At 44.7% G+C, this 288,358-nt stretch overlaps 3 protein-coding genes across 3 annotated transcripts; 2 read left to right on the top strand and 1 right to left on the bottom strand.

The window, feature by feature from the left end:
• Positions 1-58,050: 58,050 nt before the first annotated feature.
• LOC149441804 (uncharacterized) lies at positions 58,051-82,529 on the bottom strand. Its single transcript, XM_089656873.1, has 10 exons — positions 82,518-82,529; positions 81,933-82,127; positions 78,400-78,462; positions 71,547-71,615; positions 70,239-70,412; positions 66,749-66,870; positions 66,380-66,436; positions 66,157-66,240; positions 61,592-61,644; positions 58,051-58,511 (listed from the first exon to the last, which is right to left on the bottom strand). Exons 1-9 carry the CDS (start codon positions 82,527-82,529, stop codon positions 61,629-61,631), a joined length of 792 nt encoding a protein of 263 aa, XP_089512999.1. The 3' UTR covers positions 58,051-58,511; positions 61,592-61,628.
• Positions 82,530-93,821: 11,292 nt separating this feature from the next.
• On the top strand, positions 93,822-115,204 carry ATP5F1A (ATP synthase F1 subunit alpha). The gene is made up of 12 exons (XM_089656880.1): positions 93,822-93,996; positions 99,888-99,966; positions 100,559-100,728; positions 102,628-102,801; positions 103,960-104,126; positions 105,827-105,975; positions 109,824-109,975; positions 111,134-111,358; positions 111,445-111,552; positions 112,885-113,029; positions 113,159-113,309; positions 114,982-115,204. Exons 1-12 carry the CDS (start codon positions 93,937-93,939, stop codon positions 115,058-115,060), a joined length of 1,659 nt encoding a protein of 552 aa, XP_089513006.1. The 5' UTR covers positions 93,822-93,936; the 3' UTR covers positions 115,061-115,204.
• A 16,094-nt stretch (positions 115,205-131,298) lies between these two features.
• Positions 131,299-283,333, top strand: PSTPIP2 (proline-serine-threonine phosphatase interacting protein 2). The gene is made up of 15 exons (XM_089656879.1): positions 131,299-131,434; positions 183,891-183,991; positions 189,388-189,465; positions 193,092-193,126; positions 204,609-204,715; positions 218,257-218,319; positions 220,748-220,849; positions 229,292-229,337; positions 231,993-232,072; positions 237,154-237,252; positions 244,644-244,740; positions 251,715-251,772; positions 260,066-260,100; positions 265,318-265,372; positions 278,725-283,333. Exons 1-14 carry the CDS (start codon positions 131,402-131,404, stop codon positions 265,362-265,364), a joined length of 981 nt encoding a protein of 326 aa, XP_089513005.1. The 5' UTR covers positions 131,299-131,401; the 3' UTR covers positions 265,365-265,372; positions 278,725-283,333.
• The last annotated feature ends 5,025 nt before the right edge of the window (positions 283,334-288,358 follow it).

The following is a 288,358-nucleotide window of genomic DNA, read 5'->3' as shown; positions in this document are numbered from 1 at the left end:
CCCACTGACACTAGTGATGGGGCACTATTCCTCCCACTGACACCAATGATGGGGCATTATTTCTCCCACTGACACCAATGATGGAGCACTATTCCTCCCACTGATACTAATGATGGAGCACTATTCCTCCCACTGACACCAATAATGGGGCACTATTCCTCCCACTGACACCAATTATGGGGCACTATTCATCCCACTAATACTAATGATGGGGCACTCTTCTTTCCACTGACACCAATGATGGGCACTATTCCTCCCACTGACACCAATGATGCAGCACTATTCCTCCCACTGACACCAATAATGGGGCACTATTCCTCCCACTGACACCAATGATGGGGCACTATTCCTCCCACTGACACCAATGATGGGGCACTATTCATCCCACTGATACCATGATGGGACACTATTCTTCCCACTGACACTAATGATGGGGCACTATTCCTCCCACTGACACCAATGATGGAGCACTATTCCTACAACTTTCACCAATGATGGGGCACTATTCCTCCCACTGACACCAATGATGGGGCATTATTCCTCCCACTGACACCAATGATGGGGCACTAGTCCTCCCACTGACACCAATGATGGGGCACTAGTCCTCCCACTGACACCAATGATGGGACACTAAAAACATATAAATAAGCGAGCGCCTTCCAAAATAGCAGCAGCTGTACACCAAAGGCACCGTATAAGACCTTCCAACAGACAATAGTATATAAAAAGTGCAGCGCTAATACAAAATTAGATAAAAGTATATATACATGTATAAATTCATGCAATATAAAGTGTCTTCGTGCATACAGATATACGCCACTATACTGTGGCTAATAGGACGTGAGGAAGGATTGTTACATCCAAAGGTGAGTTCAGCGTGAGGATGTGAACCAAGTCTCAAACAATCTATAGCTCTCCAGACGACACCGACTCTGTGCACGGTGAAACAATGGGGGTACAAATTGCGCACTCACCAGATGTGCAACCTTTGTGCGCTTTTCTATAATATAAGGACCTCCAATCATTCAACTAGGGTCTGGTCAGATCTGGTCAGGTCCCCTTCTTTCTCCAGAACCTTGCGATCAGCCTTCTCCTTAAGTGATCACCACTCTCCGAATAAACCTGGCTCCCGCAGGAGCTCAGAAAAAAGCAAAGGAGGCCAATAGTGCAGTATGTCTATGGGTGCATTTATTCCCACATACAAACAAAGGGTACAAGGTATGGAGTAGAATAAAGATACTGACCCAGTATATAGTTGCCGCCGGGACCCCTCGTGGTGCCGGCGGTGATAGCGTCGAACAGCTGAAGCCTGACCCTACTGACACCAATGATGGGGCACTATTCCTCCCACTGACACCAATGATGGGACACTATTCCTCCCACTGACATCAATGATGGGGCACTATTCCTCCCACTGACACCAATGATGGGGCACTATTCCTCCCACTGACACCAATGATGGGTCACTATTCCTCCCACTGACACCAATGATGGGGCACTAGTCCTCCCACTGACACCAATGATGGGGCACTATTCCTCCCACTGACACCAATGATGGGGCACTATTCCTCCCACTGATACCAATGATGGGGCACTATTCCTCCCACTGACACCAATGATGGGACACTAGTCCTCCCACTGACACCAATGATGGGGCACTATTCCTCCCACTGACACCAATGATGGGACACTATTCCTCCCACTGATACCAATGATGGGACATTATTCCTCCCACTGACACCAATGATGGGGCACTATTCCTCCCACTGATACCAATGATGGGACACTATTCCTCCCACTGACACCAATGATGGGGCACTATTCCTCCCACTGACACCAATGATGGGGCACTATTCCTCCCACTGACACCAATGATGGGGCACTATTCCTCCCACTGATACCAATGATGGGGCACTATTCCTCCCACTGACACCAATGATGGGGCACTATTCCTCCCACTGACACCAATGATGGGGCACTATTCCTCCCACTGACACCAATGATGGGGCACTATTCCTCCCACTAACTGAAAGTTTGGAGACCCCTGGTTTATACAGACTATGGTTTATAATAAAATCCTTCTTTAAAGCCTAACTCTGAGGAAATGTAAGGGTTAATAGCTAGTTTTTTCTAGGGGAGAGGAGAAACAGTTTTAGTTACCTGAGCCTCCAATCCCCCAGCAGATGCCGGTGCCCCATGCTATGGTGGCAGACTGTCTCTTGTCATCATCACATCCAGTGCAGGGCTATGGTCCCCGCTGTGGTCTTGATGATGTCAAGTCCCTAGACCAGGAGTAGGCAACCTGAGAGCCGCAGGACTACAAATTCCATCATGCCTCTGCAAGTCATAGTTGTAACTGTCAGTTTTGTAATTTTTGCAATGCCTCATGGGAAATGTAGTTCCACAACTGCTAGAGAGCCACAGGTTGCCTACCCCTGACCTAGACCAATGGAGTGTAGGAGAGAAGTTGCAGGGACCGATCTAGGTGCAGGGAGGAATGGAGGATCGGGGAAGTAAATATTCTTTTTTTTTTTTTCTTTTTTCAAGCAATTAACCCTTGCAGTGCAGGCAAAGCCCCATTGCAAGGGATGATTTTTTTTAGTTTCCCGGAATTGGGCTTTAAATCCCAGAAAGTATTTTTTTTTCACCGTATTCTGGAGATTTGATGAGGATGCTCAGTCGATACTGACAGCAGTGTGTTTGTGTGTGTAAGGGGGGGGGGGGTAATATCCACAGACAAAAACATGAGAATATTAATGGAGCTGCATTTCACGGCTGTTCCATATGGCGCGTAGTCGTCATTCAGGAAGAATGGGCATGTCAGTCATCTCATCGGAGACTGTGCTACCGCCCCCATAGCCAGCTCTATAACATTGGGGGCACCTGATAGGAACCCTCCCACACCTCCCGGTCCACTGCTGTGATGTCTTCTGCTGGAGGAGAAGGTTTATGACACATTTCTGACTAATTATGACACATGGGAGATGGAAGAAGGAAAGTCTGAGATACTTGAAGAATCATGTTATGGAACCAGGGGCGGTCTGACAACTCATGGGGCCTCCGGGCAATAGGGGATCATGGGGCCCCTGTGACCTTGCCAAAACTCAAAAAAGCCTATGAAAAAGGTACCAGGGGCATCTCATGGGGCCCCCTACTGACCCCGGGCCTTCGGGCAGTGCCAGAGTTTCAAAATGGTCAGTCCGCCCCTGTGTATCACTGATTGTGGGTTCCCTTCTATTCAATGTATAAATGGTGATGCATCTCCACTCAGGGCCCCTAGCCCAACATATATTTTATTAGTACTGGCCCGGTGTTGGCAAATTCCCCGTGTCCCCCGCATTCCAGTCCCTTCTTGGTCCTGTAGGGGGCAGTAGCTGAGCAGGTTGGTCTAGCCATTTGTCTGCCCTATACAATCTCCAGCCAACTAAAAGACTAAAGCCGGCCATACATGGATCAAAATTCGGCTGGTTCGGCAGGGACTGACCAAATTTCAATTCATGTCAGACAATTAGTGATGCTTTCTTTATCCACTTCCTGTCCGGACACTTTCACCCCCTTCCTGTCCAGGCCAATTTTCAGCTTTCAGTGCTATCACACTTTGAATGACAATTGCGCGGTCGTGCAACACTGTACCCATATGAATTTTTTAGCATTTTTTTGAGACAGATAAAACTTTATTTTGGTGGTGTTTATTCACCACTGGGATTTTTTTTGCTATATTAAGGTTCAAAAATCTAGAAAACAAGTGTTTTTCTTATAAAATTTTGCAAATAAATACTCTTTCTTCATAAATCTTGGCCAAAATATATTCAGCTAACTTTTTAGTAAAAATAAATAACACAAATAAGTTTATAACTAAAAATTATAATTTTTCTAAAATTTGTTTACATTTTTATTTTATTTTTTTATATTATTAGTACATACTATTTTTACATACTGTTACCCTAGCAGTACAGTGTCACCATAGTGACACTGTACTACTTGTGGGGGGTGAAGAATATTTTTTTTTTTCACACTGATTGCTTTTACACCTATAAAGGCTGTAAAAGTAATCATTTCTCCTTCTCTCTGGCTGCATTCTTGCAGCCATTGAGAAACACTGTGTGAGCTGTGATTGGTCACAGCTTGTCACATGGTACAAGGCTGTTGTGAATAGCCCTGTACCATGTGACCTCTGTGATCATTCACAGATTTCACACGTAGTAAGCAATCATGTCAGAAGTGACATCTTGCTTACTTCTCTTCATGTGATCACTGATTGGCCAATTAGTGATCACATGATCGGGACCTCACACAGAGGTCCCGTACAATGATCGGTGTTCCTCCGGACACAGCGGGCACCAGATCACAGTGCTGCGCGCTACCAGGGAGCACACATAAGCAGGGAGTGGGGTGGGCGTTTATAAACGGCCACCTGACCCTGCACTGCTCCCGTCCGGCCGTTTATATACATGGGCCGGATGGGAAGTGGTTAAAATCCCGTGTCTACATATCTGTCTCCTATATTTATCAATCATAAACTTGAGATTAGGAATTCATAGGTATCTGCAAGGGATTCAATCAAACTAAATCAGGAGAAAAAAAATTGGAGGCTGTTCCTGTGACAGGTTCTACTGAGGACAGAAAACCCCTTTTACACGGGCCGACTCTGGCAGCTTAGCGGGAAATCTGTCCGCTAATCCTCACTGTGCAGGCGGATGGCTAGTCTGTGTCCACTACACTAATACAGAGCGGACAGACACAGCCGCTCTCCTCTATGAGCGGTCAGATGTAACGACACCACCGGCCTGTTTACACCCAACTGTCATCTGATCCGCTATACCACGGCTCGACAAAACCCCATTCGACAGGTCATCATGGCGACTAGAAATTGCATCCTGGTGCCTGGATTCACACACTGCCTCCCATTGACTTCAATGGGAAATCGGGCCCCATAGACTTCAATGGGAAATCGCTCACCATAGACTTCAATGGGAAGTTGCGCCCCATAGACTTCAATGGGAAGTTGCACCCCATTGACTTCAATGGGAAGCCACGCCCTTTAGACTTTAATGGAAAATCGCACCCCATTGACTTCAATGGGAAGTCGCGCCCCATAGACTTCAATGGGAAGTCGCGCCTCACAGACTTCATTGGGAAGTCGCGCCCCATAGACTGCAGTGGGAAGTTGTGCCCCATAGACTGCAATGGGAAGTCGCACCTCATTGACTTCAATGAGAAGTCGCACCCCATAGACTTCAATGGGAAGTCGCACCCCATGGACTTCAATGGGAAGTCGCACCCCATAGACTTCAATGGGAAAACGCCTCCCATAGACTTTAATGTGAAAACGCATCCCATAGACTTCAATGCAAAAACACCTGTCAATAGCACAAGCTCTACACACCGAGAATTTTTGGACTATGGCATCACGATTACCAATTATTAGTTCTCAGGTCAGACTGCAGAGCAGCTTGTGCTTCCCTCTTAGCAACCAATCAGAGCCTCAAGTACAGCTTCTAATTTGCCTTAACAATGTGAAAGGCAGAGCCTGATTGGTTGGTAAGATGGAAATGCATTTCTACAGGCACTCATTTCTTATAGGAGTCCATGTTACTATGTCCTGATTGTAATGTATTGTAGATGGCACTTATAGCTCTGTGTCAAGGGACAGGCATAGCAGCCTGTCACTGGAAGGGCCTGAACGCTGTACTGAGTGGTATTCACATTAGGCCCGACGGGGGAGAGACCATTGTATAAACAACACAGATCTGTCCCTTGTCAGCTCCTGCACACTGCTTTGTATGGCTCTGCATAGCACAGCCATACAAAGCAGTGTGCTTACAGTATAACACACACAGCACACAGTTAACCCTTTGATCGCCCACATGTTAACCCCTTCCTGCCCAGTGCCATTAGTACAGTGTCAGTGCTTTTTATTAGCACTGATAACTGTATTGGTGTCACTTGGGATGTCAGTGACACCAAGTCAGTTCCCCCCAGTGTCAGAATGCCTGCCGCAGTCCCGCTATAAGTCGCTGATCGCCGCCATTACTAGTGAAAAACATTTTTTTCCATTATCTATACTGCCATTTGTAAATGCTATAACTTTCACGTAAACCAATTAATTTATGCGTATTGGGATTTTTTATAGCAAAGACATGTTTAACCCCTCACCCTCCAGAGGATTTACCCCCTTTCTTGACCAGGCCATTTTTTTTTTGCTTTATGGTGCTGCATTAATTTAACTGACAATTGCCAAATGAAATGTGCCTTCTTTTTTTCCCCACGAATTGAGCTTTATTTAGATGGTATTTGATCGCCTGTGCGTTTATAATTATTTGCACTATAAAAACAAAATGACCGACAATTTTGAAAAAACAAACAAACAATATTTTTGACTTTTTGCTATTAATTAAATTTTTTTGTTATTAATGTCTTTTATTAAATTTTATTTCAATACATAGATCAACAATATTATAATTTATCAAAACACCTACAATCCAAATACCTTCTTTACCCCTATTTCCACCCCCCTTTATTCCTCCCTCCCCGATAAATTACCCCTGTCCAGATAATGGCGTCCTGGTCATTCCCTGTACTGTGTCCGCAGACTCTGGCCATCTCCTGTACTGAGTTCGCAGACTCTGGTCATCTCCTGTACTATATCCGCAGTCTCTGGTCATTCCCTGTACTGTGTCTGCAGTCTCTGGCCATCTCCTGTACTGAGTTCGCAGACTCTGGTCATCTCCTGTACTATGTCCGCAGTCTCTGGTCATTTCCTGTACTGTCCGCAGTCTCTGGTCATCTCCTGTACTGTCCGCAGTCTCTGGTCATCCCTGTGCTGTCCGCAGTCTCTGGTCATCCCTGTGCTGTCCGCAGTCTCTGGTCATCTCCTGTACTATGTCTGCAGTCCATTAGTTCAGAATTTTTTTTTCCTGTTTTCTGCCTCTAAAACCTAGGTGCGTCTTATGGTCAGGTGCGTTTTATGGAGCGAAAAATACGGTAATCTAATGTATAAAATAAGTCTTTTTTACTCTTTAACTCTTGAAAAGTACATAACTCCCCCTTATCTGCTATATCCCTTAACCGTGCATTTCTATTTTTAAACCATTTCCCAGAAATATTATCATTCCCTGGTGGAAAAAAATCCGTATCCACAAGGGGCATCAACAATGAAGTGTGCTTCCAGCCCACTGAGTTATGCAGCCCATCCCATATTCTCAACACCTCCCGTGTCAGTGTACTACTATTTTCATCTAAATCTCGAAACCTTTGTGGAATTCAGATAATCCTCTCTAATTGTTCATTACTTAAAATACCTTTCATTTTAACCCAACTTTTCTCATGTGAGTTGTGTGTCCAATCTACCACCCGTGATATTAACACCAACATAAAATACTTCCTCATATTTGGCAGATTTAATCCTTCTTTCTCTTTGTTGTTACATAAAACCTCATGCTTAATTCTTGGTTTCTTATTTAGCCCATATAAACCTCAGTAACAATTTTCTTATTATCCTAAAAAACAGATCTTGGTAAATATATTGGGAGTATTTTAAATTTATACAAGATTTTTGGGACTATCACCATCTTAACCAGATTAATCCGTCCAATCCACGAGACCTGCCCTTTTAAGAGTCTTCTCAACTCATCTTTAATTTCATTTATTAATGGTATATAGTTAACTTGATATAAATTCTTTATTGAGGGGGTTACTTGTATTTCCAGGTAGCTTAATTCCCTCTCCCTCCATGTAAATGGAAAATCTATTTGAAAATCTGCATTTCTACCATTGAAACATTAATATTTAAGATCTCAGATTTTGAAAGGTTTATTTTTAGATCTGACAGCTGCCCGTATCGTTTTTAATATTCCCATTAAGTTAGGCAACATCAATCTAGGATTAACAATGTTGAACAGCATATCATCTGCACACGCTGCCACCTTATGTTCTACTTCTCCTATCTTAATTCCTTTAATATCCTTGTTCTTTCTTACCAATGCCAAAAGTGGTTCCAGGGATAGAACAAATAGCAACGGGGATAATGGACACCCCTGCCTAGTATCGTTATACATTTTAAAGGTCCCTGACAGGGACTCATTCACCTTGACTGCTGCAGAGGGGCCGCTATAAAGCCCTTTTATCCACCTTACCATTCTGGTCCCTATTCCTAATATTCTCTAGCGTATTTATCATAAATCCCCAATCCACCTTATCGAAGGCTTTTTCTGCATCAATCAACAGTATAATTGTCGGCTGCTTTACTCTTTTTGCTTTTTGTAGGAGGGGCTATGTTCTTAGACCATTGTCTCTCCCTTCCCTCCCTGGAATAAATCCCACTTGATCTAGATGTATCCACTCTGACATCAGCTCTTTCATCCTGGTGGCTAACACTTTTGCAAATAATTTTATATTAATATTTAATAATGATATAGGTCTATAACTAGTGCATTGTGAACTATCCTTCCGTTCTTTAAGGATAACTGTTATATAGGCATGTAATGATTCTTAATAAATAATTTGCGCTAGTAAATATATATAAATATATGTAAAGAAATCATCAAATCATAAGTCCAGAAAAATATATATATACCAATACCACAGAAAAAATATAAAAAACTTTTTAGGTGCAAAAAAACTTTTGTGCAAAAGGAGTGTCTCAATATAAAAAAAGTGTCTCAATATAAAAAAAATTTCACCAAAAAACCTTGATAATATAATGGCAGATCATCCATAAAAATATCTTCAGAAACGGAAGCTCTCCAACACACCGATCCTCATCGATCGAAATAACAGGACGAAAAACTTTGTAGTTAATCGAAAATCCACTTCTCCAATAGAAAAAGGACCACCTTCAAACGTATCCATGGGGGGAAATGCCAAGCACTCGAGAGAAACAGAAAGACTTCATGGTGCAATATTATAAAAACCAATTCCTTTATTAGATACTCATTGCACTTACTCAAGAGGTGTCCCAGCCGACACCAGCATCAACAGCATCAACAGCAATCACATAAACGAGCCTGACTACTCAGCACATGTGCAATAGCTGGCAGTCAAAAACGTAATGACATCACATCAATCAAGCTCCGCCCTACGCGTTTCGTCATCGACGTCCTCACGGAGCGGATAGATGTGAGACGTCTCACCCTCATTAAATATACACTCACAGGAAACGAACAGCTGACATCAATGGGGAATCAAGCAAAGCAAGCCGCCCCAAGGATGACAGAAGTCCACAAAAAGTATACAATATATCCAATATATTTGCCATCACAAGCAAAAAACTTTAAAACAAGGGAACAAAAATAAAAAGAAATTTAAATAAAACAATGATAGTAAATAAATTAAATAAATAAATACATTAACGGGCCAATACCCTCTAAGACTGTGTTTCAAAAAGGGAACTTAAAGGGCCAGTAACACATTAAGCACAAATAAAGGGGAACTCTAGTGATAATACAAAAATAATGCAGAAATTGTATAAAAAGCACACAATTTTCCATATATCATCTTTAAACAGTTGCCTATATGAAAATATACTTAAAAAGCATAAAAATTAAAATTTAAAAATTTGTGAGAAAACAGTTCAAATCTATATCGACATTTAACCCGAATGGTTGCAAGGAATTTAGTTCATAAATCCAAAACATCTCTTTTTTGGAAATCTCATTAACCAAATCCGAGCCCCTCCAATGGGGTTTTACCATCTCAATCCCATAAAAGGTAAGTAAGCTCGGATCACAATTATGTACCAATTTAAAATGTTTGGATACACTATGTTTATCAAATGCTTTTACTATGTTTCTTATATGTTCGCCTATTCTTGTTTTTAAACATCTCCCAGTTCTCCCAATATATCTCAAATGACATGGACATTCTAAAACATAAATCACATGTGTAGAATTACATGTAATCAGGGATTTAATATCATATTCTTTTTTGGAAAATGAAGAGCAGAATGACTTTCTTTTTTTATTACTACCGACTTTTACAGTCCTACATACTTTACACTTCCTACAAGGAAAAAAACCATTTAAATTTGGAAACAGATCGAACTTTTTTGGGGGTTCGATGACATTGCGAGCCAATTTCATCCTAAGAGACTTATTTTTCTTATAAATGAATTTAGGAGTTTTAGATAAGAATTTATTTAGTATATCATCTTTTAGCAAAATGGGCCAATATTTTTTAAAAATTCGTTCAATATTTTTATATTGCATATTATAGTTAGTAATAAAGGGTACATTATTTTCAAATCCCACATGAGCCTTTTTATTTCCAAGAAATGTCTCCCTATCTTTAATACCAATCGAATTTCTCTCTTTAATCAAAAAGGTCTTATCATACCCTTTCTCTAGAAATCTTTCAATTAACACCTCAGATTGATCGAAAAAATCTTTGTTAGCGCTACAATTTCTTTTTAATCTGGTAAACTGACTTTTTGGAGTGCTATATAACCAATTTGGATGATGTCCACTAGAAATAGGTATATAGCTGTTTTTGTCCACTTCCTTGAAGTAAGTTTTGGTACAAATTTGACCATTATCTTTATATAGGACCAGATCCAAAAAATTAATTCGCTCAAAATCACTAATAACAGTGAATCTCAATCCATAGCGGTTCATGTTAATATATTCCATAAAAGAATCGAGTTTTTCTCTGGATCCATCCCATACCATTATAATGTCATCAATATACCTCTTGTATAGCGCCATCTCTGGCCATTTATTGAAAATACTTTCTTCCTCCCATTTATCCATTACCAGATTTGCAACACTGGGAGCATACTTAGCTCCCATAGCAACACCTTTGCATTGCTGAAAAAAAGTGTTGTTATACCAAAAGAAATTATTATTCATCGCAAATTCAAGTAATTCAACAACGAATTTCCTCTGCGATCTTTTCAGGAGTGATTTATGTTTAAGGGCCCATTTTACCGCATTAATTCCATCATTTTGATCGATGTTAGTATATAAAGATTCTACATCTATAGTAACCAATATGCAATTATCAACATTATGTAATTCTTTAAGAATATTAATAAGATGTCCACCATCTCTCAGAAAAGCCCTATTTGTCATAACAATATTTTTCAGAAAAGTATCAACATATTCACCAACTCTTGCAAATAAAGAATTTATCCCACTCACAATGGGTCTCCCCGGTGGGTTCTCCTTATTTTTGTGTATTTTTGGTAAATAGTATATAGTAGGTATTCTCGGATGTTTAATCAGTAAATATTTTGCTTCTTTTTCAGTTAATACCCCCAACTCTTTTCCTTTATTAATAATACTCTTAAGTAGTAATTTAAGTTTCTTAGTGGGATTTTTTGACAAAATATGAATATGATATTAAATCCCTGATTACATGTAATTCTACACATGTGATTTATGTTTTAGAATGTCCATGTCATTTGAGATATATTGGGAGAACTGGGAGATGTTTAAAAACAAGAATAGGCAAACATATAAGAAACATAGTAAAAGGATTTGATAAACATAGTGTATCCAAACATTTTAAATTGGTACATAATTGTGATCCGAGCTTACTTACCTTTTATGGGATTGAGATGGTAAAACCCCATTGGAGGGGCTCGGATTTGGTTAATGAGATTTCCAAAAAAGAGACGTTTTGGATTTATGAACTAAATTCCTTGCAACCATTCGGGTTAAATGTCGATATAGATTTGAACTGTTTTCTCACAAATTTTTAAATTTTAATTCTAATGCTTTTTAAGTATATTTTCATATAGGCAACTGTTTAAAGATGATATATGGAAAATTGTGTGCTTTTTATACAATTTCTGCATTATTTTTGTATTATCACTAGAGTTCCCCTTTATTTGTGCTTAATGTGTTACTGGCCCTTTAAGTTCCCTTTTTGAAACACAGTCTTAGAGGGTATTGGCCCGTTAATGTATTTATTTATTTAATTTATTTACTATCATTGTTTTATTTAAATTTCTTTTTATTTTTGTTCCCTTGTTTTAAAGTTTTTTGCTTGTGATGGCAAATATATTGGATATATTGTATACTTTTTGTGGACTTCTGTCATCCTTGGGGCGGCTTGCTTTGCTTGATTCCCCATTGATGTCAGCTGTTCGTTTCCTGTGAGTGTATATTTAATGAGGGTGAGACGTCTCACATCTATCCGCTCCGTGAGGACGTCGATGACGAAACGCGTAGGGCGGAGCTTGATTGATGTGATGTCATTACGTTTTTGACTGCCAGCTATTGCACATGTGCTGAGTAGTCAGGCTCGTTTATGTGATTGCTGTTGATGCTGTTGATGCTGGTGTCGGCTGGGACACCTCTTGAGTAAGTGCAATGAGTATCTAATAAAGGAATTGGTTTTTATAATATTGCACCATGAAGTCTTTCTGTTTCTCTCGAGTGCTTGGCATTTCCCCCCATGGATACGTTTGAAGGTGGTCCTTTTTCTATTGGAGAAGTGGATTTTCGATTAACTACAAAGTTTTTCGTCCTGTTATTTCGATCGATGAGGATCGGTGTGTTGGAGAGCTTCCGTTTCTGAAGATATTTTTATGGATGATCTGCCATTATATTATCAAGGTTTTTTGGTGAAATTTTTTTATATTGAGACACTTTTTTTATATTGAGACACTCCTTTTGCACAAAAGTTTTTTTGCACCTAAAGTTTTTTATATTTTTTCTGTGGTATTGGTATATATATATTTTTCTGGACTTATGATTTGATGATTTCTTTACATATATTTATATATATTTACTAGCGCAAATTATTTATTAATTGGTACACTTTATATATGGTGGTTTTTTTGCAGCTGGTACACTATTAGAAAGTTATACAATTTTGACCATAGGCGCTATTATTAATTTTTCTTATTTTTAGTAATCTCTCTTTTTAGAGGGATCTTATAATTGGCAGCCATGGATATTTTTGGATATATGGAAAAAAGAAAAGTTGAGCTTAGTGAAGTCTTTAACCCCATGGGTATTTCAAATAGTATGAATTTAGAAGAAAATTTCAAAAATTTAAAGTATCTTTTGGAGAAGCAAATTAAAATATGGTGGGATGTGAATACTTTGGAACTCTATCTAAAAGAGAAAATTACTCCCAGGAGGTTGAGATGGGATATACCTGCCAATGATGGGATGGATGATAGAGAATTAGTAGATGAGTGGTTTCAGTTTTTTAACCATTGTGAAAGCAGTTTATTGGAATTAATTATAAAAAGGCGACAGGTTAAATTGAGGAAAGTAGACTTTAAAATTAAAGAGTTGAAGGATGTGATGTTACCTTTTGCAGATACCAATGATTACAAAGATCGATCAAAGAATTTACAGGATCATATTGTTAAAGTTGATAAGGATACTAAAAACAAAAAGGTTAAAAAATATAAAAGAGACACTGAAGATTATAGGAATAATAGAGTGTATAAATGGCAAGATAAGATCACCACAGATGGGTGTGACTCCCAACTTTCCACACCTGAAAAATTTTTTATATCAAATTTAAAATCTCCAACGGTTAATCAAACCACTATACCTTCTCCTAAACAAAAAGTGACATTTCAGAATTCTGTTAATAGAACACCTGAAAATGTTCATGATAAATCACCTTATCAATATGGATATAATGGTAGACCTTCAAGAGGTTTTCCTAATTATAGAGGTCAAGGTGGATATAGGGGTAATGGATATAGGAGAGGAGGTTATCAAAATCAAAATTTTTTTCCACCGAGGGGGGGTTTTTCATACCATCACCGGGGGTGGAATATGGCACCAAGGGGTTACAGACCACAGGAGAAAGATTGGAGAGAACAAGGGAATTATGGCAGAGAAGAGGGAATAAGAAATACAGAAGCAAAAGAGGAGGAAGGAGACAAAAAGAGAAAAAGAGAGTAATAGGGGCAGGAATTTATAACTTAAGTGATGTTACTTTTTCTGAAAGAGAAATTAAAGTTTTGGACCTTGGTTTGAAATATATACCTAGGACGAATTTAAATAAATTCGATGTTTTTATTGATTTGCAAAAATTTGTGAGAAAACTTAATATTAAAAAATTTTTTGAATTGAATAAATCTCAAGGAAACAATCCTACTTCATCTTCTCATGGTTTTCAAAATAGTGGTTTAAAAAATGCTTCTACATTTAACCCCAAGATTTCTGGAAATGCTTTTCTGGAGGTTTTTAAAAATATGGTAGAAAATGAGATTAAGAGTATTAATGTTAAAAATTCGTACTGTATTCCACCAGATATAAAATTGGGTATTGATGATCTTGAAAAGAGAAAGAATATAGTAATTAGAAGTGCTGATAAAGGGGGAAGTATTGTTGTTTAAAATAAGAATGACTATGAAAAAGAAATGAAAAGATTATTACAATCTGAAGATACATATAAAATTTTGTCAAAAAATCCCACTAAGAAACTTAAATTACTACTTAAGAGTATTATTAATAAAGGAAAAGAGTTGGGGGTATTAACTGAAAAAGAAGCAAAATATTTACTGATTAAACATCCGAGAATACCTACTATATACTATTTACCAAAAATACACAAAAATAAGGAGAACCCACCGGGGAGACCCATTGTGAGTGGGATAAATTCTTTATTTGCAAGAGTTGGTGAATATGTTGATACTTTTCTGAAAAATATTGTTATGACAAATAGGGCTTTTCTGAGAGATGGTGGACATCTTATTAATATTCTTAAAGAATTACATAATGTTGATAATTGCATATTGGTTACTATAGATGTAGAATCTTTATATACTAACATCGATCAAAATGATGGAATTAATGCGGTAAAATGGGCCCTTAAACATAAATCACTCCTGAAAAGATCGCAGAGGAAATTCGTTGTTGAATTACTTGAATTTGCGATGAATAATAATTTCTTTTGGTATAACACTTTTTTTTCAGCAATGCAAAGGTGTTGCTATGGGAGCTAAGTATGCTCCCAGTGTTGCAAATCTGGTAATGGATAAATGGGAGGAAGAAAGTATTTTCAATAAATGGCCAGAGATGGCGCTATACAAGAGGTATATTGATGACATTATAATGGTATGGGATGGATCCAGAGAAAAACTCGATTCTTTTATGGAATATATTAACATGAACCGCTATGGATTGAGATTCACTGTTATTAGTGATTTTGAGCGAATTAATTTTTTGGATCTGGTCCTATATAAAGATAATGGTCAAATTTGTACCAAAACTTACTTCAAGGAAGTGGACAAAAACAGCTATATACCTATTTCTAGTGGACATCATCCAAATTGGTTATATAGCACTCCAAAAAGTCAGTTTACCAGATTAAAAAGAAATTGTAGCGCTAACAAAGATTTTTTCGATCAATCTGAGGTGTTAATTGAAAGATTTCTAGAGAAAGGGTATGATAAGACCTTTTTGATTAAAGAGAGAAATTCGATTGGTATTAAAGATAGGGAGACATTTCTTGGAAATAAAAAGGCTCATGTGGGATTTGAAAATAATGTACCCTTTATTACTAACTATAATATGCAATATAAAAATATTGAACGAATTTTTAAAAAATATTGGCCCATTTTGCTAAAAGATGATATACTAAATAAATTCTTATCTAAAACTCCTAAATTCATTTATAAGAAAAATAAGTCTCTTAGGATGAAATTGGCTCGCAATGTCATCGAACCCCCCAAAAAGTTCGATCTGTTTCCAAATTTAAATGTTTTTTTTCCTTGTAGGAAGTGTAAAGTATGTAGGACTGTAAAAGTCGGTAGTAATAAAAAAAGAGAGTCATTCTGCTCTTCATTTTCCAAAAAAGAATATGATATTAAATCCCTGATTACATGTAATTCTACACATGTGATTTATGTTTTAGAATGTCCATGTCATTTGAGATATATTGGGAGAACTGGGAGATGTTTAAAAACAAGAATAGGCGAACATATAAGAAACATAGTAAAAGGATTTGATAAACATAGTGTATCCAAGCATTTTAAATTGGTACATAATTGTGATCCGAGCTTACTTACCTTTTATGGGATTGAGATGGTAAAACCCCATTGGAGGGGCTCGGATTTGGTTAATGAGATTTCCAAAAAAGAGATGTTTTGGATTTATGAACTAAATTCCTTGCAACCATTCGGGTTAAATGTCGATATAGATTTGAACTGTTTTCTCACAAATTTTTAAATTTTAATTTTTATGCTTTTTAAGTATATTTTCATATAGGCAACTGTTTAAAGATGATATATGGAAAATTGTGTGCTTTTTATACAATTTCTGCATTATTTTTGTATTATCACTAGAGTTCCCCTTTATTTGTGCTTAATGTGTTACTGGCCCTTTAAGTTCCCTTTTTGAAACACAGTCTTAGAGGGTATTGGCCCGTTAATGTATTTATTTATTTAATTTATTTACTATCATTGTTTTATTTAAATTTCTTTTTATTTTTGTTCCCTTGTTTTAAAGTTTTTTGCTTGTGATGGCAAATATATTGGATATATTGTATACTTTTTGTGGACTTCTGTCATCCTTGGGGCGGCTTGCTTTGCTTGATTCCCCATTGATGTCAGCTGTTCGTTTCCTGTGAGTGTATATTTAATGAGGGTGAGACGTCTCACATCTATCCGCTCCGTGAGGACGTCGATGACGAAACGCGCAGGGCGGAGCTTGATTGATGTGATGTCATTACGTTTTTGACTGCCAGCTATTGCACATGTGCTGAGTAGTCAGGCTCGTTTATGTGATTGCTGTTGATGCTGGTGTCGGCTGGGACACCTCTTGAGTAAGTGCAATGAGTATCTAATAAAGGAATTGGTTTTTATAATATTGCACCATGAAGTCTTTCTGTTTCTCTCGAGTGCTTGGCATTTCCCCCCATGGATACGTTTGAAGGTGGTCCTTTTTCTATTGGAGAAGTGGATTTTCGATTAACTACAAAGTTTTTCGTTCTATTATTTCGATCGATGAGGATCGGTGTGTTGGAGAGCTTCCGTTTCTGAAGATATTTTTATGGATGATCTGCCATTATATTATCAAGGTTTTTTGGTGAAATTTTTTTTATATTGAGACACTTTTTTTATATTGAGACACTCCTTTTGCACAAAAGTTTTTTTGCACCTAAAAAGTTTTTTATATTTTTTTCTGTGGTATTGGTATATATATATTTTTCTGGACTTATGATTTGATGATTTCTTTACATATATTTATATATATTTACTAGCGCAAATTATTTATTAATTGGTACACTTTATATATGGTGGTTTTTTTGCAGCTGGTACACTATTAGTAAGTTATACAATTTTGACCATAGGCGCTATTATTAATTTTTCTTATGTAATGATTCTTCTCTCATTTCCATCCCCTCACCTAACGCATTCATATATCTACAGAGTTTAGGGACCAATAACTCTTTAAATTTCTTGTAATAGCCCACCGTATAACCATCGGGACCTGGGCTCTTTCCCCCAGCCGTACTCTTCAGGGCCGCTCTAATTATATCCTGGGAGATTACTTGTTCTAGGGCTACTAATTTATATTCTGATATTCTTGGTATGTGTGCCGCCATTAAAAATTCTTGTCTTTTCCTTCTCTGTTCTTCTTCTATTACTTTGTGATTTTTAGGATTCACCTCGTAAAGCTTACCATAACACTTTTGGAACATATTACCGAGACGGGTGGTGGAGTATATCAGTTCCCCGTTCTCATCTTTGATTTCTATATAGTTTTAGGATTTCTTTTCCTTCAATCTTTTCATCAGATATTTTCCTGGTCTATTCCCCGACTGGTATCTTTCCTTTGAAACGCTGTTAAAGACATTCCTCACTTTCTGTTCCAATAAATCTTTCAGTTCTTCTCTTTTAAAGGTAATCTTCTGATGTACATCTATATTCTGCTTTTTTTATGCATCTGTTCTAATTTATATAACTCTTCCGTTACCACCTTTATTTTCCTCACCGTTCTTTATTTTTTTTCGCACATAGAGCTATCCAGATTCCCCTCATATAAGCTTTATGTGCCTCCCAAATAGTAGCCACCGATACTTCCTCCGTTTCATTCAGAGCAAAAAATTGCTTAATCTCTTTCCTTAACCTTTTCTTTATTTTGGGATCTTGTAGAAGTGTCTCATTTAATCTCCACATGGCCCTCTTATTCCGTTCCCCTCCTAACCGTAGTCTCGCCGTGACAGGAGCATGATCAGAGATAGACATCACTTCTATGTCGGATTTAATCAGGGATTCCAATTGTCTGTGCTCTATTAATATATAGTCCAATCGTGAATACGATCTGTGTGCTGAAGAGAAGATGGTATAGTCTCTTTACGTAGGATGTTTCACTCTCCATGCGTCTATTAGTTGATTTTGATATAACCTCTTTTTAAACATTCCTAATTTTTTACCTCCTTCTCTCTGAAGATGCATCCATCCATGGATCGAGACAGAGATTAAAATGTCCTGCCATGATCAGACTACCCCTCTTAAAGTTCATAATTTTCCCAATCACTTCTTGAAGAAATACTTCTGGATTTTTGTTTGGGCAATATTTGTTAACCAATGTGTATTTTTATCCCTGCCAGGGGCGGACTGACAACTCATGGGGTCCCCAGGCAATAGGGGATCATGGGGCCCCTGTGTCCTTGCCCAAACTCAAAAACGCCTATGAAAAAGGTACCAGGAGCATCTCATTGGGCCCCCTACTGACCCCGGGCCCTCGGGCAGTGCCCGAGTTTCCAAATGGTCAGTCCGCCCCTGGTCCCTGCATTTTCCCTCTTAGCCCAGATACCGACCCTCTGAGTCTACCAGTTTCTCCTTAACCTCAAAACCCATATTTTTGGAAAATCCAATTGCAACTCCTTTAGCTTTCTTTATTGGTGAATCCACATAATGTCAGTTTGGATAGTTCCTTGAATATAGCTTGACATTGGTATCATAAGATAGGTGTGTCTCTTGTACAGAAACCACATCTATAGAATAATAATGAATAATCACTATTAATCCCAGATTTCTGTTTAAGCACACTTCACCCCTACCCTTAGAGGTGTACAAATATAAACAATAATATGCTCAGTGATAAATAATATAAAACCTTTCCTCTAATCTAAGTCCCAAAGGTAAATCAAAAAATCAAAAAATCTCACAAAAATCATATGTCCCTTTAAAAAAATAAATAAATAAATCCAAGTGTCCAAAATTTGGTTCAAATCCTCAGCCTCTTGCAGCAACTTGATTTACCTCAAAAACAACAACATAAAAACCACATAGTGCATTATCCTTGATAGATAAAAGAATGCATAAGAACCATCCAGTGATGTTTCACCCAAGTGAAAAAGGTGTATACATAAAAATATACAAACACATGTGCAAATACACAATGTGTAGTGAAAAACCGTGCAAGTGAATCACTCTTTTTGTGCTCAAAAATCACACGCCACAGTGTACACTTCTACTAGAGTAAGGAGTAAATACCCTTACCAATATTCAAAATAACTTTTGCCTTAGTAACAATCACCAAGAAGACTGTATGATGGGATGAGTCTTTTCTGCCAGTATCCTCAAATTTCACTTTAACCTCATAACACCATATGGATCCATCCACACTAGTATTTCAGACCAATTTCCACCATATCCGCTGTCCAGATAACCATATATGGATATAATGTATTATTTACCAGTAACTTCTCCAGACGTAGGCATCGGTGACCCAGCGCTGTAGTCTATGCCTTTGCATATGGTGCCCCCATTGTCACGTCGTTATTCTGTGCAGTCTTAGGGGACCCTGCCACTGGACAGCCAGTAGGAATATCCACATAGGTAAGAATGAGCTCAAGGTTGTTGAGCTGTTCAGACATACTGGCAGAAAAAACTCATCCCATCATACAGTCTTCTTGGTGATTGTTACTAAGGCAAAAGTTATTTTGAATATTGGTAAGGGTATTTACTCCTTACTCTAGTAGAAGTGTACACTGTGGCGTGTGATTTTTGAGCACAAAAAGAGTGATTCACTTGCACGGTTTTTCACTACACATTGTGTATTTGCACATGTGTTTGTATATTTTTATGTATACACCTTTTTCACTTGGGTGAAACATCACTGGATGGTTCTTATGCATTCTTTTATTTATCAAGGATAATGCACTATGTGGTTTTTATGTTTTTGTTTTTGAGGTAAATCAAGTTGCTGCAAGAGGCTGAGGATTTGAACCAAATTTTGGACACTTGGATTTATTTATTTATTTTTTTAAAGGGACATATGATTTTTGTGAGATTTTTTGATTTACCTTTGGGACTTTATTACATTCACAGATTAGAGGAAAGGTTTTATATTATTTATCACTGAGCATATTATTGTTCACATCTATAGAATGAAGATGTACTTCCCTCAGTATCTTTTGTCTTTTAGTCGTAGAATTTAAACCTTTCACATTATAAGTCATAAGATTAATCAAACTCATGTCTGTTTGCTATTTTTCTTCTCAACTTTTCCATTTACAGGTAGGAAGGCATAAAATATTCAAATCATGGACAACTACCCTACCCCGTCCCCTCCCACCCCTCCCCCCACCATATCCCGCCTTACCTCCCAGCCCTGTCTCCCACCCCACCCCATCCCCTACCCAACTTACTCTTAGGAGCTCCCTGGCCTATATATTGCCCTGGAATCTTATGCAGGATTCCCCCACTAGCGTTTCCTATTTTAGGGTATGGCTCTGAACATGTACACCTAACCTGATCCCCCTCTCCCAACATGGGGATTTTTAGTTTTGTGTCCTACTAGGCCTCCAGACTTCCTGTCTTATCTAACATATCTTACTCTGGCTTCCTCACGGAAACCCTATGGGGGGACAAAGTGGAGGCCCGACAGTGGGAGAGGTGGAGGGATGTATGAAGAAGAAAAAAAAAAGGAAAAAAGAAATTATTAGCACAGGTCCCCAGCCCGAAGGTCAACACTATAACTTGATTTCCTCCTCATCGTCCCTCCCCTCCCCACAGCCCCTTCCCTAGCTATTTTCTCTTTTTATTTACTTGCTGCCATTTTTTGTTTCTTAACTCCACTCTCTCATTAGACTCTTCTGACCACTCCGCAATATCCACAATCTTCAGATCTAGTTTTTCACAAAAGTCTCTTAATACTTCTGAGAATCTCAGCCTTGCCGATTTCCCACCTTTCCACCCAATCAGGCACACTGGAAACCCCCCGATATATTGGACTGTTTTCTCTCTCATCTGCTCAAGTAACGGTTTCAGCAATCTTCTTCTAGACAACGTCTCAACAGATACGTCCACAAAAAACTTGCAACTTAGTTTCTCCAAAACTTATTTCAGATGTCTCACGCAGTTTTTCCATATTCTCTCTCTGTCCTCATAATAATGGAAACGAACAATTACATCTCTTGGAAGTTCTGATGTAATCCCTGGTGGACGTCTAATTCTATGCACTCAATTTTTAGTGGGTCTGTGTCTGATCTTCCTATTAATGGGTTAAACACACTCCTTATTTTTCCCTGCAGGTCCTCTTCATTTGGATCTTCTGCTAGGCCTCGGACCCTCAAGTTGTTTCTTCTCTCCCTGTTCTCTTGATCCTCTAAATTCTATGACAACTTCCTCTGTTCCTTTTTTAACTCTTCCACCTGCATTTCCAATATAACAATCTGATGGGCCTGATTTTCCATTTTCCCTTCCACTTCTTCTACTCTTGTTAACATTCATCCCAGATCCTTATGAATCACCGCCATTTAATTTTTCATAGAGCGTTCCAGTTTTGCGAACATTTCCACCATATTGGTTTTTGTAGGAATTTGAGATATAACTCCCTGTTGGTCCATCACGTTCTGCTCTGTTACAATGTCCGTATTTATAGAATCGTTTGTCACATTTCCATCTCGCATTCCAAATGACAGTCTAGTTTGCTCCCCATCATATTTTCTGTTTCCTTCCTTTTGTTTCTCAGAGCAATGTATCTCTGGACTTTTTTCTTGAATCAGCATATATTTCTTAATTGTACTCATATTTGTATTTGATTGTGGAGTTTTTACCTCTCCTCCCTTAGTGGATCTGCTTCTCATATTGATTGAACTCTGCTGGTTATCAGATTGCTGCTCACCAACAGTATTATCACACCTATGTGAGACCTTCCTCCTAGATGTTCTCCGATATATGCACTGTATAACTTTAAGAAAGTATATTAACACACTTCCCTGACCTCTGAGATCACCAGAACCTTCATCTTCTACCCGCCCAGTCCCTCCTCTCGAGTCCATTTACTTATAATAGAGACAAAGCAATATTAACGTAATCATCCAGCCAGTGCCCATGGCAACTTACCATCACCATCTGAAGTTGGTACCCTGGCTCCTTGTGGGGTAACCTGGGCAGGGAATTAGTCAGTCCAGAGTGTCCTGTGCTAGCAGGTGTCTCAGGGTCTCTTGTTCTCCCCGGTGTAGTTCCAGCCTGCCATCCCTCCTAAGATTGCTCCATGGTCTATCCTCTCTGGAGAATCCTCCTTCCTCCTCACTCTGCACTTCTCCACCTACCACCGGCCGGCACCAATCCCTCCAGGAGCTCCAGGGACCGAGTGCCCATCCCTCCACTGCACCGCTCCCTGGAAGGCTCTCCGTCTCCTCCGAACACCTTTCAACCTCCACACCCAGCACAGGTGTCCTCCACTGTCCCCATGCAGACCTAGGACCCGGAGAAGTGCCGGCACCGGGCAGACCTCACCACCCAGACAAGGAGGACCGGGAAGGACCGGCACGTGCTGGAAGCCAGGAGCAGGGATAGAGCAGCTAGCACTGTGGGTTCTGCCTGCCAGGATCCAGGTAAGCTTCAGGCTGCGGGGTGTCAAACGATCCTTGCTTTACGCAGTCTCCATAGAGCTGGTGCCTGGAGCTTCTTCACATTGTGAGCTCACAGCGCCATGTTCACAACTTTTTGCTATTAAACATGTCCAGTAAAAAAATTTTAAAAATCAAATTTTGTCATAAATTTAGGCCAAAATGTATTCTGCTACATATCTATGCTAAAAAAAATCCCAATACGTGTAAATTAATTGGTTTACATTACAGTTATACTGTTTACCAATGGTGTTCTATATACTGGAATATTTTATTTGTTATTTTTACTAGTAATGGCGGCGATCAGTGACTTATTGCAGGACTGCGGCGGGCATTCTGACACTGGGGGGAACTGACTTGGTGTCACTGACATCACCAGTGACACCAATACAGTGATCAGTGCTAAATAAAAAGCATTGACACTGTACTAATGGCACTGGGCAGGAAGGGGTAACACGAGGGGCGATCAAAGGGTTAAATGTGTGCTGTTTTACTATGAGCTGTGTCTGTGTGCTTCACTGTAAGCACACTGTTTGCATGGCTGTGCTGTGCACAGCCATCCAGAGCAGTGTGCACGAGCTGACAGGGAAGAGAACTGTTTTGTGTACAAACAGTTCTCCTCGTCAGTGATGCTTGGCAATCACCGTCCGGGACCTGGGGATTGACAGCCACAGCCACGAATGGCGGTGCGGGTAGGATGGCGCACACCCCCCCCCCAACTGGAGATGCAAAATCACACATATATATATATATATATATATATATATATATACACGTGATTTTGCGCACCCATGCCGCCCTGTAGCAGTATTTCTGCTATAGGGCAGTTGGGAAGCGGTTAATAGCAAAAAGTCAAAAGTATTGTTTTTTTTTCTCAAAAGAAAGCGCATCGAAAGAAAGTTCTATTCGTGGGAAAAAAGGACGTAAATTTTGTTTTGGTGCAGCGTTGCATGACTGCGCAATTGTCAAAGTAACGGTAGCGCCATATCGCAAAATATGGCCTGGTCAGGAAGGGGGGTGAAGCTGGAGTTCAAGTGGTTAAAAAAAAAAACTTCTTTTGAAAAAGCTGACTCTGTGGGGGAGAATTACTAAAACTGGAGCGCTCCGAATCTGGTTCAGCTGTGCATGATAGCCAATCAGCTTCTAACTTCAGCTTGTGCAATTAAGCATTGCCAATAAGCCAGGAAGCTGATTGGTTTCTCTGCAGAACTGCACCAGAATTTGCACTCTCCAGTTTTAGTAAATAACCCCCTGCATGTCCATAAAGTATACACTAGATCAGGGGTCTCCAAACTTTCTAAACAAAAGGCCACTTTACTGGCTTTCAGACTTTAGGAGGGCCAGACTGTGGCCGTTGGGAGTAGAAATTGTCCTGCTTCATTGGGAGTAAACAATGCGTCTTTGGAATTAGGGGAGGAATAGCGCCATATTCTTGGTGTAAGTTGGAGAAAAAGTGCCCCATCTTTGGTGTCAGTGGGTAGAATAGTGGCCGTTTCTGGTGTCAGTGGGAGGAATAGTGCCCCATCTTTGGTGTCAGTGGGTAGAATAGTGCCCGTTTCTGGTGTCAGTGGGAGGAATAGTGCCCCGTCATTGGTGTCAGTGGGAGGAATAGTGCCCCGTCATTGGTGTCAGTGGGAGGAAAAGTGCCCCATCGTTGGTGTCAGTGGGAGGAATAGCGCCCCATCGTTGGTGTCAGTGGGAGGAATAGCGCCCCATCGTTGGTGTCAGTGGGAGGAATAGCGCCCCATCGTTGGTGTCAGTGGGAGGAATAGCGCCCCATCGTTGGTGTCAGTGGGAGGAATAGCGCCCCATCGTTGGTGTCAGCGGGAGGAATAGCGCCCCATCGTTGGTGTCAGTGGGTAGAATAGCGCCCCATCGTTGGTGTCAGTGGGAGGAATAGCGCCCGATCATTGGTATCAGTGGGAGGAATAGTGCCCCATCACTGGTGTCAGTGGGAGGAATAGCGCCCCATCATTGGTGTCAGTGGGAGGAATAGTGCCCCCTTTTTTGTTTCAGTAAGAGGAATAGTGCCCAATTACTGGTGTGAATGGGAGGAACAGTGCCCCATCATTGGTGTCAGTGGGAGGAATAGTGCCCCATCATTGGTGTCAATGGGAGGAATAGTGACTGTTGTTGATGTCAGTAGCAGGAATTATGCCCCCTTGTTTGTGTCAGTGGGAGGAATAGTGTCTTGTATAAGTGGGAGAAAAAAGTGCCCGAAGGGCAGGATAAGAGCAAGCAAATGGCCACATCCGGCCCCTGGGCCGTAGTTTGGAGACCACTGCCCTAGATGACAGGCAATGAATAATATACAGTTTGTGTTGCTAAACAGATAAACATGTGGAAAGGCTCTGCAGTGACATCTGCTGGTATATGAGATCATGGCATCCATTGAGATACAATACTTTTTTGGCTGTCGGTTCTACCACATGAACAGAGGTGGGGAATGCTCTTATGTTAAGCAGGGGTAGGAACAAGGAACTGGTGCTGGATAATCACATTACTGTACACAAACGGCCGGACAGGATGAATGCTGACGCTGGGGGGATGTACCCAAACATCCCCTCCGCATCAGAGGCTTGTGCGTAGTTCCTAGATAGCGCCCCTATGAGCCCAGTGATTGGTGTGTCCCCTGGGCACAGCGGATCACGTGACATGGTACAGGAACAATGAAATAGGTCCTGTACCATGTGATTTCTGTGTCCAATTAGGACACAGTGAAAATGTAAACAGAAGCCATGTGGGGCAGTTTCCAGCTCCTTCTCCTCACACAGAGCTCTGTCTGTGAGAGGGGAAGGAGCCATTAGCATCGCCAGAGACTGTAAGAGACATTTTAGCACAGGATCACACATCCACTTCAGTGTCCCTGATCAATGCCACCTGTCACCGGGTCCTGTTTACCGCCACACAGTGTGCCCTGATCACCATGCCTGTGTGCCTGATCCCTATACAGTGTGCCCTGATCACCGCCATACCACAACCTGATCACCACCACACCAGTGGGTCCTGATCACTGCAATACCTCATCCTGATCACCACCAGACCAGTGTGTCCAGATCGCCATACCAGTGGGTTCTGATCATCACCACACCATGCCCTAATCACCACCACACCACATCCTTGTCACGAACATACCAGTGTGTCCGGATCACCGCCACACCACGTCCTGATTAACGGCATATCAGTGTGTCCTGATCACCACCACACCACGTCCTGATCACCTCCACACCAGTGTGTCCTGATCACCGCCATACAAGTATGTCCTGATCACCACCACACCACGTCCTGATCACCGCCATACCAGTGTGTCCTGATCACCACCACACCACTTCCTGATCACCGCCATACTAGTGTGTCCTGATCACCGCCATACCAGTTTGTCCTGATCATCACCAGACCAGTGTGTCCAGATCATCATACCAGTGGGTTCTGATCACCACCACACCAAGTCCTTGTCACTGCCATACCAGTATGTCCTGATCACCACCACACCATGTCCTGATCACCGACATACCAGTGTGTCCTGATCACCACCACACCACGTCCTGATCACCGACATACCAGTGTGTCCTGATCACCACCACACCACGTCCTGATCACTGCCATACCAGTGTGTCCTGATCACCACCATACCAATGTGTCCTGATCACCACCACACCACGTCCTGATCACCGCCATACAAGTATTATGTCCTCATCACCGCCATACAAGTGTGTCCTGATCACCGCCATACCAGTGTGTCCTGATCACCACCATACGAAGTCCTGATCACCAGCATACCAGTGTGTCCTGATCACCGCCACACGACGTCCTGATCACCAGCATACCAGTGTGTCCTGATCACCACCACACCACGTCTTGATCACTGCCATACCAGTGTGTCCTGATCACCACCATACCAATGTGTCCTGATCACCACCACACCACGTCCTGATCACCGCCATACAAGTATTATGTCCTCATCACCGCCATACCAGTGTGTCCTGATCACCGCCATACCAGTGTGTCCTGATCACCACCACACCACGTTCTGATCACCAGCATTCCAGGGTGTCCTGATCACCACCACACCACATCCTGATCACCACCATACAAATGTGTCCTGATCACCACCACACCACGTCCTGATCACCAGCATTCCAGGGTGTCCTGATCACCACCACACCACTTCCTGATCACCGCCATACTAGTGTGTCCTGATCACCGCCATACCAGTTTGTCCTGATCATCACCAGACCAGTGTGTCCAGATCATCATACCAGTGGGTTCTGATCACCACCACACCATGCCCTGATCACCACCCCACCACATTCTTGTCACCGGCATGCCAGTGTGTCCTTATCACCGCCATACCACATCCTGATCACTACCAGACCAGTGTGTCCCGATCACCATACCAGTGAGGTTCTGATCACCATCACACCATGCCCTGATCACCACCACACCACAGCCTTGTCACAGCAATACCAGTGTGTCCTGATCACCACCACACCAAGTCCTTGTCACTGCCATACCAGTATGTCCTGATCACCACCACACCATGTCCTGATCACCGACATACCAGTGTGTCCTGATCACCACCACACCACGTCCTGATCACCGACATACCAGTGTGTCCTGATCACCACCACACCACGTCCTGATCACTGCCATACCAGTGTGTCCTGATCACCACCATACCAATGTGTCCTGATCACCACCACACCACGTCCTGATCACCGCCATACAAGTATTATGTCCTCATCACCGCCATACAAGTGTGTCCTGATCACCGCCATACCAGTGTGTCCTGATCACCACCATACGAAGTCCTGATCACCAGCATACCAGTGTGTCCTGATCACCGCCACACGACGTCCTGATCACCAGCATACCAGTGTGTCCTGATCACCACCACACCACGTCTTGATCACTGCCATACCAGTGTGTCCTGATCACCACCATACCAATGTGTCCTGATCACCACCACACCACGTCCTGATCACCGCCATACAAGTATTATGTCCTCATCACCGCCATACCAGTGTGTCCTGATCACCGCCATACCAGTGTGTCCTGATCACCACCACACCACGTTCTGATCACCAGCATTCCAGGGTGTCCTGATCACCACCACACCACATCCTGATCACCACCATACAAATGTGTCCTGATCACCACCACACCACGTCCTGATCACCAGCATTCCAGGGTGTCCTGATCACCACCACACCACATCCTGATCACCGCCATACCAGTGTGTCCTGATCACCACCACACCACATCCTGATCACCGCCATACCAGTGTGTCCTGATCACCACCACACCATGTCCTGATCACCGGTATACCAGTGTGTCCTGATCACCGCCATACCAGTGTGTCCTGATCACCGCCATACCAGTGTGTCCTGATCACCACCTTATCAGCATCCTGATCACCACCATTGTGACAAGAGAGAGCCATTACAGCTAACTGAGAGTAATTTTCAGCCTCTGCACACATTTTACACACACAAAGCTATGGCAGGCAGCTCACAATGTCCCGTCCCTGATCTCTGCCCAACAGTGATTCACTTTTTTACATTGGATTATTATGCCTTTTATCTATACACTTTTGTGAGTGCATATTGTTCACCTGAGTTTGATTTTTTTTTTTTGGATGAGGAGTTAGTGAACTACATTTCATTTTAGTAAAACAATTGAAAGTGTTATTTAGGTTTGGCCTCATATTATATAGTTTTTTGGTAAATTTAAGGCACAATTCTCAAGAAAATTGTATAATGTATGGCCAGCCTTAGGGATTCAGCCTAGTGATGCATATTATTGATTTCACCACAAGGTGGCATGGCAATATCAGGATTGTATTTTTATATTTTATTTTATGTCTTTATTTTCTTATCTACCATCTGCAAGCAATTCATTTGCTTATTACATCTTAGATGTATAGTTTTTATCATGTTGTAATATGACTCAACATCTGGCTCATTTGGTTAAGTGGTGTAGACACCACTATACATCTAATAAGCGTGCGCCCTGCCATATGTATAATAAGCGTGCGCCCGGCCATATGTATAATAAGCGTGCGCCCGGCCATATATATAATAAACGTGCGCCCGGCCATATGTATAATAAGCGTGCGCCCGGCCATAGGTATAATAAGCCTGCTCCCGGCCATATGTATAATAAGCGTGCGCCCGACCATAGGTATAATAAGCGTGCGCCCGACCATAGGTATAATAAGCGTGCGCCCGACCATAGGTATAATAAGCGTGCGCCCGGCCATAGGTATAATGAGCGTGCGCCCGGCCATATGTATAATAAGCGTGCGCCCGGCCATATGTATAATGAGCGTGCGCCCGGCCATATGTATAATGAGCGTGCGCCCGGCCATAGGTATAATGAGCGTGCGCCCGGCCATAGGTATAATGAGTGTGCGCCCGGCCATATGTATAATGAGCGTGCGCCTGGCCATATGTATAATGAGCGTGCGCCCGGCCATATGTATAATAAGTGTGCGCCCGGCCATATATATAATAAGCGTGCGCCCGACCATATATATATAATAAGCATGCTTCCGGCCATATATGTAATAAGCGTGCACCCGGCCATATGTATAATAAGTGTGCGCCCAGCCATATGTATAATACGCGTGCACCTAGCCATATATATAATAAGCGTGCGCCCGGCCATATATATAAATAGCGTGCACCCGGCCATATATATAATAAGCGTGCGCCCGGCCATATCTATAATAAGCGTGGGCCTAGCCATATATATAATAAGCGTGTGCCCGGCCATATCTATAATAAGCGTGAGCCCGGCCATATATATAATAAGCGTGCGCCCGGCCATATATATAATAAGCATGCGCCCGGCCATATATATAATAAGTGTGCGCCCGGCCATATATATAATAAGCGTGCACCTGGCCATATATATATAATAAGTGTGCACCCGGCCATATATATAATAAGCGTGCACCTGGCCATATATATATATATAATAAGTGTGCACCCGGCCATGTCTCTAATAAGCGTGCGCCTGGCCATATATCTAATAAGCGTGTGCCCGGCATCATACTACTGAGGAAGTCATGTGATCGTAACAATACGTGTATAGGCGGAGCCAGGGTGTGGGGAGAGCCAGAACTGGAAGTGACGCGGGAGCCGCAGCCCCGCTGTTTATGTTTATCCCTGTTCTACTTCTATTTATGTGCGTGCAATTTTATTTTAATAAACCACATTTTTTTATACATACTGCACTATGCAGATACTTGTCAGTGTGTGAGCTCACTACAGGACGGGGAGCGCATTTTTAAAGGGACAGACACCTGCAATTAGTGTACCAGTCAATGACCCACGGATGGAAAATTATAACTGATGGGAGGAGAGAAGGTGAAGTGCCCGGTAGGCAAGTGATTAAAGAACCCCTACAAAAGGGAAACAAGTGATTTTGACCTGTAAAAGGACAGGTCAAAAAGTGGAGGTGAGCGCAGGATTGATTGGTGGTGGATACACGGAGTGCATGTTCACAGCGTCATAGGAGCAGGTTCACTATATTACATGGTTATCACGGAAGATAATAAAGCAGCATATCTTCTTAAAGAATAAGCATTGGATCTGTGGACATTATATGATATTTGGTTTTTGATACAAGGGGACAGTTCACTTACTGTTGATGATTCATTTCATGTTTAATATGATGTTGGTTTTCTTGTAAGGTATTTGTGAGGAAGCGCAGCATTACACATTGTTTGTTTGGATCAACATTTTCACACGTTATTGTTTGCAGCCACCCTTAAATCAGTTTTTTACTGATTAATATAATTGTTTTGTTACACATTTTTTCACTGAGTACATTCTACACATTGGTGGCTCGGGATATACTTTTTTTTACTTCTTTTGAGTATACTATATTCACAAAATATCTCTGCAGCCACCATGGACATCTTTCATTTCATTGGGAGGAGATAAATAGATTTAGAAGAGGTATTTAACCACTAGCCTACAGGGCACTTATATCCCCTTCCTGCCTACAGGGCACTTTTACCCCCTTCCTGCCCAGGCCAATTTCCAGCTTTCAGCGCTGTCACACTTTGAGTGACAATTGCGTGGTCATGCAACACTGTACCCATATGATATTTTTATCATTTTTTGTGACAGATAGAGCTTTATTTTGGTGGTATTTAATCACCTCGGGGATTTTTATTTTTTCTTAAACAAACCAAAAACCACTGAAAATTTTGAAAAAAAAAAAGTTTTTTTTTAGTTTTTGGTAAAAAATGTTGTAAATAAGTGATTTTTCTCTTTCACTGATGTGCGCTAATGAGGCTGCAGTGATGGGCACTGATAGGCTGCACTGATGGACACTGATAGGTGGCACTGATGGGCACTGGTGAGGAGGCACTGGTAGGTGGCACTGATGGCATTGACAGGCATCACTGATGGGCACTGAAAGGCAGCACTGATACGTGGCACTGATATATGGCACTGATAGGCGGCACTGATAAGCGGCACTGACTGACACTGTTAGGCGGCAATGACTGGCACTGATAGGTGGCACTGATTGGCAGCACTGATAGGTAGCACTGATTGGAATTGATAGGTGGCACTGACTGGCACTGATGGGTGACACTGAAAGGCAGCTCAGATGGGCACTGATATGTGGCATTGATGTGCACTGGTAGGCACTGATATGTGGCACTGGCAGGAGGCACTGATGAGCACTGACACAAGGCACTGATGGACACTGATAGCTGGCACTGCTGGGGCTACACTGATCATCAGTGCCCGGATGATCAGTGTACATGTCCCCTCCGTGGAAAGCCGATTACCGGCTCTCCTCTGTCAGCGTGACAGCTCGAGAGGAGAGAAATGCCGATAACCGGCATTTCCCTGTTTACATATGATCAACTGTGATTGGACACAGATGATCACATGACCGAGCCGACATCTTCGGCTCTTTCCATGATCAGTGATCCGCTGTGTCCGAGGGACAAAGCGCACCGCCGATCGCCGCGCTCCACGCTCCCTGAGCCGCACATGCACGGTGAGAATGGGAGGACGTCATATGACATTCTATCAGAATGGGAGAACCACCTTGCATCCTTCATATTACTATATGGCAGGCAGGAGGTGGTTAATAACAAAGTGAAAACACGGGGATTAAGAAAGCATGTTTAGGAAGTTATGGAAAAAAAGATCAATGCGTGATTGGACGTAGTAATTTATGAAAAGTACAAACATATCTGTGTCGATCGATGAGTCACTTGTCCATTTTACAGGGCGTCTAGCCATAAAACACATCCCAAGCAAATGGGAAGAATAAGGGGTGAAGATTTACAAACTCTGCGAAAGGACCACAGGGTATTTGTACAAGAGGATTCCAGTTTTATGAAGGAAAGGACAACCAGCTGGAACCTCCTGATTGCCCAGCCTATATGGGGAGCAGCAGAAAAATTGTATAACCCCACTTCGAGAAGCGGTACCACCTTTACATGGATGACTTTTATACAAGTCTGCCCCTTTTCTGCCAACTTTATCTCCAGAAAACTGTAGCCTGCGGAACAGTTTGACTCGGTCTGAAAGGTTTCCCACAACAGCTGGCTGCCACCATGTAGAACAGGGGGGAGTCAGCCAGTCTGAGGAATGAAGAGATCTTGGCCCTTAAGTGGTGAGAAAAAGAAGCTGTGTATGTCCTTTCCTCTATCCACAACAACAGCTCATTGGAAATTCAAGGAAGGCAAGGTCCCATCAAAAAAACCTCAGTGCATACATGATTACAACTAGTAGTGGATTTAAATGATCAAATGTTACAGCCCCAATTAGCCACCAAAAGATCAATCCATTGGTATAAAAAAGTATTTATCTACCGTTTTTCACTTGGCCCTGTACAATTCCAAACCCTCTATCAGAGGTCCACACAAAGTCCCGTTACCTTTTCACAGTATCAGAAGGAAGTTGTCACATCCCTCATCTATCAGGAAAGCCCTGTACCTGAACGTTTGCTCTGACGCTGTGAGTAGACTGCACAAAAGACATTTCCCTGATATCCTCCCCCCTATCTAAACAGATCACAAACCCCAAAGAAGATATTGTGTATGCTTCAAAAAACAGAATTCGATGTGACGCCCAATACTATTGTTCCCAATGCCCCAACCAGTCTGGTTTCTGTATAGGAGAGTGTTTCCCTCGCTACCATACTTCAATTCGATATTAGTGAATGTATGGTGACAATATTTCCTTTGTTACTACCGGCCATTTCTCTGCCACGTTTCTGCCTGCTGCCTAGACCCATTTGCCTGCCACCTGAACTGACCCTGGCCTGTTATTCAACTATGCCTCTGCCTGCCGCCTGAACTGTTTATTGGCCAAGTAGGTGCCTTCCACCTGAACTGATCTTGGCCTGTTAATTGACCATGCCTCTGCCTGCTGCCAGAACTGACCTGGGCCTGTTAATCAACTATGTTTTTGGCCTGCCGCCTGTACTGATATTTTGCCCTGCCACTGTAGTAACGGGATTCAAGACAACACAGGGATCTCACGTATGTAAGGGGCTCCAAAGTAATGTTTCCAAGTAGAGAAAATTATGTTTTTGGTTTATTCAGGTTTTGTAATTCCCAGATCAGGGTCTGAAACCAGAGGTTTCGAAGAGCTTTGGGTGGGAAGAAGCCTCTACCCCTTTGTCCAGTCTTACCTGACCGAGGTCCTAAACCTGATATTTCTGCCTGGACCAATACTTTGACCAAGTCTCTGCCTGGTGCCTGTACTGACTCTGGTCTGTTTATGGACCATGTTCCTGCCTTTTGTCTGGACCACTGCTTTGCCTGTTTTGCTGACCACATCTCTGCCTGTCACCAATACTGACCCATCTGCACATCCTACTAGCTATGTTCCTTTTGAGACACTGGTGCCACCCCCTTCTGCGGACAACTGCACTACTGAAGCCACAGGTACTCTTTAGTTTACCCTTTGTTCAACCTCCTGTACTTCCTGGCCAGTGAACATAGTACTAAGGGGGCAGCCACATACCAGTAGGTTAAGCAATATTCATTTTCTTTCCACATTTTCCACAAACTTGTGGCAAAAAATTACATTTTTAAAAGACTCTTTATGTCTCTTAAAAATATAGTGGGGTGTTTGCTTTCCAAAATGCTGTCATTTGTGGGTGTTTCCACTGTCCTGGTGCTCCAGAACTTCTAAAAATATGATAGGTAGTCAAGGAATTATATGTGTAATGTTTTGCCTCAGAATGCTCAAAAGTACTCATTGGATGTGGGGTCCCTCTATGTATAGTATTTAGGTTGTGAAAAAGTCCCATTTTCTTTGTGGCAAAAACAAGTCTTCACAAAACTCCCCATGCGTCCTAGAAGATACTTTGGGGTGTTAGCATTCCAAAATGGGGTCATTTTGTGGGTAGTCCTGGTGCTCCAAGGCCTCCAAAAATATGATAGGTAGTCAACAAATTAGATGTTTAATTTATGCCCCTAAAGCACCCAAAGGTGCTCATTGGATTTTGGGTCCCTCTATGTGCCTAGGCTGTGAAAATGTCTCACACATGTGGTATCACCATACCCAGGAGGAGTAGCAGAATGTGTTCTAGGGTGTAATTTTAAGTATGCCTATGCTGTATGTGAGAAATAACTTGATAAAATGACAACTTTGTGAAGAAAAACCTTTTTTATTTTCATAATTTTCCAGGGGTTATTTAGGGGGTATTGACATTTTAGAGTCTCAAGAAATGTTATAGGCCGTCAGTACATCAGGATTAATTGATGTTTCAAATATATACAGTATGTATATGTGTGTATATATATATATATATATATATATATATATATAATTGTATTTATTTATTTTAAATATATTGAATACGGACAAAATTGTAGTATTTCAAATATATGTCAATATATTTGGGAAGAATATATTTAAAATATATTTTTCTTCCATGTGGGAAATGTGGTAATGCTCTGGATCATGCGATTTGTTGTCACCAATATTGTTCCTTTATCTCTGGAGTGACTACAAAATGGGGGGATAAAGTACTTACCTCACAAGATATTGCAGAAACCTTCTGGGTATATTATATCATTTTAATCTATAAAAAATGGTTTACTCTTAGTGAAACAAAAACCAAAAACAGTGCTGCTCCCAAAAAAAGCAAATAATACCGTTATAATAACCTAAATATACACTTGGTGCACATCTCTACATTTATAGCAATACAATATACACTTGTGAACCTTCTCAATACAAAAAAGGCTAACAAACCACAACTTTATAATAAATAAGTGCAATCCGTCATATGAAAAGTAAAACCAGCCTTATAAAAAGTGAAAAAGCACTAAATCCAACATATATTCTCCATTTCATGCTCCATTCCCCCGATGATGCTGATTGGTGACAAAACATGTTGGGCAGGGACCTATCCGGTGATGTCATATACATGCGGACACTCGAGGCTCTGGTGTCTGTTTCTTATGTGCTCCTGTACGTCTTATGTTTGTGTGTATAAGTCTGTTTATTTTAAATAAAAAATTATTTTACAATATTTATTTATTCCAGGTACTTATATAGCTCCGTCAATTTACGCAGCGTTTTACATATATATTGTACATTCACATCAGTCCCTAACCCTCAAGGGGTGTACAATCTAAGGTCCCTAACTCACATTCATACATACACATACTAGGGACAATTTAGACAGGAGCCAATTCACCTACCAGCATGTCTTTGGAGTGTGGGAGGAAACCAGAGGAAACCCACACAGGCACAGGGAGAACATGCAAACTCCAGACAGGAGGTGCTGTGGCTGGGATTCGAACCAACGACCCTAGTACTGCCAGGCGGAAGGGCTTACCATTTAGCCACTGTGCTGCCCACGATATAACACCATTGTGGCCCTTTGATCTTCTCCTCCGGAGGTAATATCCGTTTATTGCACAAGAAGATTCCTTCTGGTGTCTGTCACATTATGCTGAGGAGCCGGTGAAAGCATCCTGTCAGTGAGATGAGTGCTGAGTACGAGCGCACAAGCGTGTATTGATCTCTGGAAAGTGAGATCTATTGTTTTGGTAAGAGGCAGATCATTTATTTGTTGGAGGAATCACGTCTGCTCATCACCTTTCAAGATTTGATTTCATTTCGGAGAATATATGTTGGACTGAGCACTTTTTCACTTTTTCTATGGCTGGCTTCACTTTCATATGGCGGATTGTACTTATTATAAAGTTGTGGTATGTTAGCCTTTTTGCATTGAGAAGGTTCAAAAGCAGGGGCGGACTGACAACTCATGGGGCCCCCGGGCAAAAGGGGATCATGGGGCCCCTGTGTCCTTGCCCAAACTCAAAAAAGCCTATGAAAAAGGTACCAGGGGCATCTCATGGGGCCCCCTACTGACCCCGGGCCCTCGGGCAGTGTCCGAGTTTCCAAATGGTCAGTCCACCCCTTTTCAAAAGTGTATATTGTATTGCTATAAATGTAGAGATGCTCATGTTATGTTTAGAATATTATATAACTTGTTAACACTGTTCTCTGATTCTCAACCCCACCCTCAGGCTCAGGCATTTCTTCACATGTTCTAAATCTTTTTGGACATTTGATTTAGATATGGTTCTTCCGGGACTGTCCAACTGGAAGCAGGCAAGGCACATAATTTAGGGACCATCCAATTTCAAAAGACCCTGCCTTCTTTTATCATAATACCCATGTCAGGAAAACATATGGAACATCAATACTTAAACGAATGGAAGGCTTTATCTCATATAGCAAAGGTGCTAAAGAAAGAATTTGATAGGTGAAACTTTTGTACTGCCCCAGAATATAAATTGCTTTTGTAAGGCAGTATCTTATATTACTTGATAAATATCCCTGATTGGGCCTTGTCCTACATGCGATCTGGAGCCTGGCAGAGAAGATCCAACCTCCGGCTATGTATACCTTATTTTTCCCTTGTGTTCCTTGCTCTTTTTTTCTCTCTCCTACCCCCCCATTACATTTAGATCCTTTCACCCCCTCCCACATCCTGTCGGGTTCAACCTTGCTCCCTTCTGCTTCCCTTTAGGACAGGGGTGTCAAACTGGTGGCCCTCCAGCTGTCGCAAAACTACAAGTCCCATCATGCCTCTGCCTTTGGGAGTCATGGTTCTGTCAATCTTGCAGTGCCTCATGGGACTTGTGGTTTGGCAACAGCTGGAGGGCCGCCAGTTTGACACCCGTGGTTTAGGGTGTTTTATAAAAAAACTATACTGGATTAACATGGTTCATAGAGCAATTGCATTTCTTGCTTTCCTATTTGGTGGACCAGCAAATACATGTTTTTATGGACTATGATCTATAACTTTCTGATCTCAGTGTAGTCTAAAAACTGTTAACTTTGGTTTTGTCTCATTTATCCAGTGAATGCTGTATAACTTTGCTTTTAATATATATATATATATATATATATATATATATATATATATATATATATATATATATATCATACTTTGAGTTACAAACTAAAGTGTAGATGTTATGGTTTTAATTTATTAATTATGTATAAATTATTAATTAGTCTTGGTTGACATTGGTTGCAAAAAAAAAAAATGTAAAAAAAACCTGAAGTGCCACTAAAAGTCCATACCAGCTGTTTAATCCAAGCATGCAGTCAGGTTGGCCAGAAAAGAAGGGGACAAGCATGCACACTACCCACCCTGAACCATACCAGGCCACATGGGGAGAGTATCTTGCCAGTGGGACCCCCCTTGGCAAAGCACCTTGTCTCCATGTTGATGAGGGCAAGGGCCTTTTCCCCACAGCCCTCGCTGGGTGATTGTGGCTTTGTCTCCATGTTGATGAGGGCAAGGGCCTTTTCCCCACAGCCCTCACTGGGTGATTGTGGGGGGTCTGTGGGTGGGGGCTTTAGGCATCTGGAAACCTTTAAGAATAAGGGGGAACCCAGATACCACCCCCTTCACCTATGTGAATGATTACTGTGTATGTATTACCTCTATGCATTAGGAAAAAAATTTAAAAAGTCCCACAATGTATATTCACAATGCCCGAAGACCAGGGGCGGACTGACCATTTGGAAAAATGGGCACTGCCCGAGGGCCCGGGGTCAGTGGGGGGCCCTATGAGATGCCCCTGGTACCTTTTTATAGGCTTTTTTGAGTTTGGGCAAGGACACAGGGGCCCCATGATCCGCTATTGCCTGGGGGCCCCATGAGTTGTCAGTCCGCCCCTGCCGAAGACCCTAATTCCATGACACCACTTGCTAAATCACAGCTCCCTGATCTGTCATTGGTCATATAAGGGAAGGTCAAGGTCATATTTAGGCAATGATATAACACCTCTGATCCCCTGCCCATTTAGTTCTGTGGTTGGGGATTCCTGGCCATGTAATGAATGGGCTGAATGACATCAGTGGTTGTTAAAGACTTGATGGGTGTAAGCTGCTTCCTTAGTAATCAATGGAAGTCAGAAGTTGCCTTGTTTGTCCACACCAAAAGCCTTAAACGTTTGGCATTCAGGCAAACATCTGAACAATGAGCTCATCCCCAATTGTCAACAGATCTCATGTTCAGATGACCATAACTCATCCATTTATCAATCCTCTGACACTATTTACAGAATCCTGACTTGAACTGGTTAAGTGACGCAGCACCAAATTGAAACCTGACACAGTCCTGGATTCAACATAGCTCATTGTTCCTCGCTAAAGCTGGCCATAGATTAACCGAAATTCAAGTGGTTCACAAGGGACTGACTAAATTTTGATCAATGTGTGGCCTTCCTCGTTCAACTAAAGTTGATTGTTTGATCGGGTTCAAGTAATCAGCCCCCCTGGCCTCCAGAGGTGTTTAACCACTTCAATACCATGCACTTTCACCCCCTTCCAGTCCAGGCCAATTTTCAGCTTTCAGCACTGTTGCCCTTTGAATAATTGCGCAGTCATGCAGCACTGTGCCAATATGAGCTTTCTTTTATTGGTATGTAATCACTAGAGATGAGCGAAGAAATGAAAAATTCGATTCGACTGATTCGGCGAATTCGTGGACAATATTCGATTCGAGTCGAATAAATTCGCTGTGAATTTAACTTAAAAAAGGGTGTTTCTAGGCTTCAGAGAGACTTAATATTAGTGCAGAACACTGTACCTTTAATTTAAATGCCCTTGGAGTCTGCTGGGGAAGAGAAATAATACTGTCTGTCAGTATGACATGCAGATGAGTGCCGTCGATCTTAGAATCACTGCACACTTCACTCCTTTGGCCAGTCACGGGGCCAAAACCAGTGTTTGGAGCCACAGTGTGGCGGTGGAGCCAGCAGCAATGGGAGGCCATACAGCAACCTATGACAAAATGGAAACCAGCAGGAGCGTGAGGAGACCTGAAAGTGGCACATGGCAGAGTGGGAGCAATGGGAGGCGGTACAGGGACCCAGGTCACACTGTGGGCCCAGCAGCAGCGTGACCAGGCGGTACGGGGGCCCATGGCCGATATGGGGCTTGGTGGCACCTATGGAAGGCCTGTAATCTGCCAGCAACCTATGACAAAATGGACAACCGCAGGAGTGTGAGGAGATTTCAAAGTGGCACATGGCAGAGTGGAAGCAATGGGAGGACGTACAGGGACCCAGGTCACACTGTGGGCTCAGCAGCAGCGTGACCAGGAGGTACGGGGGCCCATGGCCGATATGGGGCCTGGCGGCACCTATGGGAGGCCGCTAATCTGCCAGCAACCTATGACAAAATGGACAACCGCAGGAGTGTGAAGAGATTTCAAAGTGGCACATGGCAGAGTGGAAGCAATGGGAGGCCGTACAGGGACCCAGGTCACACTGTGGGCCCAGCAGCAGCGTGACCAGGCGGTACGGGGGCCCATGGCCGATATGGGGCCTGGCGGCACCTATGGGAGGCCGCTAATCTGCCAGCAACCTATGACAAAATGGAAAACCGCAGGAGTGTAAGGAGACCTCAAAGTGGCACATGGCAGAGTGTAAGCAATGGGAGGCCGTACAGGGACCCAGGTCACACTGTGGGCTCAGCAGCAGCGTGACCAGGAGGTACGGGGGCCCATGGCCGATATGGGGCCTGGTGGCACCTATGGGAGGCCGCTAATCTGCCAGCAACCTATGACAAAATGGACAACCGCAGGAGTGTGAGGAGATTTCAAAGTGGCACATGGCAAAGTGGAAGCAATGGGAGGCCGTACAGGGACCCAGGTCACACTGTGGGCCCAGCAGCAGCGTGATCAGGAGGTACGGGGGCCCATGGCCGATATGGGGCTTGGTGGCACCTATGGAAGGCCTGTAATCTGCCAGCAACCTATGACAAAATGGACAACCGCAGGAGTGTGAGGAGATTTCAAAGTGGCACATGGCAGAGTGGAAGCAATGGGAGGACGTACAGGGACCCAGGTCACACTGTGGGCTCAGCAGCAGCGTGACCAGGAGGTACGGGGGCCCATGGCCGATATGGGGCCTGGCGGCACCTATGGGAGGCCGCTAATCTGCCAGCAACCTATGACAAAATGGACAACCGCAGGAGTGTGAGGAGATTTCAAAGTGGCACATGGCAAAGTGGAAGCAATGGGAGGCCGTACAGGGACCCAGGTCACACTGTGGGCCCAGCAGCAGCGTGACCAGGAGGTACGAGGGCCCATGGCCGATATGGGGCTTGGTGGCACCTATGGAAGGCCTGTAATCTGCCAGCAACCTATGACAAAATGGACAACCGCAGGAGTGTGAGGAGATTTCAAAGTGGCACATGGCAGAGTGGAAGCAATGGGAGGACGTACAGGGACCCAGGTCACACTGTGGGCTCAGCAGCAGCGTGACCAGGAGGTACGGGGGCCCATGGCCGATATGGGGCCTGGCGGCACCTATGGGAGGCCACTAATCTGCCAGCAACCTATGACAAAATGGAACCCTGGGCTGGGGCAGGCAGAACCGCCGTATCTTTATCACGTTTTTCACAGGCCACCGAATGGCGACGCTGCATATGCTGACGCAACGCTGTAGTCCCAACATGGGCCCCCTGGCCACGCTTGACTTTCTGGCCACATAGTCGACATACGGCTACGTTTACTTCCTCGGGCGGCTTGACGAAAACTTGCCACACCGCCGAGTAGGAAACTTTGCACCCGCTACTCCTCACTGGCTGACTGCTACTTCCTCCGTGCACACCGGCACCACTACTGGCTGTGGTGGTAGGCTGCAGTGGAGCTGCTGCTCTACTCCGTGGCCGTTTGCCTCCACTGACAAAGCTGCGACCCTGCTGCCTCCTGGCAGCAGCAATGGGAGGCCGTACAGGGACCCAGGTCACACTGTGGGCTCAGCAGCAGCGTGACCAGGCGGTACGGGGGCCCATGGCCGATTTGACCTCATTCATCCCATAGTCCTGCCGACTCACGAATAGCGTGGCCTCCTCAAAGGGCCTGAGCAAGCGCAGGTGTCACGCATGAGATGACAATGGCTGACATCTAAGTTACACAGGGAGTACCTTTATCCGCTTTTAACATCAGGAAATCTGTGATGGCCTTTAGCTGTTCGTAAAGGCGGTCTAACATATGTAGGGTTGAATTACACCTTGTTGCAACGTCACAGCATGAGGAGTCGGTACGGGGGCCCATGGCAGATTACGTGTCTGGCAGCAGCAATGGGAGGCCCGTAATCTGCCAGCACCCTATGTCAAAAAATTCAACACACCAGCAGTGTGAGGAGACCTGAAAGTGGCACATGGCAGAGTGTGGCGATGGAGACAGCAGCAATGGGAGGCCGTACAGGGACCCATGAGAGACTCTGGACCTAGCAGCAGCATGAGGAGGCGGTATATAGGGGCCCATGGCAGATAAGAGGCCTGGCAGCAGCTATAGGAGGCCCGTTATCTTGCAGCACCCTATGTCAAAAAATTCAACACACCAGCAGTGTGAGGAGACCTGAAAGTGGCACATGGCAGAGTGTGGCGATGGAGACAGCAGCAATGGGAGGCCGTACAGGGACCCATGAGAGACTCTGGACCTAGCAGCAGCATGAGGAGGCGGTATATAGGGGCCCATGGCAGATAAGAGGCCTGGCAGCAGCTATAGGAGGCCCGTTATCTTGCAGCACCCTATGTCAAAAAATTCAACACACCAGCAGTGTGAGGAGACCTGAAAGTGGCACATGGCATGAGAGACTCTGGACCTGGCAGCAGCAGGAGGAGGCGGTATAGGGGCCCATGGCTGATTAGGGGCCTGGCAGCAGCTATGTGAGGCCCGTAATCTGCCAGCACCCTATGTCAAAAAATTAAACACACCAGCAGTGTGAAGAGACCTGAAAGTGGCACATGGCAGCAGAGTGTGGCGATGGAGACAGCAGCAATGGGAGGCCGTACAGGGACCCATGAGAGACTCTAGACTTGGCAGCAGCATGAGGAGGCGGTATATAGGGGCCCATGGCAGATTAGGGGCCTGGCAGCAGCTATGTGAGGCCCGTTATCTTGCAGCACCCTATTTTAAAAAAATTAAACACACCAGCAGTGTGAAGAGACCTGAAAGTGGCACATGGCAGCAGAGTGTGGCGATGGAGACAGCAGCAATGGGAGGCCGTACAGGGACCCATGAGAGACTCTAGACTTGGCAGCAGCATGAGGAGGCGGTATATAGGGGCCCATGGCTGATTAGGGGCCTGGCAGCAGCTATGTGAGGCCCGTAATCTGCCTGCACCCTATGTCAAAAAATTAAACACACCAGCAGTGTGAAGAGACCTGAAAGTGGCACATGGCAGCAGAGTGTGGCGATGGAGACAGCAGCAATGGGAGGCCGTACAGGGACCCATGAGAGACTCTAGACTTGGCAGCAGCATGAGGAGGCGGTATATAGGGGCCCATGGCAGATTAGGGGCCTGGCAGCAGCTATGTGAGGCCCGTTATCTTGCAGCACCCTATTTTAAAAAAATTTAACACACCAGCAGTGTGAAGAGACCTGAAAGTGGCACATGGCAGCAGAGTGTGGCGATGGAGACAGCAGCAATGGGAGGCCGTACAGGGACCCATGAGAGACTCTAGACTTGGCAGCAGCATGAGGAGGCGGTATATAGGGGCCTATGGCAGATTAGGGGCCTGGCAGCAGCTATGTGAGGCCCGTTATCTTGCAGCACCCTATTTTAAAAAAATTTAACACACCAGCAGTGTGAAGAGACCTGAAAGTGGCACATGGCAGCAGAGTGTGGCGATGGAGACAGCAGCAATGGGAGGCCGTACAGGGACCCATGAGAGACTCTAGACTTGGCAGCAGCATGAGGAGGCGGTATATAGGGGCCCATGGCTGATTAGGGGCCTGGCAGCAGCTATGTGAGGCCCGTAATCTGCCTGCACCCTATGTCAAAAAATTAAACACACCAGCAGTGTGAAGAGACCTGAAAGTGGCACATGGCAGCAGAGTGTGGTGATGGAGACAGCAGCAATGGGAGGCCGTACAGGGACCCATGAGAGACTCTAGACTTGGCAGCAGCATGAGGAGGCGGTATATAGGGGCCCATGGCTGATTAGGGGCCTGGCAGCAGCTATGTGAGGCCCGTAATCTGCCTGCACCCTATGTCAAAAAATTAAACACACCAGCAGTGTGAAGAGACCTGAAAGTGGCACATGGCAGCAGAGTGTGGCGATGGAGACAGCAGCAATGGGAGGCCGTACAGGGACCCATGAGAGACTCTAGACTTGGCAGCAGCATGAGGAGGCGGTATATAGGGGCCCATGGCAGATTAGGGGCCTGGCAGCAGCTATGTGAGGCCCGTTATCTTGCAGCACCCTATTTTAAAAAAATTAAACACACCAGCAGTGTGAAGAGACCTGAAAGTGGCACATGGCAGCAGAGTGTGGTGATGGAGACAGCAGCAATGGGAGGCCGTACAGGGACCCATGAGAGACTCTAGACTTGGCAGCAGCATGAGGAGGCGGTATATAGGGGCCCATGGCTGATTAGGGGCCTGGCAGCAGCTATGTGAGGCCCGTAATCTGCCTGCACCCTATGTCAAAAAATTAAACACACCAGCAGTGTGAAGAGACCTGAAAGTGGCACATGGCAGCAGAGTGTGGCGATGGAGACAGCAGCAATGGGAGGCCGTACAGGGACCCATGAGAGACTCTAGACTTGGCAGCAGCATGAGGAGGCGGTATATAGGGGCCCATGGCAGATTAGGGGCCTGGCAGCAGCTATGTGAGGCCCGTTATCTTGCAGCACCCTATTTTAAAAAAATTTAACACACCAGCAGTGTGAAGAGACCTGAAAGTGGCACATGGCAGCAGAGTGTGGCGATGGAGACAGCAGCAATGGGAGGCCGTACAGGGACCCATGAGAGACTCTAGACTTGGCAGCAGCATGAGGAGGCGGTATATAGGGGCCCATGGCTGATTAGGGGCCTGGCAGCAGCTATGTGAGGCCCGTAATCTGCCTGCACCCTATGTCAAAAAATTAAACACACCAGCAGTGTGAAGAGACCTGAAAGTGGCACATGGCAGCAGAGTGTGGTGATGGAGACAGCAGCAATGGGAGGCCGTACAGGTACCCATGAGAGACTCTAGACTTGGCAGCAGCATGAGGAGGCGGTATATAGGGGCCCATGGCTGATTAGGGGCCTGGCAGCAGCTATGTGAGGCCCGTAATCTGCCTGCACCCTATGTCAAAAAATTAAACACACCAGCAGTGTGAAGAGACCTGAAAGTGGCACATGGCAGCAGAGTGTGGTGATGGAGACAGCAGCAATGGGAGGCCGTACAGGTACCCATGAGAGACTCTAGACTTGGCAGCAGCATGAGGAGGCGGTATATAGGGGCCCATGGCTGATTAGGGGCCTGGCAGCAGCTATGTGAGGCCCGTAATCTGCCTGCACCCTATGTCAAAAAATTAAACACACCAGCAGTGTGAAGAGACCTGAAAGTGGCACATGGCAGCAGAGTGTGGCGATGGAGACAGCAGCAATGGGAGGCCGTACAGGGACCCATGAGAGACTCTAGACTTGGCAGCAGCATGAGGAGGCGGTATATAGGGGCCCATGGCAGATTAGGGGCCTGGCAGCAGCTATGTGAGGCCCGTTATCTTGCAGCACCCTATTTTAAAAAAATTAAACACACCAGCAGTGTGAAGAGACCTGAAAGTGGCACATGGCAGCAGAGTGTGGTGATGGAGACAGCAGCAATGGGAGGCCGTACAGGGACCCATGAGAGACTCTAGACTTGGCAGCAGCATGAGGAGGCGGTATATAGGGGCCCATGGCTGATTAGGGGCCTGGCAGCAGCTATGTGAGGCCCGTAATCTGCCTGCACCCTATGTCAAAAAATTAAACACACCAGCAGTGTGAAGAGACCTGAAAGTGGCACATGGCAGCAGAGTGTGGCGATGGAGACAGCAGCAATGGGAGGCCGTACAGGGACCCATGAGAGACTCTAGACTTGGCAGCAGCATGAGGAGGCGGTATATAGGGGCCCATGGCAGATTAGGGGCCTGGCAGCAGCTATGTGAGGCCCGTTATCTTGCAGCACCCTATTTTAAAAAAATTTAACACACCAGCAGTGTGAAGAGACCTGAAAGTGGCACATGGCAGCAGAGTGTGGCGATGGAGACAGCAGCAATGGGAGGCCGTACAGGGACCCATGAGAGACTCTAGACTTGGCAGCATGAGGAGGCGGTATATAGGGGCCCATGGCTGATTAGGGGCCTGGCAGCAGCTATGTGAGGCCCGTAATCTGCCTGCACCCTATGTCAAAAAATTAAACACACCAGCAGTGTGAAGAGACCTGAAAGTGGCACATGGCAGCAGAGTGTGGCGATGGAGACAGCAGCAATGGGAGGCCGTACAGGGACCCATGAGAGACTCTAGACTTGGCAGCAGCATGAGGAGGCGGTATATAGGGGCCCATGGCTGATTAGGGGCCTGGCAGCAGCTATGTGAGGCCCGTAATCTGCCTGCACCCTATGTCAAAAAATTAAACACACCAGCAGTGTGAAGAGACCTGAAAGTGGCACATGGCAGCAGAGTGTGGCGATGGAGACAGCAGCAATGGGAGGCCGTACAGGGACCCATGAGAGACTCTAGACTTGGCAGCAGCATGAGGAGGCGGTATATAGGGGCCCATGGCTGATTAGGGGCCTGGCAGCAGCTATGTGAGGCCCGTAATCTGCCTGCACCCTATGTCAAAAAATTAAACACACCAGCAGTGTGAAGAGACCTGAAAGTGGCACATGGCAGCAGAGTGTGGCGATGGAGACAGCAGCAATGGGAGGCCGTACAGGGACCCATGAGAGACTCTAGACTTGGCAGCAGCATGAGGAGGCGGTATATAGGGGCCCATGGCTGATTAGGGGCCTGGCAGCAGCTATGTGAGGCCCGTAATCTGCCTGCACCCTATGTCAAAAAATTAAACACACCAGCAGTGTGAAGAGACCTGAAAGTGGCACATGGCAGCAGAGTGTGGCGATGGAGACAGCAGCAATGGGAGGCCGTACAGGGACCCATGAGAGACTCTAGACTTGGCAGCAGCATGAGGAGGCGGTATATAGGGGCCCATGGCTGATTAGGGGCCTGGCAGCAGCTATGTGACGCCCGTAATCTGCCAGCACCCTATGTCAAAAAATTCAACACACCAGCAGTGTGAGGAGACCTCAAAGTGGCACATGTTTGAGGCATGATTCATGGCGGATTTAGTCAGTTGTGTCAGGAACTGGTGGTTTGAAATCCAGACTAATCCACGCCTGATTCATTTTCACAAACGTGAGTCTCTCCACACTTTGGGTGGACAGTCGTGTCCTCCGCGGAGTTACAATACCTCCTGCCGCACTAAACACGCGCTCCGATGCCACGCTACTGGCCGGGCATGACAGCCTTTCAAGGGCAAATTCAGCTAGTTGGGGCCAAAGGTCAAGTTTCGTTGCCCAGCAGTCAAGGGGATTGTCTACCTCGGTTGGCAGGGTGCTGTCCAAGTAGGCCCAAGCCTGTTGTTTGAGCTCCTGCTCCAGGTCCACCTGATGCTGCTGCTGCTGCTGCGGCTGGTTAGTAGTTTCCTCACTGCGCTGGTGAAGAAAGCTACTCATCATCGACTGCAGACTGAGGCAGCCGCTGCTGGTGGAGCTGCCACTGCTCCTACCACCCCACCCCTCCCCTGCTGCCATGCCAGCGGAACGCGAGCGCACAGGGCCCACAGTGTCTGAGGATGGACGTTGGCGCACAAAGGCAGAGACCAACTGACTACATAGGTGGTTTTTATAGTACGTAATTTTGGCCTCCCTCTCAGCAGGTGTGAAAAAGGCCACCATTTTGGACCGGTAGCGAGGGTCCAACAAGGTGGACAGCCAAAAGTCATCCCTCTGTCTGATGGTTATTATTCGGCTGTCGCTACGCAAGCAACCGAGCATGCTATGGGCCATTTGTGCCAAGGAATGCGAGGGACTCCCTGCCTCCATCTCCACAGCATACTGCCACGGTGCGTCTGGGTCCTCTGTCTCCTCCTCCTCCTCCTCTACCAGATGCTCCTGCTCCTCCACTCCTGTCCGCTGAGTGGAAAAACCACCCATTTCACTCAATAATTCCTGAGCACAAATGTCCTCCTCTACCTCCTCCTCTTCTTCCTGTCCTGCCCCCACAGGGGTCATGTGGCGTTGAGATCTGTGCGCCACGTCTACCGCACCCTGACCAGCCATTGTTAACAGCATTTGTTCCAGGACGTGCAACAGAGGAATGACGTCGTTCATCCCATAGTCCTGCCGACTCACGAATAGCGTGGCCTCCTCAAAGGGCCTGAGCAAGCGGCAGGTGTCACGCATGAGCTGCCAATGGCTGACATCTAAGTTACACAGGGGAGTACCTTTATCCGCTTGTAACATCAGGAAATCGGTGATGGCCTTTCGCTGCTCGTAAAGGCGGTCTAACATGTGTAGGGTTGAATTCCACCTTGTTGCAACGTCGCAGATCAGGCGATGCTGTGGAATTCCGTTCTGCCGCTGCAGCTCAATGAGGGTGTTCTTTGCGGTGTAGGAATGGCTGAAATGCATGCACAGTTTACGTGACATTTTAAGGATGTCTTGCAGTGGGATGGTGGATTTTAGGAACCGCTTGACAACCAGATTGAACACGTGAGCCATGCATGGCGCATGGCACAACCTTCCTTGACGCAGAGCAGACACCATGTTCTTTCCGTTGTCAGTCAACATGGTTCCGATTTTTAGTTTGCGCGGAGACAGCCATCTGTCGATTTCTCTGTTCATTACACTCAGCAGTTCCTCCCCTGTGTGACTACGTTCGCCAAGGCATACCAGGTGCAGCACAGCGTGACACCGTTGCGCCCTGCACATGTGATATGCCGGTCGGGTAATGGGACTTGGCACGGGGGTGGCGGCTGAGGACACGGCGGAAAAAGAGGTGGTAGAGGCGGACATGCTTGCTGGACCAAGGACGTGCAAACGTGGAGGCAAAAGCGTCGTGACCTGTCCAAGTTGCTGGTGCGGCTGTGCCGGCACCACGTTCACCCAGTGGGCCGTAAATGACATGTACTGTCCCTGACCGTAGTTACAGCTCCACACGTCGGCGCTGCCGTGCACTTTGGCAGAGACCGACATGCTCAAAGACTGGCCCACCATCTCTTCTACATGTGAATGCAGGGCTGGCACTGCCTTTTGGGCAAAGAAATGACGGCTTGGCACTCTCCACCGCGGCGCGGCACAAGCCATCATTTCTCGGAAAGGTGCTGAGTCCACCAGTTGGAAAGGGAGGGACTGCAGCACCAGCAACTTGGACAGGAGGACGTTCAGCTTTTGCACCGTCGGGTGCGTGCTCGCAAACTGTTGTCTCTTGGATACGGATTCCAAGAAAGACTGTTGACGGAATCCGAGAAGAGGAGTAGCAGGAGAAGGAGCATCTGAACGAGCGGAAGATGCCAAGGAGCGACAACTCCCCTCAGCAGAGGTGTTGGAGCCTTGACTGGCTGATAGAGGGTGATTGACGACGTCGGGTGATGGAGCAAGTAACGGAGCGGGTGATGGAGCGGGGGCTGGGGCAGGCAGAACCGCCGTATCTTTATCACGGTTTTCCCAGGCCACCGAATGGTGACGCTGCATATGCTGACGCAACGCTGTAGTCCCAACATGGGCCCCCTGGCCACGCTTGCATTTCTGGCCACATAGTCGACATACGGCTACGTTTACTTCCTCGGGCGGCTTGACGAAAAATTGCCACACCACCGAGTAGGAAACTTTGCCCCCGCTACTCTTCACTGGCTGACTGCTACTTCCTCCGTGCGCACCGGCACCACTACTGGCCGTGGTGGTAGGCTGCAGTGGAGCTGGTGCTCTACTCCGTGGACGTTTGGCTCCACTGACACTGATGCGACCCTGCTGCCTCCTGGGCAACCCACCGACTGTTTCGCTCGCTGCCAAGCTGGCACCCTCTTCTCCTGATGATGCGGAAGAAATTGCCTGATGACGACGAGGCAGCCAAGTGCGATCAACCTCCTCATCATCAAGTACGGTCTCCGCCTCACTACTAGCCCCCTCGGCTGCGTCTGGGTCAGGAGACAGACCTGTCTCTAGACCGGCTACCGAGCCACTCTCCTCGCCAGTACTTGTTCGCTTGGCTGCTGAAAAGGCCGATGTCTCCCCCCGTTCCTGACCGCCCTCTGTTAGCTCTTCCTCACTGTACAGTGGGGCTGAGCCCACAGCATGCGATACTTCGCTTGGTGAGGGAACAGCAAAGGACAGGGGCAGGTAGAGGACACGTGATTTCAGTGGGCTTGCTCCCGGGCCATGCCAACTAACGGTTGTGTCTGACGTACCCACCGACCGTTGGCTGTAGGTGTCAGAGGTGACCTGGGAAGAGGAAGACGACCGAGCCAACCAATCAATGACGGCAGGGTTGTCGGTGGAGACACGACCGCTGGATGACACCGGGAGCACTGGCCTCTGGCTGCGAATACTGCTGCCTCGACCCCTTCCTCTGCTGCCACGTCTGCTCGCTCCTAAAACATTGCCTCCTCTGCCACTCCTCTGCATGTTGTCTGACATACTCTTTAATTCAACGATTAGGTGTCCCTGAGTAACAATTCTGTGTCCCTGAGTAACAATTCTGTGTCTGTGCGAGTAACAATTCTGTGGCCCTAAGTAACAGTTCTGTGGCCCTCAGTAACAGTTCTGTATCTGTGCGAGTAACAATTCTGTGTCTGTGCGAGTAACAATTCTGTGGCCCTAAGTAACAGTTCTGTGGCCTTCAGTAACAATTCTGTGTCTGTGCGAGTAACAATTCTGTGTCTGTGCGAGTAACAATTTTGTGTCTGTGCGAGTAACAATTCTCTGGCACTCAGTAACAATTCTGTCTGTCCCTGAGTAACAATTCTCTGGCACTCAGTAACAATTCTGTCTGTCCCTGAGTAACAATTCTCTGGCACTCAGTAACAATTCTGTCTGTCCCTGAGTAACAATTCTCTGGCACTCAGTAACAATTCTGTCTGTCCCTGAGTAACAATTCTCTGGCACTCAGTAACAATTCTGTCTGTCCCTGAGTAACAATTCTCTGGCACTCAGTAACAATTCTGTCTGTCCCTGAGTAACAATTCTGTCTGTCCCTGAGTATGAATTCTGTGGCCCTGAGTAACAATTCTGTGTCTGTGCGAGTAACAATTCTGTGTCTGTGCGAGTAACAATTCTGTGTCTGTGCGAGTAACAATTTTGTGTCTGTGCGAGTAACAATTCTCTGGCACTCAGTAACAATTCTGTCTGTCCCTGAGTAACAATTCTCTGGCACTCAGTAACAATTCTGTCTGTCCCTGAGTAACAATTCTGTCTGTCCCTGAGTATGAATTCTGTGGCCCTGAGTAACAATTCTGTGTCTGTGCGAGTAACAATTTTGTGTCTGTGCGAGTAACAATTCTCTGGCACTCAGTAACAATTCTGTCTGTCCCTGAGTAACAATTCTCTGGCACTCAGTAACAATTCTGTCTGTCCCTGAGTAACAATTCTCTGGCACTCAGTAACAATTCTGTCTGTCCCTGAGTAACAATTCTCTGGCACTCAGTAACAATTCTGTCTGTCCCTGAGTAACAATTCTCTGGCACTCAGTAACAATTCTGTCTGTCCCTGAGTAACAATTCTCTGGCACTCAGTAACAATTCTGTCTGTCCCTGAGTAACAATTCTGTCTGTCCCTGAGTATGAATTCTGTGGCCCTGAGTAACAATTCTGTGTCTGTGCGAGTAACAATTCTGTGTCTGTGCGAGTAACAATTCTGTGTCTGTGCGAGTAACAATTCTGTGTCTGTGCGAGTAACAATTCTCTGGCACTCAGTAACAATTCTGTCTGTCCCTGAGTAACAATTCTCTGGCACTCAGTAACAATTCTGTCTGTCCCTGAGTAACAATTCTGTCTGTCCCTGAGTATGAATTCTGTGGCCCTGAGTAACAATTCTGTGTCTGTGCGAGTAACAATTTTGTGTCTGTGCGAGTAACAATTCTCTGGCACTCAGTAACAATTCTGTCTGTCCCTGAGTAACAATTCTCTGGCACTCAGTAACAATTCTGTCTGTCCCTGAGTAACAATTCTCTGGCACTCAGTAACAATTCTGTCTGTCCCTGAGTAACAATTCTGTCTGTCCCTGAGTATGAATTCTGTGGCCCTGAGTAACAATTCTGTGTCTGTGCGAGTAACAATTTTGTGTCTGTGCGAGTAACAATTCTCTGGCACTCAGTAACAATTCTGTCTGTCCCTGAGTAACAATTCTCTGGCACTCAGTAACAATTCTGTCTGTCCCTGAGTAACAATTCTGTCTGTCCCTGAGTATGAATTCTGTGGCCCTGAGTAACAATTCTGTGTCTGTGCGAGTAACAATTCTGTGTCTGTGCGAGTAACAATTTTGTGTCTGTGCGAGTAACAATTTTGTGTCTGTGCGAGTAACAATTCTCTGGCACTCAGTAACAATTCTGTCTGTCCCTGAGTAACAATTCTCTGGCACTCAGTAACAATTCTGTCTGTCCCTGAGTAACAATTCTGTCTGTCCCTGAGTATGAATTCTGTGGCCCTGAGTAACAATTCTGTGTCTGTGCGAGTAACAATTCTGTGTCTGTGCGAGTAACAATTCTGTGTCTGTGCGAGTAACAATTTTGTGTCTGTGCGAGTAACAATTCTCTGGCACTCAGTAACAATTCTGTCTGTCCCTGAGTAACAATTCTCTGGCACTCAGTAACAATTCTGTCTGTCCCTGAGTAACAATTCTCTGGCACTCAGTAACAATTCTGTCTGTCCCTGAGTAACAATTCTGTCTGTCCCTGAGTATGAATTCTGTGGCCCTGAGTAACAATTCTGTGTCTGTGCGAGTAACAATTCTGTGTCTGTGCAACAATTCTGTGTCTGTGCGAGTAACAATTTTGTGTCTGTGCGAGTAACAATTCTCTGGCACTCAGTAACAATTCTGTCTGTCCCTGAGTAACAATTCTCTGGCACTCAGTAACAATTCTGTCTGTCCCTGAGTAACAATTCTGTCTGTCCCTGACTATAAATTCTGTGGCCCTGAGTAACAATTCTGTGTCTGTGCGAGTAACAATTCTGTGTCTGTGCAACAATTCTGTGTCTGTGCGAGTAACAATTTTGTGTCTGTGCGAGTAACAATTCTCTGGCACTCAGTAACAATTCTGTCTGTCCCTGAGTAACAATTCTCTGGCACTCAGTAACAATTCTGTCTGTCCCTGAGTAACAATTCTATCTGTCCCTGAGTATAAATTCTGTGGCCCTGAGTAACAATTCTCTGTCTGTGCGAGTAACAATTTTGTGTCTGTGCGAGTAACAATTCTCTGGCACTCAGTAACAATTCTGTCTGTCCCTGAGTAACAATTCTCTGGCACTCAGTAACAATTCTGTCTGTCCCTGAGTAACAATTCTCTGGCACTCAGTAACAATTCTGTCTGTCCCTGAGTATGAATTCTGTGGCCCTGAGTAACAATTCTCTGGCACTCAGTAACAATTCTGTCTGTCCCTGAGTAACAATTCTCTGGCACTCAGTATCAATTCTGTCTGTCCCTGAGTAAAAATTCTGTGGCCCTAATAACGTTTCTGTGGCCCTAAGTAACAATTCTCTGGCACTGAGTAACAATTCTGTCTGTCCCTGAGTATGAATTCTGTGGCCCTAACTAGCGTTTCTTTGTCCCTAAATAACGATTCTGTGGCCCTCATTAACAAGTCTGTGTCCCTGAGTAATGGTTCTCTGTCCCTAAGTAACTTTTCTCTGTCCCCAAGTATCGTTTCTGTGGCCCTAACTCTGTCCCTGTCCCTAGTACAGAGCGGTCTGCCTCTGTTCAATGACTGCAGGCAAATGAAGAATTCCAAAATGGCCGCTATATATACCTCGACCATTACACAGTGCTGGCTGGCTGGCTGCTGATTGGCTGATGCGATCACATGTCGTTGAGGAATGCATTATGGGTCAGCGCGCCTTGTCTGCGCGCCTTCCCAGACATCCCCGCTCCGTCGCCGCACATGTCAGCCGCCATTTTCTGAAAAATTTCGATTCGCGCGTCCGAATTAGGCTATTCTTCGGATTCGGCACGAATCGAAATTTTTCAGATATTCGACTCGAATTCCACTTCGGATACTTCGATTCGCTCATCTCTAGTAATCACCACTGGGGTTTTTTTTCATTTTTGGCTAAAAAAAACAAAACAAAAAAAAAAGCACAAACATTTTGAAAATAAACCTGTTTTCCTGTTCTAAAATTTTGCAAACAAATAATCCATCTTCATAAATTTAGGCCAAAATGTATTCTGCTACATTTCTTTGGTGAAAAGTGCCCAAATCAGTGTTTAATATTTAGACTGTAGGAAAGTCCACAAACTATGGTGTATATGTCAGAAAATTGATCAGTCCTGATGTACTGACGGTCTGTCTCCTTTCTTGAGGCCTAAAAATGCCAGAACATTACTAATATCCAAATGACTACTTTTTTGGAAAGTAGAGAGTCCAAGGTATTTAGTAAACGGCATTATGAGTTTTATAACGTAGTCATTTTTTTGTCATAATTTTTTGGAAAATGAAGAAATTCTTAAAAATTGTTTATTTTTTTCATACATACTGTCACTAGTGCAGTACATCATCATCATATAAGTGATGGGGCGGTGATCAGGGACACTAACTGGTGACAGTTTGTTAAAAAATATTTTTGTTCAGTTTTTTTTAATACATTTTTGCTTTTTTTTTTAACACACCATGGCCAGAGCAATACAATGTTTCCATAGTAACATTGTACTGCTCTAGGAAAGTGATCAGGATTTTTTTTTTCACATTATGATTGCTTATACCAGTTAATTTTAAGTTAAGATTCATTCAGTGTTTACTATTGTGGTTAACTGTGATTGGCCACAGCTAATAACATGGTACAGATAGGCTTTGATTGGCCCTGTCTGTACCATGTGATTACTGTGACCAATCACAGCTAGCAACACAATTGTACACAGTGAATGGCATAAATCGAAGCCATTTATTGTTTACAATTGTCATGTGATCTACGGTGATCAGTCACAGCAATCATATGGTACCAGCAGCAGCCCGTCATCGGGTGTGTCTGGTGGGCACAGCTGGTGACTTATCATGCTGCAGCGTGGCCAATTTCCAGAAGGAAGTCATTTGGTGTCCGCCCGGAAAGATGAAAGTCCAGCTCGGTTGTCATTTGACAATAGGCTGGTGTGGAGGTGGTTAACAGTTTGTGCGAAATGCACATGGACACATACATTTTGAAGCCAGTGTGCATGAGGCCTAAGGGAAGAGGGGCCAAAAATGGATTCTTTTTTATTTTTTTTATTTTTACTACTGGAAGCAATGAGGCCCATCCACTTGAATGAGCTGTGTTCTGCAGTATTGCTTGCCAAATGTGACAAGGGCTGTAATTGCTGCCGCGGAACCAAGCATTACGGACTGGTCACGTGTACATCCCCATCCGCTGCATTTTCAGCTATAGGTAGAGCAGTTTGGAAGCACTAATAACAAAGCTCAGCCTTGTGGTTATACAACCCCCCCTTCCTGACCGTGCTTTAGTCAAAAGGCGGCTACAGTGTGGTCAGCTAGTTTATGTCTATGGACGTCCACCCAGAACCATGCACCCCTTGGGCATACATCCGGCACGCTCTGGGATCACGGTAAAGAGCAAATCACAGCAGCCCTTTACCATGTGATCAGCAGTGTACAATCACAGCTGATCACAATATAAACAAACTTGCCAGTTATCAGCATTCTTTTCTTCATGTGCTGTCACTGTGTGAAGAGAGGAGAACTGGTAACCGGCAATTCTGACAGGGGAGATTTACACTGATCATCAGTGCAGCCCCATCGGTGCTTAGCAGTGCAACCTCATCAGCGTACATCAGTGAAGGAGAAAAATTACTTATTCACTACTCCTCAGCTCACCCCATCCTTTTCCTCACTCATCACCGATTTACTAACAGACATATCAGACTGGATGTCACACCACTTCCTAAAACTCAATCTATCCAAGACTGAGCTCATAATATTTCCTACCCCATGTGCCTCTTCCCCTGATTCCTCAGTCAAGATCAATGGCACAACTATCAACCCATCCTCACATGCCAAGGTGCTAGGGGGAACCCTGGATTCTGAATTGTCATTTCAGGTCCACATCCAATCCCTGTCCAAATCATGCTGCCTCAACCTCCGCAACATCTCCAGAATACGCCCCTTTATAACCAATGACACCACAAAGCTCCTAATTCACTCCCAGGTTATATCTCCCCTTGACGACTGCAACTCCCTCCTCATTGGCTTACCTTTACATAGGCTATCCCTCCTCTAGTCCATCATGAATACTGCTGCCAGGCTCATCCACCTTACCAACCATTCAGTGTCTGCTACCCCTCTCTGCCAATCCCTCCACTGACCTCCACTCAGTGTCCTCCACCCCTCTCTGCCAACCTCTCCACTGACCTCCACTCCGTGTCCTCCATCCCTCTCTGTCAATCCCTCCACTGGCTTCCACTCAGTGTCCTCCACCCCTCTCTGTCAATCCCTCCACTGGCCTCCACTCAGTGTCTGCTACCCCTCTCTGCCAATCCCTCCACTGACCTCCACTCAGTGTCCTCCACCCCTCTCTGCCAACCTCTCCACTGACCTCCACTCCGTGTCCTCCATCCCTCTCTGCCAATCCCTCCACTGGCTCCCACTCACCCAACAAATAAAATTCAAAATACTAACAAAGCCATCCACAACTCTGCCCCCAGCTACATCACCAACCTGGTCTCAAAATTTCAACCAAACCGCTCTCTTTGATCCTTCCAAGACCTTCTGCTCTCTAGTTCCCATGTCACTTCCTCCCATGCTCGCCTGCAGGACTTCTTCCGAGCTTCTCACAATCCATCCGACTATCTCCAAATCTATCCACCTTTAGACGATTCCTGAAAACCCTTCTCTTTAAAGAAGTCTATCCTGCTTCTAACTAGTAAACTGCTTTTTATTTCCTCTATCAGCTCATCCCCCACAACTATAAATTTTTGTATCACTCAACCCTTCCTCCTAGATTGTAAGCTCTAACGAGCCGGGCCCTCTGTTTCCTCTTGTACCAAATTGTATTGTAACTATAAAGTCTACCTACATTTTGTAAAGCGCTGCACAAACTATTAGCGCTATATAAATCCTGTATAATAATAATAATATTTTTATAACAAAAATGTTTTTTCAAAATTTTTGGTCTATTTTATTTGTTTTTCAAAGAAAAAAACCCAGTGGTGATGAAATACCACAAAAGAAAGCTCTATCGGTCTCAAGAAAATAACAATTTCATATGAGTACAGTGCAGCATGACTGTGCAATTGTCATTCAAAGTGCGACAGTGCTGAAAATTGGCCTGGGCAGGAAGGGGATGAAAGTGTCCATATTGAAGTGGTTAAAGATGCTGCCCTCGATGCATGTGGAAAACCAGCAGATGCTGCACGCTAAAGCAGCAAATACGACTGCCCTGTGTAGTGAATCTTGCAAATGTACACACTTTTTCACACACACACACTGAATCTGTTGCGTGAAGGCTCAGTGGCACTAAGCTAAGCATCTTTCTGGGCCTCTGCTACAGTTGGCTGTGGCTACACTATACCAGCCAGAGCTGCTGTTATAAACCCCGGGACCCCATACAACCAACCTGACAGGCCCCCCTCCCAAAAAATAATAAAAACAGTTTACTATGCTTCACCACTTATGAATGGACACAGCGAGTGATCAGCAGAGCCAGTGCTGGACTATTTTGCCAGCCAGCGTGCAGTAAGGGACTGAGTCTGAGAGGAACACTGGAAGGAGCAGCAGCTCAGCTGCTACACTGGCCCCAGACACCCAATATCGTCCTCTGTCCTTTCTTCCTCCCCTCTGCTGCCCCTCCCCTCAGCTGGAGGATCATTCATGATGTGGCGGCATCCCACAAAGAGAGAGAGTGTTGGCCTGTGCTGCGCCTAGGCGTCCCTTGGTGGCAGTGTGCCATAGGCGGCTGCCTAGTTTGCCTAGTAGAGACACCGGCCCTGGTGATCAGTACCAATCGCTCATTGTGTTACTTCAAGAATGGAAGGGGCTGGTAAATATTTACTAGACCCTTCCCCCTCTCTCCATCCTGGAAGATCCTATTGTGTGCTTGCAGCTGACAGTGAGAAAGAGAGGAGAGAAGCTGGCAGAACTGCACACAGGGGAGCCTGGGAGGGAGAAACATATGGTGCACAGAGACGGTGATGGGTGTACTGGGGAGCAATTACTGGAACTGATCCCCTGTATGGCTCACTCTACTGAGAGAGCAGCTGAGAGTCAGTGGGAGAAAGAGGAGAAGAAGCCAGCTTTCAGCTACTAGAGAGAGAGCCATACAGGGGATTGGATCTAGTATTTACCCCCCACCCACCGTCATGCCGATTGCCCTCCCTGCCCACATTGGATTCACCCAGCTGCCTGGGCCCCCCTGCAGGCTTGGGACCTGTACAGGAGGACTGGTGGTACCCCCTTATCCATGGCCCTGCTAGCCATAAATGCTGTCACAGAGACCATTCCCAGCAGTTGGACAGAATACTGAGCTTAGTAAAGTGGAGCCTGAACTCTACAGGCTAGGCATTGCCTGGAGTCACCACATGAACAAGCCACTTGGAGTCACCTTATGGGAAGTAGGCAACTCTGACATTCACAGGTGTTGATTGAGTCAAGATATCCATCTCCCTGCATGGCAGAAACACCAGCAGATATTATTTAAAAATAACTCTACATGAGCTCCACATTTTTTTAAATTTTGAACAAGGGACATTATATTTATTTCCCAGTATTTGATTTAGGTAACCAATCTCTATTGTAAGTTTATTATTCAAAAGTTTTGAAGAATGTTATTTCTCAGCTGAAGGTATAAATCAACAGCAGAATAGGGGTCTCAACAGTAGAACAGGGGTCTCAACAGCAGAACAGGGGTCTCAACAGCAGAACAGGGGTCTCAACAGCAGAACAGGGGTCTCAACAGCAGAACAGTGGTCTCAACAGCAGAACAGGGGTCTTCAGCCGTACTCCAGGAACTCTCTTCTATAATGAGACAACACAACTCAAAAACAGTTTGGTCACATGAGTATCGACCTTTTGGAAGGCACTCTTCTTTGCATATGACTACTTCATCTGCATCAACAGTTATTATTGTATTCACTGCACCATGGAGTTTCTTGATACAGATATAGTAATACAGGCCTTCCGTCTGAGCTGTCCTGTCTTTTGCATATTGTGAGAATTCCAAATTTATACAGCTTCATCAAGTTCGGCCTGTAATAACAATTTTAAGAATTAGGGTCTACAAGGCAAATAAAAAAAATATCAAACAAAAGCTTCCCATGCAACAGGCAAATTAATGTGCTTGTTTGTCAAAGAGATCATATCCCCCCCTTATGTATTATACATGGAGATCATATCCCCCCCATATGTATTATACATGAAGATCATATCCCCCCCTTATGTATTATACATGAAGATCATATCCCCCCCTTATGTATTATACATGGAGATCATACCCCCCTTATGTATTATACATGGAGATCATATCCCCCCTTATGTATTATACATGGTGATCATATCCCCCCTTATGTATTATACATGGAGATCATATCCCCCTTACGTATTATACATGGAGATCATATCCCCCTTATGTATTATACATGGAGATCATATCCCCCCCTTATGTATTATACATGGAGATCATATCCCCCCTTATGTATTATACATGGTGATCATATCCCCCCCCTTATGTATTATACATGGAGATCATATCCCCCTTATGTATTATACATGGAGATCATATCCCCCCCTTATGTATTATACATGGAGATCATATCCCCCCTTATGTATTATACATGGTGATCATATCCCCCCCCTTATGTATTATACATGGAGATCATATCCCCCCTCATGTATTATACATGGTGATCATATCCCCCCCCTTATGTATTATACATGGAGATCATATCCACCCTTATGTATTATACATGGAGATCATATCCCCCCTTATGTATTATACATGGAGTTCATATCCCCCCTCATGTATTATACATGGTGATCATATCCCCCCCCCCTTATGTATTATACATGGAGATCATATCCCCCCTTATGTATTATACATGGAGATCATATCCCTCCTTATGTATTATACATGGAGATCATATCCCCCTTATGTATTATACATGGAGTTCATATCCCCCCTTATGTATTATACATGGAGATCATATCCCCCCCTTATGTATTATACATGGAGATCATATCCCCCTTATGTATTATACATGGAGATCATATCCCCCCTTATGTATTATACATGGAGATCATATCCCCCTTATGTATTATACATGGAGATCATATCCCCCCTTATGTATTATACATGGAGATCATATCCCCCCTTATGTATTATACATGGAGATCATATCCCCCCTCATGTATTATACATGGTGATCATATCCCCCCCCCCCCTTATGTATTATACATGGAGATCATATCCCCCCTTATGTATTATACATGGAGATCATATCCCTCCTTATGTATTATACATGGAGATCATATCCCCCCTTATGTATTATACATGGAGTTCATATCCCCCCTTATGTATTATACATGGAGATCATATCCCCCCCTTATGTATTATACATGGAGATCATATCCCCCTTATGTATTATACATGGAGATCATATCCCTCCTTATGTATTATACATGGAGATCATATCCCCCTTATGTATTATACATGGAGATCATATCCCCCCTTATGTATTATACATGGAGATCATATCCCCCCTTATGTATTATACATGGAGATCATATCCCCCCTTATGTATTATACATGGAGATCATATCCACCCTTATGTATTATACATGGAGATCATATCCCCCTTATGTAGTATACATGGTGATCATATCCCCCCTTATGTATTATACATGGAGATCATATCCCCCCTTATGTATTATACATGGAGATCATATCCCCCCTTATGTATTATACATGGTGATCATATTCCCCCCCCCCTTATGTATTATACATGGTGATCATATCCCCCCTTATGTATTATACATGGAGATCATATCCCTCCTTATGTATTATACATGGAGATCATATCCCCCCTTATGTATTATACATGGAGTTCATATCCCCCCTTATGTATTATACATGGAGATCATATCCCCCCCTTATGTATTATACATGGAGATCATATCCCCCTTATGTATTATACATGGAGATCATATCCCCCTTATGTATTATACATGGAGATCATATCCCCCCTTATGTATTATACATGGAGATCATATCCCCCCTTATGTATTATACATGGAGATCATATCCCCCCTTATGTATTATACATGGAGATCATATCCCCCCTTATGTATTATACATGGAGATCATATCCCCCCTTATGTATTATACATGGAGATCATATCCCCCCTTATGTATTATACATGGAGATCATATCCACCCTTATGTATTATACATGGAGATCATATCCCCCTTATGTATTATACATGGTGATCATATCCCCCCTTATGTATTATACATGGAAATCATATCCCCCCTTATGTATTATACATGGAGATCATATCCCCCCTTATGTATTATACATGGTGATCATATCCCCCCCCCCCCTTATGTATTATACATGGTGATCATATTCCCCCTTATGTATTATACATGGAGATCATATCCCCCTTATGTATTATACATGGAGATCATATCCCCCCCTTATGTATTATAATGGAGATCATATCCCCCCTTATGTATTATACATGGTGATCATATCCCCCCTTATGTATTATACATGGAGATCATATCCCCCCTTATGTATTATACATAGAGATCTTATCCCCCCTTATGTATTATACATGGAGATCATATCCCCCCTTATGTATTATACATGGTGATCATATCCCCCCTTAATCTCCTCTTCTCAAGAGAGAATAAATTAAGTTCCTCTAATCTTTCCTCATAGCTGAGCTCCTCCATGCCTCTTATCAGTTTGGTTGCCCTTCTCTGTACTTTCTCCAGTTCCCCAATGTTCTTTTTGTGAATCAGTGCCCAAAACTGAACTGCATATTCCAGATGAGGTGTCACTAATGACTTGTACCGGGGAAATGATATCTCTCTCTCTGGAGTCTATACCTCTCCTAATACAAGAGAGGATTTTGCTCACTTTAGAACCCGCAGCTTGGCATTGCATGCCATTATTAAGCTTGTGATCTACCAGAACTCCCAGATCCTTCTCCAGCATTGATTCCCCCAGTTGTACATAGCAGTAAATATATTATATTAAAATTACATTTTTCCATTTAGAGCTTATAAGGGAACTAGCCTCATATATTTGAAAAAAAACACTTACCTGTATGATGTTTAAGAAGCAGAACTGTATGAGGTTTTTATTGAGGAGGTCTCCTGTAAAAAAGCCATCATTCTGAATATTTCTAAAAAGGTTTATCCAGAACTGTACATTCTGTTTCCTCAGTACACTCCACCATCTTTCAATTATTTAATTTGCTATACTTCTTCCATACAAAAAAACTTATCTCTGCAGCCCAATTGTCTGAGTGTGAGCGCCTTAGAAATTTCTGCGTTTGATATGTCCATTCTCTGTGCCAAGATCAGCACGTTTCCTTTCTGGACAATCTCCAATCAGAGTTACAGCATCAATAAAATAATTAGCAACTATTTTGGGGTTGCTATTGATAGTAAAGGCTTCCATCCATACAATATGACGACTGTAACCATCAATGCAGCCATTAATTGCAATGCCATAAGGTTTTAATTTGTCATAAGAATCAACATGACAAACTGCATTTGGACCTTCACTATGGTAGCGGCATCTCAGACTTCTGACTTTCAAACTCAAATTTGGACTTTTAATCAGAAATTCTGACGTTTAAACTCAGAATTCTGATTGAAATCTCGGAATTCTGATTTTTAATCTTAGAATTGTGTTTAATAAATTTTACATGGCCCAATTTAGTAATCTCAGAATTCTAACATTCAAATGCAGAATTCTGACTTTCAAACTCAGAAACCTGACTTTAAATCTTGGAATTCTAATTTGTAATCTCAGAATTGTGTTTAATAAATTTTAGCATGGCCCAAATTTGTAATCTCAGAATTTTGACTTCCAAACTCAGAATTGTGTTAAAAATATTTTTGGGATGGCCCCAGAGCTCTTCCATATTTTTCAATTGATTTTTTCATTAGATGTCACACATTTGACAGGGTCATGAGCTCTTGAACGAGTACCCTATTAATGATAAGAAAATAGAAAAACAATTTCCAGCATGTTTGTTTCTTCAGTTTTGATGGTGGCATGAAGAGTGCCTGCTGCAATGGACAGACTTTATTATGTGAAAACCGATCAGCTTATTGACCTGAATTTTCATTTGTTTTTCTACTCATCTATGGCCAGGTTTAATAGTGGAAATACAGAAAGCAATTATAACCCAGCAGGGATCCTTCTAACCTTTCACACTTAATTCAACATTAAAGAAAAAGCTTGGGGCTATACGTACACCTTAGCTACTAATATAGAAGGGGCAACCCACACAAACTTGGGTGGAAGTCAAACCCATAACCCTAATGCGACAGACATGACTGCTGATCACACTAGTCACTGTGCTTTGCTTTCTTAGTGTAATTAAAGTGGATTTTCCAAAACCAAAAATAATATTAAATGATCCATTTATAAAATATTAGATAGATGAATGTCACAAGAATTTGCCCAGCCATTACACAATCTGATGGTAATTTGCTAAATATATTGATTTCCTTTGATAACCAGCTCCTTCTCATGGCCATGATGTGGTATTTTTCCTGAAATACCTCAATCAAGAAAATACCACATTATGGCCACTAGATGGAAATGATGATCATAGGAAATCATTCTATGAAGCTTCTATTAAAAATACGATCAGACTTTGTCATATCAGGGTGAATGTCACAATCACATTTTTTATAGACAGACCCTCTAAACATTAATCTTTTCCAGCCTATTACTCAGTCATATTTTTTTCAGGGAGCAAGTGACTTTTTTTTGTTGCTCACTTCCATTTTCTCCATTTTCCATGCCTAGATGAGGATTTTTTTTTTTTTCTTGTCCGCAAATGTGCGAAAAAAGAAAAAACCCGTAAGTGAATCACAAAAAAAGTGCAAGTGCAAAACACCACACGAAAAAGTGCACTTAGGGGTGTGCTTTGTCCTTCCCCCGAAGGGGTTGGGCCTCTACCCTGATTCCCCGGGGCACGAAGCTCCTGACAGGGACAAGGTTCCCATTTGGTCCACCTAGCCAAAAGGCCTGGCGGACCATCGTTCCTTGTGGCCAGCCGAAGCCAGCCACTCAGTACTTGGTCAGGGGGCTCTCCCGGAGAGAAAACCCCCTAGGGACAGGGGAGGAAGGAACCAAAAGGCCACACATCCTCCCCCTAGACTTCAGGGCAGGCCCAAGGACCCATACCCTCCATCCTGTGAGGAAATAAAACACACACATAAGAGTGAAAGTGACAAAACGTGGGAGAAATAATAAATAAATAAATAAAAAATAAAAAAGTGGTTGTGCCAAATGTGCACAGACCAGGCCCTAAGGCCTGTAGCAAAAATGCCTAGGTGAAGATAATGTACTCTCAGCCCATCAACCCCACCTTCATCCTCCTACAGTCCACAATCGTCACAACGGTGTGCGACGTTCCTGGGGGCCATCTTGTGTATGGGAGATTCTCTATGCTGTTATCTGCTGCTGACTGTGGGATCTCTGGAACTACCCTGGTGTTGTGACGATTGTGGATTCATCTTATGCAATTAAAATGCTGATTTTTATCTTAAAGAATGTGAGTGGCCTGGTACTTGATTATTGATATAACCAAGTGTTGCAGTATTGCGCTATGTTATTCTGTTTTTCCCTACATTATAGTGAGTAATTCTGGAGAGTGGAGTCTGGTGATCCTGGAAATTGGAGGTTGGCATTCCTTTGGTGGAGTGGAGATCTGGAGGCATACTTAATGGGTCTAGGATCCCAAAAATACCTAAAAGGCGTTTTTTTCACCATTATCTACACCATTATCTATCACCATCTACACCTCCTCCCTTGGCAAACTCATACACTCCCACGGCTTCAACTACCACCTCTACGCTGACGACACTCAAATTTACCTCTCCACCCCTCTCCTCACCCCCACTATCTCCGCCCGCATCACTCACCTCCTAAACGACATTTCAGACTGGATGTCGCTACATTTCCTCAAGCTTAACCTCTCCAAAACCGAGCTTCTCGTCTTTCCCCCTGCCCACACCTCCCCCATCCTATCCATCATCACTAACAACACCACCATCAATCCCGCCCCGCAAGCCAAAGTCCTTGGCGTCATTCTTGACTCAAACCTCTCCTTCCAACCTCATGTCAAATCACTTACAAACACATGCAGGCTCCACCTCCGCAACATCGCCAAGATACGCTCCTTCCTTACCTCACTTACCTCAGACACCACTAAACTACTCGTACACTCCCTGATTATCTCACGCCTCGACTACTGCAACTCCCTCCTCACCGGCCTACCCCAGTGCAAGCTCTCCCCGCTTCAGACCATCCTGAACTCAGCGGCTAGACTCATCCACCTCACCAACCGCTCCACCTCTGCCACCCCCCTCTGCCTCTCCCAATTGCCCAACGCATCAAATTTAAACTTCTAATCCTGACCTACAAAACTGTTCACAACACTGCCCCTGACTACCTCACCAACCTGATCCCCAAGTACCGACCTACCCGTACCCTTCGCTCCTCACAGGACCTCCTTCTATCCTGCTCCCTGGTCTCCTCCTCCCATGCACGACTGCAAGACTTCTCCAGGTCCTCCCCCATCCTCTGGAACTCACTGCCCCAATCCATCAGACTGTCGCCTTCCCTCCTCACATTCAGGCGCTCCCTCAAAACCCATCTCTTCAGGGAAGCCTATCCCACCCTCACCTAACGGCCATTCTCCTTCATTCCTCCCACCACTTCATTCCCCTCAGCCACTTCCTACTGTACCACTACCCCCTCCCTCCTAGATTGTAAGCTCGAAAGAGTAGGGCCCTCTTACCCCTCGTACGTTGTTTGTTATTGTTGTACTGTGCCATGTATTGTCCCCCCTATTGTACAGCGCTGAGCAAACCCTTTGGCGCTATATAAACTCGATGTAATAATAATAATAATAATTATCTGGTGAGTGCGGTATATATTGTTTGAGCACTATTTTTGGTGGATGCACATTTCTTTGGAAAGAGGACTTTCTGAGTTTTTTTAAAAGATTTTTTCACATATTTTTTTCACCTATTTTGAAGTGGGACTTTTGTTCTATTCATAATTTTATTAATGTTATTTATATATGTCATGATCTAACACATTACATAATATTTTTTAGTGCTGTTTGTGTTGTTTAGATATTTCTTTACAACTTACCTTTTCGTGGAACGGGTCCGGTGTCACCCCGTATAGGTTGCATGCCGACAATCCCCGCAGGATGGATGGGATCTGCGGATTTAGCATAATGGATCGGAGTCCGATCCATTATGCTCCCCAATCTGCAGATCCCATCCATCCTATGGGGATCATCGGTTTCGTGGAGTGGGTCCGGTGTCACCCTGTGCGGTTGGTGTCACCCGGTGCGGGACGCACCCCCCGCACCTGCCTCGGGGGCGCCATTGCATGGAAGACAGCGCTGGACTCCTTGGATTGGTGAGAACTGGTTTCTTACAAGTCAGCAGCTACAGTACTTGTAGTGGATGACTTTTAATTTTCCCAAAGCCAGGTGAAGTTCCTACCCAAGTGAACTAAGTAATCAGTCGAATCAATAAGCACTTCTCAGCTGTGGGTAAAAAAATGAACATTCGCAGTAGGCTTCTTCCTCCTTCCCATTAAACCCTTCTTTTCTTGATACTTACAGTTCGTTAAATCTTGGCTGCTTCAGTGCAATGACCGGTTGTGTTGTTGGAGTTGATGGAGGATTTGGGAGGGTCCCGTATTTTCTGTTAAAGAAAAGCAAAAGTTAGTACAACTGAACAATCTATAAAAAAATGTAATAGTAATGTACTTCTGCTCCTGGCACTGAAATGTCAAGGTAAATACATATAAATAATAACATTTGTATAACAGTCATATACTTACGCTTTAAGCGTTTTCAAATTCAAACTTCTTGTACAACAAAGGCATTCGGCCTTCTTCCTAGGAGAGAAAGAAAAATGGAGGTTAGACTTTTTTTTTAATTTTTTGCTATTATGATACTAATAAAAATGTAATACTTTCCCGCCTCCTTCCTGGCAGCCCTTTAATTGGTTCCTAACGCTGGGAGACAGGAGAGACTTTCCGATTATGTAATCACTGTGATTGGCTCTCACAGAGGGGTGACATGATCGGAAGCCTCACCCTCCGACTTTTGATCATAAACAGAGATCAGGAGCTGTCTATGACAGCTCGGTCACTGAACTGCAGGGATCAGAAATTAGAAAGAGATGGCAAGTTAATGGCATCACTTACTCCCTGAAAGCAGCGGCATCATCATCCTCCTCTTCAAGGTCTTCAAAGTGCTCCATCAGTTCCTGGTGACTTTTCTTCCACTCTTTCTGCTGTTCATTTGCATCAAACTCCATTTTCTCCAACTGTAGAGTAAAGAAATGAGAAAGGTGAGAACAGAAATACAAGTAAATGAGTGGTTTTAATAGCAGGGGCAGGGCAAAGCTTGACTCTTACAGGAAAAGTCAGGATTACCATATATCTTCCACTCTCTATATAGCGCCTTGAAAAGTATTCATACCTCTTGAAATTTTCCACATTTTGTCATGTTACAACCAAAAACATAAATGTATTTTATTGGGATTTTATGTGATAGACCAACACAAAGTGGCACATAATTGTGAAGTGGAGGGAAAATGAGAAATGGTTTTCAACATTTTTTACAAATAAATATCTGAAAAGTGTGGCGTTCATTTGTATTCAGCTCCCTTTACTCTGATACCCCTAACTAAAATCTAGTGGAACCAATTGCCTTCAGAAGTCACCTAATTAGTAAATAGAATTCACCTGTGTGTAATGTAATCTCAGTATAAATACAACTGTTCTGTGAAGCCCTCAGAGGTTTGTTAAAGAACATTAGTGAACAAACAGCATCATGAAGGCCAAGGAACACACCAGACAGGTCAGGGATAATGTTGTGGAGAAGTGTAAAGCAGGGTTAGGTTATAAAAAAAATATTCCAAGCTGTGAACATCTCACGGAGCACTGTTCAATCCATCATCCGAAAATGGAAAGAGTATGGCACAACTTCAAATCTACCAAGACATGGCTGTCCACCTAAACTGCCAGGCCAGGCAAGGAGAACATTAATCAGAGAAGCAGCCAAGAGGCCCATGGGAACTCTGGAGTTGCAGAGATCCACAGCTCAGGTGGGAGAATCTGTCCACAAGACAACTATTAGTCAAGCACTCCACAAATCTGGCCTTTATGGAAGAGTGGCAAGAAGAAAGCCATTGTTGAAAGAAAGCCATAAGAAGTCCTGTTTGCAGTTTATGAGAAGCCATGTGGAAGACGCAGCAAACATGTGGAAGAAGGGGCTCTGGTCAGATGAGACCAAAATGTAACTTTTTGGCCTAAAAGCAAAACGCTATGTGTGGAGGAAAACGGACACTGCACATCACCCTGAACACACCATCCCCACCGTGAAACATGGTGGTGGCAGCATCATGTTGTGGGGATGCTTTTCTTCAGCAGGGACAGGGAAGCTGGTCAGAGTTGATGGGAAGATGGATGGAGCCAAATACAGGGCAATCTTAGAAGAAAACCTGTTAGAGTCTGCAAAAGACTTGAGACTGGGGCAGAATGGCAAAAATGTCCCTCTCTATATGTGCAAAGCTGGTAGAGACATTCCCAAAAAGACTTGCAGCTGGAATTGCAACGAAAGGGGGTCCTACAAAGTATTGACTCTGGGGGGCTGCATACAAATGCCACCACACTTTTCACATATTAATTTGTAAAAAAATTTGAAAACCATTTATCATTTTCCTTCCACTTCACAATTATGTGTCACTTTATGTTGTCTATGGCATAAAATCCCAATAAAATACATTGATGTTTTTGGTTGTAACATGGCAAAATGTGGGAAATTTCAAGAGGTATGAATATTTCAAGGCACTGTATTTAGGAGTCTACTTATTGTTTATTGACAATCGTTTTAACTGGTTATCCTTGATTATCCATTTTTTTTCATACAGTATCTCAGTGAAAATGTCCAAATTGGGCCCAAAGTGTCAATATTTTGTGTGGCCGCCATTATTTTCCAGCACTGCCTTAACCCTCTTGGGCATGGAGTTCACCAGAGCTTCACAGGTTGCCACTGGAGTCCTCTTCCACTCCTCCATGCCGACATCACGGAGCTGGTGGATGTTAGAGACCTTGCGCTCCTCCACCTTCCGTTTGAGGATGCCCCACAGATGCTCAATAGGGTTTAGGTCTGAAGACATGCTTGGCCAGTCCATCAACTTTACCCTCAGCTTATTTAGCAAGGCAGTGGTCGTCTTGGAGGTGTGTTTGGGGTTGTCATGTTGGAATACTGCCCTGCGGCCCAGTCTCCAAAGGGAGGGGATCATGCTCTGCTTCAGTATGTCACAGTACATGTTGGCATTCATGGTTCCCTCAATGAACTGTAGCTCCCCAGTGCTGGAAGTACTCATGCAGCCCCAGACCATGACACTCCCACCACCATGCTTGACTGTAGGCAGATTTGGACAACAGCCATGCAGACCAATTTGATGCAGTGTGCGGCGTATGGTCTGAGCCCTGACAGGCTGACCCCCCCCCCACCCCTTCAACCTCTGCAGCAATCCTGGCAGCACTCATACATCTGTTTCCCAAAGACAACCTCTGGATATGACGCTGAGCACATGCACTCAACTTCTTTGGTTGACCATGGGGAGGCCTGTTCTGAGTGGAACCTGTCCTGTTAAACCGCTGTATGGTCTTGGCCACCGTGCTGCAGCTCAGTTTCAGGGTCTTGGCAATCTTCTTATAGCCTAGGCTATCTTTATGTAGAGCAACAATTCTTTTTTTCAGATCCTCAGAGTTCTTTGCCATGAGGTGCCATGTTGAACTTCCAGTGACCAGTATGAGAGAGTGAGAGCGATAACACCAAACTTAACACACCCGCTCCCCATTCACACCTGAGACCTTGTAACACTAACAAGTCACATGACACCAGGGAGAGAAAATGGCTAATTGGGCCCAATTTGGACCTTGTCACTTAGGGGTGGACTGACTTTTGTTGCCAGCGGTTTAGACATTAATGGCGGTGTGTTGAGTTATTTTGAGGGGACAGCAAATTTACATGTTATACAAGCTGTACACTGACTACGTCACATTGTAGCAAAGTGTCATTTCTTCAGTGTTGTCACATGAAAAGAGAGAATCAAATATTTAAAGAAATGTGAGGGGTGGACTCACTTCTGTGAGATATTGTAAATGTAAGGTTTGTATAACTTAAACTCATTGACCTAATAACTTTATTTCCTATGATTGTCAGCTTCATCTAGTTTCCATAAATACCTAAAACAGAAAAATTCTACATTATGGCCACTAGATGGAGCTGCCAGTCTGAAGAAATAAAGCTATTAGCCAAAATACTGGGTAAACTTGTGACATTCACCCAGTGATTTTTTTTTTTTTTTTTTTACGCTAATGCTTTTTTGTGTAGCAGCCCTAAAGACCTAGGGAGCTGGCCAGTGCAGTGATATGGGAAGACATATGTGCTACCAGGGGCGGACTGACCATTCGAGCACTCGGGCACTGCCCGCGGCACCGGGGTCAGTAGGGGGACCCATGAAATGCCCCTGGTACCTTTTTATAGGCTTTTTTTGAGTGTGGGCAAGGACACAGGGGCCCCATGACCCCCTATTGCCCGGGGGCCCCATGAGTTGTCAGTCCGCCCATGTGTGCTACATAACTATACGAGCAAATGCAAATGAAAAAAAATACTTACCTTCTTTTTCATCTCTGCATTGTCTTGTTTTGTTTTTTCCATGGTGACCTTCCAGTTTTCATCCCGGCACCTCATTTGTTCATCCAGCTCTTTAATCATCTGCTGGAGCTGCAGAGTGGTAGCATCAAAGGCGTTTTTGTCCAATTTTGCTGCAAGGTCCTTTCTGTTGTCAGCCTATATGGAATACAAAAAAAGGAAATGGGGTTAAGACCAGGGCTTTTTTTTCAGCAGGAACGTGGGGGAACGTAGTTCTGGCACCTCTAGCACAGAATGTATGTACTGGCAAAGGGGGCTTAGGTGTGCTGGAGGGTCTATTAATGCTGATTGCTGAGGACCCATTGTAGCTGGGGGGTGTAGTGTTGTTGGTGTGGATCTATTGTTGCTCTGGTGTTCTTATACTGTTGGGGGATCTAATGCTGAGGGGGAAGGGTCTATTGATGTTGGCTACTGGGAGATATTTTGTTGTTGGGGGTGTATTGTGGTCCCTGGGGAAGGGTCTATTTTTGTTGAAAAGGATCTATTGTTGCTGTGGGGGTTTATTATCATTAACCAATTCCATACACATTACTTAACACCAGAAGGTTATACTTAGCTCTGCAGTACTAGGAGGTAGATAAGGGGCAGAGACAAGGGTCAGTGCTCCAAGGTAGGCCAGGCATGAAGACAAGGGGTGACTCAGGATGGTGTGGGGGGGGGGGGTACCTGCACCTTTTCTCTGAGAATAAAAGCCCTGATTAAAACTGATACAAAGGTGGAGAGACAAATAGAAACTATGCTAAATGTAACATAATGCTTATTTTAAACATCTACATCCATTGTTGCTCATGTCAGAGATATAAATGAATGGTCCAGGTACTTGGGGTCAGCTAGAAACCTAATACCTTCATAGGCCTCTAGTAAGAGAAGAGACTTGATGTATCTCTGCTCTAGTTTCACTATCACTTACAGGTCCCTCCCCTCACTCTAACTGGACAGTGAAAGGAGAAGCAGCACAGTGATCAGCTCATCCTTCTGTCACTCTGCTTTCTCTTTCTATCAGAATGTTCTTTGTGCCACATCTCCCAGGCTAAACTTTGCTGCACAGGGACTGCAGACATGCGGATACCAAGTCAAATTGAGGTATTTACATCACTTATAAAAAAAAACCACCATGATGTATTAATGATTACAGAACTGCATTAATGTGTGCCTTTTATATCTGCCTGGATTCAGCTTTAATTTGCGTATTCCATGCAGAGATAGAACAGTCCTATAAATATGAATTGTGGTACAATGAGAAAATAGAATAAAGAACTGACAAAAACGTACATTTCGTTCAGTGTGCACTTCTAGTTCTATGAGGTTGTACTCCAAATCTGACAGCCTCTTGAAAATGTCCTGACAGATAGAGAAAGATGATATTAGTAAGGACAGCATAGGAGAGAACATGAGAGAAAGGGGGATGGCGTATGTGGATGAGACCGGGAAGGGGGGTTGGATCAGGGGCGGACTGACAACTCATGGGGCCCCCGGGCAATAGGGGATCATGGGGCCCCTGTGTCCTTGCCCAAACTCAAAAAAGCCTATGAAAAAGGTACCAGGGGCATCTCATGGGGCCCCCTACTGACCCCGGGCCCTTGGGAGGTGCCCGAGTTTCCAAATGGTCAGTCCGCCCCTAGGTTGGATACGCCAGCAGAAGTAGGATAGAAGGACTATAGTACGATAAGACACATAGGGTGAGGAAAGCATGATGATAAATAATAGGGGGACTCAATGGGGTTGATTTACTAAAGGCAAATAGACTGTGCACTTTGCAAAGTGCAGTTGCACTCTGCAGGTGCAGTTGCTCTAGAGCAGTGGTCTCCAAACTGTGAATGTGGCCCTTTGCATGCCTGTATGGGGCCCTGGGGCACTGTTCTTCTCATTGATATGAGGCAGTATTCCTCCGACTGAAACCAACAATAAGTTACCATTCCTCCCACAGACACCAACTGTGGGATACTATTCCTCTTACTTACACCAATGATGGGGTACTATTCTTCCCACTGACACCAATGATGGGACGCTATTCCTCCCACTGATACCAACAAAGGTTGTACTATTCCTCCCACTGACACCAATGATGGGGCACTATTCCTCCCACTGACACCAACAAAGGTGGTACTATTCCTCCCACTGACACCAATGATGGGGCACTATTCCTCCCACTGACAACAATGATGGGGCACTATTCCTCCCACTGATACCAATGATGGGGCACTATTCCTCCCACTGACACTAACAATGGGACACAATTCCTCCCACTGATACCAATGATGGGGCACTATTCCTCCCTATAATACCAATGATGGGGCACTATTCCTCCCACTGATACCAATGATGTGGCACTATTCCTCCCACTGATACCAATGATGGGGCACTATTCCTCCCACTGATACCAATGATGGGGGCACTATTCCTCCCACTGACACTAACAATGGGACAATATTCCTCCCACTGATACCAATGATGGGGCACTATTCCTCCCTATAATACCAATGATGGGGCACTATTCCTCCCACTGATACCAATGATGGGGCACTATTTCTCCCACTGATACCAATGATGGGGCACTATTCCTCCCACTGATACCAATGATGGGGCACTATTCCTCCCACTGACACCAATAATGGGGCACTACTGATCTTTTATTGAAAAGAATCAAGCAACAAAATGTTATGCAAAAGTAAAAAACATAACCATAGTACAGTCATACTTCAAAAGAAAACAAAAGAAATGCACATCCATGTTCAGAATAAATACAATATACAGTATACATAATTAACTACCAAAACTTTCAGACTATAGAAAACTATTTACATAATGCAGCAGAGAGTGCCTTAGAGGCACAACCCATCACCTATGTACGCAGCCATTTTTCAAAAATTAAGCATCAAGGAAAAAAGGGTGATAAGAGACAGACAGCCACACCCCGGAAAGAGACTCCTGGTAGTCAGGGAGGCTTGAAACCCTTCCATGCCTTCAACCAGGCCCCCCAACCCCGCATGTCTCTCTCAAGCACCCAAATCTTCCCCACCTAATGCAAAATGTCACACACCACCACCTGAACAGGAAGGATTTTATGCCGAGTGGTGACCTGACACTGTGCGTTCCAGGTAAAATAACGGACTACTAGGCTAACTAAAAAAAGTGTATCCAAACAAAAAGCCCCACCAGTGTTGAATGCTCGGTACACCCTCTCAGCATAACCCAGCCTAAAGAGGAAAGGAACACTAAAGGCCCGCCCCACCTGTTTTTATACCTCTATGTTAAGAGCGCAATGAAGCATAAAATGGTCCATAGTCTCCTCCTCACCTGCACACTCCTCCCAAGGACAACCACGATCCATCTCACTGCGATATTTCAAATTGCCCCGAACATACAGTTTCTCAAAGAAGTGAGGTTTAGGATACTGTAGAGCCTCCCATGGAGGCCAGATCCCTAAATTTAAGGGGGACTTTATCCAAATTAATCAGTCTTAACCCTTCCCTCATAATTTCACCTGGGCAATCCCTTAAGGCCAGTGGGTCATGAAAGACTTTACTCAAGACCCGGTTCATAAGGACTTTCCTCGGAGCAGATCTGAGATCTACAGCTGACAATCGCCACTGCCACAGCAACTTCAGGCACGGAGAGACGTAGGCTGGAAGCGGACCACAATGATCTCTGAGATTTTTCACTTGGCCAACTTCCCAAAGTCATAGAAAAGGCCTAAACCAAGATCTAAACATGCCTGTCTATCCAGGAGTTTCCACTGCAAGCATATTACCAATGTTAAAGTTGAGAGAAAGCAGTGAAAAGAAAATAACTGGGTTGACCATACCTAAGCCTCCCTCCCTCCTGGACAGATAGGGGACATTCCTCTTGATGAGGTTCAGTCTGTTCCCCCCACAACATCTGGAAGAACACATTAGATAATCTAGCATAGAAAAACACTGGCAAGATGCAGACAAACCTGACATTCAAGAAGATTGTAATCAGGTAAGTCTTAATCAAATCTTTCCCTCAGAGATAGCTTCCATCTCTTCCAGCTGATCATCCTAGTATTGGCAACTTCCAGCCTGCCTTCCCAATTTTTAAGGTCATATTCGCCAGTGTCGCAAAAGTGGGCATCAGAGATGGACGCGGTTCAACCATTTTGGTTTCAACCTCCATCTTGGCGAAGGGACTAACCATCCTGAAATATATTTTCCCTCATCCTCCCCCCTTTCCTCTCTGTTCAGCCACAGCGACATCTGGTTGTGGGTCACTGGCAGGCTAGAGCAGCAGGGGGCCCAGAGCTACAAAGCCCTCCAAGAGAGACAGAGCCTCTCTGCCCAAGAACCTGTGTAATGTCTCACCTAGTAACAGAGATAAGGCAGCTTTCCCAGGAATTGAAAGAGGTTTTAACCTCATAAAACCTAGCAGCGTAGGTGACAGAATTAAATGAACATTCCTCAAATCAATTTTTATCCTATGTCTCATATCTTGGAATATGAGAGACAAACATAAAAGCCAGACATATCATCGGATGGGCGATGAGCAGGCAAATCATTTAATAGGTCACTCAACTTGTTTTGCACGCTCAGGGAAGCAGAAACATAGATCTCGTGAACCGTGCAGCATATAATTTCATAATTCATATCTAAATAATCCTCAGACTTGTTTGTGTAATAATATACCCGCGTGGGGACTATCACTCGTGCAGCTAAGTTACAGACCAGAATATGAATTATGAAAGATGTTAGTTCTAATTTAGGGTTCCGCCCGACGATCCCTCCCTAAACAGAGTATTGGTCAGTTACTCAGAGCCACCCCCCTGCTGGGACATTTTAAAAACAGGCTAGCAGGCCTCAGTGAGTTAAGTTAAAGACATCTGCCATTTTAACATCAATACCACCTGGGGAGACCCTTTCGCTCTGCAACTTGGATCTGCTTACATCAAAGGCTTAAATGGCAAGTAACTTAACCCTTTAACTTCTCCTTGTTATCTCTTTGCTGTGCTATGGTTCTTTGTGTGTATATATATATTTTAGTTACATCTTTTCTGTAAATATTTTTATTGCACCCGTTTGACCTTTTAGTAATAAATCTCTCTTTCTGAAAGTGTTGAACTGTTTCTATAAGCTCTCAATTGCAATTTACGAATCCCTGCCTTTTAAGAGAACGCTACTGTTTGTTTTAACCTCTGTATAACCGGCCTGCGGACCGTTTTATACAGACAATTATTTCAATCATTATAGTGTTATAGCTGAACCCCGAGTTCCCTCTTTCTCTGATAAAAAGGAGGTGGTGGCAGTGTGAAGAAGGGTTAGTTGCGTAATTAACCTGACCCAGTAACAAGCGCATTCAGGCTGCCGGTACATAGATTGTTGTCCATTAGCTGAAAAATAGTTGTGCAGGGTGTGGCATTGTTACGCCCGTCACATCGCGGTTTTAGATTGGCCAGTCCTTTGGTCACAAGTTTGGTGAGAAGGTCCGGGGCCTGACGCTGCGATCGTGACGTATTTGGAGGTCGCGATCGTGAGATTGTCGCATGTTGGTGGCGGCGATCTTGCGATCTGTGACAGCCGGGTCCAAATTCAATGCCTAGTATCTTAATTTTTTCCTGGTGCATTGGAAAGGCGTCCGGGAGATCAAACACCTCACCTTCCTTTCCCATCCAGAAAACTTTACTCTTATCCTGATTGATCTTGGAGCCTGATGCTTCAGAGTAGCGTGATGTCAGAGAGACCACCTCCTTTGCTTCATCCGTCCCAGTGACAATCACTGATACATCATCCACATAGGAACAACCATCAAAAGGTGGCTCACCAGAGAGCCCCACTGGTATCCCACACAACTTGCTGCTCTTTCAGCTCCTGATGAAGGGGTCGATTGCAAACACATAGAGCAGGGGACTCAGAAGACAACCCTGGCGGACCCCAGAGCAAACCTCAAAGGACTGCCCAACCCAACCATTAACAAGAGGGAAGCTTGTTGCCCCCTTATACAAGACTTTCAACCAATCGACAAAGCAACCTGACAGGCCATACTTACTAAGGAGCAGCCACAGGTACTCATGGTTGACACAATCAAAAGCCTTTGCCTGATCCAATGCCAGCAAATACTTTCCCCAGCCTGCAGCCCTGCACTGCTCCAGGGCCTCCCGGACAGCTAACACCGCTGTAAAGGTGTTCCTACCCTGGACCGAACAGTGCTGATGGCGAGAAAGCAAAGACTCTGCTACTGACAATAAGTGCCAGAAAAGTATGTTTGCCAGCACATTTCTATCGATACTGAGAAGGCTGATGGGGCGCCAATTCTCAATCATCGAAGGATCCTTACCTTTTGACAGAAGAATCACAGCTGAGTGCCTCATGGAAGGGGGAAGAGTCCCCTCAGCAAGGCAGCTACTAAATGCGGGGCCAGAGTAGACTTAAAAGCTTTGTAAAACACACGCTATCTGGTCCAGGTGACTTTTTGATGGCTAGCTGCTCAATTGCCCTCATCACCTCTTCAACTGTGATCACCTCTGTCAAATTAATCAGTGGAACATCTCCACCATTTAAACCTGGAGTAGAGTCCAAAAAGCTTTTCATCTTGCCACGATCAAGCTCTTTCCTCCCAAGAAGTTCAGCATAAAAGGACCTTTCGCAATTGCTTCAACTCCGCTCTGAGTTTGTAGAGCTTGTCTCACTCTATATTCAGGACCTTAATCCCGGTCACCAATCTCTCCCGAATGGACTCCGTGACTCCATCTTCACCAGGGGCAGATAGATCAGCAGCCCCGGCTTGCACTGAGGCAGACCTGTCAGCCCAGGGGATGGCTGCAAGCTCCCAGCAGGAGAAGCCCCGCTGGCCTCCATGGCTTACCCAGGAAGGGGCCAGGAGAGCTGGGAAAGATTTCACCACACTCCCCTCTCACACACAGCAGCTGAAGCACCTTCAGAGCACCTGACAGCAGGAGAAACTCCTCCCTCCTGACACACCTGTGCCCAATGATGGGGCACTATTCCTCCCACTAACACCAACGATGGGACACTATTCCTCCCACTGACACCAATGATGGGGAACTATTCCTCCCACTGATACCAATGATGGGGTACTATTCCTCACACTGACACAAATGATGAGGCACTATTCCTCCCACTGACACCAATGATGGGGCACTGTTCCTCCCACTGACACCAATGATGGGGCACTATTCCTCCCACTGACACCAATGATGGGGCACTATTCCTCCCACTAACACCAACGATGGGACACTATTCCTCCCACTGAAACCAATGATGGGGTACTATTCCTCACACTGACACAAATTCTGAGGCACTATTCCTCCCACTGACACCAATGATGGGGCACTATTCCTCCCACTGACACCAATGATGGGGCACTATTCCTCCCACTAACACCAACGATGGGACACTATTCCTCCCACTGACACCAATGATGGGGCACTATTCCTCCCACTGACACCAATGATGGGACACTATTCCTCCCACTAACACCAACGATGGGACACTATTCCTCCCACTGACACCAATGATGGGGCACTATTCCTCCCACTGACACCAATGATGGGACACTATTCCTTCCACTAACACCAACGATGGGACACTATTCCTCCCACTGACACCAATAATGGGGTACCTTTCATCTCACTGACACAAATGATGGAGTACTATTCATCCCACTGACACCGATGATAGGGCACTATTCCTCTCACTAACACCAATGAGGGGTCACTACTCCCCCCCCCCCCACTGACAGAGATGATGGGGCATTGATCCTCCTCCTTCTGACCACAGGCACTATGTAAGTTGATTTGCACTGAGCACCAAGCCTGAGACATTGTCTACTCCCACTGACACTGGGGAGTTTTCTACTCCCACTGGCCACAGTCTGGCCCCTCTAGGGTCTTAGGGATAGTAAACCTTCACTTTGTTAAGAAACCTTGGAGACCCCTGCTCTAGAGCTTAGTAAATGAGGTAAAGCTTCCCTTTGCCAAGAATACCCAATCACATGCAAGGAAAATTTAAAAAAACAGCATTTTTGGTTGCACATGATTGGATGATGGAAGTCAGCAGAGCTTCTGCTCATTTACTAAGCTCTGGAGCAACTGCTCTTACAGAGTGCACAGTCTAATTTCTTTTAGTAAATCAACCCCAATATCTTTACTTACATCTCTGAGTTGTTGGTCTGTCTCCTCCGTTGACTGTAAGGTGTCATCATGGATCTTATTTTCCTAAAAGATGAAAACAGATTGTTAAAACACAAAGTTGGAGCCATAATTACCTTCTAGCTACTAAGGAACTACAAGCCCACACATCATTGAATGCCAAGTGTGCATCCTATTCAAATTTTCTATTTCTTTATGAACTAGTCACCTAAGCTGAACCTCCAAAACTATAAACCAATCCTAATACTCTATTAGGACTCATTGGGGGGCACTTATTAATACAAATTTGCCATTTTCTGAGGTTTTGTGTTATATAATCATATTCCCTTCAGTTGTAGAAACAATTCCTTATTGTGCATCTCCATTTTATACTGCGATGCAGCTATTTACTACTTGCAACTGCTTGTGACTTCAGCACTATTTCTTGACAGCTCCATGTCAGCACAGCTGGGTAAGGGTCCTGCCACCCCCGCCCTCCATGCTTCCAGGACCTAAGACCAGCCAGGCAGAGGAGCACATGGGAGGAAAAAAAGGGGAACGCCGAGGCTGCAGGTGGGCTCAAATGTATGAGTTAGCCCCGGTTCACATATATGCAGCCATGCGGGCTGTGTTTTGCACAGGCACGAGAGCCCATTCATTTGAATGGACTCCTGTTCCCATGACACGAAGGGAAGAAGTCCCTGCACTTCTTCCGAAAACGCAGCCCACGCGTGAACTGAGGTTCCCAGTATGGTTGTGTTTTCCAGTGCGGGCGGCGTGCCTTTAGAACTAATGGCAATCGCCCGCAGGTCCACATTTCTCTGGGCGGGTGAAGCGGCTGTATGGATTTACGTGTGGATCTGCAGCGGCATCACCCGCACAGATGTGAACCTAGCTTAAAGAGCTGGCTGTCTGTCCATGCGTGTGGGTTTCATGCGGCCTCTGGTGTACTGGCTAAATGACCCACAATCCAGGGAGCCCTGCTGCTGGTCCTCGGGGTGGCATTTATCACGGTTAACAGCCTTGTCTGGGGGTCCGTTGGGTCCATGTGAAGTGGGCAGCGGTGTCAGCAGAGTCTCCTCTAGGCATGCACACCCACGCAGTGCCGGTGTTTACAGTCGGATGGTGGAGGTTTGGTGAGCTAAATTTAAAAATGCTTTTTATCCAAATAAATGCTGCATTGCTAGGTATTGTTGTGCCTTGCTTCCTGCAGCCACTGTGCATACCCCGAGATCCTCCAGAGGTAGTACTCTGCATAACAGGTGCACAAACCCATATGGAAGAAAAATATATTTGAAATATATTTTAAAATAATTCTTCCCAAATATATTAACATATGTTTGAAATGCAATAATTTTGGCCATATTACATATATATATATATATATATATATATATATATACACACATATATATATACACACACACATATATATGTATATATATATATATATATATATACATGTGTATATGTGTGTATATATATATATATATATATATATTTATTTATATATGTGTGTGTGTGTGTGTGTGTGTATGTGTGTGTGGATATGTGTGTATGTGTGTGTATATGTATGTATGTGTGCACATACACACACACACAATGTTGAAATGCGTTTTTATTATAAAATATTTTTAAAAATACATTTCAAATATACTGTATATCTTTAAGAATACACACTACAGTTTGGAATGCATTTACAAATATATGTTAAAATTACTTTTTTATATGTTAAAAAATTCTGAAGAATATATTTTAAAAATATATATTTTTTAAAATATATATTTTTAAAATATATTCTTCATATTTTTTATAATATATAAAAACATAATTTTAACATATATTTTTACATATATTTGTATGTAAAATGTAGATTTGTCTATTTTTTTTTTTTAGATACAGTATATTTGAAATGTATTTTTAAAAATATTTTTCAGATATTTTGTAATAAAAATGCATTTCAACATACGGTATATATATATGGACATATATTGAATATGGCCAAAATTGTAGCATTTCAAATATATGTTAATATATTTGGGAAGAATATTTTTAAAATATATTTTTCTCCCGTGTGGGAAGTAATACTTTGTGTGTTCACACATGACGTTACTTATTGGTGGCTTCTCATGTTTGCTTTACTGTTGTGCCTTTATGGCAACCCTCTCAAAACACCAGCATTCCCAGAGAAGGTAGAGGAGTCACCTGTGGATGACTACTGTAGCCAGCATTGCCTGCTGGGATATAGGACATCCTTTTATATTTCTTTGTGCACTCCAGTCTCTCAAAAAAAAAAAAAGTATGCGATGAGCCCACATTTCAGCTATCTCTGCCTTCACCGGCATACAGTGAGCATCCAACAATCAATTATATTTTTCTTCAAGCTGCATCTTGGTTGAAACCTACCTAAGGGATTGTTGTTTGTGAAATGGGATCTCCCATTAGTGCTGGACTTGTTTGCATCAAAGGCCTTCAATCAAAGTGGCCCCCTGTTGTACCTCTTGCTGAAAACTGCTTTCCTGGTGGTAATTACATCAGCCAGAAGAGTGTTCATATTGGTGGCCCTGGGGTTTAAAGAGCCCTTGCTTATGTTCATCCCAGATAGGGTGGTACTCATGCTGATGCTCAAGATCGAGCCTATTGTAAGTGGCCCTAGGACCACAAAAAGTCCTTCCTTCATCTTGGGGAGTACCCAAGAAGTTAGCCCATCAGATGTGGGCCAAGCTTTAAAATGTTACATCAAGGCAACATCTGGCATTAGGAAGTCAGAGCTCCAGGTGGAGCATGTAATGATTTCACGGCTTCCAGTAAAATTATTGCCTCTTGGTTGGTGAAGCTCATCTCCTTGACCTACAAGTTGAAAGTGTTGGCTGTGCCAGGAGGATCACATCACTGTCACATTCACCCAAGTGGCAGCAGGCTGGGTGTTCCCAGACACTATCTGCAAGGCAGCTATGTGTGGGGGTCAATATATACGTTCATGGCTAATTACTGTATAGGAGCAGTCTTAATGACAGTTGAGTTTGGCAGAGGCATCCTGGCTTCTGCTTTTGGTCAGAATGGAGGAGTGTGTAGCAGTATCAATCCCCTGTATGGCTAGTTAGTTCCCAGCTGTGCTGACATGGAGCTCTCAGGAAAATGGAATGACAGATACTTACAGTAATTTTCCTTTCCTTAAGAGCTCCATGTCAGCACAATTCCTACCCAGCTTGGTACGACTAGTTACAGAATACAGAGGCTGCATCTGGGCTCAGATTTATGAATTAGGTCCTGGAGCATGGGGGGGGCAGAGCCCTTACCCAGCTGTGCTGACATGGAGCTCGTCAGGAAGGAAAATTACGGTAAGTATCTGTCATTCAATTTTCTGTTTTCCGCATAAGAATTGCAAGCGCACTAAGTTACTCTGCAACTGAAATAGTTGCCTTTCACCGTTAGAAGCGATTGTAATCACTTCTTGAGTTAGCGCATCTGTGAGACGATGCACCTAGTTTACCTCCATGAATGATTCTGGTATGGTGTTAGAACTACAATAATAAATCGGTCACAATCAACCTTACCCTCTTTTTTTCCAGCTTCAGACAGTTTAGTTCCTGGCTCAGGTTTTGCAGCTTGTTTTCTGTAGCTTGGATCCTCTGGGATGCCTCTAAAAATACCTCGCTGTACTGATGGCTGGGTGATGGTGGTGGTTGGGAGGGTGGTGGACTGGGCACTTTGGTCTCCCCAGGGCTGCCACTTTCCTTCTGTTTTGTTTCCTGAAGAGAGAAGAAAAAACAGAATATAACCTCCCCCAGTCTGATCTCTGCTGGTTCTCCAGGCAGGTGGTGCCATGGTTGGGATTCGAACCAACGACCCTAGTGCTCCCAGGTGGAAGTGCTAACCATGTAGCCACTGTGCTGCACTATAAATATATATATATAAACCATGTAGCCACTGTGCTGCCATATAAATATATATTTATATAAACCATGTAGCCACTGTGCTGATATATATATTGTCACAATATAGGTGCTCTGCCAATGATTAATTTCTGCCTTAATCCCCTCACTTAATCCCCTCACTAATTCCTCGTGTCCAAACGAAGTACATCCTTAATGCATTCCTTACTGTCTTCTGCCAAATGTCCCCAAATTCAATTAACGTACTTCCCCCTCCATGTCACCCTGCCAAATGCCCCCATTTCCATTAACGTAATTACCCCCCACTGTTATCCCGTCTCCAGCTGTATGTTGCGGATGTCCCTGGACAAATGTTGCGCTCACGAGAAGCGTGGCCCATGTCCAGGGGGCATGCCTCGTTGCCGGGCGACGAGGCACACCGGCCCTGGCCCGCCCACAGTTGCCAGGACGACCGGAGAGCGTCCTGCATCAGCTTAAGAAGGCTGAAGCCGGGCTCCCCGATCATCTTCTCTGCCGCGCAGCCACTGAGGGAGCCCAGCTGCGGCGGGACCCTCGTTGCGAACTCTGCCTAGACCCCCAAAGATACGGGGGAAGACCGCACACGCCAGCCTGCCTGAGACCCCCAGCCAAAGGGGGAAGACTGCACACGCCAGCCTGCCTGAGACCCCCAGCCAAAGGGGAGAGATCGCACACGCCAGCCTGCCTGAGACCCCCAGCCAAAGGGGGGGGGACCGCACACGCCAGCCTGCCTGAGACCCCCAGCCAAAGGGGGGGAGACCGCACACGCCAGCCTGCCTGAGACCCAGCTAAGGGAGAGACACCACGCCTACTCCGGACTCCAACAGGTACCTGTGTCATACTATCTTACCCCTGGTAGACCAGGCACTCTGTTGGATCCGTGAGCGTATGCTTTACCCTGTTTTGCCTGAACTGTTCCTGAGCTGCCCCCCTACCCCCCCCCATTGGATTACATTCTGCTGCAGAGACTTTACCTTTGCACCGTGGGGCTGGACTACAAGTGTTTTGACCCTCTCCTTGCTGTTCCCCTATTGGCGAGGTCACCCTCCCTGCAATTTCCCCATTGAGTGACTGTCATTTTGTCTCAATAAAGCTTTGTGTGTTTGCCATCTGCTCCGTATGTTCTGTCCTGCCTACCCTCCGTCACATATATATATTCCCTCTCCAGATTAATCCTCAGGTCACAACAGTGGCATTGGATGATCTGGATAACGTAAGTGAAAGCAACGTCTTTCCATGTTTTAGCGATTGTAAATCTGTGAAAATGTCTGTTGTGGGTTAATCTGTGCCTTCATCAACTTGACTTCGTATCTTAATGCTATACTACCAACGTATGCAAACCATTTTTTCTCCCTGCATGTATTGAAATCTAGCGTCAAAAGGGGTATAAAGCTCCTCTCAAGTAACATGCATAAGTTCACTTTAAACTTTATCATTACTCTACGTTACAAGTCGCACTAATGTGTTATCATTTTAATCAGCTGACTTTGAGGTTTATATTTTGGAGTAAATGTATAGGGGGGGGGGTGTAAATTATGTAAACACAATGTTGGGAAAATCTACAAAAAAAAAGCTTCCCTATCTAATTTTTTACTAAATGTATCCAATATAAATTAAAGGGGAAAAATATATACATCCAAAATTGCTAAAGAACAAAAAAAAAACAACAAAACAATATATAATATGTTGGGGTAGGCTAAAAACAAAAAATAAAATGGGGGGGTTTGTCCGACTTCTGGTATGTGACAGCTCTCTTTCTGTGCTCCATGCTTCCACTTTCATCCTGCTACATAATCCTTCTCAGCCAGTGCTGCTACCACCTATCTAGACTACTTCTGCGCTTGAGAAGTTCCCCTGCGGAGTTTGATGATGTTCCAGATTGGGAAAGATCGTTCTGTGCCTACCAGTAAGAAGTTGGCCCGCTTCGCACATGCGACCCAAGATAGTGCCCACACCTCCCAGGCCTTTGGGGTGGCCGCATGCTCTGCTACCCCTATTTGGGAAGAGGGAGCCCAAGACTGGCTGGACTCCACTTCCCGACCATCGGCTGACCTGCTGACTACTGATCCTGGGGATGTTGTCTCCGAAGCCCCTGAGGAGCAGGTAACAGAGCCAACTCTAACTTTGGAAGCTATTAAGAACTGCAAGGCCTCACTTACTAACCACATTGAGACTCTTAGAGTGGACTTTTCTCTCCTGCAAGATGTTCATAAATTGAGTCATAGGGTCTTTAATGCTGAACAACGGCTTAGTACAGTGGAGGATGACATCTGCCCTCTTTCTGCCTCCTTTAGAGAAGTTCAGGATGAGCAGAGAGTACATGCAACTAAACTGGAGGATCAGGATGACCGCCTTAGACAGAATAATTTCCACGTTCTGGAATTCTCTGAGGGGGCGGAGGGCAAGAATCCAGAGACCCAGCCAGACCGCCTCTTGCATGTATCCTTTACTTCAGGGATCGCGATGCGACACTCCGCAAGGCCCATGAGCTACCTGATCTAGGTTATAACAATAATGTCATCAATATCTCCCCTGATTTCTCTGCTGCGAAACAGAAACAATGTACTGCTTTTCAGAGTGCTTACAGCATGCTATACCTGGCTAGGCTGCATGTGGTCCATAATGGCAAGGCTCTATTCTTCACTGCCCCAGCAGAGGTGTAAGCCGTGTACCGGGGTGGGCTCCCCAGGATACAGTGAAGGCACGAATGAGGAAAGCAACCCCAACACCAGCTTTTGTCACAACAGAATTTTACTTAGATGTGGCAAATAAACAAAACCACAAATGCTGGAATATACAATAAATTTACACAAGGCTGAGACCCTTGTGATGCACAGCACGGCACCTTCTGATGGATGAAGGTAGAAAGTGTAGTAATTTACCTACTGGCGGGCACAACTAAGCTGCCACACCTTACCTGGTATTACCCTAAAAGAGCAGGAATCAGTGTATGGGTGTATGGTATGGGCTAGCCTGTGGTGAAGCACAACAGCTTACAGTATTAAACAAATCTACAGTATTCCCCTTCCCATTACTAGTCCTGTAGCACGTGCATGAGTATTCCTTCTGAGCAAAATGCCAGTCTGGCTTGAGTTTGTAGGATTTTATCAGCTCTCCAATGTGAAATGTCACTTTAAGTTGTAGAGTCCTTCCAATGATCAGTAACAACACTTGTGGCCTGACACAAACAGAGACCCTAACTAACTAACTATAGGCCTGTCTCAGTCTCTGGAGGCGCCAACACTGAAATGAGGTGCGTGCACGACCCGGGTCTGCCTTGTATCCGCTGGTGACTCAGAACAGTTGTCTCTCCAACAAGCATGCGATCTCATCAGCCTTCCTGGCAACGATCTTCCTTTCTCTGAACAGGATCAGCGTCTTGAACACCATCAGCTTCACTCAACTGAATTTCTGATTATGGAGGGCTGTCCTCACATCTGGATGGCATCGGATTCTCAGATCACACAGCCCCCCTTCTCTCTCTCAAGCATAGCTGCTCTCCTCTCCTTTTCCTGTTCACTCTCCAAGTGTAAAAACCCCACCCCTTCATCAACATAGAAATCTCTATGCAGTCTGAGGCTGTGTTAGAAAAAACAGTGACATCTTGTGGCTAAACTGCAGAATGTCAGTCAGAACGTTTTTAATTTACTTCAATCAGTGTTCAATGAAAGCTGTTTCCCCATCTCACAGAGGCGGATCACTGACTGGAATCTATGGGCAAATCCTGAACTACAGTTGCTATGGTGAAGCTTCTTCTTCTGTTTTGAACTCCCATCTGGCGCCCGGCAGCTCTCCTCATCCTTCTGGTTTTTCGGTCTTCTTTCCTATCCTTTTTTCTTCTCCTATCTTGATGAGGGGGCTGCCGGGTTGGAGGTACTTTTATGATTCTATACAGCATGGCTGCCTCTTCCTTTTGGAACAGAGGACCACGGAGGAGCAGCATCTCAGGACCTTTTGTAACTCACTCCTATATTATTTCTCCTTGTCTTGTCCGGCTGGGCGGGGCTGAACTGCACCCTCTGTTCTTTTCTTGGTTCAGGGTACAAGCCCATACTCATTTGGGGATTATGAGCTGGATGGGGGGAATTTGTTGGTACTATGTTATATGTACTGTTGCATTTTTTTTGGGAAATAGTAGTTTGTTGTTTTTTTTCCCTTTTTTTTGGTTGCTGGTGCTTAAGTCAATTGTTATGTTAATTGATGATACCTTTGTATTGCACAATTTACTGACTATGAGATTTATTCTTCTGTATGCTTTTTTGACCTGCCTCTTCCCCCTACTTTTAGCCGCTACCTTTATTGTTTTTTCTTTTCCCCCCTTTTTTTGGGGCTTTACCTTTTCCTATTTTGGAAGATAGCTACGCAGAGTTTAATGGTGGTCTCATGGAATGTCAAAGGCCTTAACTCTAAAATTAAACACTCACTGGTCTTTCAATATATACAGAAACATAAACCTCACCTGATATTTCCACAGGAAACTCATCTTTTTGGTTCTAAAGTGATGGCTTTGTGGCCCACACTCTTCATTCCACGTACTCTAATTATTCTAGAGGGGTTGCGATGTTAATCTCCAAACCATGGCCCACACTCTTCATTCCACATACTCTAATTATTCTAGAGGGGTTACGATGTTAATCTCCAAACTGTTGGGCTTTTCCATTACCACTGTGGTTACGGAACCATTTGGCAGATATGTTGTGGCAGTCTTGCACTTTTGTTGCTCTTTATATTCCTTCTCCTTTTACCGTGACCTTTTGGGATCAAGTAATGGCGCATGTACTTTCGGTGGTGGAGGGCCCCATACTTTTGGCTGGAGATTTTAATATTGTACTTTCCAATGCCCTGGATAGATCATGTGTTTACCCTCATCAATCCTCCCCATTGGGTGATTATGTGGCCAAATACAACTTGACATATTGTTGGCGCTGGAAAAAACCCCAAGCTAGGGAATACTCCTATCATTCTACTATGTACAATTTGCTTTCTCGATTAGATTTGTGTTTTGTATCTTCAGACCTTCTCCATCGTGTTCTAGAGGTTAAAGTGATTCTAAAGGTTAATTTATTTATTTTTTTGTAAAATATCAAACATGTCTATACTTACCAGCTGTGTGTAGTGGTTTTGCACAGAGCAACCTCAGCCTGGATCCTCCTCTTCTCGGGTCCCCCGCAGGCTCTCCTGGCTCCTCCTTTCTGCTTGCTTGCTAGAAGCTTGCTATGGGGGGCACCTGCTGCTCCGTGTGTCTATTCACAAATGGAGCCATGGTTTGGCCCTGCCCCTTTCTCTCTCTTCATTGGCTGACTGGCTGTGATTGACAGCAGCAGGAGCCAATGCTTTCTCAGCCAATGAGGAGGCAGAGACCCGTGACAGCCGAGACTGTTGTGCACATTGTTGAGTCTCGATGGGGCTCAGGTAAGTATTGAGGGGGCCGGGGGGGATACTGCACTTAGAAGGTTTTTTTACCTTCATGTATAGAACGTTTGAAGGTGAAAAAACTTGAGCCTTTACAACCACTTTAAATATTTACCTAGAGCTATTTCTGACCACTCCCCTTTGTTAGTAAAAATTGATTTGGCTGCCCCAGTAGGATATGTCGTATGGAGATCAGGTCCTTTATGGCTATAAGAGGAGTTTTTTTTCTTCAAGACTGCTACTGACATTTGTGACTATTGGAATTCTAATTCTGTGGATACCTCAATTGCTATTGCTTGGGATGCCTTTAAGGCTACTTTAAAGGGCAATATTATGAGGACGACTAAACAACTTAGATCAGATAGGGCCTGGAAGGTGTCTACGCATGAACAGGCTGTCTAGGAAGCTGAACTGAAATATGTTAAAAACCCCTCTTCTAGTAATTAAAAGCTGTGGAAAGAGGCTACTACGCAGCGTGATCTGATTTTGGTAGAAAAGACTCAAAAGAAGTTGATTTATCAACAATGTATATTTGAATTTAGGGATAAGAATAGTAAAATATTAGTCTACCTGGCAAGACTGGATGTCCCAGCCTTCTCTATACCTTGTGTTTATGATGCCTCACAGGTACTTCATACCGCCCCAGAAGAGATTACTCGGGTTCAGGGGCGGACTGACAACTCATGGGGCCCTTGGGCAATAGGGGATCATGGGGCCCCTGTGTCCTTGCCCAAACTCAAAAAAGCCTATGAAAAAGGTACCAGGGGCATCTCTTGGGGCCCCCTACTGACCCCGGGCCCTTGGGCAGTGCCCAAGTTTCCAAATGGTCAGTCCGTCCCTGCTCGGGTGTTTACTGATTTTTACACTCAGTTGTACACCTCCAGGGTTGATTATAGCACAGAGGACCTTCTATCCTACCTGGCACAAATTCGCCTTCCTCAACTACCAGGTGATGTGGCTGATACACTTAACTCACCTATCACCAAGGAAGAAATTGATGCTGCCATTGCTTCTTTTCATCCCAACAAAACACCTGGTCTATATGGGTACCCCATTGATTGGTATAAAACTTATTCTGATTATCTTACCCCTAAACTACTTTAGATGTATAATGATGCCTTTGGAGACCACAGTGCTTTCTGAATCTTCACGAGAAGCATTAATAGTTCTTATACCCAAACTAAACAAGGACCCTAAATATTGAACTCCCTACCCCAATCTTTCCGGCTGTCTCCTAATCTATCCACCTTTAGACGATCCCTGAAAACCCTTCTCTTTAAAGAAGCTTATCCTGCTTCAAACTAGTAAACCGCCATTTGTTTCCTCCATCAGCTATTACCTTTTGTATCACTCAACTCTGTCTCCTGGATTGTAAGCTCTTACGAGGCGGGCCCTCTGTTTCCTCTTGTACCAAATTGTATTGTAACTGTAATGTCTACCTTCATTTCGTAAAGCGCTGTGCAAACTGTTGGTGCTATATAAATCCTGTATAATAATATTGTGAATCTTATTGCCCTATTGGTTTAATCAATATGGATGCTAAGATTCTAGCTAAAGTCTTGGCTCTTAGGCTGAATTTGATCATAGACACAATTATACATGCAGATCAAACTGGGTTTATTCCTGGGCGCTCTATGGCTGTTATCCTACTTCAGTTATTTACGAACTTACAATTCTCCCTTCAAGAGCCAGAAACTAGGGTGGTGGTATCACTTGACACTCATAAAGCATTTGATTCTATTGAATGGCCTTATCTCTTTGTGGTCCTTGAGCGGTTTGGCTTTGGTGCTACCTTTATTAAATGAGTTAAACTCTTATATACTGCCCCTTTGGCCAGACTAAGGATAAACAATCAAGTCACTGAGCCATTTCCTATGCATCTTGGCACTCGACAAGGGTGCCCCCTTTCTTCCGTGTTGTTTGCTATAGCCATTAAGCCACTTGCTGCTTTTATCTGACAACATTCGGATATCAGAGGTTGCATGGTTAATGGCCTGGAGGAAAAAACATAATTATATGCTAATAATATGATTCTCTACTTGGCGGATTCTACTTCTTCGCTTCATACAGCCCTGCAAGTTATTTCTCAGTTTGGTGAATTTTATGGATTTAGGGTGAACTGGGGTAAATCCAGTATTTTCCCATTTCACCCCTCTCATACGCCTCTGCTTCCCCACTCAACTCCTCTGCAGGTGGTCTCCTGATTTCGCTATTTAGGGATTGAGATTCAGTTGTCTCTCCAACATTATATATCTAACTAGAAAAGCTACAATTTCTAAGGAAATTGTGTGAAGTGTTCTTGCCTCCACCAGTAGTCTACAACTGGAGTGGGCGGAGTAACTGGGTGGAGTGGCTTGAGTAACTGTTGTGTGGTTGGAGTGGCTGGAGTAACTGTGAAAAGGTTGGACTGGGCAGAGTAACTTTATGGAGTGGGTGGTGGCTAGAGTGCAGTTTCAATGAATGTCAATTCGTGGCGTGAGTTGCAAACAAATGGTCATATTGTGAAAACTATCCGGACTATGGCTTAGCCGTGGACATTTTAGCAGGGATAGCTGAATGTTTTGATATAAGATTTGTGTAGGTGGGCTTGAAAATGAGGGAGTGATGGCAGTTTAGAAATCATGTCCTGATTTTTCAGCTCACACTCTAGCTTTTGTCAGCTCCCACTCTAGTTTTGAACATTCCGCCATTCATTCCTATGGGACCAATTTCACCGCAAAAACGGCGATATTTCGTGAACCATTCAGCGAGACGTTACACGAAGTAATAGCACACCAATTGGGAACAATCTGCACGTTTCAGTATATTACTGTCTATGTAGTGTAAAAACTGTGGGAGGAGTTAGGGTGGTAAATTTGGCTATAATAGTAAGAATATATATGTGAGCTAACAGTAAGTGGTCTTGCCATGCAAGAACTGGTGCAGCTGGTGCAGCGGTTAAAAGATAGTTTAGGAACGTGGGTCAAACTTCCCCTAACCCTACTGGGAAAGATACATTTATTTTAAATGATTTTTCTACCTTTGGAAACAGCCATAGACATTGCCCATCATGTGCCAATTAGGAATCGGATGTGTGTTATGACTATGTGCAGAATCAGTTAGGCTATCAATGATCTTACCTTTGTGACCTGTTCTATTAATTGTTTCTGCTGCGTCTTGATGTCTTGCTGTGTATTTCTCATGGTCTCGAGGTCACTCTGCCACTTTGCAATGTCTGTCTGTGCCTTTGTTTGCGTTTCCAGCTCTTTTTGTAGGCATGCAAAGTCATTCTGCATCTTCTGTGCCTGTTGTGCCTCTTGCAGATGCAGCTTCCTCTGGGATGCCAGCTCTGTCTGCAGCTGTACAATGTCAGCCTGCATCTTCTTCTGTGTCTCCAGCTGCATGTGCCTTTGGTTTGCTAGCTCTTTTTGCAGCTCCGCGAATTTGTTCTGCATCTTCTGTGCGGCCGGTTCCTTAGAAAGCTGTCCAAGGTCAGCCTGCATCTCCTTTTGTGTCTCCACCTTCATCTGTCTTTGGTTTTCCAGCTCTTTTTGCAGCTCGGTAAATTTGTTTTGCATCTTCTGTGCGACCAGTTTGTTAGAAAGCTGTCCAAGGTCAGCCTGCATCTTCTTCTGTGACTCCAGCTGGTTTTCGAGCTCTTTTTGCAGCTCCGAGAATTTGTTCTGCATCTTCTGTGTGGCCGGTTCCTTGGAAAGCTGTCCAAGGTCAGCTTGCATCTTCTTCTGTGACTCCAGCTGGTTTTCAAGCTCTTTTTGCAGCTCCGAGAATTTGTTCTGCATCTTCTGTGTGGCCGGTTCCTTGGAAAGCTGTCCAAGGTCAGCTTGTATCTTCTTCTGTGACTCCAGCTGGTTTTCGAGCTCTTTTTGCAGCTCCGAGAAATTGTTCTGCATCTTCTGTGTGGCCGGTTCCTTGGAAAGCTGTCCAAGGTCAGCTTGCATCTTCTTCTGTGACTCCAGCTGGTTTTCAAGCTCTTTTTGCAGCTCCGAGAATTCGTTCTGCATCTTCTGTGCGGCCAGCTCCTTGGAAAGCTGTCCAAGGTGAGCCTGCATCTCCTTCTGTGTCTCCAGCTGGTTTTCAATATCTTTTTGCAGCTCCAAGAATTCATTCTCCATCTTCTGTGTGGCCGGTTCCTTGGAAAGCTGTCCAAGGTCAGCCTGCATCTCCTTCTGTGTCTCCAGCTGGTTTTCAAGATCTTTTCGCAGCTCCAAGAATTCATTCTCCATCTTCTGTGCGGCTAGTTCCTTAGAAAGTTGTTCAAGGTCAGCCTGCATCTCCTTCTGTGTCTCCAGCTGGTTTTCATGCTCTCTTTGCAGCTCTGAGAATTCGTTCTGCATCTTCTGTGCAGCCGGTTCCTTGGAAAGCTGTCCAAGGCCAGCCTGCACTTCCTTCTGTGTCTCCAGCTGCATCTGCCTTTGGTTTTCCAACTCTTTTAGCAGCTCTGCGAATTCACTCTGTGTCTTCTGTGCACCCGGTTCTTTGGAAAGCTGTCCAAGGTTGGCCTGCATCTTCTGTGTCTCCAGCTGGTTTTTGAGCTCTTTTTGCAGCTCTGCGAGTTTGTTCTGCATCCTCTGTGCGGCCGGATCCTTAGAAAACTGTACAAGGTCAGCCTGCGTCATGTCCTGTGCCTCGAGCTGCATCTCCTTTTGTTCTTCCAGCTGTTTTTGCAGCTTTGCGAACTCGTTCATCATCTGGGTGGCTTCTTCCTTTTCCAGATGCACTTTCTTCTGGGCCGCTAGTTCATTTTGAACCTCTGCCGTGTCTGTGTTTAGCTTTTCCTGCTGTTCCAGTGCAGAGGTCAGGATACTTACTTGACTCTCCAACTTTCTGATCCTCGCTTCCAACCTTTCCTTCTCTGCATCATCCGGCTGTTGGAGGGTGGCCTCTGGCGTTAGCTGCTCAAAAAGGGCAGCCAACCACTTGCCAAGTTCCTCACCAGCCTGTTTGGCCACTTCGTCGATAATCTGGCGTTGTGAGGTCATCTTTGCAATTGTGAAGTCCTCTGATGAAATCTTCTTCAATGGCCAATCTTCACAATCCAAGCACACAGGGCAATTCAGTGGTTACCTGAAGAGAATGCTTTCTGGTCATCACCAACTGTGGTCTGAGCTGACCCTCTGCTGCTTAAACCATGCTCTGGCTCCTGATACCTCGCCATGGTTACCACCTTGCCAAGGTTACCACCTCACCACAATTACCACCTCACCACGTTTACCACCTCACCATGTTTACCACTTTGCCATGGTGACCACCTCACCATGTTTACCACCTCACCACGTTTACCACTTCGCCATGGTTACCACCTCACCACGTTTACCACTTCGCCATGGTTACCACCTCACCACGTTTACCACTTTGCCATGGTTACCACCTCGCCACGATTACCACCTCGCCGTGATTACCACCTCACCACGTTTTCCACTTCGCCATGGTTACCACCTCGCCATGGTTACCACCTCACCGCGTTTACCACTCAGCAGGTTGTTTAAAAACAAATTGAATTTTATCTATCATTTGCAACGGCCCTCTGCCTGTCTGAAGGGATTGAGCGTATTTAAACCCAAAACACACGTGTATATTTTTGATGAGCGTCCGCTGACCGCGGCTTAAGAATTAAATGTCAACGCTATGTCGGTTTTTCACGCTTTTTTATTTTACATATTTTAGAAACGTTTGTGAAAAATGCACCGATGTCAATGCAGAGCACCTTCAATCTTCAGATCTAGTCATCGTTATCTAATGGTGTCATTTTTTGTTTTTACGTTTCAATATTACATTTAGGTCTGATTTGTAACGATCCGTGATTGAGAATAAATATTTTAATCCGCCACATGTTTAAACAGAACATTTTTATTCATTTAAAAAAAAAAAAAACAACTGTGTTTGAACACGCAATCTCTGCAACGAAGGTGCCCTGTGTGCTCCCCCAGCTCCTGTCAATAAAGTTGGGCGTAAGGTAGGAGGCGGCGGGCGGGGGTATCCTGCGGCTGGAAGTGACTTCCTGGCAACGGCCCCGCCCTTCTTGCCTGTCAGCTGCCGGGTGTCCTTGCCCGCCTGTTAATAAAGCTGGATGGGGAAGGGGGCGCGGCTGTGGGCGGTTTCCTCCGGTGGGTGGGTCTGACCTTCTCTTCACAAGCGCCTCACAGGGCCGCCATCTTCTCAGTCGGCGGGGACAGCCGGATACAGGACATCCAGCTTAACGTGCACTTCACCGCCTCTTCCTCCTCCACCGGGAATCATGCTGACAGTCCGGGTAGCCGCCACTCTTGCCCGCTCTCTGCCCCGGCAGGCCGGTGTGGTAAGTGTGAGGGCGGGCAGTCCGCCATTCTTCTCTCAGCCTGCAGCGGCCTTGTCTCTCCGTGTCCTCCCGTACCTTACCTCAAGGGGCAGCCGGGGGGGCGGTGTGAGGAGAGCGGGGAGGCAGCCTGTGGAGAGCTGGGGGAGGGAACGGAGCGGGCCTGTCCTGTCATGTGAAGGTCAATGGCGGCCTCCTCTCACGGACACACCGCGTGTGACGGGAGGGGGACATGACACCGGGGGCGCTTTCTGTATATAAGATGAGAGGGGGAGAGGTGTGTGTATATATAATATATACTCTATAGAACACTATGAGGGTGATGAGTGGGGGGGCTGTCACCCTGCAGGACACTCTGCCCTTCCCCCTCCCTCCATGCAGGACAACCGCCCTCCAATTCAGCAATAATACCCAAAACTTGAGTTTTTTTATTTGCAGGGTTTTTGTGGTTTCTTTTATTATTATTATTATTATTATACAGGATTTATATATTATTATACAGGATTTATATATTATTATACAGGATTTATATAGCGCCAACAGTTTGCTCAGCGCTTTACAATATAACGGGAGACAATACAGTTCAATACAAGAGGGATAGGAGGGCCCTGATCCTGGGAGCTTACAATCTAAGTGTTTTTGTTTGTGGGTTTTTTTTTTTTTTTATCTGCAGACCACTGCAACACTTAGGCTACGTTCACACTAGCGCTGTGTGCAGGCGGCAGAGAGGCGTTTGGGAAGCGTTTTTACCGCTTCCCAAACGCCTCTGCCAATTCTGCATATTGCAGCACATGGTGCTGTTCTAACGGGAGCGTTTGCGTTGCATCGCGGCAAAACGGACGCCTCTGGACAAGTCAGGAGGCTTTGAAGCCTCCTATTCTCGTCTATGGTGCCGCTCCGCAAACGCCCGGCCGGCGGTTGTGACGCGGTTGCGGGGCGTTTGCGGAGCGGTAACACCACTCAAACTGCATTATAGGCATTTGTGGGGCGTTATTAACGCTCGGCAAACGCTGCTAAACCGCGTTTGCGGAGCGTTAAAAAAACGCTCCGCAAACGCCGGACCAATGCTTGCCAAACGCTATAGGGGCGTTTGGCAAGCGTTGGCAAAACAGCCTAGTGTGAACGAGCCCTTAGAACTCCTCTAAATCTTTTTTGCTATTCTGATGTTTTTTAGGTGAAAATTTATTTCAGGTACTTATATAGCGCCGTCAGTTTATGCAGCACTTTACATATATATTGTACATTCACATCAGTCCCTAACCCTCAAGGGGTGTACAATCTAAGGTCCCTAACTCACATTCATACATACACATACTAGGGACAATTTAGACAGGAGCCAATTCACCTACCAGCGTGTCTCTCTATTTTTTGCATGAATAGTTAACAAACAAATTACAAAACAAAAAAATTGCATTACTTTTTCAACTTGTAAGTGTGTGTAGTTTTTTTTTTGTTTTTTATTCATCTTCCAGTTTGTATTGCACAGGTGAGTAGAGGATGATCTCTGTGCTGCCCGGTACTCCAGTAAGGTCACCACTTATGGTATAATTAAAGGAAAGTTCCCACCACATGCTATCCAGCCAGTGGTTTTTTTTTTTTTTTTTTAATTCTCCATCCAAAATGTATGGATAGTAGGTTACATGGTTTCCAGTGGCCTAGTTTACATCAGTGCATGCAGCATTTTTTTTTTTTTTTCATGAACTGTACTTGAAGGCACCTAAATCCTTCAGACTGCACACGTCCTTATTTAGGGTCAGTTCACACTATAGAAACGCAGTCCGGATGTGTTTCCACATGTTTTTGTTTTTTTTATGCATTCAAGTTAATTTTTCCCCCCCCCCTCCTGTTTCTTCAATTGAAATAGGAACATGTGAGTTCTGGTAAATATTTGATGCGTTTTACCCCGTTCCAGTGCAGTTCTGTGCAAAAAAAAATGCAGCGTGGTTTTTTTTTTTTTTTTTTTCTGTAATTGGAACTCTGCAAGCCCTGATGTGAACTGTGACATTGCCAACCGTGTAACCTACTTTCTGTGCGTTTTTGGATGCAGAAAGACAATTGAAACGCATGGGGTGTCAACCAGCCCTTAAGGTGAAGGCAGAAAATGCACCGGAACGCATCAAAAATGAGCACGCCGAAATGCTTGCGGACTGTTTTGTGGTGTATACCAGCCTATAATATATAATACACAAGGGAGCCTATAATATATAATACACAAGGGTTCATCAGAAGTTTCCATGCTTTTTTAAAAAATAAAATAATATATATATATATATATATATATGAGAATGACCTGTTTCTGGCGTATTGGGCAGCACAGAGAATGTCCACTACTCATCTGTGCACATGGATATCAATACATGACAAAAATAAACTTCCTTATGAAAATACTGCAATGCCAATTGCACAAATGTCAATTGAAGGGAAAAAAAATAAAAAATCTGTTAAGTATGAGGGTTGCACAGGAAGGTCAGTATGGGTTGTGGGGGTGCTAGCTTCAATGCAAATTAAAACGAAAACAAAAAAATTACTGATAATGTACAATATATATAAAGCGCTGTGTAAATTGACAGCACTAAAGTACCTGAAATAAATGGGAATGAAGTGATTGGCATATTTTATTGGCAGGAAAAGCACGCTCATCCTGCAAAGCATTCAACATAGTGAAATGTTAAGAATAATAGAAAAAAATACTTCAGAGACAGATTGCTGCTAATCTTTATTCTTGAGTATACTGAGTTATTTCCCTTTTTCTTTTTAAAACTCCTAAATTTTTTATTAGTTTGGTTTAAAGACAAATTACTTTTTTCCTTCTTTGCATGTCATTTTTTTATTTTCCACAAATAGAAGTATATTTGCAGTGAGCATTTTGCATGGTGGACAGAGGACGTCCTCTGTTCTGTCATTGCTTCTCTGAATAACCCCCGGGACAAGTCGGGTCCTTCGGTAGTGTCTTATGTTGAGCAGACCGAGTCCTTGGAGCAATGCCCTTGTGCTCAGCAGATGTCTGCTCTGGAGATATCCTTTTATATAGAACTTGTGTTTTATATATAATATGTATTCTATTATATATATTTGTATAGTATTGGTGCGTGCCACTTTGGTGTTTTTATTTTTGATTGTGTAGTATGGGCTCATGCCGCTTTGCACATTAGAGGCACAGCAAACCACAGTACATTGCAAACTTTATTCCAGGTATAGAAGCAAAAACTTGCACAGCTCTTTGCGTATTCTACTTTCACCTCCATCCCTGACCTCAACAACCTTGCAGTCCTTGTGAATTGCGGATCCCTATTTTGGACGATTTCATACACTTTAAAGCATAAATAAAAGTCTCGAAACCTGACAAACAGTCCTGCGGTGGAGCCAGAATCTTCTGAGTGTATCCTTTCTGCTGCCATGGTGTACTGGGGCCCAATCAGACTGACAATGTGATAAGAGCCTTGAAAAGAAATTCGCCCTGACTGGTTTCTTCACACCCTATTGAAAGCAAAAAAGAAATCTCCACTCAGTGGGGACACACAGCAAAAATTAAACTTCTTTTTTTTTTTTTTTTTTCCTTTATTGCTTCCTGCATTAATACAAAGTTTTGGTTATTGTATGCATTTAGGCCCTTAACCACTAGCCTACCGGGCACTTATACCCCCTTCCTGCCCAGGCCAATTTTCAGCTTTCAGCGCTGTTGCACTTTGACATTTGCGCGGTCATGCAACACCGTACCCATATGAAATTTTTTATTATTTTTTTGAGACTGACAGCTTTCTTTTGGTGGTATTTAATCACCTCTGGGTTTTTTATTTTTTGCTAAACAAACCAAAAAAAAATTTTTTTTTTCTTAGTTTCTGTTATAAAATTTTGTAAATAAGTGATTTTTCTCTTTCACTGATGTGAGCTAATGAGGCTGCAGTGATGGGCATTGACAGGCAGCAGTCATATATGGCACTGAGGAAGCTCTGAGCACTGGCAGGTGGCATTGATGGGCACTCAGGTGGCATTGATGGGGCTACACTGATCATCATGGCACTGATCCATCAGTGCCCTGATCAATGTACATGTCTCCTCTGAGTAATACCGATTACCGGCTCTCCTCTTCTCACGAGCTGTCAGTGTGACAGCTCGTGAGGAGAGGCCTGCCGATAACCGGCATTTCCTTATTTACATGCGATCAGCTGTGATTGGATGCAACTGATCACATGACAGAGCCGACTTCTTCGGCTGTTTCCATTGATCGGTGATCTGCTGTGTCCAGGGACACAGCCGCACCACTGATTGCTGCACTGCCCACCCCTGGGGGCACACGGTTAGTGGGAGGACGTCATGATGTCCTAGAATGAGGAACCGCCTTGCGCCCATCATTTCCTTATATGGTGGGTGGGAGGCGGTTAAAGGATAAGTTCACCTTTTGGAACGTGTTACTTGCTCCACCTGTTTTTAGGGTGGAACATGTTCCCATAGCTGCATCCGCCCCCCCACCAGTACGGGTACATTTCTCCCTGTACTATGTCAAATTAGAAAACAGCGGAGCTCTACCCACATGGCAGCCACATTCATTCGCGGACTTCTCTGAATGAACTGCAAGTCCCGGCAGCCTTTGGCGGCTGTGGGCTTGTAGTTTTTAATGAACTACCACGGCGCTGTGGAGCTCTGTTGTAGTTAATTGAGGCTTCCTGTCAGAATATCTGTTTGCTTGTACATCCCTTATGGCAAGCAAATACTCTGACAGGTCTGCAGGAGACCTGCATGGCATCAGCAATGTATTGATTTCTGGTTCAATGCTTTCCAGGCTCCTATAGACAAAAATAAAAAAAAAAAAAAAATTAATCAGCAAAAAAGTGCATTTATTGGTCTAAAAGGTGAACTTATCCTTTTGTACATGGCATGTTGATATTGTGAAGTATAGTATATGGTGTGATGTGCTAATCACACTTTCCAGCTAATTTACAATTAGAAGGAAGTTGTGAAGAGTTTTACCAAGACTGTCTCATTCCTCACTTGTTCTGGCATAGGACAGTAAGTTCCCGGTCATACGATTTGATAGTTTCAAATCCGTCTATTGTCTGCAATTGAAGCGGTCTTTTCGGTGCGATTTCCAACTTGGTCAGTCGCACAGATTTTGAAAGTAGTGCATGCGCTGCTTTTTGATAGTTCAGATGTGATTTGCATAGACATGTTCTGCAAGTTGCAGATGTCTTGTGAGTCGCACCTGAAGTCTACTAACATCCGACTGTGAAATTGTGCAACTTCACTGGAAGCTGCACAATTGCAAAGTCTGGTGTGACCGCAGACTAAGGCTGGCCATACATTATACAATTTTCTTGGTTTTTGTTTTTTTGTTTTTGTTTTTTTGCTTTATATTTACCAAAAACCATGTAATAGGTCAAACCCAAACAACACCTTCAGTTTTATCCAATTAGGTAGGCCCTTGCACTACATAGTTGAAGGTAAATCTAAAGGAAATGGGCAGTAATTGGACAGAAAATTGTATAGTGTATGGCCAGTCTAAGGCCTAATTGGTATAGGTAATTTGCAGGCTGCTTTACTTCCAGTCTAGGTCCCACTAATGAACTTTTGTGTCCTGTCAGTGACTGGCTAGGGGTCCTATCGGTGATTAGGCAATTTATTCCTGGGATATTGCTGGCAATGATACTTTGTTAGTATGTGTGGTAAGCTGTGCATGAAGTCTATTATTCTGTGTATATTTAGCTGGGTTTGTAGCAAAGTCAGAAATCTTGGGAGAATGTTTATAGAAGGTTGCTGCTCGCACGTTGTTCAAGGACAAGGTTCACAAGGTGACTTGCAAGTCTGTCATTGTATCATGTTTCCTTTTCTGCTTAAAGGGCATTGATGTTCATATGTACTTCAGCTTTGAAGATAAACTGTTTTTTAATATTCATTAGGTCTCCAAAAGAGCCCTTGGTGCAGCTTTTGTTGCAACTAGGAATATCCATGCATCTGGATCATGGCTTCAGAAGACTGGTAAGTGTTTGTCATTACTAGTGTGTGGAAGATAAGTGTTTAATGGGTGTACTTGTAGTCGTCAGATGATAGTCACCGTCTAGTTACTTCCGCTGTTCACCTTTTACGTACAATCTGCAACCTTAATGGTGTGGGCCCTCGCTGGCCTCCTGTGAAGGTCAGAAAAGCTCATCTGTATCTGAATAACAGGTGTAAGTTGGTAGCAGCCTATAATTCAAGCTGATAAAAAAATGTTATGGACCTGTGCATGTGAAAGCATTCAAAAATGTTTGCAAAAGCATTGCAGCTCTACACCAGCACTGTATAAATAGAATTTCCTATTTCCGGTCTATTTTGAGGTCAGATGCTTAAAGCTTCACTCCGGAGAAATTATAATTCTTGCAGTGGGTAAAATTGTCAGTGGTTGTGATTACGAACCTGGATACAGATTTGTTGCCTCCCCTGTAAGAATTTTTTTTATTTTGCCTTTATAAATGTCCAGTTGCTAGCTAGTTTGTAATTTAGAAAAGTCTCAGATCGTAGCTTAGTTTCGTTATGGTTTTAGACTTGTTGGCATTTTTTTGCTTTACTGAGAGGCCACAATATCGTGCAGGTACTGCCGAAGTATCCTCCATCCTGGAAGAACGTATCCTGGGCGCAGACACCAGCGCTGAACTGGAGGAGACTGGCCGAGTGCTTTCCATTGGTGATGGTATTGCCCGTGTCTATGGTCTCAGGAATGTCCAGGCTGAAGAGATGGTGGAATTCTCTTCGGGGTTGAAGGTACATGATTGTGTTGTCTTTCCCTCCCCCCTCCCCAAGGCCTGTGTAATGAGTATCTTCCTGCTTCAGAGCTTGGGGAGCACTTCACTTCAGATGTATAGAATGGGTGACATCTAGCTGTTCCGCCTGTACCAGTGCTGGGGACCCACTTAGAAGGGGTGTGACAGCACTTGCATGAATAACTTATCCCAGCGCCACTTTAAAACGGCATGGGGCAAAAAGTGGTTGACTAATCTGACTGGATGTTCTATAATTTTAAAGTGCTTGTAAACGTTCAGTTTTATTTTCTAAAATGTCCCTTACCTGGTGTGTGCTATGGTTTGGCACAGAGCAGGCCCTGATCTGGGGTTCCCATTCGGTGCTCCTGTCTCCACCTGCTTTCCAATTGACCTCCTAGCAAGCCACACTCATGAGTGCTCGATCCCAAGTCGCACTGCGTGCGGCCATTGACACATGCACAATGAGGCTCTGCTCTGTGCTTACTGGTTTTGATTGGTGGCAGGATCCCAATGGCTCCTTCTATTGCTGATCCTCCTTTAGAGACTGGAGAGAAGAGCAATGCTGTTGCAGATGGGTCAGTGCTGAGTTGAGATCTAGCTGAGGTAAGTAATGGGGAGCTGACATTGAAAGGCGTGTGGGTTTTTCTTGTGTGGGTTTTTTTTTTTTTTTCTTGAATGCACTAACCACTTGCTCTCGCAGATTTACCCCCCCCCCCCCGTGCCCACCTTTTGCAATACGGTTGTGTTTGGTCACCACTGGGTTTATTTTTTTGAAAAAAAAAATAAAAAATTGTGCGCTGCCCTATAATTGAGCAATGACTAGTTTGAACAAACCAAAATATTGAGCTTCTGCAAACGGTGTGCTTATCACATAAAAAATAAATGCAAGACCAATGTAAAGTGTTGTGTTGCTCAAAACTGCATCCACTCTAATGAAAACTTAACCATAAACATAAGTCACTTGACAGTATAGGTAGAAATTAGTAGTCCCATAATGTCACCAGAAAATATTGGTGAAAACCGTTTTCCTACTATTGAGTGAGCCCACTATCACTCAATAAATCTGTAAATCTTTCAAACGTTGTGAATCACTGTAATTGACGTGACTTTAAAGATGGACCCTCACCTTCAAATATTGGCCCGTATATAAAGACAGGTCAAGCGGGCATCTCCCTTAGTGGGGGGTAAAATGTATATCTTCTCCTCTGGAGATAATCTGCCTCTTTATGGATAGTGTATCCTCTAGGCTAGCCCTTTACAGCATAGCTGGCTTTATAGTTAAATTTCACGACCAGAGTGCAGCACTTTTTTTTTTTTCTTTTTTTTTTTTTTTTTTTTTTTAAAGTCCACAAATCATTTATTTAAAATTGCACTCACATTTGACAGTAGTAAATCTCTTTAAAAAAAAAAAAAAAAGCTGCAAAATATAGCTGATGTGCAGAGTCGCTGACCGTGCTAGCGGTGTTTTGGCTCTGACGTCACCTGGCTCCTTCCCATGCGTATCATGTGACATTCCTCAGGGAATGTCAGACACGTGACTCATGACAATACGTGTGGGGAGGAGCCAGGTGACGTCGGAGCCAGAACACCGCCAGCATGGTCGTAGAGACAGCCAGCCCACATTGGCAGTAACGCTACTTTGTGCGGTTGGCGAGCAGTTAACTTAAATATTTTTTACCTTTTTTATAACCACTTCCTCCTCCTTGTATATTTTTTCTAAATTGAGAATGAGTGATCCTGAAAACCCATTTATGGTTATCTATTGTTACATTAATGCAACCCATTGAAATGGTTCATTGGGTTAGTTTGAGGAGCCATTCAGAATGGCTCCAGGTTATGTCTGCATGCCTTTTTTTGAGAGCATTTTCCTATGAATTTTATTCAATTTTTTTCCCACTAGGGTATGTCCTTGAACTTGGAGCCAGACAATGTTGGTGTTGTGGTGTTTGGTAACGACAAGCTCATCAAGGAGGGAGACATTGTGAAGAGAACTGGAGCCATTGTGGATGTACCTGTTGGTGTGGAACTGCTGGGACGCGTTGTAGATGCCCTTGGTAACGCCATTGATGGCAAGGTAATCCCATCTGTCTGCGTGTTGTGGTCTCTTAATTCATGTTTACCAACAATCCAAACCTGTGCCCTCAGTAGCTTTTTGCTTTATTCCAACAATTGGGTATTGCACACGGAAATTCAATGAAGTTAAATCATGACCTTCAGAATAGTGTCTAGTTATCCTTAAACCCTTACATATACCCAGTGATGTGACTGGCCTCAGGCGATCGAGATTAAAACAAATCCCCCTACATAAGTTGTACCTGTTTATCTGTAGTCTTCTCTACTTCTGTTTAAGTCAATTTTTGTAAAGCTTATGTGAGCTGCCAGAAAAAGGGGGTAGAGAGCTGAAGTCACTCTGCAGAGCTCAGTGAGGAAAGCAGAGCTGATTGGAGGCAAGGGACAGAGCTAATGCGGTCAGTCTGCTGGAGCTCCCTCCCCGTCCCCTTTTGTCAGATGCGATTCATACAGGTAAGAGGAAGAAAGCAGACAAATGACAGTGCTCCAGATTGAGACAAGTACACACTATACAGGGATATACTCTGTTCATATTTCATGTATGTGGTCTACCACTTTAGGTGCAGTTTTGCATTGTTATAAATCTGTGACCGTGTTTATCCAAATGAATTGGCTGAGCTTTGATAGGACATATCTGAAGACTGAATCATATCCTAATTCTATTCTTCCCTTTCAATGGCTTCTGAAAACAAATACTAGTTTCTTATGTTAGCCATGCTAACTTGGCCAATTAGCAGACAGCAGTTTTTCCCAAATAGTCTTCCAGGACCGCCCATGAGATGTAGGCACCTCCTTGAACAGGACATGCATTTCCATGGGTTATGTTTCCTCTGAATGGAGGAGATGCATCAACTGGAAAATAAAAGGCAAGACAACCAGTGACCTTGGAGGTTGATGGCCCTTTCCCATAGGGACTGCTCAGGTTTCTGGTGTCCAGGTACTCGGTGAAGCAACTAAGCTGGAGTTCCAGAACCTGTAGTTACTTGCTCTCTTGTGAAAGTGCCAGTTTAAAAGCTGCTGGCCTGGGAGTGTGTAATGACTTAACTTCTATAACATTGTTAAACCAGATTTATATATAAAAAAAAAACTGCAGGTTAGTGTGTATATTTAACACTTAAGTGTATGTGAAAAGTGAGTTGACTTCTTTCCCATTCTCCTAAAGGGCCCACTTGGCTCAAAAATCCGTAGACGAGTGGGTCTGAAGGCCCCTGGCATTATCCCCCGTATTTCTGTGAGGGAGCCAATGCAGACTGGTATCAAGGCTGTGGACAGTTTGGTGCCTATTGGCCGTGGCCAGCGTGAGCTGATTATTGGTGACAGACAGACTGGGTAAGCATAAGTAAATACTGATGTCAAAATGGCGTTTCATTTAAGTACTTTACTGACTTGTCTGTCGCCCTGTCCCTGTACACAAAATGAGAATGTAGGGATTGATGCTGGTACAGGAAGTCGTGTGGTAATGGTTTTCAATCATTCAAACTCTTACCCCACTCTGTTCTGCCGAGGAAAGTAAGAGTAATATTCCCTGATGTGGACCCACGACCATAAATCTATAATAGAGCAAAGTATGCGTTGGTTGGATTTGGGATTTAATGCATCTGTCACAAGGAATCTAAGTCTGGGTGTAATTGATAGAAGATGATCCTCGCTCTTGCACTGCATAGAGCTTATTCAATGTAGCTTTACAATAAACTCACAACCAGGCTCCTGCCCAAAATATAATGCCCAGCCCTGCTGAAGTTTTTGCATCATGGCATTGTGATAGGCAAAACATGACTTTCTGGTAGTCAATATGCACAAGATGTTATGCTGTCATCTGTCCCAGTTTAAGAAGCTTGGGCTCCTTCAAGTTTGTAGCATTTTGGTGTTAGGTCTACTCAAAAAACCTTTTGTATATGTGGATATTGACAAGTTCATTCAGCTTTTCCTAGGATACTGGTGGGGGGGGGGACGGGGGGGGACTGCTTGCTTGACCTATACCTTTCTGGCCCCCAATGTAAAAAGAAAAAGCACTAAATGTGTGGGGTTTTCTTTTTGCCATGATAGGGAACATGTTGTGGTTAAATACAGTATTCACTGTCCCTAAACAGATTCCAACCCTTACTTTCCACATCAAAGATGAGGACCACTTTCAGACTGAACTCTCCTTTTAGGCTACATTCATATCTAAGCAGCTCTGTACATGGGCTGCTGTACGTGCATTTCCTGCAAAAGTCAGTTTTACTTTTTTAAAACATGGCCACATGAAAACCACATGCTTTTCTATCATGCACCATGTTTTTCAGTATGCAGGGGTGCCATTAAGAGTTAACGGCACCCCTGCATGTTTTCGTAAGAGGTTCAACTTTTGGAACATGTTGCATGTTCCCCCCCATGTTTTTAGGGTCGAATATGTAACATGTTCCAGCTCCCACCAATTCCCCCCCCCCCCCCCCCCCCCCCCCCATCTCCCTCCTGAAGCAACAGTGCTGTCACAATTTAAAAACCGGCTGTGCCAAGACTCTGCCCACACAGCCACATCAATTTTTCCTTTAAATGCACGGACTACAACTGTTGGCCACCACAGCTGACTGCTTGTTCTGAATGAACTGCGGTGATGCTGATGAGCACATTCAAAAGGCCTGCAGCATTTCAACACGGAGTGAAATGCGGTGAAAGCTGCAGGGCTTGTCTGCAGAAGCCTGACATTGCACCACTGATCATGGGTGCAATGCCTTCCAGGCTCCTGCAGGAAGAAAAATGAATGCTTTCTTTTTTTTCCCCCGAAGGTGAACTTGGCCTTTAAGGCAGTGCATTTTTTTTTTTTTTTTTGCGGCTGCAGAAATGTGTGCACTTTACATGCACACCCACGGATGTGAACCTAGCTTTAGTGTGGCAGTACGTACAATATGAGCGTTAATCTGCAATGTTTAGTAAGGGTTGCAATGTGGTGAGCTTCTCTGAAGGAGTGGGAGTTGGTGCTTAGTAATGCATACAGGTAGCTTCCAGTTTCTTAGACTGATTTTCCTTTTGTGCCAATTTGTTCACAGCAAAACTGCCATTGCTATTGATACAATCATCAACCAGAAAAGGTTTAACGATGGAACTGATGAGAAGAAGAAACTATACTGTATCTACGTGGCTATTGGTCAGAAGAGATCCACTGTGGCCCAGCTGGTCAAGAGGTTGACTGATGCAGGTAGAATTCAAGATATATAAATATACAAGCTACAAAAAAAAAAAAAAACTTTTCCTCCCTCTCCCATAGCAATTGGGTAGTGCCAGGGCTCTTCATTTGGTAATGAAGATGACATTTCTAGTATTAACCACTTGCTTTCCAGAGGATTTACCCCCTTCCTGACCAGGTAACCTTTTGCAATATGGAACTGCATTACTTTGACAATTGCACAATCATGCAGTGCTGTACATACATGAAATTCATGTGTGGTGTTTGTTTGGTATTTGATCACCTGTGCATTTTTATTTTTTTGCACTATAAACAAAAATACCAACAATTTTTTGAAAGTTTTAGATTTTACTTTTTGCTATAAAACATCCAGTAAATTAAATTTAGGCCAAAATGTTTTCGGTTACATGTCTTTGCCTAAAAAAAAAAAAATCCCTATACGTGTAAATTGATTTACGTGAAAGTTATAGCCTTCACAAATGGCGTTGCATATTTTTACAAGTAATGGCAATCAGCGACTTATAGCGGGACTGCGGCAGGCATTCTGACACTGGTGGGGAACTGTCTTGGTGTGTCACTGACTTCCCCAGTGACACCAATAGTGATGAGTGCAAAAAACACACTGGGCAGGAAGGGGTGATCAAAGGGATTAACTGTGTTGTGTTTTTTTTTTTTTTTTTTTTTTAATTTTATTATACTATGTGCTGTTCCCCTCCCCATCGGAGATGCTTGGCAATCCCCGGAATCCGGTGATTGACAGCTGTGGCTGCCAATGGTGGCATGGGTAGGGCATGTGCCCCCTACCCAGAAATGCAAGATTATGTATGTAATTTTGTGCACCCGTGCTGCCCTCTAGCAGTAGTTCTGCTATAGGGCAGCAGTTAAAATCATTTAAGGCCTGAAGAGTACACCAGTCCAAAACATGTTCTGAAATCAGAGACCCTAGAGCAGTGATGGCAAACCCGTGGCACGCGTGCCACAGCCGGCACGCCGAGCCTTATCTGTGGGCACGCCAGGAGAATCCAGCGGCGTGCTGTCTTCCCGGCTGTAGTGTGCGTGACAGCCGGGTCCCAAGTGCGCATGCACAAGAAGCAGTGCTCTTTGTGAATGGTAAGGCGGTACCTGGGACACATGACAGATCCCAGAAGCCGCCGGACCAATCACAAAGCGCAGCGCTTCTCGCGCATGCGCACTGGGCATCCGGCTGTCCGACGAGCGCCCACACTACAGAAGCCGGGAAGACAGCGCGCGGCTGGATCGAGGAACAGGTAAGATAAAAAAAAAAAACTCTGCGGAAGTAAGAGCGGGTACCTGTCAAATTCAGGTACCCGCTCCCCCTCCCTCCCCAAAGGTCAGCAGTCATCTCTGTACTGTCTGCAGTCTCTGGTCATCCCTGTGCTGTCCGCAGTCTCTGGTCATCCCTGTGCTGTCCGCAGTCTCTGGTCATCCCTGTGCTGTCCGCAGTCTCTGGTCATCCCTGTGCTGTCCGCAGTCTCTGGTCATCCCTGTGCTGTCCGCAGTCTCTGGTCATCCCTGTGCTGTCCGCAGTCTCTGGTCATCCCTGTGCTGTCCGCAGTCTCTGGTCATCCCTGTGCTGTCCGCAGTCTCTGGTCATCCCTGTGCTGTCCGCAGTCTCTGGTCATCCCTGTGCTGTCCGCAGTCTCTGGTCATCCCTGTGCTGTCCGCAGTCTCTGGTCATCCCTGTGCTGTCCGCAGTCTCTGGTCATCCCTGTGCTGTCCGCAGTCTCTGGTCATCCCTGTGCTGTCCGCAGTCTCTGGTCATCCCTGTGCTGTCCGCAGTCTCTGGTCATCCCTGTGCTGTCCGCAGTCTCTGGTCATCCCTGTGCTGTCCGCAGTCTCTGGTCATCCCTGTGCTGTCCGCAGTCTCTGGTCATCCCTGTGCTGTCCGCAGTCTCTGGTCATCCCTGTGCTGTCCGCAGTCTCTGGTCATCCCTGTGCTGTCCGCAGTCTCTGGTCATCCCCTGTACTGTCCGCAGTCTCTGGTCATCCCCTGTACTGTCCGCAGTCTCTGGTCATCCCCTGTACTGTCCGCAGTCTCTGGTCATCCCCTGTACTGTGTCTGCAGTCTCTGGTCATCCCCTGTACTGTGTCTGCAGTCTCTGGTCATCCCCTGTACTGTGTCTGCAGTCTCTGGTCATCCCCTGTACTGTGTCTGCAGTCTCTGGTCATCCCCTGTACTGTGTCTGCAGTCTCTGGTCATCCCCTGTACTGTGTCTGCAGTCTCTGGTCATCCCCTGTACTGTGTCTGCAGTCTCTGGTCATCCCCTGTACTGTGTCTGCAGTCTCTGGTCATCCCCTGTACTGTGTCTGCAGTCTCTGGTCATCCCCTGTACTGTGTCTGCAGTCTCTGGTCATCCCCTGTACTGTGTCTGCAGTCTCTGGTCATCCCCTGTACTGTGTCTGCAGTCTCTGGTCATCCCCTGTACTGTGTCTGCAGTCTCTGGTCATCCCCTGTACTGTGTCTGCAGTCTCTGGTCATCCCCTGTACTGTGTCTGCAGTCTCTGGTCATCCCCTGTACTGTGTCTGCAGTCTCTGGTCATCCCCTGTACTGTGTCTGCAGTCTCTGGTCATCCCCTGTACTGTGTCTGCAGTCTCTGGTCATCCCCTGTACTGTGTCTGCAGTCTCTGGTCATCCCCTGTACTGTGTCTGCAGTCTCTGGTCATCCCCTGTACTGTGTCTGCAGTCTCTGGTCATCCCCTGTACTGTGTCTGCAGTCTCTGGTCATCCCCTGTACTGTTAATTAGTTTGCACTACTGTACGAGTTTTTTCTAAACCAAAAGCTCGATATTCAGGTTTCATTGCAGTGTTGGCACTTTGAAAGAAATAAGTTGGTTTTGGGTTGCAGTTTGGGCACTCGGGCTCAAAAAGGTTCGCCATCACTGCCCTAGAGAATGTGGTAGTTCCTTTTTTTTTTTTTTTTTTTTTTTTTTTTTTCTTTTGGGGGACACCTTATCTCAAAGGTTTTTCACAAGAAAATGCACTTAAAGTTCATTTTAGGGCACAAAAAGCAATACATTATCCAATTTTTTTTTTTGAAAATAAGACTAGGCTGCATCAAGTAAATAGATATCCAACATGGCAAACCTTAGTTTGCATGTGCTCATGAAATTGCAACAAACTTTAGTACCCTATATTTTCTATAGGTGCCGCTTTTTAAAGCCCCTCTTTTATAGGTCATCAATTTAGCATTAGAGGAGGTCTGGCAACATAATGGGCTGTGTGGAAGCAATCGGGCATTAGTGCTGCCGCTCAAATGCTTCCACCTGACAGGTGAGTCCTGCTGCTTGCCCACAGCAGGGCTAAGGGCCAGTTAACACTGCTTCAGTTGTGGTTTTTTTTTTTTTTTTTTTTTTTTTTTGTTCCATCAACGCATAAAGTAGGTTATATGGTTGTCTGTCATAGTTCTCATCAGTGTTTGCAATTCCAGGGCGTTCTGGTTGCAGAAAAGTAGAACAACCTGCATTTTTCTGCACAGAACTGTACTGGAACGCACATGTCCCTATTTAAATTGAAGAAAGGGGGGGTGGGGAATGAACGAATGCATAAACACACTAGAATGCATCAAACTTGCCCAGAATGCATCTGGATTGCATTTCTATAGTGAACCAGCCCTAAAGGTAAAAAAACAAACTACATGTCCCGGGTTTCAGGCAATATGAAGTGAACATCCCTGAGAAGATATTGTGCATGCCAAAGTATTAAACCTTTCAGTGTAACAAGCGTTAAGCGAAAGTGCCCATAATTTCCTACTTTCAGGTACAGGGGTGGCTGCATGTGAGATGGTTGAAAGCAAGGTAATCTGCCCTTTACTAATTTTTAACTGTTTTGACCTTTTAGATGCCATGAAATACACAATTGTGGTGTCTGCCACTGCCTCTGACGCTGCTCCCCTGCAGTACCTGGCTCCATACTCCGGCTGCTCTATGGGAGAATACTTCAGAGACAACGGGAAACATGCTCTGATCATCTATGACGATTTATCCAAACAGGTATGCGTTATCACACTCTTGAAGAACCCGGTTTATCCAATAACCAAGAGCTATGTACTTGGGCAACTGGTTATGTCTTCATTAATTGCTAAACTGGATGCCAAAAGATCATACACAGCTTCTTTAAAACATTATTATGGGGGTTTTTTTTTTTGCTTTTTACAAGCAAACTGAGTATAGCATGCAATGGGGTAGTTAAAATTTCAGATGTAAAAGCATTGACAAAATGCAAAATGAAATGAAGAACTGAAACTAGTAGGAGAGTATATTTCAGATACAGCGAGAAGCAATGAATCATTTATATCCTCAATTTGTATTAAGTCTGACAGGTAAAAATGTGAGTGAGTCATAGTTACAGGCGATAAACATCTTGGGGCGGAGCGATGGAGCATTAAGGCTTAGGTTGACAAGGTATAGATAATATATTCATGCGTCCACATCACTCATCCCAAATTTTGATCTTTATCAGGACAGCCTCTGTGAATGTAGATAACATTCTTGTAGGGTCGTGTACTGTTGGCTGGCCACCCAATCATGCACAGTTGGTGGTAGTGCCCTCAGCCAAGCTTGAGCGATTAACATTCTAGTGATAGGGATTCATGCAGGAAAATATATTTACCACGATCTGGGTCAGGAAAAAGGCCTGCCTTTAATTTTGAAGAAATGTTTATACTATTAATGTGAAATTTGTAATTTTTATTCAGAACTGGATTGTATACTTACCTAATCAGACATGAAATGTGTTAAGTCTGACGGTAGCTGGGATCAGGATGATGTGCCCCCCTCCTGAGCCTGGACATTGCAAAAAGCCGCAGCTCTCAATTTGGTATCCCTGGTTCCCTTTAGCTGATCACCTTTTTGAGATGACTATATTGCAGTACACCTGGGTGTCATGTAAAGTAGTAATTCAGTAGCTTATGGCAAGTTTGCTTATGGGTGGATACTAGTTAGCTGGTTTGACTTAGAATTGTTGCAGCAGTGTTTCATTCTCCATTGTGTTGGATAGTCACCCCACACAATGGGAAATGAGTCTGCTGCAGAACTGAAGCAGTTGGTGAAATGTGGCTTTGCTATTGACTTGTTTGGCACATTGGGTAAGATCAATACCTGCAATTGATATATTTGATATTGGTCATGTAATGTATCCTGTTTCTGCAGGCTGTGGCCTACCGTCAAATGTCTCTGTTGCTGCGTCGTCCTCCTGGCCGTGAGGCTTACCCTGGTGATGTGTTCTACCTCCATTCCCGTCTGCTGGAGAGAGCTGCCAAGATGAACGACCAGTTTGGAGGGGGCTCTTTGACTGCTCTCCCCGTCATTGAGACACAGGCCGGTGACGTGTCTGCTTACATCCCAACAAATGTCATCTCCATCACTGATGGACAGGTTGGTGGCTGCTTATACTGATTTTAAGAACCTTAGTTGTCAATTTTATTTCTGCTTCAACATTTCCACTCATCCCATTTTTGTAGATCTTCTTGGAGACTGAGCTGTTTTACAAGGGTATCCGGCCTGCCATCAACGTCGGTCTATCGGTGTCCCGTGTAGGTTCTGCTGCCCAGACCAGAGCCATGAAACAGGCAAGTTACCTGCATGTGTCTTTTGTTAGAGTTTATTTTATTCGCATGATGTGATCCAAACTCCTTTTCTGTGGAGCCGATTCACACGTGTGGACTAGCTACAGTATTTAAAAAAAAAAAAAAAAATAAAAATTCTGGTGTGAAGAATTATGCTGCTAAATGGGGGGGGGGGGGGGGGGACAAAATTTTCCCATCTCACTTATCCTCCCTTTTACAGTGGAAAATAACTAAACAATTTACAAATTTCTATTTTATGTACATTATCAACTTTTTGTGCAGCAGCAACCTCCTAGGTACTGTTCAGAGAGGTACAGTTTTCCTTCACTGTAAATCTCCCATTTTAGAAAGGACCTGAAAGCTCTCAATGGGGTTCTGCAGCTGCCAATGGTGGCCCAGGTAGGGCATGTGCCTTCTACCCAGAAATGCAATGTTTTGTGCACCCGTGCTGCCCTGTAGCAGTATTTCTGCTATAGGGCAGCAGGGAAGCAGGTAAAATCATTTTAAGGCCTGAAGATGACACCACTCCAAAACGTGATGTTCTGAAATCAGACTTTTTTTTTTTGTTTTTCGTGACCCTGTTGACTATTTGCAACAAAACTTTTGATTCTGTGATTACACCCCAATATCTTAGCAATTCTAAGAGTGCTGCATCCCTTTGGGACTTACAATTTGACTCTTCAGAGTAGGTTAAAATTCTTTCGGCCCATTTTGCCTGTGGAAAAGAATATGCCTAATTATGAACACCTTGATATAGGATGTTTATCTCCTTAGGCCACACCTTCCCTCATTGCACAATGATAAATCGCCTGATATTCTTAAATCCTATAAGCATTCAAGTTTATAGAGCTTGGAGTTTGACAATATGCATTGGTCAAAATACTGCCTAATTATGCACACAGTGTGAACCCAGGGCCTAAGGTTAGGTTTAGCTTTAGTAACTTGTTACACCCATATTTGGGATGTAACCTGTTACTGTGCAGCAGCTTCTTACCCCGTGAGCCCCCTATGACTAGGTAGGGGCTCCTCTCCCCTATCTCTACTGTCACAATTTAAAATTGGCATGGCTGTGCAGAGCTTTGCCCTCACAGCCCTATCATTTGTTCATAAATCTGTGAATGAGCTTAGTCCTGTCTGCCACTGGCAGACTTTTAGTTTCAGTGGAGTGTGAGCGTGCTAATCTGCACACATCTATTCACTTTTCCTGCAGCTCTGAAACTGACCGCCCTTACAGAGGTTCAGGCACAGAACTGCAGGAAGAGTCCATAGGAGCCTGACATTGCACCTGCAATCCACTTGGATAGAGATTTATTTTTTTTTCTCTCCCATCTCTAGGTGGCCGGTACCATGAAGCTAGAGCTGGCTCAGTACCGTGAGGTTGCAGCTTTTGCCCAGTTTGGCTCTGATTTGGATGCTGCCACTCAGCAGCTGTTGAACCGTGGTGTGCGTCTGACTGAGCTGCTGAAGCAAGGGCAATATGGTAAGCTGACTTGGCCTCTGCTCTTCTGTCTAAAGAAAATGTTTTGTTTCTAACAGTAGGGTGCTTTTTGTGTTTTTTTTTTTTTTTTTTTACCTTTTCTGCACATGTGCAATCTCTGCTGTTTTGCAGTTCCCATGGCCATTGAAGAACAGGTAGCAGTTATCTATGCTGGTGTAAGAGGTCATCTGGACAAGATGGAGCCAAGCAAGATCACAAGATTTGAGCAGTCTTTCCTGGCTCATGTTAAAAGCCAACACCAAGACTTACTAGCAACCATTAGGTAAAGATTGCTCATTTTTATTTGTTGTGTTCGAGTTGTCAGATTTTCAAAATCTGGTACCATACTCCCCAGAATGAGGACTTCATGACCCAAAAACTCCCTTTTTTGCACTAGTGGCATCTGAATTGGGCTCAACTCAATGTAGTTTCCACGAATTGCTCTGACATGCATTATAGGTCACCTTGTCAACAGATGCTTCTGAAGAGTATTCACCTCTTTCCACCAATGCCTCCAGGCCCTTTAAGAGCTAGATGCTGTGAGGTGTGCTTTGGGGTCATGTGACCACTGATTGGTTGTCATAGTGGTCACATAATTGCTAAGCTCCTGATGCATACATGCCATCGGAAGCTTTCTGATCTCTGCTAAGGGAGCACACTCTCAGCACGTCAAGTTTTTCATACAGGGCTGCGTTTATGGGCCCGCTCAGTATTGAGTCGCCTGCCGAGAAGCTACATACAGTCAGGTGCATAAATATTGGGACATCGACACAATTCTAACATTTTAGCTCTATACACCACCATAGATTTGAAATGAAACGAACAAGATGTGCTTTAACTGCAGACTGTCCGCTTTAATTTGAGGGTATTTACATCCAAATCAGGTGAACGATGTAGGAATTACAACAGTTTGCATATGTGCCTCCCACTTGTTAAGGGACCCAAAAGTAATGGGACAGAATCCTAAATCAAACTTTCACTTTTTAATACTTGGTTGCAAATCCTTTGCAGTCAATTACAGCCTGAAGTCTGGAACGCATAGACATCACCAGACGCTGGGTTTCATCCCTGCAAATAGCACACTTGAAATGAACTCTGGACCTTTTATCTGCTCATTGTAATTGGGATAATGAGGGAATAACACACACCTGGCCATGGAACAGCTGAGAAGCCAATTGTCCCATTACTTTTTGGTCCCTTAACAAGTGGGAGGAACATATGCAAACTGTTGTAATTCCTACACCGTTCACCTGATTTGGATGTAAAGACCCTCAAATTTAAGGCAGACAGTCTGCAGTTAAAGCACATCTTGTTAGTTTCATTTTAAATCCATTGTGGTGGTGTATAGAGCCAAAAATGTTAGAATTGTGTCGATGTCCCAATAGTTATGGACTTGGCTGTATATGCATATGGCCGGCATGACGTGGTTAAAATCTTCACCTTCCCCTTTTAACATGTGAAAACAAATGGCAGGGCTAATAACGAATTCAGCTCCACTGATGCAGAAACTGGCTTCAGTATTTTCTGCTTTGTGCAAGCTACTGAGGTTGGTAGTGTTGCATTTTGTGATTGTATATCGCCTATCTCATTTTTAGCCTTATGTTTTTTGCAGAGCATGGTCAATAAGGGGGCATCCTATATGTATCCAGCTTTGTATATGGGGCTGCATGATCTCTGTATGTTGTGGGTGGGAAGTTAAAAATCTGAACTGAAGAAACTGCTGTCTTCCAGTTGGCATTAAGGAAGTCTTGTTTTAGAAGTAGTTTTTTTTTTTTTTTTTTTTATCCCTTTTTTTTTTTTTTTTATGTTTAGCCTAAATCCATATATGAGAAGTCTAATGGCCTAGTCATGCAGCTTTATTTATGGTCTTACAAAATCTCTTTAGGCTTCTACCACTATATAAAAGGCTAACCATGTCTTTTTTTTTTTTTTTTTTTTTTTTTTTTGTTTGTTAGGACCGATGGAAAGATCTCTGAACAGGCAGAAGCCAAGCTGAAAGAAATTGTAATAAATTTCCTGTCCTCATTTGAGTAAAACTCCCACCTATCTTCCCAGTTGGCGTGTGGATGTCGCTGTCCTTTTTGTTCCTGGATCCATTTTCACGAAACCTATTGAAGCACTTGAGCTTTTAATGTACAGACATTTCTCAATTGGAGAGTAAAAAGTTCCTGAAAACTTTGTGGCCTCTATTTACTGGTGTTTCTGTGCTTGTTTATTTAGACAACCCCACTAATCTTTGTGCAAAGCAGATTACATTGCATTCAGCGTCATGGGGCCGTGTCACTTGAGCAGGCCAAAATGGCTGCAGCAACAGGATTGCTCAAAGAGGGTAAACGTCCCCTGTTCTATGGCACAGCTCACTTGGCTGAAAGACTACTGTAGGTGAGTTCTGCACTTTACCAGCAAGGGAGAAAAGTCTGTAGAAACAGGTGAGTGGGGTTTTCACTGTCAATCCTGTTGCTGGTAAGCTTCAGGACTGCTAGTGTGGCATGAGCCTGAAAGACTGAAAAGCCCAGTCCTGGGCATGAATTCACAGGTTTACAGCAGAGAAATATCCTTTCTTAGGCTCCATTCACACTTGTAGGATGTAAAGTCATGTGACTTCGGGGGTGCAGCTTTGGCACAACTTTAGCTGGGTGCGACTTGGATGTGACTTGTTGTCACTCTGCAACATTTGACCCACTGTTGCATATAAAACCTTCAGGTTGGACTTTAATGCAACTTCAATGAAATTGCATGACCGGGTGCACTGGTGTGACTGTGAACTACCCATGTGAACTGGCCTCAAAACAAACACCCGGGCAGACTGGATGCAGCTGGAGTTGCAATGTAATGCTTGGGTTTGTTTGTGCTGCATGCGTTTTTGTTTTTTTTTTTTGTTTTTTTTGTTTTTTTAAATTTGCTCTTGCATGCATTTTAAAATGAGGTTCAGGTTGAAGTTTCTGTTCATTGGTAGACTGTCATTTACTGTCCTTGTGACAGCCATTGATGTTGGGGTTATGGTTGTCACCATGGCAAAACATCCATTTCTAACAATTCCCCACTTCTGAACTTTGTTGGAGGTTTTCCAGAGTCAGAGTTGTTTATCACTTCCTCACACAACAGGAAGTTGGGGCATTTTGCTAAATGGGTAGGCTGTAAGCCACCCCCATACCATCTTTAAGGTGAAACATCTATGAAATGTGCCACTGGTCTGCCTCTTGAAATGTCTTTCCAGTTCTGCTCAGGCTACCAGTACCAGCAGTGTGTGGTCTAAACCACTTTCTGATGTCTGGCTGTTCGAAACCTGTCTTTTGGATTGCCAGGCTGAGAAGTATTATCCAGTGATTGCTAGGCCAAGTGCCTGCAGGAGCTGTTGTGTGCTCCTACCTGTGTGCTTCCACTAATCATTGGAAGAATGAATGGTCCTCTTGTGCAAGATCTTCAACTTAGAGCAGAACTTTTTGGGTGGAGTTCTGCTTTTAAGGCCTCTTTGCCACGTATTTAAAAAAAAAAAATAAATGTACTTGCTCTCATTTCTCTTGGATTGCCTAGGATGAGGGTGTCAAACTGATGGCCCTCCAGCTGTTGCAGAACTGCAAGTCCCATCATGTCTCTGCCTACTGGAATCATGCTTGTAGCTGTTGGCTTTGCAATGTCTCATGGGACTTGTAGTCTCACAATAGCTGGAAGGCTGCCAGTTACACACTGGTGACTTGAGAGGACGTTCTCCTGCCCCCTCTCCCTGCTGCCTTCTAGGAAATGGCATAGTTCCCAGATGATTGCAGGCCCAATTGCAATGCATGGTTCATGCATGTGTAGTAAGCAACAAGCTGTCACAGCCGGGTGCCCACAGTTAAGATGGTCCTTGGTGCCCCCTTGGGTGAGCACAGCACTGGATTGGAGGACAGGGTAAGTGTCAACAGCTACAGTTTTTGTAGCTGTTGACTTTTAATTTTTGCAGAAATGACTGGAGCTACAGCTAGTGATCACAAGTATTTGAAAATCTTTTGCGCAGCTTTCTTTAAAGCACTTTGGGCATGTTGGGGTAAAGTGGAGTGGAAATCTAGAACCATTAATTCCTCTTGTTTAGAAGTCTTTGACCAGATAAACACCATCATAAAAGCACTGTCCACAAAGTGGAAATAACTTGATCCTACTGTCCTGTTGTACTCCTGTGTTGTCTTTTATCAGGGTTACACAATGCTATCCTATGATTTATGAAAGAGGGACATCTATTCTGTAACATGAGCATCTTCTGTCCTAGGATGCCAATAGGATACTGTACAGTGAGTATTCTCCATGGACAGGCAGGGTGTTGCTGGCTAGATCACCAGTTGAAAATAAAGTCTGGATAAAATATATATTTTCTCCCTCTAATGTGTGGTAAGCTGCAATCGCAACTGTTTTTGCTTGAGTACACTTTAATGGGGGGGTAAAATGGAATTTAACAACTATGGAAACATTACTTGATTGTCAGGTGTGAACTTGTGTAAGTTTTGCATTAAAAGTGGATGTAGTTTAACATTCATTTGCTTCTGCTGTGTGATGAGACACCTAGCTAACAGGTGCAAAGCCTCACTTTCATCATTTACTACGTGTGCTGCTACTAAATCCATGTCAGCTTACTGAGCTTCAATGAGGGCAAATTGTTGGTGGCTGCTTAGCTGGTGCTGTGCTCAAGTTGCTAATTTATTTACCATGTTGCAAAATACAGTACTAAAGGGTATGAGGGCATTTACAGGGGCTGGGAAAATATCTAATATGTACAAGGGCAGTTGCTGTGAACTGCTTGCGACAAAAAAAAAAAATTGTGTGGGATTGTCACCTGGCATAAAACTGCTGCAAAAGTGACTTTAGAGCTTAATCTTGGTCTTCTAATGTCTATATCAAGACTTTTTCTATAAGCAAAACATTCATGGGTGATCTGCAATTGCCATACCACTAATGACTGATATTAGTCCACTATTTAGGAGTGTTGCACCACCCTCCTCCTCTTTTGAGCATTATTGATCAGTGGAGACTTTATAGGGTTTGATGAATCGAGCTTCACCCTGTTCCCCAACCACCAGATGTCTGTGTGTGGTGAACCAGGACTGTCTTTTAACCAAAGGTAAAGCATGGTGCAGGTGCAATCGTGGTTTGGGCAGCCATATCTTGGTAGTCTGCAGGCCTCATTACTACCTTTTGAAAGGTAGTCACTACCAGCATCCCTGTACAAATTCTGGCTGACCATGTGCAGCCCATGGTGCAGATATACCACTACTTAAAAAGGAACACTTTTTAATCAGAGTATAACAAAGTAAAACTGCTGGGATATTGATCTGGTCAGTTAAGTAGTAGAGGGGGTTGTTAATTTCTTTAACACCATAGCAGCGGAAGTTGATTAAGAGGTGCACTTGATGGGCAATAATGAGATGATTCCCCCTGCCCCCCCAAAACAGGAATGGTTTTACAAGTTGTGGTCAATTACATTTTTTCCCTACGCATCTTTTTACTTTTTTTTTTCCCTTCTAGTTTTGCATTTGGCTAGGGTCTGTTGCTACTGGTAGCATGAGGTGATACCTGGCCCCTCCAGTGCTGGCACAGGCAGTCCAACTTCTTCAGGATGACACCTCAATAAGTGCCATTGCCAGAAGGTTTGCTGTGGCTCCCACTACAGTCTCAAGAGCATGGAGGAGATTCCAGAAGCCAGGCAATTACTCTAGGAGAGCTGGACAGGGCCATTGAAGGTCCTTAACCCATCAGCAGGATCGGTATCTGCTCCTTTGTGCAAGGAGGAACAGGATAAGCACTGCCAGAGCCCTACAAAATGACCTCCAGCAGGTCACTGGTGTGAATATCTCTGACCAAACAATCAGAAACTAACTTCATGATGGTGGCCTGAGGTCCTTTAGTAGGCCCTGTGCTCACTGCCTGGCATACAGTTCAAATGGCATTTGCCATTGAACATCAGAATTTTCAGGTCCACCACTGGCACCCTGTGCTTTTCACAGATGAGAGCAGGTTCCCCCTGAGCACACGTGACAGATGTGAATGGGTCTGGAGAAGCCGTGGAGAACATTCTGCTGCCTGTAGCATTGTTCAGCATGACCGTTTTGGTGGAGGGTCAGTGATGGTCTGGGGAGGCATATCCATGGAGGGATGCACAGACCTCTACAGGCTAGACAATGGCACCCTGACTGCCATTAGGTATCGGGATGAAATCCTTGGACCCTTTGTCAGACCCTACACTGGTGCAGGGGGTCCTGGGTTCTTGGTGCACCACAAAACCCAGCCTCCTGTGGTGAGAGTATGCAGGCAGTTCCTGGAGGATGAAGGAATTGAATCTAATAGAACACCTCTGGGATGGCATGTTATGGTCCATCCGACGCCACCAGGTTGTACCTCAAATAATAATGAAATAAATGTAGTGAGCGCTTCCTAGTATAGCAGCTAGCACCTCAGGTAACCAAATAAAACCTTCAAATACAAAGCATATAATAAAGTGCAGTGCTAAAAGATGAGTCATTTAAATATGAGTAGGTCCGTGGGTCTATGTGGTAATAACATTCAAGTGAGCCAGAAGATCAAAGTAATGGTGCTCTGGAAAACCGGTAAAAATGTGCATAGGATAAGCGCATATATGAATCCACCTCTTGAAGAGGTACGGTAGGAGTCCTCCTTCTAGGGAATGGGCAGCACAGCGGTATGTAGGTGAGGATATGTCTCCAGAGGTCTCCTTTAGGGTAGATTGGGTCTGCAACCTGTTTAAAGGGATTCCCTTTCTCTGGGTACTGTGTCCTTCAGCAAGGAACTTCCACTGGCTCTGCAACTCAATAGCTCCATAAAGAAGCCATAGAAAAAATGCCCATAGTGTAGCATGTTCCCAGTGTTCTTTATTGACAATGTAATGGGTTAAAAGTGAAATAAAATGAAAATAAAGAGGGGTGACTGACCCTACTTTAAGATGGCCGTCGGACCAGCTCGTGGCTCCGGCGGCGTGACATCACAGCGTGTTGAGCCTCCTGCTGAGCCATTGGGAACATACTACACTATGGGCATTTTTTCTATGGCTTCTTTATGGAGCTATTGAGTTGCAGAGCCAGTGGAAGTTCCTTGCTGAAGGACACAGTACCCAGAGGAAGGGAATCCCTTTAAACAGGTTGCAGACCTCAAAGTGTGATGGCACTGAAAGCTGAAAATTGGCCTGGACTGCAAGGGGGGGAAAGTACCTGGTATTGAAGTGATTACAGTGGAAAGTCACTCTCTCAATTAACATTGACAATATTAATCCTTATGCTGCTAACATTAATAAATATATATGAGTGTATATTGGATTCACTTGTTTTAATGTTTTATTTTAACATTTCTTCAGTTACTTCCTGGTTTCCAGGCCTAGGCAAATGATGTCATACATCCCAGCAGTCTTCAGGAGGGGAGGAGGGGGTTTTGGCAGCTAAGCACATCCTCCTGCCTGCATGCCTAAGTTAAGAGCAGACAGAAGTACGGTATTTTTTGCTCCATAAAACACACTTTTTTCCCCCCAAAAAATGGGGAAAATGTCTATGCGTGTTATAGAGCGAATATGGAGCGGCCGGACAGGTATTCCCGCCGCCACTGTGTTAGAATACCACTTGGCTCTACTGTGCAGAACCTGCTCCTTGGTCCTACCTGTTCCTCGGTCCAGCTGTGTCCTGCTTTCACCAGCCGTCTTCTCTCCCGGCGCTGGCATCTTCAGTGTGGGCACCTGGCTGCGACAGCTTGCGGCTTCACAGGCGGGTGCCCACTGCGCATGTAAATGGCCACACAAGACTACGGGGAGGACAACTAAGTACCAATCAAATTTGGGTACCCCCCCCCCCCCCCGAAGGTCTGCAATCTCTGGTCATCTGTACCGTGTTCGCAGTCTCTGGTCATCTCCTGTACTGTGTCCGCAGTCTCCGGTCATCTCCTGTACTGGGGCCGCAGTCTGGTCATCTCCTGTACTGGGGCCGCAGTCTGGTCATCTCCTTTACTAGGGCCGCAGTCTCTGGTCATCTCCTGTACCGTGTCCGCAGTCTCTGGTCATCTCCTGTACTGTGTCCGCAGTCTCTGGTCATCTCCTGTACTGGGGCCGCAGTCTGGTCATCTCCTTTACTAGGGCCGCAGTCTCTGGTCCATCTCCTGTACCGTGTCCGCAGTCTCTGGTCATCTCCTGTACCGTGTCCGCAGTCTCTGGTCCATCTCCTGTACTGTGTCCGCAGTCTCTGGTCATCTCCTGTACTGTGTCCGCAGTCTCTGGTCATCTCCTGTACTAGTGCCGCAGTCTCTGGTCATCTCCTGTACCGTGTCCGCAGTCTCTGGTCATCTCCTGTACCGTGTCCGCAGTCTCTGGTCATCCCCTGTACCGTGTCCGCAGTCTCTGGTCATCCCCTGTACCGTGTCCGCAGTCTCTGGTCATCCCCTGTACCGTGTCCGCAGTCTCTGGTCATCTCCTGTACCGTATCCGCAGTCTCTGGTCATCCCCTGTACTATGTCCGCAGTCTCTGGTCATCCCCTGTACCGTGTCCGCAGTCTCTGGTCATCCCCTGTACTATGTCCGCAGTCTCTGGTCATCCCCTGTACCGTGTCCGCAGTCTCTGGTCATCTCCTGTACTATGTCCGCAGTCTCTGGTCATCCCCTGTACCGTGTCCGCAGTCTCTGGTCATCTCCTGTACTAGGGCCGCAGTCTCTGGTCATCTCCTGTACCGTGTCCACAGTCTCTGGTCATCTCCTGTACTAGGGCCGCAGTCTCTGGTCATCTCCTGTACTGTGTCCGCAGTCTCTGGTCATCTCCTGTACTATGTCTGCAGTCCATTGGTTCAGAATATTTTTTTGCTTGTTTTCCTCCTCTAAAATCTAGGTGTGTTTTATGGTCAGGTGCGTCTTATGGAGTGAAAAATATGGTAAATGCTACATGAATCATCTGCCCTTACTCAAGATGGTCGTGACCAGAAATACAGTTGTGTTCAAAATAATAGCAGTGTGTTTAAAGAAGTGAATAAAGCTCAAAATCCTTCGAATAGCTATTTCCACACACACAGATACTTTGGGAACATGACACATTCTATTCCAGATCAAAAGATGAAGAAAAATGTTTCAAATTTGTTGCTTTATAGAAAGTGAAGAAAATGGAATATAAGGCCCCTTTCACATGGGCGTTCCGTATGTCCAGTTTTTCATCTGTCTGTGTATTGATAAAAAACGGACATCCATGTTCTTCTATGAACTAGCGGATGTAAAGGGAAGATCATCTGTTTACATCCGTTAACATTTTTTCATTTAACATTTAACCCTATTTTTATTCCGTTTAAAAAAAAAAGTAACGGACAAAAATAATGGATGTAAACAGACACAAAAAACGGATGAAGAATGGATGAAAAACTGATGTGAACTGATCTGATGAAAAAATGGAGCACCCGTGTGAAAGGGACCTTAGGCTGTTCAAAAAAAAATAGCAGTGTCTGCATTTTTATTTACAAACTTGAACATTGAGCCCGGGTTCACACTGATGCGGTGCGGAATTTGCAGCATTTTCTGTGCGAATTCCGCACCGCATCAGAATCACACCCCATTCTTGCGAACTGCTGCGGGTGTGTATGTTAACAACACCCCGAAAGAGGTCCGCAAAACGCGGTGCGATGTGCAGAATCGGATCGCATAAGTGTGAATACCCGTGTGATGTGATTCTAGTCAGAGCAAAAAGAAAAAGAGTCCTGCACCTTATTTGGAGCGGGTGCGGTGCGATTAGAGCCATACAAAACGTACTGCTCCGATTGCACCGTGCACAAATCGCATGTGATTTGCACTGGAATGCGGTGCGGTTATTGTGCGAATCACATGTGATATACCGCATATATGGGAACCCGGGCTTGCTGTATAAACTGAAAAATGCTTGAAGATTTAGCTTTCCTGTGAGTCACAGAACTAATATTTGGTTGTAGTTGCACTGTTTCTGAGAAATGCTGTACATCTGTGTTGCATGGAGTCACCCAACTTCTGGCCCCTGTGATCAGGTATTCCAGCCCAGGATGATTGGACTACATTCCACAAATCCTCTGCAGCTCTTGGTTTTACCTCAAAAACAGCATATTTTTTGATGTCACCCCACAAGTTTTCTATTGGATTAAGATCCGGGGATTGGGCTGGCCACTCCATAACATCAATCTTGTTGGTCTGGAACCAAGATGTTGTACGTTTACTGGTGTGTTTGGGGTCGTTGTCTTGTTGGAACACCCATTTCAAGGGCATTTCCTCTTCAGCATAAGGCAGCATGACCTCTTCAAGTATTCTGATGTATTCAAACTGATCCATGATCCCTGGTATGCGATAAATAGGCCCAACACCGTAATATGAGAAACATCCCCATATCATGATGCTTGCACCACCATGCTTCACTGTCTTCACAGTGTACTGTGGCTTGAATTCAGTGTTTGGGGGTCATCTGACAAACTGTCTCTGGCCACTAGACCCAAAAAGAACAATCTTACTGTCATCAGTCCACAAAATGTTGCGCCATTTCTCTTTAGGCCAGTCAATGTGCTCTTTGGCAAATTTTAACCTCTTCAGCACATGTCTTTTTTTCAACAGTGGGACTTTGCGGGGGCTTCTTGCAGATAGCTTGGCTTCACATAGGCGTCTTCTAATTGTAACAGTCCTCACAGGGAACTTTACACCTTCTTTCATCTTCCTGGAGCTGATTGTTGGCTGAGTCCTTGCCATATGCATAGTATTGACAACCATCAAAAAAAAAAAGAAACATTCATGTAAGACAATACCAACATTGACATTTACTAATGTGCCAATGCATGTGCTTCAGACCTCAGATTAGCTCCAATGCATAAACGTCAGACCTCAGGTCAGTCCCAATGTGTAAATTTTAGATCACAGATTAGCTCCAAACCCTAAAACCTTTAGGAAAGCAGGGTACCACTGTAAGCATATGGGCAGTTGTTTTCCATGCAGGACATCTGGGCTTTGTAATTGTCTTTTCTTCTAGAAACAGTCTTTGACTACATATGATCACCTGGATCTGAGATCTTGGGCTGGAGCTCACGTCCCCGGCTTCCCGGTTCTTCCAGTTGCTGTTACCATCTCACCGCCACGCACCGCACACTGGATTGCCGGGCTGATCCGGCAGACCCTTGACCCATGGATGACTACACTGCATGGTTCAGTCTTCTATATTCAGTAGCGGGAAGAGACAATCCTAGATGACAGCGCAAGGTTGGGTGAGGGGACTCCATCCAGTACATCCACACACTGGGGCCTTCTCATTTACTGCCAAGGGTTCGGTTGAGCCATTGTAATTCCTGCTGACATTTTCCCTAACATTGGAGATGGCGGTTCACTATTTCTCAGCTCATCCACTACTGTCAGAATCTTTTCAATCCCATTCTACCTGCTCTGTACCTCTACGGGCAGCATTGCCTTTACATGCTATTTGAAGATAACCTAATGGACTATTCATCATGGGTCATATTTGGGTCTGCCATTCAATTTTTTTTTTTTCTATGGTTGGACTGGATGGACTTTTGTCTTTTGTCTTTTTTCAGCCAAACTTACTATGTAACTGTAATTTACATGCCTGCAACATGGCTCTAAGGACTGAACTGCATGTCCAAAGGCATCATCATTGACTGTCTCTATAAGCACATAGATCCAGCTGTGCCATACACATACTCTGATCAGGTGGCTAATCCACGGTCTACATGAGAACAGTGCACCATATCTATACTGTCTGCCAGAGCGCCTATTAGGGAAATCTGAGGACTACCTAAAATCCCACACTTGGGTTTACTTTCATATATCTCCTTATCTGGGGACTGTCTGTGATCGCAATTACAGCTATCAGTTTTGATCCTGCCATTAACCTGCATATTGTCCCTTTATTTCCACTATATGCTGGCTGTCCTTAGCATTTCACTTGATACTATATGACCTTAGTGGTCTCCTGCTATCCTATTTTGCCTGCTGATTGAGTGTGCGGTGCCTGTGTGAGTGCTTGTGGTTTGGTGCGGGATCCTGGTACGGGTGTTTTATTTTATGGCATCGTTGTCATGGTTTTATTTGTGTCAGGTGGAGGGTGCTGTAGCTTTTTGTATTCTGCCATTACAAAATTAATAAACACTATGTTTTAAGCCGCAGTATGTTCTCTTGAGGACTTCTTTTCCAGTGAGGTCTCACCCACTGGTCCACTTTTCTACCAAGGACATCCCTGCAGACAATGCAGCACCATGTAAACCTCCATCATCCTACCATCTTACCAAAGCTGATCCAATAGCTAAAGAGATGTCACTGGGGGCACCTGAACAGCTACTGGTTTAATGCTACAATCACTACCTGGTGCAGAGAAAACACAAAACCTCTCTTGTATTGGAAGCTATGTCTGTCTGCTCTATGCAGGGAAAGCCTGAGCTCCATAAAGGAACTGATGTTCTACTGTTGGGTATTCCACCCCAACATCTCTTTTGTGTTTGAAATGTGCCTCCTTTGAAAAGACATTAAAAGATTAGATTTCCATTTTTGCAAGATGCAGCGAACATGGGTACTATACCCGAGGACAAGGTTATCTCAAAAGGGAGTTCCTCTTGCACTACACAAGGCCCATTTTGGTGGAGGCTAAGCCACAGAACGTACTATGGTCCCATGCTCCCTCCTTGCAGAGGGTTCAGCCTACAGTTTACCACACAGATGCATGTTCTTTTAGTAGAGAAGAGAAGAACATCTAGAGGTGTTTACCAACAGGGCTTGGCGTGAAAGACAAACTACCTTCTTAGACCCCATTCACTCCTCAGCGTTTTGGAGCCCGAAGCTCCAAAACAATCAGGGAGAAAAAATTAGATGGTTCTCCACTCCAAGCCAACTGAAGCTCAAAAAAAATGTTGTAGCTACTTTTGTAGCTCCATTTGGGCAGATTGATGCATTTTTTGGTTCAGCCTACAGTTTACCACACAGATGCATGTTCTTTTAGTAGCGAAGAGAAGAACATCTAGAGGTGTTTACCAACAGGGCTTGATGTGAAAGACAAACTACCTTCTTAGACCCCATTCACTCCTCAGCGATTTGGAGCGCGAAGCTCCAAAATGATCAGGGAGAAAAAATTAGATGGTTCTCCACTCCAAGTCAACTGATGCTCAAAAAAAATGTTGTAACTACTTTTGTAGCTCCATTTGGGCAGATTGATGCATTTTTGGCGCATTTTCATTCACATGGAAATACATGGAAACACACTTTGTCAAGAAATGAAGTGTTTTTCTTGGATGGCAACACATTATTATTATACAGGATTTATATAGTGCCAACAGTTTGCTCAGCGCTTTACAATAGGGAGACAATACAGCAAGAATACAGTTTAATACAAGAGGGTTAGGAGGGCCCTGCTCCTTGGAGCTTAAAATCTAAGAGTCAACACATGGCAAAAAGTTATGTCACAGATGAAATCTTTCTCTATTGGCAAACAAAAAAACCCCCCTAAACTCCAAAAAGCCCAAAAATGCCTGAACACAATGTGCACAATGTGCAAAAACGCTACACTCAGGTGTGAATGGAGCCTAAAAGGGCCCTTTGAGCTATAGTGAAAGAGAGCCCTGGTGGATGGAAGCATGGCATATATATAGGAAGGGCTTCCTAGTCTTCACTGAAGAATAATTTAGGTTAAAGATGTTATTTGTTCATTCTTGCCTAATGGGAAATGGTGCCCAAGTTAAAGAGGTAATAAACCCAAACCCAAAAATGTATTATATTGCAATTTACTTAGATGTGATTGCTGAATTTGTTTTTGTTTTAGGCTTTTTCCCATTTTTTTCACTTGGTGATCCTGCCAGTAAGTGTGTTGTTTTTCAACTTTCTTTACCGGAACATGATGTCCATCAAAAGTGGTATTTAGAGGGAAGAGACAAACCATTTACCACTGACAGGGGTGCTTACAACTATCCAGGGGCGGACTGACCATTCGAGAGCTCGGGCAATGCTCGGGTCATTAGGGGGCCCCATGAGATGCCCCTGGTACCTTTCATAGGCGTTTTCGGGTGTGGTTTGAGTGTGGATGAGGACACAGGGGCCCCATGATTCCCTATTGCCCAGGGGCCCCATGAGTTGTCAGTCCACCCCTGCAACTATCAGATTTTATTTATGTAAAACCTGTATTCTGGAATGAAAAAAACTGTTTATCTTAGTTTGTTAGTCAAGTCCTTCTAAATCTGCTGGTACATTCAACAATACCATTCCCCCAGACGGACAATGATGCCATCCAAAAGTGGCTCCATTGCTCCTCTATCCGGAGTGGAGACAAAATAAGACAGAAAGTGTGTTACTGGCAGGATCACCAGGTGAAAATAGAGAAAAAAAAAAGAAGGCTGAAAAAATAAAACGAACGCAGCCACCACAACTAAGAACTAGTAAGCTAAAATATATTTAATTGTTTGGTTTAATACTGTTCTAAGTAAGGCTGGGGGTGGCAACTACTGATTTCAGGCTTTCTCCAATATCCTGGCAAGTGCCCAGCCACCCTCCCAATTTGTTTATTGTCATGGATTTATTGGTTTTTATCGGCAGGTGGATGGTACCTGCTTCATGACCTCTGGAACCTGTGGTTAATCAGATACTGGTCAGGAATTTAAGGTCAGGTGTTCAATAACAGAGGCCCCGTAGGTATTCCACATTAGAAAAAAAATTCACTCAAACATGCAAAGGAACAATTGACCTAGACCAGCCTTTCTAAACCAGGGTGCCTTGAGATCTCTTGAGGGGTGCCTTGGCAAAATTTCAAAAAAATTGGCCAAAACTTGTATACAAGCCAACAGGTGGAGCAAGCCTGCCTTTTAGTTACACAAAGCCACGGGTTTTCATTAAGGACCACTACAACCTTCTAGCCGCTGGTGTCCTGACAACCAATTGCCTCATCAGTTGATAAGGAGGATGATTTCCTGCACAGCACCCTAGTTTGACCCTCTCCCGCCCCTCTCCATTAGTGCTGGGGTCACATTAGCTGAGTGATGGAGAAAAACTGGGGGGAGAAGAGAAACACTGGCATACTAGTCAGTATCAGTGAGCAAAAGTGTATTTGCTTTGGAAGAATAAATCACCTCTAATGTTGGGTGTCTTACATGTGTGGATGGTGCTGCTGCGTAATATAAAATGATTAAAAAAGTTTTTCCAATTTTAGAATGGGGTGCCTCAGGACTGTCTATAATTTTAAAGGGTGCCTCTGGACTGTCCATAATTTTAAAGGGTTTAAAGGGTGCCTCTGGACTGTCCATAATTTTAAAGGGTGCCTCGGGACTGTCCATAATTTTAAAGGGTGCCTCGGGACTGTCCATAATTTTAAAGGGTGCCTCGGGACTGTCTATAATATTAAGGGTGCCTCAGGACTGTCTATAATTTTAAAGGGTGCCTCGGGACTGTCTATGGTTTTAAAGGGTGCCTTGGGACTGTCAAAATTTTTAAAGGGTGCCTTGATTGAAAAAAGGTTGAGAAACACTGCTGCTGCTGAGTAATATAAAACTATTAGAATAGTTTTTCCCATTTTAGAATGGGGTGCCTAAGGACTGTCCATAATTTTAAAAGGTGCCTCGGGACTGTCTATGGTTTTAAAAGGTGCCTCGGGACTGTCCATAATTTTAAAGGGTGCCTCGGGACTGTCCATAATTTTAAAGGGTGCCTCGGGACTGTCCATAATTTTAAAGGGTGCCTCGGGACTGTCTATAATTTTAAAGGATGCCTCGGGACTGTCTATAATTTTAAAGGGTGCCTCAGGACTGTCCATAATTTTAAAGAGTGCCTCCGGACTGTCCATAATTTTAAAGGGTGCCTCCGGACTGTCCATAATTTTAAAGGGTGACTCGGGACTGTCCATAATTTAAAAGGGTGCCGTGGGACTGTCTTTGATATTAACCTCCCTGGCGGTATTCCCGAGTGTAGCTCGGGGTAACATTTCAGTACCAAAAGCGGTAACCCCGAGCTACACTCGGCAATACCATGCGGCACTGCTCCGGCATTTGTTCTTCACTTACCTTACCCTGCGCTCCCACGATGTGTCCCCTGCAGCGTCCCCGGCCATCTCCTTTGGCCGATGCCGGCATCCGGCTTCTGTGTCCTGTCCCTGTGACGTCGGGATGTACGGGCGCCGCCGGCGGCGGGAAATTTAAAAATTTTAAATAATGTCATTTATTTTTTTTTAAATTTTACATAGTAAAACATTGCTGTCTCAACCAATTTCACATACATTTTGTCCCGAGTGCTTTGTCCGGCGCCCTGCCTGCATTTTGTCTGTTCTTTCTGCCTTGAAACTGAGAAACGTCCATGGCGTCCAAAAAGTGTCCCTTTAGGTCAAAAGCGGTTTAGATCAGCTAGAGAACAGCGATAGCAAATCAGAACCACTTGCAGAATTGAGTGATAATGATTTGTGGGGAAATTCCTCATCAGACACTGAAAACGATTTTGCGACTTTGCTCAGCAATGTGCGAACTTATTATGGCGCTATATTTCAAATTTCAGTGTTTTTGGTTTGATTATATTATTGAATTAAATGTATTATTATTATATTATTATTTTTTATGATTATTTATTAAATTATAATTTAAGATTTTGTGTTTCAAATTTTATCATCCCCGGGATGTTTAATAGACTCTTGTTCAGACAGATTTCAGTGAGTTATTCCTAAATATTACAGCCTACAATAAAAAAACTACATTTTTCCATACAAAATAATGGTACCGCTTTCAGCACCAAAAATCTGAAATAATCATACCGCCAGGGAGGTTAAAGGGTGCCTCTGGACTGTCCATAATTTTAAAGGGTGCTTCGGGACTGTCCATAATTTTAAAGGGTGCCTCGGGACTGTCTATAATTTTAAAGGGTGCCTCGGGACTGTCTTTGATTTTAAAGGGTGCCTCGGGACTGTCCATAATTTTAAAGGGTGCCTCGGGACTGTATATAATTTTAAAGGGGGCCTCGGAACTGTCTATAATTTTAAAGGGTGCCTCGGGACTGTCCATAATTTTAAAGGGTGCCTCGGGACTGTCTATAATTTTAAAGGGTGCCTCGGGACTGTCCATAATTTTAAAGGGTGCCTCGGGACTGTCCATAATTTTAAAGGGTGCCTCGGGACTGTCTATAATTTTAAAGGGTGCCTCGGGACTGTCCATAATTTTAAAGAGTGCCTCCGGACTGTCCAAAATTTTAAAGGGTGCCTTGGGACTGTCCTTGATATTAAAGGGTGCCTCTGGACTGTCCATAATTTTAAAGGGTGCCTCGGGACTGTCTACAATTTTAAAGGGTGCCTCGGGACTGTCTGTAATTTTAAAGGGTGCCGTGGGACTGTCTTTGATTTTAAAGGGTGCCTCGGGACTGTCTTTGATATTAAGGGTGCCTCGGGACTGTCTATAATTTTAAAGGGTGCCTCGGAACTGTCTATAATTTTAAAGGGTGCCTCGGGACTGTCCATAATTTAAAAGGGTGCCGTGGGACTGTCTTTGATATTAAAGGGTGCCTCGGGACTGTCTATAATTTTAAAGGGTGCCTCGGGACTGTCTATAATTTTAAAGGGTGCCCTGGGACTGTCCTTGATATTAAAGGGTGCCTCTGGACTGTCCATAATTTTAAAGGGTGCCTTGGGACTGTCTACAATTTTAAAGGGTGCCTCGGGACTGTCTGTAATTTTAAAGGGTGCCGTGGGACTGTCTTTGATTTTAAAGGGTGCCTCGGGACTGTCCATAATTTAAAAGGGTGCCTCGGGACTGTCTTTGATATTAAGGGTGCCTCGGGACTGTCTATAATTTTAAAGGGTGCCTTGGAACTGTCTATAATTTTAAAGGGTGCCTCGGGACTGTCCATAATTTAAAAGGGTGCCGTGGGACTGTCTTTGATATTAAAGGGTGCCTCGGGACTGTCCATAATTTTAAAGGGTGCCTTGGGACTGTCTATAATTTTAAAGGGTGCCTCGGAACTGTCTATAATTTTAAAGGGTGCCTTGGGACTGTCTATAATTTTAAAGGGTGCCTCGGGACTGTCTATAATTTTAAATGGTGCCTCTGGACTGTCTATAATTTTAAAGGGTGCCTTGACTGAAAAAAAGGTTGAGAAACACTGGCCTATACAGACAACAGCATAGGGTGTTATATCTATACTGACCAGCAGGGGGCACTCTGTAGCCAGATTCTGCTGTGAGCGGATTCTGGTGTAGTCAGCATAGTCCAGCACAGGTTGAGTTTGTAGGACTCAATGGGGCAGGGCATAGTGAAGAGGGAAGGACAATTGAGGAACTAATTATTACATTATTCCTGGCAGATAGTAAAGTTTAGTTTTCTGCAAGCTTGTACTGACATCTCACTTCCCTTTCAGTGAAGTTACTTGCAGCTGGTCCTGCCGGTGCTGAGAATCGACTAGGATTCACCATGAGAGGGGTTTTCTTCAAGGACAACTTCTGGGTGAGTCACTTTGTAGAAAGCGTACAATCCTAGGGTCCTTGAAAAAATAAATGACAGCGAAGGCAATGATAGGTTAGTGCAGCTGATCAGATTTAATGCGGTCAGGACTCTGAAATAGGACTGCCGTCTGCTGTCTGCACTCGTGTGCCAAAAAAAATGGTGTTTCAACAGGCAGAGTTCAGATCTGTGGCTTTAAAGGAGACCTGTACTGAGAGACATAGGAGTGTGGTCATTGCAAAACTTCAGTTGGCCGTATTTTTATGTGTTACCAACCAGAAATTAAACTGCATATAATAATAGTCAAGGCTCCTTCATACTTAATCCAGGTCTGTGTCCCAAAAAGTACTGAAGCCGCTGGACGGCATGACATTCACCTATACAGAGGCACCCTAGTGTTAGACAGGTCAGCTTTATAGTGTATGTAAACCCAACATCTGTTTTTCGGGCATTATGGCTATTAGGTCTCCTGCCAACCCGATGGGCAGCTCAGAGGAGGTAAATGACAGGATCTCCAGGTAGGAAACTTTATAACACAATCACCAAAATTAAGAATACGGCCTTGTTCACATGAGCAGGGCTGCTGTTAGAAACCACGGGGCCCCATACAGCCAACCTGACAGGCCCCCTCCCCAAAAAAAAATAACACAGTTTACTAGGCTTCGGTTATGAATGAACACAGTGAGTGATTGGTACCGATCACTCATTGTGTTCATCCAGGAAAGAAAGGGGCTGGTAAAATGTGACATATTTACCAGACCCTTCCCCCACTCTCCATCCTGAAGGATTCTATTGTGTGCTTGCAGCTGCTGGTGGGAAGGAGGGGAGGATAGCTGGCAGCACTGCGGGGGCACACAGGGGGTTTGAGCAGCATGGGGAAACGTATGGTGCACGGGGAAGGTGATCCGGTGAGACAGGGGGGCAATTACTGGAACCAATCTGCTTACAGCTACTGCAGAGAGAGCTATACAAGGGATCGATTCCAGTAATTGCACCCTCATCGTGCCGATCACCCTCCCTGCCCACATACGATTCACCCAGCTGCCTGCGCCCCCCTGCTGGCCTGGACCGGAGGACTGGTGGTACCCCCTTATCTACGGCAGCGTTCTTAAAGGGGAATTCCAGTCAAAATCTAAACCTACTGGCACCCCCATTCTAAGACACTCTGTCTACCCTGTAAGAGAAAAGATGCCTATACTTACCTGTTCTGGAGTCGCTGCGGTCCGGTCACACAATCGGGTCCCAGCGCTGGGTTCAGTGTAGAGGAGGGACAGCCGACAGCCAACAGCCAACAGCCAACACAATATTGTAAGCCTACGAGTGGCGCCATCACCCACGTTCTGCAGCCATTGTCGGCTGTCCCTCCTCTACACTGAAGCTGGCCCTGGGAGCTGATCATGTGACCAGACCCAGTGGCGTCCCAAGGCAGGTTCTGGGGGTGCAGCCCGCACCGGGTGACACATACCGCACAGGGTGACACGGACCCGCCCCACGAAAAGGTAATTTGTAAAGCAAGCTGCCGATCTCCGCATGATGAATTGGATCTGCGGATTGGGGAGCATAATGGATCGGACTCCCATCCATTATGCTCAATCCGCAGATCCGAACCATTCTGCGGGGATTGTCGGATGGGGTGTCACCAAGTGTTACCGCACCGGGTGACACCAACCCTAGGGACGCCCCTAACTGGACCAGAGCGAATTCAGAATAGGTAAGTATAGACATCCTTTTTATCTTTTTTTTGTAGGGTAACAAGAGTAATAATATTCAAAGGGGAGCTGAACAGGCACTACATCCCAAAATATAACAAATTACCAAGAGAAGGAAAGAGGGGATACAAAGAAAAAGAAAGGAGGAGAAAAAAACCCAAATAATGTGGGATTTTAAAGGTGCCATAAGTAGTAGGACAACAGTAGAAGGTTAAAATGTTTTCAATGTTTATTGTTAAGTCAATAAAAAATGTCAAGATCAAAAGAAACACAATTACTTATCCCACATTATTGGTAGTACTTGTTCAAAAAACATGTTTCCGGTGCAATATTTCTCAACATGTTTCGCCTATTTCAGGCTTCTTCAGGAGATATTTAATATAGCAGCAAAGAATTCATATATAGCTTGAGATGACAAATGATATGCAGAATGGTAGCAATATGATAATGATGCGATTTTGATGGGACAAGAAGTCCTCAAAGAGGCCCGGACAAAATGACGCTTCCCATGGTTGATAAAGGGGCACAAAGGCTTTAGGGAATGCACCAATGTGTGTATAAACAGCATACACCGTCATCACCGTTATATTTGATTTGATGGCGTTACATCGGGAAAACCAAAAACCTTCCCTTGGTCACCTTTTATAGGGCAATTAGAAGAGTCTTAGAATGGGGGTGGGAGTAGATTTAGGCTTAGTTAGAATTTCATTGGCATTCCACTTTAAGAGTCCACCTGGGCGAGGGCCAATGTTTGCCCACATGGGGACACACAGGTGTTCTGTGCATTCCTATGCAGGCAATCCCATTCAGGCAAATTAGGAAGCAGCAGCTGCATGGTTACAGTCACTGCTCCCAATTTGACAGCCATGTAGCTGCAGGCGGGTGCAGGTCCCAATGTCTGTGCAGCCGCTGCATCACAATTGACATGAATGGGACTGCCCCGGACCGGGATGCACAGAACACCTGAAGGGCAAACGCGGCTCTTGCCCGGCATATGCATAAACTGTTACTAAAGCCAGGACCCTGCATTCACTATATCAGCTCTTTCCAGAACCTGCAATCACTATATCCACTTTCCCCAGAACCTGCATTCACTATATCCAGTCTTCCCGGACCCTGCATTCACTATATCCGGTCTCCCCGGACCCTGCATTCACTATATCCGGTCTCCCCGGACCCTGCATTCACTATATCCGGTCTTCCCGGACCCTGCATTCACTATATCCGGTCTCCCCGGACCCCGCATTCACTATATCCTGTCTCCCCAGGACCTGCAATCATTATATCCGGTCTCCCTGGACCCTGCATTCACTATATCCGGTCTCCCTGGACCCTGCATTCACTATATCTGGTCTCCCCGGACCCCGCATTCTCTATATCCACTCTCCACGGACCCTGCATTCACTATATCCGGTCTCCCCGGACCCTGCATTCACTATACCTGGTCTCCCTGGACCCTGCATTCACTATATCCGGTCTCCCTGGACCCTGCATTCACTATATCTGGTCTCCCCGGACCCTGCATTCTCTATATCCACTCTCCGCGGACCGTGCATTCACTATATCTGCTCTCCCCGGACCCTGCATTCACTATATCTGGTCTCCCAGACCCTGCATTCACTATATCTGCTCTCCCCGGACCCTGCATTCACTATATCCGCTCTCCCCGGACCCTGCATTCACTGTATCCGCTCTCACAGGACCCGGCATTCACTATATCTGGTCTCCCCGGACCCTGCAATCACTATATCCGGTCTCCCCGAACCCTGCATTCACTATATCCGCTCTCCCAGGACCCGGCTTTCACTATATCCGGTCTCCCCGGACCCTGCAATCACTATATCTGGTCTCCCCGGACCCTGCATTCACTATATCCGCTCTCCCTGGACCTTGCATTCACTATATCTGGTCTCCCCGGACCCTGCATTCACTATATCCGCTCTCATTGGACCCTGCATTCACTATATCCGGTCTCCCCGAACCTGCATTCACTAGATCCGCTTTTCCCGGAACCTGCATTCACTATATCCGCTCTCCCCAGAACCTGCATTCACTATATCTGCTCTCCCCGGACCCTGCATTCACTATATCTGGTCTCCCAGACTCTGCATTCACTATATCCGCTCTCCCCAGACCCTGCATTCACTATACACGGTCTCCCCGGACCCTGCATTCACTGTATCCGCTCTCACAGGACCCGGCATTCACTATATCTGGTCTCCCCGAACCTGCATTCACTAGATCCGCTTTTCCCGGAACCTGCATTCACTATATCCGCTCTCCCCAGAACCTGCATTCACTATATCTGCTCTCCCCGGACCCTGCATTCACTATATCTGGTCTCCCAGACCCTGCATTCACTATATCCGCTCTCCCCAGACCCTGCATTCACTATACACGGTCTCCCCGGACCCTGCATTCACTGTATCCGCTCTCACAGGACCCGGCATTCACTATATCTGGTCTCCCCGAACCTGCATTCACTAGATCCGCTTTTCCCTGAACCTGCATTCACTATATCCGCTCTCCCCAGAACCTGCATTCACTATATCCGGTCTCCCCGGACCCTGCAATCACTATATCTGGTCTCCCCGGACCCTGCATTCACTATATCCGCTCTCCCTGGACCTTGCATTCACTATATCTGGTCTCTCCGGACCCTGCATTCACTATATCTGCTCTCCCTGGACCCTGCATTCACTATATCCGGTCTCCCCGAACTTGCATTCACTAGATCCGCTTTTCCCGGAACCTGCATTCACTATATCCGCTCTCCCCAGAACCTGCATTCACTATATCTGCTCTCCCGGGAGAGGTCTGAGATTCACACCTCAGACCTCTCCCACCCTTGTAAACAAAAGATATGTTAATGACCATTCACACCTCAAATTCCTCATGAAGACCTCCTGCCAGGTGACCTTAATGACTCCCCCCACCAGACACCTTTCCCACCCTTGGAAACAAAAGAAATGTTAATGAGCAACTCACACCTAAGCTAGTCTCAACACATACTGCTGTCTCTGCTTCTACTCTCTGTATTTCTCTGAAACAGTCTGAAATAGTTAATAATTTACCACTTTTCAGTGCATTCTGGACATTTGGGAGGTTCTCCTGTGCTTATCTTTAAAAAACGCTTCTAAACGCAAATGCGCATAAACAGACGTTTTTTAACTCACATTTTCCAGCAGTCAGTTTCCATTGTTCAGAAGTGTCCCGTGTACATGGAGCCTTAGTAGTGCAGATATATTGTACTCAGAGCTTCTGGTTATCCCGGCCAGCAATGAAACTAAATCTGTAGGTTTTCCTCAGGCAAGAGTATCTCTTTGGCTAAATAATAACAACTGTTTGTAGTTTTGCAGAAAAAAAAACGCAGAATTTTGTAATAGAATTACAGTGTAATTATATATAGGAGCATTAACAATTAAATGTAAAACATTGTGATGGTCATTATTACTGCTACTACAACTCAGCTCCACTCCACTTACTTTCTTTTTGCCAACCACTGCACCACTTCCTATTCTTGCTGTGGTGGTGGAAGGGGTTGGAGGAGGGCTTAGTATGTACACTGAGCCCAAGAGATCTGAGATGTTTGAAAAAAAAATGGTGGTTAGATGGACAAATTTACTGAGAATCATATCAGTATGGAAGTCACATCACTTTATAAAACTGAGCCTGTAATATTTCCTTCTCCCCGATCCCCTCTCCATGACTTTACCATTGAGATCAACGGCACAACCATTGGTGCCTCCACACGTCAGGGTTCTGGGTGTAATCCTAGACTCTGACCTCTTCTTCAGCCCCCACATCCAATCACTGGCTAAATCTTGCCATCTTAACCTCCGCAACATTTCCAGAATTCCTTCCTTCCTGACCAATGACATCACAAAACAACTTATCCATGCCTTGGTTATATCCCGCCTTGACTACTGTAACTCCCTCCTCACTGATCTACCGTTACACAGGCTATCCCCCCTTCAGTCTATTATGAATGCTGCTGCTGGACTCATCCACCTTACCAACCGATCCGTGACTGCTGCCCCTCTCTGCCAATCCCGTCATTGGCTTCCACCAACCCAACGTATAACATTCAAAATTCTAACCACAACATACAAAGCCATCTACAACACTGGCCCTAGCTACATCACCGACCTCAAGGCAGATATCGTCCAAACCGTCCTCTCCGCTCCTCCCAAGACCTCTTGCTCTCTAGCTTCCTTGTTACCTCCTCCCACGCTCGCCTCCAGGACTTCTCCAGAGACTTTCCCATCCTCTGGAACTCCCTGCCCCAGTATGTCCGGTCAGCTCCCACCCCATATTCCTTTAGGAGATCCTTGAAAACTCACAGAGCTAGCATTTCAGCTTAGAATTGATAAAGGCCGATTGAAGTCACAGAATCAGATATGCAGTCAGACAGGGGCGGACTGACCATTTGGAAACTCGGGCACTGACCAAGGGCCCGGGGTCAGTAGGGGGCCCCATGAGATGCCCCTGGTACCTTTTTCATAGGCTTTTTTGAGTTTGGGCAAGGAAACGGGCCCCATGATCCCCTATTGCCCGGGGGCCCCATGAGTTGTCAGTCCGCCCCTGCAGTCAGATAGACATTGTTCTAACAGCCTCCATTGTCATAGTTTTAAGCCGGCCATGCATGCATTGAAAATCGTTCAGCAGGGACGGGCTGAATTTCAATCCATGTATGGGCAGGGAGGTTGTACAGAAGTCGATCTACCCATCTAATTCAGTCTATTATGAATGCTGCTGCTAGACTCATCCACCTTACCAACCGATCAGCGACTGCTGCCCCTCTCTGCCAATCCCTTCACTGGCTTCCACTAACCCAACGTATAAAATTCTAAATACTAACCTCAGCTTACAAAGCCATCCACAACACTGCCACTAGTTACATCACTGACCTCATCCACAGATATTGTTCAAATCAACCGTTCCGCTCCTCCCAAGATATCTTGCTGTCTAGCTCCCTTGTTACCTCCTGCAATGCTCACCTCCAGGACTTCCCAGAGCCTCTCCCATCCTCTGGAACTCCCTACCACAGTATGTTCGGTCAGCCCCCACCATGTCTGCCTTTAGGCAATCTTTGAAAACTCAGTTATTCAGGGAAGCCTACCCCACCTCCACCTAACAACTGTACTTAAGCCATCTCTATCAGAACATCCCCTGCAGCTATTACCTTTTGTACCACCTCCCCCTTCCTTTAGATTGTAAGCTCCCAGGATCAGGCCCTCCTATCCAGGGGCGGACTGACCATTTGGAAACTCGGGCACTGCCCGAGGGCCCGGGGTCAATAGGGGGCCCCATGAGATGCCCCTGGTACCTTTTTTATAGGCTTTTTTGAGTTTGGGCAAAGACACAGGGGCCCCATGATCCCCTACTGCCCGGGGGCCCCATGAGTTGTCAGTCCGCCCCTGCTCCTATCCCTCTTGTATTGAACTGTATTGTTGCTGTATTGTCTCCAGTTATATTGTAAAGTGCTGAGCAAACTGTTGGCGCTATATAAATCCTGTATAATAATAATAATGGCATCGCAAACCGGGGGAATGTGGCTTAAAGGTATTTTAAAGTGTATGTGAACCCAAAACCAATTTTTTTGGGGGCAGGGTAGTGAATGGTCAAAATGTCTGCCAGTTTATTTTTTTGCTGTGACATTGGGAAGTTTTCTGTTCACTTTCTAGGAATGCAACAAGAAGTGAGAAGAAATCTGTGCAAAATAACAGCAGACTCTTAGACAGTAGTCACTAGAACAGGTCTTCCCATCAGAAAATAAAGTCCTTGCCCCTTGTTCTGGATGAAAACATTTCCCTCACTAGGAACAAATAGAGAAACTCCCCAATGGGAACAGCAATAAAAACCTGACAGGCGTTCTAACCCACACCTTACCTATACAAAACTAAAAGGAAAGCACACAGCAGTGATCGTGTCGCTGGCAACAACTTTGTAGTTACAGGATTGCTAAAAGAACTCTTGGACTTGTCAGAAACTGTCTCCTGTCTTTTTTCACACTACGGCTTTTTTTTTTTGTGAATGGGTACTCATTCACGTGGGGGGGGGGGGGGGGGCGGGATCTGGAGGCCCCTTTGCTAAAGGGGGCTTCCAGATTCTGATAACCCCTCCGCCCGCAGACCCCCACAACCACAGCCCAGGGTTGTGGGCAAGAGGCCGTTGTCCCCATCAACATGAGGACAAGGTGCTTTGGTGGGGGGAGCACCCCCTACCCCAAAGCACCCCCCCATGTTAAGGGCATGTGGCCTGGTAGGGTTTGGGGGGGGGCTTGTGCTCCTTCCCGCCCCCCTTTCCTGAGCTGCCAGGCTGCATACTCGGATAAGGGTCTGGTATGGATTTTGGGGGGGGGAACCCCACGCCATTTTTTTTTACAGCTGCTTGCTGTGAGGGCACCTGGCAGGTGGGAGGGGCTAGGAGCACCGGTGGGGGACCCGAGAAGAGGTGGATTTGGAGCTGCTCTGTGCAAAACCTATACACAGAGCAGGTAAGTATAGACATGTTTGTTATTTTTTCTTAAAAAAAAAATAAACCTTCAGAATCACTTTAAGGTTTAGGCCTCATGCATACGGGATGTCATTTTTCCTCTCCTGGATGTCTTTGTTCTGGGGGAGGAAAAAGCAGCTTACCAAACGTGTTTAGGTGCATCCAGCACTTGGGGGTTCATTCATTCCATTGGCCAGAATATTCATTTATTCTGGTCATTGGAAAGAATAAACATTCAAGAGCTAAAGGGACCTATCGTTAGATGCGTTTAGGTGCGTCTCATGGGGGGTTTTCCCAAACGCTCCTCTTCTTAACGCACAAGTGATGTTTCTTTCCTGCCTCTAAACACACCTACCTCTAAATGCCTGTAAATGCCTCTAAACACACCTACCTCTAAATGCCTGTAAATGCCTTTAAACACACCTACCTCTAAATGCCTGTAAATGCCTTTAAACACACCTACCTCTAAATGCCTGTAAATGCCTCTAAACACACCTACCTCTAAATGCCTGTAAATGCCTCTAAACACACCTACCTCTAAATGCCTGTAAATGCCTCTAAACACACCTACCTCTAAATGCCTCTAAACACATCTACCTCTAAATGCCTGTAAATGCTTCTAAACACACCTACCTCTAAATGTCTGTAAATGCCTCTAAACACACCTAACTCTAAATGCCTGTAAATGCCTCTAAACACGCCTACCTGTAAATGCCTGTAAGTGCCTCTGAACACACCTAACTCTAAATGAGTGTAAATGCCTCTGAACCCACCTACCTTTAAATGTTTGTAAATGCCTCTGAACACACCTACCTCTAAATGCCTGTAAATGCCTCTAAACACACCTACCTCTAAATGCCTGTAAATGCCTCTAAACACACCTACCTCTAAATGCCTGTAAATGCCTTTAAACACACCTACCTCTAAATGACTGTAAATGCCTCTAAACACACCTACCTCTAAATGCCTGTAAATGCCTCTAAACACACCTACCTCTAAATGTCTGTAAATGCCTCTGAACACACCTACCTCTAAATGACTGTAAATGCCTCTGAACACACCTACCTCTAAATGTCTGTAAATGCCTCTAAACACACCTACCTCTAAATGCCTGTAAATGTCTCTAAAAACACCAACCTCTAAATGCCTGTAAATGCCTCTAAACACATCTACCTCTAAATGCCTGTGTGCATGGATACCTAGGCCAGTGGTGGGCAACCTTTTTTTTCAACTGAGCCAAATCTCGCCAAAACCACGATTGAAATTTATTTTGAGAGCCACATTTTTAAAACTGAAAATACATCTCCCATATAGTAATTCATCCCCCATAGTAATTCATCCCCCATATAGTAATTCATCCCCCATATAGTAATTCATCCCCCATATTAATTCATCCCCCATAGTAATTCATCCCCCATAGTAATTCATCCCCCATATAGTAATTCATCCCCCATAGTAATTCATCCCCCATATAGTAATTCATCCCCCATATAGTAATTCATCCCCCATATAGTAATTCATCCCCCATAGTAATTCATCCCCCATATAGTAATTCATCTCCCATATAGTAAGTCCCCCCCCATATAGTAAGTCCCCCCCCATATAGTAAGTCCCCCCCCATATAGTAAGTCCTCCCATATAGTAATTCATCCCCCATATAGTAAGTCCCCCCTGTGTCAATTCACTTACCTTTGCTCCGCGCGTTCCTCTCGCCGTGCTTCCCGCGCCGTTCTGGTCTTCAGGGCGGACTGTGAGAGGAGAGGAGTTCGTCACGCTGCCCCGCCTACATCCTGGCTGCCCCGCCTACATCCTGACAGCTGCAGAGTCCTGACTTTTGGGGCGGCCGCCCGAGAGGAGGGAGGGGAGCGGGCGGCCGTCCGAGAGGAGGGAGGGGAGGGGAGGGGAGGTGAGGGGGCGGCCGCCCTGCACACGCCCGTCCGAGAGGAGGGAGAGGAGGGAGGGGAGCGGGCACCCGGCACACAGAAGAGCCGCATTTAAGCTTGTAAAGAGCCGCATGTGGCTCGTGAGCCGCGGCTTGCCGACCACTGACCTAGGCAAACACATAGGGGTGTTTAAAGGCAGAGAAAAAAAATCAAACACCTCTAACAGCTGTATTTTTAACCGCTTCCCATCCGCCCTATAGCAGAAATAATGCTACAGGGTGGCACAGTGTGCAAAATCACACATATATACGTGATTTTACATTTCCGGATAGGGTGCTGCACGCGCCCTACCCGTGCCGCCATTCTTGGCTGTGGCTGTCAATCTCCGGGTCCTGGCCGGTAATTAGCCGCCGGCGCCCGGTGATTTCCAAAGTTCTCCGACGGAGAGGAGGGCTGTTTTGTTTACTAACAGTCCTCCTCCCTGTCAGCTCGGGCACACTGCACACCACAGCCATCCAGAGCAGTGTGATTACAGTGAAGCACAGCGCCCCCTAGTAAAACATTCCCTACACACAGGTAACCCTTTGATCGTTCCTCATGTTAACCCCTTCCTGCCCAGTGCCATTAGTACAGTGTCAGGTTTTTTTTTTTAGTATCGATCACTGTGTTGGTGTCACTGGGGATCTCAGTGACACCAAGTCAGTTCCCCCCCAGTGTCAGAATGTCTGCCGCAGTGCTGCTGTAAGTCGCTGATTGCCGCCATTACTAGTAAAAAAAAATCCAGTATCTATACTGCCATTTGTAAACGCTATAACTTTCACTTAAACCAATTAATTTACACGTATTGGGATTTTTTTTTAGCAAAGAAATGTTGCAGAATACATTTTGGCTGAAATTTATAACGAAATTTGATTTGATTTTTTTTACTGGACATATTTAATAGCAAAAAGTAAAAAATATAGTTTTTTTCTCAAAATTGTCTTTTTTTTTCATAAAGCAAAAAATAAAAAACGCACAGGCGATCAAATACCACCAAAAGAAAGCTCAATTAGTGGGAAAAAAGGATGTCAATTTCATTTGGGTGCAGTGTTGCATGACTGCGCAATTGTCAGTTAAAATAATGCAGCGCCGTAACGCAAAAAATGACCTGGTCAGGAAAGGGGGGAAATCCTCTGGAGGGCGAGGGGTTAAAGAAACAAAGCCCTATTTATTTATTGGGGGGGGAAGATTGTGAAAAGTGTTAGGAGGAGGAGGAGGAGAGCCAAGTCAGATGCCCTGTAAATGTTATCATGCGACCAGCCTGTCCTCTTATCATGGACATGTCTCTTATACAGAGATCTCTAGAGGTGTGAACACTGCGATGTCCTGCGGAAAATGGACTATAAACCGCTCCCCTAGTGTTATGCCGGCCATAGACGGGTCGAAAATTGTCCGATTTTCGCACCGTTACTGGGTTCATTGGTCGGCCGTTTTTCGGGGTTTTTGCACATTTTTTTAATCGGGCATGTTGGAAAATTTGCGGCCAATTTTGACGATTGGCCATTTTTCCCGGCAATGATGGGCCAATCGGCTGATCGTTTTACCGATAAAAAATCTGCGCATGAGCCGTGACCTGCAAGAAGAAGAAAAAGAAGAATAAGAATAATAATAATAATAAGAAGAAGAAATAGAAGAAGAATAAAAAGAAGAGGAATTCCAGTCCGCTATTATATTTTATATGAAAAAGTCTTGCGGTTGCAACAACGTATCCATTTGTATTCAAATAAAAACATTGTAATCCAAATAATGTATTACAATGTTTTTATTTGGATTACAATGTTTTTATTTGGATACACATGGATACATTTGTTGCAACCGCAAGACTTTTTCATATAAAATATAATAGCGGACTGGAATTCCTCTTCTTTTTATTCTTCTTCTATTTCTTCTTCTTCTCCTTATTCTTCTTCATTTTCTTCTTCTTTTTTTTTCTCCTTCTTCTGTATTGCTGGCACATTGTATGGTGTGCTCCCCTGTCTCTGCAAGGGACAGAAGTTATACGGTTAATGCCGGCCATAGACAGGACGAAAATCGGCCCATTTTTTTAACGTTGGTGGTAACATCTGCCGATCGAACCACCATTTTTTTTTTTTTTTTCAAAATCGGCCGATGTTCGACCCATCTATGGCCTGCTTTATATTGTAACACTGATCTCTATTGTGACCTTTTTTGGCTAGTGAACTGATGCGCACCCAAATCTTTTTTTCTAAGATTTTTCTTTAAAAATGATTTCTAGGAAGTGTTGCTGTTTCTAGGCATTTCTTGCATAATGCATTCCTGGTAGTTTACAGTGCACCACAGACACTGTTCTGGGAAGTTTATCAAATTAGGATCTAAATAAAGACCAGTTTACGAACGCCTCGGTTAATGTAATTTTCGGTTTACGAATGAAAATCCATTGAAAATAATGGCTCGGTTTAAGAATTTTTTTCGCAACACGAATGGATTAATTGGTTTTCAATTATGATTTTTTTTAATCATGGGTTTCAATGCATTTACGAATTTTTTTTAATCATGTCCCTGTGCAGTATTTATGCCTTTAAATTGCACTTTATAAAGAGTTTTGAACAGATAAGACTTTTTTTTACTTTTTTTCTGACCTCCAGAACAGATTAATTGGTTTTCAATACATTCCTATGGAAAACTGTTTCGGTTTACAAATTTTTCGCAATATGAAAAGTCCCGCAGAACGCATTAAACTCATAAACCGAGGTACACCGAGGTTTTTTATTTTTTTATTCATTTTCAGCTTTTTATTCATAATTTTCAATAAAAATGGATCTACATTCTTGTTGAAAAAACAGCTTTTTTAAAGGCTCCATTCACACTAGGGCCTTTCAAATTGCGGGCGGAATTGCCACAATTCTGCCTGCGATTTGAAAACGTGACATTGTGAATATGCATGATCGTGTTTGGAGGTGCCATTCATTTTGATGACAACTGAAAACTTGGGGCGTTTTAGCCGCGACCGCAGCACGGAACCATTTTTGGGCGTCCTGAGTCCCGCGATTTTCTTTCTGCGATTGCGAAAAAACACACAGCGTTCTCATGTGCCATTGAAATGAATGCCACTTCCAAATGCGATTGCACATTGTTACACCGCGTTTTCAAATCGCAGGCAGAATCGTGCCATTTCCACCCGCGATTTGAAACACTCTAATGTGAATGGATGCCAGGTGACTTGCAAATCATATGCCAAGTCGCACCCTATTGTCCACAATTACAGTGGTCAAATATCAGATGTCTTCCAAATCGCACTTGAAATCGGCATGTCCCCTGACTTTGAAATCGTTCAACTTCACTGTAAGTTGCACGATTTCAAAGTCGGGCTTGATGTGACCGGGGTGTAAGCCCTGGTTCACACCGCCACGATTTCAGGTGCGATTTGGGAATTGAAATTGTACCTGAAATCGGATCTGATGAATGTAAATGTGAGTGTCTTAATGTGTGATTTGCTGCAGCTCGATTTCAAAAGTAGTTCTTGGTTTACTTTTTCTGCAGTTTGTTGCGATTTCAAATTTAGACTACAATAGAAATCGCACTGCAAAACGCAATGGAAAACACAAGAAATCATTGGGAAATCTTCACAAGTTGCAAGCAAATCTTCCGAAAACGTGGTGAAATCGCAACACAACATGCGATTTTAAATCGCATCCAGTGTGAACCAAGCCACAGCCCCCGGTCACAACAGGTGCGATTTGGCATGCGATTTGCATGCCGGGCAACTTGAAAATCATAGGCCAAGTCGCACCCTATTGTCCGCTATTAGAGCGGTCATATCGGAGCAGTTCCGACATGGTCGCACGATTTAAAAATCGGCTTTGATGTGACCCCCCCGGTCACATGAAGTCAGTCAGTTACACCCCAGTCACATGAAGCTCGACTTTGAAATCATGCGACTTCACTGTAAGTCGCACGATTTCAAAGTTGGGGGACATGCCGATTTCAGGTGCGATTTGCTAGACATCTGACACAGATGTCTATGAAAATCGCACAAAAAGTAGTGCATGTATTAATTTAGAAATCGGTGCGGCCCTAAACCAGGGGCGGACTGACAACTCATGGGGCCCCCGGGCAATAGGGGATCATGGGGCCCCTGTGTCCTTCCCCAAACTTTAAAAAGCCTATGAAAAAGGTACCAGGGGCATCTCATGGGGCCCCCTACTGACACCGGGCCCTCGGGCAGTGCCCGAGTTTCCAAATGGTAAGTCCGCCCCTGGCTCCGACCAAGTCGGAACCGCATCTTTTTGACCGCTGTAATTGCGGACAATAGGGTGCGACTTGGCATACAATTTGCAAGTCGCACCCTATGCCATGCAAATCGCCTGCAAGTCGCACCCAGTGGAACCGGGGTGTTAGCCACTGGTCACACTGCTGCGATTTTAGGTGCCATTTCTGAAGACTTTATTGCAACTTGTAAACCTTTTCAATGATTTCTTGCAATTTACTTTATATTCTATGTATGTGAAATCGCAATAAATGTCAGAAAAAGTCATTTAAGAACTACTTTACAAATCTCGCTGCAGCAAATTGCACATGTTAAGTGTGGCAGCCATCCTATCTCCTGAGTCTAAGGCCGGCCATACATGGGTCAATTTTCGAACGATTTTTCGTTCGAAAATCGGACTTAAGAATAATCGGCCGATTTTCGCTATGTTAGTGGGGCAATGGCACCGGACGATTTTCATGGTTCCTCCCCATTTCGTTTATCGGGCATGCTGGAAAATTCATGAAAAACAACCGATTTTCGAAATCATTGGTGGCACCGTTGGATTACAGAACGAAAAATGTTTTTGATTTTCAATCGAAAAATCATTTCGGAATTCGACCCATGTATGGCCAGCTTATAGACCCAGCCAAAAGGACACCGGGGCTGGGCAGGAAGGGGTTAAAGCAGGGGCGGACTGACCATTCAAGCACTTGGGCACTGCCCGAGGGCCCGGTATCAGTAGGGGGCCCCATGAGATGCCCCTGGTACCTTTCATTGGCTTTTTCATAGGCTTTTTTGGGTGTGGGTGAGGACACAGGGGCCCCATGATCCCCTACTGCCCGGGGGGCCCCATGAGTTGTCAGTCCGCCCCTTGGTTAAAGTATATGTAAACCAAAATCTATTTTATCAGTGTGTTTGATATCTTGTCTCACTGTATACATTCTGCTTGCTGTGAGAGCAGGGGCGGACTGACAACTCATGGGGCCCCCGGGCAATAGGGGATCATGGGGCCCCTGTGTCCTTGCCCAAACTCAAAAAAGCCTATGAAATAGGTACCAGGGGCATCTCATGGGGCCCCCTACTGACCCCGGGCCCTCGGGCAGTGCCCGAGTTTCCAAATGGTCAGTCCGCCCCTGTGTGAGAGTAAATTGCTAGTGAAAAAGGAAAATTGGGGACTTTTTGCCATATTGTGCAAGTGTGTGCACATATTTGTACATTGACAGACTTATCTCGTGTAGCGCTACGCCTGTAAAGGTCGCTTGATAATGCTTGTCCCCGGAGGTGGCCCTGACCTTGCAAGCCTCCCGACACTCGGGGTTCAGACATATTTCAACAGTAGAGAATAATAAGGGAAGAGACACAATTCCTTAGTAACACCTTAGACTTGTTCAAAAGAGAAGACCAATAAAATATTTAGAGTTTAGGGTGCACAACCCCAGTTATTGCATGAAAGCAGAATCATTCTTCATAAGAGACTATTGAGAGGAGATGCATAGAGTCCTCTCCGATGATGTTCCTTATATTCCCCTGACAAGCAATCCTACTAATATATACAACAAATCCTTGCAGACAGTTGTGGAGGATGGGCAGATGAAAGGTATTCTTAACCACTTCCAGTCCGGACACATTTACCCCCTTCCTGTCCAGGGCTATTTTCAGCTTTCAGCGCTATCACACTTTGAATGACAATTGCGCGGTCATGCAACACTGTACCCAAATGAATTTTTTACCATTTTTTTGAGACAGATAAAGCTTTATTTTGGTGGTATTTAAATCACCGCTGGGATTTTTATTTTTTTTGCTATGTAAATGAAAAAGTCCAAAAATGTTTTAAAAAAGTGTTTTTTTATAAAATTTTGCAAATAAATAATATTTCATCATAAATCTTTGCCAAAATTTATTCTTTTATTTATCTTTTTAGTAAAAAAAAAATCCAAATTAGTTTATAACCAAAAAATATAATTTGTAAAACATTTTTTTTATATTTTTATTTTATTTTTTTATATTATTTTTTATTTTTATTTATTTTTTTACATACCGTCACCCTAGCAGTACAGTGTCACCATGGTGACACTGTACTACTTGTGGAGGGTGATGAAGATTTTTTTTTTTTTTTTACACTGATTGCTTTTACACCCATATAGGATGTAAAAGCAATCATTTGTCTTTCTCTCTGTCTGCATTCTTGCACTGATTGAGAAGTACTGAGTGAGCTGTGATTGGTCACAGCTTGTCACATGGTACAAGGCTGTTGTGAATAGCCCTGTACCATGTGACCTCTGTGATCATTCACAGATTTCACACGTAGTAAGCATTGATGTCACAAGTGACATCTTGCTTACTACTTTGCATGTGATCACTGATTGGCCAATCAGTGATCACATGATCGGGACCTCGTACAGAGAGATCTGTAGTGGAGGAGACACCATACTGGATGCGATATTGTCTTTCGAGCAAGCGCTGTTTGACCGATCCGTTTTATGAGGTCAATGCACTTTGGTAAGCATCCACATTGTGCTCTCTTTCGGTTTGTAGGTTCTCCTTCAGCACTACCCGGAGCTTCCAGTCATCATTTTACGCTCTTTTTGCACTTTTTGTGGTGTTGTCCAATCAAGAGGAGTACATCATTACATGAGCACTATATTGAACTTTTGTTATTGCTTTTGCACGGTTTATGTGATTCACTTATATTATTTGTATTTTTATTAATGCGCAAATATTTTTAAAATTTTTAGCGCTGCACTTTTCTTTCACATGTGTTTTTGAGTTTATGTATCTGGACTCCTAATGCTGGCAGCTTTGTTATGTTTTTACCCTACCGCAGTGTTGTTCATTTTTGTAAAGATGTCTGGATGCAGTGTCTCTAGAGCAGGGGTGTCAAACTGGCGGCCCTCCAGCTGTTGCCGAACTACAAGTCCCATGAGGCATTGCAAGACTGACAGTTACCAGCATGACTCCCAAAGGTAGAGGCATAATGGAACTTGTAGTTTTGCTACAGCTGGAGGGCCGCCAGTTTGACACCCCTGCTCTAGAGTGATGACAGAAAGAGGTTGGGCATCTGCCCGCTCATCAGTCCTGTGGGCCTCCAGCTGTTGCCAAACTACAAGTCCCATGAGGCATTGCAAGACTGACAGTTACCAGCATGACTCCCAAAGGTAGAGGCATAATGGGACTTGTAGTTTTGCTACAGCTGGAGGGCTGCCAGTTTGACACCCCTTCTCTAGAGTGATGACAGAAAGAGGTTGGGCATCTGCCCGCTCATCAGTCCTGTGGCCCTCCAGCTGTTGCCAAACTACAAGTCCCATGAGGCATTGCAAGACTGACAGTTACCAGCACGACTCCCAAAGGCAGAGGCATAATGGGACTTGTAGTTTGGCTACAGCTGGAGGGCCGCCAGTTTGACACCCCTGGTCTAGAGTGATGACAGAAAGAGGTTGGGCATCTGCCCGCTCATCAGTCCTGTGGATAGCACAGCCTCCTAGGAACAAGAGTTCTTGGACAGGCTCTTGACTATTTGCAGAGATGTGTAGAGTTGCCACCTGACAGCCTGTTAGTGCAGCGAGTACTGATATCTGTTTGTGGGCCCCAAAGACTGATGTGATCCTAGAGTGGCGATCGGCTTCATAGCTGAACCACTGCCCAGAGTCCTGCAATCTTTCTCTTGAGGAGAACGGCAGTTTCCCTGCTTCCAACTCTGAAACCCATGCCGACAGTGTGAGCCCACCCCATGAAGAAAAATATATCTCCTCTCCCAGAATGCTTCTGGTTCACCAGCTCTCTGGTAGGTGTAGTTCAGTCATTTGGACTACAGATCCCAAGATCCTTTGCTGTAAGAGAATTGGATCCACTCTGCTAACAGGAGATGATGTAGCTGGCACTAGGAGGAAAAAAAGACAATTATAATTCCATTTGTAAGTGTCCCTGAATTGCATAGTGACATAGCCAGTACTTGCCTACACTAGTAAAGTGATTCCTTCCAGCACTGTGATGTTCACATTTCCCTCAATGGCCAACAATGTCATCTTTACCCGTTCTTCCAGTTTTAGATTTGGCCAAATTGATGGGCTGGACCAGAATGACACAAATCCTGCATCCATTGCAAATTACCAAGTAAGGCGATTCCCTCCACTCCTTTGATGTCAGCACTGAAGAGAACCCAGTGTCGGCACTTCCACCTTCGCCAGTTCTTCTTCCATGTTAAGAGTCTTTGATTGATTTGATTGACTGGGCTGCATTGCCGAAACTCTTGTGTGTGCACATTATGGCACTTACCTAGTAAAGTGATTTCCCTCAGTGCTGCAATGTCCATGTTGCCCACCATGGCCGGCACTTCTATTTTCACCTGGTTTCTTCCAGGCTGTGAGTCATCGGCCAACTTGATTGGCTGTGCTAGAATGACGTAACCCTTGCGCATATTTGCATTTATGGCAGACTTACCCAGTAAAGAGATTCCCTCCAGTGCTGTGATGCCAGTGCTCCCCTCCATGGCTGACACTTCCATCTTCACCAGTTCTACCTGCAGGTTTGGAGTCCTTGGCCAGCTTGATTGGCTGGGCTGGCATGACACACAGTTGTGTTCAAAATAATAGCAGCGTGTTGAAAAAAGTGAATAAAGCTCAAAATCCTTCTAATAGCTTTTATTTCCATCCACACAAATGCATTGGGAACACGACACATTCTATTCTAAATCAAAACATGAAGAAAAATATATCAAGTTTGTGTTGTTCCTCTAAAAAAATTGAAGAAACGTGAATATTAGACTGTTCAAAAAAATAGCAGTGTTTGTATTCTTCTTTACAAACTCAAACATTCACTATATAAACTGAAAAATGTTTGAAGATTTTGCTTTCCTTTGAATGACTTCATGAATATTTGGTTGTAGTCGCACTGTTTCTGAGAACTGCTGTACATCTGTGTTGCATGGAGTCACCCAACTTCTGGCCCCTGTGATCAGGTATTCCAGCCCAGGATGATTGGACTACATTCCACAGTTCTTCTCTATTTCTTGGTTTTGCCTCAGAAACGGCATTTTTGATGTCACCCCACAAGTTTTCTATTGGATTAAGATCCGGGGATTGGGCTGGCCACTCCATAACGTCCATCTTGTTGGTCTGGAACCAAGATGTTGCACGTTTACTGGTGTGTTTGGGGTCGTTGTCTTGTTGGAACACCCATTTCAAGGGCATTTCCTCTTCAGCATAAGGCAGCATGACCTCTTCAAGTATTCTGATGTATTCAAACTGATCCATGATCCCTGGTATGCGATAAATAGGCCCAACACCATAGTATGAGAAACATCCCCATATCATGATGCTTGCACCACCATGCTTCACTGTCTTCACAGTGTACTGTGGCTTGAATTCAGTGTTTGGGGGTCGTCTGACAAACTGTCTCCGCCCACTAGACCCAAAAAGAACAATCTTACTTTCATCAGTCCACAAAATGTTGCGCCATTTCTCTTTAGGCCAGTCAATGTGCTCTTTGGCAGATTGTAACCTCTTCAGCACGTCTTTTTTCCAACAGTGGGACTTTGCGGGGGCTTCTTGCAGATAGCTTGGCTTCACATAGGCGTCTTCTAATTGTAACAGTCCTCACAGGGAACGTCACACCTTCTTTCATCCTCCTGGAGCTGATTGTTGGCTGAGTCCGCGCCATTTTGGCTATTCTTCTATCCATTGGAATGGTAGTTTTTCGCTTTCTTCCACGTCTTTCAGGTTTTGGTTGCCATTTTAAAGCATTTGCGATCATTTTAGCTGAGCAGCCTATCATTTTCTGCACTTCTTTATATATTTTCCCCTCTGCAATCAATTTTTTAATCAAGGTACGCTGTTCTTCTGAACAATGTCTGGAACGACCCATTGTCCTCAGAATTTCAGAGAGAAATGCACTGTAACCAGCATGTACAACATTTGCTGCCTTCCTTCCTTAAATAAGGGCAATAATTGCCACCTGTTTTTCAAAGAATGAATGACCTCACTAATAGAACTCCACACTGCTATTATATTGAACACGCCCCTTTCAATGAGTGATTCAATGACACAGAATCAGCAGCATGCATGTCATGACTGTTGGGTCTGTTGGATTTTTATTACTCTACTACACCTGCTAGTAAATTATTTGCCATGTAGAAATATCATTTCCACCAAAAACAGTGATTGATCCGGTTAGTGATGTCTGACTGCTATTATTTTGAACACAACTGTAATTCCCACACATACATATCTGCACATTATGACACACTTACCTAGTAAAGCGATTTCCTTCAGTACTGCAATGTCCATGCTCTCCTCCATGGTCGGCACTTCCTTCTTCACCTGGTTTTCTTAAAGGTTCGAAGTCATGGGCCAACTTGATTGGCCGGGCCAGAATGATGTAAGTCCCGTGCATGCACATTTTTCACATTATGACAAACTCACCCAGTAAAGCAATCCCCTCCAGTGCTGCGATGTCAACGCTCCAGTCACAGAACTTGTTGTCTTATGTCCCAGATTAGGTAGATAGGCCTGGCAAAGGGGTTTCCCTGTCAGTTCCCTGACTATGCCGGGTGTCCTTGTGGACAGGTCTTTTTATCCTACTGTTTTCTGGTGTTGCTGCATCAGTATGGAGTTGTCCTCCCACTCCTGTCTATTATTGAGGCTGGGAACCTTACCACTGTTCCCCTTGTTGACCATTTATGTTGTATTGTTCTCCCTGTTCCCTTTGGTGGTTGCTTTGGCTCACAGCTTCTGCTGTTGTGGACTCAGGAAAGCTTTCCGTTAGGCAGCAATTATTGTCCTGGTCCAAGTTGACCCTTTGTGAACCTCCTCTGAGTCTTTATCAGTTCCCCTCTCCTGTAGGGAACTTCAAGTCCTCTTGTTCAGATTTGGGTTTTGGTTTGTTTGTTGCAGACAGCTTGTGGTTTGTCCGTGGCTGTTGTCCACCCCACAGTTGGACTGCTTTTGGGATTTTCTTTCACTTCCACTTTCTTTGATAAGGGTACATAGGACAAGTAGAGAAGGTGAATCTCCCGAACGGGCACACAGACAGGTATTCTAATGTCTCTAGACCAGGGGCAGACTGACAACTCATGGGGCCCCCGAGCAATAGGGGATCATGGGGCCACTGTGTCCTTGCCCAAACTCAAAAAAGCCTATGAAAAAGGTACCAGGGGCATCTCATGGGGCCCCCTACTGGCCCCGGGCCCTCGGGCAGTGCCCGAGTTTCCAAATGGTCAGTCAGCCCCTGCTCTAGACTATATCCAAAACTAAAAAAAAAAAGTAATACTTTACACTTACACCATTTACAGGAATTTTTGGGGGGTTTATTACCTCTAACTTTGTGAAAAGTACCTAATCATGCGCAAAGGTGTATGAAATAACAGAAAATCACATTTTTGCATACGTTCATACTCTGTACCCTTGTTTATGATGGCATTGCTGTATAGCAGTACAGTGGTGCACAGTCAATGACAGGCTGTACGCTGCACCTGGGCTGCCAGAGTGGAGGAAATATGGAATTACAGTGAACGGACTCAGCCAAGCCGTGTGCAAGAGCCTTTAAAATCATTTGTCTTTATCTTTATCTTAGAAAAACTTACTTTCCAGCGTAATTCTGTTTTGTTGTCTCTGTGGATTCAGCTGTTTTATCTTCAGGATTATCAACACTGAAAATCTCTGTTGCAGATAGAGTGTAACTTTCTCCATACATGAATGGTGCACTAATTTCTCACGAAGAAAAGAGGAAGTAACATTACCAGAAGTCTCTAGATGTTACTTGCCATTGTTGAGAAAAAAAACTTTTCTCTCTGGTATATATTTAGACATCATTTTTTGTTAATCTTTGTTGAAAAAAAAGATTGAACAAAATATATTTTTATTTTAAATTGTAAGGTTAGCTCAAGTACAATGAAGGACACTAGGCAGCTCAGGAATGGTGTGGGAGGCTGGGTTGGCATGTCATAACTCCCACACATGCATATTTGTACAATATGGAACACTTACCTAGCAAAGCGACCTCCTCCAGTGCTGCAGTGTCTGCACTTCCATACATGGTTGTCACTGCCATCTTTACCTGTTCTTCTTCGAGGTTTGGAGTCATGGGCCAAGTTGATTGGCTGGGCCAGAATGCCAGAAATCCCTCACATGCATATTTGTACAATATGGAACACTTACCTAGCAAAGCGACCCCCTCCAGTGCTGTAGTGTCTGCACTCCCCTACATGGTTGTTACTTCCAAAAACTGTAGCTGCTGACTTTTAAAAAACAGCCACTTACTTGTCCCTCGTTCCCGTGGTGTGTCCCCCGCAGCCCGTTTCACCGGCCATCCTGGATTCCAGGAGGCCGGCATCTTTAGTGTGGGCACCCGGCTGTGATAGCTTGCGACTTCACAGCCAGGCTCCCACTGCGCATGCGCGAGTAGCGCTGCGCTTCATGAATGGTCCTGTAGTCTTCTGGGACCTGTCACGTGTCCCAAAAGACTACAAGAAGGGAGGGAGGACACCTTCCGTTTCCGATCGCCTAGGCAATCGGACTGGAAATGGGAGGGGGTACCTGTCAAATTCAGATAACCGCTCCCCCCTGCCCCCCAAAGGTGCCAATCCTTAATGGGGAGCGGGGGAGCAGTCCTTAAAGCGTAACTTTCCCTTTTGGGTGAAGCTCCACTTTAACTATGTTTATCCAACCGATCCAAGACAGCTTTCCCGTAGACATTTTCCTCAGTTCATCTTTTATCTCATTTATTAGTGGGATATAATTTGTTTGATACAGATTTTTTATATGCGATGTTAATTTTATTCCCAAGTACTTTCATTCTTTTTCTCTCCATTTAAAGGGGAACTCTTTTTGTAAAATTTGTTTCTCAGCCTTTGGAACTTTTATATTTCATATCTCACTTTTCGAGGGATTAATTTTCAAGTTGGATAGCTCCCCATATTCTTTCAATTTTTCCATTATGTTCGGTAATGTTAATCTGGGATTTTTAATATAAAACTGCATATGTTGCCCCTTTATGTTCAGTATCCTCTGTCCACAATCCCCTAGCATCTACACTATTTCTAACAGTTGCTAATAGCAGTTCCATGAAGATAAACAGCAACAGGGAGAGGGGACTTCCTATTGAGTCCCGCGTTGTTTCCACGTTTTCTGAAACCGAACCAAAGATGCAGCATGCAGGACTTTTTGTGCACCAAAAACAGGGGTTGTACACTCCAGTGTGAAAGGGCTTTTACAGATTGAAATGTGTTTTTTTTATTAAATATGTATCTATTTCCAAATTTTCTTTTTTTTGGTTGTTAGTGTGTGAAAGGTTTAGAACTCTCGGTCACTGGGACTATAAATCCAAATGATCATGGTTGTCAGTGGAACATAAAAGGAGGGTAATGGCCCTTTCACACTAATCAGATTTTGATGTGCTTTTGTTCACCTTAAGGGACAGTTCACACTCCATGTGTTTCAGTTGCTTTTTTTCTACATGCAAAACACACAGAAAGTAGGTGATATGGTTGTCAATGTCATAGTTCACATCAGTGCTTGCAGTTCCAGTGCGTTCCGGCTGCAGAAAAAAAAAGTAGAACAGGCTGCATTTTTCCTGCACAGAACTGTACTGGAACGCAGTAAAATGCACCAAAACCACACATGTCGCTGTTTAAATTGAAGAAAAAGAGAGGAGAAAAAATGAACCGGAACATATCAAAAACACATTGGAACGTGCAAAAAAAAAAACGCATAAAAAACGCAATGGAACCTGTAAAAAAAAAAAAACACATAAAAAACGCAATGGTACGTGCCAAAAACGCGTATGTGGAAACACATCCGGAATACATCTGGACTGCGTTTCTATGGTGTACACGAGCCCTAAGGACCCTTCCACACTCATACATTTTTGATGTGTTCCCATTGACTTACAGTGGAAGGCGCTTTTGAAAAACTGCACCAAAGACTTTTCAAAGCACAGCAGAGTTCCAAAGGAATACATTTTTATGCATTTTTATAAAAAACTAAAAGCGCATCAAAAACTGATCAATGTAAAAGCGTCCTCAAATCTTCCAACTGGAACGCGGGTTCTCGTAATGGCTATTAAAGGAGGAAACTTCCCCTCCCTTTTTGGAAAGATTTCATCTAGTGTCTTGTTGTGTCACCAGGACATAGAGTGAAGCGAAAACTCTCCAAGAGGACTCCGACAGCAAAAAACAAAAACCCTTACAAGATTTCTAACCCTTTTCCACCCATCCAAAAACTAAAAAAATTGTATACTTTAGAGCCCAACTCGAAAACTTGAAAATTCCTCCCAGCAGTGGCACTGCGCCTGCACTACAAGGATTATATGCTCATTTAGATCTGGAGGAGAGCACTATTGCTTACATGATCCTTCGCTCCTCCGGCGGTTGCTGCTCCTCCATGCTCCAGTGGTGGACTGTCCCTTGTTGACGTCACATACACATATCATACAATATTATATCAGTTTTAGGTACATTGATTGAATTCTTTTACATGTGGAAGCCACACAGCCATGTCAAGACACCTCTGATGAGTGTGGTCCTAAATTCTGCTCCAGTGGTGGACTGTCCCTTGTTGGCGTCGCATCCAGTGCAGGGCTACAGACCTTGCTTTGGTGTTAAAGACATCAGGACCTTAGATCTCTGCAGCATATGGGAGAAGACACTGCAGGGACCGATCTAACAGCGTGAAGGATCAGCCACGGACAGCAAACACAAAAACCCTGATAAAGCTTCCAACCTTCTCCACCCTATCCAAAACGAAATACAAGTTTTGGCTAGAGATACACTTTAAAGCCCAACTCCTGGAGACTTGAAATATTCCTCCTTGCAGTGGGGATGTGTCCATGTTATAAGAGTCCAATACTCGTTTAGGTCTAAAGGAGAGTAAAAGCACTTTTACTTACCCAATCCTCTACTGTCCCGGCAGGAGGTGCTTCCCCATGCTCCAATGCTGGACTGTTCCTTGTTGTCATTACGTCCAGCGTAGGGCTATGAACCCGGCCTTGATCTTGATGATATCAGGACTTTAGACCACTGGGGCATGGGGAGGAGACACTACAGGAATCGGTCTAGCAGCAGAGAAGCAGAGGACTGGGTAAGCAAATCTACATTTTTGTAGCCCCGAGACCTAAATGAGCAGGTAACCTTTACAGTGCGGCCACTGTTCCTGGCTATGGGACATATATAGCAATTCACAATCAGAGAGCAAGCTTACCCAGAGGCAGCCCTTTCCTCCTTAATACCTTGTTCACACACACATGGTAACAGGCATTTCAGCCACATTTTTACGGGTCACCAACCTCCCACCTCCTAAGGAACATGGTGGCCACTTAGGTGAATACACATTGCTGTGACCTCAATGCTACAGAGACCATGCTGCAACCTCAAGCCAAGTGTTTGCAACATGGTAGTCCAATGTAAACTCAATGTAAAGCTGTAAAAGAAAAAAGAAGAAAAAGAGAAAAAAAAAACAAGCATTCAGACGTGTGTAAACCACCACCATGGATCAAATTACTAAATCTAGCAACAATGATCTCATAATCAATATGCATTTCCTACTTGTTTGCATTAAAGCCTGTAGTGCTTTGGTGCCCAGCCTGCGGCCCAAGGGCTGTATGTGGTCCTTGTACACATGCTAAAATTGTTTGACTACCTCCCTGCTGAGTCTGAGTATGAACAGTCATAGCCAAAGCCCAACCTGCGGCCCGAGGGCTCCATATGCGGTGCCACCCTCGGACCTCAGCTGTCTGGGAACATTGATTAGGGTAATAGCATTGATCTCTACTAGCCTCATGTAACATGTTCCCAGTTTCGTATTGTCTTGTGCAGCATATCCCCAGCCAAATATGTATCCTGTCCACACTCTCTGACCCTCATTTCCTCTAATAGGTCTTCAGTGTCTGACAGTCCTCTCAAGCATTGCATATTTTGAATATTATGTGCAACTCTTTGGTGATGTCAAGGCCTGCAATTGGGGACCCCTTTAGCTCATAGGTTGACTACCACTGCTGTAGAGCATTGCTCCTGCAGTCAGTCCATCACGGGTGCAGTGCAATGGCTCTTTCCATGTTTCCCCCAGCCTCAGGTACATACTGAGGTACAAACCTGGCTGGAGGAAGGAAGGTTAAACTATAGAACGGTGAGAGAGGAGAAATTGTTGGCATGTTCTGCACATGTCCCATGTGCCATGGTGGTAGATGCATGTAGCAGTTTCAGACCTGGATGATGCAGCTGTGCTGACACAACTGCGTCAAATAAAAAAAAAAATCACAGGATTTCCTTGGAAAATGCATTCTGTGATTCAGATAAAGAGGGACCGTGTATGCGACCATGGTTCATGTTGCACATTTTTCTGTCCTGGAACCAAATTCTATCATGGTGGCTATTTCTATTTAATGCAATGCGACTCTCTTGCATGGCTGTCCTATTGGCATATGCGGCAACACTTGGTACTTCTGAGCTCTATTCCAACCACTTTTAGATCTCCTTAGATATTCCAGCTGTACTTCAACAACAATTCCATGTTTTCATTGTTATTTATTTCAGGTACTTATATAGTGCCATCAATTTTTGCATCACATCAGTCCCTAACCCTCAAAGGGCATACAATATTCACATCAGTCCCTAACCCTCAAATGGCATACAATATTCACATCAGTCCCTAACCCTCAAATGGCATACAATATTCACATCAGTCCGCAACCCTCAAGGGGCATACAATATTCACATCAGTCCCTAACCCTCAAGGGCCATACAATATTCTAATCAGTCCCTAACCCTCAAGGGGCATACAATATTCACATCAGTCCCTAACCCCCAAGGGGCATACAATATTCACATCAGTCCCTAACCCTCAAGGGGCATACAATATTCACATCAGTCCCTAACCCTCAAGGGGCATACAATATTCACATCAGTCCCTAACCCTCAAGGGGCATACAATATTCACATCAGTCCCTAACCCTCAAGGGGCATACAATATTCACATCAGTCCCTAACCCTCAAGGGCCATACAATATTCTAATCAGTTCCTAACCCTCAAGGGCCATACAATATTCACATCAGTCCCTAACCCCCAAGGGGCATACAATATTCACATCAGTCCCTAACCCTCAAGGGGCATACAATATTCACATCAGTCCCTAACCCTCAAGGGGCATACAATATTCACATCAGTCCCTAACCCTCAAGGGGCATACAATATTCACATCAGTCCCTAACCCTCAAGGGGCATACAATATTCACATCAGTCCCTAACCCTCAAGGGGCATACAATCTAAAGTCCCTAATCTACATTCATATATACTAGGGACAATATAGACAGGATCAGGGGCGGACTGACAACTCATGGGGCCCCCGGGAAATAGGGGATCATGGGGCCCCTGTGTCCTTGCCCACACTCAAAGCACACCCAAAAATGCCTATAAAAAGGTACCAGGGGCATTTCATGGGGCCCCCTACTGACCTCGGGCCCTCGTGCAGTGCCCGAGTGCTCAGTCCGCCCCTGGGCAGGATCCAATTAACCTACCAGCATGTCTTTGGAGTGTGGGAGGAAACCGGAGTACCCAGAGGAAACCCACGCAGGCACAGGGAGAACATGCAAACTCCAGGCAGGTGATGCTGTGGTTGTGATTTGAACAAGTGACCCGAGGACTGCCAGACAGAAGTGCTACCCATTTAGCCCCTGTGCGGTTTCCTTTACGTGTGCAGTATTGGCAACAGGTATTGCAAAGTGCAGAAACAGAAAATTTCTATAAAATGGTATGTGATGGTTTAAATTACAGGTTATTTTCGTGATTTTCATTCAAACGTCCATAAGACACAAAAAAAAGTGTTTAGGAAGCAAAATCTCTGTTGTCCAGGGTTATTAATTGATCCTCTATTTCCATCATATAATCTCGTAATGTGATCGGTTGAGATACAATTGTATTCATGAACAAACTATCTCAGTGCTGCCAATTGATGCAAATTGATTGATAATTTTCTGCCTTGCCCAATCGACCAAGTTTGATTCAGATCCAAATGAAGTCTAAATTGATTAGAAGGGAACTTACGGCCTTTTGATTTTTTGCGCATTTTAATTGAATTGTACATAGTTTGGATAATAAAATCAAAGCGTGTGTGGCTGCCGTAAAAAAAAAACTTTAAAAAAGTAAAATTTTTTTTTTAAATTCAAGAAAATTATTATTAATTTTTTTTAACATACTGCCATCAGTTAGTGTCCCTGATCATCACCACACCAGTTATGTGATGATGCTGTACTGCATTGGTGACAGTATATTAAAAAAAGAAAATGTGAAAACAAATAATTTAATTTCTTCATTTTCCAGAAAATTATGCCAAAAAAATTACAACTTCAAAATACTCACTATGCCTCTTACTAAATACCTCAGACTGCCTACTTTCCAAAAAGTAATTTGGGGAAATTTGTATTGTCCTGACATTTTTGGACCTCAAAAAATGATAGGCAGTCAGAACTGATCAATTTTCAGATAAATAATAAACACAGATTTTGGGGTTTTTTCATCAAAGAAATGTAGAATACATTTTGACCTAAAATTTTGAAGCAAGATTTTTTTTATTTGCCAAACTTTATAACAGAAACGAGGAAAAAACTTTTATTTTTTCAAAACTTCCAGTCTTTCGTTTATTTAGCAAAAAATATACCCGCTGGTGATTTAATACCGCCAAAAGAAAACTTTATTTGTGTGAAAAAAAGAGAAATATTTCATATGGGTACATTGTTGCATGACCGCGCAATTGTCATTTAAAATATGAGACTGAAAATTGACCTGGGCAGGAAGGGGGAGGGGGGGGGTGAAAGTGCCCGGTATTAATCTCCCTGCCAGTACTCCCGAGTGTAGCTTGGGGTAAAGTTTCAGCACCACAAGCGGTAACCCCGAGCTACACTCGGGAATACACTGCAGCGTTGCTCCGGGATCCCTCGATCACTTACCTTGTCCTGCGCTCCCGCGATGTCCCTCCTGCAGTGTCCCCGGCAATGTCCTCCGGCCGATATAGGCACCTGTCTTCCGGGTTCCGTTCCCTGCGACGTCGGGGCGTACGGGGATGGAACTGGCGGGAAATTTAAAAATGTGAAAAAGTGACATTCACTAAATACACTAAAATCACATAGTATAACATTCCTGTATCAAACCATGTCACATACATTTTGTCCCGAGTGCTTTTTCCTGTCCCCTGTCTGCATTTTTACTGTTCTTTCTGCCTGGAAACTGAGAAACGTCCATGGCGTCCAAAAAGCGTCCCTTTAGGTCAAAAGCGGTTTTAGACCGGCTAGAGAACAGCGATAGTAAATCAGAACCACTTGCAGAATTGAGTGATAATGATTCGTGGGGGAAATTCCTCATCAGACACTGAAAACGATTTTGGGACTTTGCTCAGCGATGTGCGAACTTGGTGCTCTATTTCACATTTCAGTGTTTTTGGTTTGATTATATTATTGAATTAATAATCCATAATACTGCCCCAAACTACATCACCGACCTAATATCCAAATACCACCCAAAATGCACTCTCCGCTCCTCACAAGACCTCCTTCTCTCTAGTTCCCTGGTCTCCTTCTCCCATGCCCGCCTCCAGGACTTCTCCAGGGTGTCACCCATCCTCTGGAACTCCCTACCCCAATCCATCAGACTATCACCTACTCTCCTCTCCTTTAGGCGCACCCTGAAAACCCATCTCTTCAGGGAAGCCTACCCCACCCCCTGCTAACTTGCCGACCTCCTCCACTCTTCCTACCACTCCATCCCCCACAGCTTTTCCTCCCATACCACTATCCCCTCCCTCCTAGATTGTAAACTCCAAGGAGCAGGGCCCTCGAACCCCTCGTGTATCACATTGTATTGTTACTGTACTGTCTCATGTATTGTCCCCCATTGTAATGTACAGCGCTGAGCGAACTGTTGGCGCTTTATAAATACTGTATAATAATAATATTATTATTATATTATTATTTTTTATGATTATTTATTAAATTATAATTTATGATTTCATGTTTCAAATTTTATCATCCCCGGGATGTTTACTAGACTCATGTTTGGACAGATTTCAGTGAGTTATTCCTAAAAATTACAGGCCTACAATAAAAAAACAAAAAATTTCCATGCAAAAAAATGTACCGCTTTGAGCACAGAAATATGGACATAATCAGACCGCTAGGGAGGTTACAGCAAGGCTCTCAAATGGCACCCCCACACATTTAAAAATGCAGCGCGTTTGTGGGTGCGGGAACTACTGGGAAATCGTATTGGTTTAAAAGCGCCATGTGGTTTCTCTGCCGCTGCGTTTTCAAAATGGTGCATGAACCTTTTTTCTGCAGGCAAAGCAGCTTATTCAAATGAATGAGCCGCAGTGTTCCGTGCAAATGCACCTCGCAGAGCCGCAATGTTGTCATCCAAACCTTAGTGTTGAATAATCGCCATATGCAGAGCTGATTATGGTTCAGACGTTTTTCACACTCGAAACTTCCTCTTTCAGTTCATGGACGAGTGCTATGTGACATGCACTTTGCGCAATTCCTCCAGACTAGAGATTCCTATGACAGGCGTCAATGACAGAAGTACTGATGAGCCTTTATGACTGGAGAGGTCAGCCAGAATAAATCAAAGCAACTATTTTGGTATGACTAGGGTGCAGTTGTAGCATTCAAGTGAAAACCTCGCATCAGATATATCAGCTTTCTCAGCTAATGAGGACGAGAAGGGGGGGGGGAGGTGTTTGAAGTTCAGATTAGGAGAGCAGCCAAGGGGGGCAACGTTGCTCCTCCATAGGTATGGTATGGTCGGTGAGTGTTGCCACCCAAGGAAAAAATGTGACACCATGGGAAAATTAAAAAAAAAGAGAGAAAACTAGCCTGTCCCGGCAGGTAAAGGGTCCCTGCCAATTTGACCTTTTATAATCTTAAAGCGGAGCTCCACCCAAAAGGGGAAGTTCTGCATTAAGCCTTTGACCCCCCCCACTCCCCATTATGGATTGGCACCTTTGGGGAGCGGGTACCCTAATTTGACAGGTACCCGCTCCCACTTCCGCCGCGAGCGCCTAGGTGATCGGAAGCGGAAGTTGTCCTCCTAACCTCCTACGGGGCCATTCACAAAGCGCAGCGCTTCTCATGCATTCGCAGTGGGCACCCGGCTGTGAAGCCGCAAGCTCTCACAGCCAGGTGACCACACTAAAGATGGCGGCGCCAGGGAGAGAAGATGGCCGGTGAAACCAGCCGCGGTGACGACACCGCTGGACCGAGGGACAGGTAAGTGGCTGTATTTTAAAAGTCAGCAGCTACAGTTTTTGTGGAACTCCGCTTTAAGGTCCATTATAGGAGTCAAGAGTTTGTCCACTGAGGTTTATGGTGGTGGAAGCACATCATAGCTACATAGTTACATAGTTGGTCTGGCTGAAAAAAGACAAAAGACCATCCAGTTCAACCATTAAAAAAAAAAAGGTATAATTCTACACCCACAGTTGATCCAGAGGAACCCAGCAAAGCATGATCCAATTTGCTCCTGCAGGGAAAAAATTCCTTCCTGATCCCCCGAGAGGCAATCAGATCTTCCCTGGATCAACTTTACCTATAAATGTTAGTATCCAGCAGGGGTGGACTGACCATTTGGAAACTCGGGCACTGCCCGAGGGCCCAGGGTCAGTAGGGGGCCCCATGATATGCCCCGGTACCTTTTTCACTGTGAAGAAACCTTTCTGTGGTTCAGTAGGACCAGTAAACTGGTTAGAATTTCCTTTATGTGACTCTGCAGGAATACATTCTTGACATGTCACAAAAGCAAAAAGAAAAGAAAAAAAAGTTTCAACTTTTTATTGGTAAAAAAAACTATTTTAGACCTCTAGTGTGGTGACTGTGTCTAGGCTCAGATGATGTTAGACAGGATCTGCCCCCCAGTGATCAGCAGGGCTGCTGTTAGAAATCACAGGGCCCCCCTTCCCGAAAATATCACTAAGATCTTCATTCCTCCTTGCAGTGGCAGCACTAGGGTCATTGGTTCCAATCCTAACCATGGCACCACCTGCCTGGAGCAGGGGCGGACTGACCATTTGGAAACTCGGGCACTGCCCGAGGGCCCAGGGTCAGTAGGGGGCCCCATGAGATGCCCCTGGTACCTTTTTCATAGGCTTTTTTGAGTTTGGGAAGGACACAGGGGCCCCATGATCCCCTATTGCCTGGGGGCCCCATGAGTTGTTAGTCCGCCCCTGGTATCCAGTTATATTCTGTGTATCTAGGAAATAATCCAGGACTTTTTTTTTAAAGCAATCCACTGAGCTGGCCAGGACCAACTCTTGAGGGAGTCTATTCCACATTTTCACAGCTCTTACTGCGAAGAAACCTTTCCGTGTTTGGAGATGAAATCTCCTTTCCTCCAGACGTAGAGAGTGTCCTCTGTGATGACCTCAGGGGGAATAACTCTACACTGAGTTCAACGCAAGTAGTGCGTTTTTGCCACGTTTTGCATTTTTATTCTGCCCAGCAACAAAAACAAACCAAAAAGTAAAAGAAAATGCAAACTGCGGCAAAAACGTGAGTGTGAAAACACAAAAGCTAAATGCAAAAAGCATTGCAAAAAAGGGATCAAAAGTAGACTGCATAGCTGTGAACCAAGCCTGAAGGAGCCCTTTAAAGTGGTTGTCCAGTCTCCCCTGAAAATAATAAAAGTCAGCAGCTACAAAAACTTCCCCGGACGTGGGAGTGGGTACCTGTCAAAATCACTCCCCCCATCCCCAAAAGTGCCAATTCTTCACGGGGAGCGGGGGACAAGTCCTTAAAGCGGAGCTTCCCATTTTGGGTGGAGCTCCACTTTAAAGTACAACTACCAGCAAAACTTTTTTTTATTTTATTTTGGATAGAGTGAGGGAGGGTTAAAACCCCGGTCAGCTTATTTTTTGACATCTGTGTCCCATTGGGGAGATTTCCTTTCACTTCCTCTCCCACAGCCAAAACAGGAAGTGAGAGGAAATCCCTCCAAAATGGTGGAACCCATGGTTGTCACCAGAACTAGTGTCCCCATTGGAAGATTTACCCTCTATTACTGTTCTGGTGACAACTCGAAACGTGGAATTTTCTTTCACATTCGCTATTGGGGATAATGGTAAACAGGACGAATGAAAGGATGAATCTCCCTAACGGGGGCACAGCCAATGAAAATCTGACAGATGGTCTAATCCCTCTCCAATCTATCCAAAGCTAACGCTGGACAGAATTTTGGTCAACATTTTTCAATGTAAGAACATTCATTTGTTTTTCTAATCCGTAGTGGGATCAAATTGGATTTTTGACCGCAGTGGTCAGAAAATTCGAAGGTTCGGGATAACAATTGTTTCTCAAATGCACAAATTTCTAACTGTCGGGGTTTTCATTCAGTAAATACATTTGTTCCAAAATCGAATGTTACAAGAAAACAGAACCTTGAACTGCTTTTGAACAACATTCAAATGTAATGAGGATTTTCATAGGAATCTTTCTAAGGGCTCCATGTACATGGGGCGGCTGAAAAATGTTTCTGACCGCTGGAATCTGACTGCTAGAAAACGTCAGTTTGGCTGCGTTTACCTACCGTGTTTATGTGCGTTTGCGTTTAGAAGCTTTTTTAAAAGATAACCTCAGGAGAATTTCCCAAATGCCAAAATCGAATGTTACAAGAAAACAAAACCTTGAACTACTTTTGAACAACATTCAAATGTAATGAGGATTTTCATACACATTTTCCTAAGGGCTCCATGTACATGGGACGGTTGAAAAACTTTTCTGACCGCTGGAAACTGACTACTAGAAAACGTAGGCTAAAAATGTCAGTTTAGCTGCGTTTATCTACCGAGTTTATGCGCATTTAGCTGCGTTTACCTACCGAGTTTATGCACGTTTAGCTGCGTTTACTTACCGAGCTTATGCGCATTTAGCCGCGTTTACCTACCAAGTTTAGCCACGTTTACCTACTGAGTTTATGTGCGTTTAGCTGCATTTACCTACCGAGTTTATGTGTGTTTATGCGCATTTAGCTGCATGTAACCACCGCGTTTATGCACATTTGCGTTTAGAAGCGTTTTTAAAAGATAACCTCAGGAGACCTTCCAAATGCCAAAATCGAATGTTACAAGCAAACAAAATCTTGAACTACTTTTGAACAACATTCAAATGTAATGAGGATTTTCATACGAATCTTCCTAAGGGCTCCATGTACATGGGGAGTTTGAAAAACTTTTCTGACCGCTGGAAACTAACTACTAGAAAACGTAGGCTAAAAACATCAGTTTAGCTGCGTTTACCTACCGAGTTTATGCGCGTTTAGCTACCGAATTTATGCGCGTTTAGCTGCGTTTACCTACCGTGTTTATGCACGTTTAGCTGGGTTTACCTACCGAGTTTATGCGCGTTTAGCCACGTTTACCTACCGAATTTCGTCATAGTATGGGCACGTCGTAGTAAGGGCACGTCGTAGTATGGGCACGTCATAGTATGGGCACGTCGTAGTATGGGCACGTCGTAGTATGGGCACGTCGTAGTAAGGGAACGTCGTAGTAAGGGCACATCGTAGTAAGGGCACGTCGTAGTAAGGGCCTGTCATAGTATGGACACGTCGTAGTAAGGGCACGTCGTACTAAGGGCACGTTGTAGTAAGGGCCTGTCATAGTATGGGCACGCCGTAGTAAGGGCACGTCGTAGTAAGGGCCTGTTATAGTATGGGCATGTCGTAGTATGGGCACGTCGTAGTATGGGCACGTCATAGTATGGGCACGTCATAGTATGGGCACGTCGTAGTAAGGGCACGTCGTAGTAAGGGCACGTCGTAGTAAGGGCCTGTCATAGTATGGGCACGTCGTAGTAAGGGCACGCCGTAGTAAGGGCCTGTAATAGTATGGGCCTGTCGTAGTAAAGGCACGTCGTAGTATGGGCATGTCGTAGTATGGGCACATTGTAGTATGGGCCTGTCATAGTATGGGCACGTCGTAGCAAGGGCCTGTCATAGTATGGGCACGTCGTAGTAAGGGCACGTCGTAGTAAGGGCACGTCGTAGTAAGGACACGTCGTAGTATGGGCATGTCGTAGTATGGGCACGTCGAAGTAAGGGCACGTCATAGTAAGGGCACGTCGTAGTATGGGCACGTCGTAGTATGGGCACGTTGTAGTAAGGGCACGTCATAGAATGGGCACGTCGTAGTAAGGGCACATCGTAGTATGGGTGTGGTTTCATACTATTCAGGAAGTGGGAAATTAAAATATTCCTTGTCATCCTGATGTCCCAGTTTCTTGTGAAGAAATAAAACACATTTCTCCTTCTCCTACTTCCCCCTGGATGGGGTTGATCAGGAAGTACAGGCGTACCTCAGTTTACGAATTTAATGCGTTCTTCGTATTGCGAAAAATTTGTAAACCAAAACGTGGTTTCCCATATGCAATGCACTGAAAACCAATTAATCCGTTCCGGAAGTCAGAAAAATGTAACAAAAAAGTCTTTTATCTGTTCAAAACTCTTTGTAAAGAGTGCACTAAAGTGCACTTTAAAGACATAAATACTGTACAGGGACATGAAAACCAATGAAACCGTTCCTATTGCGAAAAAAATTTGTAAATGCATTGAAAACCAATTCATCTTTTCCGGAGGTCAGAAAAAAGTTAAAAAATGTCTTTTATCTGTTCAAAACTCTTTGTAAAGTGCACTTTAAAGGCATAAATGCTGTACAGGGACATGATTAAAAACAATTTGTAAATGCATTGAAAACCAATTAATCCATTTGTATTGCGAAAAAAATTTGTAATCCAAGCCATTATTTTCAATGGATTTTCATTCATAAACCGAAAATGACGTTAAACGAGGCGTTCATAAACCGAGGTACACCTGTATACAATACAGACACTGGAATGACATCCCATCTGATATCTCATTTCTTCGTTCTGTATACTCTGATGCTCTTCCATGTGTATCCGATGTCTTTTAGCAGGAGGTTTAGAACTAGATTGGATGTTAAAGCTCAATTCAAGGCAACAGCCAGATAAAGTACATATATGAAAGCTGGGTTACCTGCCAGAAGGTCTGTATTTCTGTCTGTCCAGTCTTCAAATTAACACAGCTGTGCCACACAGCACAACCCTCTCTAGCAGGGCAGGAGACCTCATTTTTCTCTGCTGATTTTTTTTGTTTTAAATAATAAGACATACTGTGTGCATCTATTGAAACACATAGTGGGGCTTGGAACCCGCCCCCCTTACTTGTCACTGGATTTGATTGACAGCAGCAGGAGCCAATGACACCTGCTACTCTCAGTTCAGTCAGAAGGAAGAGAGAGAGAAGGGGTTAGGTACGTATTTAGAGGGGGCAGGGGAGAAGCTGCATATAAAAGTTTTTTTTTACCTTTAAAGTGGTTCTAAAGTCTCCAAAGTTTTTTACCTTCATGTATTCTATGCATGAAGGTATAAAATCTTCTGTGTGTAGCAGCCCCCCCCCCAACACTTACCTGAGCCCCCTCTTGATCCAGCAATGTCAACAAGATTCTTAGTTCTCCAGGGACTCTAACTACTGATTGGCTGAGGAAGCAGCTGGAGCCATTGGCTCCCACTGCTGTCAGTCACAGCCAGTGAGCCAATCAGGAGAGGGAGGGGGCTGAGCTATGGCTCTGTGTGTGAATGGACACGCAGAGCCGTGGCTCATGAGCCACTATAGCAAGCTGTTTGTTATGAGGGCACCTGATAGAAGGGGGGGCCAGGAGGACCAGCAGGGGGACCCGAGAAGAGGAGGATCCGGGCTGCTCTGTGCAAAACATAGACATTTGTTATTTTTAAGGAAAAAAACAACAACAACAAAAAAAACAAGGCTTTTGTATCACTTTAATGCAGAAAATGAATTAAGTAAAAAACCTTTTAGCCTTTACAAACACTTTACAGGTCTTGTCCCTCCCCCTTCCCTTGGGCAGTCCCCTTCCTGTTTGACATGAGGTCAGGGGAGGATTCGGGAGGAGGTAAAAAGTGAAAAAAAAAAAGATATCTCCTATCACAGAACAAGGGCTAGAGAATGAGAAAGTCAGAGGGGTGAAGGAGATGTGGAGGCAATTTCGAGGAACGGGGAAAGGGAGTGCTAATAGGCATGGGGAGAAAAGGGAAGCTCCGCATCCACTTAAGACAAACCACCAAACAAGCCACCCCTGGGGTTAGAAGCTCCCTCCTGGTCTGGCAAGGCCCCTTGGTTTCAGCCATAGCCCCATTGTTGATGGACGTTGGCCAAAGAAGGTTTTCAAACTGGTACCATTTTTGTGACAGAGGACATGACACCTTTGTAATCTAGAGTTACTAAGTGGGGCCAATAAGCCCAGGGCCCAGGTTGTGTTATATTTAGTCGACTTTTCCTGTGTTATATAGATAGTGTTCCTCCATATTAGCTATTCGATGTGCTTTGATCAACCAGTCTTTAAGTGTGGGTACCAGTAGTGTTCCCCAATGGGCCAGGATAGTTTTGTTGACCATATGCATAGCCAGGGACTTCAGGTAAAGTTGGATTAGTGGTTATCATTTCTGCCTTGTAGCACTGTGGTCTTCCTTTTGAATCCTGGCCTGGACAATAGCTAGAGTTGGCATGTTCTCCCTGTGCCTATGTGGGTTTCCTCTGGGAATTCCAGTTTCCTCCCGCACTCCAAAGCCATGCCAGTAAGTCCTGTCTAAATTGCCCGTAGTATTATATTCTACTTAGTGTGCCCATGCACATTTGACCAGATAGGATGCATGGCTGGACATGGAAACCATATCTGTAGTAGTGTTCTCTCCTCCTTCATGTTCCATACTACTGTGAGCTCCATTTGATGACATTCAGAGAACTGGGCAGGAATACATACGGATTTAAGGACTTTTGTAATATTGAGCTGTAAATGAGCAGATAGCCTCAGTGGTTGCAGAATCCTGGAACAAGCGTGTTTTCCGTCATAAACATGATGGACCAATTAATTTCAGCCCCCAGAAATAATAGGAAATATGAAGCATTTCTTGTAGACCACAATGCACAGTTCCTCTTCTACGTTGTATTTTCACTTCCTATGTAACTATTAGTTGTAGTTGGCTGGGGGTAGGGGGTTTGATAGGGAACCAGTCATTCCACTCAACTCTGATGAAACAGTGAAACTCCGGCAAAAAGAAAATGATTATCTTTAGATGTGAACTGAGTGTTATAAGTATAGGGCTTACCCCCCGGAGGAGCTGTTTTCTCGGATCCCCTGTTCCCAGAGCCCAGGATTCTGTAGGCAGCAGTACAAATGTTAAAATAAGTAAAACAGTAGAAAATAGAGTACACAATTGGTAAAGGGCAAAGAGACAAGAAATGACCCCTAAACCTTATACTTAGGATGGTCCTGTCTAAGGTCAATGCTTAGGTAATAGTTTGGCAGTCTTTATCAAGCACTTTCCCTACTGGCCAGTACATTGGGGCCTAAATCCAGCGAAGGATTCAGCTTTCCTCACTAATTCCTGGGGTAAACAGCGTGTCTCCTTCTGATCTCCGTTGGCAGCTCAGTGGAGTTAGGATCAGCGGTGTTCTCCTCAACGATCAGGTGGAAGCACCAGTCAACAAAAGTGGCATTCTCCCTGATAATCTGGTGGCAGCACCTGTCATCATCAGCCACATTCTCCTCAATGATCAGGTGGCAGCACCAGTCATCGACAGTGGCTTTCTTCTCAATGATCAGGCAGCAGGACCAGTCAGCGATCATGGCGTTCTCCCCAACGATCGGGTAGCAACACCAGTCAGCTACTATGGCGTTCTCCCCAACGATCGGGTAGCAGCACCAGTCAGCGATCATGGCGTTCTCCCCAACGATCGGGTAGCAGCACCAGTCAGCAATCATGGCGTTCTCCCCAACGATCGGGTAGCAGCACCAGTCAGCGATCATGGCGTTCTCCCCAACGATCGGGTAGCAGCACCAGTCAGCGATCATGGCGTTCTCCCCAATGATGAGGTGGCCGCACCAGTCAGCGACAGTGGCATTCTCCCCAATGATCAGGCAGCAGCACCAGTCAGCGACAGTGGCATTCTCCCCAACGATCGGGTAGCAGCACCAGTCAGCGATCATGGCGTTCTCCCCAATGATGAGGTGGCTGCACCAGTCAGCGATCATGGCGTTCTCCCCAATGATCAGGCAGCAGCACCAATCAGCGACAGTGGCGTTCTCCCCAATGATCAGGCAGCAGCACCAGTCAGCTACTATGGCGGTCTCCCAAATGATCAGGCAGCAGGACCAGTCAGCGATCATGGCGTTCTCCCCAATGATGAGGTGGCAGCACCAGTCAGCGACAGTGGCGTTCTCCCCAATGATGAGGTGGCAGCACCAGTCAGCGACAGTGGCGTTCTCCCCAATGCTCGGGCAGCAGCACCAGTCAGCGATCATGGCATTCTCCCCAGTGATCGGGTAACAGCACCAGTCAGCGATCATGGCGTTCTCCCCAATGATCAAGTAGCAGCACCATTCAGCGATCATGGCGTTTTCCCCAACGATCGGGCAGCAGCACCATTCAGCAATCATGGCGTTCTCCCCAACAATCAGGCAGCAGCACCAGTCAGCGACAGTGGCGTTCTCCCCAACGATCGGGCAGCAGCACCAGTCAGCGATCATGGCGTTCTCCTCAACGATCGGGTAGCAGTCCAGTCAGCAATCATGGCGTTCTCCCCAATGATCGGGCAGCAACACCAGTCAGGGATCATGGCATTCTCCCCAACGATCGGGTAGCAGCACCAGTCAGCGACAGTGGCGTTCTCCCCAATGATCGGGTAGCAGCACCAGTGATTCTCCTCAACGATTGGGCAGCAGCACCAGTTAGAGATCATGGCGTTCTCCCCAACGATCGGGCAGCAGCACTAGTCAGTGATCATGGCGTTCTCCCCAACAATCGGGCAGCAGCACCAGTCAGCGATCATGGCGTTCTCCCCAATGATAAGGTGGCAGCGCCAGTCAGCAACATTGCTGTTCTCATGTACCAGGCGATGCTCGCCACTCCACCTCTCTGCGCCCCTGATGTGGTGGCAAATTGTTGAGCCTACTGCATGATCTGTCTCCCACAATATCCTCCCCACATCTGCCAAGAAAAGACCTTCCTTTTCCTCTCCAAAGAGCCCCGGTCCCGGGGGGGATCTGTAGTTCCAGGACCAATCTGGCATCGTTCAAGTCATGGTTCTTCCCTGCAGGCTCAGGCCTTCCCACAGCCCGCAGCAGCTAACAGCACGTCTCCATAATACATGCACATTTCCCCATGATGGATCCCTATAAAGACTCAAATACAGAAAATGACCTGATGATCTGCCAGAAATGCACTCACCTCGGCTTACAACACACAACGTTTTTGTGGAATGAGTGGTGTCAGCCCTGCCTAGTTGACATTTGATAAAACTTCAAAAAACCCCCCTATCCTATTCTTCATTACATTCTGTAGGCCTAGATAGGATCTAGGAGAACTCATTAGACTCCTTGAGATATCCGAGAACTTGTGCCAGGGAAAAAAATTCCAAATTGCTGGCAGGACCAACAGGTATATTCATGGCTATTATTGCAGCAAAACCTGCTATTGCTGCAGTATTCATCCATTCAAACCCATTTCCTCCGCAATACTTTCTTTTTTTTTCTCTACAACTAGAACTTTTTTTTCTCTACAACTAGAACTTTTTTTTCTCTACAACTGATGTCCAGCCTCATTGAACCCACTTCCTCTGAGCCCAGGTCATCCCCGACCCCCCCCCCCCCCCCAAGCCTGTGAAAGGAGAAGCATCACAGTGACGAGCTCATCTCTCTGCCGCCCTGCTTTCTCAGACCAAGCATAGATCCTTGGTCCGGATTTTTTTGCTATTCCTGTCTGTGTCCCCATTGAGGAGATTCCCTTTCACTTTCTTACTTCCTGTGATCCCACAAAATATAAGGCGCAATCTACCAATGGGGGTCTCAGAAACCTGACTAGTAAGACAGCCTTTCTTCTCTTCTATTCAAAGCTAAAAAAAAAAAAAAAAATTTGGCTGGAGCGGCGCTTGCAGTTCAAACTTTTTTGGATTGCTCAAAAGCAAATATACGGCATTTGCAGCACAAGGAAGTTCCTGGAAAAAAATAAATTTGTATAATCTGGCTGGCTCTGGTGCAAAGGTTGCCTACTGCGGCATATTTTAAATAATTTCCTGGAGCACGCCGCTCTTTCCTCTGATATTTAGTGACACCTTGTGACAGAACCATTGCCAATATGCAGCCTTACTAGAATAAAATGGGATTTATTTATTTCAGGTACTTATATAGCGCCGTCAATTTACGCAGCACTTTACATATATATTATACATTCACATCAGTCCCTAACCCTCAAGGGGTGTACAATCTAAGGTCCCTAACTCACATTCATACATACACATACTAGGGACAATTTAGACAGGAGCCAATTAACTACCAGCATGTCTTTGGAGGGTAGGAGGAAACCGGAGTACCTGGAGGAAACCCACGCAGGCACAAGGAGAACATGCAAAGTCCAGGCAGGTTGTGTCGTGGTTGGGATTCAGACCAACAACCCGAGTACTGCCAGGCGGACATGCTAACCCAGGGGTGGACTGACAACTCATGGGGCCCCCAGGCAATAGGGGATCCTTGGGCCCCTGTGTCCTCGCCCACACTTAAAGCACACCCAAAAAAGCCTATAAAAAGTATCAGGTGCATTTCATGGGGCCCCCTACTGACCCCGGGCCCTCGGGCAGTGCTCGAATGGTCAATCCGCCCCTATGCTAACCATTGAGCCACTGTGCTGCCCATAAAACATAAGCCAAAAAACTATGAACAATAAGAAACCTAAAAATTTCCTTTTTATTTGGACTTTAGGTGACATTTATTTATGTTTTAGATCCACAACGGCCCCCAAAAGGAATATTTTTCAAAATAATTTCTAGTAGCATACAGGCAGGCCCCTCTTCAGCTCTTTCTGGCCCCCCAAAAATTAACCACTTGCCCTCCAGAGGATTTCTCCCCGCCTTCCTGACCCGGCCATTTTTTGCGATACGGCGCTGCGTTACTTTAACTGACAATTACGCGGTCATGCAACGCTGCACCCAAATGAAATTTATGTGTTTATATTGTACAGCACTGAGCAAACTGTTGGCATTATATAAATCCTGTATTATAATAATAATAATGTCCTTTTTATCCCACAAATAGAGCTTTCATTCGGTGGTATTTGATCACCTGTGCATTTTTTATTTTTGCGCTAAAAACAAAGAAAAGACCGACAATTTTGAGAAAAAAATATTTGATTTTTTGCTATGAAACAAGTCTAGTAAATAATTTAAAAAAAAAAAATCAAATTTCGGCCTAAATTTAGGCCAAAATATATTCTGCTCCATGTCTTTGCTAAAGAAAATCCCAATACATGTAAATTAATTGGTTTCTGTGAAAGTTACAGTGTTTACAAATGGCGGTGTGTATACTGGAATGTTTTTGGTTTTCTTTACTAGTAATAGCGGCGATCAGCGACTTATAGCGCCATTCTGACACTGGGGGGGAACTGATCAGTGCTAAGCAGAGCCATAACAAGCAGTATGAGTTGACAGGGGAGAGATCTGTGTTGTTTATACGACAGCGGCCAGCTGTCAATCATCGGCCGGGACATGCTGATTGACAGCCGAGGCCGCGAATGGTAGCATGAGTCCCCCCTACCTGGAACTGCAAAATCACTTATACAGGTGAAACTCGAAAAATTAGAATATGGTGCAAAAGTTCATTTATTTCAGTGCAGCAACTTAAAAGGTGAAACTAATATATGAGATAGACTCATTACATGCAAAGCAAGATAGTTCAAGCCGTGATTTGTCATCATTGTGATGATTATGGCTTACAGCTCATGAAAACCCCAAATCCACAATCTCAGAAAATGAGAATATTACATGCAATCAATAAAACAAGGATTGTACATAGAACAATATCGCACCTCTGAAAAGTAGAAGCTGCAGATGTACTCAGTAAATGGATTGGGCCCCTTTTGCAGCAATTACTGCCTCAATGCTGCGTGGCATGGAAGCTATCAGCCTGTGGCACTGCTGAGGTGTTATGGAAGACCAGGATGCTTCAATAGCGGCCTTCAGCTCTTCTGCATTGTTCAGTCTCATGTCTCTCATCTTTCTCTTGGCAATGCCCCATAGATTCTCTATGGGGTTCAGGTCAGACGAGTTTGCTGGCCAATCAAGCACAGTAATCCCACGGACATTGAACCAGGTTTTGGTGCTTTTGGCAGTGTGGGCAGGTGCCAAGTCCTGCTGGAAAATGAAGTCAGCATCCCCATAAAGCTCGTCTGTGGAAGGAAGCATGAAGTGCTCCAAAATCTCCTGGTAGACGGCTGCGTTGACCCTGGACTTAATGAAGCACAGTGGACCAACACCAGCAGAAGACATGGCTCCCCAAATCAACACAGACTGTGGAAACTTCACACTGGACTTCAAGCATCTTGCAGTGTGTGCCTCTCCATTCTTCCTCCATACTCGGGATCCTTGGGCCTCTCCATTCTTCCTCCATACTCGGGGTCCTTGGGCCTCTCCATTCTTCTTCCATACTCGGGGTCCTTGGGCCTCTCCATTCTTCCTCCATACTCTGGGTCCTTGTGCCTCTCCATTCTTCCTCCATACTCGGGGTCCTTGTGCCTCTCCATTCTTCCTCCATACTCGGGGTCCTTGGGCCTCTCCATTCTTCCTCCATACTCGGGGTCCTTGGGCCTCTCCATTCTTCCTCCATACTCGGGGTCCTTGTGCCTCTCCATTCTTCCTCCATACTCGGGGTCCTTGGTCCTCCCCATTCTTCCTCCCTAGTCTGGGTCCTTGGTTTCCAAATGAGATGCAAAAGTTGCTCTCATCAGAAAAGAGGACTTTGGACCACTGAGCAACAGACCAGGTCTGTTTTTCTTTAGCCCAGGTAAGACGCTTCTGACGTTGTTTGTTGTTCAGGAGCAGCTTGATAAGAGGAATACGACATTTGAAGCCCATATCCAGGATCCGTCTGTGTGTGGTGGCTCTTGATGCACTGACTCCAGCCTCAGTCCACTCCTTGTGAAAGTCCCCAACACTTTTGAATGGCCTTTTCCTGACAATCCTCTCCAGGCTGCGGTCATCCCTGCTGCTTGTGCACCTTTTTCTTCCACACTTTTCCCTTCCACATAACTTTCTATTAATGTGCTTTGATACAGCACTTTGGGAACATCCAACTTCTTTTGCAATTACCTTTTGAGGCTTTCCCTCCTTATGGAGGGTGTCAGTGATGGTGTCAGGTCAGCAGTCTTTCCCATGATTGTGATTCCTACTGAACCAGACTGAGAGACCATTTAAAGGCTCAGGAACCCTTTGCAGGTGTTATGGCTTAATTATCTGATTAGAGTGGGACACTTTGAGCCGAGAATATTGCACCTTTTCACAATATTCTCATTTTCTGAGATTGTGGATTTGGGGTTTTCATGAGCTGTAAGCCATAATCATCACAATGATGACAAATCACGGCTTGAACTATCTTGCTTTGCATGTAATGAGTCTCATATATTAGTTTCACCTTTTAAGTTGCATCACTGAAATAAATGAACTTTTGCACCATATTCTAGCGCTGAGCGAACTATTGGCGCTTTATAAATACTGTATAATAATAATAATAATAATAATAATATTCTAATGTTTTGAGTGTCACCTGTATATACGCACAGCGTGTTGCGCTTTGTGAGGGGGTCGTAGTTTTCTGGAACCTGTGAAGTGTCCCAGAAGGCTGTGGGGGAAGAAGAGAGCGAACTTCTGGCTCAGATTACTGCGGCGCATTTGACCGAAAGTGAGAGAGGGTACCTGTCAAAGCCAGGTACCCGCTCCCCCACAATAAAATGCCACAATGTGGCAGTGAAGGGGGGGGGGGATGCAGGCAAGTGGAACTTCCCCCCTTTTGGGATAAGTTCTGCTTTAAAGCTGTAAAAAAATATAAAAATTGACAAATGAAATTTTGCTGCACTATACAGCTTCAATCTGGAGCAGTCTCCAGCAGTTCTTCTTTTCCATCACTAGATGTCCTCATTCATCTACAATCAGTCTGTAGATGCAGTAAAGCATGCTTGTTATACTCACTGTGGGCCCTAAGGGGTTAATCCTCTGTATTGTGTAAAAATGCTGTTTGATCCTGACTTCACTGATCCTCCCCTTCTTCCAGTGCCCCCCTCTTATCTCCTGATAAGACATATCGTGTGGAGTCACTCTGCACATGCTCAGTTTGGTGTGTATTGCTAGAGAGGTGTTTTTGTTTTTTTGTCTTGGGAGAGTGCATGTGATCAGCACAGAGCCAAACAGCACTGTACAGACAGAGGGTCAGGGTTCTGCATCCTCCTAGAGCATAATGAAAACTCCTCCTACAAGCTTTAACATATGTTCTGCTGAAGTCACAAGACTGCTCTAACTACTGATGAGAAAAGGTATTTAGCAGTTTATATCTACTAAAATAATTGAATTTCCATGTTGTGTGTACTGTGGGAGAGCAGATATAGTGAATGCAGGGTCCGGGGAGAGCAGATATAGTGAATGCAGGGTCCGGGGAGACCAGATATAGTGAATGCGGGGTCCGGGGAGACCGGATATAGTGAATGCAGGGTGCGGGGAGAGCGGATATAGTGAATGCAGGGTCCGGGGAGAGCGGATATAGTGAATGCAGGGTCCGGGGAGAGCGGATATAGTGGATGCAGGGTCCGGGGAGACCAGATATAGTGAATGCAGGGTCCGGGGAGAGCGGATATAGTGAATGCAGGGTCCGGGGAGAGCGGATATAGTGAATGAAGGGTCTGGGGAGAGCGGATATAGTGGATGCAAGGTCCGGGGAGAGCGGATATAGTGAATGCAGGGTCCGGGGAGAGCGAATATAGTGAATACAGGGTCCGGGGAGAGCGGATATAGTAAATGCAGGGTCCGGGGAGAGCGGATATAGTGAATGCAGGGTCCGGGGAGACCGGATATAGTGAATGCAGGGTCCGGGGAGAGCAGATATAGTGCATGCGGGGTCCGGGGAGACCGGATATAGTGAATGCAGGGTTCGGGGAGACCGGATATAGTGAATGCGGGGTCCGGGGAGAGCAGATATAGTGAATGCAGGGTCCGGGGAGACCGGATATAGTGAATGCAGGGTCCGGGGAGAGCGGATATAGTGAATGCAGGGTCCGGGGAGAGCGGATATAGTGAATGCAGGGTCCGGGGAGACCGGATATAGTGAATGCAGGGTCCGGGGAGACCGGATATAGTGAATGCAGGGTCTGGGGAGAGCGGATATAGTGAATGCAGGGTCCGGGGAGACCGGATATAGTGAATGCAGAGTCCAGGGAGAGCGGATATAGTGAATGCAGGGTCCGGGGAGAGCGGATATAGTGAATGCAGGGTCCGGGGAGAGCGGATATAGTGAATGCAGGGTCCGGGGAGAGCGGATATAGTGAATGCAGGGTCCGGGGAGAGCGGATATAGTGAATGCAGGGTCCGGGGAGAGCGGATATAGTGAATGCAGGGTCCGGGGAGACCGGATATAGTGAATGCAGGGTCCGGGGAGAGCGGATATAGTGAATGCAGGGTCCGGGGAGAGCGGATATAGTGAATGCAGGGTCCGGGGAGACCGGATATAGTGAATGCAGGGTCCGGGGAGAGCAGATATAGTGCATGCAGGGTCCGGGGAGACCGGATATAGTGAATGCAGGGTCCGGGGAGAGCGGATATAGTGAATGCAGGGTCCGGGGAGACCGGATATAGTGAATGCAGGGTCCGGGGAGAGCGGATATAGTGAATGCAGGGTCCGGGGAGAGCGGATATAGTGAATGCAGGGTCCGGGGAGAGCGGATATAGTGAATGCAGGGTCCGGGGAGAGCGGATATAGTGAATGCAGGGTCCGGGGAGAGCGGATATAGTGCATGCAGGGTCCAGGGAGACCGGATATAGTGAATGCAGGGTCCGGGGAGAGCGGATATAGTGAATGCAGGGTCCGGGGAGAGCGGATATAGTGAATGCAGGGTCCGGGGAGAGCGGATATAGTGAATGCAGGGTCCGGGGAGAGCGGATATAGTGAATGCAGGGTCCGGGGAGAGCGGATATAGTGAATGCAGGGTCCGGGGAGAGCGGATATAGTGAATGCAGGGTCCGGGGAGAGCGGATATAGTGAATGCAGGGTCCGGGGAGAGCGGATATAGTGAATGCAGGGTCCGGGGAGAGCGGATATAGTGAATGCAGGGTCCGGGGAGAGCGGATATAGTGAATGCAGGGTCCGGGGAGAGCGGATATAGTGAATGCATGGTCCGGGGAGACCGGATATAGTGAATGCATGGTCCGGGGAGAGCGGATATAGTGAATGCAGGGTCCGGGGAGACCGGATATAGTGAATGCAGGGTCCGGGGAGAGCGGATATAGTGAATGCAGGGTCCGGGGAGACCGGATATAGTGAATGCAGGGTCCGGGGAGAGCGGATATAGTGAATGCAGGGTCCGGGGAGAGCGGATATAGTGAATGCAGGGTCCGGGGAGAGCGGATATAGTGAATGCAGGGTCCGGGAGACTGGATATAGTGAATGCAGGGTCCGGGGAGACCAGATATAGTGAATGCAGGGTCCGGGGAGAGCGGATATAGTGAATGCAGGGTCCGGGGAGAGCGGATATAGTGAATGCAGGGTCCAGGGAGAGCGGATATAGTGAATGCAGGGTCCGGGGAGAGCGGATATAGTGAATGCAGGGTCCGGGGAGAGCGGATATAGTGAATACAGGGTCCGGGGAGAGCAGATATAGTGAATGCAGGGTCCGGGGAGACCAGATATAGTGAATGCAGGGTCCGGGGAGACCAGATATAGTGAATGCAGGGTCCGGGGAGACCAGATATAGTGAATGCAGGGCATGGGGTTTAGTAACACTTTAAAGTGGAACAACATCATAAAGATCCTATCAGTAACCATCAGTTCCAATTATCAGTGCCCATCAGTGTAGCCTCATCAGTGTGGCCTTTCAATGCCGATCAGTGCGGCCTATCAGTAATCATCAGTTTCGCATATTAGTGCGGCCTCATAAGTGCGGCCTCATCAGTGCAGCCTATCAGTGCCCATCACTGCACCCTCATGAGTGCACATCAGTGAAGGAGAAAAATCACTTATTTTCAAAATTTAATAACAGAAATTAAGAAATTTTTTTTTTCAAAATGTTCAGTCTTTTTTCATTTGTTAGGCAAAAAATAAAATCCCAGCAGTGACTAAATACCACCAAAATAAATCTCTGTCTGTCTCAAAAAAATGATACAATTTTCATATAGGTACAGTTTTGCATGACTGCAAAGTGCGACAACACAGATAGCTGAAAATTGGCCTGTGCAGGAAGGGGGGAAGTGGGTAAAAGTGAACACATTTTTGAACTAACGTTCATCAAGTCATCGAATGTTCTGAGAATTTGTGTTGGAATATTGAAATTCTGCCAATCTGGAGCGCGTTGAGCCGGAGACTGTCCTTCAAAATGCCTTGTGGGTTCCGGCACCCGTGGAACTGGTCAGACCGGCAGTGCAGTATCCGGCCCGGGGCAGTGTGGCTCTTCCCTGTCTGATATGATGGCCCAGGTGTCACACTCCTGTTATACCTGTTTTATGAGTCAGACACGATCCAACATCCGGGTGATAGGACGGGTCACGAAGAAACCGGCACATAGAACTAAGGACTTTTTTTTGTAAGTTTTGGATAGAATGGAGTGCTTGGGAGAGTCTCCCATTTCTATCTATCAAAGTCAAAGAAAATCCCACATTTGAAATTGTCACCAAAACAGGAATAGAGGGGGAATCCTCCAATGGGGACACCAGTTCTGGTGACAACGGGGGATTTCCTCACTTTTGGAGGGATTTCCTCTCACTTCCTGTGTTAGCTACATCAAGAAAGTTTACCGCCGCTGCTGTAATAGTGTCGCCAGAAGAGGAAAAGAGGGTAAATCTTCCATTGGGGACACCAGTTCTGGTGACAACCAGGGATTTCCTCACTTTGGAGGGATTTCCTCTCACTTCCTGTTTTAGATACAGAACAGGAATAAAGGGAAATCTCCTCAGTGGGGCACAGATAAAAAGTTTTTCCTTTAGTTCTACTTTATGACCCCCAACATCAAGAAAGTTGACCGCCGCTGTTGTAATTGTGTCACCAGAACAGGAATAGAGGGGAAACCTTCCAATGGGGACACCATTTCTGGTGACAACCAGGGATTTTGTCACTTTGGAGGGATATCATCTCACTTCCTGGGACACATATAGCAACAATAGCCTTGACAGGGGTTAAAAATTCTCTCTTACTCTATCCAAAATGAAAAGTTCTGGTGACAACCACGGATTTCCTCACTTTTGGAGGGATTTCCTCTCACTTCCTGTGTTAGCTACATCAAGAAAGTTTACCGCCGCTGCTGTAATAGTGTCACCAGAACAGGAAAAGAGGGGCAATTGTTCAATGGAGACACCAGTTCTGGTGAAAGCCAGGAATTACCTCACTTCCTGGTTTAGCTACGGAACAGGAAGTGAAGACAAATCTCCCCATTGGGACACATATAGCAACAATAGCCTTGGCAGGGGTTATAATTCCCTCTTACTCTATCCAAAATGAAAATAAAAAAAAATTCCTTTAGTTCCACTTCTAGGCCCCCTACAGTGAGGAAGTTGACCTCCACTGCTGTAAAGTTTACGTTGTCACCAGAAGAGGAATAGAGGGTAAATCTTCCATTGGGGACACCAGTTCTGGTGACAAGGGATTCTGTCACTTTGGAGGGATATCCTCTAATTTCCTGGTTTATCTATGGAACAGGAAGTGAAGACAAATCTCCCCATTGGGGCACATATAGCAACAATAGCCATGACAGGGGTTATGATTCTCCTTTACTCTATCGAAAATGAAAAAAAAAAATCCTTTAGTTCTGCTTTATGACCCCCTACAGCGAGGAAGTTGACCACCGCTCCTGTAAAGTTTATGTTGCCACCAGAACAGAAATAGAGGATAAATCTTCCATTGGGGACACCAGTTCTGGTGACAACCATGGATTTCCTCACTTTGGAGGGATATTCTCTCACTTCCTGGTTTAGCTACAGAACAGGAATAAAGGGAAATCTCCCCAGTGGGGCACAGATAAAAAAAGTTTTTCCTTTAGTTCTACTTTATGACCCCCTACATCAGGAAAGTTGACCACCGCTGCTGTAATTGTCACCAGAACAGGAAAACAGAGGAAATCGTCCAATGGAGACACCAGTTCTGGTGACAGCCAGGGATTCCATCACTTTGGAGGGATATCATCTCACTTCCTGGTTTAGCTATGGAACAGGAAGTGAAGAAAAATCTCCCCGTTGGGACACATATCAACAATAGCCTTGACAGGGGTTATAATTCTCTCTTACTCTATCCAAAATGAAAAAAAAAATTACCTTTAGTTCTACTTCACAGCCCCCTACAGCAAGGAAGTGGACCACCACTGCTGTAAAGTTTATGTTGTCACCAGAAGAGGAAAAGAGGGTAAATCTTCCATTGGGGACACCAGTTCTGGTGACAACCAGGGGAGTGATGAGAAATCTCCCCAATGGGACACAGATGGCAACAATAACACTAGAGGGGTTTTCCTTTACTCTCTCCAAAATGAATACAAATGTTTTGCCTTTAGTTCTACTTGAAGGTCCTCTACATCATGAAAGCTGACCTTCGCCGCTGTAACATGTATGTTGTCTCCAGAACAGGGGAAATCTTCCAATGGGGACACTAGTTCTGGGGATACTGATGATTCCTTTAAATTGCATGGATTTCCTCTCACTTCCTGTTTTGTCTATGAGACAGGAAGTGAAGGGAAATCTCCCTGGTGGGACACATATAGAAAAAAGGGGTGATAAGCCTCCCTTACTTTGTCCAAAATGAAAAAAAAAAAAGTTTTGCCTTTAGATTTACTGCATCAAGAAAGCTGACCACCACTGCTGTAAAATGTAATGTGTCACCAGAACAAGAATAAAGGGGAAATATTTCAACAGGACACAATTCTGGTGACAACCAGGAAATCCTTCATTTTAAAGGAATTTCCTCTCACTTCCTGTTGTAGCTATGGGACAGGAAGTAAAGGGAAATCTCCTCGGTGGGTCACAGATAGCCAAAATAAATCCGAGGCAGGTTTTAACCCTCCCTTTCTCTATCTAAAATTGAGACAGGAAGTGAAGGGAAATCTCCCTGGGGGAACACAGGTAGCAAAAGAAAATCAGACAGGGGTTCTAACCCTTCCTTTCTCTATCTGAAATCACGAGACAGGAAGTGAAGGGAAATCTCCCCAGTGGAACACAGATAGCCAAAGAAAATCAAAGAGGGGTTCTAACCCTCCCTTTCTCTATCCAAAATTATGAGACAGGAAATGAAGGGAAATCTCCCCAGTGGAACACAGGTAGCAAAAGAAAATCAGACAGGGGTTCTAACCCTTCCTTTCTCTATCTGAAATTATGAGACAGGAAGTGAAGGGAAATCTCCCCAGTGGAACACAGATAGCCAAAGAAAATCAAAGAGGGGTTTCTAAGCCTTCCTTTCTCTATCCAAAATTATGAGACCGGAAGTGAAGGGAAATCTCCCCGGTGGGACACAGCAAAAGAAAATCAGACAGGGGTTCTAACCCTTCCTTTCTCTATCTGAAATTACGAGACAGGAAGTGAAGGGAAATCTCCCCGGTGGGACACAGATAGCCAAAGAAAATCAGAGAGTGGTTCTAACCCTCCCTTTCTCTATCCAAAATTACGAGACAGCAAGTGAAGGGAAATCTCCTCGGTGGGACACAGGTAGCAAAAGAAAATCAGACAGGGGTTCTAACCCTTCCTTTCTGTATCCAAAATTACAAGACAGGAAGTGAAGGGGAAATCTCCCCAATGGGACATAGTTAGCAAAAAGGGGTTCTAGCCCTCCCTTTCTCTATCTGAAAAGGAAAAAAAAAAGTCTTTAATTCTACTTTACGTTCTACCATGTGTTTGTTTCCATTGGTCACATGTAGGGATAGCAGCATACTAACCGTTTCAATTACAGCCGCCAGAAAGCGATCAGCTGGCGGTAAGCATGGTGCTGAACAGACAGCCAACAGCTGACCGGAGCGGAGTTCTTCCTCAGATATGGGGCCCAATATTTTCACGCTGTTCTCTTTCATCCGCAGAGCCTGGACATCACCAGTAATATCGGCTATGACTGTCTCCTCCAACACATGAACGATGGCAGGAAGAACTGCAAAGAGTTTGAGGATTTCCTCAAAGAAAGGTCAGTGATGAGTGCTGAGAATGCCGAGACAGAAAGTCACTGCGGGGAGGTAATACTTTGGTTAAAGGGTATGTCTAGGTCACACGAAAGTGCCGTGTTCCTTTCTGATACATACACATTGCCCCTCGTTTTGTCTGTTTAATAATGCCACAAATCCAGATTTTTCAGCAAACAACACTCTGTGTATTAATAAAAATGTGCAGAGCATTCCTCCCTGTGAAGCTGCATGCACATTGTATTCAAATATTTACTCTCCAGGTCAAACAAATTAGAGGGAATCAGAAAAATACTGCATCATGGCCAGCAGATGGTGCTAATGATCCTGCGTAGTAAACAATTATTTCCTATAATCATCAGCTCCATCTAGTGGCCATAATGCAGTAATTTCACAATTCAATGATGATTGTAGGAAGTACATAATTATTTCCTATGATCATCGGCTCCATCTAGTGGCCATGATGTAGTCATTTCCTGATTCACTGATGATCCTAGGAAGTAAATAATTACTTCCTATGATCATCAGCTCCATCCAGTGGCCATAATGCAGTAATTTCCTGATTTACTCTATTCTGTATGAAACAGAACATTCAACCTGGAGAGAAAATAGTCTAACATTAGATATTGCCCCCCATCCTCACAGAACATGTACAGGGGGTTTTACAGGACAAATACCTCTGTTGAGAGCAGGGGCGGACTGACAACTCATGGTAAACATTTTTAAAAACGGGGCGGTGTTAAAAAGTGAGAGGGTGTTAGGTCCATCACTTCCAGTCCAACCGATTGTAGTGTACAACGGGGAACCATCATTATGACATAGAGTGGCTTCAAACAGGGGCGGACTGACAACTCATGGGGCCCCCGGGCAATAGGGGATCATGGGGCCCCTGTGTCCTTGCCCAAACTCAAAAAAGCCTATGAAAAAGGTACCAGGGGCATCTCATGGGGCCCCCTACTGACCCCGGGCCCTCGGGCAGTGCCCTAGTTTCCAAATGGTCAGTCTGCCCCTGGTTGAGAGATATATATATATATATATATATAGTATGTATATTTAGTATGTATGTATGTATGTATATATAGTATGTATATTTAGTATGTATGTATGTATATATAGTATGTATATTTAGTATGTATGTATATTTAGTATGTATGTATGTATATATAGTATGTATATTTAGTATGTATGTATATATAGTATGTATATTTAGTATGTATGTATGTATGTATATATAGTATGTATATTTAGTATGTATGTATGTATATATAGTATGTATGTATATTTAGTATGTATGTATGTATGTATATTTAGTATGTATGTATATTTAGTATGTATGTATGTATGTATATATAGTATGTATATATAGTATGTATGTATATATAGTATGTATATTTAGTATGTATGTATATATAGTATGTATATTTAGTATGTATGTATGTATATATAGTATGTATGTATGTATATATAGTATGTATATTTAGTATGTATGTATATATAGTATGTATATTTAGTATGTATGTATATATAGTATGTATATTTAGTATGTATGTATGTATATATAGTATGTATATTTTAGTATGTATGTATGTATATATAGTATGTATATATAGTATGTATATATAGTATGTATGTATGTATATTTAGTATGTATGTATGTATATTTAGTATGTATGTATATATAGTATGTATATTTATGTGTGTTTTCTGTGTGGAAGCAGTGGTCTCTCTATAGAGCTCCAACACGTTCCCCTGCGGAGTCAGAGCTGGAGCTTTCCACTCAGCAGGGTGTCAGGAATGGACTTGCCAGTAATGGTGGGACTGACCTGCCTTGTGGGCTGCAGTACCAGGGCTGGCCAGCGGGTGCTCCCAGCAATCAGAGACTCAACCCTGCAGCCAGCCAAACACCTGAAGTTGATTATACAGGTGTATTTAAGGGATGGCCAGACCTGCAGTCTCTGCCTTGGTGTGTGTTTTTCCTGGGCCCTGTATCTTGTTACCTGCATCCCTGTTCCTGTCTCTGTCTGACTGATTCGTTGCTGACCCTGCCTGATCCGGACCTCTGCTGACTTCTCCTGTTTTATCCCTGGCTTGTGACCCCGACCAATCTCTGCCTGACCCTCTGTACCTACCTGCCCGATTGTTATTGACCCGGCCTGCCTGACGACGCTTGCATTGTATGTACTGTTATCTGTGGGTGGTTGGTTGGTTTGTTTGCACTGTGTTATGTTTTAGTATTGCACTGCGTTTATGTTTGTATTGTTAGTCTTTAATAAATTATATTGTTTATAACTTATCTGAAGCCTGCGTTTCCCTGCGTCAGTCACATACCTCTGGTCATACCCTGGAGCCCTGACATTGGGAGTGTGTTGGACCTCAGCAGAGACACCACTGCTTCCACACGGAGAGCGAGGGTCCTTCTTAGCAGCATGCTGGCAGGGGACAGGCTTTTTTACTCTGTCGGTAGCTGCTAAAGAGAGCAGAACTGTAACACTTTTTGTATTGATACATCTGGAATGTATTTACTTGACTTTAATTCAAGGTTCAGTTGGAATTTAAAAATTGACTCGGCATCAGATATCATTTTTCATGTTAAGGCCATGCATGGTAGGTAATGTGTCAGTGTTACACTTGAAGGTATTTAAATCTCACAAATGTCACCTGACAATGCCTTCACCTGCTTTTCTCTCCAGAAGGACAGAACCATCTTTCTTCAGGCACCATCCAGGGTCACCATCTACTGTAGCGACGATCTTGTATGTAAATCCTGGTGCCTGTACAGTTTTCGGCTGTGTTCACAAATGTCTGACACAGATCATCCCCTGATGCAGCCTCTCACCTTGTGGCTCACCACAAAATTACAAAGTGCAACCCAATGATGGATCGACTTGTGTACAACCATCCTGCCCATACATGAATTGAAATTTGGTCGGTCCCTGCCGAACCAGTCGAACTTTGACCCATGTATGGCCGGCTTTAGTCTTTTAGTTGGCTGAAGATTGTATAGGGCAGACAAATGGCTAGACCAACCTGCTCAGCTACTGCCCCCTACAGGACCAAGAAGGGACTGGAATGGGGGGGACAGGGGGAATTTGCCAACACCGGGCCAGTACTAATAAAATATATGTTGGGCTAGGGGCCCTGAGTGGAGATGCATCACCATTTATACATTGAATAGAAGGGAACCCACAATCAGTGATACACAGGGGCGCACTGACCATTTGGAAACTCGGGCACTGCCCAAGGGCCCGGGGTCAGTAGGGGGCCCCATGAGATGCCCCTGGTACCTTTTTCATCAGCTTTTTTGAGTTTGGGCAAGGACACAGGGGCCCCATGATCCCCTATTGCCCAGGGGCCCCATGAGTTGTCAGTCCGCTCCTGATGCTGATGATGAACGAGAGGAACTTGTCCTTCAGGAACACCCACCTTTCAGCACGCTGAGCCAAATCATAACTAATCAAAGTGTAAAAAGTTGAGAATACCAGACGTTAGTGCGAGTCCAGTCAATGTTTTCTAATCTCGAGAAACAGCCAAAACGTTTCAGGGGTTCAAGGCTCCACCTTCATCAGGGCTTGGAAGTCGGTTGTAAGAGAGACTTATACTGGACACACAATTGCACTGCAATACAAATTTTAATGATGGCGATCTCCAACCGCCAGCCAGCTGTCCAACTTGCCTTGCCTGACAATAGTGTGTCCAGTATAACCCCTATTATAGCTGTCCATAGATAGTTGCGTGAAAGAAAATCACTTGATTCCCCATCAACACTCACTGGCTCCCTCCCATGGAGCTATTGTGTTGTCCCGGGAAGCCATCCTGGCCAGGAGAACACAGTGGTTATTGGTAGAGGCTATAGCCGCTGGCAATAGTCACTTGATTAGTCAGACAGGCTGGTTGTACCCAACTTGATCGATTGATCAGCTTGGGACCAATCAGCCTGCCCACAATGGTTAGAATCTTGGCCAGTACCTGCTGAATCGGTCAAGATTTGAAGTGTCTATGGCTGGCTTAAGTCCTGATGAAGGGGGAACCTTGTACCCTCAATCCATGTTGGCTTTGTCTTCTGACTCTCTACCAAGATTAATAACCGTTTACTGGACTATTTTGGGGTGCTCTTACCCAGGGGCGGACTGACCATTTGGAAAGTCGGGCACTGCCCGAGAGCCCAGGGTCAGTAGGGGGCCCCATGAGATGCCCCTGGTACCTTTTTCATAGGCTTTTTTGAGTTTGGGCAAGGACACAGGGGCCCCATGATCCCCTATTGCCCGGGGGCCCCATGAGTTGTCATTCCGCCCCTGCTCTTACCCTTTCATACTTTGCTTTGACCAACCATAGTTTGAGGGAACTTGAACCTGGGGTTCCTCCAGAGGCTCTTAGGGGTTCCTTGAGCTGTGGTTGATTGACTTACCTAGTAATAGTGCCTGCTTAGTTCCAGGACCAACACCAATAAGCAGATGCAGTGGCATGACACCATTGATCCATGACACCATTTTTGGCTCTCTGGGAATGCTGACCACCACTGTAAAGGAGCGCATTTCCCACTGATCCTCAATGATTTGGTTTTAGCAAGGGTTCCCTGACATCTGAAATTAATTTCAAGGGATCCTCTGGAGAAAAAAAAAGTTATGAAAGGCTGGTTTAGACTTTTCCAGGGGCCCTGCATAACAGAGAACTGCAGCCCTTGAACTGGGGATCCAATGTGTTTTACCCGTTTGGACTCCTAATGCAGACCATACATGGTTCAAATTCCAAACAATTTTTTGTCCGAAAATTGGAAACGTCGTTCGCTCGGTAATCCAATGGTGCCATGATTAATTTCGAAAATCGGCCAACCAAGTCATAAAGTTCACCCCATATAACAGGAAAAACTTCTGTTCCTTCCAGGTCACAGTCATGTGCATATTCTTTACGGAAAGACAATCGTACGATTTGACCATCATTGAGTCGAAAATCGGTAGTTTTCACAAATTTTCCAACATGCCAGATCACCGAAAAGGGGAGGAACCACGAAAATCGTCCATTGACCCCATTAACATAACGATTATTTTTAGGTCTGATTTTCGGACGAAAAATTGGTCAATTTTCGCCACATGTATGGCCGGCCTTAGACACCTTTTGCAGAACCAATTAAGATGTTACAATACCATGTGCCTGGAAAAATCTGCTCCCACCATGAAGGATCTAGTCATAGAAACATAGAAAAGTGACGGCAGAAGAAGACCGAGTGGTCCATCGAGTCTGCCAGTATTTTTTTTTGGTTTTTTTTGGGTTGGGGATGTGTGTGTTTTTTGGTTTTGTTTTGTCTGAGTAAAGTCATTTGTGTTTGCCACCCCTGCCTTCCCTGTACAGGTCTATGCAGCCAAAAAATGATGATGATGACAACTTTGCTGATTGTCTTCCATAGGGCGGCAATAGAGGAACGCTATGGGAAAGACCTGATGAATTTAACAAAGAAAAAACCCTGTGGACAAACAGAGATAAAGTAAGTGAACCATTTCCTGTCTATGTCCCTGTAAAAATCGAAATGATTCTAAAGGAAAGAATTAAAAAATAAAATGTTATACATACCTACTCTGTGTACAGAGCAGCACCAATCCTCTCTTTCTGGATCCCCCGCTGGCAGTTATAGCTCCTCCCTCCTGCCGAGTGCCCCCAGTAGCAAGCTAGGGTCACATCTATGCAGGTTGCAGTTGATGTTTTTTTTCTGGTGGGTTTTTGAACGTGTTTTTTATGCGTTTTGCATTTTTATTTTGGCTAATAGTTCTTTTCATGTAGTGCGATTTTGATGTGACTTTACACTCTCTGGCACTCAAGTGGCATCAAAGTTGCTTTAAAGTGTTACTAAACCCAGAACCCTGCATTCACTATATCTGGTCTCCCCGAACTCTGCATTCACTATATCCGCTCTCCCCGGACCCTGCATTCACTTTATCTGGTCTCCCCGGACCCTGCATTCACTATATCCGCTCTCCCTGGACCCTGCATTCACTATATCCGCTCTCCCCGGACCCTGCATTCACTATATCTGATCTACCCGGACCCTGCATTCACTATATCCGCTCTCCCCGGATCCTGCATTCACTATATCTGGTCTCCCTGGACCCTGCATTCACTATATCCGCTCTCCCCGGACCCTGCATTCACTATATCCGGTCTCCCCGAACTCTGCATTCACTATATCCGCTCTCCCCGGACCCTGCATTCACTTTATCTGGTCTCCCCGGACCCTGCATTCACTATATCCGCTCTCCCTGGACCCTGCATTCACTATATCCGCTCTCCCCGAACTCTGCATTCACTATATCCGCTCTCCCCGGACCCTGCATTCACTTTATCTGGTCTCCCCGGACCCTGCATTCACTATATCCGCTCTCCCCGGACCCTGCATTCACTATATCTGATCTACCCGGACCCTGCATTCACTATATCCGCTCTCCCCGGATCCTGCATTCACTATATCCGGTCTCCCCGGACCCTGCATTCACTATATCTGGTCTCCCCGGACCCTGCATTCACTATATCCGGTCTCCCCGGACCCTGCATTCACTATATCCGGTCTCCCCGGACCCTGCATTCACTATATCCGGTCTCCCCGGACCCTGCATTCACTATATCCGCTCTCCCCGGACCCTGCATTCACTATATCCGCTCTCCCCGGGCCCTGCATTCACTATATTCGGTCTCCCCGGACCCTGCATTCACTATATCCGCTCTCCCTGGACCCTGCATTCACTATATCCGCTCTCCCCGGACCCTGCATTCACTATATCCGGTCTCCCCGAACTCTGCATTCACTATATCCGCTCTCCCCGGACCCTGCATTCACTTTATCTGGTCTCCCCGGACCCTGCATTCACTATATCCGCTCTCCCTGGACCCTGCATTCACTATATCCGCTCTCCCCGAACTCTGCATTCACTATATCCGCTCTCCCCGGACCCTGCATTCACTTTATCTGGTCTCCCCGGACCCTGCATTCACTATATCCGCTCTCCCCGGACCCTGCATTCACTATATCTGATCTACCCGGACCCTGCATTCACTATATCCGCTCTCCCCGGATCCTGCATTCACTATATCCGGTCTCCCCGGACCCTGCATTCACTATATCCGGTCTCCCCGGACCCTGCATTCACTATATCCGGTCTCCCCGGACCCTGCATTCACTATATCCGGTCTCCCCGGACCCTGCATTCACTATATCCGGTCTCCCCGGACCCTGCATTCACTATATCCGCTCTCCCCGGACCCTGCATTCACTATATCCGCTCTCCCCGGGCCCTGCATTCACTATATTCGGTCTCCCCGGACCCTGCATTCACTATATCCGCTCTCCCCGGACCCTGCATTCACTATATCCACTCTCCCCGGACCCTGCATTCACTATATCCGCTCTCCCCGGACCCTGCATTCACTATATCTGGTCTGCCCGGACCCTGCATTCACTATATCCGGTCTGCCCGGACCCTGCATTCACTATATCTGGTCTCCCCGGTCCCTGCATTCACTATATCCGCTCTCCCCGGACCCCGCATTCACTATATCCGCTCTCCCCGGACTCTGCATTCACTATATCCGCTCTCCCCGGACCCTGCATTCACTATATCTGGTCTCCCCGGACCCCGCATTCACTATATCTGGTCCCCCCGGACCCTGCATGCACTATATCTGGTCTCCCAGGACCCTGCATGCACTATATCCGCTCTCCCAGGACCCTGCATGCACTATATCCGCTCTCCCCGGACCCTGCATTCACTATATCCGCTCTCCCCGGACCCTGCATTCACTATATCCGGTCTCCCTGGACCCTGCATTCACTATATCCGCTCTCCCCGGACCCTGCACTCATCTAATTTGATACGACTTTGATGCTACTTGAGTGCCATAGAGCAGGGGTCTCCAAACTTTCTGAACAATGGGTCAGTTTACTGTACTTCAGAGGAGTAGAAAATGGCCTGATGTCAGTGGGAGTAAATGCTGCTATCTTTGGGGGTCAGTGGGAGGAATAGTGCCCCATTGGATTCAGTGGGAGGAATAGTGCCCCATTGGTGTCAGTGGGAGGAATAGTGCCCCATTGGTGTCAGTTTGGAGACCACTGCCATAGAGTGTCACATCAAAGTCGCACTACATTAACAGGATTATCATACATTCCTAATGGCCAAAAAAAAGTAAAAAATGCAAAATGCTGTCTGCTGCGGGAAAAAAGTCCCTGACCCTTTCCAAAAATAACTAACCGGCTCAAAATGCCTAGATGTGAACTAGATCCATAGGAGACCATGTTAAACGGACTGTAGTGCGTTTCTGCAGAATGCACAAAAAAATGCAAAGGTGTGAACCTGGGGTGACTCTGAATCATATCAGTGTCACAACTGTGCAAGAGATCCATCACTAAGGGGAAGGGGTGTCAGACGAAAACAGAACCCACACGTTCTTCTGCTAAAATAATTGAATATAGCATCACCTTCTATAAAGATTTCTCTAAAAGCCAGAAAACAAGCGTATTCTTCTTTTAAAAGCAATGTACAGCCTTTACAGTGTGTACAATAAACAGATAAAATAAATCAACTTGATGTAAATGTTATAAATACTGTATGGGGTGTATTTATCAGAAAATCTGCAGAGTGTGAATGGGGGGCAATAATGAATGTTATTAGGCTGTTTCCCCTGCAGGTTGAATGGTATTCTTTATAAAGAATAGAGTGAATCAGGAAAATGCCCCATTATGGCCACTAGATGGAGCTGGCGATCATAGTAAATAAGTATTTATTTGTAATGAATATCAGGTCCATCTAGTGGCCATAATGGGGTATTTTCCTGATTCACTCTGCATGAATTGATAACTTTTGACCTGGAGAGAATATAGCCTAAACCCTTTGATTTTGCCCCCATTCACACAGAATCAATGTACATGTGGTTTCACTAGACAAGCTCTGCACATTTTTTTATATATACCCTCCTTAAAGTATTGAAGCCAGAGAGTCAGGATGACCACCAGGTGAACAGCATGTGCAGCAAGTTGTCAGGAACGGCAGATTACACAACTCTTTTTTTTTTGGTTTCTATATCTTATTATATACTAATGTAACCTCTTCTGTTTCTTACCTTCAGCACTCTGAAAAGGGCTCTAGATAACTTCAAACAACGTAAGTACTTGGAGGATAATGAGTGACATTCGTTTTATAACAGTCGGCATTATTTTGAAATGATATATATCGCTGATGTTATTTTCAGTTTTGGATGGAGTGGGAGTAGATTAGAACCCCTTTTATTGCTGTCTATGCCCCTGCTAGGTAGATAAGGCCTCTCTATTTATCCTGGTAACTATTGCCACTAAAAAAAAGACAGTGATAGGAAACTTTTTGAGTTGTCACCAGAACAGGAAGTGGGGTGGAAATCTTCCCAACCGGACACAAGCAGCAAAAATAGAAACTAACAGGAGGTCTACCCTCCCCCTTCTCTATACAAAACTAGAAATAAAAACATTTTCGTTACACATACAGTGTGTGTATATACTGTATATATATATTTGTCACAGGACCAATAGAGAGGATGAGCTATATATATATATATATATATATATATATATGTCTATGTGTGTGTATGTATGTAAAGATATATACTGTATATATACTGTATATATGCGTGTGTATATATATCTATGTGTTTGTGTGTGTGTGTATATATACAGTGAGGAACAGAGGTATTTGAACACCCTGCGATTTTGCAAGTTCTCCCACTTAGATATCATGGAGGGGTCTGACATTCACATTGTAGGTGCATTCCCACTCTGAGAGACAGAATTAAAAACAATTCAGGAAATCACATTGTATGATATTTTTAAAGAATTTATTTGTCTTGCACTGCTGAACAGAAGTATTTGAACACCTAAGAAACAGCAAGAATTCTGGCTCTCAAAGACCTGTTACTGCGCCTTTAAAAAGTCCACCTCTACTCCACTCATTAATCCAACTTAGTAGCACCTGTCTGAGCTCTTTAAAGACACCTGTCCACCCCACAGTCAGTCAGGCGCCGACTACTACCATGGGCAAGACCAAAGAGCTGTCAAAGACACCAGAGACAAAACTGTGGACCTCCACAAGGCTGGAAAGGGCTACGGGGCAATTGCCAAGCAGCTTGGTGAAAATAGATCAACTGTTGGAGCAATTGTTAGAAAATGGAATAGGCTAAAGACGACTGTCAGTCTCCCTCGGACTGGGGCTCCATGCAAGATGTCACCTCGTGGGGTATCACTGATGATAAGAAAGGTGAGGAATCAGCCCAGAACTACAAGGGAGGAGCTGGTCAATGACTTGAAGAGAGCTGGGACCACAGTTTCAAAGGTCACTGTCGGTAGAACACTACGCCGTCATGGTTTCCAATCATGCATTGCACGGAAGGTTCCCCTGCTCAAGTCATCACATGTCCAGCCCGTCTGAAGTTTGCCAATGACCATCTGGATGATCCACAGGAGGCATGGGAGAAAGTCATGTGGTCAGATGAGACCAAAGTAGAACTTTTTGGTCTAAAATTCACTCGTCTTATTACTATTACTATTACTGAGGAAAAAGGATGAGTTGCATCCCAAGAACACCATCCCTACTGTGAAGCATGGGGGTGGTAACATCATGCTTTGGGGGTGCTTTTCTGCGAAGGGGACAAGACGACTGCACTGTATTAAGGAGAGGATGAATGGGGCCATTTATTGTGAGATTTTGAGCAACAACCTCCTTCCCTCAGTCAGAGCATTGAAGATGGGTCGTGGCTGGGTCTTCCAACATGACGACCCAAAGCACACAGCCAGGATAACCAAGGAGTGGCTCCGTAACAAGCATATCAAGGTTCTGGAGTGGCCTAGCCAGTCCCCAGACCTAAATCCAATAGAACAGTGCAAGACAAATAAATTCTTTACAAATCATACAATGTGATTTCCTGATTTTTGTTTTTTAAATTCTGTCTCTCAGAGTGGGAATGCACCTACAATGTGAATGTCAGACCCCTCCATGATTTCTAAGTGGAAGAACTTGCAAAATTGCAGGGGGTTCAAATACTTCTGTTCCTCACTGTGTGTGTATATATATATATATATATATATATGTGTATGTATGTAAAGATATATATATATATATATATATATACATACACACACATTTCTTAAAACACTGTATTCCTGTAGTGCACATTCAACAATGCAAGGGAACTCAACAGAGAATTGTTGCAATAACTCAAAGTCCTCATGCACACTGGGAGTTTCAAAAATGTCGGTAGCGAGAGCTGTATAATGCAAATTTTTCCGTGTTTTTTAGAGTTGTTGCATTAGTGTTTTAGCCACATTTTTGCAGGTTAGCATTTTTTTTTGCTTTTTTTTTAGTTTACACAAAAAAATTTGGCTCAAAAACGCCAGTTGCAGCGCTTCACTGCGTTTACCACTGTAACAGCTAAAAAAACTCCTCTTGCGGCCCACAAATTCTGGGGGGGGTTTTCAGCCATAAAACTCCCCTGCTAAAAAACGCTGCTCAAAGCCTAAGTGTGCATGGACACATAGGATAACATTGCTGGGGAGTTTACTGGCTGCAAAAAAAAAAATGCCAAAAGCATCCGCTGTAAAAACGCCCCGTGTGCATGAGGCCTAAAAATAGAGCATTGTAAATGTATTTGATTTATGGCATCAATGCAGCTCACACAGTTCTACGTAATCTATGATCTTGAAGACAACAATGTAACATAAAACATTTGGCATAATCTCACTCATACAAACAAGTTCTTATCTTTTATGGAAGGACATTGTGCAGAACAGTTCATATTCTGTGAGAGTGACAGAAAACGCTGCCTAGATTGCTATATACATTTTTGGTGTAGTGAACAAAATACTCGCTGGGTAAAACTATCAGGGGCGTCTGAGCCAAAATGGAATGACTCCATTGCTGATTGAGTGCTCTGTATTTGATTCAGGCCCTGCAGAGGTGGACCATTTTGGGGCTCCGTTCACATATATGCATTTTGCGTTTGATGCTTTCTCCAGTGCTTTTTTCAGTTTGAATTGTGCTTTTCTACATGCGTTTTTACCACATTTTGCACATTTGCACATTTGCATTTTTTTCAGCTCTTTTGTTTTATAAATTTTTTTGTTAACGTGAATTTTTTTTTTTTTTGTTGTTGAGCAGAATACAAATGCAAAATGAAAAACACGGCAAAAACGCACTACCTTGCATTTCAGCAGCTTCTCCATTGAACTCTATTGTAGCAAAAATGCTGCTTTTTGCTTTTAACCACTTCCAGTCCGGACACTTTCACCCCCTTCCAATCCAGGCCAATTTTCAGTTTTCAGCGCTATCACACGTTGAATGACAATTGTGCGGTCATGCAACACTGTACCCATATGAATTTCTTAGCATTTTTTGAGAAAGATAAAGCTTTATTTTGGTGGTATTTATTCACCACTGGGATTTTTATTTTTTTTGCTATATAAATGAAAAAGTCCAAAAATTTTGAAAAAAAGTGTTTTTCTTATACAATTTTGGAAATAAATAATATTTCATCATAAATCTTGGCCAAAATTTATTCAGTTATCTTTTTAGTAAAAAAAAATAACCCAAATTAGTTTATAACCAAAAATTATAATTGAAAAAAAATTTTTTTTACATTTTTATTTTTTTAGATTATTATTTATGTTTTTTTTTTTTTACATACTGTCACCCTAGCAGTACAGTGACACTGTACTACTTGTGGGGGGTGATGAAGATTTTTTTTTTACACTGATTGCTTTTACACCCATAAAGGCTATAAAAGCAATCATTTCTCCTTCTCTCTGGCTGCATTCTTGCAGCTATTGAGAAATACTGTGTGAGCTGTAATTGGTTACAGCTTGTCACATGGTACAAGGCTGTTGTGAATAGCCTTGTACCATGTGACCTCTGTGATCATTCTAAGATTTCACACGTAGTAAGCAATGATGTCAGAAGTGACATCTTGCTTACTACTCTGCATATGATCACTGATTGACCAATCAGGGATCACATGATCGGGACCTCGCACAAAGGTCCCGTACGATGATCGGTGTTCAGACACAATGGGCATCAGATCGCGGTGCTGCGCACTCCCAGCGAGCACGCACAGTCCAAAATGGCAGCAACCCGCCCCTGCACTGCCACTGTCTGGCCGTTTATATACAGTGGCCGGACGGCAAGTGGTTAAAAAAGTCCCTGGCCCTTTCCAGAAGTGAAGCAGCTCAAAAAAGCCTAGATGTTCTATAGGAAACCATGTTAAATGGACTGTAGTGCATTTCTGCAAAAAGCACTAAAAAATGCATTGATGTGAACGGAGCCTAAGAGGAAGGAGCTACCTTCTTGTAGGAATGCTTGTTGGGGCAGGACAGGGACAGGGCATATGATGTGTGCGATCATACCATTGATTACAAATATATCTTAGCACAACCTTTTGGGCCCATTTAGACTTCCGCACTGCAGTAATGTAACCCACATAACATGTGTTGCTGCATTGCGGTGCCATCTGAGTGGCACCCCAACTCGCTAAGGCAATACACCTGGTCACAGTATAAAAAAAAAAAAGCATGTCCAAATTGACAGGTGCACTGGCAGCCCACTTATTTAATTGGGTGCATTGGCAGCCCATTCAACTAATTGGGTGGGTTGGCAGCCCATTCATTTCATTGGGTGCGTTGACAGTCCATTCATTTCCTTGGGTGCGTTGGCAGCCTATTCATTTCATTAGGCGCGTTGGAACCCATTCATTTCATTTGGCGCGTTGCAAACCCATTCGATTCATTGGGCGCGGTGGAAGCCCATTCATTTCATTGGGCGTGGTGGAAGCACATTCATTTCATTTGGCGCGGTGGAAGCCCATTCATTTCATTGGGTGGGTTGGCAGCCCATTCATTTCATTGGGTGCTTTGGCAGTCCATTCATTTCATTGGGTGCGTTGGCAGCCCATTCATTTTATTGGGCGTGGTGGAAGCCTATTCATTTCATTGGGCACGGTGGAAGCTCATTCATTTCACTGGGCGTGATGGAAGCCTATTCATTTCATTGGGCGCGTTGCAAACCCATTCATTTCTTTGGGTGCATTGGCAGCCCATTCATTTCATTGGGTGCGTTGGAAGCCCATTCATTTCATTGGGTGCGTTGGGAAACCCATTCATTTCATTGGGCGTGTTGCAAACCCATTCATTTAATTGGGCGCCGTGGAAGCCCATTCATTTAATTGGGCGCCGTGGAAGCCCATTCATTTAATTGGGCATGGTGGAAGCCCATTCATTTCATTGGGCGTGGTGGAAGCCCATTCATTTCATTTGGTGCGGTGGAAACCCATTCATTTAATTGGGTGTGGTGGAAGCCCATTCATTTCATTGGATGTGTTGGACACCATTCACTTCATTGAGTGTGTTGGAAACCCATTCATTTCATTGGGCGTGTTGGCAACCTATTAATTTGAATAAATGCATTGGCAGCCCATTAATTTCTCCGGGTGCACTGGAAGCCCATTCAATTCAATGGGCTGTCTTAATGCAACACACCTTAACACGGGATGTAACCTGCATTAATGCACCACAAAACATGTGCATGGACCCTTGAAGACAATAAGTAGTCATCGCATAGTGTTGCGTTCTTAATCTTTAATTAGCAAAATCTGCAAAAATAAGTCCAAAGCACAGTGGAACTTCCTCTGTTTTTGCATTCAATGTTTCTAAGCAATGGAAATGTACAAAAATGACCTAATCATTTTAATTATTTATAGAGTGCCAACATATTTGAAATGTCCCTGCTGGGAGTTTGACCCAGCTCCTCAGTACGGCAAGGACCCAGTGATCTGTTCACCCTTCCCTTGCAAAATACATTCATCATGTGAGCAGGATCTATTCTAGCATTGCTCTGAATACCCTGCAGAGGAAGTGATACTTTTACACAGTATATAGACATTTATAGAACTAGCAGACCCGCCGTTGTCCTTCGTGGTTTATAGTCAGAGAATTGCCCAGATTAGAGAAGCAGAGTGTTTGCACTGTCTGATATGGGTTCCTACTTACATTAGGTGTAAAGAAAAGAGAAGTCCTTTGCATTTTTTTAACTTTTCAGAGTATTTACCTAAATAGATTTCGTTTACATGCACATGCCAAACAGAAAAGATACTTCTACATTTCCCATGCCTTGAAAAGTTTTAAAGGACAACTTCACTTCACGAGTGGTCAGGGGCGGACTGACAACTCATGGGGCCACCGGGCAATAGGGGATCATGGTTCCCCTGTGTCCTTGCCCAAACTCAAAAAAGCCTATGAAAAAGTTACCAGGGGCATCTCATGGGGCCCCCTACTGACCCCGGGCCCTCAATAGGGGATCATGGGGCCCCTGTGTCCTTGCCCAAACTCAAAAAAGCCTATGAAAAAGGTATCAGGGGCATCTCATGGGGCCCCCTACTGACCCCGGGCCCTCGGGCAGTGCCCGAGTTTCCAAATGGTCAGTCCACCCCTGGATCACTGATTGTCCAATCAGTGATCACATGCAGAGTAGTAAGCAAGATGTCACTTCTGAAATCATTGCTTTCTACGTCTGAAATCTGTGAATGATCACAGAGGTCACATGGTCAGTCCGCCCCTGCGAGTGGTAGTCGCCTGTAGAAATAGTTGTCTTCAACCCTGCTCTTACGTTCTACAGTATGTATTCAACCCTGCCACAAACTCTGTAGGGAGAAGTCCCGGTTGCATTCAACAACTCATTTCTATACCTTCATGGCAGCCTCCAGCCATTCAGAGTAGTACCACTCCAGCCATAGGTACAAATGGACCGAGTTGGCGTGTAAGCAGAGCATTGATTCACCACCAGCAATGGCCATGTTGGCCCAACTTCCTCCTGCAACAGGAACAGAATAGAGCACCACACATCTTAAAGGTGGAGGATCTCTGCCATCTTGATTACTTACATTCTTCTGGCTTGAGTCCCACCTCCAGAAATAAAGGAAGGTCCATGCAGAGTTCTTTGCCAAAACACAGCTTCACCTCTGCCTCTTTACCCCGACATCAGTAACACCGCCCAGTTGAAGTTCAACTTGAGATTGCTGATCAGCCTTCCAGTTCACTCGCTGTAGGTCCTCTTTGGTCGGTTCTTCGATGGAGCTTGTACTGTGCCTACCCCAAGTTCATTTTCATTTTCTGAGGCTACAAGCTTACATATCAGTATACTGAGGGTAGCCTCCTCCCATCATCCTCTGCCCCATTCTCTTCCTGCTCTAGATTATAAGGAGCTAAGCTAGCCCTACCCACAGTATCCAACCAGGGGAGAGGTGTCCCTAAGAGGGGTACTAAACCCTGCTCATAGGCACGTGCCAAACAGAAGCTGGACATGGCTAGGACTTCTTTTCTGCAAAGTCTGTGCAAGTACTGCATACTGAAATACTCAGGAGTGGGAGATGAAGGGAAGTATTTTCTATGCATATGTATAATGCTACCCCCTTGAGGGTCGCTGGATTTTTTGCTGGGTCCCCCTAAGCGCTGCACAGCCAGGCAACATGCATTTTCCACACTTTCTCTCAAACTCAGTAAAACAGTCCTCGAGCTTGTTTTTGTTTTTTTTATTAGGGGTTAACAACTTGGATGGGGTCTGGGGGTATATGAGATGCCCAAGGAAAACTAGAACATTGAGGACAACTTCTTAGCAACAAAATGTACAAAAATGTGGACAAAAATCAGCAACAGTCTTAGTAAGGAGCTCTGAGTACACTTTGGTGAACCTCCACAGACCCCAGATGAAAATAACCTCATCTACTCAGCTGTTCTGAGGAAATCCCTAGTTGGGTATTGCACCTGACTACTCTCTCCCTTCTCTGGCCCAGGGTGTGTAGAAGTACTCACACTGTCCTGTCATATTAGCTTGATGGGTTGCTGCTGCTTTCAGGCCTTTTGCTGGGCTGGCTCCTTGCCTGCTGACAGGCTATCCCTCCAAAGTAGATTGTAGGGCAGTAGAGATCCTTCTGTCCAGCCTGTAGGTAGGCCCCTCTCCTCTGATGTCCCCTCCCAGGCTCTACACACCAGCACCTTCCTTCAATCCATCTTCCACCCGACTCCCCTGCTGTTCAGGCTCTTTCACATTTAAGGGTTGTCCTAGCCACCATGCCAGGCCTCTTGCCTGGGGATTGGTCAGGTTCCTTCAAACATGCAAATCCATGCCTCCTCCCTTCCTTTGCCTCTCTTCTAGAAAGTGCCAGAGCTTTCTTGAAGGGTGGTAGGGCTCCAGAAGACCTGAAATGAAGAAACTCCCAGCCTGACCTGAGGAAACCTCACTGCCTCACTCCCAGGCTGACTCATCCCAGGCTCCTAGCAAACCTCTGGCTCCCAGACAAAATCATGCCTAAACCACTGGGTGCTACATCTGGTGGCTGCTACTCAAGGAAGTAGGGAGAATACTTTAAGGACAACTTCACTAAATGCAAATGTGTCCTTTAAGAAAGAACATAATAATAATAATAATAAAAAAAAAGGTAAGATGTTGCTGGAACTACTCTCTCAATCCACATTAACTATTTTTACTCCTTATGCTACTAGCCTTGATAAATAGATAGGAAGGTATATTATATTCACTTGTTTTAACCTTTTTTTTTTTGCATTCCTTCATTTACTTCCTGGTTTCTAGCCTAGACCAAAATGATTTCATATATCACAGGGGTCTTCAAGAGCATTATTATTTCTTTCATCTGGAGGAGGGGAGCAGGGGCTTTCTCAGCTAAGCACACCCTCCAGCCTGCATGCCTGAACTAAGGGCAAATGGAAGCAAACGCTACATGAATCATCTGCCCTTCCTCAAGATGGCCATGGCTAGAAATGCTAGGGGGAGGGTGTTTTTTTTTCAAAATGATTTCTTAAAAAAAAATAAACTTGGAGAAATGAATAGATGGGTGAGTTTGGTTTGAATGTTAAAAATGAATTAAATGGTGTCTTTGGTGCTTGGATACAATTTAGTTCCGCTTTAAAGTAGACCTGAGAGCAAAACCTTTTTTTTCCATTTTGGATAGTTAGAACTCGTCCACACTAACTTTGCTCTCTGAAGAGTGATCTGTATTCAGATCACTCCTCAGGGAGCATTTGACAGGCAGCGAAGAGGTATGTACTGCTTGCTTTAACCCCTTGAATTCTGCACTAGCATGCTGGAACTGCATGCATTGCACACAGTAGTGCGGTGGTTGCAGGTTGGCCCCATTCACTTCAATGGGTTGTGTTCAGCGTGGCAAACACAGGGGGTTTAATGCCTGCTGTGGTCAGGTAGCAAAGCATTGCGCCTGTGGCATGTATGCACCCCTTGGTCACTGCGCAACCACAGGGTTTTACTGCCCCCCCCCCAACCACTAGTGTGAATGAGCCCATAGGGAGAGTTATACCCCTGTCATTTTTTTTCCCATCTGTATCCCATTGGGGAGATTTCCCTTCACTTCCTTCTCCATAGCCACAACAGTAAGTGACGGAATCCCTGGTGGTCACCAGAACTAGTGTCCCCATTGGATAATGCACCCTGTATTCCTGTTCTATGAACAGCCCACATTTTGGGCTTTTCTTTCACTTTCAATTTCGGTAACAATGGTAAACATGAGTGAATTTCCCTAACAGAGACACAGACCGCAATAAAAAGTGATGAGCTGCAAAGAAGGCAATCAATGCCCTTGCATTCTATGCTAGTCATACATACATACATATACATATTTCATACCATCCACCATGTAATCTGATTCTGTTTGTTTTTTGTTTGTTTTTGTTTTTTTGGATGACCATGCCCTTACAAACCACTGAAGCAGTCTCATTGGATAGTGGGATGGCAGGGGGCAGGGTTTTGTCAAGAAGTCATGGGAAGTCAGACCTCATTAAAAGCAATAAAATGTTAATTTAAATATATTCCTCAATAGCCACAAAGAATATAAAACCTCTTTGTGTGCACCAAATGCCTCTGTAAACCCTGATATTACCTTGTAAAAGTAGCAGTGATATCACAATGCTGTGCAAATCCTGTTCAGAGAGCAGAGCTGTGGGAGGGATCAAGCAGATCACACCCACTACAGGCTTCCTGTAGAGAACTACAGGAGGGGCGGAGACAAGACCAATCACCCTGCACAAGGAGAGAGGTCAGCAGTGACTTGTCTTTATTTCAGGAAGCTCCTACACATACATTTGTTTTACTGGATTAAGAAAAGATCTGGAAGAAATCTGCTAATGAAACCAATATTAGACAAAGAATACTCAAATTAAGTATTTATATACACTGCTCAAAAAAATTAAAGGTAAACTTTTTAATCCGAGTCTAGCATAATCCGAGTCTTTACAAAATGACCTCCAGCAGGCCACTGGTGTGAATGTCTCTGACCAAACAATCAGAAACAGACTTCATGAGGGTGGCCTGAGGGCCCGACGTCCTCTAGTGGGCCCTGTGCTCACTGCCCGGCACCATAGAGCTTGATTAGCATTTGCCATTGAACACCAGAATTGGCGGGTCCACCACAGGCGCCCTGTGCTTTTCACAGATGAGAGCAGGTTCACCCTGAGCACATGTGACAGACATGAAAGGGTCTGGAGAAGCCGTGGAGAACATTATGCTGCCTGTAACATCATTCAGCATGACCATTTCGGTGGAGGGTCAGTGATGGTCTGGGGAGGCATATCCATGGAGGGACATACAGACCTCTACAGGCTAGACAATGGCACCCTGACTGCCATTAGGTATCGGGATGAAATCCTTGGACCCATTGTCAGACCCTACGCTGGTGCAGTGGGTCCTGGGTTCCTCCTGTTGCAGTGGGACCTGGGTTCCTCCTGGTGCAGTGGGTCCTGGGTTCCTCCTGGTGCAAGGCAATGCCTGGGGAGAGTATGCAGGCAGTTCCTGGAGGATGAAGGAATTGATACCATTTAATGGCCCCCATGCTCGCCTTACCTAAATCCTATAGAACCCCTCTGGGATATCATGTTTCAGTCCATCGGACGCCGCCAGGTTGCACCTCACACTGTCCAGGAGCTCAGTGATGCCCTGGTCCAGATCTGGGAGGAAATCCCCCAGGACACCATCCATGGTCTCATTAGGAGCCTCCCCCAACATTGTCAGGCATGCATACAAGCACGTGGGGGCCATACAAACTACTGAGGACCATTCTGAGTTGCTGCAATGAAATTTCAGCAAAATGGACTCGCCTGCTGCATCATTTTTTCACTTTGATTTTCGGGGTGTCTTTGAATTCAGTCCTCTGTAGGTCGATCATTTTCATTTCCATCAAACGATGGGGCATCCTTACGTTCCTAACACATTACCCATCCATATCAGTATAGAGATCCAGCAGGAGATTCTTCCCCATTGAGATCTGATGTGTTTTCAAAGTCTTCCTTTCATTTTTTTGAGCCGTGTGTATATATATTTATACTGAAAGAATGATTGTTTAGCTTGGAGTTCAAGTAGAACTGACTTGGAGAAGGGCACCGAGGAAACTTTTCTGGCTTCTATAAGTAATTGTAGGTATGGTGTCTGCTCTTATGTAGGACTTTTTAGAAGTTTCAAATGGAATGGAGGTTCAGTATGCATGTAGGAACCTAAACTCGACACAGGCCAAACGTAAAAGCCCATCTAATTTCACTTCTTGTGTTCTGCTCAGAGATTGATAATGTGGGTCAGTGCCATCTTCAGCTGGCACAAACCTTGCGGGACGAAGCAAGGAGGATGGAAGATTTCCGGGAGAAACAAAAAGCCGAACGTAAAAAGGTAAGATAAAATACAATACTTTTGATACCCATCTGGGGGAGCAAACTGTGTTTGAGCAAAAACAGACAATTTTGATTTCTGATGACTCATCAATTTGTTAATGAGTCTTAATAAATGTGGTACGTGAAATCGTACCACTTCAGGCGTCTCCCTCCAGCTTCAACAACCACCTGCGGGTGCTATGGATGCTAATGTGGCCCATCTGTTTTGCCCCACATTCATGCATTTATCATGTCTTGTATTGATCTGCTTCAAGTTATTACTGTTTTGTAGTATGCTGACATCTAGTGGCGGGTTTGGGCCACTACAACTTGTTTACTAATGGGACTTTTGTTTCCCTCTGTTCACCCCTCCTGTTCAGTTCTATCCTAGACCCTGCCCATTTTCTTCAATTTTCTTTAGTCAAAGATGGTACTTCTAGATACAAGGCTCAGGAGAATGACCATACTGTTCTGATAGACTGTGTCTGAGGAGGTATGTCAATGCATAAAGCAGCATTTGAAACAGAACACCATGAGATCCTCATAACGATCCAGCAATACATCATACAACCAGTTAATATTGAACAAGATTTTTTATTGCTAGTCACTCACATCTCCAACTGGACTCTGCTTCTTGAAGCAAAATCCAGCAGGGGATGTGGGCCTGGGTTCACACATGTGGTGCAGTATATCACATGTGATTCGCACAGGAACCGCATCGCATTCCTCTGCATATCACATGCGATTTGTGTGCGGTGTGATTGGAACCATACATTTTGTGTGCAGGACCCTTTTTTTGGTCCGCACTAGAATCGGATTGCATGGGTATTCACACCTATGCGATCAGATTCTGCACATCACAGCATGTTTTGTGGACCGCTTTGGGGGTGCTCTTAACTGGCATGGTGGTGATCAGGGACACTGACTAGTGACAGTATGGAAAAAAAAAAAAAAAAAAAAAAATATATATATATATATATATTTTTTTATTTTTTTTTTTTATTAAATTTTTTTCTTTTTTTTATTATTTTTTTTTCATATTTCACTATGACCAAAATAGTACAATGTTACCATAGTAACATTGTACTACTTTGGGGAAGTGATCAGTATTTTTTTATTTTTTTTTTATTTTATTTTATTTTTTTTTACACAATTTGCTTATAGCAAAGAATTACTTTGCTATAAGCAAGCATTTACCTGAATGACATCGATTCATTCAGGGTTTTTTTTTTTTTTTTGTGCTTAGCTGTGATTTGGCCACAGCTAATCACATGACATGTGCATGTGACCTGCTGTGACCATTCACAGCTAGACACTAGTATACAATGGATGGCATGAATGAAGCCATCCATTGTATACAACTGTCATGTGACCTGCTGTGATTAGTCACAGCAGGTCACATGGTACCGGCAACGGGGGCTGATACTCAGATCTGTCATCGGCCGTGTCCGAGGCACACGGCCGGTGACAGATTGCGCCGCTGCGTGGCTCTGCAGGAGCGCAATCTGCACATGTGCGGGAGGATGCCATATGGCATCCACCCGGAACGCTGATGACATTTGCCGGCCGCCATTCGGCCACAGGGTGGGCGGAAAATGGTTAAATACCACTAAAAGAAAGCTCTAGTTGTGTGAAGAAAATGATAAAATTTTAGTTTGGGTACAATGTTGTATGACCGCGCAATTGTCATTCAAAGTGTGCGAGCGCTGAAACCTGAAAAATGGCCTGGGGAGGAAGGGGTAAAAGTGTCCGGTATGGAAATGGTTAAAACAGGGGAGACAGGAGGAAGACAACTGTACTGAGCACATCCTTCAGTCAGTTTATACAAATAAAAAGGATATAATAAACAAGACAGTAATGCTAATAACAGTACTTTGAATGTAGCCATGTGACTGACAGAAACCAGTGTACAAAAAAGACTAGAAAACATAATGTGCATAAATCGCCAGGACCAGATGACTTACACCCTGGAGGTCTCTGGGAACTTAGCCCTGTTGTAGCCAGGCCTTTGTTTCACAATTTGTTCCTCATTTTTAAGGACAGCTTACTGATTGGAATGGTACCAGCTGATTGACGAAAATGTGGTACCAATTTAAAAAAAAAGGCCTAGATATATACCTGGAAAATACAGACCAGCCAGCCTAATGTCAATAGCCTAAAATTCAAAACATTAACAATCACATATAAAGCCATTTATAACTCTGCCCCAAATTACATCGGCAATCTTGTCTCCAAATATCACCCAAACCGTACTCTCTGCTCCTCCCACGACCTCCTGCTCTCTAGCTCCCTTGTCTCCTTCTCCCATGCTCGTCTCCAGGACTTCTCCAGAGCTTCCCCCATCCTCTGGAACTCTCTACCCCAATCTATCAGACTATCGCCTACTCTGCCTACTTTTAGGTGATCTCTGAAAACCTATCTCTTCAGGAAAGCCTATCCTGCCTCAGCTAATAACGGAATCTTCTATTCTTCCTTTCAGTCCAACCCCCACAGTTATTACCTTTTGTACCATCAGCCCCTCCCTCTTAGATTGTAAGCTCCCAGGATCAGGGCCCTCCTAACGTTCTTGTATTGAACTGTATTGTTGCTCTATTGTCTCCCGTTATATTGTAAAGCGCTGAGCAAACTATTGGCGCTATATACTGTAAATCCTGTATAATAATAATGATAATAGTATGTAAACTATTGAAAGGAATGACAAGGGATCACATCCAAGAATTTGCTGCCAAAAATAGTATCATCAGTATGAACCAACATAGATTTATGAAAGGCTATTCTTGACAGACCAACATTTTAACATTCTGTAAGGAGATAAGCTGTCATTTGGATGGAGGAAGGCCTGTGGATGTAGAGTATGTAGATTTCACTAAGGCAATTGCTACAGTACCCCATAAATGCTTAATTTAAAAATTAAGGTCTTTTGCCATTGATGATATCATATGTACCTGGATAGAAAACTATCCAGCTGCGCAGCCAGAGAGTAGTGATCAATGGCATATTTTCCAAAAAGGTCTAGAGTTTTAAGTGGGGTACCCCAGAGCTCTATCCTGGAACTAGTTGTGTTTAACTTGTTCATATACAATACAGAGGTTGGAATAAATAGTTCAATGTTTGCTGACGATACAAAACTAAGCAGGCGATAACTTCACAGCAGGATATAGCAACTCTACAAGATAATGTAGTTAAAATAGAGGGGTGGGCAGTGATATTTCAGACAAGGTTTAATATTGGAAAATGTACAGTAATGCTAAAAACTTGAATGCAGGTTTCATTCTAGGGGGAAAACCTCTGGGGGGGGGGGGGTTATCAAGAATGGAAAAGGATCTGGGGGTCCTGGTAGATGACAGACACAGCAATAGCATACAATAGCAAGCTGCAGCAAGCATGGCCAACAGACTGTTAGCATGCATTAAAAAGGATATTTAAAAGGATAAAACTATAATTCTACCACTTTACAAACTTCTGGTTTGGCCACTTGAGAATGCCATCCAGTTCTAGTCACCGATCCTCAGGAAGGATATCCTTGAACTGGAGAGAGTCCAGAGAAGGGCAGCAAAGCAAATAAGGGGGCTGGGGGACCTCAGTTATGAGAAACGACTACAAACAATAAACTTATTCTCTTGGGAGGCTCTTAAGAGGGGATATGATCACAATATACAGATTTTTGGATGGTGACTCTACTATTGGTAAGATACTGAGCAATCCAAGGTCTCTAAAGAAGACACATGGCCACACAGTGAGGTTGGATGAGGGCTGATTAAATCTTAATCTGCATAAGGAGTTCTTTACTGTTGTAATAGAGATGCTGGGTGCAATAACTAAAAGCAAGTCATATACACGCACACAATCAACATGTAGTCATGCAGGTACCTTTTAATCAGCATTTGAACCATAACATATTCTACGCATGTGAAAGACCATATGCCAAATGAAGACCTGTCCTGGCACATCATTCACCTGGCACTCCAAGAAATAACAGAATCCAACTGCAATATTCTTGCACTGTCAAAACCTCCACTTTTATTATCACACAACACACCGGAGGATATATCTTATAGTCGTCACAATCTGCATAATAACACACACCAATAATAATGTGAGCATTACAGCATGAAATAGACACATGATTTGACAGCGTCACAGCATAGAATTAATACATTACCAAAGCTATGTTAGATGCTGGAAGGAACAAATCCCATCGGAACCATACTGCCCAGGGGACCACGGGGAAGCCGTAAGTGTGACCAATCGATGAGCCCATATAGCCTTGGCAAAAATCCCAGCATCAGAGCATCATCTCACGCATGGAATGGCTTCCATCAATCGATCTCGCTTGGACTTCCGGCTTTTAAACCATTTTTCTGGAAGCTGTCCAATAGTGGGCGGGCACCACACCCACCATAGGAGGAGCTAGCAGAAGGATTCTGTGAGGATAAGAGAGTCACGTTCAACCACCATATTCATTATCTGAAAAGTCACACTTTTGCTTCTTATCTACCCTAAACGTCTATTAGTTTACCCCAATCTTAAGGATTTCTAACTTCTCAAGCAAGTAGACATCATTAAACAGGTTTTTATCTTCTAATGTGACACACTAGATATCATAAACAGGTCCAATTTCCATAAACAAGTTTTTATCTTGCTCTAAGCAGAATATCTTGTGACTCTGTTCCTGTGGCTAGTGAAATGACATCAAGTCACCTCTCATGCCCCTGGCATTTGGGCAACAATGCTTTATTGTAAAAATTACCCAAGAAACAAAGGGTCCAAGGCCGAACACATTTCACAGGCATTACAACTGTTAAGCAGTAAAGATGTGAAACTCCCTTCCACAGTTGGTGGTGTCAACTGGGAGCGTAGATTGTAACGGAACCGGACCCCAACTGCGCTAGGGTATTTCCGTTAGACTCCCGCTTCCCTGTCCGAACATTATCCACGGACACCACCGCTGGCCATACAGGACGAGACAGCACCAGGATTCTTAAGAAAGGAAGTAAACTGCTTTATTTTAACACAAACACAAGATATATACACAGGATGGGGAAATACAACCAGTAACAGGGAACACATCAGCAGGCCGTCCCATCAGGGGGAAGGGCTGCCGTAAACACCCCCCACCAAACCAAGACACACAATAGAACAATGGGATACACCAAGTGGCAGTAGACAATACAGGAACACATACATCCCATAATAGTTTGCTGGCAAGCAAGACACAATAGAACAATAGGATGCAGCACTTGGCAGTGAACAATGGACAACCCCCACCCCCCACCTATACATGTCTACACAATATCAGGACAGATCACCCTGTACCCCTAACAGGCACAGGGTGGCTTACACATAAGAGGAATATGGGGAGCTGAGACAGGGGTCTCCCCACCTCTTCAAAGGGGGCTGTGCCCCATGGGCCCCCACCCAAAGTCACTCCCGTCACATAGATAAATTAATAAAACTTATAGGTGTGTTTCTTTTTGAAAACAATGTACAGGGATATGGAAAATGGTAGCAACATAATAACACACACAGATTGAACTGGATGGATTGGTGTCTTTATACCAACTATGTAATTCTGGAACATTTTTTGGTTTTGTTGACAGTCCGTGACTGATACGGAACTGGCCAAACACAGTGAAGGTTTAGGCTGGTATCACATAGGAAACTAGGCACTGAATACACCTGGATTTCGGTCGGAAACGAATGATAGAGTCACGTGTCAGAGCTGGCATTCGGCTGTAAGAGAACAAATACCTTCAGTGTTTCCTCTTATGCTAAAATGCAAACACATTAGCATGTTTCTGCCAGAACACTACTATCAGTGATGTTTTATAATTGTCTGCTTTTCATATACTGATAGCGAATACATGACTGGCTATTATAAAATAACCTAGTTCTTTGCATGGTCTTCTGACATTCCAGAAGGTCAAGGTTTCCTCCTGAACCTTTCTGACCCTCATTCTTACACCATTATTATTTTGTGTGAAATGCTATCAATAAATCTGTTGGTTCTTTGGATATTCTTCGTGGACCTGTGGTTAAGATAATATATACAAAATTCAGTTGGGCTAAGCTGTGGCGTCAGTGGCATTCCGGAGGTGGATGTCTGAATCCCTGGTGACTGTAGGTTTTTTGGAGGTATTAGAATGCTGATAAACCTATACCTCTAGTAAAAGGGTAACCCACAGCATTATGGTCCAGGTCAGGTGACCTAAAGTCTTGGCAGTCATGCACTGGAATGCTCCAGTGGCTTTGGATGATGTTAGACCTTGGTCCACTTTAATGGAAACCTAGAACAAGTATAGACATGAGGACCTCTCATTTTTCATTTGCTGCATGCCTTTCCTGGGTCTTTAACTCAGAAGTAAAAAGCCAAGCATTTAGTATTTGAAGAAAGAAAGCTAACAATGGAAGCCTCCATATTTCTATGATGATAGCTGTGCTATAAAGTGTAAGAAAAGCCTACTGCACCCTAAAATAATACCAAAAATTACCTTAATTTCTCTTTCCCTATTGAATGTGAGGCAAAATAGTGATTTTGCTAAAAGCTTCTAATTTTTTTTTAAGTCTGTCTAGTCTTTTATGTCTCTGGAAGTTATCCCTGTACTTGAAATACTGTAGGTGGTGTTGAGGCAAAGATCCAGCAATAAACATAAATAGATGTGGGGGCTTTCAACACCATCTGCCTTCCACATATAATATTTAACATATGTACCCTGAAGATTCGCCAATTCACAATTTCAACCTTGTAAATCCAATAATTGATACCTGTACATGCAAGCAGGGATAATACCCCTTTTAGGGAAACTCTTTCCTTGGCTGGATGTGGTGGGTGGGCCTAGCCTAGTTCCTTATTATGTAGAGCTAGAAGAGCATGGGCCAGAGTGTGATGGGAAATGGCTACCTTTAGTATACTGCCATGTAAGCTTGAAGTCTTAGGAAGTGAACCCTTTGGGATAGGTCTGGTACAGATTCCGCCGGAGAACCCACCTATGGGGACTTACAGTGAGGAAGAGTTGGGTAGCCGTCTTATGTTATTGTTGGACTTGCACTGTGTAGCATTTATGATGTCGGTGCTAAAGAGGATGAGGTAAAGGATTTTTTGGCCAAAAACTGTGCGTTATGTTTCAGCTACATTCCTTGTTTCTGGAGGAGTGCCTCAGGCTGGGGGCATATCAGTTATCAAGATAGCGGAGTCCCTTAATGTTTCAGATGTGTGTGTACCCTATCTCATTCCTGTACAGGAAGGTGGTGGAAGGGGCCCTTGGCCAGCATGGTCGTTGCTGGCGGTGAATCAGGGCCTTGCTAACACGCAGACTTCCTGACACCAAGAGATGAGATTAGATAGCTAGAACTGGGTGGTTCATCAATTTATTCACTTCCCACCCTATTTTTGGACAACCAACATCTGCCTTGACACGTTCCATGATAGGTGTTTGTGCTACCTGTGTGTGTATATGAATGTTAGGGTAGGATCCTGCCACTCATTACAACTAAGGAACTGGCTTGGATAGGATGCAAACTGTCTTCAAGATTAATAAACAAGTTCAGCTGAATATGACTAACCACTTCGAGCTATTCCATGACCTGGATGAATACAAATTTTCACAGGCAGATTGAGGAAATGCTTCCTCCTGCATGTAGCAGATTGATAACATCATTTTAGCCTAGTCAAAGACACTGGCCTGAAGGATTATTGATGATAAAAACATGGGACTTGGGACATGAGGAAAAGTATACTATTGCTGTATAATATGTATTGTATGTCAAGAATTTAATCATGCAGATTTTTTGTTACTGAGAGGACCACTTTGAGTCTGCGAATTGCTTTATCTGGCATATTGGGAAAGGGTGATCTGGTCATACCTAGTTTGCAGTCATATCATTGCCTGCAAAAGGATTTTCACCTTCTTATCATGCTTTTTATTGCTGAAACTTCTATGGATTTTTCTTGATGGGAGCAGATTGCTGAATCATCACTGGTTGCTGGATTATCTCTCATAGTAGTGTTGGCTAGTCCACCCCCACGACTGTGGGACATTCTTAACAGAGACTGCTTGAGTTTGTTTCCTTCTAGTATTCAGCCTAGTGACTGTACCACTGTATACAAAGAAACAAAAATAGGGCGCATGGGCTTATAAAATAGAAATGTATTAATAAAAAGTATTATACTCACAAAGGAATACAATCAAAGGAATGTCACAAGAAATACAGCATGGTCCAATCTCCTTGAAAGATGTCTGGTGAGGGACTGTAGACCTCTAAATGGCTGACGCGTTTCAAGGCTATACCTCTTCCTCAGAGCCGATGTCCAGGATTCCCCTGGTCCATTGAGGGCAGCAAGGCTTGCATTCCTTAAATACTTCATTGTGAAGTCCATTGTCCAGCGCAGGAGTTAAGGCATTCGGTTGCTTTTTTCTTCTAATCAGACTGTAACACTGTACCCTGGAAGCATTGAGAGAAAGACCACTACTGAAAGCAGGTGATTGTGAGACATGTAGTCAGGGGAGCAGGGTCTTTACATGGAGCCAGTGCTGATGAAAACTACAAGGTCCAGCCAACTGGAAAGAAGTGAGGAATGCTGGGAGAGGATATATATATATATATATATATATATATATATATATATATATTATTATTATTATTATTATACAGTATTTATAAAGCGCCAATAGTTCGCTCAGCGCTGTACATTACAAAGGGGGACAGAACATGTGACAGAACAATACCAATACAATGCAAAACATGAGGGGATCGAGGGCCCTGCTCTTTCAAGCTTACAATCTAGGATATATATAGGCCCATCCGGGGAAAGGCTCGCTCCTTTGGGACCACCACTGCCTGAGGTTGAAAGCAAGGGTCCAGCTGCTTTGGATGTTTAGAGCAGATCTTGCTCCCACCCCCTCAACCCCCACCTGCCTAGGGACGCCACGGCCTGGGTCCATTTGTGCCCTTACTTCTTGCATTATACTACTGCATTGCATCTTGGAGATACCACATGGAGAAGCTTGTAAGAAATTATGACAAGGACTTTAATAGAAACCCCCCACAGTTGAAAGGTGGGAAATTGTCCCCAATCACCTAAAAGAATGCTAAGGCAAGAAAGTAATTCTGCCGAGGCAGTCAAAGATATAACATTGCTGAAATTGAGAGGGGAATTGGAATTGCCATATGATCTCAGGATGGAGTTCCTCTGCCCTGAAAGAAAGTGGAGTCAGGGTCATGTTCCCCCAGAAATCCTGGAAGCACATGAGAGACTGTAAAGGACGGGACTGTTAAATAGCATAGAAATGCATTAATCAGCTACAAGTAGTGTTATTTTCAATGAAGTGAGTGCCTGATCTGAGGAGCAAGATGTTATGTGAAATGACATATGTAGCACTACCCCCTTAAGGGTTGCTTAGTAATTTTCAGGTTCCCTGTCTATCTGGACCTCTTTCTGAAAGCCCATCCTCTGTTGACACTATCGTACTCTTGTGACCAGAATAAGTCACCACTGTAAAATGGACTCACACACAAGTTAGTGTAAACCAACATGAAGTTTATATTGAATTTGAACGTAGCTTGATCAAAAAGCACAAAATAACATTGGCATATGCAGCAGATATAATCACTCTTGTCAACTTTAAGTGAAAGTAACAGCATCCACAGTAAGGTACCAGTAACTGTTAGTAGGCCTGCTTTCAGAAATAATCCACTGCCTCCAATCTGAGGTGACTGTTGAATCCCCAGTAAGCGAGAACAACTATCAATAAACAGGTCCGCTCACTGAGGGTCTTCAGAAAGGATTAGATTTGAAAATGGAGAGAGCTCTCATCTATAATCAACCAATGTCCCTTTAAGAACAATATGAAATCTTCTGTGTGCTAGTTGGGGCCCAATTGGTGTGAAGATGGTCTAAGGTGTAGATGATAGTTAATAAGTACTTCTCCTCTTAATGGTAGTGAAATGATGCAAGGTCCCCATTAAGGCACTAAACAAGGACAGATTTGAAGTAGTGAAGTGTAACAGTTGGCATAAATGTCTGTGAGCAAGACCAACTCTCTCTCTGGGTGACAAGGGCGAAAGGTAACAGTAGTAGAAATCCAGTTCATGTTGTTTCAGTTGGCACTGCTGTATTCTGGCCTGCAGCTGTGTTTCCTGTGGTCAGCTTGGATGATGAGACTGTAATGCAAACATGTTCCAACAATGACGGCTGGGAGAACTAGGCCGCAAACTGGGGTAACTATGTGTAATTTCTGCAACTGTGCACGTAGATAGCAGATGTGATAAAATTGTCAGTGTTCACATAGTCAGTGGTTGTATGGGACTCTCTTACCCAATCAATGGTGTCCAGCAGGTCTTAGTGGTCCATCTTTCTTAAGATGGTCCTCCAGTCCTGATTTGGCATCCCATCTGGTCTCCCGCTTACAGATTGGCTCGCTGGCCAGCGTGGCAAGACTGACGATCAGCAGATTCTTTCTGCTCCTCCTCCCTCTCTGACTCTGGCTCCGCAGCCTGGTCGACTACTTCAGCCATCAGCACACTTCGTCCTCTCTCGATCTCTCCCATCACACTTCCTGCTCAGTCTCCCGGGCTTTGAGATATATATGCCCTCACCCACATGCCAGCTCCTCTGGGAAATGTAGTTTCCAAATGCATTGCTCCTTAGTAAAGTCCTGCAATTCAGCATACAAGTTCCATATGGCTGTTCTTCAACATGTGAATGCTACTGTTCCACAGGACACTGCAATCTTGTGTTGGCTTCAACATCCTGCATTAGACATTTATAGCAGGGTGTTACACATACAAACATTTTTCAGAAAAAAACATTCAAAGCAAACCGGACAGACTTCCATTCCTTCCAGCATAATTATTAAAAAGGGCCACAATGGAAGAAAAAAACTGAACTCTTGCAAGGGAAAATATGGGATCTTCAGGAATGAACTGTGGTGTCCAGAGAGGTGAAATACAGATGGTGTTGAGTCACAGACGTTCCTTTACATTGAGTGTTGCAGGAAACAGCTTGGGCACAATACCTTGAAAGCTCATTGCATTTTGAATTTGTTCTAATCTTTGAAAAGTGTGTGTCATATTCCCTTATTTACTTCAAATGTGACCCTGTAGGCTAAGCATTGAAGCTCTTCCACTGCTAGCAAGGTTCTGGAAGTTCACTTCTTCAGCATGTATAAGAATAAATAAACAGCCTTACCACGGTGACATGCATGATTCTCAAACAAACATTTGCTTCATGGTTTAACTCTGATCCGTTTTTCACCCTTTGGCCAAACTCTTTGGAATGTGTTCAGCTTTCTTGTGGGAAGGCTGGCTGGTGAGTGGCTCCCAGCAGCTAGTATAATGGAAAGGCCTTCTGTTGGCTTGCTTGGAAATAGAAAGATAAAATTCAAAAGTCCAGCACACTGTATCTTTTTTTTTTTTGTGTAAAATTTAATTTTTTTGAGAGTTGTCCACGAAAGCAATTGCAGCACTGAAATATGTTTCATACAGTCTTAAACAGGTCTCAAATATGTAAGTACTTTTATGGACAACTCTCAATAAAGTGGAATTTTGCCTGGCAAGATGAGTGTGCTGGACTTTCCAATTTGATTTCACTAAGAGTGTTGGCAACACTGTTCGTGCAGATAGAGAAAGAGAGACATGCCCATGGTAGGTGACCTCTGATATTTTGTACTTCTTAAAGTACAGAGCCTTTCCCTTACACCCTATGGTAGAGAGAGTGCAGCCTTTCACTTACAACCTATGGTACAGAGAGTGGAGCCTTTTCCTTACACCAAAGGGAGTGAAGCCTTTTCCTTACACCCTGTGGTAGACAGAGTGGAGCTTTACCTTATACCCTATGGTAGAGAGAGTGGAGCCTTTCCCTCGCAACCTATGGTAGAAAGAGTGGCACCTTTCCCTCACACCCTATGGTAGAAAGAGTGGCGCTTTTCCCTTACAACCTATGGTGGAACGAGTGGAGACTTTCATTCACAACCTATGGTGGAAAGAGTGGAGCCTTTCCTTCACAACCTATGTTGGAAAGAGTGGAGCCTTTCCTTCACAACCTATAGTGGAAAAAGTGGAGCCTTTCCTTCACAACCTATGGTGGAAAGAGTGGAGCCTTTCCCTCACAACCTATGGTGGAAAGAGTGGAGCCTTTTCCTTACACACCATGGTAGAAAGAGTGGAGCATTTTCCTTACACACCATAGAAATTGAAGGCTATGGTAGAAAGAGAGAAGCCTTTTCCTTATACCCAATGGTAAAATGAGTGGCGCCTTACCCTCACAACCTAGTGTGGAAAGAGTGGAGCCATTCTCTTACAACCTATGGTGGAAAGAGTGAAGCCTTTTCCTTACACACCATGGTAGATAGAGTGGAGCCTTTAAATTACACCCTATGGTAGAAAGAGAGAAGCCTTTTCCTTATACCCAATGGTAGAGAGAGTGAAGCCTTTCCCTCACAACCTATGGTAGAAAGAGTGGCGCCTTTCCCTCACAACCTAGAGTGGAAAGAGTGGAGCCATTCTCTTACAACCTATGGTGGAAAGAGTGGAGCATTTTCCTTACACACCATGGTAGAGAAAGTGGAGCCTTTTACTTACAACCTACATACAGAGAGTGGAGCCTTTACCTTAAACCATATGGTAGAGAGGGTGGAGCCTTTTCCTTGTACCCTATGGTAGAGTGAGTGGAGCCTTTCACTTACAACTTGTGGTACAGAGGGTGGATCCTTTCCTTTACACCATATGGTAGAAGGAGTGGACCCTTTCACTTATAATCTATGGTAGAGCGAGTGGAGCAAGTCCAGTACCACCACTCAGCCGTTGCACAGAAGAGCTCAGAAATGCTTCCCAGTCAACAGCAAGCCATGCCATGTGAAAGAGGAAGCGGTTCATGTTGGAGCACAAGTAGTTGATGGCAGAGGTTAGGAAGGGGGCTGTCAAGTTGTTTGGAAAGTTTAGTTATCTGTTAAATGAAACAGTAAATGAATCCATTTGAAGGCAAATCAGATCTAGCATGATGAACCATTAGACGGAGAGGGAAACGGGAAGTCTCTGCGGTTTTACATTTACATAATATTACTTATCAACAGTCATTTTTATTCAGCCTTTACATATCAGCTTTATCATGACGGTTCATTGGAAACTATTACATCAAGTTCAGGAGAAGGTTTACCTGGAAGTAAAACTGCCTCCAAAATTCAGTTTGCTGTTCTTATCCACCACAAGGAGCTTTTCTGATAAATACACAGATTTATCTGAATGTGCAATTTTGTAAGGCGATTGCTTCAAAAATCCAATCACAGGTGTGAGAAACGTCTGTAATGTGGTCTGTTATATTTGCTAGGTACAAATATGGGAAACAAATCTTTGTGAGTTTCGCTAATCTCAGTAAAAGAATATAACATGAAATCAGGTAGTATGTTATGATGTGAAAATTATAAAAAAAAACAAAACAACATTACAAAACAAATTATAATTTTTCACTAATGAACATATGAAGGTTCTCCTTTAAAAACAGTATAATGCATCATTCTTTATTTCATTGTCTAGCGAATCATTTTTCTTTTCTTTTTTTTGTAGACAGAAGCTGCAATGGATGCAATGCACAAGCAGAAACAGCTGCAGTATAAAAGGACAATGGATGCAAGTATCATATTCATGTTACATATTAAATGTATACAGTGCCTTGAAAATTTAATCATACCCCTTGAAATTTTCCACATTTTGTCATGCTACAGCCAAAAAACGTAAATGTATTTTATTGGAATTTTATGTGAGGTAGATCAACACAAAGTGGGAAGTGGAAGGAAAATTATAAATGTTTTTTTTTTATTTTTTACAAATAAATATCTGAAAAGTGTGGCATGCATTTGTATTCAGCTCCCTTTACTCTGATATCCCTAACTAAAATCTAGTGGAACCAATTGCCTTCAGAAGTCACCTAATTAGTAAATAGAGCTTATCTGTGTGTGATTTAATCTCAGTATAAATACAGCTGTTCTGTGAAGCCCTCAGAGGTTTGTTAGAGAACATTAGTGAACAAACAGCATCATGAAGGCCAAGGAACACACCAGACAGGTCAGGGATAAAGTTGTGGAGAAGTTTAAAGCAGGGTTAGGTTATAAAAAAATCCCAAGCTTTGAACATCTCACGGAGCACTATTCAATCCATCCAAAAATAGAGTATGGCACAACTGCAAACCTACCAAGACATGTCCGTCCACCTAAACTGACAGGTCGGGCAAGGAGAACATTCATCAGAGAAGCAGCCAAGAGGCCCATGGGAACTCTGGAGGGGCTGCAGAGATCCACAGCTCAGGTGGGATAATCTGTCCACAGGACAATTATTAGACGTGCACTCCACAAATCTGACCTTTATGGAAGAGTGGCAAGAAGAAAGTCATTGTTGAAAGAAAGCCATAAAAAGTCCCATTTGTAGTTTGTGAGAAGCCATGTGGGGGACACAGCAAACATGGAAGAAGGGGCTCTGGTCAGAGGAGACCAAAATTTAACTTTTTAGCCTAAAAGCAAAGCGCTGTGTGTGGCGAAAAACTAACACTGCACATCACTTTGAACACACCATCCCCACTGTGAAACATGGTGGTGGCAGCATCAAATTGAGGGGATGCTTTTCCTCAGCAGGGACATGGAAGCTGGTCAGAGTTGATGAGAAGATGGATGGAGCCGAATACAGGGTAATCTTAAAAGAAAACCTGTTAGTGTCTGCAAAAGACTTGAGACCCGGGGCGAAGGTTCACCTTCCAGCAGGACAACAACCCGAAACACCCAAACAGAGCTACAATAGAATGGTTCAGATCAAAGCATCTTCATGTGTTAGAATGGCCCAGTCACAGTCCAGACCTAAATCCAACTGAGAATCTGTGACAAGACTTGAAAATTGCTGTTCCCAGACGCTCTCCGTCCAATCTGACAGAGCTTCAGCGATTCTGCAAAGAAGAATGGGCAGAAATGTCCCTCTCTAGATGTGCAAAGCTGGTAGAGACATCCCCAAAAAGACTTGCAGCTGGAATTGCAGCCAAAGAGGGTCCTACAAAGTATTGACTCCGGGGGGCTGAATACAAATGCTGCCACACTTTTCACAGATTTATTTGTAAAACATGTTCAAAACCATTTATCATTTTCCTTCCACTTCACAATTATGTACCACTTTCTGTTGGTCTTTCACATCAAATCCCAATAAAATACATTTATGTTTTTAGTTGTAACATGACAAAATTAGGAAAATTTCAAAGGGTATGAAGACTTTTTTAAGGCACTGTAAGTGTATCTGTGGTAGGTCTCACATCAGTGGGTGCTTTGGTCAAACGTTCTTGTTATTTTTCTTGTTGAACAGCTGCACCTGCAGTGCAATGCAAGGCAGGTGGAATGCAGACTCTAAATTGTCATGTTATGGAGTTTGTATAAATATACACTATATATATATATATATATATATATATATACACACTGTATATTCCTCAATAGCCACAAAAAGATATAAATTCACTTTGTGTGCACCATATTTCTTTGTAGACCTAGACATTACCTTGTAAAAGTATCAGTGACATCATCACTGTGTTGCTCTACATAGCCTGTGTAAAAATCATAGCTGTGGGAGGGGCCCAGCAGCTCCACTACAAAAGGGGGCGGAGACCAGACCATTCACCTTGCACAAGGAGAGAGTGCTGCAATGACCTGTCTTTATTACAGTTGCAGATGTCAAAAGTGCGATCTACCATTTCTTTCAGGATATTTCCCCTCACTTTCAGTTGTGTCTCCAGGATAGAAAGTAAGGGGAAATTTCTTCAGAATGCCTGCAGCTACCGAGGTGAATAAATGCTTTTTTTTAAAGTGCGTCGTTCAGGGTATTTAAAACGTTAAAGTGCACAGTCTGGGCATAGGTTCACATTCAGTAAACCTGCTACTTTGCCCTGACCGTGGGAAATCCTGACTTATCCACAACAGCTGAAGCATCCATGATGTGCTTACCAGACACATTTGTAACCTTTGTTTTTCACTAGATGTGTTTCATAAAAGTATGGATGGTGATTACAAGTGATGTATTCCCACAGAGTAAGAAAGCCTATGAACAGAGGTGTCGAGAGAAAGAAGACGCAGAGCAGAATGTTGCTCGCTGCAATAAAAACACTATGAATCAGAAGCAACAGGACAAGGTAATAATACAAGATAAAATGAAATGCTGCAGCAATCCTAAAGTAGAACTATGGGCCAGGGCAAGAATGACATACAGTGGGGATCGAAAGTTTGGGCACCCCAGCTAAAAATTTGTATTAATGTGCATAAAGAAGCCAAGGAAAGATGGAAAAATCTCCAAAAGGCATCAAATTACAGATTAGACATTCTTATATGTCAACAAAAGTTAGATTTTATTTCCATCATTTACACTTTCAAAATAACAGAAAACAAAAAATGGCATCTGCAAAAGTTTGGGCACTCTGCAGAATTTATAGCATGCACTGCCCCCTTTGCAAAGCTGAGACCTGCCAATGTCATGGATTGTTCTCAATCATCGTCTGGGAAGACCAGGTGATGTCAATCTCAAAGGTTTTAAATGCCCAGACTCATCTGACCTTGCCCCAACAATCAGCACCATGGGTTCTTCTAAGCAGTTCTCTAGAAAACTGAAACTGAAAATAGTTGACACTCACAAAGCTGGAGAAGGCTATAAGAAGATAGCAAAGTGTTTTCAAATGTCAATATCCTCTGTTCGGAATGGAATTAAGAAATGGCAGTCATCAGGAACAGTGGAAGTTAAAGCAAGATCTGGAAGACCAAGAAAAATATCAGACAGAACAGCTCGCAGGATTGTGAGAAAAACAATTCAAAACCCACGTTTGACTGCACGATCCCTCCAGAAAGATCTGGCAGACACTGGAGTTGTGGTACACTATTCCACTATAAAGAGATATTTGTACAAATATGGTCTTCATGGAAGAGTCATCAGAAGAAAACCTCTTCTACGTCCTCACCACAAAAATCATCGTTTGAACTTTGCAAATGAACATATAGACAAGCCTGATGCATTTTGGAAACAAGTTCTGTGGACCGATGAGGTCAAAATTGAACTTTTTGGCCGGAATGAGCAAAGGTACGTTTGGAGAAGAAGGGGCACAGAATTTAATGAAAAGAACCTCTGTCCAACTGTTAAGCATGGGGTTGGATCAATCATGCTTTGGGGTTGTGTTGCAGCCAGTGGCACAGGGAACATCTCACGAGTAGAAGGAAAAATGGATTCAATAACATTTCAGCAAATTTTGGATGGTAACTTGATGCCATCTGTGAAAATGCTGAAGTTAAAGAGAGGATGGCTTCTACAAATGGATAATGATCCTAAACACACCTCGAAATCCACGGGGGATTACATCAAGAGGCGTAAACTGAAGGTTTTGCCATGGCCTTCACAATCTCCTGACCTCAACATAATTGAAAATCTATGGATAGACCTTAAAAGAGCAGTGCGTGACAGACAGCCCAGAAATCTCAAAGAACTGGAAGACTTTTGTAAGGAAGAATGGGCAAAGATACCTCAAACAAGAATTGAAAGACTCTTGGCTGGCTACAAAAAGCGTTTACAAGCTGTGATACTTGCCAAAGGGGGCAGTACAAGATATTAACTCTGCAGGGTGCCCAAACTTTTGTTTTCTGTTATTTTGAAAGTGTAAATGATGGAAATAAAATCTAACTTTTGTTGACATATTATAAGAATGTCTAATCTGTAATTTGATGCCTTTTGGAGATTTTTCCATCTTTCCTTGGCTTTTTTATGCACATTAATACAAATTTTTAGCTGGGGTGCCCAAACTTTCGATCCCCACTGTATATACACTGCTCAAAAAAATTAAAGGAACATTTTTTAATCAGAGTATAGCATCAAGTAATTTAAACTCCTGGGATATTGATCTGGTCAGTTAAGCAGCAGAGGGGGTTGTTCATCAGTTTCAGCTGCTTTGGTGTTAATGAAATGAACAACAGGTTCACTAGATGGGCAACAATGAGACAACCCCCAAAACAGGAATGGTTTTACAGGTGGAGGCCACTGAATTTTTTTCCCTACTCATCTTCTCTGACTGTTTTTTGCTAGTTTTGCATTTGGCTAGGGTCAGTGTCACTACTGGTAGCATGAGGCCATACCTGGACCCTGCAGAGGTTGCACAGGCAGTCCAACTCCTCCAGGATGGCACATCAATGCGTGCCATTGCCAGAAGGTTTGCTGTGTCTCCCAGCACAGTCTCAAGAGCATGGAGGAGATTCCAGGAGACAGGCAGTTACTCTAGGAGAGCTGGCCAGGGCCATAGAAGGGCCTTAACCCATCAGCAGGACCGGTATCTGCTCCTTTGTGCAAGGAGGAACAGGATGAGCACTGCCAGAGCCCTACAAAATGACCTCCAGCAGGCCAATGGTGTGGATGTGTCTCTGACCAAACAATCAGAAACTGCCAGTTTTTACTATCCCATGGGCCATACATTATAAATATTGTTTGTATAATCTTATATAAAGTGGCAAAGATAATCAGAGACTGAGGACATCCTGCAGGTTTGGTGAGAAACTGGAGATATACTACAGGAGATGTTTAATGGCTAAAGGTGTGTTATATGAGACTGCCAGAGATTGCTGCTATTGCAGCCCTTTATAAATCAATATTCCCACTCACACCACTGGCTGTAAGGGCTCATGGGGAATATCATAGGGTGGCATGTAGACTTTGGCCTTCAAGTTGGGCACCAGGATTGTGAGACAAGTTCCTTAACCCTTCCACCAACCCCTGATCTGCTGCATACTTACCTATCTTGCAGTCGGTCCCTCCGTATGTCCCTGAATCATGAAGCACCAAGATCCCAACACCAGAACAAGCTGATCCAGAGCACACAGGATAAGACTGAAGTTACATAGTTAGTCTGGCTGAAATAAAGACAAAAGTCCATCCAGTTCAACCATAAAATGAAAAAAAAGTTATAATCCTACACCCACAGGGTGTCAAACTGTCGGCCCTCCAGCTGTTGCAAAACTACAAGTCCCATTGTGCCTCTACCATTCGGAGTCAGGTAACTGTCAATCTTGCAATACCTCACGGGACTTGTAGTTTGGCAACAGCTGGAGGGCCGCCAATTTGACATCCATGGAGAAAGGTAAAAAAAACCCCAGCAAAGCATGATCCAATTTGCTCCTGCTGGGAAAAAAATTCCTTCCTGATCCCCCGAGAGGCAATCGGATATTCCCTGGATCAACTTTACCTATAAATGTTATATCCAGTTATATTCTGTGTATCTAAGAAAGAATCCAGGACTTTCCTACAGCAATCCACTGAGCTGGCCAGAACCAACTCTTGAGGGAGTCTATTCCACATTTTCACAGCTCTTACTGTGAAGAAACCTTTCTGTGTTTGGAGATTTAATCTCCAAGTAGCAAAACAAGCCAGGCAAAGCATAAAGCAAGTTATATGCTATTATAAATGTGTGTGTATATGAAGACAAGGGTGAAACAGCAGCCATAGCAGACCAGCCAACTGTCATGAGGCCCCAACATTGGCTACATAGTGATAAAGGCAGGCAGAAAATTGCAATTGTCAAATACATTTGGATAAAAGTATAAAGATACACAGAATATAACTGGATATAACATTTACCCCCGGTTCACACCTATGTGGCCGTGCGGGACACGTTTTGCACGGGCACAAGAGCCCATTCATTTGAATGGACTCCCATGCCCGGGACATGCAGGGAAGAAGTCCCTGCACTTCCTTTGAAAACGCAGCCCGCACGGGAACCTCGGTTCCCAGTACGGTTGCGTTTCCTAGTGCGGGCGGCGTGCCATTAGAACTATTGACACCCGCCAACGGGTCCGCAATTTTCTGTGTGGGTGGTACGGCTGCACGGATTTTTGTGTGGATCCGCAGCGGCACCACCTGCTCAGATGTGAACCGATGGTTATAGGTAAAGTTGATCCAGGGAATATCCGATTGCCTCTCGGGGGATCAGGAAGGTTTTTTTTCACCTGCAGGAACAAATTGTATCGTGCTTTGCTGTTTTTTTTTGCCTTCCTCTGGATCAACTGTGGGTGTAGGATTATAACTTTTTTTTTTTTTAATGGTTGAACTGGATGGACTTTTGTCTTTTTTCAGCCAGACTAACTATGCAACTATATAAAGTATGAAAGCCCTTCATATAATTACTGTGGAAGAGATTAGTATTCTGTATGTTGAGATGGAGAATTAGAGCATTGGGGGGCCTTCGATGGTATTGCAGTGGGGCCCCATCGCACATAGTTACAGCCTCGATGCAGACTATGCCTTCCTTGGATGATGTTAGTAGCTCAATCTGGCCATTTAAATCCAGTGTAAATAGCAATATGACATATGTGGGTCAGTCAAGAGCTCCCTGGTACCCTTCAGTGAAAAGTTAATCAGACACCAATTACTATCATCCCCCCCGATTAGTTGATGTTAACAGTATCTGTTCCAGCCAGATCCCCCTTGAATAAACAAGATGGCTCAGCTGCACTGAGCATTCATGTTTATACAAGTGAAACTCGAAAAATTAGAATATGGTGCAAAAGTTCATTTATTTCAGTAATGCAACTTAAAAGGTGAAACTAATATATGAGATAGACTCATTACATGCAAAGCAAGATAGTTCAAGCCGTGATTTGTCATCATTGTGATGATTATGGCTTACAGCTCATGAAAAACCCAAATCCACAATCTCAGAAAATGAGAATATTACATGGAATCAATAAAACAAGGATTGTACATAGAACAATATCGGACCTCTGAAAAGTAGAAGCATGCATATGTACTCAGTACTTGGTTTGGGCCCCTTTTGCAGCAATTACTGCCTCAATGCGGCGTGGCATGGAAGCTATCAGCCTGTGACACTGCTGAGGTGTTATGGAAGACCAGGATGCTTCAATAGCGGCCTTCAGCTCTTCTGCATTGTTCGGTCTCATGTCTCTCATCTTTCTCTTGGCAATGCCCCATAGATTGTCTATGGGGTTCAGGTCAGGAGAGTTTGCTGGCCAATCAAGCACAGTAATCCCACAGTCATTGAACCAGGTTTTGGTGTTTTTGGCAGTGTGGGCAGGTGCCAAGTCCTGCTGGAAAATGAAGTCAGCATCCCCATAAAGCTTGTCTGCGGAAGGAAGCATGAAGTGCTCCAAAATCTCCTGGTAGACGGCTGCGTTGACCCTGGACTTAATGAAGCACAGTGGACCAACACCAGCAGATGACATGGCTCCCCAAATCAACACAGACTGTGGAAACTTCACACTGGACTTCAAGCATTTTGCAGTGCGTGCCTCTCCATTCTTCTTCCATACTCGGGGTCCTTGTGCCTCTCCATTCTCCCTCCATACTCGGGGTCTTTGTGCCTCTCCATTCTTCCTCTATACTCGGGGTCCTTGGGCCTCTCCATTCTTCCTCCATACTCGGGGTCCTTGGGCCTCTCCATTCTTCCTCCATACTCGGGGTCCTTGTGCCTCTCCATTCTTCCTCCATACTCAGGGTCCTTGGGCCTCTCCATTCTTCCTCCATACTCGGGGTCCTTGGGCCTCTCCATTCTTCCTCCATACTCAGGGTCCTTGGTTTCCAAATGAGATGCAAAAGTTGCTCTCATCAGAAAAGAGGACTTTGTACCACTGAGCAACAGACCAGGTCTGTTTTTCTTTAGCCCAGGTAAGACGCTTCTGACGTTGTTTGTTGTTCAGGAGCGGCTTGACAAGAGGAATACAACATATGAAGCCCATGTCCAGGATCCGTCTGTGTGTGGTGGCTCTTGATGCACTGACTCCAGCCTCAGTCCACTCCTTGTGAAAGTCCCCAACACTTTTGAATGGCATTTTCCTGACAATCCTCTCCAGGCTGCGGTCACCCCTGCTGCTTGTGCACCTTTTTCTTCCACGCTTTTCCCTTCCACATGAGCTGTAAGCCATAATCATCACAATGATGACAAATCATGGCTTGAACTATCTTGCTTTGCATGTAATGAGTCTATCTCATATATTAGTTTCACCTTTTAAGTTGCATTACTGAAATAAATGAACTTTTGCACGATATTCAAATTTTTTGAGTTTCACCTGCAGAATGTCTGGTTGGAGGGCGGTCAGTTTATGTGCATTAGCCAGGCTTTGCTGCAGGTTGACTTTAATGTCTGCGAGGCAATGCAAATTTACCATTGCTGATTTTTCACTCAGAATTGAAGGTCAGATCTCACCGTATTGAAATAAAGGGAAAATATAATAAATATGCAAATTATACATTGCGCACCAAGGGCGGAAAGCAAGTGCATCTGCTGCCAAAATAAAAAATAATTACAGGAAACCATAACTAACCAACACGCCGAGAGACGTTCATAGGGAACGAAACATTACGAGTTGTCGCTTTGGGTCAGCTTTTCTCAGCCTTTTCTACCACAGAGGAAACCTTGAAATAATTTTCAGGTCTCAGAAAACCTTTGATACAAATTATTATATCTACAGTACATGGTCCATGGTAATGTGATTGGTGAGCTGGACATTTAATATTAAAGTCAGTACAATCAGTCTGTAGATGCAGTAAAGCATGCTTGTTATACTCACTATGGAACCTCAGGGGTTAATCATCTGCATTGTGTAAAAAGTCTGTTTAATCCTCACTTCTCTGCCCCTCCTCTTGTTGAAATGACCACCTGATACAGACTGAACCCGTGGTTACATGCACATGCTCAGTTTGGTGTGTATTGCTAGATAGTTTTTTTTTTTTTTTCTTGGGAGGGTGCATGTGATCAGCACAGGGCCAATCAGCACTGTCCAGACAGAGGTCAGGGGTTTCACAAATTCCTAGAGCAGAAAGAAATCTCCTACAAGCTTTAATCAGTGCTCTGCTGAAGTCACAAGACTGCTCTAACTGCTTATGAGAAAAGGTATTTAGCAATTTATATTTACTAAAATAATTACATTTCCATGTTGTGTGTACTGTGGGAGACCAGATATAGTGAATGCAGGGTCCGGGGGGGGGGCCAGATATAGTGAGTGCAGGGTCCAAGGAGACCGGATATAGTGAATGTAGGGTCCGGGGAGACCAGATATAGTGAATGCCAGGTCCGGGGGGACCGGATATAGTGAATGCAGGGTCCGTGGGGACCGGATATAGTGAATGCAGGGTCCGGGGGGACCGGATATAGTGAATGCAGGGTCCGGGGGGACCGGATATAGTGAATGCAGGGTCCGTGGGGACTGGATATAGTGAATGCAGGGTCCGGGGAGACCAGATATAGTGACTGCAGCGTCCAGGAATACCAGATTTAGTGAATGCAGGGTCTGGGGAGACCAAATATAGTGACTGCAGGATCCAGGGAGACCAGATATAGTAAATGTAGGGTCCGGGGAGACCAGATCTACTGAATGTAGGGTCCAGGGAGACCAGATTTAGTGAATGCAGGGTCCGGGAAGACCAGATTTAGTGAATGCAGGGTCCAGGGAGACCGGATATAGTGAATGCAGGGTCCGGGGAGACCAGATATAGTGAATGCAGGGTCTGGGGAGACCAGATATAGTGAATGCAGGGTCCGGGGAGACCAGATATAGTGAATGCAGAGTCCAGGGAGACTGGATATAGTGAATGCAGGGTCCGGGGAGACCAGATATAGTGAATGCAGGGTTCAGGGAGACCAGATATAGTGAATGCAGGGTCCGGGGAGACCAAATATAGTGAATGCAGGGTCTGGGGAGACCAGATATAGTGAATGCAGGGTCCGGGGAGACCAGATATAGTGAATGCAGGGTCCGGGGTTTAGTAACACTTTAAGAAAAGAATAAAGATGGTGGCATGCCTGATGTTCAGAGTAGATAATTGAACTCCTCGTTGCTCTGTATGACAAAATGATTTTCAGTAATCCTGAAATTAAACTAATAATATTAATAATGGCCAGAAAAGAAATGTAGACAGTTTACTTTGGTGGTCATGGAAGGGGGGCCCCCTTACATTGGTTGTTTGTAGGAAATGGACTCTAAGACATTGGGACAGTGAGAGAAGAATTTACTTCTATTGGTGGTCAGTGGAGAGTGGCCCCTTACATTGGTGGTCAGTAAGAGAAGGACCCCAAAACCTTTGCTATCAGTGGGATAATTGCCCCCGTACATTGGTGGTCGGTGGAAGGACCCCAATAATGTTGCTGTCAGTGGGATAAGTGCCCTCTTACATTGGTGGACTTTAACAAAAATTACCCCCTTTTACATTGGTGGTCAGTGGGAGAAGGGCCTCCTTACAATGGTGGTCAGTGGGAGAAGGGCCTCCTTACAATGGTGGTTAGTGGGAGAAGGGCCTCCTTACAATGGTGGTCATCGGGAGAAGGGTTCCTTTGCATTGGTGATCAGTGAAGAAGGCCCCCCTACTACCTGTTGGTCCTCAGGCCACTCATCACATTTGAGCAGCACCAGGGGATGTGGTGGGCCTACTCTTGCCCTTCTCTACAAAAGATGAGATGTGTACATTATAGTGGGTGGGGTATTGGTGCTTCTGGGGAGCTGACATTCTATGTGACAGTACTTGCAGGAACCTTAGCATGCTGGCCAGGTGCCAAAACAGGTATCTCTGAGCTTTAATATTTATATTGTTTTCTTCCCAGATATATGCAAAGTTGGCTCATTCCAAGGTGACATTAGAGGATGCAGGTGAGCTATACTTTATATTCCTAATTTATAAGAAAACTTGGCACTATCATAGTACAGAGGAACCCACACTGTACACCAGGGGTCTCCAAACCTGCTAAACAAAGGGCCAGTTCACTGTCTTTCAGACTTTAGGAGGGCCGGACTGTGGCCAGTGGGAGTAGAAAATGCTCTAGTATCAGTGTGAGTAAACAGTGGCTCAGGCTTGGTGGTCATTAGCTGTAAAAAATATTATATAGTGCTTGTGGTTAGTATGAGGAGGAACAGTGCCCCATCATTGGTGTCAGTGGAAGTAATAGTGCCCCAATGTTGGTTTCAGTGGAAGGAATAGTTCCCCATTGTGGGAGTCAATGGGAGGAATAGTGCCCCATAGTTGGTGTCAGTGAAAGGAATATTGTGTCCCACAGTTGGTGTCAGTAGAAGAAATAGGACCCCATAGTTGGTGTCAGTGGAAGGAATAGTGCCTTATTGTTAATGTCAGTACCTCATATTAGTGAAAGGAATAGTGCCTCATATCATTGGAAGGAATAGTGCCTCATATCAGCGGAAGGAATAGTGCCTCATATCAGCGGAAGAAATAGTGCCTCATATCAGTGGAAGGAATAGTGCCTCATATCAGCGTAAGAAAAAATTGCCTCATATCAGCGGAAGGAATAGTGCCTCATATCATTGGAAGGAATAGTGCCTCATATCATTGGAAGGAATAGTGCCTCCATATCAGTGGAAGGAATAGTGCCTCCATATCAGCGGAAGGAATAGTGCCTCATATCATTGGAAGGAATAGTGCCTCATATTAGTGGAAGAAATAGTGCCTCCATATCATTGGAAGGAATAGTGCCTCCATATCAGTGGAAGGAATAGTGCCTCATATCAGCGGAAGGAATAGTGCCTCATATCAGCGGAAGGAATAGTGCCTCATATCAGCGGAAGGAATAGTGCCTCCATATCATTGGAAGGAATAGTGCCTCCATATCATTGGAAGGAATAGTGCCTCCATATCATTGGAAGGAATAGTGCCTCATATCATTGGAAGGAATAGTGCCTCATATCAGCGGAAGGAATAGTGCCTCATATCAGCGGAAGGAATAGTGCCTCATATCAGCGGAAGGAATAGTGCCTCATATCAGCGGAAGGAATAGTGCCTCATATCAGCGGAAGGAATAGTGCCTCCATATCAGCGGAAGGAATAGTGCCTCCATATCATTGGAAGGAATAGTGCCTCCATATCATTGGAAGGAATAGTGCCTCATATCAGCGGAAGGAATAGTGCCTCCATATCAGCGGAAGGAATAGTGCCTCATATCATTGGAAGGAATAGTGCCTCCATATCATTGGAAGGAATAGTGCCTCAATATCATTGGAAGGAATAGTGCCTCATATCAGCGGAAGGAATAGTGCCTCATATCAGCGGAAGGAATAGTGCCTCATATCAGCGGAAGGAATAGTGCCTCCATATCAGTGGAAGGAATAGTGCCTCCATATCAGTGGAAGGAATAGTGCCTCCATATCAGCGGAAGGAATAGTGCCTCATATCATTGGAAGGAATAGTGCCTCCATATCATTGGAAGGAATAGTGCCTCAATATCATTGGAAGGAATAGTGCCTCATATCAGCGGAAGGAATAGTGCCTCATATCAGCGGAAGGAATAGTGCCTCATATCAGCGGAAGGAATAGTGCCTCCATATCAGTGGAAGGAATAGTGCCTCCATATCAGTGGAAGGAATAGTGCCTCATATCAGCGGAAGGAATAGTGCCTCATATCAGCGGAAGGAATAGTGCCTCATATCATTGGAATAGTGACTGATATCAGTGGAAGGGATAGTGCCTCCATATCATTGGAAGGAATAGTGCCTCATATCAGTGGAAGGGATAGTACTTCCATGTCAGTGGGAGGAATAGTGCCTCTATATCACTGGGAGGAATAGTGCCTCCATATCAGTGGAAGGAATAGTGCCTCCATATCAGCGGAAGGAATAGTGCCTCCATATCAGTGGAAGGAATAGTGCCTCCATATCAGTGGGAGGAATAGTGCCTCCATGTCACTGGGAGGAATAGTGCCCCTACTGACTCACGCGCTGCAGTGTGGAGAGCACTGCTGTACAATAGAGTCTATACAAATCTCATGGAATGAGTGATAACACGAGTCCCGGAATGCACATACAAAAATGTCTTTTTTATCCTTGGAGGAATCCTGTGCCAAGAGAAACACGAAGGCTGTTGTTTAAAAATGCTAGCTGCCTGGCAGTCCTGCGCTACTTTGGAAAATCACTGGCGTTATTGAATCAGCAAGACAGCTGAGATCATATAAATTCTTATTATTTATTTCAGGTACTTATATAGCGCCATCAATTTACACAGCACTTTACATATATATTGTACATCCACATCAGTCCCTAACCCTCAAGGGGTGTACAATCTACGATCCCTAACTTACATTCATACATACACATACTAGGGACAATTTAGACAGGATCCAATTCACCTACCAGCATGTCTTTGGAGTGTGGGAGGAAACCGGAGTACCCGGAGGAAACCCACACAGGCACAGGGAGAACATGCAAACTCCATGCAGATATTGTCCTGGCCAGAATTCAAACTGCAATGATTTATAAATGGATTGGGGGATATACACTTATCTATGACGTTTTATTTTTCAGATAAGACCTACCAGCAGAATGTCAACCTATTAGATAAAATCCGGGAAGACTGGCAGTCTGAGCACATTATAGCCTGTGTGGTATGTATATTCCGCCATTCTGCCTCCATCAGTCTGCAGGGACACTCAGATGAAAGGACGCAGACTTTGTGCTGTTGGGTTTTCTTTTTCAAAGTTATTATAATGGTGACGGTATGCCATGTCTGCTACCTGCACACCAGCTCAGCTCCCCTGGAGGAAATGTCAGCCACCTTCCAGAAACACTCTGGGGGGAGATTTACTAAAACTGGAGAGTGCAAAATCTGCTGCATTTCTGCATAGAAACCAATCAGCTTCCAGATTTTATTGCCAATGCAAAATTGAACAAGCTGAAGTTACAAACTGATTGGCTCCCATGTACATCTGCTCCAGATTCTGAGTGCTACGGTTTTAGTAAATCCCCCTGTAACGGAAGTGCAGGCAGGACAGAGCACACGGAGAAGATGGGGAACACACAAAGCTTTATTGAAGCAACAAAAGGACAGACACTCAATGGGGAAATGGCAGGGAGGGTGATGTGTGCGCAAACCAGGGACGATTCCAGGCACGGGGGGTCTTCAGCGACAGGCAGGCAGTCTCCCCCCTAGGCTTGGGGCCTCAGCCGAGCTCCCTCCATGACTGGACAGCGGATTGAAGACTCGGGCAACAGGAGGCAACCTACCACTGGTCAGGGACCTCGGGCAACAGGCAGCAAACTACCCCTGGGCAGGGGTTTTGGGCAACAGGTGGCAACCTACCACTGGGCAGGGGCCTCAGGCAACAGGCGTCAATCTACCCCTGGGCAGGGGTCTCGGGCAACAGGAGGCAATCTACCCCTGGGCAGGGGCTCGGGCAACAGGCGGCAACCTACCACTGGGCAGGGGCATCAGGCAACAACCTACCACTGGGCAGGGGCCTCGGGCAACAGGCGGCAATCTACTCCTGGGCAGGGGTCTCAGACAACAGGCGTCAACCTACCACTGGGCAGGGGCCTCGGGCAACAGGTGGCAACCTACCACTGAGCAGGGGCCTTGGGCAACAGGCGGCAATCTACCCCTGGGCAGGGGCTCGGGCAACAGGCGGCAACCTACTACTGGGCAGGGGCCTCGGGGACTCAACGGGACTCTAGCTGTGGAGTCTGGCCACAGCACAGCTCCCACCCAGCTTTCTAGGGTCATTGGGTTCACGGGGACTCAACGGGTAGCGATGGCTCAAGCACTCAGGGGCACCACAGGTAGCCATACTCCGGGCATGCCATCAGGACATGGGTGGTCAGTGCACACACAGCGGGGCAGTTCGGAACACGGGTGGTCGGTGCACACACCGGGGACAGTTCAGGACACAGGTGGTCAGTGCGCACAACAGGGACAGTTCAGGACACTGGTGGTCGGTGCACACAGCGGGGACAGTTCAGAACACGGGTGGTCGGTGCACACAGCAGGCACAGTTCAGGACACAGGTGGTCAGTGCGCACAACAGGGACAGTTCAGGACACGGGTGGTCGGTGCACACAGCGGGGACAGTTCAAAACACGGGTGGTCGGTGCACACAGCGGGCGGGGACAGTTCAGGACACAGGTGGTCAGTGCGCACAACAGGGACAGTTCAGGACACGGGTGGTCGGTGCACACAGTGGGGACAGCTCAGAACACGGGTGGTCGGTGCACACAGTGGGGACAGTTCAGGACACAGGTGGTCAGTGCGCACAATAGGGACAGTTCAGGACACAGGTGGTCAGTGCACACAACAGGGACAGTTCAGGACACAGGTGGTCAGTGCACACAACAGGGACAGTTCAGGACACGGGTGGTCAGTGCACACAACAGGGACAGTTCAGGACACGGGTGGTCGGTGCACACAGTGGGGACAGTTCAGAACACGGGTGGTCGGTGCACACAGCGGGGACAGTTCAGGACACTCACGGTAAGCAGCTTGCAGACCCTCAGCGGCAGGCGGCTCCAGACAGGGACGACCAGCGGCAAGCGTTCCAGGGACAACCAGCTATCAGCAGACAGCAGCAGCTCCCAGGGCACTCAGCAGCAGACAGCTTCCAGGGACACGCAGCCACGGACAGTGTGCAGGGTCCCTCAGCAGCAGCTCCCAGGGCACTCAGCAGCAGACAGCCTCCAGGGACATGCAGCCACGGACAGTGTGCAGGGTCCCTCAGCAGCAGCTCTCAGGGCACACAGCAGCAGACAGCTTCCAGGGACACGCAGCCACGGATAGTGTGCAGGGTCCCTCAGCAGCAGCTCCCAGGGCACTCAGCAGCAGACAGGGTGCAAGGGTGCCCAGTAGACAGGCTTACAGACTTGCAGGGTCTCAGCTGTGGGGTCTGACCTTTGAGGAGAAGGCTCATGCAGAGCTGTGGAGACTCCCAACCCTGGGGTATTGCAGAGGGCTACAGTCCTGACATTTTGGGGGTCTGCAGAGTGCGCAGGGGGGATGGCTGGGGAGGCTCGGTCCCCCTCACCCGAGCCTCCCGGCATCTTTCTGGGAGCAAGATGATTCCAGCAGCATGGACAGGAACAGAGAGAGGACGGCTGCTTCCTGTGCGGGTCTTTTGAAGACCATGTGGGACGCGGCTAGGTTGCCTCGGCAACGGCCGGCCCAGCCCTGTCCATGGAAGCCCCACAGACCTCGGAATGTGCAAGGGGGATGGGAGGGGTGGAGGGATATGGCGGGGGATGGGAGAGGCACTGGCAGTCCGTGACATCCCCCCTCTGTATCAACTCCTGCACCTGGTGATTGACCCATCAGTGTGGTGTGCAGCCTCCGTGGCTTAGGCCTGGTTCACACCAATACGTATTTTAGTGCTCTTTGCAGAAAAACATTACAGTCCATTTATCATGGTTTCCTATGGGACACGTTCACTTTTAGGCCCCTTTCACACGGCCGTTCTGTTTTTCTTCATCAGTTCAATCACGTTTTTCCAAGAAAAAAACATATCTGTTTACATCCGTTTTCATCCCTTTACAACCATTTTTCATCCATTTACATCTGTTTCAGTTTTTCAGCGGTTTACATCCATTTTTCATTCATTTACATCCGTTTTAGTCAGTGTACATCAGTTTTTCAACCGTTTACATACGTTTTCATCCTTTTACATCAGTTTTCATCCATTTTCGTCTGTTTACATCCATTTTTCATCCATTTACATCTGTTTACATCAGTTTTTCATCGTTTTACATCAATTTTTCATTCATTTACATCCGTTTTTGTCAGTTTACATCAGTTTTTCAACCGTTTACATACGTTTTCGTTCTCTTACATCAGTTTTCGTCCTTTTACATCCATTTTTAATCAATTTACATCTGTTTACATCAGTTTTTCATGGGTTTACTTCCATTTTTCATCCATTTACATCGTTTTTTGTCAGTTTACATCGGTTTTTCATCCATTCACATCCGTTTTCGTCTGTTTACATTCATTTTTCATTCATTTACATCCGTTTTTCAACCGTTTACATCCATTTTTGTCCTCTTACATCAGTTTTCATCCGTTTTCGTCTGTTTACATCCCTTTTTCATCCATTTACATCTGTTTACATCAGTGTTTCATCGGTTTACATCCATTTTTCATCCGTTTACATCTGTTTATGTCAGTTTACATCGGTTTTTCATCCATTCACATCCATTTTTGTCTTTTTACAGCCATTTTTCATCCGTTTACATCCATGTTTCGTCCGTTTACATCCATATTCAGTTTTAGTAAATCCCCCCCCTCTGCATCATCTCCTGCACCTGGTGATTGACCCATCAGTGTGGAGTGCGGCCTCCAAGGCTTAGGCCTGGTTCACACCAATACGTATTTTAGTGCTTTTTGCAGAAATGCATTACAGTCCATTTAACATGGTTTCCTATGGGACACATTCACTTTTCGGTTCCTTTCACACGGGCTTTCCGTTTTTTTTCATCAGTTCAGTCACATTTTTTCAGAGAAAAAACAGATCAGTTCATATCTGTTTTCCATCAGTTTACATTCATTTTTTTGTCCGTCTACATCTGTATTCACCCATTTACATCCATTTTTCGTCCATCTACATCAGTTTACATCTGTTTTTCATTCGTTTTTAATCTGTTTTTCATCCATTTAAATCCATTTAGTCCGTTTACATCTGTTTTTCATCCAATTACATCTATTTTGTCCTTTTACATCTGTTTTTCATCCAATTACATCCATTTCGTCCGTTTACATCTGTTTTTCATCCATTTACATCCATTTGTCCATTTACATCCATTTTTGTCCATTTACATCCATTTTTTCCATCAGTTTTTTTGTCCGTTTACATCCTTTGTTCATCCGTTCTGTTTTTTTAACGGACAAAAAATAGGGTTTTCTTACGTTCCAAAAAACGGATGTTAACAAATGCAGACATGAACAGATCTAAACAGAGCATCATCTGTTTACATCCGCTAGTCCATAGAAATACATGGGGGTCCATATTTCATCCATAAACGGACAGATGAAAAACGGACATACGGAACGCCCGTGTGAAAGAGCCCTTATGCTTTTTTCAGCGCTATGTTTTTCGAAAGGGTCAGGGACTTTTTTTCAAATGCAAAACATTGAATTTTTGGTTCATTAGACTTCAGTTAAGACGCTGCAGAGAATGCATGTTCGTTTTTTGACACATTTTGCATTTTCTTCTGCCCAGCAACAAGTTGGTCCAAAAAAAGAAGCGTGGAAAAAAACAACGCAAAACGCACCATAAATAGAAATGCAAAATAGACAAAACTGCATTGGCGTGAACCAGGCCTAATAGTAATGAGCAGGAGGTAGCTCGGCATTTCACCCACTCTGGCTGTGTGTGCTGTATATGAATGAACACGTCCTTTTTTGGTCTGGTTTTGCCCGTCTAAAATGATCCCAAGTATGATGAATGTTGGTGACTGGCCATACACTATACAATTTTCTGTTCAATTTCTGCCCAATTTCCTTTACATTCTCCATCAACTATGTAGCACAAGAGCCTGCTTAATTGGATACAATTGAAAGTGTTGTTCAGGTTTGACCTCCTACTGTATGGTTTTTGGTAAATTCAAAGCATCTAAAGAAAATTGTATAATGTATGGCCAGCCCTAGTCTGCTAATGACATTGAGAGGTGAAATATAGTTTTTATTTTTGTGTCAACTTTTCTTCTGCAGTTTTTTGAGAACCAGGAATGGGATCGGATAAACTATTACCGGAACGCAGTGTGGACTCACGTCAACCAATTGTCCCAGCAGTGCATCGTCAGTGATGGGGTAAGCAGGGGTCTTGCAAAGCGTTCTCTGAATGGACAAGTTGGAGATTATGACACAGGGGCGGACTGATAACTCATGGGGCCCCCGGGCAATAGGGGATCATGGGGCCCCTGTGTCCTTGCCCAAACTCAAAAAAGCCTATGAAAAAGGTACCAGGGGCATCTCATGGGGCCCACTACTGACCTCGGGCCCTCGGGCAGTGCCCGAGTTTCCAAATGGTCAGTCCGCCCCTGTTGTGACATCAGCGCCCCACTTCTCCACCTCGCTTAATCTGAAAATGCTTGCATTCACTGAGAAAGTGCAAAGAGTTCCCTGAATGGCGCCCGTGCCAACTGAGCGACCTCCTTCACTGTGCAGTTGGTCATCCGCTCGGCACGGAACCTGGAAGCAAGTGGAGTAGCGGTGTCTGCTACCGGGGCTGCTGTTAGAAACCATGGGGCCCCATACAGCCAACCTGACAGGGCCCCCATAAAAAAAACAAAAACAGTTTCAACCAGAAAAAAAAAAGCAGATTCTCCCATCCACACATTTGATGTGGATGGGCAGGGCCGTGGATAAAGGGGAACCACCAGTCCTTCTGTATGGGGCCCAGGCTGGGTGAATTAGATGTGGGCAGGAAAGGTGAGTGTCACGGCGGGGGGAGGGGTCAATTACTGGAACCAATCCCCTGTAGGGCTCTCTCTGCAGCTGTTGAAAGCCGGCTTCTTCTCCTCTCCCTCCTTCGCTGGCTTTCAGCTGCTGCAGAGAGAGCCATGGATACAAATGGGGAAACAGAAAAAGGGTGCACCGACCCAGTGCATCATCGTTTAAAATAATTTTTTAAAGAAACAAAATAGGTATCATACTCACAATGGACATAATAACACAGGCATGTCAAACTGAACAAGGTGTATGATCCAAACAACATCTGAGTCCATACGATGGAACCCTGGATGACCAACTGGCTAACGCGTTTCGAGGACACAACCTCTTCCTCAGAGGCTTCTTCTCCTCTCCCTCCTCTGCTGGCTTTCAGCTGCTGCAGAGAGAGCCATACAGGGGATCGATTACAGTCATTTACCAGCCCCTTCCATTCCTGAATGAACACAGTGAGTGACAGCTACCGATCACTCACTGTGTTCATTCAGGAAAGGAAGAGTCTGCTAAATGTGACATATATACAGGACCCTTCGCCCACTCTCAATCCTGAGGGATCCTATTGTGTGCTTGCAGCTGCTGGTGGGAAGGAGAGGAGGGGGGCCGGTAGCACTGCGGGGGGCCTGGGCAGCAGGGGGAAATGTATGATACACGGGAAGGGGGATGGGTGTGATGGGGGCAATTACGGGAACCGTTCCCCTGTATGGCTCTCTCTGCAGCAGCTGAAATCCAGTGGGAAGGAGAGGAGGGGAGCCGGTAGCACTGCGGGGGGCCTGGGCAGCAGGGGAAAATGTATGATACATGAGGAGGGTGATGGGTGTGTCAGGGGGCAATTTCTGGAACCGATCCCCTGTATGACTCTCTCTGCAGCAGCTGAAAGCCAGCAGGAGGGAGAGGAGAAGAGGCCAACTTTCAGCTGCTGCAGAGAGAGCCACATAGGGGATCGGTTCCAGTAATTTCCCCCTGCCGTGCCAATCACCCTCCCTGCCCACAGCCCATTCATTCAGCTGCCTGGGCCCCCCTGCTGGCCTGGGCCCCGTACAGGAGGACTGGTGGTACCCCCTTATCCACGGCCCTGTCTGCTACAGTGATTTTCAGCTTCAATAGTAATTCCACCTGTATGGCAACACATACCTACATTAAACCAAGCCGGATGAAAACTCATCATACCGAAACGTCAGCTTAGGCTCCATGCACACTAGCTGTTTTTATTAAACTCAAAAAAACTCTGGAAAAAATGCTGGATAAAAATGCTGCTAATAGTTTTTTTAGTAGTGTTTTAGTAGCATTCAGGAGCATTAGCGTTTAATAGTGTTTTTACAGTACATGTAGAGGGAAAAAAATGCCAGAAAAAGCTGTTAGGAGCGTTTTAGTAGCGTTTAGAGTTTTTTCTGCTGAAAAAAAATGCTCCGAAAAACTCTACACTGAGTCCTCATGCACACGGGACGTTTTTACAGTGGCTGTTTTTGGCTTTTGATGTTTTTTTCTACAGCCAGTAAACCCCCCCAGCATGTTATCCTATGTGTCCATCCCCGCCATGTTCTCCTATGTGTCCATCCCTGGCATGTTATCCTATGTGTCCATCCCCGCCATGTTCTCCTATGTGTCCATCCCCGGCATGTTATCCTATGTGTCCATCCCCATCATGTTCTCCTATGTGTCCATCCCCGGCATGTTATCCTATGTGTCCATCCCCGGCATGTTATCCTATGTGTCCATCCCCGGCATGTTATCCTATGTGTCCATCCCCATCATGTTCTCCTATGTGTCCATCCCCGGCATGTTATCCTATGTGTCCATCCCCGGCATGTTATCCTGTGTGTCCATCCCCGGCATGTTATCCTATGTGTCCATCCCCGGCATGTTCTCCTATGTGTCCATCCCCGGCATGTTCTCCTATGTGTCCATCCCCGGCATGTTATCCTATGTGTCCATCCCCGCCATGTTATCCTATGTGTCCATCCCCGGCATGTTATCCTATGTGTCCATCCCCGGCATGTTCTCCTATGTGTCCATCCCCGGCATGTTATCCTGTGTGTCCATCCCCGGCATGTTATCCTGTGTGTCCATCCCCATCATGTTCTCCTATGTGTCCATCCCCGGCATGTTATCCTATGTGTCCATCCCCGCCATGTTATCCTATGTGTCCATCCCCGGCATGTTATCCTATGTGTCCATCCCCGCCATGTTATCCTATGTGTCCATCCCCAGCATGTTCTCCTATGTGTCCATCCCCAGCATGTTAGCCTATGTGTCCATCCCCGGCATGTTATCCTATGTGTCCATCCCCGGCATGTTCTCCTATGTGTCCATCCCCGGCATGTTCTCCTATGTGTCCATCCCCGGCATGTTCTCCTATGTGTCCATCCCCGGCATGTTATCCTATGTGTCCATCCCCGGCATGTTATCCTATGTGTCCATCCCCGGCATGTTCTCCTATGTGTCCGTCCCCGGCATGTTATCCTATGTGTCCGTCCCCGGCATGTTATCCTATGTGTCCATCCCCGGCATGTTATCCTATGTGTCCATCCCCGGCATGTTATCCTATGTGTCCATCCCCATCATGTTCTCCTATCTGTCCGTCCCCGGCATGTTATCCTATGTGTCCGTCCCCGGCATGTTATCCTATGTGTCCGTCCCCGGCATGTTGTCCTATGTGTCCGTCCCCGGCATGTTATCCTATGTGTCCGTCCCCGGCATGTTATCCTATGTGTCCGTCCCCGGCATGTTATCCTATGTATCCGTCCCCGGCATGTTATCCTATGTGTCCGTCCCCGGCATGTTATCCTATGTGTCCGTCCCCGGCATGTTATCCTATGTGTCCATCCCCGGCATGTTATCCTATGTGTCCATCCCCGGCATGTTATCCTATGTGTCCGTCCCCGGCATGTTATCCTATGTGTCCATCCCCGGCATGTTATCCTATGTGTCCGTCCCCGGCATGTTGTCCTATGTGTCCGTCCCCGGCATGTTATCCTATGTGTCCGTCCCCGGCATGTTATCCTATGTGTCCGTCCCCGGCATGTTATCCTATGTGTCCGTCCCCGGCATGTTATCCTATGTGTCCGTCCCCGGCATGTTATCCTATGTGTCCATCCCCTTCATGTTATCCTATGTGTCCATCCCCGGCATGTTATCCTATGTGTCCATCCCTGGCATGTTATCCTATGTGTCCATCCCCGGCATGTTATCCTATGTGTCCATCCCCGGCATGTTATCCTATGTGTCCATCCCCGGCATGTTATCCTATGTGTCCATCCCCGGCATGTTATCCTATGTGTCCATCCCCGGCATGTTATCTTATGTGTCCATCCCCGGCATGTTATCCTATGTGTCCATGCACGCATAGACTGGAATCAGCGTTTTTTGGCTGGAAAAAAAACAGAACTAGTGGGTTTATAGAGGAGTTTTTTAGCTGTAAAAAACGCTCTAATGCTGAAAAAAACGCCCAAAACACAGCAAAAAACCGCAAACCGGCATTTTTGGACTTTTTTTTACCCCAAAATTTTTTTTTATCTTGGTAAAAAAACAAAATGCTAAAAAACGCAAAACGTGGAAAAATGAGGGAAAACGCTGCTAATTGCGTCAAAACGCTGCTAAACGCTAATGCAAAAACACTAAAAAAGCTGAAAAACTTGCATTTTTAAAGCAATCATTTCTCCTCCTCTGGCTGCATTCTTGCAACCATTGAGAAATACTGTGAGAGCTGTGATTGGCCACAGCTTGTCACATGGTACAAGGCTGTTGTGAATAGCCTTGTACCATGTGACCTCTGTGATCATTCACAGATTTCAGACGTAGAAAGCAATGATTTCAGAAGTGACATCTTGCTTACTACTCTGCATGTGATCACTGATTGGACAATCAGTGATCCAGGGGTGGACTGACCATTTGGAAACTCGGGCACTGCCTGAGGGCCCGGGGTCAGTAGGGGGCCCCATGAGATGCCCCTGATACCTTTTTCATAGGCTTTTTTGAGTTTGGGCAAGGACACAGGGGCCCCATGATCCCCTATTGAGGGCCGGGGTCAGTAGGGGGCCCCATGAGATGCCCCTGGTAACTTTTTCATAGGCTTTTTTGAGTTTGGGCAAGGACACAGGGGCCCCATGATCCCCTATTGCCCGGGGGCCCCATGAGTTGTTAGTCCGCCCCTGATGGGAGCAGATTGCTGAATCATCACTGGTTGCTGGATTATCTCTCATAGTAGTGTTGGCTAGTCCACCCCCATGACTGTGGGACATTCTTAACAGAGGCTGCTTGAGTTTGTTTCCTTCTATTGCCTGGGGGCCCCATGAGTTGTCAGTCCGCCCCTGCAGTGATCACATGATTGGGACCTCGCAGAGAGGTTCCGTACGACGATCGGTGTTCCACTGTGTCTGGAGGACAAAGCGGGCACCGGATTGCAGTGCTGCGTGCTCCCAGGGATCGCGCACAAGCAGCGGGCGGGGAAGCCGTTTATAAATGGCCACCCGACCCTGCACTGCCACCGTCCGGCAGGACGGGAGGTGGTTAATATATTTGTACTGTATGTCTACCTGCCAACCCACATGGAAGAAAAATATATTTGAAATACTACAATTTTGGCCGGTATGACTTTCTGTGTTCATATTGGAGTGATCCCCCCAGTACCGTTTTTTAGAGTGGGCGGTCGGCTCTCTTGTAATAGCAATCGGAGTAGATTTCCAGCTGCTGGATTACTATTACAAGCAGCAGGAGGGGACGCCTCCCCTCTCTCAGGTTCTTCCGCCCCACCAGGAGAACCGAGACACCAGCCCGCGCATGCGCGGGCTGGTAGAACAGCCAAACAGAGCCGGGATTGGCTTTGATTGGCTCTCTATCATAGTAAAGCAGAAGCGATGACCTGACATCACTTCCAGTCAGGGGCGGACTGACCATTTGGAAACTCGGGCATTGCCCGAGGGCCCGGGGTCAGTAGGGGGCCCCATGAGATGCTCCTAGTACCTTTTTCATAGGCTTTTTTTAGTTTGGGCAAGGACACAGGAGCCCCATGATCCCCTACTGCCCGGGGGCCCCATGAGTTGTCAGTCCGCCCCTGCTTCCAGTTTATTCAGAAGTTATCGGCGCCATTTTTAAAAAATAAAATTATCGAGAAACACCGATCTTGGTGTTTTTTAATTCTTTTAAATTTAGAGGAGGAATCTGGGGTCTATAGACCCCAGATCTTTTCATAAAGAGTACCTGTCACATGTCTATCGCTGTCACAAAGATATATACATTCCTTGTGACAGCAACAACAGTGATCCCACGCACGTCTGCAAGACTTCTCCAGGTCCTCCCCCATCCTCTGGAACTCACTACCCCAATCTATCAGACTGTCGCCTTCCCTCCTCACCTTCAGGCGCTCCCTGAAAACCCACTTCTTCAGGGAAGCCTATCCCACCCTCACCTAACAGCCATTCTCCTTCATTCCCCCTACCACTCCATCCCCCACAGCCATTTCCTCCTGTACCACTACCCCCTCCCTCCTAGATTGTAAGCTTGAAAGAGTAGGGCCCTATAACCCCTCTTGTGTAGTTGCTGTACTGTTTCATACATTGTCCCCCCCTCTATTGTTCAGCGCTGAGAAAACTCTTTGGCGCTATATAAACTCAATGTAATGTAATATTATAAAAAAAAAATAAAAAAAATAATAATTAAAAAAACAAAAATCCTGGGCTCGTGCTCTAAGGCGAATGCATGCATTGGTCCTGCACGCACGCAAGCAGCAACTGACCCACACATGTGAAAGCAGTAATTCTAGCACCAGACCTCCTCTGTAAACTAAAGTGGTAACCTGTAAAGGTTTTTAGCCCTGGTTCACGAAAATCTGTGCAGCCGCACCACCCGCACAGAGAAATGCGGCCCCGCGGGCGGGTGCCATTCGTCCTAATGGCACGCCGCCCGCACTGGAAAACGCAACCGTATTGGGAACCGAGGTTCCCATGTGGGCTGCGTTTTAAAAAGTAGTGCAGGGACTTCTTCCTTGCGTGTCCCGGGGCACAGGAGTCCATTTGAATGAATGGGCTCTCGTGCCTGCACAAAACATGGCCCGCACGGCCAATTATATGTGAACCGGGGGTAAAAGCGTCGCCTATGGATAGTAAAATTTATGTTGTTTGTCGCCATTGCACAGGCATGTGCAATTTTAAAGCGTGACATGTTTGCTATCTATTTACTCGGTGTAACATCATCTTTTATATTTTACAAAATAAAAGAAAACGGTTACGTGTTTTTTTTTTGCAATAAAATTTTAAAAAGTGTATTTTTTTCCCCATGAAATTGCATTTAAAAAACTATGTGCAAATACCGTGTGACATAAAACATTTTAAAACTTACCAATTTATTCTCTAGGGCCTCTGCATAAAAAATATTGACTGTTTGGGGGTTTACTTAGGCTGGCCAGACACTATACAATTTTCTGTCCAATTTCCTTTAGATTTACCATCAACTATGAAGTACAAGAGCCGGCCTAATTGGATACAATTGAAAGTGTTGTTTAGGTTTGACCTCCTATTATATGGTTTTTGGTAAATCTAAAGCAAAAATCTCAGGAAAATTGCATAATGTATGGCCAGCCTTAGTAATTTTCTAGCAATAAAAAAATGATTGTCACATGTGAACAAAAAGTGCCAGAAATGGCCCAGACTGGAAGGTAGTTGATTTTGGCCTTGTGTGGCATTCATGCAATAAATATTTTAGAAATTGACCTCTTAATATCACTCTATAAGGCTCGTGTCATTTCTCTGATCTTTCAGATGTATGAAGAAGTCCGTAAAGGGCTGGAGGGCTGTAATATCGAAAAGGACATAGAATGCTTTGCGGAAGGCCACAAGACCGGAGATAAACCACCAGGTACTCCCTGACTTGGCATGTCCTACAAGAGTGTCTGTGCCAGGGGCGGACTGACAACTCATGGGGCCCCCGGGCAATAGGCGATCATGGGGCCCTTGTGTCCTCGCCCACACCCAAAAAAGCCAATGAAAGGTACCAGGGGCATCTCATTGGGCCCCCTACTGACCCCGGGCCCTCAGGCAGTGCCCGAGTTTACAAATGGTCAGTCCACCCCTGACCTGTGCATCGTATACCAGTTTACACCTATCGTCTGAGAAATGTAAAAAATTAAAAGCTGCAACTCTTGACTTCCTTCTGAAAATGCTGATTTCCTGGCTGTTACACTTATCCTCTGACTTCATTCTTTTTTTTTTTAAGTCACTGAGCTGGAACCAGTATACAGCTCTGTAAAGTCACCATAAGGTCGGGGACAATTCAGAAGTCTCTATCGATTGCCTCTCGGGGGATCAGGAAGGAATTTTTTCCCCTGCAGGAGCAAATTGGATCATGCTTTGTTGGTTTTTTTGCCTTCCTCTGGATCAACTGTGGGTGTAGGATTATAACTTTTTTTTTTTTTTTAATGGTTGAACTGGATGGACTTTTGTCTTTTTTCAGCCAGACTAACTATATAAATTGTTTTGGGTGAGCCATGTGATCAGCATTTTCAGTCAGCAGTGTTTTTTCCATCGTGATGGAGTTCTTTTAAAGGGTTTGTGTAGTCATCTATAATTTTCCTTCTATTAATAATGATATACATTCCATCTGCCTAACTTTAACAATGCAATGATGGTTTAACGAACACCAGGCAGGCTAAAGTGACAGGTGCTCTTGATAGGGCTTTCACTTTTCCACCTATACTTACTTTCTCTCCCACGTGGCACTGTTCACCTGCCAGGGCTCTTTTCTTCCCAGGATGCAGTGCTTAGAATCTGAGTGACCAATCATGATGCCAAGCACTGCACCTCGGGGGTGGGGTGGTTCCAACCCAGGCCTACAAGGAGCTTACACAGGACTTGTAAGTTAAGTTAGGGCTCCATGTACACTGCAGCTGATAAACTCACGTTTAGGAGATGTTCAGCGTTTTTCTCAGCAGCCCCTGAACTCACCCTAATGTTTTTCTATGTGTCCATGTACACATCGTTGTTTACAGTCATTTACAGGAATTTTAGTTTACAGTCGTTTTTTTGAACGCAGAAAACTTGCGTTCAGTTGATTTTATCAGCGTTTCAAACTCAAGACGCGGCAAATCGTGTTTATAAGCATTTGCGTTTGCAATTTTTTTTTTTAACTCTTCCAGTTCCCGATGCTGTCCAGAGCCTTTTTTCATCATGAAGAATGCATGCAAAGAGTTTTCAAGGTACTCAGATGGACAAAACACTGAACACAGGATGTTCCTACCAAGCTTGTCACACATTGTAATGACCAATTCACACCTCAGACCTCTCCCACCCTTGGAAACAAAAGATATGTTAATGACCAATTCACACCTCAGACCTCTCCCACCCTTGGAAACAAAAGATATGTTAATGACCATTCACACCTCAAGTTCCTCATGAAGACCCCCTGCCAGGTGGCCTAAATGACTCCCTCCACCAAACACCTTTCCCACCCTTGGAAACAAAAGAAATGTTGACGAGCAACTCACACCTATGCTAATCTCAACACATACTGCTGTCTCTGCTGCTACTCTCTGTATTTCTCTGAAACAGTCTGAAATAGTTAATAATTTACCACTTTTCAGTGCATTCGGACATTTGGGAGGTTCTCCTGTGCTTATCTTTAAAAAACGCTTCTAAACACAAACACGCATAAACACAGTATGCAAACGTGGCTAAACGGACTTTTTTTAACCTACATTTTCCAGCAGTCAGTTTCCATCGTTCAGAAGTGTCCCATGTCCTCCAGTGGCTGCACAAGGTGGTTGAACAGTGCAAAGAATGGCTGTGGTGACAGGTTCACTTTAAAAACTTGGCTGCTATGTATACTACCTAATTCTATATTTTATTGATAGCAGCCTGGCTTTAATTACCCCTTGGGGCAGATAGCCTCTAATGGAGGAGTTCTGCACAGGCAGTAAGAGTCCACAATTGGGGTTTTCTGGCTTAGACAGACAATGGCGGTATTTCTAGCACCCTAAACTACTTAAGCAGCTTATTTGAAATACAAAAAAAAAAAACTTAAAGCAGAATAAAGATTCCGCACCTGTCTGGTCTCTGTCCATGCCTCCTTCCTGTTTTCTCTCTCTTTTCTCCTTCCTCATGAGCTGGGCTGGGATTAGAGACTATTTGTGAAGGCAATCACTTCCTCTACTCACCCCAGTTTCACAGCAATGCATTTTTTAGTGCTTTTTGCAGAAACGCACTACAGTCCATTTAACATGGTGTCCTATGGGACATGTTCACATCCAGGCTTTTTTGAGCTGCTGCGTTTTTTTGGTAAGGAGCTGCGCTTTTTGCCACAATAGAGTTCAACGGAGAAGTTGCTGAAATGCATGCAGTGCGTTTTTGCTGTGTTTTTGTTGTGTTTTGTATTTTTTTTTCCTGCCCAGCAACAAAAACATTTTCCACTTCAACAAAACAAAAAAAAAAAAGCTGAAAAAACGCAAAAGGCGCCAAAAACACAGCAAAAACGCACTGCATGCATTTCAGCAGCTTCTCCATTGAACTCTGTTGTGGCAAAAACGCAGCTCCTTTCCAAACAAACGCATGTGTAAAAACGCAAACCACAATGCAAAAAGCATTAAAAAAAACATCAAGGCACAAAGCAGAAAGCATAGTTGTGAACCAAGCCTAAGGCCAACCACACCAGTTGTATAATTAGGCCTAAACAGGCCAGCTTCCCAGAAATCCCAGCAGTGCAAACATCCTTTAATAGCCAAGCTGGCTTTCTCAGTTCTTCTCTCACAATATATACATGAAGGGCAGATTTGTTTATTACGTATCCATCTTCTGTGAGCTGACTAGCTAAAAACAATGAATTGTCTGTGCACTGTAGAGGCAAATTGTTTAATCTTTATATTTATACCCAAAAATGAAAATACGACATTGAGAGAGCCTGTGAACTTTTAAACATAAAAAAATCCTCCTTACATCAGTTATTTTCTAAGATCGCCCCCTTACAACAAATTGCCCCAATCAGAGTGCCCCATTTACATCAACTGTTCCTATCAAAGTGCCTCCTTATATCAACTGTCTATTAGAGTGCCCACTTACATCAACTGACTATCAGAGTGACCCCTTGCATTAGGTGGTCTATCAGAGTGCCCCCTTACATCAACTGTCTATCAGAGTGCCCCCTTACATCAACTGTCTATCAGAGTGCCCCCTTACATCAACAATCTATCAGAGTGCCCCCTTACATCAACTGACTATCAGAGTGCCCCCTTACAACAATTGCCCCAATCAGAGTGCCCCATTTACATCAACTGTTCCTATCAAAGTGCCTCCTTACATCAACTGTCTATCAGAGTGCCCCCTACATCAACTGACTATCAGAGTGACCCCTTGCATTAGGTGGTCTATCACAGTGCCCCCTTACATCAACGGCCTATCAGAGTGCCCCCTACATCAACTGTCTATCAGAGTGCTCCCTTGCATCAGCTGTCTATCAGAGTGCCCCCTACATCAACTGTCTATCAGAGTGTCCCCTTATGTCAACTGTCTATCAGAGTGCCCCCTTACATCAACAGTCTATCAGAGTTCCCCCTTACATCAACTGTCTATCAGAGTGCCCCTTTAGATCAACTAACTATCAGAGTGTCCCCTTACATCAACTGTCTATCAGAGTGTCCCCCTACGTCAACTGTCTATCAGAGTGCCCCCTTAGATCAACAGTCTGTCAGAGTCTCCCCTTACATGAACAGTCTGTCAGAGTCTCTCCTTCATCAACTGTCTGTCAGAGTGCCCCCTTACGTCAACAGTCTATCAGAGTCACCAGTCTCCCCTTCATCAACTGTCTATCAGAGTGCCCACTTACATCAACAGTATATCAGAGTCTCCCCTTACATCAACTGTCTATCAGAGTGCCCCCTTACATCAACTGTCTATCAGAGTCTCCCTTGCATCAACTGTTTCCATCAGACCTGCTCATAAATCAGAGGATGCATTCACAGAGACCTGGGAGGAATGCACCTAAAATATGCGGGGGAAGGGGGGCACAGCCCACCCCAGCACTTTCCTAGATCCGGCCTGATTTGTGGATGGGGAGGATAGGTTAGGTGAGGTCAGAGGAAGGGGGCAAAATGGTAAAAAGGCACTTTGTTTTTAAGAACAATTTCTTTAAGGTAAAAACTGCAATTATTTTTGGAAAGTGCTGGAGAACAGAAAGCTGACAATAACAGGAAGAGACAATTTTCATGATACGTCAGCACTGTCTGGTCAGGCTTGGTCACAGCCAGGGGTGGACTCACAACTCATGGGGCCCCCGGGCAATTGGGGATCATGGGGCCCCTGTGTCCTTGCCCACACTCAAAACACACCCAAAAAAGCCTATAAAAGGTACCAGGGGCATTTTATGGGGCTCCCTACTGACCCCGGGCCCTCGGGCAGTGCCCGAGTGCTTCAATGGTCAGTCCGCCCCTGATCACAGCTTGTCTACATTGTTCAATGACATAACAATTAGTGCTTCTGTTATCATTCCCACCTGTGTGCTTCTGCAAGTGTAGTGTTCTTACTGAAGAATAGTGGGAGCAGATGTACACCCACCGGCCACTTTATTAGGTCCACCTTGCTAGTACCAGGAAAATCTCCTCCACACCATGACACCACCACCAGCCTGAACCGCTGATACAAGGCAGGATGGATCAACCAAACCATGTCACCACCACCACCAGCCTGAACCATTGATACAAGGCAGGATGGATCAACCAAACCATGACACCACCACCAAAAGCCTGAACCATTGATACAAGGCAGGATGGATCCACCAAACCATGACACCACCACCACCAGCCTGAACCATTGATACAAGGCAGGATGGATCCTCCACACCATGACACCACCACCACCAGCCTGAACCACTGATACAAGGCAGGATGGATCCACCAAACCATGACACCACCACCAGCCTGAACCATTGATACAAGGCAGGATGGATCCACCAAACCATGACACCACCACCACCAGCCTGAACCGTTGATACAAGGCAGGATGGATTCTCCACACCATGACACCACCACCACCAGCCTGAACCACTGATACAAGGCAGGATGGATCCATGCTTTCATTTACACCAAATTCTGACCCTACCATCTGAATGTCGCAGCAACCAGTCTGCCCATTCTTCTCTGACCTCTGACACCAACAAGGCATTCTCCTCCACACAACTGCCGCTCACTGGATATTTTCTCTTCTTTGGACCATTCTCTGTACACCCTAGAGATGGTTGCGTGTGAAAATCCGAGTAGAAATACTCAGACCAGCCCGTCTGGCACCAACAACCATACCACTTCCAAAGTCACTTAAATCCCCTTTCTTCCCCATTCTGATACTCGATTTTAACTTCGGCAAGTCATCTTCACCACGTTTAGATGCCTCAGTGCATTGAGTTGCTGCCATGCGATTGACTGATTGGCAATTTGTATTACCAAGCAATTGAACAGGTGTTCCTAATAAAGAGGCCGGTGAGTGTATGCCCTGGTCAAATAAAGTGAACCTGTCAGACATTTTTTAAAGTAACAGTTTTGCCACAAGGAATCTAACACAACATTTATCAGCCATCATGAGACACAAGCTATCCTTTTGCCACCAGTAATAGGATCACTATAGAGCCATGATGCCCAACCTGTGGCCTGTGGACCGCATGCAGCCCTTGGGTATATGATGTGTGGCCCTCGGACTTCTGCAGCCTGTAGTGGGAGCATTGATCTCTACTAGCCTCATGTAACAGGTTCCCACTTTCGTATTGTCTTCTGCAGCAAATCCCCAGCCAAAAATGTAGCATATCCACACTCTCTGACCTTCATTTCCTCTATTAGGTCTGCAGTGTCTGACTGTCCTCTCAAGCATTACATATATTGGATATTTTGTATGACCCTTTGGTGATGTCAAGGGTTGCATTTGAGGCCCCCATTAGCTCCTAAGTTGACAACCATTGGTCTAGAGCAGGAGTGTCAAACTGGTGGCCCTCCAGCTGTTGCCAAACTACAGGTCCCATGAGGCATTGCAAGATTGACAGTTACAAGCATGAATCCCAAAAGCAGAGGCATGATGGGACTTGTAGTTTGGCAACAGCTGGAGGGCCGCCAGTTTGACACCCCTGCTCTGCTGGCCCTCCAGCTGTTGCCAAACTACAGGTCCCATTAGGCATTGCAAGATTAACAGTGACAAGTATGACTCTCAAAGGCAGAGGCATGATGGGACTTGTAGTTTGGCAACAGCTGGAGGGCCACCAGTTTGACACCCCTGCTCTAGAGCACAGGTGTCAAGCTGTCGGCCCTCCAGCTGTTGCCAAACTACAGGTCCCATAAGCCATTGCAAGATTGACAGTGACAAGTATGACTCTCAAAGGCAGAGGCATGATGGGACTTGTATTTTCGCAACAGCTGGAGGGCCACCAGTTTGACACCCCTGCTCTGGTGGCCCTCCAGCTGTTGCCAAACTACAGGTCCCATAAGGCATTGCAAGATTAACAGTGATAAGTATGACTCTCAAAGGCAGAGGCATGATGGGACTTGTAGTTTGGCAACAGCTGGAGGGCCGCCAGTTTGACACCCCTGCTCTAGAGCAAGGGTGTCAAACTGGCGGCCCTACAGATGTTGCCAAACTACAAGTCCCATGAGGCATTGCAAGATTGACAGTGACAAGCATGACTCTCAAAAGCAGAGGCATGATGGGACTTGTAGTTTGCAACAGCTGGAGGGCCGCCAGTTTGACACCCCTGCCCTAGAGAAATGATGTCCTGGTTTACATGGCATCCCTCCTTTGCTTGTTGGACCATCAAGGCGCGGCCCCCATATTGCACATCATATAACGGCTTCTATACCTTGTGTTTTCCAGCTCCCATCCCTTATGAAAACTTCTACAGCAATCAGAAGAATTCGGCGCCAATGACCAGGTTGGAGGCTACAATCGTCTATAAGAGCTGCAGTTTTATTTGGGATTTCTTTGTCTACAGTTCTACACTTTTTGTTTTCTGCAATTTTGACAAAACTTTTTGTTGCAATGTAAAAAGAAAAGAAAATCGAGCAATGCTAAAAATCCTGAACAATCACCATTCATTTTTATAAAATGAAAGACCTGAACTTACGAGCGACAGTCTGATATGGCACAACCATTAAGCCAGTCATATATAATTCTTTTTTTTTTTTTTGTTCAACCAGAAGAAAAAGCAGATTCTCCCATCCACACATTTGAAGTGAATGGGCAGGGTCGTAGATAAGGAGGAACCACCAGTCCTCCTGTACGGGGTCCAGGCCAGTAGGGGGCCCAGGCAGCTGGGTGAATTAGCTGTGGCAAGGAAAGGTGAGTGTCACGGCGGGGGGAGGGGGCAATTACTGGAACCAATCCCCTGTAGGGCTCTCTCTGCAGCAGCTGAAAACTGGCTTATTCTCCTCTCCCTCCTCTGCTGGGTTTCAGCTGCTGCAGAGAGAGCCATACAGGGGATCAATTCCAGTCATTTACCAGCCCCTTCCATTCCCGAATGAACACAATGGTGATTGGTGCTGATCACTCACTGTGTTCATTCACAACTGAAGCATAGTAAACTGTGTTTTTTTGTGCGGGTGAGGGGGCCCTGTCAGGTTGGCTATAAGGGGCCCTGTGGTCTCTAACAGCAGCCCTGTGGATGGGGGAATCCTTCTCGCCGTGGTATTGTATTCTGACAGTTGGGGAAACTTCCCCGCCATCAGAATACAATGATCAGTGTTGCTGGTTATAGCCGGCAGCACTGATCGTATGGGAAAAGCCCAACAGGCTGGTTGTACACAAGTCGATCGATAGGTAGATACTCAAAGCTTTTCTCATTACCCTCTCATAGAGGTACTAAGTATGTTCACAGATTTCCAAAGGACTGATATCTGAGTTGTATTCACATTGAGTCCAGGTTCACATACATGCGGTACGGTATATTGCATGTGATTCGCACAGGAACCGCACCACATTCATGTGCAAATCACATGCGATTTGTGTGCGGTGCGATTGGAGCTGTACATTTTGTAAGGCTCTAACCGCAGCGCACCCTCCCGAAAACACGCAGGACCCTTTTTTTGGTCCGCACTAGAATCGGATTGCATGGGTATTCACACTGATGGGATCCGATTCTGCACATCGCACCGTGTTTTTCAGACCGCTTTCGGGTTGTTGTTAACTTAGCATACACACCCGCAGCGGTTCGCATGACCGGGGTGCGATTCTGATGTGGTGCGGAATTCCCACAGAAAACACAGCAAATTCCTCACCGCATCAGTGTGAACCAGGGCTTAAAGGGATGAGGTGGCAACCATATCTACAGGTCAGGTCCAAGTGGCAGTCCTTAGTCGTCTATAATGAGGATTGGGAAGAAGTGTGCTCCTCTCTCTACTTGAACAGTGTCTCCTGCTGTGAGCAATAACCTGGTTCATTTGTACATCATCCGCCAAACTTCACGCTCGCTTGCCATGTATCGTATTCCTACATCCAACTGCACCACATGTGGCCAATCTGGACTTGACTTTGTACACCTTATGTGGACCTGCCCAGTAATACATCCATACTGTGGCAACGTGTATTAGCTTTGCTTTCCATGATGATTACTACCCCAGTCCCATTTCCTCTAGAAATAGACCTGCTGAGACTTCTGGGCAAGGAAGTGTGACTTAGGTACACTAGAACATTTTTGAGAGAAACTTTGTTTCTGGCCAAACTGGTTGCCATCATTTGCTCCCACAGTGCCTCAGTAGGATAAGTCCTCCTGCACACAGGACGTTTTTACAGCGGCTGTTTTTGGCTTTTTGACGTTTTTTTTTTTTACAGTCAGTAAAACCCCCCAGCATGTTCTCCTATGTGTCCATCCCCGGCATGTTCTCCTATGTGTCCATCCCCGGCGTGTTATCCTATGTGTCCATCCCCGGCATGTTATCGTATGTGTCCATCCCTGGCGTGTTATCCTATGTGTCCATCCCCGGCGTGTTATCCTATGTGTCCATCCCCGGCATGTTCTCCTATGTGTCCATCCCCGGCATGTTCTCCTATGTGTCCATCCCCGGCATGTTATCCTATGTGTCCATCCCCGGCATGTTATCCTATGTGTCCATCCCCGGCATGTTATCCTATGTGTCCATCCCCGGCGTGTTATCCTACGTGTCCATCCCCGGCGTGTCATCCTACGTGTCCATCCCCGGCGTGTTATCCTATGTGTCCATCCCCGGCGTGTTATCCTATGTGTCCATCCCCGGCGTGTTATCCTATGTGTCCATCCCCAGCGTGTTATCCTATGTGTCCATCCCCGGCGTGTTATCCTATGTGTCCATCCCCGGCATGTTATCCTATGTGTCCATCCCCGGCATGTTATCCTATGTGTCCATCCCCGGCATGTTCTCCTATGTGTCCATCCCCGGCATGTTCTCCTATGTGTCCATCCCCGGCATGTTCTCCTATGTGTCCATCCCCAGCATGTTATCCTATGTGTCCATACACACATAGACTGTAACTGTAACACTCTAATGCTGACAAAATGTGGCAAAATGCGGTAAAATGCTGCAAACCGGTGAGTATGGACTTTTTTTGACCAAGAAAAAAATTGTTTTCTTTGGTAAAAAAAACAGCTAAAAACCGCAAACGTGGAAAAACGCAGGAAAACGCCGCTAACGCTAATGTAAAAACGCTAAAAAAAAAGCTGAAAAACTGTTCTCCTATGTGTCCCTCCCCGGCATGTTCTCCTATGTGTCCATCCCCGGCGTGTTCTCCTATGTGTCCATCCCCGGCGTGTTATCCTATGTGTCCATCCCCGGCGTGTTATCGTATGTGTCCATCCCTGGCGTGTTATCCTATGTGTCCATCCCCGGCATGTTCTCCTATGTGTCCATCCCCGGCATGTTCTCCTATGTGTCCATCCCCGGCATGTTATCCTATGTGTCCATCCCCGGCATGTTATCCTATGTGTCCATCCCCGGCATGTTATCCTATGTGTCCATCCCCGGCATGTTATCCTACGTGTCCATCCCCGGCGTGTCATCCTACGTGTCCATCCCCGGCGTGTTATCCTACGTGTCCATCCCCGGCGTGTTATCCTATGTGTCCATCCCCAGCATGTTATCCTATGTGTCCATCCCCGGCGTGTTATCCTATGTGTCCATCCCCGGCATGTTATCCTATGTGTCCATCCCCGGCATGTTCTCCTATGTGTCCATCCCCGGCATGTTATCCTATGTGTCCCTCCCCGGCATGTTCTCCTATGTGTCCATCCCCGGCATGTTATCCTATGTGTCCATCCCCGGCATGTTATCCTATGTGTCCATCCCCGGCATGTTATCCTATGTGTCCATCCCCGGCATGTTATCCTACGTGTCCATCCCCGGCATGTCATCCTACGTGTCCATCCCCGGCATGTTCTCCTATGTGTCCATCCCCGGCATGTTCTCCTATGTGTCCATCCCCAGCATGTTATCCTATGTGTCCATACACACATAGACTGTAACTGTAACACTCTAATGCTGACAAAATGTGGCAAAATGCGGTAAAATGCTGCAAACCGGTGAGTATGGACTTTTTTTGACCAAGAAAAAAATTGTTTTCTTTGGTAAAAAAAACAGCTAAAAACCGCAAACGTGGAAAAACGCAGGAAAACGCCGCTAACGCTAATGTAAAAACGCTAAAAAAAAAGCTGAAAAACTGTTCTCCTATGTGTCCCTCCCCGGCATGTTCTCCTATGTGTCCATCCCCGGCGTGTTCTCCTATGTGTCCATCCCCGGCGTGTTATCCTATGTGTCCATCCCCGGCGTGTTATCGTATGTGTCCATCCCTGGCGTGTTATCCTATGTGTCCATCCCCGGCATGTTCTCCTATGTGTCCATCCCCGGCATGTTCTCCTATGTGTCCATCCCCGGCATGTTATCCTATGTGTCCATCCCCGGCATGTTATCCTATGTGTCCATCCCCGGCATGTTATCCTATGTGTCCATCCCCGGCATGTTATCCTACGTGTCCATCCCCGGCGTGTCATCCTACGTGTCCATCCCCGGCGTGTTATCCTACGTGTCCATCCCCGGCGTGTTATCCTATGTGTCCATCCCCAGCATGTTATCCTATGTGTCCATCCCCGGCGTGTTATCCTATGTGTCCATCCCCGGCATGTTATCCTATGTGTCCATCCCCGGCATGTTCTCCTATGTGTCCATCCCCGGCATGTTATCCTATGTGTCCCTCCCCGGCATGTTCTCCTATGTGTCCATCCCCGGCATGTTATCCTATGTGTCCATCCCCGGCATGTTATCCTATGTGTCCATCCCCGGCATGTTATCCTATGTGTCCATCCCCGGCATGTTATCCTACGTGTCCATCCCCGGCATGTCATCCTACGTGTCCATCCCCGGCATGTTCTCCTATGTGTCCATCCCCGGCGTGTTATCCTATGTGTCCATCCCCAGCATGTTATCCTATGTGTCCATCCCCGGCGTGTTATCCTATGTGTCCATCCCCGGCATGTTATCCTATGTGTCCATCCCCGGCATGTTATCCTATGTGTCCATCCCCGGCATGTTCTCCTATGTGTCCATCCCCAGCATGTTCTCCTATGTGTCCATACACACATAGACTGTAACTGTAACACTCTAATGCTGACAAAATGTGGCAAAATGCGGTAAAATGCTGCAAACCGGTGAGTATGGACTTTTTTGACCAAGAAAAAAATTGTTTTCTTTGGTAAAAAAAACAGCTAAAAACCGCAAACGTGGAAAAACGCAGGAAAACGCCGCTAACGCTAATGTAAAAACGCTAAAAAAAAAGCTGAAAAACTGTTCTCCTATGTGTCCCTCCCCGGCATGTTCTCCTATGTGTCCATCCCCGGCATGTTATCCTATGTGTCCATCCCCGGCATGTTATCCTATGTGTCCATCCCCGGCATGTTATCCTATGTGTGTCCATCCCCGGCATGTTCTCCTATGTGTCCATCCCCGGCATGTTATCCTATGTGTGTCCATCCCCGGCATGTTATCCTATGTGTCCATCCCCGGCATGTTATCCTATGTGTCCATCCCCGGCATGTTATCCTATGTGTGTCCATCCCCGGCATGTTCTCCTATGTGTTCATGCACACATAGACTGGAATCAATGTTTTTTTGCAGGGGCGTTTTTTGGCTGGAAAAAAACACAGAACTAGTGGGCTCCTAGAGGAGTTCTTTTAGCTGTAAAAACACTCTAACGCTGAAAAATGTGGCAAAACGTGGTAAATCATGGTAAACTGGCATTTTTGGGAATTTTTTGAGCAAAATATTTTTTTGGGTAAAAAAAACCTGCTAAAAACGCGGAAAAATGCAAAAAGACGCAGCGGAGCGCTAATGCAAAAACGCTAAAAAAAGCTGAAAAACTCACATTTTTAATGTGACTTTACTCAGCTAACGTTACCAGTGTTATTAAAACGCCCCGTGTACTTGGAGACTAACTCGGTGAACCAAATCATCCCCTATGAGAAAATAATATATGACAACAGAGGCTGCCAACCTTTTCCCCAGTAAACACCACAAGATTTGGGTAATGAGTTACCCAATCCCTTCACTCCATCCATCCAAAAGTAAACACAACACATAGTTTTAGCTTTGCATACAACTTCTTTTTATAAAAGAATTCCAGGTATGGATATTATATACATTAGGGTTGCACAGAAACCGGTATCAGTGCCGATATCGAGTGCTTGCACAAGTACTCATGCAAATGCTCCCGATACTGAAGCCGATACCTTTTCGGTGCGATTTGAGCCCATACAAAATGCATGCAATTTGAACTTTAATGCTGTATGATTCTTGTCAAAATCGCTTGTGGTTTCCCTCATAGCTCCCGTGTGAATCCAGGCTTTTCATAGGGACTTTGAGCCTGAGTTCACACAGGAGAGGTGCGGGAAACCTCCCTGCATGACGGGATCCCACTGTGGATATCAGCAACTGTGGCTTGTGCTCCTCCTGCCTCTCCCATGAATCTCTCCTCCCAGCCTCCAGCTGTTCCAGCTTTCCATTGGACCTCCTCCACATCCCCCCCAGTCCCTCTGTACCAGATTGCCGATCCCTCGTTGTCAGACAACAAAAAGCTGCTTCACAGGTCCGGGGATTTGAAATCCCTGTGGCTTTCTCTCCTCTCCTTGCACTGCTGATAGTACGGGCAAGACGGCTTCTAAGTGGTCAGCGCCATCCATGTGATGTGCTGACCAATTAGAATCCTTAATTGATCCAGTGGATGGCTGGAACTGCTGGAAACTGGGGGGAGAGAGCCGCTGGAGAATGGGGGGAGAGAGCCGCTGGGGGGAGAGAGCCGCTGGAGACTGGCTGGAGAGAGCCGCTGGAGACTGGGGGGAGAGAGCCGCTGGAGACTGGCAGGAGAGAGCGACTGGAGACTGGGGGGAGAGAGCCGCTGGAGACTGGCGGGAGAGAGCCGCCGGAGAGTGGGGGGAGAGAGCCTCCGGAGACCAGCGGGAGAGAGCCGCCGGAGAGTGGGGGGAGAGAGCCGCTGGGGGGAGAGAGCCGCTGGAGACTGGCTGGAGAGAGCCGCTGGAGACTGGGGGGAGAGAGCCGCTGGAGACTGGCAGGAGAGAGCGACTGGAGACTGGGGGGAGAGAGCCGCTGGAGACTGGCGGGAGAGAGCCGCCGGAGAGTGGGGGGAGAGAGCCTCCGGAGACCAGCGGGAGAGAGCCGCCGGAGAGTGGGGGGAGAGAGCCCCTGTAGGCTGGCGGGAGAGAGCTGCTGGAGAGTGGGAGGAGAGAGCCGCCAGAGACTGGCGGGAGAGAGCCGCTGGAGAGTGGGGGGAGAGAGCCGCTGGTGGCTGGGGGGAGAGAGCCGCCGGAGACTGGGGGGAGAGAGATGCCAGAGACTGGCGGGAGAGAGCCGCCGGAGGCTGGGGGGAGAGAGCCGCCGGAGACTGGGGGGAGAGAGCCGCCGGAGGCTGGGGGGAGAGAGCCGCCGGAGGCTGGGGGGAGAGAGCCGCCGGAGGCTGGGGGGAGAGAGCCGCCGGAGGCTGGGGGGAGAGAGCCGCCGGAGACTGGGGGAGAGAGCCGCCGGAGACTGGGGGGAGAGAGCAGCTGGAGAGTGGTGGGAGAGAGCTGCTGGAGGCTGGCGGGTGGGAGCTGCTGGAGGCTGGCAGGAGAGAGCCACCAGAGGCTGGGGGAAGAGGGCCATGGGAGAGGCAGAAGGCAGGAGGAGCCCAAGCTGCAGCCACTGATATCCCCTGTAGGGTGGGGAGCCGGAGCTTCTCTGGTGGAACCCGTCATGCAGGGAGGTTTTACACACCTCTCCTGTGTGAACTCAGGCTTGAAGTCACTATGACAAGACTGGTATCACATAGGAGCTGTGCGGGAAATCGCATGCGATTCAGACAGGAATCACACTGCATTCCTGTACAAATTGCATGCAATTCTTTGCAGTGCGATTTGAGCCCATTCATTTTGTATGGACTCAAATTGCACCGCAAAAGTATCGGTACTCAGTATTGGCAAGTACTTGACCGAAAGTGTTGGTACTCATACTCTCCGGTAAAAATCGGTATAAGTGCAACCCTAATATACTGTATATGGTTACATAGGTCGAGCCTGGTCCAAAGTAACTACGTATATACCATACCTGGCTAATGGAGGCTGGAAATCACTGCAGTTAACACCACTAAAACTGCTCATCTAATTGGACCAGCTGGAGAGGAAGGGTGGTTATGTCATACTCTCCACCTCGTCCAATCAGACAGCGTTTTTGAATTTTTTCAGAAAATCCAAAGCCTTCTCTGAATGTCACCCATGCCGAATGGCTGAGCTCCTGTGTTCGCAATGCAGCAGGGCAGCCACTTGGCACAGGACCCGGAGGCTAGAGAAGATTACTGGAGTCTAATACAGTGATTTCCAGCTTCCAGGGGCATCATCCAGGTATGGTATATACATAGGTACACTTTACTAAGCCGAACCCATGGAACTTTGTATAAAATATCCATACCTGGGGTTCATCTTTACGAATATGTGACCATTTAGATGTCCATAGCCAGGCCACAGCTCAACTTTAGATTAAACCAATTCTGATTCTGAAAGTTATTTGATCCTAAATAATATCAAACAGCGCAATTCCACTAAAAGATAAAATGCATGTAAATAGGTCTAAAGAAATGGATGCAGGACTGATGCGTGTGTGCATTGCAGTAGTTGTGTCCATTGCTCCTCTGTTTTTTGACTAACCCTTTTTTTTTTCTAGGAGACCTCCACCACAGACCCCTATCAGCATTCCAGGTAAGATGTCGAACATTTACATATATGTGTTATCCATAGTAATAGAGAATCTATTTAAGTGTTCCTGCATGGCAGACCCCTTCCTGTTATCTCACATATATATTCTTATTATTATGGCCAAATTTACCACCCTAACTCCTCCCACAGTTTTTACACTACATAGACAGTAATATACTGAAACGTGCGGATTGTTCCCGATTGGTGCGCTATTACTTTGTGGAACGTTTCGCCGAATGGTTCACATAATATCGCCAATTTTGTGGTGAAATTGGTCCCATAGGAATGAATGGCGGAATGCTCAAAACTAGAGTGGGAGCTGAAATATCAGGACATGATTTCTAAACTGCCATCACTCCCTCATTTTCATGCCCACCTACACAAATCTTATATCAAAACGTTCAGCTATCCCTGCTGCCACTAAAAATGTCCACGGTTAAGCCATAGTCCTGATAGTTTTCACAATGTGACCATTTGTTTGCAACTCACGCTGCCCATTGACATTGTAGACTACTGGTGGAGGCAAGAACACTTCACACAATTTCCCAAGAAATTGTAGCTTTTCTAGTTTCAGATGCATTCGTTAATTGAGGATTTAATTTCATTATATTTGTTACATAGTTAGTCTGGCTGAAAAAAGACAAAGTCCATCCAGTTCAACCATAGAAAAAAAAAAAGTTATAATCCTATACCCACAGTTGATCCAGAGGAAGGCAAAAAACCCAGCAAAGCACGATCTAATTTGCTCCTGCTGGGAAAAAACATTCCTTCCTGATCCCCCGAGAGGCAATCGGATATTCCCTGGATCAACTTTACCTATAAATGTTATATCCAGTTATATTCTCTGTATCCAAGAAAGAATCCAGGACTTTTTTACAGCAATCCACTGAGCTGGCCAGAACCAACTCTTGAGGGAGTCTATTCCACATTTTCACAGCTCTTACTGTAAAGAAACCTTTCTGTGTTTGGAGATTAAATCACTTTTCCTCCAGACGTAAAGAGCGCCCCCTTGTCCTTTGTGATGATCTCAGGGTGAATGACTACACCGAGTTCACTATATGAACCACTGATGTATTTATACATGGAGATCATATCCCCCCTTATGTATTATACATGGAGATCATATCCCCCCTTATGTATTATACATGGAGATCATATCCCCCCTTATGTATTATACATGGAGATCATATCCCCCCCTTATGTATTATACATGGAGATCATATCCCCCCTTATGTATTATACATGGGGATCATATCCCCCCTTATGTATTATACATGGAGATCATATCCCCCCTTATGTATTATACATGGAGATCATACCCCCCCCCCTTATGTATTATACATGGAGATCATATCCCCCCTTATGTATTATACATGGAGATCATACCCCCCCTTATGTATTATACATGGAGATCATACCCCCCCTTATGTATATATACATGGAGATCATATCCCCCCTTATGTATTATACATGGAGATCATATCCCCCCCTTATGTATTATACATGGAGATCAAATCCCCCCTTATGTATTATACATGGAGATCATATCCCCCCCTTATGTATTATACATGGTGATCATATCCCCCCTTATGTATTATACATGGTGATCATATCCCCCCTTGTGTATTATACATGGAGATCATATCCCCCCTTATGTATTATACATGGAGATCATATCCCCCCTTATGTATTATACATGGAGATCATATCCCCCCTTATGTATTATACATGGTGATCATATCCCCCCTTATGTATTATACATGGAGATCATACCCCCCCTTATGTATTTTACATGGAGATCATATCCCCCCCTTATGTATTATACATGGAGATCAAATCCCCCCTTATGTATTATACATGGAGATCATATCCCCCCTTATGTATTATACATGGAGATCATATCCCCCCTTATGTATTATACATGGAGATCATATCCCCCCTTATGTATTATACATGGAGATCATATCCCCCCTTATGTATTATACATGGAGATCATATCCCCCTGTATGTATTATACATGGAGATCATATCCCCCCCTTATGTAATATACATGAAGATCATATCCCCCTTATGTATTATACATGGAGATCATACCCCCCTTATGTATTATACATGGAGATCAAATACCCCCTTATGTATTATACATGGTGATCATATCCCCCCTTATGTATTATACATGGAGATCATATCCCCCCTTATGTATTATACATGGTGATCATATCCCCCCTTATGTATTATACATGGAGATCATATCCCCCTTATGTATTATACATGAAGATCATATCCCCCCTTATGTATTATACATGGTGATCATATCCCCCCTTATGTATTATACATAGAGATCATATCCCCCCTTATGTATTATACATAGAGATCATATCCCCCCTTATGTATTGTACATGGAGATCATATCCCCCCTCATGTATTATACATGAAGATCATATCCCCCCTTATGTATTATACATGGAGATCATATCCCCCCTCATGTATTATACATGGAGATCATACCCCCCCTTATGTATTATACATGGAGATCATATCCCCTCTTATGTATTATACATGGAGATCATATCCCCCTTATGTATTATACATGGAGATCATATCCCCCTTATGTATTATACATGGAGATCATATCCCCCCTCATGTATTATACATGGAGATCATATCCCCCCTCATGTATTATACATGGAGATCATATCCCCCCTCATGTATTATACATGGAGATCATACCCCCCCTTATGTATTATACATGGAGATCATATCCCCCCTTATGTATTATACATGGAGATCATATCCCCCCCCTTATGTATTATGCATGGAGATCATATCCCCCCTTATGTATTATACATGGAGATCATATCCCCCCTTATGTATTATACATGGAGATCATACCCCCCCTTATGTATTATACATGGAGATCATATCCCCCTTAATCTCCTCTTCTCAGTAGAGAATAAATTCAGTTCCTCTAATCTTTCCTCATAGCTGAGCTCCTCCATGCCAAGTATCAGTTTGGTTGTTATGTTGAACAGATTCCTTTTCAGAATTTGTTTCATATTTCCGCCATTCATTCTGTATAGTTGTTGGCATCAGAAGGATTTTTTTCTAATTCAGTCCAAATTCATTGTGAAGAATAGCTGGTCGTTAAGGAGCAGGTGGCCCCACGCCCTTAACAACCATAAAACATCTGCAGTCATGCCATGCTGTACCCAAACAAAATTTATATAATTTTTTCACACATAGAGAGCTTTCTTTTGGTGGTATTTGATCCCAACTGGCTTTTTATTTTTAGCTATATAAATCAAAGAAGATCGACATGTAAAAAAAAAATCCAATATTTTTTACTTTCTGCTATAAAACATATCCAATAAAAAAAATTAAAAAAATCAAATTTCTTCATTAAATTTGGCCAAAATGTATTCTGCTACATGTCTTTGGTAAAAAAAAATCACAATAAGTATACTGTATATTGATTGGTTTGCGTGAAAATTATAGCGCCTAGAAACTATGATATAGATACTGGATTTTTTTTTTTCAATTACTACTAATGGTGGCGATCAGCGACCTATAATGGGACTGTGATAGTGCGGCAGACAAGCTGACAATAACTGCCACTGACTAACTGCCACTGACATCACCAGATACATTACTACAGTGATAATACTATACACTGTCACTGTACTAATGACACTGGCTGGGAAGAGGTTAACATCCAGGGCAATCAAGGGATGAGAAACTGATGGATCGCTCCCCCTGTACAAAGCTGTGTGGACATTTTTTTGACCCCAAAAAATTTATTTTTTGTGGCAAAAAAGACCCGCTAAAAACGGAAACGCGCAAACCAGCGTTTTTGGATGTTTTATGTGAGCCAAAAAAAATTGGGGAGGGGGGGCAGAAATAAACACTAAAAACAACAAATGCGGCAAAACGCCACAAACCGGTGTTTCTGGACAATTTTTTTACCCCCCCCCCAATTTTGTTTTTGGTAAAAAAAAAGTGGAAAAAAGCGGGAAAACGCAGCAAACTGGCATTTTTGGATGGTTTTTGTGACCGAGAAAATTTTCTTGGGGGAAAAATAACCGCTAAAAACCGCAAACACTGCAAAATGCTGCAAACTGACGGACGTTTTTGGACATTTTTTTGACCCCCCCAAAAGAAGAGGAAAAACGCCGCAAAGTGGCGTTTTTGGATGTTTTTTCTGACAAAGAAAAATTTATTTTGGGGAAAAATAAACACCAAAAACTGCAAACACTGCAAACTGACGTTTTCTTCGACATTTCCCACCCCCCCCCCAAAAAAAAGAGGAAAAACGCAGCAAACCAGCATTTTTGGAGTTTTTTGTGACCAAGAAAAGTTTTTTTGGGGGAAAAATAAACGCTAAAAACCGCAAACACTGCAAAATGCTGCAAACTGACGTTTTTGGAGAAAACCACAAATGAGAAAAAACACAGGAAAAGGCCGCAACCCGGTGTTTTTGGACATTTTTTGTGACCCCAAAAGAACCTTTTGGGAGGAAAAAAATGCTAAAACCCGCAAACGTGACAAAACGTCCCCCAATTTTTTTTTCTAAAAAAACCCACTAAAAACTGCCAAACATGAAAAAATACGGGAAAACACCGCAAACCAGTATTTATGGACTTTTTTTGACCAAAGAAAAAATTTTGGGGTAAAAAAACGCTAAAAACCGCAAACGCAGAAAAACGCAGGAAAACAGCAGAAACCGGAGTTTTTGGACTTTTTTTTTACCAAACAATTTTATTTTTTTTAGGTAAAAAAAAAAAAGCTAAAATATACAGCAAAACGCCGCTAAACGCTAATGCAAAAATGCTACAAAAAGCTGAAAACTCAGGTTTTTAACGTGATTTTACACAGCTAATGTTCCCAGCGTTATCAAAATGTCCCGTGTGCGTGGGGGCTATGTGTTGATGATTGGAGCAGCGTGCCGGGGGGGTGCGTTGGACAGCTGGAGATCCAGACCTGTGTGAGAGCAGCAGTCCAGATCTCCATTGTGCCGCCAGTACAGGGGAGTTAAAGGTCCTTTGACAGTGATGGCGGCTGCAGCAGCGCTGGAACGGAGGGGAGGTAGGAAGCACGGGCCGCTACATAAGTGAGTAGAATACCTCTCCTATTGCAGGGACCTTTCACCATTTTTTGACAACCTATTATTGCTTTACATTCATGCTGTAAAAATCAACATTTCTGCATCTTCTTTTTGTTCAGATGATCCCGCCTACGCAACACTGGATGATTATAGATTGCAGCCATAGCAGAGAAGGTAAGTGTTGTAGATATTCTATGAAATAAACATTCCAGTGATGTTACATCCGAACCCCCGGAAACAGGGGCGGACTGACAACTCATGGGGCCCCCGGGCAATAGGGGATCATGGGGCCCCTGTGTCCTTGCCCAAACTCAAAAAAGCCTATGAAAAAGGTACCAGGGGCATCTTATGGGGCCCCCTACTGACCCCGGGCCCTTGGGCACTGCCCGAGTTTCCAAATGGTCAGTCCGCCCCTGCCCAGAAATGATCAGAAAAAAAAATGATTTTGAAAAATTGAAGCTTACCAAAACAAAAAAAGGTTGAGGTACGCCAAAAAAATGCTGGCAATTTATTCGTTTAGTAAAGGTCCATCGCTCACACTTCCCAAAAAGCAAAAAGAAAACATAGGTGTCTTGGAAACTGAAGTCAGATAATTGCTTAAAACAGACTTTAACTTCCTCAATACTCCCCCCCCCCCCTTCCGCACGGGAGCAGAACTAAACTAAACTCTCTCAGTCAACATGAACTATATTTAATATTGCTATCATCAGTAAATAGATAGGAAGGTATACTATATTTGCTTGTCAATTTTTTTTTTTTTTACACATCTTCAGTTGCTTCCTGGTTTCTGGCCTAGGCCAAAATGATCTCATAGGTCCCAGGAGTCTTCCAGGGCATGTTCTTCCTTTCTTGGCTAAGTGCACCCTCCTGACGGCATGCCTGAGCTAGGGGATCATCTGCCCTTACTTACTGGACACCGCCTGAAGTGATGGGGGGGGGGGGGGTTTAAAGTGATTTCTGAACAGAATAAGAAGCATGAGGACATGGATGGGTGGCCGAGTTTGCTTTGAATATTAAAAATGTATTATATTGCCTCTTTGGTTTGTGGTACTCTGATACAGTATAGCTTCCCTTAAAATAAATAAAAAAAAAGCATTTTATATATATACTGTATTTTTCGTTCCATAAGATGCACTTTTCTCTCCCCCAAAAAGAGGGGAAAATGTCAGTGCGTCTTATGGAGGGAATATGGAGTGACCGGCCCGGTATTTCCGCCACCACCACCATGTCAGAATAGCTCAGCTCTTCTCTGCTGCAGGACCTTACCTGTTCCTCGGTCCAGCGCTGTACAGTCTTCCTGCGCTGGCTTCTGTGACAGCTGGGTGCCCACTGCGCATGCGAGAGAAGCGCTGCATATTGTGAATGGTCCGGTGTCTTCTGGGACATGACATGAGCACAGCACTTCTCACACATGCGCAGTGGGCACCCAGCTGTCACAGTCGGGTGCCCACACTAAAGGGAGGACAACTCCGCGGAAGTGGGAGCGGGTACCTGTCAAATGCAGGCACCCGCTACCCCTCCCTCCCACCCCAAAGGTCAGCAGTCTCTGGTCATCTCCTGTACTGTCCGCAGTCTCTGGTATTTTCCCTGTACTATGTCCGCAGTCTCTGGTCATCTCCTGTACTATGTCCGCAGTCTCTGGTCATCTCCTGTACTATGTCCGCAGTCTCTGGTCATCTCCTGTACTGGGTCCGCAGTCTCTGGTCATCTCCTGTACTGTGTCCGCAGTCTCTGGTCATCTCCTGTACTGTGTCCGCAGTCTCTGGTCATCTCCTGTACTGTGTCCGCAGTCTCTGGTCATCTCCTGTACTGTGTCTGCAGTCTCTGGTCATCTCCTGTACCGTGTCCGCAGTCTCTGGTCATCTCCTGTACTGTGTCCGCAGTCTCTGGTCATCTCCTGTACTGTGTCTGCAGTCTCTGGTCATCTCCTGTACTATGTCTGCAGTCTCTGGTCATCTCCTGTACTATGTCCGCAGTCTCTGGTCATCTCCTGTACTGTACTATGTCTGCAGTCCATTAGTTCAGAATATTTTTTTTCTTGTTTTTCTCCTCTAAAACCTAGGTGCGTCTTATGGAGCAAAAAATACAGTAGATATATAAAGTGTGTGTGTGTATGTATGTATGTATATATATGTATATATGTATGCATGTATGTATGTGTATGTATGTATGTATGTATATATACAGTTGCAAGAAAAAGTATGTGAACCCCTTGGGATTACGTGGAGTTTTGCATGAATTGGGCAGAAAATGTGCTCTGAACGTCATCTAAGTCACAACAATAGAAGAACACAGTCTGCTGAACATAATACTACCCAAACATTAGATGTTGCCATGGTTTAATTGCACATAACATGTTCACAGTGCAGGGAGGAAAAAGTATGTGAGAGCCTAGCTTAATGACTTCTCCCAGAGCTAATTGGAGCCAGGAGTGAGCCAACCTTGACTCCAATCAGTGTGATGATATTGGATGTGTTGCTGACAGCTGTCTTGCCCTTAAAAAACACACACCTGTTTTGGGTTTACTGGTTTGAAGAAGCCCTGTCTGATGTGAACCATGCCTTGCAGAAAAGAGCTCTCAGAAGACCTACGATCAAGAATTGTTGACTTGCATGAAGCTGGAAAGGGTTACAAAAGTATCTCCAAAAGCCTTGATGTTCATGTGTCCACGGTAAGACAGACTGTCTACAAATGGAGAAAGTTTAGCACTGTTGCTACTCTCCCTAGGCGTGGTCGTCCTGTAAAAATGACTGCAAGAGCACAGCGCAGAATGCTGCATGAGGTAAAGAAGAATCCCAGAGTGTCAGCTAAAGACCTACAGAAATCTCTGGCACATGCTAACATTTTTGTTGACACATCTACAATAAGGAAAACATTAAACAAGAATGGAGTACATGGGAGGACACCACGGAGGAAGCCATTGCTGTCCAAAAAGAAGATTGTAGCACGTTTGAAGTTTGCAAAAGAGCACCTGGATGTTCCACAGCACTACTGGCAAAATATACTGTGGACAGATGAAACCAAGATTGAGTTGTTTGGGAAGAACACACAACACTATGTGTGGAGAAAAAAAGGCACAGCACACCAACATCAAAACCTCATCCCCACTGTGAAACATGGCGGAGGGAGCATCATGGTTTGGGGCTGCTTTGCTGCCTCAGGGCCTGGACGGATTGTTGTCATTGATGGGAAAATGAATTCCAGAGTTTATCAAGACATTTTGCAGGAAAACGTACGACCATCTGTCCGCCAACTGAAGCTCCGCAGAGGATGGGTGATGCAACAGGACAATGACCCAAAGCATACAAGTAATTCAACAAAACAATGGCTGCAACAGCACAGAATACGCCTTCTGGAGTGGCCCAGTCAGAGTCCTGACCTCAACCCCATTGAAATGCTGTGGCATGACCTTAAGAGAGCGATTCACACCAGACATCCCAAGAATATTGCTACACTGAAACAGTTTTGTGAAGAGGAGTGGTCCAAAATTACTCCAGATCGTTGTGCAGGTCTGATCTGCAACTACAGGAAACGTTTGGTTGAGGTTATTGCTGCCAAAGGAGGCTCAACCAGTTATTAAGTCCAAAGGTTCACATACTTTTTCCTCCCTGCACTGCGAATGTTTACATGTTATGTGCAATGAAACCATGGCAACATCTAATGTTTGTGTAGTATTATGTTCAGCAGACTGTGTTCTTCTATTGTTGTGACTTAGATGACTTTCAGAGCACATTTTATGCCCAATTCATGCAAAACTCCACGTAATCCCAAGGGGTTCACATACTTTTTCTTGCAACTGTATGTATATATGTATGCATGTATGTATGTGTGTGTGTGTGTGTGTATGTATATATATGTATGTATGTATATATATATATATGTATGTATGTATGTGTGTATATATATATATATATATATGTATATATATATATATATGTATAAGATTTAAAAAGTCTGCACACGCCTGCTAAAATGTCAGGTTTCTGGTTGTCATTGTCATAGTTCACATCAGTGCCCGCAGTTCCAGTGTGTTCCAGTTTCAGAAAAATAAGGCTGCATTTTTTTCTGCACAGATCAGCACTGGAACGCAATAAAATGCACCGGAATGCAACAAAAACGCACTGGAACGCACATGTCCCTATTTAAATTAAAGAAAAAAAGAGGGGAAAGAATGATCAGGGATGCATAAAAAACACACTGCTACACGCCAAAAACACATCAAAAACAAATCAAAAACGTGCATGCAAAAATGCATCCAGAATGCATCTGGACTGCGTTTCTGCAGTGTAAACCGGCCCTAAATGTGACCTATAAACTGTACACCTCAATTGAAAAACAAACTGAAATCTTTTAGGTGGAGGGAAGTAAAAATAAAAACCTAAAACAATGTGGTTGCATAAGTGTGCACACCCTCTTATAACTGGGGATGTAGCTGTACTCAGAATTAAGCAATCACATTCAAAATCATGTTAAATAGGAATCACTACACACCATATTATTTTAGCTTTTTATTTTTACTTCCCTCCATCTAAAAGATTTAAAAGATTTCAGTTTGTTGTTCAATTGAGTTGTACAGTTTATGGGTCACATTAAAGGTGAAAAAAGTTCTGAAATTATTTATCTTTGTCTTGTTTTTTTTACATCACAGAAACCTGACATTTTAACAGGGGTGTGTAGACTTTTTAAATTATATATATATATATATACAGTTGCAAGAAAAAGTATGTGAACCCCTTGGGATTACATGGAGTTTTCATGAATTGGGCATAAAATGTGCTCTGAACGTCATCTAAGTCACAACAATAGAAGAACACAGTCTGCTGAACATAATACTACACAAACATTAGATGTTGCCATGGTTTAATTGCACATAACATGTAAACATTCACAGTGCAGGGAGGAAAAAGTATGTGAACCTTTGGACTTAATAACTGGTTGACCCTCCTTTGGCAGCAATAACCTCAACCAAACGTTTCCTGTAGTTGCAGATCAGACCTGCACAACGATCTGGAGTCATTTTGGACCACTCCTCTTCACAAAACTCTTTCAGTGTAGCAATATTCTTGGGATGTCTGGTGTGAATCGCTCTCTTAAGGTCATGCCACAGCATTTCAATCGGGTTGAGGTCAGGACTCTGACTGGGCCACTCCAGAAGGCGTATTCTGTGCTGTTGCAGCCATTGTTTTGTTGAATTACTTGTATGCTTTGGGTCATTGTCCTGTTGCATCACCCATCCTCTGTGGAGCTTAAGTTGGCGGACAGATGGTCGTACGTTTTCCTGCAAAATGTCTTGATAAACTCTGGAATTCATTTTCCCATCAATGACAACAATCCGTCCAGGCCCTGAGGCAGCAAAGCAGCCCCAAACCATGATGCTCCCTCCGCCATGTTTTACAGTGGGGATGAGGTTTTGATGTTGGTGTGCTGTGCCTTTTTTTCTCCACACATAGTGTTGTGTGTTCTTCCCAAACAACTCAATCTTGGTTTCATCTGTCCACAGTATATTTTGCCAGTAGTGCTGTGGAACATCCAGGTGCTCTTTTGCAAACTTCAAACGTGCTGCAATATTCTTTTTGGACAGCAATGGCTTCCTCCGTGGTGTCCTCCCATGTACTCCATTCTTGTTTAATGTTTTCCTTATTGTAGATGTGTCAACAAAAATGTTAGCATGTGCCAGAGATTTCTGTAGGTCTTTAGCTGACACTCTGGGACTCTTCTTTACCTCATGCAGCATTCTGCGCTGTGCTCTTGCTACTCTCCCTAGGCGTGGTCGTCCTGTAAAAATGACTGCAACAGTGCTAAACTTTCTCCATTTGTAGACAGTCTGTCTTACCATGGACACATGAACATCAAGGCTTTTGGAGATACTTTTGTAACCCTTTCCAGCTTCATGCAAGTCAACAATTCTTGATCGTAGGTCTTCTGAGAGCTCTTTTCTGCGAGGCATGGTTCACATCAGACAGTGCTTCTTGAAACCAGTAAACCCAAAAGCAGTTGTGTGTTTTTTAAGGGCAGGACAGCTGTCAGCAACACATCCAATATCATCACACTGATTGGAGTCAAGGTTGGCTCACTCCTGGCTCCAATTAGCTCTGGGAGAAGTCATTAAGCTAGGGCCTCACATACTTTTTCCTGCCTGCACTGTGAATGTTTACATGTTATGTGCAATTAAACCATGGCAACATCTAATGTTTGTGTAGTATTATGTTCAGTAGACTGTGTTCTTCTATTGTTGTGACTTAGATGACGTTCAGAGAACATTTTATTCCCAATTCATGCAAAACTCCACGTAATCCCAAGGGGTTCACATACTTTTTCTTGCAACTGTATACACAGGCGTACCTCAGTTTAGAAACACCTCAGTTAACGTAATCTTCAGTTTACGAGTGAAAATAATGCCTCGGTTTACGAATTTAATGCGTTCTGCGGGACTTTTCGTATTGCAAAGAATTCATAAACCGAAACGTGGTTTCCCATAGGAATGCATTGAAAACCAATTAATCCGTTCCGGAGGTCAGAAAAAAGTAAAAAACGTCTTTTATCTGTTCAAAACTCTTTATGAAGTGCACTTTAAAGGCATAAATACTGTACAGGGACATGATTAAAAAAAAGTTGTAAATGCATTGAGAACCAATTAATCTGTTCGTATTGCAAAATTTAGTAAACAGAGGCATTATTTGCAATGGATTTTCATTCGTAAACCGAAAATTTAATTAACCGAGGTGTTCATAAACCGAGGTACACCTGTGTATATATATATACTGATCAGCCATAACATTTGACCACTGACTGGTAAAGTGAATATTATTATTATTATACAGGCTTCATATAGCACCAACAGTTTGCTCAGCGCTTTAAAATATCAAGGGAGACAGTACAGTTACAATACAATAAAATACAAAAGGGTTAAGAGATCCTGCTCATAAGAGCTTACAATCTAATAGAATAACATTGATTATCTTATTACAATGACATCTGAAAGTGGGTGGAATATATTAGACCGCAAGTGAACATGTTGTCCCTAAAGTTGATGTGTTGAAAACAAGAAAAACTTGGCAAGCGTAAGGATTTGAGCAACGTTGGCATGCGCCAAATTGTAAAAGATCGACAAATGCGTTAGAGCAACTTCAAAACTGCAGCTCTTGTTAGATATTCCTGGTCTATAGTGTATGGGGCTGTGTATCCGCAGCCCTGTCAGGGTGCCCATGCTGACCTGTGACCACAGCCAAAACACAGTGTATGGGGCTGTGTATCCGCAGCCCAGTCAGGGTGCCCATGCTGACCTGTGACCACAGCTAAAACTGCCTACAATGGGCATGTGAGCATCACAACTGGACCACAGAGCAATGGAAGAAGGTAAGATGAATTCAAGAATGGTTTGAGGAACACAATGACGAGTTTGAGATGTTGATTTAGCCTCCAAATTCTCCAGATCTCAATCCAATCAAGCATCTGTGGGAAAAACAAGTCTGATCCATGGAGGCCCCACCTCTCAACTTACAGGACCTAAAGGATCAGCTACTGACAGCTTGGTGCCCAATACCACAGCATACCTTCAGAGGTCTAGTAGAGTCCATGCCTCGATAGATTATGGGGGTGGTCACAATTGTATGGTTGGTTGGTGTGCATACAGTAACTATTTTCTAAGGGTTTTTTAACCAGTCTAATGACATCATAGGTCCTTCTGAGTCTTCTTTGACCATGGTGGTGGGGGTCCTTTCTCCTGCACTAAATGGTGCTCAATAAGTGCCATGCGAACACTTTTCAGTGCAGTAGTACTCTGAGCCCAGGTTGGCACAATAACAAGTGCTGAAGGGGCAGGTCAATGGCAGCCTGGGCATGTTCATCCCCCTTGCCCAGAGCAAGTGGGATAAATGATTCAACTGGTGACACCTATTGCCATGAAGGTATTACTGCTGGGGGCAGCTCTGGACTGAAGGCATTTTTTATTCTTTAATACTACTAGACTATGGATTTTTTTCTATTAAAAAGTGGAGTTCTCCTTCAAACAGTGTTTTCAATCGGCCACATGCATTTAAAGCTGATTTATTCCATATTTACTAACAACACCACAAGAATGGATCTGGTGCACATGCCACCTTTCACTCATTGTGATCAGTTACTAATAGGAAGTATTGTAACAGCATTGCATCCTGTAGAATTAGGAATAGATACCCCACCCGCCGCACACCTCGCCGGCCCAAGTGGTGAGCAGGTCAGCTCCATTCATCCAAGCCATGCCCCCCATACCTGCTAACCACTCGGGCCAGGCGAGGTCTGGTATCTCTTCCCATTTCTACAGCATGCTTTGGGTCTGGACAAACCTTTGCCCAGACTTAGCACCCTCAGCATCCAATTCATCGGACCTTGTTAGCCTGAGCAGGGGCCACTAAGCAATTATCGAGGGTTATAGCCTGTTATAAATCGATCACAATGATTGGCAGATAGGTAGAACATCTGCACCTGCTCTGTTCATAAAATACCTGAAGGACTTTATTACTCCCTTTGAATGATCTGGCTGCAATACATACCTGTATAACTACTCCAGTGATTGACAGACTGGTTGGAATTGGAGCCCAACCCCAGAAAAAAATGTTTTTTTTGTTTTGTTTTGGTTGGAGCAGGAAAAGCGTAGATCCTTTACCAGATTTGTATTGCTGTCACTTCCCGTCAGAACATTTGTACTCCCTATTACTTCTTCTTGTGTCTCACATGTTCTTCAATCCATCCAAAAATAATAGACTCCAAAATGTGTTCGACTTCGATGTACTCAGTCCATATGCATATTATCAGACATCTGATTGTAGACTACATCAACTTTTTCTACGCTTTTCTTGGAGTTCATTGGAGGGCACCGGACTCAGACATTTAGGTTTTACTTCTGTATACAGGAGGATCTGGACACCGTCAAAAAAAAAGAAAAAAGAAAATCAATGACCAGCCTGGTATAATACCTCCAAATTCCAGCATGTCTCAGTTTTGTAACAAAAACAAGAGCAAGACCATAAACAGAGGGCTGGGACCTGTTTCCCCCCAATGAACTCCAACAAAAGGATTTTATGGTGAGTACAAAAATCCTATTTTATTTCTTATTCATTGAGGGATACAGGATCCATAGAAATTTGGGATGACCAAAAGCAGTTCAACTGAGGCGTTGGCCAATAAAACGCTAACAGGCCCAGTAGACATCAACAAAGAAATAACTGGGGATTGACAGCAGCTCTTAGAGCTGCCTGAAGGACCTTACATCCAGAGCAGGTATCAGCTGAGGCCTGAACATCCACCAGATGGAACCTAAAGAATGTGTGAGCAGGAGACCCACTTGGCAGCCTTGAAATTCTAAAAAAAAAAACAGTTACCTGATGCTGAAAAGCCCAAGAAGCAGTTCTAGTAGTGTGCCTTGACAGACAAGGGTGGAGCTTGATTCTTAAGACCAGTGGTCTCTAAACGGTGGCCTAAATGCGGCCCTTTGTATGCCTTTATCCGGCCCTTGGGCACTATTTCTGCAACTGACACCAATGATGGGGCACTATTCCTGCAACTGACACCATTGACAGGGCACTATTTCTCCCAATGAAACCAATGATGGTGCACTATTCCTGCAACTGACACCAATGATGGGGCACTATTCCTGCAACTGACACTAATGATGGGGCACTATTCTTGCAACCGACACCAATGATGGGGCACATTTCCTTCCAATGACACCAGTGATGGGGCACTTTTCCTTCCACTGACACCAATGATGGGGCACTATTCCTTCCACTGACACCAATGACGGGGCACTATTCCTTCCACTGAAATTAATGATGGGGCACTATTCCTGCAACTGACACCAATTATAGGGCACTAATCCTGTAACCAACACCAACGATTGGGGCACTATTCCTGTAACCGTCACCAACGATGGGGCACTATTCCTGCCACTGACACCAACGATGGGGCACTATTCTTGCAACTGACACCAACGATGGGGCACTATTCCTGCAACTGACACCAATGACGGGGCACTATTCCTTCCACTGAAATTAATGATGGGGCACTATTCCTGCAACTGACACCAATTATAGGGCACTAATCCTGTAACCAACACCAACGATTGGGGCACTATTCCTGTAACCGTCACCAACGATGGGGCACTATTCCTGCCACTGACACCAACGATGGGGCACTATTCTTGCAACTGACACCAACGATGGGGCACTATTCCTGCAACTGACACAAATGATGGGGCAGTATTCTTCCCACTGACACCAATGACAGGGCACTATTCCTGCAACTGACACTAAACGATGGGGCACTAATCCTCCCACTGACACCAACAATGGGGCACTATTACTTCCACTTACAATAGGGAACTATTCCTGCCACTTACACCTACAATGGAGCACTATTCCTCTACTGATACCAAAGATGGAGCATTGTTTACCTTCACTGATGCCATAACATTTTCTACTCCCACTGGCCACACTCCAGCCCTCCAAAGTCTGAAGGACAGGAAACTTGGCCCTTGCGAAAGTTTGGAGACCCTTGCTTAAGTCAATAGACCTTAATAACAATCTGCTATCACTGAAAAATGAGCTACATCCAGACAAGGGATATGGGAGATCTACTGATGTACTGGAGTTGAACAGAGGAATGGATCAACAATGTCCTAGCTGGGTGTCACCGCTACCTTGTCTCTATCTAAGACCAGAAAAGGTTCTTTATGAGACAAGACCACCAGTTCAGACATGCACCTTGCACAGGTGATGGAAGAAGGAACACGATCTGGTGAGTAAGAGTGGAATGGAGAATATCCCTGTGTCAAGAGAACCAGAGAGCACACAGAGGCAGATTGCATGGAACCCAACGTGCAGGCTTTTATTGGGGAGATTTTTGGGACACAGACAACAGTTCCTTTAGTCCACAGATCCACACCAGACATGGCAACACAGTAAAGTTCATTGGAAGGCAATATGGAACAACAAGGGTATGGTAATCCACAGGGTTCAGTAAGGCAAGGGCGGGGTGGTTTTGTGGGACTTTGGGTTCCTGGGGAGAATTGGAGTCTTTTGGGCAGCACGGGGTTAGTCCACTTACTGGATGCGGGGAGCCGGACACAGAGGGCTACAGTCCACAACGGCAACTCAGGGTTAATCCACACAGGCAGCTCCAGGCAGGGAAGGGTTAAGTCCGTTCGGCTCACGGACAACAAAGAGTTAAATCCAGCCAGGAAAGATGTCCAGCCCGCAGGCTCACAGGGAACAAGAGGTAAGTCCAGGCAGGGAAGGGGTTCCAGGCAGCAGAGAGTTCACTCCATACCGGAGAGGATCCAGCAGCAGACGGACAGTCCAATCAGTCAGAGAGATGAGAAGGAGGACGGGGGATGGTCGAATGAGAGAAGCTGGCACTCAGCACAGTATTCCCTCACACACGCAGCCAGGAGAACAGAAGGGTTTTTTTTCCTGCTCACCCTTAAGTATAGAGCTGGGCGCCTTGTGGTAACCCAAGATTTCCTGTCAGGTTACCATGGCAACGGGCCCTGTCTCCCAGGTCTCCAGACCGCCCAGGGAACAAGGCCTTTGTCCCTGTCTGGCAGGAAGATGTGCATGAGGGGAAAGGGAGGAGGGGGCCTGTTTGTGGATTCCCTGAGCAGGGGGTCAGACTGCAGGCGAGGGGCTGCCTGTGTCAGGGACATGGAGGACTAGAAGTCCCAGCATGGACGGGACAGAAGAGTGAGGGGTGGGGGGTGGCAGGCAGCAAGCCTAGAGGATGGGGGAGGGGGGGAAGGGCAGCTCCGTGACACCCTGATAAGTTAAAAAATTTTTTTTTTTTAAGTGCCAAGAGGATCAAATTCAAATCCCAAAGAGAGATGGATAAATGTACAGGGGGAGCCACATGTGAGACACCCTGTACAAAACACTTTTTAGACAATGGAAGGAAAGTGTTCTCTGCAAGAAGATCTCTGGAGGAAGTGCCAAGATTTGACCCTTGATGGTACTCAGGTCCACTGGCTCATCTAGATCTAAAAAGGTCAGGATATTTTCTGGAATAAAAGTTTGCCAATAAATACATACAGGGCCAATTCACACCAGTGCGTTTTAACGCAGCTGTAAAATATAAATCAATGGAAGAACATCTGAAAAATAATAATTTCCAATGTGTCCTATTCACACCATAACGTTGCGTTAAAATGTATGTCAATGGATGTCATCGGGGTTTAAAATGTGACTGAAATGGATGGAAATGTACATATATTTTAGCTCAAGTCAGTGTGAATTGGCATTCAGACACGGAGGTGCAGCAGTTGTGTTCCCCCACTATCTCTCTGAATAAAAACCCTGGGTATTCACAAAGCCATAAAGAGCCCCAGAGTGACCACCGATTGATAAAATATACACATAAAAATTAATGGCATCCCAGTCTTATTCCGTAGGGTTCAATATTGAGTTGGCCCCACCCTTTGCAGCTATAACAGCTTCAACTCTTCTGGGAAGGCCATCCACAAGGTGTCTGTGGGAAGGTTGGACCATTCTTCCAGAAGTGCATTTGTGAGTTCAGGCACTGATGTCGGGGGAGGAGGCCTAGCTCGCAGTCTCTGCTGTAATTCATCCCAAAGGTGTTCTGTGGGGTTGAGGTCAGGACTCTGTGCAGGCCAGTCAAGTTCCTCCACCCCAAACTTGCTCCTCCATGTCTTTATGGACCTTGCTTTGTGCACTGGTGTGCAGTCATGTTGGAACGGGAAGGGGCCATCCCCAAACTCTTCCCACAAAGTTGGGAGCATGAAATTGTCCAAAATGTCTTGGTATGCTGATGCCTTGAGAGTTCCCTTCACTGGAACTAGGGGGCCAAGCCCAACCCCTGAAAAACAACCCCACACCATAACCCCCCCTGCATTGCATCCTACGTTTTGTATTGCACTTGGTGATGTAAGGCTTGGATGCAGCTGCTGGGCCATGGAAACCCATTTCATGAAGCTCTCTATGCACTGTTGTTGTGCTAATCTGAAGGCCACACCAATTTTGGAGGTCTTTAGCTATTGACTCTGCAGTTGGCAACTTCTGCGCACTGTGCGCTTCAGCATGCGCTGACCCCGCTCTGTCATGTGACGTGGCCTACCACTTGGGGGCTGAGTTGCTGTTGTCCCCAGTTGCTTCCACTTTGTTATAATACCAGCAGCTGACCATGGAATATTTAGTAGCCAGGAAATGTCACAGATGGACTTATTGCACAGGTGACCACCTATCACGGGACCACGCTTGAACTCACTGAGCTCCTGAGAGCGACCCATTCTTTCACCAATGTTTGTAGAAGCAGTCTGCATGCCTAGGGGATGATTTTATACACCTGTGGCCATGGAGGTGATTGGAACACCTGAATCCAATGATTTGGAGGGTGGGCCCAATACTTTTGGCAATATAGTGTATCATAGCAATGCTTCCATGTATGAGACAGGTAAGGGGGGCTCTTTGATTTTAATGACTCAGGCCCCTATAATAAATAATTGCAAATATAATGATGGTTTTCTTCTTTTTGTCTCCTAGGTGAAGGATTTGCAATGCCATTCAACTGTACCATCCTAACTCTCAGGGATGAAGATAAAGATATTAATATTTTAGATGTTTTGTTTAGAAAGCTATTTATAAAGACACAGAAAAACTATCACCTGCCGCCATCAAGCCAGCTCCCTGGAATTTCAATAAAACACAGAACGGGGCAATCGTGTACGGCCCAGTTTTTAGAGGCAACGTGAAACATCGAAGCATTGATAGTGCTGAGTGAGCACCAGGTGCAGCAAAACTATCCATCGTCATTCTCAGGGATTAACTACCGCTATTTATTAGAAAAGCTCATGGACAGAAGGGTCAATAGAATGGACCAGGCCAACCTGGAATGCATTCTTACAGATTGCCTGTCAAATAAGCTGCTTGCCTAACGTACACGGCGATGTCAAATGTCCGTTATGTACTTTTTTTTTAATTTTAGAAAAGAGGTGACATTAGAAGAACCCCATGACTATGCTATGAATATGCTATGAAGCTGAACTGCAGGGCTCACAAGGACCTTGTGTTGTCCCTTCGTAGAAGCTGGATCTGCCTCATATGGATGCAGCCAGTTCCCATCTTGGGAGCCCAATGATAGCTGCGGATTCCTGAGTTCTGTTTTGTATGTTCTCAGCCTATGCCACATCCAATGGGTTGTATTAACCAGGAGAAAACTCTTATCCGGGCTGTGGTGCCCTACAGCAACCCTACAACCCTACTCTGACTTAGTTACAAGTCTTAACACCCAACTCCAGGAAAAGTAAAAGTTCTCCCTTGTAGTGGGGCTGCAACTGCAATGCAATGGTTACCTGCACATTTCTGTCTAGGCGATGGTGAAAGCACTTTTGCCTACCTGATCGTCCACTCCCCTTGCAAACCCCCCCATGCTCCACAAGTAGATTGTCCTCTGTGTCCTCACATCCATAGCAGGATTATGGTCCCTACATTGGTCTTGATGGTGTTGGAGGGCATCCAACTTCTGCAGTGCAGGAGGAGAGGCTGCGAGGACCAGTCCAGCAGCACGGAGGAGCCTGCAGAAGACCACTTAAGAAAAAGTTTTTCTTCTTCAATTTAAATAGGGACATGTGTATTCCAGTGCGTTTTTGTGCGTTCCAGTGCATCCCGCTGCGGTTTTGATGTGTTTTACTGGTACAGTTCTGTGCAGAAAAAATGCAGTATGTTCTCCTTTTTTTTTTTCCTGCAACCGGAACGTGCTGGAACTGCAAGCACTGATGTGAACTATGACATTGACAACCATATAACCTACTTTCTGTGCATTTTGGATGATTTTTCTCACTTGATGTGCGCTGATCAGGCTGCACTGATGAGACTGCACCAATATGCAGCATGATGGGCGGCACTGACAGCCGGGACTGATGGGCAGCACGGATGGGTGGCACTGTTAGCCGGAACTGATGGACACTGATAGCCAACACTGGGTACTGATACTAGGCACTGATGGGGATACACTACACTGATCATCAGGGTACTGATGATTAGTGCCCTGATGATCAATGTAGATGTCCCCTGTGAGAAATGTTGCTTACTGGCTCTTCTCACGTGCTGTCAGTGTGAGGAGTGGACTGGTGATAACCAGAATTTCCTATTTACACTGTGATCAGCTGTGATTGGACACAGCAGGTCACATAATAAAAGGCGGCCCTGATTGGCCTTTTACCTGGACATATGATTAGCTGTTATATAAAATATTGTGCTATGTTACATAGTTAGTCTGGCTGAAAAAAGACAAAAGTCCATCCAGTTCAACCATAAAATAAAAAGTTGATCCTGAGGAAGGCAAAAAAACCCAGCAAAGCACGATCCAATTTGCTCCTGCAGGGAAAAAAAATTCCTTCCTGATCCCCCGAGAGGCAATCGGATATTCCCTGGATCAACTTTACCTATAAATATTGGTATCCAGTTATATTCTGTGTATCCAAGAAAGAATCCAGGACTTTTTTGAAGTAATCCACTGGGCTGGCCAGAACCAACTCTTGAGGGAGTCTATTCCACATTTTCACAGCTCTCACTGTGAAGAAACCTTTCCGTATTTAGAGATTAAATTTCTTTTCCTCCAGACATAAAGAGCGCCCCCTTGTCCTCTGTGATGACCTCAGGGTGAATAGCTCTACACCGAGTTCACTATATGAACCACTGATGTATTTATACATGGAGATCATATCCCCCCTTATGTATTATACATGGAGATCATATCCCCCCTTATGTATTATACATGGAGATCATATCCCCCCTTATGTATTATACATGGAGATCATATCCCCCCTTATGTATTATACATGGAGATCATATCCCCCTTATATATTATACATGGAGATCATATCCCCCCTTATGTATTATACATGGAGATCATATCCCCCCTTATGTATTATACATGGAGATCATATCCCCCCTTATGTATTATACATGGTGATCATATCCCCCCTTAATCTCCTCTTCTGAAGAGACAAATTCAGTTCCTCTAATCTTTCCTCATAGCTGATCTCCTCCTTGCCTCTTATCAGTTTGGTTGCCCTTCTCTTCCTTTCTCCAGTTCCCCAATGTTATTTTTGTGAATTGGAGCCCAAAACTGAACTGCATATTCCAGATGAGGTCTTACTAATGATTTGTACCGGGGAAATGATATCTCTCTCTGGAGTCTATACCTCTTTTAATACAAGAGAGGATTTTGCTCGCTTTAGAACCCGCAGCTTGGCATTGCATGCCATTATTAAGCTTGTGATCTACCAGAACCCCCAGATCCTTCTCCACCATTGATTCCCCCAGTTGTACCCCCCCCAGTATGTATGATGCATGCATATTCTTAGCCCCCAAGTGCAGAACCTTACATTTATCAACATTACACCACTTACATACAGATTTTTCCAAGCCCGTAGACTTTACCTTACACATTAGCCGTGTGTGGGGAACTGTGTCAAATGCTTTTGTAAAATCCAAGTATACTACGTCCACCGCCACCCCTCTGTCCAAGGTTTTGCTCATCTCATAAAAAGAAATCAGATTTGTTAGACAACTTCTGTCTTTCATGAATCCATGCTGTCTGTTGCTTAAAATATTTATTTCCAGCAAGAACTCATCTATGTGTCTTTTATTAAACTCTCCAGTATCTTCCCAACTAGATGATGTTAAACTGACAGGACTATAGTTACTTGGTAAAGATTTTGACCCCTTTTTAAATATTGGCACCACATTGGCCCTACACCAATCCAGTGGTACTATGCCAGTCATTAAGGAGTCCCTAAAAATTAGAAACAATGGCTTTGAAATGACAGAGCTCAATTCTTTAAGGCCCCGTGGGTGTATGCCATCCGGTCCAGGGGCTTTATTCGCATTTATACTGTCTAAATATTTTTGGATCATATCAATTGTGAGCCAATGTGGATCACCTGGAGCTTTGTCAATACCATGCCCATTATGGACAAGAGCTCCCCCATGCTCCTTTGTATACACAGAGCTGAAGAAGGGATTTGCCTTCTCTTTGTCCCCAGTCACCTCCTCTAGATTATTTTGTAAAGGGCCTACATGCTCAGACCAAACCTTTTTACTATTAATATATTTGAAGAATTTTTTGGGGTTTGTCCTGCTATCTTTTGCAATCTGTCGTTCATTTTCAGTTTTTGCGCCTTTATTTCCTTTTTGCATATTCTGTTATATTCTTTGTAATGTGTAAACGTTGATAGCATTCCTTCATTTTTATATTTAATAAAAGCTCTTTTCTTATTATCTATAGCCTTTTTAACTTTGGCCGTAAGCCACATAGGTTTGATTTTTTTAGCCTTTTAAACTTGTTGCCCATGGGAATATATTTTGCAGTGTGTTCACATACAGTCTTTTTGAAGAACTCCCATTTCTGTGTTGTGTTCATCGATGCCAATATTCCCTCCCAGTCTAAGTAATGGACAGCAGCTCTCAGCCTTGGAAAATTAGCTCTCTTGAAATTGAGCATTTTTATTTTTCCCGTATGTGCTTGTTGTTTTACAGTTAACAATAAATGAAATCATGTTATGGTCACTGCTATCCAGATGTTATTTTATATGGACATTTGTAATAAGCTCTGCATGGTTTGAGATTACCAGGTCCAGCAAAGCATCATTTCTAGTTGAGGCCTCTATGGACTGTACCATAAAATTTTCCTGTAGTAAGTTTACAAATTTTTGCCCTTTAACTGTTCCTCCAGTACCATTACTCAAGTCAATTTCCGGGTAGTTAAAATCCCCCATTATTATCACTGTCCCAGCCCTTGCAGCGTCATCAGAAGACATCTTCTAGGGGCTACACTCTATACCACCATTTATTTATTGATCTTCACTGATTTGATCGCTTTTCATAAGTGTGAGGACATCATAGTGTATATGCAAAGTAAGTGAAGTTTGTTATACATAGCGCAATATTTTATTTAACAAAAAACAAGGCTATCCTCTTTAATATTTGCAGCTTTGTATGACCAAGGTACTGGGAATTCGTGCAGTTTGATCTGTATATATTATGTGATTAAAAATAAAAACCTGCGCTACACCCAACATATAATGTGAACCAATATATAAATATATGTATAAGTTAAATGAAATAAATAAATAGATAAGTGAACTGACGCTACTCTCTTCCTGAATACCAGAAAAAAATCAACAAAAATAAAATGAGTGCTCTGTACACTAACAATATCCTGACACAATCAACAAAAATTAACCACAAACTCACATATGCAAGTGTACAAAAATATACACATAAAGTGCTATGAATCAATGTCTGTAACATAAAAATACATAATAAGTCCCAAATCCAATGTGAAAGAAGGAAAAGTGCTGCGTGCTGAATATAACTTCCAACAAGGTGCTATGGTGTCCACAAGTACTCACCACACCAAACAGATCAGCCTCTTACCAGACCAATTTGATCTCAAATCAAGAGATCAAACGGGTAGATGGCATCCAAATTCCACACTGACACCTGTGCTATCAATATCGAGGGAGATGGATGGACAGCTGCAGGCTCACCCGGACGGATTTCTCACACCAAACCACTCTCCATACAATGTAGAGAAGGGTTAGAACAGAAAAGACTTCATAGTGCAACCCGATAAAAGTAAAAGGTTTATTTAACCACTTGCCGCCCTGCCACTGTAGATATACAGCGGCAGGGCGGCACAAGCAGGCAAAACCACGTTTTAAAACATGTGTTTTGTAAACAAATAGGGGGCGCGCGCGAGGCGCGCCGCCGCCCTATGTGTCCCGCCGATCACCGCCGCAGATGTGAGTCGCCGGGTCACAGCCGGTCCTTAGCGGCTGTTTCCCGGCGATCGGCGGCAAACAGTGACAGACAGCACAGCTGCAGTAGCTGTGCTGTCTGTCACTTCCCTGTCAGCTCGAGGATGAGCTGATCGAGAAAGAACAGTTTCTCTTTCTCGATCAGCCTTGTCCGGTCCAGTACACACCCCCGCCCCCTAGTAAAACACTCCCCTCACTCCTATAACCCTTCCCTGCAAAATAAAGTTAACCCCTTCCTCCCCAGTGCCATTAGTACAGTGTCCGTGTTTTTTTTTTTTTGCACTGATCACTGTGAAAGGATTAAATGGAATATAACTGAATCCATTTTGTATACACTAATACAAGATGCTAGTTTAACATATATATGAAATTTGTACACACTAAACAAAACTGTCTATGCCAGCTTCATGTAGAAATAAGTGTTTTTGCAAACTTTACAAAAAACAGATAAGGTTTACTCTCACTTCTGAAAAGTTTTAACCACAACTTGGGTGTTGGGTCAGATTACAGCCATGGTCTGGGCTTTAGACCAGTTATGGTATGATAGATAAAGCAGAAGAGTGAAAATGCAAACCTCATACAAATAATTGTTGAGTTAAGGTAAAAAAATGTACATGTATTTGATTGGAAGGTCTGAGGGTGTGTTTGCCCAAAGACTACAGTATAATAACCCTGCATTCACTTTCCGAGATCTCGTAGCTGTGTCCAGGTGTGACCGTGGGTATCTTGAGGGGGCCCCCAAGGAAAAAAGGAAAAAGACCACCTACTTACTTTCACACTGTATTAGTGTTTTTGGGGATGTCAGTGACCCCAAGTCAGTACCCCCCAATGTCAGAATGTCCGCCGCAGTTCCGCAGTCCCGCCATAAGTCGCTGGTCGCTGCCATAATTCCCTGATCGCCGCCATTATTAGTATAAAAAAAACCCTAAAAATCCCAGTATCTTTCCCGCCATTTGTAAACGCTATAACTTTCACGTAAACCAATTAGTTTACACCTATTGGGGTTTTTTTTAGCAAAGACATGTCGCAGAATGCATTTTGGCAGACATTTATGACTAAATTAGATTTTTGCATTTTTTTTTTACTGGACATGTTTTATAGCAAAAAGTCCAAAATATTGTTTTTTTTTCCTCAAAATTGTCAGCCTTTTTTTTTATAGTGCAAAAAATAAATACCACCGAAAGAAAGCTCAATTTGTGGGGAAAAAAAGGATGTAAATTTCATTTATGTACCGTATTGCATGACCGCGCAATTGTCCGTTAAACTAGCGCAGCGCTGTATAGCAGAAAAATGGCGTAAATTGCAGTATCTATACCATAGTTTGTAGACGCTATAACTTCCACACAAAGCAATCAATATACATTATTGGGATTTTTTTTACCAAAAACATGGAGCAGAATATATTTTGGCCTAAATTTATAAGCAACTTTGAGTTTACTATATATTTTTTATAGCTGAAAGTAAAAAATATTGTTTTTCTTCAAAATTTTTGGCCTTTTTTTGTTTATAGCATGAAAAATAAAAAGCACACAGGTGATCAAATTACACCAAAAGAAAGCTCTATTTGTGTGAAAAAAAGGACGTAAATTTCGTTTGGGTGCAGCATTGCATGACCGCGCAATTATCAGTTGAATTAGTGCAGCGCCAAGTAGCAAAAAAGAGGCCTGGTCATTAAGGGGGGTAAATCCTCAGGAGGGCAAGTGGTTAATAAAACATTGCACTTACATAAATAAGGTGCATAAAGGCAGTGTACAGATTCAAATCAACCGTAGTGTCATTCCGCCGGCTGGAACGTGGTGACGTCACACCAAAACTCCGCCCATTTTTATTTGTATTATTTGATTAGTGAAGGACACAGTGGTCACAGCTCATGCACGGAGGGGTCTGGTTCTGGGAGCTCATGCACGGAGGGGTCTGGTTCTGGGAGCTCATGCACGGAGGGGTCTGGTTCTGGGAGCTCATGCACGGAGGGGTGTGGTTCTGGGAGGATGTCCATGGACACCATGAACTAGGCAACCAAGCTGTAGCCGCCTTTTGGCTATAGCGTGGTTGGGAAGTGGGAAAAGACGGAAAGTATAATAAGGCAGGCCATAGACGAGCTGAAAACCGAACAAAAATTCTTAGTCATTCGTTTTAGTCATCATCATTGTGCCAGGTGCAACCTGCGATTTTCATATTGCAGTCAATGCCTGATCCAACATACTGGATTTTATTTTAAAAAATGAAACAAATGATGGCACAATTATATGCGCCATTTTCGTTATCAATTTGTCTATGGCCTGTCTTAGAGTCATTTAATCTTCCATCTACGTGATAAAAGTCTAGCACTACCCCCTTAGGGGTCACTAAGTTTTTGGGTCCCCCTACAGTCCTGCCAAGCCAGGCAACACGCATCTTCTTCCTCCATGATTACACACTCAGACAGTAACCAGTCCTTATGCTAGGTTCACAAGCGTTTTCTGCAGTGTTTTGCAGAAACGCAGTATAATCTGTTTAATATGATTTCCTATGGGACATGTTCACATCTGTGCGTTTTCACCCATTGCATTCTTTAACTCAAAAAGTTGCATTTTTGGCTCTACAGACTTGAATGGAAACACTACAGAAAAGCATGTATGGTGTTTTTGCCACGTTTTTGATGCATTTTAAGTCTGCCTAGCAACAAGAAAAAAAGAGCAAAACGCCACAAAAACGCAATGCAGAAACGGCTCAATTGCAACCTGCATATGTGTGAACCTATCCTTAGGCTTGTTTTTGTGATTTTTATTAAGGGCTAATAAATTTGAATGGAGTTGAGGGATGCATGGGATGCCCAGGTCTATGGACAGAAAGCAAAATCTGTCTCTTCTTTGAGAGCACTCCAGCTCTCCAGTGTACCGCCTCAAGGCCCAGATGATTCCTCCTCCTCACCCAGCAGTACTAAGGGTTTTCTCTGGGAAATGGGATCAAGAAGCCACCAAAGATTAAACAGTCCTGGCCGAGGAGCTAGTTGGGTTCTCCACCTGACTGCCCTCTCTCCTTATCTGGCCCAGGGGGTGTAAGGTTCCTCACACTGTCCTTCCTAAGAGCTTCATGGGTTGGTGGCTGCCTTCAGGCCTTCTGCAGGGCTGGCTCCTTCCCTGCTGCTCAGGCTGTCCCTCTTAGTAGACAGTAGCACAATGGAGGTCCCCTCTTTCAGAACCAGCCTGTAGGTAGGCCTCTTCCCTGGGCCCCCTCCCAGGCTCCACACTCCAGCCCTCCTACTCCATCTTCCACCTGACACACACTGACTGACCACTCCCTGAAGATCAGGCTCAGTCATATCTGAGGGCTGTCCTGACCCCATGCCAAGTCTCCTGCTTGAGGATTGGTCAAGATCTCTAAGACATGCAGATCAGCTCCTCCTCACCCCCAACCACTGCCTTCTAGAAACTTCCCAAGCTTCTAGAGCAGGGCGAGGTATCAGGGAACTGACCTGCAGAGCTCTGACCCAAGGTGACCTGGTTGACTCATGCCCAGGCTGCTATTCAGCCTCTGCCTAAAACAAAACTAGCTGGCTAACTAGAGGGGCGCTACAAAAGAATACATTGATTGCAGGGGCTACCAACCTAAATCTATAGCATTGCTGAAGATATGCAGCTTGTGCCATAATGAACCATTAGGCACAACACACTTTCACATTGTGGCAGACTTCTCTCTGTCCTTGCCTACCTCTAGAGCTGAAAGTTCAGAGATGTCTCCGCCATCTTCTCTGCGGTTTCTCCTGGTTTGGTGTTCTTCTTGTTCAGCTAACGGGTAGTTACCAATGATGTAAGGGTTTTGGGCAGAGGACACACACAAAGGACTCATGCACATAGCGGCTTGGGGCTGTACAATGTAGAATTGGGGCATATGTCCCAACCTGGGAGTCACAGGTGCTGCATGTAGCCACCCAAAGCAAGCAATGGATGTACCTGGCTTACAACTGTACTTGCATAGAGACAAGCATGCATATGGATGTACAATCCTAGACAATCTGCATCCAAGGTTGTACATCCATACACATGTTTACACAAGCACTGGCATATCCACTGTACAGCCATTGCTTCCTATCGATGTCTGTATGCAGCACCTGTGGCTCCTGAGAGGAGAAATAGGCTCGAATTTTGCTGCATACGGACACATGCTGCCATATGCATGAACCCAAATTGGTCTATTAACCCCTTGGCGCCGGTGCCTCCTGGCCCTTTAACCTCCTTGGTGGTATTCCCGAGTGTAGCTCAGGGTAAAACTTCAGTACCAAAAGCGGTAACCCCTGAGCTACACTCGGGCTTACCATGCGGCGTTGCTCAGGGATTCCCTGCAGCGCTTACCTTGTCCTTCGCTCCCGCGAT

Source organism: Staurois parvus, unplaced genomic scaffold, assembly GCF_062004578.1.
Source record: "Staurois parvus isolate SC_StPar_1 unplaced genomic scaffold, SC_StPar_1.0 ptg000946l, whole genome shotgun sequence".
Taxonomy (NCBI): domain Eukaryota; kingdom Metazoa; phylum Chordata; class Amphibia; order Anura; family Ranidae; genus Staurois; species Staurois parvus.
Note: the sequence above shows the minus strand (reverse complement) of the source record. Positions and strands in the feature narration are given on the sequence as shown.

Bases quoted from the DNA above. Each gene is read 5' to 3' on its own strand.
- LOC149441804 (XM_089656873.1), bottom strand. The intron at 70,413-71,546 runs GTACGTTTTTGT...TATTCCATATAG, and splicing joins AAGTGCACACTGAACGAAAT to GCTGACAACAGAAAGGACCT. The intron at 66,241-66,379 runs GTAAGTATATGA...TTTCTTTAACAG, and splicing joins AATTTGAAAACGCTTAAAGC to AAAATACGGGACCCTCCCAA.
- ATP5F1A (XM_089656880.1), top strand. From the start codon at position 93,937: ATGCTGACAGTCCGGGTAGCCGCCACTCTTGCCCGCTCTCTGCCCCGG. The intron at 93,997-99,887 runs GTAAGTGTGAGG...AATATTCATTAG, and splicing joins TGCCCCGGCAGGCCGGTGTG to GTCTCCAAAAGAGCCCTTGG. The intron at 105,976-109,823 runs GTAGAATTCAAG...TTGACCTTTTAG, and splicing joins CAAGAGGTTGACTGATGCAG to ATGCCATGAAATACACAATT.
- PSTPIP2 (XM_089656879.1), top strand. From the start codon at position 131,402: ATGAGAGGGGTTTTCTTCAAGGACAACTTCTGG. The intron at 251,773-260,065 runs GTTGGAGGCTAC...TTTTTTTTCTAG, and splicing joins AATTCGGCGCCAATGACCAG to GAGACCTCCACCACAGACCC. The intron at 260,101-265,317 runs GTAAGATGTCGA...CTTTTTGTTCAG, and splicing joins GACCCCTATCAGCATTCCAG to ATGATCCCGCCTACGCAACA.